Genomic DNA, 278,866 nt, shown 5'->3' on the forward strand with positions numbered 1-278,866 from the left:
CTTTCCCGTTTTCAGTGTTTGCGATCAACTCCCTTTTGAGGCTAAAATTGCCCCCAATTTGGCTTGTGGGAAATCCTCCAAGCAGGCTCATGTGGTTTCAAATTTACTTTTGGCACATATTCTATATAATGAACAATGGCCAGACTATATACTGTATGAAACAGAATTGTAACGCATGACCAAGAACAACTGTCTCAAGAAGGCAAAACGTTATTAACACTAACCAGCCCAGGAAGCCACCCTGCTGCATTCAGGCTGGAGGGAAGTCAGGCTGTGCTCTCTCCTCATTCTCCAGGAACCTAGATCATGCCTCTCGAACAATCAGTGCTGGAGATACAGGCCTGTGTTGCGCTCCCCCCCCCATCCCTGTATAAAGTGCTTCATGAACCCGAGGCTTCATATATGCCAGGCACTCTACCAAGCTGAATTATATCCCCAGTCCTTGTCTCTACTCCCAACTTAGACAACTATGCCCCTCTATGGCAAGCAAATGAGGTGACTGGCTTCCAACTGGTCACCTCCAGCAGTTCAGTGCCCAGCCTCCAGTCAAGGCACAGTCCCTTCCCAAGGGGATGCCTCCTCTGCCTCCCCTGGAACCTCTGCAAACCCAAGACATGACTTGGACTGACTTCTTCCCTCCATGTCCCAGATTCTCAAAAGACAGCCTCTGCTTTTTAACTTTTATTTTTCTTATATTTTTATATGTATATTATTATATTTTATTGTAACTTTTAATTTTTTAGTTTTGAGCTTCTGCCGTTCTCATTTGGTTTGTCATGGCTTGTTTGCAAACTTTATTTACATGTAGCTTACATGCAACACATGTGCCCTTTTAGTGCTGGCTTGATTAGTTTTGGTAAGTGTGCATATCTGGCCAACAAGCTAAAGAACAAACACATAAGCCTGGCTAATCACACACAAGAGTGTACCTATGACCCTGAGTTCCTTAATCTTCCTCCTCAGTAGATTCCTCTTCCCTCCCACGTTTAGCACCTGCTGACCTCTAGACAATCACAATGGGTCAGTTTGCCTTTTCTCCTAAATCCTGTGACTAGACCTTACTCACTCAGACACTTCCTCTACATTTAAGATATTACACAAGTTTTTACTTATGTCTCCCAGAACTGGAACCAAGAGTTCTGGATTTTTTTTTAATGTAAAATAGAACGTGGGGGGGTGGGATTGCTTCAGCAGAAGTGCACTTGAATGCTCTTCCAGAGGTTCTGAGTTCAACACCCAGCAACCACAGGGCAGCCCGTGATCTGATGCCTACTTTTGGTATGCAGGCGTACATGCATACAGGGTGTACATAAATAAGTTTACAAAACTTAGACACCAAGAGTGGGTGCTAGCTGCACTTACTGTCACCACTGATGCACAACCATCCTGCTTTGCCTGGGACGATTCTTTTAGCTTTATGTGTATGACTGTTTTGTGTGTGTGTGTGTGTGTGTGTGTGTGTGTGTGTGTATGCCATTTGTGTGCCTGAAACCAGCCCAGGTCAGAAGAGGACATTATGGATGATTGGGAATGGCCATGTGGGTGCTTAGAATTGAACCCACGTCCTCTGCAAGAGGGATAAAAGCTCTCTTAACCACTGAATCATCTCTGTAGCCCTTGCCTGGGAATATTCAATTAAATAAGCCATTGCCCCAGGAAACTACTTCAATACCTGGGAAGAAGGGACAATCAAGGAGTTAAGTTTTTTTTTTTTTTAAATGGGCTATATTAATTGTACAACATGATGGGCTTCGTTGTATCTTTCTGTGGTCAGAACTCCCTGGAGGTGGAGTCATGAGCCACCTGATACGGATGTGTCTTTCACCTTAAGACACTTTGAAATGTGTCCAAGAAGCTGGAGAGATAGCTCAGTCATTAGAGCACTGGCTGTGACTCCAGAGACGCAGGAGTTCCCAGCACCTAAATGGTGGTTCACAACCATCTATAACTCCATTCCAGATCTGCCGCCCTCTTCTGACCTCTACACCCACCAGGCACACAGACAACACTCATGCATGTAAAATAAAAAAGTTTAAATCAAAAAAAATTTTTTTAAATACAATGTGTTCAAATATGTGTATGTACCACAGTATACCACATGTATGCCCACAGACCAGAAATGGTCATCAGACCCATTTCTCTGGAACTGGAGTTACAATTATGAGCCACCATGTGAATGCTGGGAATTGAACCCAGGTCCTCTGGAAAAGCAACAAGTGCTCTTAAGTATTGAGAGCTATCTCTCCAGCCTCAAGATGATATTTCAATTTTTTTTTTCTTTTCTTTTTTTTTCGGAGCTGGGGACCGAACCCAGGGCCTTGCGCCTCCTAGGCAAGCACTCTACCACTGAGCCAAATCCCCAACCCCCGATATTTCAATTTTAAATAGTGCTTCTGAACTTCTTTGGTTTTTGTATTTGTATCTCATTTGTTTATTATATATAAGTACACTGGGGCTGTCTTCAGACACACCAGAAGAGGGCATCAGAGCCCATTACAGATGGCTGTGAGCCACCATGTGGTTGCTGGGAATTGAACTCAGGACCTCTGGAAGAGCATCCAGTGCTCTTAACGCTGAGCCATCTCTCCAGCCCTGTATCTTATTTTCTTTTACACTAGAAATCTTTGGAGAAAGTAACATTGAAATGTTTGTACTACAATAAACATAACTTCAAAACCACAGCAACAATGTTATAATTACAAATCACTTAGTGAAACTGAGTGATTCTTAGGTATCCACAGGCACAGTGCCAGAGTGTGAAACTCAAAACACTGTAGCTATATATATTCTTTGTCTATGTCTCAGTTCCACTGCCAAACTGCTTAAGAGTCAATTGGTTCGTTTCAATTTACTTGACTTTGAAGGGTTTTTACCTTTTGTCTTCATAAATTTTGAACTCAGAGAAGCCTTGCTTCTACCTTTATCTCCTATAGCCATTACCACTTTTTGAGTAAGTATTAAGTTTCTGCAATATCCTTCTGTCTTCCCAGTATGTGCCTACATATATGTGTATATGTATTTCTACACATTGCTTTATTCACTCAGCCCAGTAGTAATTCCAAAGTAACACATTAACTATTAATGACTGCATCCCTACCAGGATACAGGATTTCAATGTGTATTTCCATTATAAACAAAGTTGATCCTCCTCCTACGATATATTTAAGGACATCTTCTCTGTGAATCATCTGTTCATGTCTTTTCCCATTTTCTTTAGTTTTCCAAGACCTTTTTTTCTCTTAGCCTAAGTGGAACACCATGGCTCCTCTGGTCATCTGGTCTCTACTGTAATTGTGTACTTATAAGTGATCTCAGCCAGGACACCTTCGCTGGGGATTAACTGCTCTCATAAAACCGACTAAACCTAAATATGACTGTCCCATCTGGGAAGTGCTGAAGAGACTGCAGACTAACGCCGTTCTTGCTGTAATCCAGGCGACTGTCTTACTGGAGTGATTTCTCGGACTCCAGAATCCTCACAATGCTGCCTTCTCCGGGATTCTGGTGTGCGATCTGCCCTGGAACGTCCCACAGGCGCAGCTTCCTTGCACCTCAACTTAAGCCCAGAGACGCCACAAGGAGCAAAGCCGGCGGCCGCAGGGAAAGCGGCGGCTTCTAAGGCCCCCAAACTTAGGACGAGGGGCGCTTAGGCGTGAAGCTGCTGTCTCCGCGTTCCGGCAGCGCGAGCGGAAGCATCCTGTGCTATGCGGCCTGCAGCGAAGAGCCAATCACGCGCTCGTCGGCTCGGATTCCTCCGCCCAGGCCGTGCTGCAGCCGCAGGTGGCCCCGCCGAGCGTGTCCGGCAGCGGCCGCCGTCCCGTGATGCCTCGCGGGTGACCTCTGACCTCGCGGGCCCGCCCTTCTCTCCGGCCGCTTCCCTCCCCATCCCGGCTAAGCTTGCAGAGCCCCCACGGGGCAGGTGCGAACCTCCGCGGACGGTCTCGGTGCGGCTGCGGAGAGCCGCTTGCCCCTCCGCGCCCCGAGACCCCGAGCGGGCCGGCCTCGCCTCGTCTCTTCTGGCCGGAGGCACCGGGCACGGTGACCGAGGCGGCGCCCGAGAGGCGCGTCTCGGGTGAGTGGGCCACGGGCGGGGTATCGGCGGCGCACTCGGGGCGGGGCGCACTCGAGGCGGGGCGGGGCCGACGGCGGGGCCTGGTTTCCTCCCTCAGCGCCATTTTGTGGCTGCGAGACCCGCAAATAAAGGCTATCTCCGGGGCTGCGGCGGGAGGAGTGCGGGGGGGGGCCGGCGGCGGCGCGGCCTCGGCCTGTGTGACTGGCGGCGCCCGCGCAGCCTCGGGCTGGGAAGGTAGGTGCGGCCCGCGGCGGGAATGGCCACGAGGGCCTGCAGGGACGGGAAGCGAGGCGCGGCCGCCCTGGACCCGGCGAAACGCACTCCAGGCCCGAAGGGCGACCGGGCTTGCGGCCGCGCTGGCTTCCCGTTAGTCAGAGCGGTTTGCTGCTCGTGGGGATACTTGCACCGTTTCACAGCCATTCTGCTCCCGTTCCTGACGGCAGGGGACAAGGCGGGCGTTCCCGCGACTGGGGAGGCGGGGAGGCCGGAGGCCGCCCTCTCGGGGCTGACTGGCCATGCCTGTCCTTTCCCCGCCTCTGTCGCCCCCTCCCACCTTCCAGGGTTCGTCACCCGGGACCTAGAGGTACCGATAGTTCTGTATGACCCAAGTGATGCATTCGGTTCTTTAAAAAAAAAAAAAGGAATTTCACGTCACGCAGTAGCTTGTCATTGCAGCCACGTTCTCATGTGGACTTCCATTTTTACATAAGTATGCATTGTGAGAGTAGTTAATTTTTTTGACAGCTTCCTGAAATTTTTCGTGAACTTTTAGTCTAGTTTTGGATCTCTGTAAGGCTGATTTGACTATATTTAAACTTAATTTTCATAAGACAGTGCACAGTGAGAAAAGACCTAAGTTTTTCTGTTTGTGTACATATTTTCTTATTGGGGAGGGCGGGGGCGGCTAGGGATGGAACGCTAGGCCTTGTGCATGCATGTTATTAGGCCAGCATTCTGCCATTCATCTAATCCCCGAGCCCACAGTTCTTGGTTTGATAATGAGGAAGTCAGTTAATTTGACCCCAAAGGACTAAGACACTGCACACTGGTTGTAAGGATCGGTGAGCATGTTATAGTCGTAAATTGTATTTATGCCTTTTTTGTCGTTCTCACTATAGCCTCGCTTTTTTCATTTAGTTAATTTTATTATTTGGAAAGATAAGTGGAAGTCACAAATCAGTTACTACAAATTCTATTTGTTTTTCACTTTAACTTATTTATTTGAGCATCGGAGCTGGAGAGTTGGCCCAGGAGTTAAGAGTACTTTTTGCTCGTCCAGCACCCAATTGATGGCTCGTGGCCATCCTTAACTCATGTTCCTGGGAATTTTGACTTCCCTCTTCTGACCTCTGTGGGTGGCACCAGGCATGCACGTGATGCACATACATACATGCAAAACATTTACAAAAAATTTTTAAAAGTACTTAATTTTAAAACCATGCACCAGGTTTTCTCATAGGTAAATATGTAGGCATCTGAAACTATTAAAAACAGACATTTTTTGAGGTGGCTAGGTTTCATTCATTCAGCAACTATTGCTCAGGCAAGTTGGGGAAAGTTGCAGTTTACAGGATGGCTTCTGATGTGTTGGAACTGAATTTTAAGGATTTGGGCAGATGTGTTTCTGAGGGTGCTTTAGTTCTTCATTCTTAAACAGATGAGTGTGTTTGAACACTACTTAAATTATGGTTTGTAATAGCCATTTGATGTATTTGGACAGAGCATTACCATTTTCAAGGTCCCTCCTGTCTTTTTGTGTATATAATGTAGACTCTTGAAAATATTGTTAGCCGCCTAGATAATTGGTGTAAGGTGTAGTTGAATTTATCATGCTCTTTAGAAGTTTTACTTGATATGCATTCTTGTTTTTATCTCCCACTTTCTTCCTCTAAATACTTCCTATTTCTTTTCATTAAGCTTGGGAAGTTTTTTTTTTTCCAGTATTCCCATCATTGAATAAGCTATTGGTGTTAGGTGTTAGGCATTTCCATCAGACAAGATTCAGTGTTCTTTGCTTTAAAGATGAAGTTGGTAGAGTTTATTTCCTGTGTTGATTGTGTTCAGGCAGTCCTTGTTTGTATAGTGTTTTTATGGTACCAATAACAGACCTGCAGTACTTTGTGCCCTAAGCAACACTGATGTGGAAACTGAAGCCCAAAGAATTAAGTGACTTGATCACATAAACAGGAGACTGAAATAGTGTTCTGATTTCTAACAAGTCCCCTTACTCCTGCAGTGCTGAGGCTCCAGCACTGCCAGACGATGCCATTTCTTAACATCCACTGTGATTTATTTCAGCGAGCCATATACATGCCTTCTTGCATAACTTACCTTGGCGTGTGGTTGCCTTTCTCCAGAGAGTACTAAGTTGCCTAACTTAGGATCATAGTGTTATGATCTGGGATGGTAGGCACTTAGTCAACTAAAGCAGTTCCACAGCCTAAGCTAGGCTTTAAGAGTGGATGGCATTCTAAACTGAGATGAATTCTCTGAACTGTCTACACAAATAAGTTTAAAGTTATAGGTGTTTTGTCGTACGTCTGGAGTTAGAATTGTTATGAGCTACAGTGTGGCTGCTGGTAATCGAATCCAGGTCCTCTGAAGGAGCAGTCAGTATTAACTTCTGAGCCATCTCTCCAGCTGCTCCTTCCCCCTTTGTGTAATTTAAAAGCCCGTCATCTTTTAACCTGTTGGAAGTTTGCCAAATTATTCGTGTTTGAGGTTTTCTGTTTTGCCTTTTTTTTGTTTTGTTTTGTTTTGTTTTGTTTTGTTTTTAAAGATGGTCTGTCTCTCTGTAGCCCTGGCTGGCCTGCAACTTCCTTGTTGTAGAACTTGAAACTCTCCAGCCTCTGCCTCCTGGGTGCTGTACTGAACTATATGTGCTGTGCCACAGTGGGCAGGTTTTCTTGTGCTCTTCTGTTTGTTGACACAGGGTCTCACTGTAGCCCTGGCTGCCTGGAACTTGATAAATCCTGGTTATTCAAAATGCAGAAGTGCATGTTTTTTTTTTCCTCTCTCATTTGTCATTTGAAGTTCCGGAGCCCTGCGTGTGTTTAGCATGCACTGTAAAACTATGTTACATCCTTAACCCATGTCATACTTTTTAAAAAAGTATGTGTGCGATGTTCTGCTCACATGTATGCCTGTACACCAGAAGAGGGCATCAAATCCCATTATAGCATTTAGAGAGTTCCTAAAATCCTGATTTCTTCTGTATAACAGACCTAATTGGGTTCAGTGGTGGTATGACTAGACTATTCATGCATATGGGAGTATATGTACATTTATATTGGAAAAATCTTTACTTATGACAAGTCATATATGTTCATTGAGAAATTAAATATCTTTTTAAAACAGTATAACAATTTTCAGTCAAAATCTTAATCGTCTAGAATTTTGAGACAGTCTCTCTGTAGCTTTGGCTGTCTGGAACTCTCAATACAGGATGGCCTCAAAATACAGGGATCCATCTGCCTATCCTTCCAGAGTGCTCAAATTTGAAGCATATGTTACTACACCCAGCTTATAATTTAGAATTTTTGATAGGTATTGGTAAGTAAAATAAAATGGAAAAAATAATTAAAGACAGAAGGTAACTTTGAGAACTAAGACCTAAGAATAACTGTTTGACTCCTGGTTAAGTTTGAATATTAGAAAATATCAGGGGGTTGGGGATTTAGCTCAGTGGTAGAGCGCTTGCCTAGCAAGCACAAGGCCCTGGGTTCGGTCCTCAGCTCTGGGGAAAAAAAAAAAGAAAATATCAGGTGTGTTCATAAGAACTTTTTTTTAAGATTTATTCATTGAATATACAGTATTTTGTATGTGTGCACACGCATGCGGGAAGAGGGTACCAAATCTCATTATAGAATGGTTGTGAGCCACCATGTGGTTACTGGGAATTGAATTCAGGTTCTCTGGAAGAGTAGCCAGTTGTCCTAATCGCTGAGCCATCTCTCTAGCCCCTAAAGATTAGTTCTTAATTCTCTGTGTGTGTGATAATGTGCATAGGCTTGCCTGTGGAGGCCAGAGGTGTTGGTTCTGCCTGGAACTGGAGCTGGAGTTGTGAGCCACCTTAGGTTGAATTCTGGGAACTGAACTCAGGTCTTTTTTGAGAGCAATTAACTGCTGAGCCATCCCTCCAACCCAAGAATTCATGTTAATTGTGTATAAATTATTACTTTAAAACAACTTAGATTTAAGAAAAATACTGTCCCACAAGCCGAGTCAAGCAGTGTTTAATATTTGTTAGGTTAGCTGTCTTTTCTGTATATTTATTTCCCAACTTGTATTGTGTAATACATTGTTTAAGGTCCATACTGTCTTAAGGTAGGCATACTTTATATTTAACATCCTTAGAGCGTAGTGAATCACATGATGGGTTCTGCTTCACTGTCAACAGCACAATGCTGTAGAAGTCAAGGCCAGAAAACTGGTGGCTGGTGCTGCCCTTCTAATCCTTCAGCCTTCTGAGGCCCGACTTACTGTCAACATTTTTAAAAAATTACACAACCATGATGATGAAAGATGTTAGCAGAGACGGAATTTGGTGAAGTTATAGGGGGTATTCATCATGTCTTTGTTCTTTTTGTTGTTGTTGTTAATTGAAACTATCCTGGGCTAACACTTACCTACAGTGTCAGGAGTCCTGGGTTGAATCCCTTTCACCACAATAAAAGAAGGGATCGAAGTACTATGAAATACAAGATTGTTTTAATAACTATTTCACATTAACACTTGCTAATAACTGGTTCAAAGGAAACAGTTTTAACTTTGAGGAAAAAAAACTTTAATTGAAAGAAAATTAACTGAATGTATTTCCCCTAACTCCCCTCCCCCCTTTTTTAGGGTACAAGATGACCAACGAAGAACCTCTTCCTAAAAAGGTATGTTTCAGCATTTTTCACCTTTTTCCCCTTGTACTTTGTTTGCATCAGGGGACTACAAAGTATTAAGATACGTTTCTGTACATGGTCAATCTAGAATGAATGATCACAACTTTCAGAAGGTGTTACAGGATTCCTGTGGTCTTTAGTTCTTAGCCTGAACCATTTCTGGCTATTTTACAAATTTTACATATATATATGTCCTATTTTTTTAACCCTCCAGGGTTGTAACTTAAATCTATCCATCTGAGGATTGTTAGGGCTACAGCTAATTAGTTAGTTCTTGTAGTCTGCTTTCTTCCTTCATTTTCTAACTTTTGATTTTTCTAGTTCTATAGTTCTTTACTGAGTTTAGCTATCATTACTTATGGGTATATACATATATCCTTATACATATAGACTTTTATACATATAGGTATAGATAGCCTGAGGTTCTGTTTAACAGTGTGATGTAAGTTATGGAAGGATTTGTAATTCATTATGTTATATAAAATTCTGGCAGAAGTTTTGGAGTCAACATTACTCAGGAGTGAATTAAGAAGAACCAGGTATTTAGTGATGTGGCAACTATGGTTTGCTTTATCTGGTTCGATGTTTTTTTCTGTTTTGTATTGTAACAGTAGTGTTACTGGTTAATACTTAGAAACGTTTTAAAGAAAGTGCCTTCTGTGCTTCCGGGAATCAAAGTGGGATCCATGCATATTGTGCAAGCATTTCTCCATTTATCTGAGCTCCCTCTACTTTAATAAGAGAAATTAATAGAGCCTAGGAGAAAGGATTTCTAAATGTATGAAATAATTTCAGCTTAGGTTCTTTTTTTTTTTTTTTTTAAGATTTATTTATTTAATGTATGTGAGTACACTGTAGCTGTCTTCAGACACACCAGAGAGGGGAATCAGATCCCATTACCTGAACTACCATCTGGGAATTGAACTCAGGACCCCTGAAGAAGTAGTCAGTGCCTTAACCACTGAACCGTCTCTCCAGCCTCCTAGGTTCTACATTTAAACTATTGGGAAGATATAGTTTGATAGAAGTTTTTAAAGACATTTAGGAACATTCTATGAGAATTGTTCTTTTTTTTTTTAAGAATGCATTTTTTTTTTAAAGATTTATTTATATGAGTACACTGTAGCTGTCTTCAGACATACAGACAAAGGCATCAGATCTCATTACAGATGGTTGTGAGCCACCATGTGGTTGCTGGGAATTGAATTCAGGACCTCTGGAAGAGCAGTCAGTGCTCTTAACCACTGAGCCATCTCTCCAGCTGATGAGCCTCTTTTCAAAATCAACATCTGGATTAACAATTTAAAGCTAGGGAACTGGTACACACACATGAGTTTTTCAAATTTCATCAGTTCGTCACATTCTCTGTGTGTAAAACTGCAGTTCTATCTCAAGATAAACATCTGAATCCTCACCACAGGGCTCTTACAGGCACTTTGTTCCCCTCCCTCCTTCCCCAATCTTGTAATGATAATCTGTTTTCATTTCTTCAACTTCCTGAGTGCCTTGTAAAAGAAATTATGCTTGTGTGTCCTTCTAAGACTATCTTTTTACTTAGCATAGCTTCCTTAAAATTTGTATCATCTATCAGTAGTCTTATTTCTACTTACTGCTGAAGAATATTGAATATATGGCTGGATCACAAGTTTTAGTTTTGTTTTCTCGTTTTTCAAAACAGTTTCTGTGTAGTCCTAGCTGTCCTGGAATCCCATCTGTAGAACAGGCTGGCCTTGAACTCATAGAGATCCACCTGCCTCTGTATTTTAGTTTTACAAGCATTTAACTGCTAAAGGACACTTTGAGGATGGCAGTTTGGACCATCACAAGGAAAGCTGCTTATGAATGTTGACTTTGGGCTGTATGCTCAAGGATGCAACTACTGGGGGTTGGGGATTTAGCTCAGTGGTAGAGCGCCAGGCAAGCGCAAGGCCCTGGGTTCGGTCCCGAGCTCTGAAAAAAAGAGAAAAAAAAAAAAAAAAGATGCAACTACTGGTTGATGTGGGATGTGCAAGTTTAATTTGGTTGGTGAGACCTTTTTATTTTTTGTAAGGATTTTCATTTGTTTGGTTTTTGTTTTTAATTTTTTGTTCACCTGTATGTTGAGGGGATGCTCTGGAGTGGAGAATGTGTTCTCTAGAGCTGGAGTTACAGACAGATGTGCTCTCCCTGACTCGTGTAGGTGTTGTGAACTGAACTGGTCCTCTGAAGACTTCCAAGCACTGTTAACACTAACTTCTCTCCAGCCTTCACATTTAGTTTAAAGCCGCAGTCAGACTATTTATCAGAGTTGCTCCTGTGGAAACCGCTTTGCACTCTGAAAGAGTGCTCAGTCCATTTTCAATTTTCTTTGTAGGTCCGACTGAGTGAAACAGACTTCAAAGTTATGGCACGGGATGAGTTAATTCTGAGGTAAAATGTTCTTTCATCAAAAATTCATAAACAGCATACTGTGACTACTTACAATATGCCTTCTCTAGTTTGGTTTGCTTGTCTTGAGGGGTTTTCTTGTTACTTCTTATGTTTGAGACAGGGTTTCCTATGGAGACATTAAGGCCCTCCTGCCCTAGCCCACCAAGGGATAGAAATACAAGCATGTTTTGAATTGTTTGGGGTTTTTTTGTTTGTTTGTTTTTGTTTTTTTTTAATTTGATTGGTTTTGGGGATTTATGTATGGAGAGTTATTTTTGGTTTTGGTGGTTAGTTTTTTTGTTTTGAAACATGGTTTCTTTGTGTAGTTCTAGCTGTCTTGGAACAACTATTACATGATTGATTCTGATTTTTTATGTTAGTATACCCTCAAGTCACTTGATAAGGTGTTGGACATGTCCCCTATGGTCCTTCAGTGTGTAAGCAAGAAGAGCTAGAGCATTGTTGCGGTGATTTCCAGATCGCCGTAGACCAAATGTTCTTGTAGAGCTAAACTACTCAGACTAGTTACACAAGAAGCATTTGTATCTAATATATACCTTGCTAGAGGATGTGTTTAGTTTAATAAATCATCAAGCACAGGGAAGGCATGATGGCTCAGTGGGTAAAGTTCCTTCCTAATAAGCTGTAATCTGAGCTTAATCCCCGGAACCCACAAAAAGCTAGAAAGAAAAGAAAAAGACTATCCTAGCCTCTTCCACATGTGTACCGTGGCAAATGGGAGCCCACACACAAGTAAGTAAGCTTTTATTAAAAACTATAGGCATAGAATTTTTTCTGAAACAGGGTATATTCAAATTGGCCTCAAATTGGAGATCTACCTCAGTCTTCTGAATGTTAGAAATACAAGGGTGTACTATAATAGTCTGCTCAGTATGTTACTTAAATATAATTTTTTCTTTTGTCAGTAACATTTTAAAAGTTGCAACCAAAGGATGATTCTTACCCCCACCCCAACTCCTAGGTTTTTCAAGACAGGGTTTCTATATGTAGTCCTAGCTGTCCTAGAACTCTGTAGACCCGGATAGCCTCGAACTCACAGAGATCTGTCTGCCTTTGCCTCCCAATGCTGAGATTAAAGTTACCACTACCTGGTTCCTTTTTGTTTTAATATGAGATAGTCTTACTAAGTTGCCAAGCTGGCCCAGAGCATGCCATCCTCCTCCTGCCTTTGTACTTAACTAGGATTGTAGGCTGATAACCACCATTGCCCAACCTATGTATGTTCATTTACCTGTCTTCTGTAAGTTGAGAAGAAACAGTAAAGCTAATGAATTTGTTGCTGGTTAAACTTTGATTGTGTCAAAGCTAAAAATAACCCATCACAGTTCTTACTCTTAGATTGTGGGCATGCTTTTCTAGTTTATTTAATAAAGGTGATTTCAATGTAACCACTAATATGAATTTGCTTTTTACTTAGATGGAAACAATATGAAGCATATGTTCAAGCTTTGGAGGGAAAGTACACAGACCTTAATTGTAAGTTTGATCTTCCTCGATAAAGATACTATAGTTGTATTTTGAAAACTTGTTACAGATTAAATGAAATTTGTTGAAGCAGATACAGTTTGGTTGTTCAATTATTTTTATTATAATTGCTATAATATTGCTTGTTGTTTGTTATTCTATTATAAGAGCTGTGTCCAGATACTGTAAGAATCTGAAAAATGTAACGAATGATGTTTGAGATAAATGGTTTGTTTCTTGACAAATCCCCAGCAACAAGGAAGACAGATGTGTATTCTCAAGTAGGATAACTTAACTATTTTTTCTTATGTATTATTATATATACTATAGTTGTCTCCCAATACACCAGAAGAGGCATCCTATATGACACTAGGACATAGGTCTTTGAGAACAGATTTTTCAGAAATCTGCCAAACAACAGACTGTATGCTATAAAACAATTGTTAGTCTAGTCTGGTACTTTGGCTGAGTTAGTCTTGTACTATTGTGAAGTACAGTAACTACTACAGTTTTCCCAGTGCAGATAGCGGGAGCTTCCAGAACTGTACTGATTACTTGGCAGTAGCACTGATGGTTGTGATGTAGAAAAGTCAGTAGTGCTGTTTGCTCGTGTTGTCAGTGGCTTCTGTTTGTGTCACTTTTTGAGACAGGATTGTTACAGGGGTGTTTTTTGGTTTTGTTGGTTTTTTTTTTTTTTTTTTTTTTTTTTCTTCTTTTTTTCCGGAGCTGGGGACCGAACCCAGGACCTTGCGCTTGCTAGGCAAGCGCTCTACCACTGAGCTAAATCCCCAACCTCTTTTGTTTTATTTTTAAAAAAGAGTTTCTCTGTGCAGTCTTGGCTGGCCTGACGCTCTGTAGACCGGTCTGGCCTTGAACTCAGGTCCACCTGCCTCTGCTTCCTGTGTGCTGGGATTAAAGGTGTGCTCCTGCTTGAGACAGGGTCTTATACTATGTAGCAGAAGCTATTCTGAATTACTGAGTTACAATCTCCTGCCATAGGCTCCTGAGTGCTGTAATATAGACAGGTTACTGCTCTGCCAGGCCAGTTAATGTCATTGTTATATTGAGTAGGTTAGAATATAATATTGAGACTTTTATAAATACTAAATGTAGTATAAATGAGTGTAGGAGTGTAGTTTCCTGTGTTTAGGTGTGATCGATTGAAGTATAGAAGGAGCTTATTTTGATATCATGACACCATTGCCTCCTTGGGGAGGCCTCCTGATCAGGAACAAATACTGTTTCAAAAACAATATGAAAACTTAAAGGCAATGAGTTATTTGATTAATCTTGACAGAGATGGAACTTTCTTTTGGTTAGTTCAATTTGATCTTGAAATTTTGGATTTCTTTTCTTTTACTCAGCAAACGATGTGACTGGCTTAAGGGAATCTGAAGAAAAACTAAAGCAGCAACAGCAGGAATCTGCACGCAGGGAGAACATCCTTGTCATGCGGCTAGCAACCAAGGAACAGGAGATGCAAGAGTGCACCGTGAGTGTCTGAGCATTGCAGTCTCTAGTTACGGGATCCATGCAGTTTATTTTTTTAAATAGTGATAACAGCAAATATAAGTGCATATTTTTAAAGGGTACAGTGGAGAGTGGGAATGGAAGTTCTTATGTCACAAAGGGTCTTAGATGTTTGCTTTCTTCCTAATTCCTAATTCTGATGGAGTCAGCATATCTTTTGCTAGCATTAGGCAATTTGTGCTGCTGGCACCCGAATCTGGGACTGTTGTGTGTACGGTGGCACTTGGAATCACCAGGGGTTGAGGGCAGTGGCGCTTCACCACCTTTTGAGTTGGGTTTGTTTTAGGTTTTTGTTTTGGTTTGGGTTGGGGTATTTTTTTTTTTTTAAACTTTAACCTTTTATGTGTATGAGCTTTTGGCCTGCATTTATTTATGACTGTGCACTACATGTGTGCCTGGTGCCTGTGGATGCTAGAAGTGGGCATTGAATCCCATGAAAGAGGAGTTAATGATGGTTATAAGCGCAAGAGCAAGAGCGGCCTCTCTGGCCTTTGACATATTGTTTATGCCTTTCTCTACATAATACAGCTGTTGTTCTACTAGTCACCATTCAGAGGTGAAGCTTCGCAGGCGGCACTGGGAACAGAACAGGGAAAGGACACATAAGGTTGGAGTTGTGGGTATGGCTGAAACATGGTTAAGGGCTTAGGCACTTTAGTCCTAGGTATAAATAATAGCTAGAGGACTTTTTCTTTTAACTTAAATTTTGTTTTGTTTTGTTTTGTTTGTCACTATGTAGCTTTGGCTAGCCTGGAGAATTCCCTAGGTAGGCCAGACTGGGCTTGAATTTACAGAGATCCACTTGCCTCTGCCCCCCTGGTGCTGGGGTTAAAGGTGTGCTCCACTCTATACAGCTCCTAGTGGAATTTTTTTCAGCGAAAGAATCATGGGGTTGATTAGCTGCTGTTTCATGTAGATGGCTGGCTTGAGTATGGAAGGTAGATTTATTCCTTTCCCTTTCCCCACTCTTGGGTGTACTTGAAATATGTAGCCAAGCCCCACAATCTGTAGTGACTGAGGATAAATGTACCTCTATTCTTCCTATTGCTACCTTCTGAGTGCACCAACACACCATGTTTATGTGACTTTGCATGCTAGGCCCACTTTGTACTGAGCAACATCACCAGCCATTGATTTGAAACTGGGACTTAGAATGAGAAAGCAGCTAGGGTGGGGAAGCAGGGTTTTGAATCATACACACAAAGTCACTGGCAGCTGGGAAGGATGTGTAGTCTTTTAGGTACAATCAGTAGGACCTGATCAGTTAGATCTTGTTGGGCAAGGTTTTTAAGAATAAGTCAGAGTTGGGTCTTAAGTTTATACTATGTGACTGACTGAAAGAGAGTATAGAAAGAGAAGAGAATAATGTTAGGAAAAGAAGAACTGCAGTACCACCTCTTCCTTCCAGACCACCAGTGAAGAACGATTAATAGTGTCAGAGGTAGGCTAGAGAGTTAGTTCGGCTGTTAAGAGTACTTGTTCTTGAGGAACACCCAGGTTCAATTGCCAGGAACCAAATGGTGGCTTACAAACTGTAACTCCAGTCCCAAGGGATCCAAATCCTTTTTCTGACCTCTCCTGGCACCAGGAACGAATAGGCAAAACACTCAACATATAATAAACTGTAAATCTTTTTAGTTAGTTTTGTTTTTTGAAATAGGTTCTCTACAGATAGCCCTGGCAGTTCTGAAACACTGACCACACTGGCCTAAGATTCAGAGATCTGCATGCCTCTGCCACCCAAGTGCCAGGATTAAAGGTGTGCACACCATATCCCCACCTAATGAATAAATCTTTAAAAAAAAAAAAAAGTGTTGTGGCCTGGAGAGATGGCTCAGTGGTTAAGAGCAGTGACTGCTCTTCCTTAGGTCCTGAGTTCAAATCCCAGCAACCACATGGTAGCTCACAACCATCTGTAATGGGATCCAATATCCTCATCTGGTGTGTCTGAAGACAGCTGCAGTATACTTACATATAATAAATAAATCTTTAAAAAAAAATAGTGTCGAGGCAAAAGTTAGTTTTAGTAAAAATAGGAATTGAAAATTATTATGTTTAGCAGTCAGAAAGACAGTAGGCTACTTTAGTGGGATCTGTTGCTTTGGGGGATAGGAATAAAAGTAAGAATGGAGTAATTAAAGCAGGTGATAATTTCAAATAGTTACACAGAGCTAAGAGAATGTCTGGAGGGTTCAGGACCTGAGTCCAGAATCCCAGTACCAAAAAAAGTCTTCATATGGGGAGGTATATTTGTGATTAGCCCTAAGGAGAGCCAGTGGAGTGAGGCCAATCTCTGGGGCTTCCTGGCTATAGTCAACAAGCAGCAGGCCAGTGAGATGCTTTGCCTCCAAAAACAAAGTGGATGTTGTCTAGGGAGGGAAAATACCGGAGGTTTATAGTCAGGCTAACACTCAAGATGGTTCTCTGGCCATGTGGAAACACACATGTTTACATCTTGAGTAAAATTTTATTTAAATATGAAAGTCATAGGATGACTTGCAGCAGTTCTCTCACCATGCAGATCTTGGGGATTGAACTCGGGTCAGCAGACTTGGCAACAAGTGCCTTCACCTACCAAAAATCTTGCTAGCCTGTAAGACTTTTATTAATTATATTTTTGTTTATTTAGTATGGTTATTTTATGTGTAAGTCAAGAGGAAACTTGTGGGAGTTGGTTCTCTTTCCATCATAGGGATCCTGGGAGTTAAGTTCAGATTATCAGGACTGACAGCAGGCAGGCACCTTTAGCTGCTTAGCCGTCCTGCTATCCCTAAACCTATCTTATCTTTCCTTGTGGGTTGTTTTTTTTTTTTTTTTTTTTTTTTTTCACTAGCAAAGGGAGTTTGTTCTGATAGCATTCGCCTCCTTTTCTTTTCTAGTTCCATTCACCTCCTTTCCATGACCAGCAGTGCTGACTGTTAGGATTTAGTCTGAGTCAATGTTGTGAGACTGTTGTACTTAATGAGGAAAACATGAGAGACACTACATGATGTTGTTTACTCTTCTCTTAAAATACTTTAGTAGCTAGCAGTACTTTGAGTTAACAGGTAACCTTTCTGTTTAAAATTAATTTCTTTTACATTTTTTCCATAAGGGGCTGGGCAAGATGGTCTAATGATTAAAGTGCTTGATAACTGTTTGTACAGAGGCCTGGAGTTCTCTTCCTAGTACACTCAGTTCCCTATGTAACTCCAGCCCCAGGGATCTGATGGCCTCCACCGGTACCCTAAGGTACATGCTCATACTAACATCCAGATACAGAAATTAAGTGAATACTGTCAGAGCAAGCTTGGTGGGCTCTTGGCTTTAATCCCTGCTCTGTACAGTATGGGTCGCTGAATTCTAGGCCGGCCAGGTCTACATAATTAGACTTTGTCTCAAAAGAAAAACATGGTGTCTCTATAAATTATTGTTTTCTATTTGTGTGTAGTGAACTCATAAGTAAATGTAGTCTCAAGTCAATCAGTATACGTATGCCTTCTACTAAATGTATGGTAGGAAATTTAAACTTTCATTTTATTACCCTTAGGGTAGGGCAGAGTTGACTGTGGTTCAGTAGTCAAAGATGATTGCTACTAAGCTTAGTGACTTGAGTTCAACCCCCATGACCCACGTGGTAGGAGGGAGGGAACTACACTTGTCCCATACGCATAAAATGATGTGATATTTTTTAAAACTTTAAAAAGCAAACGTTAGGGCACCACAAGACTCTTGATCCAGTTGTACTTTGGGTATGAAGGAGATAGGGGAATTTTAATTCATATTTTTAAAAAAGTTATTTTAGAGCACTAGTAAATAGCATAACTGGAGTTGAAAATTTCATACCTAAGGAAGAGGGTTCTAGTACCATGTAAAATGTTCTACACCAGAAGTCATGAGGCACAGATGCTAGGATTCTACTTATTCGGCTTGCTTAGTCTAGATCAGTTACATACAACATTGTTATTTCCTGAGTCAGATATACCCAGAGAAACGACTTAAGATGCTATAGAACTTCATTAATACAAAGACATAATGTCACTACTGTTTTAAGTTTAGAAGTGGAAATTGTATTAAATTTTAACCTTGTCTATGGGAGTTTTATGTAGCTTAGGCAAAAAGTAAGCTAAGACCTCACCAGCTCTATAATAACATTTTGAACTTTGCTTCTTTCTAGCAATTGTCAGTCCTTAAAATAAAAAAATGTCGCTTGTATTTTGGTTTTGTTCTGAGGCTAGTTCTCACTATATAACTCTGGCTGGCTCAGAACTCACTGTATAGATCAGACTGCCTCCCATGTACCACCATGCTCAGTTTGGTTTGAGTTTTTGGTTTAAGTTATTTTTATTAATGCATGTGTCTGTGTGGGTTTCTGCTGGAGGATGCCAGAGGCATTGGATCCATCCACCCACACCCTTACCCCCAATCCTGCTGGAGTCATAAGCAGTTTTTGGGGCTGCCCAATTGTTGTTGCTGAGAGCTGGAACTCTGCCTCTGTAAGAGCAGTTTGTGCTCTTAGTTAGTTTTTCATTTCTTTAATTATTTCCACCTTACATGCATTGGTACTTTGCCTGCATGCATGTCTGTTTATGTCTGTGTGAAGGTGTCAGATCTTGGGGATTTGAACCCTGGTCTTTCCGAAAGAAAGTGGTCCTCGACCACTGAGCTATGTCTCCAAATCCCAGTTCATGCTCTCAGTGGCTGAGTGTGATGCAGCCTTGGTTTGGTTTGGTTTGGTTTGGCTTGGTTTGGCTTGGCTTGGCCTGGCTTGGTTTGGCTTGGTTTGGTTTTCAAACCAGGTTTCTCTGTAGCCCGGGCTAGCCTTGAACTCAGGCCTACTTCTGCCTCCCAAGTGCTGGGATTAAAGGCATGTGCCACCACTCCCCCAGATTATGATACGGCCCTTGTTTTGTTTTGTTTTAATGCTGTTTTGGATGTACAGTGAGATGTAACCTTATGAATTGCCTTAACCCTTAGTTTTTTCACTTGTCCACTTTTTTCCTTTGTGGTTCTAGGGCCCTGTACATAATGCAAGTGATCTACTGCTAGGCTGCATCCTCAGCCTTTGGTATCTTTGTTTTGTTAAGAGAAAGTCTTGCTTTGTTTTCCAGCCTGTCCTGGAGCTTACAATCCTCCTTCTACTTCCTAAGGGCTAGAATTACAGGCATGTGCCATCATTTTCAGTTTTGGTACTTTTTCTGGGGTTTGTGTTGGTGTTGTTTGAAATTAGGTGTATTTGTACTAGAGATTGGATTTAAGGGCCTTGTTCCATGTGTGCTGTCTGTTACAGAGCTACACCCTTAACCTTAGGGAGGAGACTTAATATAAAAGGGTTATTGACCTAACAAATAGGCTGACTTATTGTCCAGGTAATAAGGGTATTTCTCATCTTCTTAAGGGTTGTTTTTTTTTTTTTTTGTTTTGTTTTGGTTTGTTTTGGTTTGTTTTTGCTTTTTTGATTTGGTAGTAATTATTTCTTTTGCTTTGCACAGACTCAAATCCAGTACCTCAAGCAAGTTCAGCAGCCGAGTGTAGCCCAACTGAGATCAACAATGGTAGACCCAGCGATCAACTTGTTTTTCCTAAAAATGAAAGGTGAACTGGAACAGACTAAAGACAAACTGGAACAAGCCCAAAATGAACTGAGTGCCTGGAAGTTTACGCCTGATAGGTAAACAAATCATACTCCCCAGTCAAGACTTCCCTGACAGTCCCACCTCGAGAAAGCTGTGGTGGGACAGCCAAGTACTCGTTTCCACACCAAGACTCAGACTTTTTGAGCCAAAAAAGCCACATTCTTAGACTGTCCAGCTTGTAATGGTTAATGTAAAACTTACCAGATGAACCTTGTGTTTCAGCTTCTTTCTCTTCCCCTCCCCCTTGCTTCAGAGGCCTGATGCCGTCGGACTATTCCGAAGAAGAGGCCACCTCCGAAAAATTCCCCTTCTAGGACATGTAGACACTTGAAATGTTTCTGTTTGAAGAAAATAGAGGGAAAAACAGAAGTCTTAAGTCTGTGGCACACTGTGTCTTCAGACAGTTTGGAGGATTGAAAACCTAGAGGTTTTAAATCATGAATTGAACATGTAAAATTCCAGTAAAATGTAAAAATGGAATATGCATCGCTCTTAACCATGAGCATAGTGACTTAGAGACACTGTACATCAGTTATGCCAATAAGACTGTGGACTTCATGATTGTTGAACTACTGGGTCAAAACTCAAATGAGGTGAATTTTGCCTTTAAAGGATTTACTTGCTAAGAACCAACTCTAATAGCCGTGAGACTATCACGTCATAGCTACCAGTACAAGTAGTGCATATATTTATCCATTTAGCTTTGAGCTCTATATTACATAATGGAGCCTTAAATCTATGTGGTTTTTATCAATGGTTTGTTTTTTGAATGGTTGTGGAAACTGTAGATAACCTTAACCGAGGACTGTACAAACGTGAAGGTGTGGTCTCACACTTCAGGTTTAAACTGTTTGACGCATTATAAGCATTCATTTCACAACTAGATTGTATATGGTATTTGGCTGTGATGAGATTCCCATTATTCAGTAAACCCTCATCTCATTCAGCAGGCACATGTTAAACAGCATTGTCGTTGGTGTTAAATGGGGGAATGTGTTCCTTCATTGTATTTGGGGCCTTTTGTATCGAATTCTTGATATTAAATTAAATGTGCCTTGAAATAGTTGGGTTTTTTTTAATTCAAGGAATACTCTGATAATTTTGTTGTACTCAATATTTTACTTTGGGGGGCTATGGAGAGCAGATCAACACTTTGGAAAAATTCTGTGCTCTTTAAAGTGAAGGAAAAGGCTGTCTCGCTTAAAAGACTATTCCAGAAGGTATAAAAGACAAGGAGACTTGGCATTGGCCCCAGGATATTGCAGTAGAACATATTGTGGGACAGTCTCACGAGGTACCTACCAGAAGATGGGGGAAATGTGTTGGAACTCTGGGCTGGTCCAAGTGAGATGTTCTGTGAATTGAAAAAGGTATAGTGATCATTTCTAGCAAACTCATTTGCTCATTTAGATAAATGAGGCATTATATCTTCATGCTTTCATCCAATCCTGGAGGTGAATTTTTTTCGTCTATTAAGTCACCAGTTTGATTTTCCCTTGGTGATAATGGAGTCTGAAATGAGTAGAAGATAAATGTTCCAGCATGCCCCAACGTTTAAGTGCAGTTTTAACAAGGGTGACTTAAGTTCTCTCTTAATCGTTTCAATCAATTGTAAGTATCTTGTATGTTTGTGCTTTAGTGAACTGATTGTGGGCAGGGGTGGGTTGGAGGAATGATTTGTATGACTTTTCAGGAACAAGTCTGCTTCTAAAATTGTCTCTGGGGGTTTGAAGGGTAAGTAACCAATCTGTTTAAAAGTAGTTTATTGTAACAAAACTGGATCTTTTGTATTTATTTTATGCATTTTCAGATTCATGGTTGAAATGGCCCTGAATACAGTTTTAGTAGATTGAGTAGTAATTCTTAAAATGTGTTGCTAATATGTACACAGATTTAGCCAGTCTTTCTCTGCTACTCAAATACAGTAACTTTGAGGCCTGTGGGCCTGCTTTCTTGTTATTGTTAATCTTCTCTCTTAATAAGACATACATGTTCGTGTATACAAATGAAATACTAGAGAAAGGTGAGAGATGGAAAGTGTCACTCGTGGACCTGATGTCGAACTGCCCCATTCTGCTCTGCAGGACCAGTACTGCTGTATCTTGGGTATCATCAAGATAATTCATGGATACACAATGATTTCATGTATATTGGTTTTAAAGAAATGTAATCATATCAAACATACACACGCTTCATTTTTACCTGTTAGATATTTTTAGCATATCTAGATTACTACCTTTTTAATGGTTACTCAGTATTTCCTTTTATTAATCTTATTTTAATAACCCATCAATGAGATTTCTAAAACTAAACCATATGATTTAATGAATCAGGTATTAAAATATATTATTAATTTGAAAATAAGTAATGCTTAATAATGTGAAATGATTCCAATGATTGGGCTTAAAGGTTTCTTATGTATATGGTATTCCCTCCCTTTGCTGTAGTTCTAATTCTGAGGGATAAAGTTTTTTTTAGCTGGATGTGGTTGGCTCATGCCTTTAATCCCAGCAGTGGTGAGGCTGATGCAGTAGGATAGGGAATTCAGGGAGTACATTCATAGATCTGTGTCTCAAAAAGTAAACAAAAGAACTACTGAGAGAGGGACTGTGATTCCCTCCGTAATATTGTCTGCTCTACACTACTCCATTAGACGACATGCTCATCTTAGAGTGGTTAGGAGTAGATGGTCATTTCAACTCGCACTTAGATATTTAGGCGATTGTATGTACAACTGTACAAAGTAACCAAGCTTCCTCCCCTTGATAATTAATATACTGATGTTCATTGTTTCTTGAAGTCCTTGTGTATTTCCTGTTAACTTTGTGGTCATTTGGTTTTGGAGTCATCTCAGCACTTAGGAGGCAAAGACAGGCAGATCTCTGGGAGTTGAGTGTCAGCTAGGGCTTCACATTGAGACCTTTTTTTTTTAATAAGTATACAATTTACAACTTTGCCTGAGGCTGAGCTCTTGGTTTTTTTTTTTTTTTTTTTTTTTGTTTTTTTTTTTCAAGATTTATTTATTTAATGTATGTGAGTACACTGTTGTCTTCAGACACCAGAAGAGGGCATCAGATCTCATTACAGATGGTTGTGAGCCACCATGTGGTTGCTGGGAATTGAACTCAGGACCTTTGGAAGAACAGTCAGTGCTCTTAACCACTGAGTCATTTCTCCAGTCCCACCATTAGACTCTTAAAAAACAAAAGGAACTAGAGAGTTGGCCCAGTGGTTAAGAATACTGGCTGCTCTTCCAGAGGACCCAGATTGAATTTCCAGTACCTATATGGCATCTACTAATGCTTCTCTCCAGCATCAGGCATACATGTGTTGCATAGACTTATATGCAAGCAAAATACCCACACACATAAAAAGAGAACAAATATTTTTAAAATATGAAGGCATTTGATTTTTAAAGATGTATTTATTTGAATGTGTATATGAGTGATTTGTCTACATGTCTTTCTCTGCACCGTGTGCATATCGAGGCCAGAAGAGGATGGCAGATGCTATGGAATTGGACTTACAGGAAGTTGGGAGCCACTATGTATGTGATGGGGATCAACCCTGGGTCCTCTGGAAAAGTAACCAATGTTCTTAACTGTTGGCCTAACTTTCCAGTCCCTATTTATAAAAAAAGAAAAAAAAAGAAAGAAAGGAGTAACCCCTAATATCCATTTAAAAATAGTTACTTGTAGTTAAGTTCTTCTCTTTCTACTTATTTTGTAGTGCTGAGGATTGAACCTAGGGCTTTGACCATGCTAGAGCAGCATTTTATAACAGAGCTATATCCTTACCCTTTTCTTTGGTGAAGAGTAATAAGGATCGAACCCAGGGCCTCACTTGCTAAAGAAACTCAAGCGTACACTCCCTTAACGTTTTATGTGTGGAGTGTGTTTATGCGTGCTGTTATAACCACAACTACTGATTTTATACAGCATAGTTGCTAACAAAAATTAAAGCAGTTTTTAGGTATTTTAGATAAGAGTAAATTTAGATTCTTGGTGTGTCCAGTGCTGGCCTAGATAGACTAGTTTCAGTTTTACACTAGGACTATATCAGCCTACTGAGCGTTCTCAACCACATTAGTTAAGCTATGTTACACATTTTTAAATAAAATACTTTAAAAGTTTTGGTATTTTTCTATGGGGTCAAGTCAAGTGACCAACTAATGTATTTTAAACTTTTTTATCTTTATTCACAGAAAAGTAGAATTTTCTGGCTGAAAAATCTATATATGATTCCGAGAAACGGTTGGTCAAGTGTGGCATATAACTTTAATCCAATACTTGGGAGGTAGAAGTGTGTAGATTCTGTGAGTCTTAGTACAATCAGTTCTAACATCAACCAGGCATACATAGTGAGATTCTCTCCACACTCTCCTTTTTTTGTTTTGCTTTGTTTTGTTTTTGAGACAGGGTTTCTCTGTGTAGTCTTGACTGCCCTGAACTCACTCACTCTGTAGACCAGGCTGGCCTCAAACTCAAAAATCCTCTTGCCCTCTGCTGGGATTAAAGGCAAACACCATGTTGGGCCAGACCCTGTCTCAAAAAAGAAAAAAAAAAAAAAAAGACATGAAGTTACTGGAGTATGGACAGACAGCTAGAAGGAAGAAGGAGCTCTGGTGTCTCTGACAGTGGTTTCCATGTCTTGTTTCCTTGTTAATTTCTAAGAGTTTGTTTAGTGGAGGCTAAATTCTGAGGAGGCGGATAGGAAACGAGGGTGGGGAGGATGTGGGGCTACAATAACTGAAGGGAATGGTTAAACAAAACTTACTGTGTGCACCCAGAGCTTCTGCCTTGACTCTTTGAACATTAGTAACCTGGTTTTTAATGTTCCAAGAATATCTGTAAGGAAATTTTAATTGCATTTTTTTTGGTTGTTATTGAACTGTATTATATAACATAAGCTATAAGTTAAGGAATCCTACATTACCTGTAAAAGAGTTATCAACAAAGTACTACTATTTTTAGGGTTCTGGTGTTTTCTCAGACCAGATGAAAATCTATGTATCTGGCAAGTGCAAGTTACACTATATATGGGAAAAACACCAAAGTGTTAACACAATTCGAAGAATGTTAAATTGTTCCTATGCAAGTCTCAAAGTTAGTATCACAATTACATATTTAAGTCAGTTGCTAAGGCTAAAAGCAGTGAGATTTTATTGGGTTGCTACCCTTTTGGTTGTTGTGGGAGTTGAATAGTTAGGGCACTACTGTTGGAAAATTGTTCTATGGCACCCGTAATCTGGCAGATGATTCAGGACTTGAGAAATAACTCAAATCTTTGTGACTTGGTATTCTACAATCTTAATCACATACCAGTATCAGGCATAGTGAGTGGCTCATCCCTATAATCCTAGTTCTTCAAAAGTAAGAGGATTGCCATTTTAACATCATCTACTTCACAACAAAGAGAAGAAAAATTATGTCTCAAGTTAAATAAGGAATTAATGGATTTCTATTTGGGAAGTCTTTTAAAAGATACATTCTTTCATAGAAGCTGTATGTCCCAGAAGACTACCTAATAAAGGAATCCATTATGTGTATTTCCTACAAGAATATATCCTCATTCTTTTATAGGTATTTTATAGGTGGTGAAGGGCATGCATTTGTAATTGATACTACAGATACTTTTTTTTAAAGAACCTTTATGTTTGATGAATTAGTACCTTGGTGTAACAGTTAAATCCAAGATACATGTTAAATGACCTGCTTATAATTGAAATGATAATTTAGAATGAAAACCTTGATATAGTAGGAACAGAAAGTGGCTATTTGGCACTTTTTGTTTAAGGCCTATTTTTGCTGCTCTATTGGTAAAATTCCGAAGTGCAGAAGATGGACATGTTCCAGAAAAGAAGATGGTAATTACAGGGTGGCATCTGCTGTGACATAGTTATGTTCTGTACGTGTTACATCTCCTGTAATAATTGTGAACAAAGGCTGTAAAGAGCTTTGTCTTCATTTTGTGATGATTGGCTCTTTCCTTTGCAGCCAAACAGGCAAAAAATTAATGGCGAAGTGTCGAATGCTTATCCAGGAGAACCAAGAGCTTGGAAGGCAGCTGTCCCAGGGCCGTATTGCACAGCTTGAAGCCGAGTTGGCTTTACAGAAGAAATACAGTGAGGAGCTTAAAAGCAGTCAGGATGGTAAGGGGGTTTGTGTTTCAGTTTCCTTTAACTTTGCACGGGCTTTATGGCTTACCAGGGTTGTGGTAGATCAGATTCTGTGCATGCTCTTCTTAGATGATGGCTACTTAAAATTGTGCATGCAACAACTACCATTGACTTATGAAACAAAACCATCGAATATTAGAGTGTTCCCCAAGGTACTGATACAATAGCATATTGGTAAACTTCTCTATGTTTTTTTGTAAGATAAAGATGTTTTGTTTCGGGGTAAATATTGATATTCAGTGCATGACTATCATTAACAGTTTCCTTTAAGTATAAATCTTGGACACTTGGTAATTTCTGTGGCTTAAAAAGTAACAATTAGGGCTGAAGAGATGGCTCAGCGGTTAAGAATACCGACTGCTCTTCCAGAGGTCCTGAGTTCAATTCCCAGCCAACCACATGGTGGCTCACAACCATCTGTAATGAGATCTGATGCCCTCTTCTGGTGTATCTGAAGACAACTACAGTGTACTTATATATAATAAATAAATAAATCTTTAAAAAAAAAAGTAACAATACTAAGGTGCCCTTCAGTGAAAGGGGGATTTAGTATTTAAATTTGCTGATAAAAACCAAATGTGCTTGTTACCGTAGTCAGTTTTTGTCCAGGTGTCGCTACATTTTTTTTTCTTGTTTTGTGAAATGGATTAATAGTAAAGAAAACGGAGCCACACTGTGAACATGTAAACTGAGAACCAGTGTAGTTGATTGTTGGTTACAAAGAAAGCCAATAGACAATATTGTCATTCTTAGATTTTACTATGTGTAAACATGTTAAGTGGGAGAGATACTGTGTAGCAATTGAGAGGTTCTCCTTAAAGCCTTTAAAAAAAAAAACCTTAGATTTATGTATTTTAGCAATCCCCAGGTATTTCTTATAGGATGTGTTACTGTATGTGGAGCAGACTTTGGTTAGTACACATACCTCTTTGGGTTAGAGTAAAAAAACTAATAAAACTGAGAGCTAGAGATGCTGTAGATTTAATTTAAGGGCCTGGCTAAAGGCGAAGAAAAGGGACACAGATAAGATTTTACAGGTTGTTGGCAATTGTATGAGGTTGGAATCAATTTTAACTTGATTTCTTTAATATAGTATTTAAAACATCCAGCTACCCTCCAAACGTTTCATTCTTGAATGGTGATTAAAATCCAAGTAAATTCTTTTAAGTATGCTATTCCAGTTTTAGAGTAGTATTTACTTGGTAAGCATTTATCGACTACTTAGCTTTGTCCCTGGTGTGTAATATTTAAGGGGGCTGGAGAAGTACCTCAACGGGTATAGTGCTTGCCACGCAAGTAGTAGAACCTCGGTTTGGATTCTGGCACTGATACAAAAAGCTAGGTGTGGAGCTAGGGGCGGCATGGAAGGTGAATTTTGGGGCCTGGATGGTCAACTAGTCTAGCCAAAAGGGTAGGTTCCAGGTTCAATGAGAGGTAAAAAGCTGTAGAAAAGAGACATCTGGTGTTGACCTCTGGCCTCTAATGCACACATGCACAGTTGCACACATGCACAGTTGAGTGCATGTGTGCACATATAACACAGAAATGTTTTAAAATATGTTCAGATTTTAAAATAGGTCTGACTCTCCTTTGCACAGAACTGAATGACTTCATCATTCAACTTGACGAAGAAGTAGAGGGTATGCAGAGCACCATTCTAGTTCTTCAGCAACAGTTGAAGGAGACTCGACAGCAGTTGGCACAGTACCAGCAGCAGCAGTCTCAAGCTTCTGCTCCAAGTACCAGCAGGACTACATCTTCTGAACCTGTGGATCAGGCAGAGGCCACAAGCAAAGACTGCAGTCGTCTGGCAAATGGACCAAGTAATGGCAGCTCCTCCCGCCAGAGGACGTCTGGGTCTGGATTTCACAGGGAGGGGAGCACTCCTGAGGATGACTTTCCTTCTTCTTCAGGGAACGGTAATAAGGCCTCCAACAGCTCAGAGGAGAGAACTGGCAGAGGTAGTAGTTACATAAACCCACTCAGTGCGGGGTATGAAAGTGTAGACTCTCCCACGGGCAGTGAAAACTCTCTCACACATCACTCAAATGACACAGACTCCAGTCATGACCCTCAAGAGGAGAAAGCAGTGAGTGGGAAAGGTAATCGAACTGTGGGTTCCCGCCATGTTCAGAATGGCTTGGACTCAAGTGTAAATGTACAGGGTTCAATTTTGTAATATTTTTCCAGCAAATTTTTATACAGTGTCATTTAATTGGGGGAAGGATACTGTCAAAAATTAATGCATACTTTTGTCACAATTTATACCCTTTTGTGGGTGTGTTTTTGTTTTGTTTGGTTCTTTTTTTTTTTTTTTTTTTTTTTTTTTAATTGCTTCAATACCTCTGCTACTTTGAAAATTGTAACAGTTAATTACTTTGAACATTGCTAAAAGGACATTTTGTGTAGGGTCAAGTTATTTTTATATGAGTTAATGTGAAGTTGTAAATGGGAATCTATAGCAGTGACGTCTGTATAAATCTGTCTATCTAGAACCTGTGCTGTCAGGGCACTCTTCCTCACGCTGTTGTTACTCATGCACCATTCAGACTTGTTAGAGTAGATGTGGGCTTAGGACCGCCGAGTGTGCCCAGTACAGTAGTTTTATCACTAAAGAGTTGGATGTGAGTCCTATAGTAGTTTCAGCGTTAGATAGTTTTTCCACCATACATCTGTGCATTCATCTTTAGCTGAACTGAATGTTTAAGAAATCCGTGTGCATAGTTACTAAGTTTTTATGAATTGTTGTGTCCTGTTAATGCATATTGCCCTGTGACTCCAGTATATCTCACCTGTACTGACCAAACCTAAATAAAAATTTTTATTGTAACTCCTGGGGTTTTTCCTTTTGTCTTGGGTGTGTTTAGCAGTTGTCCTTTATTTTCACTGAATGGCTGAATTCCTACTTACCCTGTAACATATACAAAGGTCAAATTAAAACAGTCTGCATTAAGTCTATGTATCTAATTTTAATTTGCACTTTTCTTTGCAGAATGAAGTGGGAGTTTGACTATAGTTCAAGGGATTAAAAGCTAATTTTTAGGTTTTAATTGAAGAGCAATTTGTTCTTGAGATCTGATTTTTCAGGGTTGAGGTGTATCTTTACTACTCAGAGACATTTGCTTTAAAACACTGCTAAGGAATATCCTGAGTGTGGGTGTGGACATGAGAAGCAAGTACCCTTAACAGCTGTGCCATCTCTTCCCTTTCTGCCCACCTCCTCTCTTCCTCTTCCCTACCCATGCATCTGCCAGATTTATATCATCCTTAGTTTGCCATCGTTCTTTTCATAAAAGGTGGCAATGACAATGGGGACCCTCCAATACTTCTGTAACACTTAGAGGACTAAATTGTTCCCTTGACAACATCTATTCTTACGCTGGCAGGTCACCCAACCCGTGATTCTGAGATCAGCCCTTAATGTTTTCCTGCCTCCCTTCACACTTTTGAATAAAAGGAAGAAAAGAAGAAACAAACCTGAATGGAGGAGGACAGTCTTTGAGGTTGCTGTGCCAAATATTTGGAGATTGGAGCCAGAAATGATGAGCCTGATGGTTTTGCAGTAAGAATGTAAATCATAAAAGCTTAAGTATATAGTTAGGAATGTCAGGCTAAGGCAACAAGCTTGGTTAAATACAGCCCTTGGAAGTAATTTGAGAATAGGGGTGTGGCTCAGTGGTAGACTGCTTACTTAGCATGGTCCCAGCCCAGGTTATCCCAAAAAGAAAAAAAAAAAAATTTATGGGCAAAAAGAATCAAAAGTAGCACTAAGTCTAGCATTGGAAGATGGCCAATTGTCATAGCCTCAGTTCTGTGAGTGAAAAGTTGATTGTGGTGGTAGCTGTTTGATGCTGTTTAATTGAAACACTTTTGAGAGAATGAAACAGGATTGAGAAATGAAGGCCAATCTGAAGCTACTATGTCAGAGTACTAGTATTGAGAAAATGAATGTGAGCATGTGTAAAATGTGCATATTAGAAAGACACTTTAGCAGATGAGCTTATCCTTTCAACTGTGTTTAATATGGCTTTTGTAAAAACAATATTCATGAAACAGCATTTTCCTGACAGTTGGACTTCTGTAACTAATCATGAAACAAGCCCTGAATGATTGAAAAACTCCTTCAGGACAAATAGCAGTCTGTAGTACTACTAAATTATTTTCCCCCCAGCCTAATTGCATATGAATCTAGATCTAAGTGTTATTTATGAAACAATTGTAGGGGCTGGAGAGATGACTCAGCAATGAGGGGCAAGTAGTGCTCTTGGAAAGAACTTGGGTTCCATTGCCATCCACAATGCAGCTCACAACAATCTATAACTCCCAATTTTAGGAGATCCAAAGCCCTCTGCGGTCTCCATAGGCCCCTGCACACATGTGCACGCACACATGCACAAATATTTAAGAAAAAAATACTGGGCATCGTGATACAAACCTTTAATCTCAATACTCAGGAAGCAGAGGCAGGAGAATATAGTTTGGAAGTCAGTTTGGTCTACATAGTTCCAGACCAGCCAAAACTACATAATCCCTGTCTCAAAAACAAAAGAGCTAAGCAGTGGTGGCGCACATCTTTAATCCCAGTACTTGGTAGGCTGAGACAGTGGGTCTCTGAGTTTAAGGCTGGCCTGGCTTACAGAACAAGTTCTAGGACAACCAAGGCTACACAAACTTTCTCAAAAAAAAGGGAAAACAACAGTAGAAAAAAGTTTAAAACAGCAACAATAAAAGTATTCTAGCTCTCGGCTTCAGGTAAAGATTAGAATGTGACCAGTAGCAGTTTCCTTCTGCCCTGTTTCCTCTGCCTGTTGCCATGCCTTTCTGACATAATGGACTATCTCTTTGGAACTGTAAACCAGAATAATAAAATGAAAACAGAAAAGTAAAAACTATTCTCTTATTCTTTACTCCACTCATTATCTTTGGCTTGCATCTGGCACATCTCTCAGTAGACCATTATAAGGAGCTAAAATGAAGACTTCTCTTTGATCATTCAACAAAAGCAGTTGGCACTGCATACTCCCGGTGAAGCCTCCAGGAAGGAGACAAGTGAACACACACCTTGTCCTTAGAAGAAAATATTCCTGCACATTTTTTCATGATTGTTTATGTGTGGAGGCCTGAGATCAATGTCTGAGATCTTCCTCAAGAGCACTTACTGTTCTTCCAGGGAACCAGAGTTCAGTTCCTAGGACTTACAGGGCAGCTGACAGCCTAATCCAGTCCCAGAAGATCCAACAACCTCTTAGCCTACTCATGTACTGGTTTCTATCTTCTTTTGGGGCATGATTGATTTGTATGCCAGCAGGTAAGCAATACAGCCAATCTAACTTGCCCAGCTTGTTCCAGTCCACGGATCTAGTCTTGAGACTAGAATTATAGGTAGACCTTCATATCCACCCAACATTTACCTCCAGTTTCTCTCAGAATCCAAACTCTGGTCCTCTTGTTAGCACAAATGCTTTACAGTTGGTGAGCAAACTCCACAGACCTGTGTCTCAAGGGGAAACCAAGGCTCATGTAGCCCCGTGTCCCCTTGAGCTCCTCATTCTCCTTTGTCAGTTTTCCAAATGCTCAGCCTCTAGGCCCATGTCACCACCCCACTCATATCCATGTACTCAATGCACAGAACACGAGGAATACATTAGTGCTCGTTAGCTTTGCTACCTAAACTGGTAGGCATAGATAATAAGACAGTGTAAGAAGGGGTCCAGAGTCCATTGTACAGCATGATAGAGAAAGCTAGAAACTAAGAATTATTTGGTTAAGTACAAAGACTAGGTATAAGAGCAGAGGGTAGAATTTAGGAAGGCTTCCTGGAGGAAGTAAAGCCTAAATGGAGTTCCAGAGATTTCTAGCTTAGCTAACAGAAGGTCACATTACTCCCTGTGACTTTCTTCAGTCAGAAGAAATAAACAAAAGAAGTAAATATGAGTTTGGGTTAGATGTGATAAGTTGTCATAGAAAGTTTAGAGAGGGCCAGTCTGCTCACAGGCAACAAAGTTAGGATTCCAGAGTTGTTAGCATAATGGGTGGTGACTGAAGTGATGGGGTGGGTGGACATGCTGTTTCCCAGGAAGCTGCTGCAAAGTTGGGTGAGGGGCAGTCAGAGTAAAGCCACAAAGGGGACTGGAGAGTGGCCAGAGTAGTGGGAAAGTAGAGGGCACAGGGTGAAGAGCACTTAACTGCCCCTGCAGAGACTGGGTTTGGTACCTAGCAACCACGGGGTAGCTCACAACCGTCTGCGATTCCAGTTCCAGGGGATCCAGCATCCTCTTCTTGCCTCTGCAGACACTAGGTTCGCGTGACAGTGCACATACATGCATGCAAACAAAAACACATAAAAATAAATCATCGTTAAAGAAGGAAGCAATGTAATAAACATGGGGTCTGGAGAGGTGGCTTGGGAGTTAATAGCATTTACTGTTCTTCCAGAGAACCAGAGTTCGGTTCCTAGGACTTAGAGGGCAGCTGACAACCTGTTCTAACTCCAGTCCCAGAAGATCCAACAACCTTTTCTAGCCTACTCATGCACTGCATGGTCACACAGTACCCAGACATATACGCAGACAAAACCTCCATAGGCATAGAATAATACATCTTTTTAAAATGTAGGAAGCATGGAAGCATGGGAAATCCTTTGCATATCTTGGACCCCTGAGGAAACAGGGAACACAATCCAGAATTTAGCCTCAACTCTAGAGCCTACTTATCCATCTTATTTGATCCACCTGCCTCTCTCAAAATCTTAATTTTTCAGTTTGCTTTACTCCTGAAATAGGAGGATATACCAGTTGATCAGTTGTTGTTTGGTTTGTTTGTCTTTCTTTCTCACAACCTGTGGTGCTGTTCTCTTACTCCACTGTCCACTGACCCACTGACGGCAAGACTTGCCGAGAAAAGACTTTCCTTCCACCACAGAATTCTGCTTTCCTAAACAGACAGCATTCTCTGAGGGCCAGCAAGCTGCAGCGGTAAATCAGGATGACTCTCCTTTCAAACCACTGGGAACACTGCAGCTAGGGCTGTGCTAGGGTTGGGACTGGGGGATGGCCAGAGGGTATATGCAAAAGGTATGAATGACACAAGACAGTAAGTACTTACTTTGGTTGAGTAAGTACGAAAGGATTGGACAGCAGAGATACACTGCTCTAAGGATCTCTGTTAGTAAAGAGGCTACGCGCTCAAAAGCTGTCAGCGATGAGGAGGAGGACCTTCCAGAAGAGACTGGAGATGCCAATCCGGAAAAGGTTAAGCTAGGTCCAAAAGTTCACCTAGAAAAAAAAAAATCTCACCCTTGGGCCGTTTACAACCGACCCCACCTAAGACTTTTAGACCAGTCGTCTGCACACCACACCGCTCTTCGACACCCCTAGACTGTCTACCTCCAACACAACATCCCTGGATCCTCCACACCCCAAAACCCCGACATGGCCATGTTGCATAGAAACCCCTTACCCCAAATTCCGGGACTTAGACCCGCCCAGCGTCCTGCGCAGGCGTGAGGAGGCGTGGCGTGGAGGCCATAGTTCCGCCCCCCAGCACGGCCTGTCAGGCTGGAAGAAGTTTTACCTCAGTCGCAGAGAGCGCCGGGCTGAGAGCTAGCAGACCTCGGAGCTACAGGATGAATGCAGGCTCGGACCCCGTCGTCATCATCTCAGCGGCGCGGACCGCCATAGGTGAGTGTCCCACAGGGTCACATCGGCCTGCGACCCACCTCCCCGACAGGTGCGCGGAGACCCGAGCTCGCGTGACAGGGAGGGGGCGGCCGGCCACCGACACCACTGCTCAGTGCCCCGCGCCTCGCCCGAGGCCCCGCCTCTTGTGCTGCGATTGGTTCCTCCCAGTAGAGCCACCGCTCTGCCAATCTCACCTATTGGCTGGCGTTGGGACGCGCTCTCTCTCCTGATCGCTGATTGGTCCGCTCAGCGGTGCACCATTGATCACGCTGTGGTGGCGGGGGGCCGGGAGCTGGTGGTCTGAGCTCGTCCTCCAGGCAGGCCTTGGCCTTAGCATTGTCCTGGAAGTCGCCATCGCCGTTTCCCGCCTTGGCTCCAGCCGTTTTTATTTGGAAAGCATGTTGTTCCATCCACCCCCTCCGTGGTCCTCAGGGTGCTCTTGGTTCAGATGCCTTCCCTCTTCCCCATTCCATTATAGGTTCCTTCAATGGTGCCCTGTCCACCGTGCCTGTCCACAACCTGGGGACAACTGTTATCAAAGAAGTCCTGCAGAGAGCCAAAGTGGCTCCAGAAGAGGTGTCCGAGGTCATATTTGGACACGTTTTGACTGCAGGTAACTCTTCAATAGCCCAGGACAGGTCTGGTTCATTAGAACAGAACATTTATGCTCGCACACCCTATCACCACCACCACCACCACCACCACCACCACCACCACCACCACCACCACCACACATTGCTTTGGAGTTCCCTGTGCTAGGATTCTTTCTGTCCCTCCTCCTTCCTGTAGCTGAGGTCAAAGCTTCCTTATGAAAGTTTTCCTGAGTGATTTTAGACCAGTGGTGTGACCGCCTTTGCATTGTTAGGAGCAGGGCCAGCCTGATGCACGGGAAAGTATGCATAGTTCTCCACATACCCCTAAAATGTCACACAGTCAAGAAAAGTGTGTGGGCCTGACACTGTGCCAGAGCTGCAAGTGAGGCTGCAGCAGAGCCCTTGTCCACTTGTCATGAGATAGGCTGTCCCTCACTCCTAGGGGACTCTCTGGAGGAAGAATGCTTCATCTTACCTCTGATTTCTCCTGGGTTTGTAGAGCAGTGACTACTGTGGTCAGTTCGTGTTGATAATCGATTTGGGACCTGGGTGTGTAGCTCAGGGGTGAATTGTGCGGTTAGCGTGCATGTGGTCACGAGTTCACTCTCTTGCCCTGCCCTGTGCTCTCTCAGCTCACATGTGAATCAACTGTAGAGAAAATTGTTAACATTCAATACCAACTTCCGCTCTTCCTCTGTCCGAGACCATTTGTATGTGTGTCAGTTGGACATTCATATTTGAAACACTGGGAGCTACAATTGTTTTGATTTCAGATCCTCACCCCCTGGATTTTGAAACGTCAGTATATATGAAGTATTGTCGTTATAGAACTTGATGTCCCAATCTTTATCTCAAGAAACCAGGTCCAGCCAGCTGTCCTTCATAAGCTAGGTGGAAGAGCAAAATGGATAGTAAATAGCAGAGAGGGGAGATTTATTTAATTTGGTTAAATTGGGAGGAGATCCATGGACCCCTCCCCCAACCCATGTCCATCTTCATGCCCCGAAGTGAGATTAAACTTTAAATAGATGATTGGAGATTTGCACCTCTAAACAGTCTGGTCATGTTATCACCCCACCTACCACCATTGACCCATTATCTTGGAGCAAGTCCTCAGAGTGTGTGAAATCTTTTTTTCCTAGGAAGAAAGATCTCCTTTGCCTTGTACCAGGCTTCAACTTCTTCCTTCTCCCAGCATGAGATTCCTAGGGGACTTCCAGTTTTGGAGAGTCCGTTCTTCAAAAGTCTGATAGATTAAGGAACCCCAGTGACTCTCTTAGCACTTACAGAGATTGCTTATTTGTTAAGAAGCACTGTTCTTGTAAAGGACCCAGATTTATTTCCTTGAACTCTCTTGGATTCTTAGAGCCTTCTTCACTCTTCTAGGGAATCCAGCACCCTCTTCTGGCCTCTGTCAGTATCAGGCACCTTCAAACAAACAAACATACATACTGTTCATGGAAAACACTCATCCACATGTATATCTCACTAGGTTGTGGTACTGCATGCCTTTAATCCCAGCAGTCATGGGACAGAGGCCTGTGGATTTCAATGAGTTCAAGGCCAGCCTGGTCTACAGAGCGAGTTCCTGGACAGCCAGAGCTACATGGGGGAACCCTGTCTTGGAGGGGGCGGGGAATATTATCTTCATCTTCATCTCTGCAAGGACGGCTATATCCTGGCTGGAACCCAATCCTGAGTAGAAAATTTCGTCATCATCATTTATAGACCACCTGTTATATTCATAGTTACAACCTAATCTAACATTCAGGAATATGTGTATATGTATTCCCTATATACAGAGCCTGAACACAAAAAATGTTTATGATTTAAAAGTTTGTGATTTTGTACATGAGACCAATTTCATGTGCCCCATCTAAACATGGACACGTTTGTTCTTTTGTACTGACCAAACTATGAGTCAGACTACATCGTGACTTTAGCAGGACAGTGATGGGACAGTGATGGGTCGTGCAGTGGCATCTCAGCACTCATGGTGGTCTGTCAGTGTAACCTCAGCACTCGGAGGCCTGCCGCTGAGGATCAGACGAAGGCTGAGCTGCAAGCAAGGCCCTTAGAAGGGAGCACAGGAAGGCGGGGATGTTGTAGAATACTTGCCTAATGTTCGCAAAGCTACTAAAAAAGGAAGATCATAAGTTTCACATCCAGAGCATCTGAGATTTTTAAAATAAAGATATTTGACATGTATTTTCAAAGTTTGGGGTTTACAGTTCACCTTTCTCTTTTTTGTTTGTTTTATTTTGTTTGTTTGTTTTGTTTTTGAGACAGGGTTTCTCTGTAGCCCTGGCTGTCCTGAAACTCACTCTGTAGACCGGCTGTCCTCGACCTCAAAGACCTCGACCTGCCTGTTTCTTATTCATAATCATTCTTATTAAAGAAGTGCACCATCACCACCCAGCACTTAAAAACAAATTGTGTGTATATGGGTACTTTGTCTCCATGTATATCTAAACATTCCTAGTGACTAAGGAAGCCAGAAGAAGACATTGGATCCCCTGAGACCATAGTTACAGACAGTTGTACTATGTAGGTGCTTGGAATCAAACCAAGGTTCTCTGGAAGAGTAGCCAGAGCTACTGAATAATGTCTCCAGCCCGTTTTTTTTTTTTTTTTTTTTTTTTTTTCTTTAAACATACACAAATATCAGATGCCCTAGAGGTGGAATTGTAGGCAGCTGTGAGCTACCTGATGTCGGTGCAGGGAATCAAACTCAGTGCCTTTACAAAGACTATTGACCCATCATCTCTCCATCCAGAACATGGTTTTAGAAGCAAGGGATAAACACCGTCTATGCCAGGTCTGTCATGGGGCTTATAGTCTACTGAATTAGCACTATCAAATGTAATACTCATTTCTGAACCCTAAGTACTTTGAGGGTAGGGAGTGTGTGTGTGTGTGTATGTGGGTGTGGGTGTGGGTGTGGGTGTGGGTGGGTGGGTGTGTGATGTATGTTATTTGCTAAATATTTACATCATTTATTGTTTAAAGAACAGGTACCATATTTAGTAATATGTTTACTGAATAGTATTTTATTAGTTTAATTTTGAATTTTTGACTTTTTAATTTGAGACATTGAAAGGCTTCCTTTCAACATATGCAATCCTTGAAGCAAACCTGTTACCTTTAACTCTCAAGTCATTGGATTACAGGCAGGAGTCACTGTTCTAAGCCACAAAATTGTCTGATGCCCTGGCCTGTCTTAAACTCACACCTATCGCTTCCTCCTGAAGGCAAAGATTAAAGAGATGAATAATTTTATGTGTTTTTTACTTCTAAACAAACCTCGGATTAGTGGCACTAATTAGTATAGTTACTGAGTTTTTGACAGTGTCTCATTAGTATTTTTCTAATAAACATAATAAGGAAAGGTCATAGATGTATGCGTATTTGGAACTTCCAAAAGAGGAAACCACTCTTTTTCTCTGTCAGACAGTGTGACTGATAGCATTTCAGAGTTTTGACTGTCACTTTTCTACTTTTAAGGAAGTGGAATTTTTGTTTGTTTATTTATGTGGGCAGCTGAAGGAAATCTTAGGTGAATTGTTGGTTCTAATTTTGTTAAGTGTATTTAATTTCATTTTTACTTTCTGAGAAAAGGGCTTACTATATAGTGCAGTCTGGCCTGAAATTCACTCATAATGTAGTTCAGAATACCATTGAACCGACCAATTGGTTCATGTTTTTCTCAAACTTAATATGTAGCCCAAACTAACCTCAAACTTAGTGAGATCCTTCTCCTTCAGTTAACAAAATGCTGGCATTACAAGTGTGAGCTACCACACCGGCATGATATAAAGCATAGCTTTTGTGCATAGGTTTCCTCCTTAAATAACCCGTCTCTCTCCCTCGTTATCTTATACCCTGAACCTGGGAACACAGCGTTCTGCATGCCTGGATTCTGCCTCTGTTTACAGGAGTGCAACTAACTGGCTGTTACCTTTGGTCTTGATTAAGTTTCTTGCCTATTAGGAGGAAAAGTCAAGTTCTTTCTAGATCTGAAGATCATAAGGTTCTGTGCTAAGGTCTCAGGAACACTTTATGGAGGAGGGAGCTTCTCTCTGAAAAACCTACAGGCTTCTCTGCTGCACGGGCTGAGAACTGCAGACCCTGAGGCCTCTGTGTTCCTTCTTCCAGGCTGTGGGCAGAATCCTACTCGACAAGCCAGTGTGGGTGCGGGGATCCCCTACTCGGTGCCAGCATGGAGCTGCCAGATGATCTGTGGCTCGGGCCTAAAAGCCGTGTGCCTTGCAGCTCAGTCCATAGCCATGGGTGACTCCACCATCGTGGTTGCTGGAGGCATGGAGAACATGAGCAAGGTAAGTGCTGAGGTGCTGCCCGCCATCCTGGTCAGCCGGGGCCATGTCCTCTGAGGAACACAGAAAATGACTCAGCCCGACCCTGCCTGAATGCATGTTGCTCCCCAGGGAGGATGAGAAATCCCATGTGAAGAACAGCCTATCAGCCAGGCAGCCAGAGGAGAGTATAATTTCTCTAAGCTGTTGTTCCAGAAGCTTACTGTACTTTCTGAAATGAACCCACAAGATTATTTGGTTGCTATCCCTCCTTACTCTGTATGTAGCCAAGGCTAGCTCAGGACTTGCTGTGTAGCCTAGGCTGGCCTTATAAATGCTTTCCTCTCCTCCTCTGCCTCCACAGTGCTGAGACAAAAGCATGTGCCACCATCCCCAGCAAAACATTCTTTTAAATCTTTGTATAGTTCCCAACAGTCTAAACATCTTAAGTTGTCTTCCTTAAAATCTTAAAGCTTTGAGAAAGCTCCTTTTTCTCACATCAGAAGAGTTAACAAACATGACTCGTGCAGCACATTCGTTTTGAGAACATAAGAAAAGTCAAAGGTAATCCACAGGCAACAACTTCTGAGGGGCGTCATCCTTAGGAAGTTGACACCAAGGTCACTAAGGCCCTGTCATCCAGATTTATAATTCAGCTCTCCACTTGTTATCAAAGAATAAAAATTAGATGGTGCAGTAAAGGTCCTGACTAATTATCCTGGTGAGCTCCCCACGATTTCCACTTGAGATGCTGTCAAGTTATCACTCCCCATGGTGAGTTGTTTCCCATCATGCACTACAGTCTTTCTCCTCTTCTTAAAAAAAATACAGTTGTGGTTTGGTGGTGCACACCTTTACCCTCACATGCACCCACCCTTATGGAGGGCAGAGAATGGCTTCCTGGAGATGATTCTTTCCATCCCACCAAATGGGGACTGAACTCAGGTCATCAGGCTGGGTGCAAGTGCCTGAGTGTCTGACCCCTCTCACCAGCACTACCTTCTTACTTTTTTTCTTCCCCATGTGTGCGTGTGTGTTGGGTAAGGGGTATACACATATATATGTATATATGTGAGGAGTGTGTGTGTGATTACTTTTTGAGCCCAGGTTTTTCTGTGTAGCTTTGGCTGTCCTTGAACTCCCTTTTTAACCATGCTGGCCTGAAACTCAGACATCTGCCTGTCTCTGCAGCCTGAGTGCTATGCTCAAATGTGTGTGCCACCATGCCCTGCTACACCTATGCCTCTAGTTTAGGCAGTGTCCTTTATACCTTGGACTAGCCTGGAAATTCCACATGTAGACCAGGCTAGCTTCAAATTCACTGAGGTCCACATATCACTACCCACCCAAGTGCTACCTAGCACTACCTTTGGTTTTGTGGAGATGACTCTAAATGTACTTTGAACAGAGAGAAACAATGGGGCATGGCTCTGCTGTTTAGAAATCCCTAGTTCATTCTGTCATCGAACTTTCTGAGAGACTGACCCACAGCTTAAAATATTAGGGCTTGAACAATTTAGGTAAGGTCTGGGAACCATGAGCGTACCGTTCCTGCATACAGCTCATCCCTACAAAATGTTCCTCTAATTTTGACCTGGAGCCAGAGCCCAGAACCATCCATTAGAATAGACCAGACCATATCTGCACATAAGCACAGGGAGCCTCGGCAGTATAGAGCTGCACTCCAGATCCTAGACCAGAGGGAGACAGGAATCAGGCTAAGTTGGTTTGGACTTGCTTTTCCACTGGAAGGAGGACTCAAGTCACACATTGCCAGTTAACCTTCTTGTCATGGCCCTTGGTCAGGAGGGATCCCAGGAGACAGACTTCACTGACCTCCTAGAGGGTAGGGAGAACATGTAGCAGACACCCATGGTGAGGCCTGCCAGGCCCTGCTCTCCAGGAGCTGAGGCTGAAAGCTGTGAGCTCTGGAGCTCAAGACCAGCCTGGATCACATGTAAGTCCTTGTCTCAGAAACCAAAAGAAAGAAGGTAGCTGAGGATCATGGAGAGCTGCTCCTCTGCAGGAGGCTTCCATCCCCATCTCTCTCACCAAGTGCTGTCCTTGAAGCTGGCACTGCATCGGAACAGCATCTTCTTCCTATGCTCAAGGTCTGACCTCGGAATCCACAGTCAGAGACCTAGTGAGCTTAGCCACTGCAGAGCTCAGGAAGAAGCAGGCTGAAGGTCACAAAGAGAATGGAGTCCTTCTGGTTAGATGTGCTAACCTGCATACCAGCCCCCAGGGCTGGTGTGAGTAGTCACAGGAGCCAATACAGAGTCAGTGCTGTTATTCCCAACCTAAAGGTGGGAATACTGATGACTGGAGCCACCACTTAGATGCAAGGCTTTTGTTTCTTTACTTCTTAAAATTTTACTTTCAAAATTATGAGTTTAATTATATCATTTTGGTTTTTTTTTTTGTTTGTTTTCAAGTGTTTTCCCTCCCCACCGTGTGTGTGTGTGTGCGCGTGCGTGCGTGCGTCTTTCATTCCAGAATCCAGATAGCTCTTGGGCAGGTGCAACCCATTGGGAGTTCAGAGTTTGTACCATTCTTACACAGGCCCATGTTCATGTCCTAGCATCCATGTCCTGTACCCAACTGCCTATTACCTAACTCCAGGTCATCCGCATGGCCATCTTTGACACGCACTCACATGGTACACATAAACTCCATGCACACACACATTATATCCTTTGAAAGTAGTACAGGAGTTAGGTTTCTATGCCATCATCTCCTGAGGTAATCCTTGTCCACCTTGAAGGAAATACTAGAACCACAAGGAATTAAGACACAGAATGGACAGGTTTGATGGAGAGATGGAAATTGACAAGGGCTAGAGGAACAGATTCTAAGAGAAGGCAGGTGGGATTGTCTGCTGACACCAGGAGGTTCCAGGTCCTGACCTGGGAGAGCAGGTAGTGGGGAGAAGGGCTCGATGGGTAATGAAGAGGGAGGAAGTCCAAGGCAGACCCTCCTGGGTCTGAGAGGATCCTGAGAGGAGGAGTGACAACCGTCCTAAGTCTGTTCTTCCTTCCTGCGTCAGGCCCCTCACTTGGCTCACCTGAGATCAGGAGTGAAGATGGGTGAGGTGCCACTCGCCGACAGCATCCTCTGTGATGGCCTCACAGATGCGTTTCACAACTACCACATGGGCATCACAGGTAAGGCCGATATGCCTGCAAACACTAGCTTTCAAAAGGTTGACAATAGTATGTGACAGTGAGGCTCATTTATATAGACTCTGACTGGTGGCTGTCCCACTTCCATACATCGTCCACCATCTATATGGTCAGGAAGCTGAGGCATACAGTAGTACCCAGAGAGTCACAGGCTGTTGTGTCGTGGAAGCTTCATGGAGCTTCCCTAGATGGCCTGATGCAGAAGGCTTGTTGTAGTTGATCATTGGTATGATAAGACTTTGGTGACTAGACCTTGTATACAGCTAAGAAGAGCTCATGCCTTCCAAATGTATGTGGCTCATCTATTCTATCCTTAAAGTTCCCTGTAGTGCCAGCTGAAAGTCCCATCCACATGTTACTAGCAGAGGCTAGGTACCAATATAGTCAGCCACAGACAAGGTAAGAAAGCCGAAAGAGGAAAGGAAAGCAGGATGACAGATTTTCACCAGATTTTAGAGCAAAAAGTGAGACAGTAATAGAAAATGGACTTATAAACCGGAAGGGGCAGCAAGGGATTTCCTGAAAGGCACGTGTTACTAATGAATGCCTGAACTACCAGCAGCAAGATTACTAAAGCAGCTGGAGAGGTTGTTAAGTGGTCAAGAGTACTTGTTCCTGCAAAGGATCTGAGTGTGGTTCCCAGCACCCACATCAAGTGGCTAAGAACCGTCTGCAGCTCCATGTCCAGATGATCCTGTACCCTCTGGCCTCCATAGGCACTACATTCATAAGGTACACATACTCATAAGCTAATTTATCCTCACACATATAACAATAAAACTTACACATAAATTTAAAAAATTACAAAAAAAAATGTTTAGGCGACATAGCCAGGCACAGTGGCACACACCTTTAATCCCAGCACCTGACGTGTAGTAACAGACAGATCTGGAACTTTTAGATTATCCTGGTCTAACTATACTCAGTGAGTTTTCAGGCCTGCCAGGGATATGCCACATGTTGCATGAATGCTAGTCTTTAAAACAAACAAAAAAACCCCAACAACTTAAAAAAGGTGACACTGTGTGTAGTTCAAGGTCTGGAGAGGGCTCAGCACTTAAAAGCACTTGTTGCTCTTGCAGAGGACCCAGGTCAATTCCTCCCATCCACAGAGTGATTTCACCAAACCTGGTGCCCTGTTTGGATCTCCAGGTTTACTAAGCAGGCATATGGTACATACTTGCAATGAAATGCAGTAAATAAATTAATTTTTCAAAGAAAAAAAGGTGTATTCCCAAAGGTTTATCCTCTCCAGGAAGCTGATGGTAGAAGGCATCACATCCTTGGGAAGTTCAGCCAAGAAAGACCTCAGGCCACGCTGAAAGTGGTGTGCACTCTCTTCAGTGTGCTCCTCCTTAAGATACCTTTTCCTTGATCAATGCTCTGTAGTGGTGAATCCTTGGTGTGGAAGAATGTTTTATTCTTCTGGATCGATCCTTGTAAGAGATGTTCTGTCAGATAAACGAATGCTTCTCTGGTTGCACACAATTGTATCACTAGTCGTGTGTCTAGGTGCTTGTCTCCTATGTTGACAGTTGAAGCAATTGGGGAGTCAAAACAATACCTTTACCATATGTAAATATAACTTAACCAGAAGTCACATTTGACTGAGTTAAATAAACTGAAAAGTGAAAAATGTTGTTCAAAGCTGACAGGAGTAGCCCTGGGTCTATGAGAAGTAGGAGTCATGAATAAGGGACTAGGGAAAGACTACAAGCATACACACAGGAGACAGGAAGGAGAGAGGTCTCGGGATGTGACAGACGGGGAATCAAGCTTTCTCTGCTCCAGTGAGACAATAGAAGGTCCCATGGATCCTAGTTGTCCTAGTAGCTAGCCAGTTGCTTGTTTGATTTTTTTCTTTCTTTGTTTTTGTTTGTTTGTTTTTGAGACAGGGTTTTTATGTGTATCTCTGTTAGTCTTAGAGCACGCTTTATAGACCAGAGTAGCTTCAAACTCAGAAAGACCCACTTGCCTCTGCCTCCCAAGTGCTGGGATTAATGATGTGCTCCACCAGTCCCAACTAGCCAGTTTCTTAGGTGATATCTAGGCTACCTGCATGTACATCACCAAGATGATTATTAAATATTTAGGTCCTGGGACTGGAGAGATGGGTCAGAGATTAGGAGTACTGGCTGCTCTTCCAGAGGACCCAGGTTCAACTTCAGCACCCACATGGTAGCTTACAACTGTCTGAAACTACAGTTCCAGGGGATCTGACACCCTCACCCAGGTCCCTGAAGCACCAATACACATTTAAAAGTGTGTGCGTGTATGTGTGTGTGTCCAGAAGCTAGGGGTATAGTTTAGTGTTAGAGTATTGGTTTAGTATGTGCAGTGTCCTGGGCTCCATACAAAACAAAAGTATGAAGAAACATGATCTCCAGGGGTAGCAAGCATAATGGATTATCAAGTATGCCAACAAGACATTATCCAGTGAGGAAACGTAGACAACATGATGAAAGGAGGAGCCTCTTATCTGTTCTTCACAAATATCAAGGTGTGGGTTAGAGAGACAGCTCACTGATTAAAAGTGCTTGCTGCACTTTGAGAGGACCAGAGTTCGGTTCCCAGCAACCGTGTCAGCGCTCAGTTCCAGACATCTGATGCCCTGCTGTGGCCCCGCAGACAACTGCACACAAGTGCATGTATAGACACATAAGGAATAATAATCCTTTTAAAATTAAAAGAGGATATCAAGGTTAAGGAGCATTGTAGTCTGAAATGGAGATATTGATAGTGAGGGGCACCAGTCCTGAGCAGTGAGTGCCTGAGCTCACCGATCTGCTGCCTACTGTGTGCCATCATGGCCGTCCACATGCTTTACTCCTGAGTCTTCCTACAACCAAAGGTCAGGTCTGAAGGTAAGCCAAGAGGTCATATTCATGTTACATTTCCTGATGTAAAGAAAGTGAGAGAGAAGACCTGCTATAGTTCTCTCCCTCCACCATGTTCATCCCAGGGTCACACTGAAGTCACCATGCAGGCAGCAGTCATCTTTATCCTGTGGGCCATCCACAGGGGGAAAGGGCAGTCTGTGGACTTGCACTTTCTCTCAGAAGGTTCATATACGAGACGGTAAATAAAAGAGGCAGAAGTATCGGTGGTGAATCTGGATACAGATTTCTGGAATTTTACAGACATAGAAAGGGAACAAGTCATAAGTGTCAGTAACCTCATCGACCAAAGCCCAGCTCATGAATATGCTCTTCTTGCCTTTTCTTCTTCTCAGCTGAAAACGTAGCCAAAAAATGGCAAGTGAGCAGAGAGGCCCAGGACAAGGTTGCTGTTGTGTCCCAGAATAGGGCGGAGCATGCGCAGAAAGCTGGCCACTTTGACAAGGAGATTGTGCCAGTGCACGTGTCTTCTAGAAAAGGTGAGTGGGAGGCCCCAGGTAGGACGAGCCTGTGTGTAGGTGTGAATGATGCCCGAGAGGACGATGTGGAGGGACGTGTGGATTTAGGTGTTTACAGGTTGAGCCTTACACATCTGAGTGGGGGAGGGCAGGGAGTGATGTGTTGTGTTCTGAGACATGCATGGTCTTGCTGTGTAGCCTGGATGGCCTACTGCTCACTGGGGACCAGGCTGGGCTCCAACTGGTAGGTGAGCCTCCTGCTTCTACCTGCTGAATGCTGGGATTACAGGTGTGTGCCAGCATATCTGGCTGGAAAAGACGGTCACCTCAGCAGGATACAGCCACACAGGGAACTGTCACCTTCAAAGTGTCCACAGCTGAGAAGTGGAGCACCAGGTCCATGGTTCACATAGACCCGTCTCCTATGCAGTTTAAATGACACCTTTCCAGGTGCTCCCATGTGATTTGCGAGGAAGCATCTTGTTATCTTAGTATGATCTGAAGCAGAATCTGACATTGGTGCCCAGCTCATACAAGGAGGATGGCACCTCCTCTGGCCCACTCAGTTGTAACTAGCTACATGCAATGACCCCAACCTGTGTCCACACAATACAAAGAAGGGTTGTCTGGATTTGAAACCCAGGGTGAGTGACTCACGAGGCGTTCTCCTGGGAGAGCATGCAGTAATTGTAGTAATTCCTACTGGATGGAAGTGGTAAATGGTAAAACATTTCTTCCAAATGTCACGCCTCCTGATTCTGAGAAGTCCCCAGTCCCGAACTCTGCCTTCTCTGTACTCATTCCAAGTAACTGGTTTTGCTCCCTGCAGGTCTTACTGAAGTGAAAATCGATGAGTTTCCTCGTCATGGGAGTAACCTTGAAGCCATGAGCAAGCTGAAGCCTTACTTTCTTACTGATGGGACTGGAACGGTCACCCCAGCGAATGCATCAGGTTTGAGTTCTGAAGGGCACTGAGGAAAATACCAGCTCCAAGGAGGTCTCCCAAGTGAATATGTCTTTCTAACAACATGATCCCTAAAGCTGGGTTTAAGGGAAACCTTTATAGTTTCTGTATACTAGGCTGTTTACTTAACCTATACTGAATGAAGGATTTGCTTTCTTGACATCTAGACTAAACATAAAAGTTTAAACATAATAAAATTAAAATTCCGAAGTTGTGGTGGTATACACCTTTAATCCCAGTACTCTGTGAGTTCAAAGCTAACCTGGTCTTACAAATTTAGTCCAAGGCTTCACAGAGAAGAAAAAGAAAACCCTCTGAAGTTGCCAGGCCTAGAGAAGCACTCCTTTAACACCAGCATTGCACCAGAGCTCTGTGAGGTTGAGGCCAGCCTGGTCTGCCTAGGGAATTCCAGATCACTAAGGTTAAGAAGACCCTGTCTCCAAAATAGAGGGTGGGGGTTTCAGAGGTTGCCTTCACATTTGGACCTGTGAATGAGCCTAGGCTTGTTTCTTCAGTATCCTTCTCCCTCTCTGTTATCTTGTAATATTGTGAGGTCCGTACCACACTCCAGACTTGACCATTTCTAAGTCTGAGGAATCATGGCAAACAGAACTCTTTGGCTGGCAAAATGTCCGTAGCTTAATGCTTGCAGGTGGAAAGCAGGCCCTGGGTCCGTACCTGAAGGGAAGGAGCACTGTAGACACCAGGTCACTTGTTTACAGGAATGAACGATGGTGCTGCTGCTGTGGTTCTTATGAAGAAGACGGAAGCTGAGAGTCGGATGCTGAAACCTTTAGCACAAGTGGTCTCCTGGTCACAAGCCGGTGTGGAGCCTTCTGTCATGGGAGTAGGACCGATTCCAGCCATAAAGCAAGCTGTGAGTCTTACTCTGTAGCCTTTTAGTTGTTTGGTTTGCTTGTTGTCTACCTGTCTGTCTGTCTGTGACAGTGTTCCTGATAGTCCACGCAGCCTTCATACTTAGGGTGACCTTGAAACCTTGAACTCTTAGTCCTTTAGCCTCTTCCTCCCAGCTACAGAGACCCCAGGTTTGCACGTATACATCTATCTGCCTCATCTTTGCAGACCTCCCCTTGGCTTTGTTAACCTTGAGGTCAGCCGACCTGTCAGGTCCTGCAGGACAGTTAACGAGGGGTCCGGGATACCTGGAAGAGAATGGGGGACAAGAGACTGACAAGAGTCTGATCAAGGGGACAACTTGTATTTTTCCCCAAGTCTGAATTTATACCGTAACATAGGTAACAGAAGGAGGGGGGGAAGTAGGAAACATTTACGCAGGCTAAGGACACAATATTCGTGTCATCAGAAAAGTCACAGGTTTGTCATATCTATTAGTCAGCAGGATGTTGGTCTTTCAGAAAGGTTGCAGGTCATCACATTCTTGACGTCAGATGTACTTCTCAGCAAGGTCACAGCTTTATCATATTATTATTTTTTGTAATAGTCTTCTGGAACTGGCCGGGGATTTTCCAAGAACCCAGTCATACTTACTTCTAACCATAGTAATAATAATAATGGAGGGCTCCAAGGGCATCGCTCCCACACCGACCTGCAGCTCTGTACTAAGCACTCCTTTGCCCCTCCATTCCCTTCTCCACTCTGAAGTGTAAAGCTGTGCTGGGTCTTGTTACTGTTTGCCTTTGTAACCCTGTGTTCCCCAAGCCCAACGTGACTTGAGTTTGCTTCCTTACATTTGGATCACGTACGTGTGTATGCATTTGTGACGTTGGGTTTGTATAAAGGCGGAGGATACATTGGGTATTATTTCATCTTTAAAAAAGTCTACGTAAATGAGGGCTAGGGAGATGGCTCTCTCTCTTCTTCGCCTGCCTGCCTTGTGGGACTGAGCCTCTGCTAGATCCTTGGACTTCCATTCACAGCTGCTGCTGACCATTGTTGGGGAGTTGGACTACAGCCTGTAAGTCATCATCCAATTCCCTTGCTATAGAGACTTCCCATGAGTTCTGTGACTCTAGAGAACCCTGACCAAGACAGCAGTGGTTAAGGGCACTGGCTGTTCTTCCAGAGGTCCTGGGGGAGAGTCGCAGCACCCATGGAAGGTAAGGACCATCCATAACTCCAGCAGTAGAGGATCTCAGGGGTTGTTCTAAAATACACAGCACCACACATGCATGTGATGCACTTGCTTACAGACAGACAGACAGACAAAACACCCATACACAAAACAAAATTTAAAAATATTAACTACGTACATTGTTAAGTATGTGTCTGTGTCTTATCTGTGTATGTGTCTGTCTCTGTGTGTATCTCTGTCTCTGTGTGTCTGCCTCTGTATCTGGGTGTGTCTGTATATTTGTATTTGTGTGTGTGTGCGTGTGTGTGTGTGAGTGCATGTGCGTGCGTGTGCATGTGCGTGTGCATGCACCCGTGTTGTGTGTGTCCCCACATCTGCCTAGAGTTCTCATTAAAACACTAAACAAAAAGTTAGACCAGAGGACCAAAGTTGAGACATTGCACTTGACACTGTTATAAAACAGGGAAATCCAGTCAGTCATCAAGGGCTCCAGAGTGAACGATAGTTTCATAATTTCCATGTTTATTGTCTTTGCTTTCTGGGTATAATTTTCTCTGATCATTGATTTGTTTGTTTGTTTGTTTTGAGTAATTGTTTTGTAGGCATCCACTGTTAAGTGGCTTTGGACTGTTAAAGAGACTTTAGACTTCCAACACACTACAACTTTTATTGACTTTGAACTTTTAAAGTGGCACGGTATTTTATACTATGTTATTAACATGAGACTTTAGAGACACGGAGTAAAAAGTTTCGGTTTAAAAATGATGCTTCTGTGTCACTCAGCGAGCAGTGGTTTGGTTTGGTTCAGAGGGGCCTTTGTTTTTCAGATATTATTGTTTCTTTGTGAAGATGGGATCTTAGTGAACAGCCTTGGCTGTCCTGGAACTCGCCATGTAGACCTAGAATTGACGGAGATCCAGCTGTCACTGCCCATTTTTATTTATTTCTTTAGTGTGTGTGTGTGTGTGTGTATGTGTTCGTGTGTATGTGTGTGTGCATGTGTGTGTGTGCCTGCGTGTTTGTGTGTGTATGTTTGTGTATGTGCACACGTGGAAGTGTGCGTGCAGTATGTGTATGCACATATTTGTAAGGATGCCTGTGAAGGCGAAAAGAGGGTTTTAAGTCTCCTGCACATGGAGTTACAGGCAGTTTCTCAGGCTCCAGAGGTCTGCCCTTCCCAGCCTTCAGCAGTGTGGTCATAGGTGCACCACCATGCTCTGTGCTGTTCTTTTTGTTGCTGTTGTCTTTTTAGTTGGGTTTGGGGCTGACCTCAGAACATTTGCACTTTACCTACTGAGCCATCTCGTCAGCCCCATGTCAGCTGTTTTACATCATATTTTCTATGCATAGGTGTTGTGTTTGCATAGATGTTGCGATCCCCTGTGTGTCAGTGGAGGTGTCGGATCCCCTGGCTCTGGAGTTGTGGTCTGTATTAGGAGCCTCCATGTGAGTGTGAGGGAACCAAACCTGGGTCCCTAGAAGAGCAGCTAGTGCTGCCTGCCATCTCTGCAGCTTCCAGATCCTTCTAAGTCAGACCCAGTGTGCTGTATTAACTGCTCATAACAGTGGAACAGTTAGACCTAAGGGACTTTTAGCATGCATTCTTTTGGTTTTGAGGCTGAGGCTTGCTCTATAGCCCAGGCTAGCCTTAATGTAGACAGCTGCCCTACCTGAGATTCTGAAGTGTTGCTACTATAGGTAGGGTTGTGTGTGTGTGTGTGTGTGTGTGTGTGTGTTTGTGTTTGTATGTATGTATCTGCGCGTGTGCGTACAAGAGGTGTGTCTTTAAGGAGTATATTACCTATATCTTTTCTTCATCTAAATTAACATTGTGTGTGCGAGCACACACACGCACACACTTGTACCTATGGAGGCCACAAGAGGGTGTGTGATACCATAGAACTGAGTTACGGGTGAGCATGGGATCTGAGGTTTGGTCCTCATGATAGAGCATCAAGTGTTGTTAACAGTGAACCATCTCTCCAGCAACTGAAGCATAATTTTCTTAGTAATGAATGGTTTGATCTCCCTTACTCCTTCCTGTAGGTTGCAAAGGCAGGCTGGTCCCTGGAGGATGTTGACGTGTTTGAAATCAATGAAGCCTTTGCAGCAGTGTCTGCAGCAATAGCTAAAGAACTTGGATTAAGCCCCGAGAAGGTAACCAACGTGAAGCTGTGTTTGCCCATGAGCTTGCACGCTCCGTGTTTAGAGCTGTGAAGTATAAGAAATGAGGTCATTCCCCATGACTGCTCACCTTGGCTAGAGATGAACAAGCACAAGTTAATTTTCAGTTGGGTTTTTGTTGCTTTTCACAGCAAGGAACTGAGTGTGTTAGGTCACATCAGAATCAGTGGAACATTCTAGAAACAGGGGAGGCAGCAGGTGTCACACAGGCATTGCTTCTTCCTAAGGTTTACAGTGAAAGTCGAGTTTCAAAGGATAGTTTGCTAGCATAACACTGGGGGTAGGGTGGGGTAAGATAAAACAGGTATGAGCCTGTGTTCAGAGGACTGACTTAAGACTTAAAGCTCTTCATCTCTACAGGTGAACATCGATGGAGGAGCCATTGCCTTGGGACATCCTCTGGGAGCATCTGGCTGTAGGATTCTAGTGACCTTGTTACACACCCTGGAGAGAGTGGGTGGGACTCGTGGTGTTGCAGCCCTGTGCATTGGGGGTGGTATGGGGATCGCAATGTGTGTTCAGAGAGGGTGAGCCACCACCCTTACAGTTCTCATTAAAACACTAAACAGAATGTGAGACCAGAGGACCAACCTGAGGACAGGAACCCAGGTCGACAGCTTGCTGTACTTTAGTGTGAGACACCCAAGGCTAAGACGTTGAGACATTGCACTTGACACTGTTATAAAACAGGGAAATCCAGTCAGTCATCAAGGGCTCCAGAGTGAACGACAGTTTCATAATTTCCATGTTTATTGTCTTTGCTTTCTGGGTATAATTTTCTCTGATCATTGATTTGTTTGTTTGTTTGTTTGTTTTTGAGTCAGGGTCTCACCATATAGCCTGAAAATCGTTTTGTAGATGAGCTTGGCTTCAATTCCCAGAGATCCACCTTTCTGTGCCTCCTGAGTACTTGAATTAAAGACATGCACCGTTATGCACGGCCCCCAATATGATCCATTCAAGGAATGGGGATGTGGCTTCTGGTTTGAACTTCAGGCTCTTCGCTCAAACACCCCTGCTTGCTTGTTGTCTTGTGGTTTCCCATTGATCAAATCAAGACCAATCCTGTAATGGAAATTGGATTCAGTGACCTCTTCTAAGCTGAGGTGGTGGGGTAGGTATTCTAGCTATTCTAGTCAGAAGATTGGCCGTTCCAACAAGTGTGCCTCTGGGTTGTTAGAAAGTGAGCAGCAAGCGCCTTCAGTGCATTTATTTCTCTGCTTGACCAGACAGGATGGTACTTGCTTCAAACGTCTACCTTGACTTCCCCAAAATGATGAACTGTAACTGGAATTGAAAGCCAAATAAACTCTTCCCTCCCTTGCACTGCTTCTCATCAGTGAGTTTGATCATGAAAAGAGAAACAAAGCCAGAGCTTAGGATGTGGTAAGGACAGCCAGCTTCAACAGAGAAGCCTTAGTTTGCAGCATGTTACTGAAAGGTCACTTTGGGATCATTTCTGATAAGCCGTATGTTACCCAGATGAACCTGCAAGGGGGAAGTCACATGTGCTGTGGAAATCATAAGCAAACTATAATAGAGATTGCAGAAGTCAGTTATTGAAGCCATGTGTCACATCTGCATGACTGGTCGGGTGACGGGACAAATACAGAACAGCAATGTCCTAAGAGTATCACGGAGTAGAAAGTTCCTACCCAAGTAATGTCCCAGCAGCTGGAGTCAGAGCGGGGCATCCCTAACAGGACTAGAGCCAACACAGTGTGCACCAACCTGCATGGCCAGATGTGTCACTGCATAGCCCATAGTTAATGAAAAGTCTTATCAGTCCCTGTGGGGCCAGGGCTACACATCAGGAACATGTTGTACCTCTACCTCAGGAACATGCAATACAGTTTTACAAATATTTAACAGAACTAAGCAGATGTGTTCTCCTGTTTGTATATGCACATTGGTGACAGGAGAGCATGGAACTCCCTGGAACAGACTGGTGAGCCACCATGTGGGTGCTAGGACTGAACCCAAGTCCTCTACAAGAACAACTAGTGTGGGTGCCTGCACTGCCAGTGTGTGAATGTCGTGCGGAGGTCTGCGGGTTGAAAGAAAACATGTACACGGGTCACCTGTAGTCAGTGAGTTCTACCAACGCTTTCCTGAGATCTCCTTATATACCAGAGGGAAAAGTCATGGAAAACAACAAGGCAGGTGAAAATCCCTAACCAGGAAAACAGGAAAAGTCGGTGTGGTGGAAAGTCCCAGGCCCAATCAGGGGCATAAACAACTTCTTACACAACAAGCTGGAAGGCTCTGTGGGGAGGAAGGGGGCCATGGGAAATCCCAGCCCCAAATCAGGGGCTAAGAGCAGCTCCCAAGGGTGTAAACAATTTCTTGCTGTAGCAGGCTAAAAGGCTCAGCGAGGGGGGAGGGAAACACCAAGGTAGGGCCCAACAAACTAGTACTCAACTACTGAGCGATCTCTCAGCCCCCTTTTTATTTAAATGGTGGGGTGGGCTCCAAGTGAATGAGGTGCCTGACAAAGCCAGGGTAATGGCTGCTCCTGGAGCCAGAGATTACAGGCGGTTGTAAGCCAGTGCTGGGTGCTGGGAATTGAACTCCAGTCCTAGGAAGTTTAAATAGAGAGGATGAGCCTGCTCATAGACAAGCAGGTTGAGTAAAAGGATTTCAGAGTTGTCAGCATGATGGGTGGTTACTGAAGGGATGGGGTGGAATGATGTTTCCCTGGGAGCTGCTGCAGAATTGGGTAAGGGACAGAGTAAGCCCACAAGGGGGACTGTAGAGTGGCCAGGGAGGGGAAGTGGAAAGGCAGGAAACTGCAGAAGCAAAGCAGAATGTCTGTCCTTTCAGAACCCTGGAGTCCTACAGCCTGCCTGTGAGGGAGGGAGTGGCTTGTGGGGAGAATAGCCAGAGGGAGTCTGCAAAAGGAAGATGTAAATGGAACATTACAAGACAAATGAGACCAAGGATGTTTCCTCTTTAATTAGAAAAGACCTCACCTGGCAAAAAGCCCTTCTTGGTCAGCGTTTTTTTCTCAGATAATGGTATAAGCCCAAGGTTCCATCTGCTTTCAAAAGTTACACTTGCACTTTGCCTGGAGTTAGGTAACTATGTCATGACAGTGTAAGGCTAAAGCCTGTCATGGTGGTGCCCAGGTTTAATCCCAGCATTCAAGGAATAGAAGCAAGTGGATCTCTTGAGTTCCAGGCCAACCTGACCTACATAATGACTTATATATAGGTCAGCTAAAAGTTACATTATCAAGTCATGTCTGAAAGAGAGAGAGAGTGGGGGGGGGGGGGAAGGAAGAGAAAAATTAAATTTTTTTGCAACTAAGATAGTTCCCAGCCTCCACATGGTGACTCAACACTATCCTAACTCCATTCCAAGGATCAAGTGCCTTTTTCTGACCTACCTGGGGAACTAGGAACACACATGGTGCACATACATGCATGCAGGCAAACAAAAAGCAGGAATATTGATAGACATGAAATAAATTTGGTTAGATTTTTCCCTTTGGGAAAAATAATATATATGCATTTATATATGCACGTGTGTGTGTGTGTGTGTGTGTGGCCAAGCTCTGGAGTAAAAAGCCTAGCCTCACCACAGCCAGTAGTCTTTAGTGTAGTTGTGTGCCCTCTGCAGGAATAACTTTTTGCTTGCCCACATCCTGTGGATCATGTGAACCGTTTGTGGGAGGACCCATTTCTAGCAAGGTAGAGGTAATTAGAAGTGCAGACAAGGTGTGACTTTGGCCGCAGGTGTTTTACACAGCAGCGATCCGTAGCCCTCAGTGTCCTTTCATGGACACGGTCTTCAGATCTCCTTCCACCCACGTTCCCCAGGGTTGTCCCCTGACAGTGCCCCAGCACCCTGCAGGAATCTCAAAGTCCCTGAGAACTGACAGACACTGCATCCTGCTCCTTCTGGCTTGTGACATGTTCAGGAATTCTAGCCAGGGCATTCCAGTCCCGGCTAACTCTGAGGTACACTTTTAGTCATCCTCTCTGCTTCGAAAATACACCAAAACAGGGCTGGGGATTTAGCTCAGTGGTAGAGCGCTTACCTAGGAAGCGCAAGGCCCTGGGTTCGGTCCCCAGCTCCGAAAAAAAGAACCAAAAAAAAAAAAAAAAATACACCAAAACAGACGACTAGGGGGTCCAAAGAGAGAGTCCAGGTGTGTTGCAAGGAACCGTTCAAAGTCCACAGCCTGTGTCTTCTCCCAACACCTCAGCCTTCTGCGCGCTGATCGTGCCCTTTGTAATCTACACATCCGGAACCTCCAGGACCCTACCCCACCCCGGACCTCTAAACTATGACACATCCTAAGACCCCCTCCTAGACTGTGGACACCCTGTTCACTGCCTTGCTCTCCCTAGGAAGAGTGGGAGTCAGGTAGCTGCTAAGCAGGGAGCAGGGAGGAGCAAGGAGGAGCAGGGAGGGGCGGGGAGGGCCGGGGAGGGCCGGGCAGTGGCGGAGAGGGGCGGGCCGGGGGCGTGCAGGGGCACGCAGGGGCGTGGCGGGGCCGGAAGGGGCGGGCAGGGGCCGGCAGGGGCGGGCAGGGGCCGGCAGGGGCGGGCAGGGGCGGGCAGGGGCGGGGAGGGGGCGGGCCGGGGAGCGCAGGGGGCGGGCAGGGGCGGGCAGGGGCGGCCTTAGGCTCCTCTCCTTCTCAGCTCCAACTCTGCAGTTTTCTTCAACTGCAGCCAGAGCTGTGCAGATGCGTGTGGAGTAGCAGGATGAACAGAAGATCCAACCTGGTGGTCATCATCTCGAGGCTCGTACCGCCATTGGTGAGTGTCCGGGAGGCACCTCACAGGTGCGCAGAGAACCCGGCCACCTGCCCCCTTGCATTCATGATGGTTCATCTGTCACCATGTGGTGGCAGGTATTGGTGGTCTGGGAAGCCCTGGGCTTGGCAAAGCGCTGATTTAAAGTCCCCACTGCATCTGGTACCATCCACTCCCTCCGTGGGCCTCAGGATGCCTTCCCTCGTCCCCATTCCTTTAGAGGTTCCTTCAATGGTGCCCTGTCCACCATGCCTGTCCACAACCTGGGGACAACTGTCATCAAAGAAGTTCTGCAGAGGGCCAAGGTGGCTACTGAAGAGGTGTCCGAGGCGGACACGTTTTGACCGCAGGTAACTCTTCAATAGACCAGGAAAGGTCAGCTTCATTAGAAACAGAACATTTATTGGCTCTCCCACACCCTATCACCACCACCACCACCACCACCACACATTGCTTTGGAGTTCTCTCTGCTAGGATTCTTTCTGTCCCTCCTCCTTCCTGTAGCTGAAGTCAAAGCTTCCTTATGAACGTTTTCCCTGAGTGATTTTAGACCAGGGGTGTGACCGCCTTTGCATTGTTAGGAGCAGGGCCAGGCTGATGCACAGAAAAGTATGCATAATTCTCCACATACCCCTAAAATGTCACACAGTCAAGAAAAGTGTGAGGGCCTGACACTGTGCTAGAGCTGCAAGTGAGGCTGCAGCAGAACCCTTGTCCACTTGTCATGAGATAGGCTGTCCCTCACTCCTGGGGGACTCTCTGGAGGAAGAATGCTTCATCTTACCTCTGATTTCTCCTGGGTTTGTAGAGCAGTGACTACTGTGGTCAGTTCCTGTTGATAATCGATTTGGGACCTGGGTGTGTAGCTCAAGGGTGAAGTGTGTGGTTAGCGTGCATGTGGTCATGAGTTCACTCTCTTGCCCTGCCCTGTGCTCTCTCAGCTCACATTTGAATCAACTGTAGAGAATATTGTTAACATTCAATACCAACTTCTGCTCTTCTTCTGTCCCAGACCATTTGTATGCATGTCAGTTGGATATCCTGTATGGTTTAGATGGGTGCTTTGCCTGCACATATGTCTTGCATATACCACTTGCCTGCCTGGTGCTGGCAAAAGCTGGAAGAGGACATTGGGTTTCCTGGAACTGGAGTTACAGATGGTTGTTGTTGTGAGCTGCTGTGTGGGTGCTGGGAATCAAACCCCAAGAGCAGCCAGCGCTCCTAACCACTGAGCCATGTGTTCAAGCCTCTGAATGTTCTATATTTGGAAAGGTTCTTATTTTAGATTTTATAACCCCCGACGTATTTTTATTTCAGTATATATTAAATCTTAAGTATATGTTGATTGGATATAATTTAAATATATAGATGATGCAAATAATTGGCTGGAACCCAGTTCTGCACAGAAATTTCATTTAGTGAATTTCATCTTACATATGTAGGCTGAAGTTGATACAAAATTTGTATGATTTTGTACATGAAATAAGTCGTGTGTGTCTCATGTGAAGGGGCTAGGCAGTCTTTAACATTCACCTAACCTTGTTATACATCTGCACTTTGAATAATATCTGACACAGGAGGTCCACAGTGGTATCATTTCAGCGTCCAGAAAGTTCAATATCTCCCGAGTGGAGGTCCATGGCTGTAACCCCAGCACTCTGCAGTCTAAGATGTGAGCTTTATGAGATTGAGGCCAGCCTGAGCTAGCCAGCCTCTTTGTTATAGAAGAAAAGAAGGGACAGAGGAGGGAGAGAGAGGCTGGCGGTGACACTGTAGAGAGCTTTCTCAGCACACACAAAGCTTGAGTTTAATCCCCACCCCTGTAAGAAAAAGAAGTTTTGTGTTTTGGGTCATTGCTGATTGTGAGAAGGTGAGTTCTTAGTTAACCTGTATTTTCTCGTGTTGTTTTCAGTCTTGGAGTTTGCTTTTGATATTTTTCTTGTTAGAATATTTAAATTACATTTACTAATCTATTTAAGATTTATTTACTTTTATATATGTGAGTACACTGTTGCTGTCTTCAGACTCACCAGAAGAGGGCATCAGATCCCACTACAGATGGTTGTGAGCCACCATGTGGCTACTGGGAATTGAAGTCAGGATCTCTGGATGAGCAGACAGGGCTCTTAACCACCGAGCCATCTCTCCAGCCCTATTTATTTATTTTGAGGGATGCTACAAAGCGTGTATGGGAGTTGAAGGACAAGTTGTGGGAGTTGGTTCTCCCCTCCCACCATCCCACTTCCCACTCCACCCCTCGCCCCCCAACAACACACAGTGCGTGTCCCGGAACTGAACTCAGGTCATCTGCTCAGTGGCAGTGCCGTCCTCCTTCCTCACCCAGGGAGTTGTCTCTCCACCATAGGATTTTGTTGTTGTTGTTGTTGACGTAGAATCGAAGGTTAATGAGTAACGTGGATGATAGCCTTTTAAGCTCTCAGTGCTCTGCCTCTGCTGCCCAAGTGCTGGGATTGTGGACATTCACCATCAAACCTGGTGTCACTCTGTTACTTTTTCCCCATCTCACTGGCTTCTGTGGAACTGCTCACGTAGTCATGACAGGACGTGAGAGTGTTCACTGAAGACCCGTTAAGCGTGTCCTTTACAGTCTTATAAAGCATCTTGCCAGGCACTTTCCTCTCATTGCGTCCCTTAACCTCAGGCTATGTGGATCTTACCATCTCCAGCTAATAAAGGAACAAGGAAACTGAGCGGTCACTAACCGCAGTCCGTGTGTGAGTTCCTGTCCTGACTCCCTTGGTGATGTACAGCCAAGTGGAAGTGTAAGCCAAATAAGCCCTTTCCTCCCCAACTTGGTTGTTTTTGGTCATGGTGTCTCACCACAGCAATAGAAACCCGAGCAAAGACAGAGATGGATTAAAAAATAACGACTACAGTCAGATACATAAAGCCCATAAGCATTTTCTTCCCTAAATCCTTCAGGCACATTATCACTGCATCAGAGAGCTTGTTGACTGGAACAGAAGTTGGTATCAGGAACAGGTTTGTTGCTGTGCAAACGCTGACCATGTCTTCTAAGAGAAATGTGAGAGACTTTGGGACCGTAGGCTGGGAAACACCTTGCTATTTACAGCACGTCCAGGGCCATTTTAGTGGAAGCTTGGAAAACAGTGATACTATAGGAACCGTGGACTGCGGGTGCCTGATTTCTGGGATTTCAGAGAGGGGTGAAGGAGTTTACCATGAATTGGGCCTGGGCTTTCCCTGTGATATTCTGACTGAGATTCTGTTTGCTGTTTAGGATGGGGCTGAAGAGTCAGCTTCATTAACTGCTCCACTGAGAGATGAAACTTTCTGCGGTTCATTAGGACAATAAGAAAGGCTCCCTAGAGACGGCACAAAGCTGAGGCCAGGCCGCATCTTGTGCTGCAAACCAAACTTGGCAATCTATGAGGGTCATCTGGTTCTAGTTTTGAAGGGAATCAAGGAGAGCACGCGAGGCTTGGCACCTGGTCGCAGGGTCAGGGTCTTCGCAGAACGGCTTGAGAGGCTGAAGGGGAAGCCTCAGATGGTATGGAGGCTCCAGGATATTGGAGATGCCGGGACTGTAGGATGACCATCGATGGGAACTGCAGATTCGCAAATGTCTGAAAGAAGCAGAAAATTGTGTGCAGTGAGTGGCAGGGCTGTGGACCGCTCAAGGATTTTGTGTCCCAGAAGGCTGTCTGGCCCTAAACTATCCACTTTAATTTGTACTGTTGGATTTTGAGTTTTGCTTAAGTGTGAATTCATTTTATTATTATTTTTTTAATGTCCAAGTTCTTCCCTTTTGGGATAAGAATACTTTAAAGCATATATATTTTTTTGACACAGAATCTCTTTACATGGCCCTTGTAGTCTTGGAATTCAAAGAAATCCTTCTTTCTCTTTCTGCTGGGATTAAAGGCTTGTGCCACCCTACCCAGCAAGAATATTTAAGTATAAAATTTGCTTTTTATTTTTATCTTGTAGACATCCACTGTTAAGTGGCTTTGGACTGTTAAAGAGACTTCCAACACACTACAACTTTTATTGACTTTGAACTTTTAAAGTGGCACGGTATTTTATATTATGATATTAACATGAGACTTTAGAGACAAGGAGTAAGAAGTTTTGGTTTAAAAATGATGCTTCTGTGTCAGTCAGCGAGCAGTGGTTTGGTTTGGAGGGGCCTTTGATTTTCAGATATTTTTGTTTCTTTGTAAAGATGGGATCTTAGTGTAAAGCCTTGGCTGTCCTGGAACTCACCATGCAGACCTAGAATTGACGGAGATCCAACTGTCGCTGCCCATTTTTATTTATTTCTTTAGTGTGTGTGTGTGTGTGTGTGTGTGTGTGTGTGTATGTGTTCGTGTGCGTGTGTGTGTGTGTGCCTGCGTGTTTGTGTGTGTATGTTTGTGTATGTGCACACATGCAAGTGTGAGTGCACGTATATGTATGCACATATGTGTAAGGATGCCTGTGAAGGCCAAAAGAGGGTTTTAAGTCCCCTGGACGTGGAGTTACAGGCAGTTTCTCAGGCTCCAGAGGTCTGCCCTTCCCAGCCTTCAGCAGTGTGGTCATAGGTGCTCCACCATGCTCTGTGCTGTTCTTTTTGTTGCTGCTGTTGTTGTTTTAGTTGGGTTTGGGCTGACCTCAGAACATTTGCACTTTACCTACTGAGCCATCTCGTCAGCCCCATGTCAGCTGTTTTACATCATATTTTCTGTGCATAGGTGTTGTGTTTGCATAGATGTTGCGATCCCCTGTGTGTCAGTGGAGGTGTCGGATCCCCTGGGTCTGGAGTTGTGGTCTGTATTAGGAGCCTCCATGTGAGTGTGAGGGAACCAAACCTGGGTCCCTAGAAGAGCAGCTAGTGCTGCCTGCCATCTCTGCAGCTTCCAGATCCTTCTAAGTCAGATCCAGTTTGCTGTACTAACTGCTCAGAACAGTGGAACAGTTAGACCTAAGGGACTTTTAGCATGCATTCTTTTGGTTTTGAGGCTGAGGCTTGCTCTATAGCCCAGGCTAGCCTTAATGTAGAAAACTTCCCTATCTGAGCTTCTAAAGTGCTGCTATTATAGGTAGGGTTGTGTGTGTGTGTGTGTGTGTGTGTGTGTGTGTGTGTGTGTGTGTGCGTGGATGTTGTGTGTGCATGCACGCGTGTTGTGTGCGTCCCCACATCTGCCTAGAGAACGTCAGCCACCTTTTGAATGGAATCAGTTCACTGAGGGAACTGTGTGTTGCAGGGCCCATGAAGGAGCCCTCCATACTGACAGTGGTCCTGCTGAGGAAACACTGTGCAGGCTGCCTTAGAGCCATAGGCCATCATGGAACAACCAGCCTCACAGTGGCAGTTTCCTACAAGAGGTGTGTCTTTGAGGAGTATATTATGTATATATTTTCTTCATTTAAATTAACATTGTGTGCATGCACACACACGCACACACTTGTACCCATGGAGGCCAAAAGAGGGTGTGTGATACCATAAAACTGAGTTACAGGTGAGCATGGGATCTGAGGTTTGGTCCTGATGATAGAGCATCAAGTGTTGTTAACAGTGAATCATCTCTCCAGCAACTCAGGTAGAATTTTCTTAGTAATGAATGGTTTGGCCTCCCTTAACCGTTCCTGTAGGTTGCAAAGGCAGGCTGGTCCCTGGAGGATGTTGACGTGTTTGAAATCAATGAAGCCTTTGCAGCAGTGTCTGCAGCAATAGCTACAGAACTTGGATTAAACCCCGAGAAGGTAACCAACGTGAAGCTGTGTTTGCCCATGAGCTTGCACACTCCGTGTTTAGAGCTGTGAAGTATAAGAAATGAGGTCATTCCCCATGACCGCTCACCTTGGCTAGAGATGAACAAGCACAAGTTAATTTTCAGTTGGGTTTTTGTTGCTTTTCACAGCAAGGAACTGAGTGTGTTAGGTCACATCCGAATCAGTGGAACAGTCTAGAAACAGGGAGGCAGCAGGTGTCACACAGGCATTGCTTCTTCCTAAGGTTTACAGTGAAAGTTGGGTTTGAAAGGATAGTTTGCTAGCATCACACTGGGGGGTAGGGTGGGGTAAGACAAAACAGGTATGAGCCTGTGTTCAGAGGACTGACTTAAGACTTAAAGCTCTTCATCTCTACAGGTGAACATCGATGGAGGAGCCATTGCCTTGGGACATCCTCTGGGAGCATCTGGCTGTAGGATTCTAGTGACCTTGTTACACACCCTGGAGAGAGTGCGTGGGACTTGTGGTGTTGCAGCCCTGTGCACTGGGGGTGGGATGGGGATGGCAATGTGTGTTCAGAGAGGGTGAGCCACCACCCTTACAGTTCTCATTAAAACACTAAACAGAACGTGAGTCCAGAGGACCAAAGTGAGGACAGGCACCCAGGTGGACAGCTTGCTGTACTTTAGTGTGAGACACCCAAGGCTAAGACGTTGAGACACTGCACTTGACACTGTTAAAACAGGGAAATCCAGTCAGTCATCAAGGGCTCCAGAGTGAACGACAGTTTCATAATTTCCATGTTTATTGTCTTTGCTTTCTGGGTATAATGTTCTCTGATCATTGATTTGTTTGATTGTTTGTTTGTTTGTTTGTTTTTTAGTCAGGGTCTCATCATATAGCCTGGAAATCATTTTGTAGATGAGGTTGGCTTTGAATTCCCAGAGATCCACCTTTCTGTGCCTCCTGGGTACTCAAATTAAACGCATGCGCCATTATGCAGGGCCCTAAAATGATCCATTCAAGGAATGGGGATGTGGCTTCTGGTTTGAACTTCAGGCTCTTCGCTCAAACACCCCTGCTTGCTTGTTGTATTGTGGTTTCCCGTTGATCAAACCAAGACCAATCCTGTAATGGAAATTGGATTCAGTGGCCTCTTCTAAGCTGAGGTGGTGGGGTAGGCATTCTAGCTATTCTAGTCAGAAGATTGCCCGTCCCAACCAGTGTGCCTCTGGGTTGTTGGAAAGTGAGCTGCAAGCACCTTCCATGCATTTGTTTCTGTGCTTGACCAGAACGATGGTACTTGCTTCAAACGTCTACCTTGGCTTCCCCAAAATGATGAACTGTGACTGGAATTGAAAGCTAAATAAACTCTCTCCTCTTTTGCATTGCTTCTCATCACTGAGTTTGATCATGAAAACAGAAACAAAGCCAGAGTGTAAGATGTGGTAAGGACAGCCAGCTTCAACAGAGAAGCCTTAGTGTGCAGCATGTTACTGAGAGGTCCCTTTGGGATCATTTCTGATAAGCCGTATGTTACTCAGATGAACCTGCAAGGGGGTAGTCACATGTGCTGTGGAAATCATAATCAAAGTATAATAGAGAGACATTGCAGAAGTCGGTTATTGAAGCCATGTGTCACATCTGCATGACTGGTCGGGTGACAGGACAAATACACATCAGCAATCCCCTAAGAGTATCACGGAGTAGAAAGTTCCTACCCAAGTAATGTCCATGCAGCTGGAGTCAGAGCAGGGTCATCCATAACAGGACAAGGAATAGAAGCAAGTGGATATCAATTTCCAGGCCAACCTGACCCACATAGTGACTTATATGTAGGTCAGCTAAGGCTTACATTATGAAGTCATGTCTGAAAGGGAGAGAGAGAGAGAGAGAGAGAGGGAGAGAGAGAGAGAGAGAGAGAGAGAGAGAGAGAGAGAGAGAGAGAGAGAGAGAGACAGACAGAGAGAGAGAGAGAGAGAGAGAGAGAGAGAGAGAGAGAGAAAGGAAGAGAAAAAATTGAATTGTTGGGACCTAAGTTAGTTCTCAGCCTCCACATGGTGACTCAAAACCATCCTAACTCCATTCCAAGGATCCCGTGCCTTTTTCTGACCTACCTGGGGAGCTAGGAACACACATGGTGCACATACATGCGTGCAGGTGATGCGCCCACCTCGACCAGCAAGGAAGACGCAACACTGTTGGATTCTTCTCAACAGCTTTTATTGCAGGAACACCTCATTCTTGATACGGGGGACCACGAGGAACAAAGGCACTCGCCTTATATACAAGACAGACTGTGGCTGTAAACTTGTCCTCTGGGGATTGGTAGAGTATGAAATACTTTATTAGCATGAATATCACGCTGGCCTTGTAGATGCCAGAGAAATGCCAACACATGCGCATTGCAGGTGTTTATCACCAACAACCACCGGATGTTGGCGCCATCTTTAGCCGCTCCCTACATGCAGGCAAACAAAAACCAGAAACATCGATATACATGAAATACATTTGGTAAGATTGTTCTCTTTGGGAAAAATAATATATATTCATGTATATATACACATATATATGTACGTGTGTGTGTGTGTGTGTGTGTGTGTGCCTAAGCTCTTGGGTAAAAGGCCCAGCGTCATCAAAAACAATGACTTTGTTAAATTCATAGGCAAATGGATAGAACTGGAAAATATCATCCTGAGTGAGGTAACCCAATCAAAGAAAAACACACATGATATGTACTGTCTGATAAGTGGCTATTAGCCCAAATGCTTGAATTGCCCTAGATGCACAGAACACATGAAACTCAAGAGGGATGACCAAAATGGGAATGCTTCACTCCTTCTTTAAAAGGGGTAGAAGAATACCCTTGTCAGGGAATAGGAAGGCAAAGTTTAAAACAGAGGCAGAAGGAACACCCATTGAGAGTCTGCCCCACATGTGGCCCATACATATACAGCCACCCATTTAATAAGATGTATGAAGCAAAGAAGTGCAGGCCGACAGGAACCGGATATAGATCTCTCCTGAGAGACACAGCCAGAATATAGCAAATACATAGGTGAATGCCAGCAGCAAAGCACTGAACTGAGAACGGGACCCCTGTTGAAGGAATCAGAGAAAGGACTGAAAGAGTTTAAAGGGTTCACGACCCCATATGAACAACAATGCCAAGCAATCAGAGCTTCCAGGGACTAAGCCACTACCAAAAGACTACACATGGACTGACCCTGGGCTCCAACCTCATAGGTAGCAATGAATATCCTAGTAAGAGCACCAGTGGAGGGGGAAGCCCTTGATCCTGCTAAGACTGAACCCCCAGTGAACGTCATTGTTGGGGGGAGGGGAACACCAATATAGAATGGGAGGGGGAAGGGTTAGGAGGATGTTGGCCCGGAAACCAGGAAAGGGGATAACAATCGAAATGTAAATAAGAAATACTCAAGTCAATAAAGATAAAAAAAAAAAAAAAAAAGCTCAGCCTCACCACAGCCTGTAGGGTTTTTTCGGTAATTGTGTGCCCTCTGCAGAAATAACTTTTTGCATGCCCACATCCTATGGATTATGTGAACCGTTTGTGGGAGGACCCATTTCTAGCAAGGTAGAGGTGATTAGAAGTCCAGAAAAGGTGTGACTTTGGCCGCAGGTGTTTTACACAGCAGCGATCCGTAGCCCTCAGTGTCCTTTCATGGACACGGTCTTCAGATCACCTTCCATCCACGTTCCCCAGGGTTGTCCCCTGACAGTGCCCCGGCACCCTTGGAGGAATCTCAAAGTCCCTGAGAACTGACAGACACTGTATCCTGCTCCTTCTGGCTTGTGACATGTTCAGGAATTCTAGCCAGGGAAATCCAGTCCCGGCTAACTCTGAGGTACACTTTTAGTCATCCTCTCTGCTTCGAAAATACACCAAAACAGACGACAAGGGGGTCGAAAGAAAGATTCCAGGTGTGTTGCAAGGAAGCATTCAAAGTCCACAGCCTGTGTCTTCTCCCAATACCTCAGCCTTCGGAGCGCTGATCTTGCCCTTTGTAATCTACACATCCGGAACATCCAGGGCCCTACCCTACCCCGGACCTCTAAACTATCTATGACACATCCTAAGACCCCCTCCTAGACTGTGGACACCCTGTTCACTGCCTTGCTCTCTGCAGGAAGAGTGGGATTCCTGGGAGCTACTAAGCAGGGAGCTGGGAGGAGCAGGGAGGTGTGGGGAGGGGCTAGGGGGAGGGCCGTGGCAGGCAGGGCCCAGCATGGGCTGTGTAGTGGCAGGGAGTGGCAGGGAGAGCGAGGCAGGGGCGGGCAGAGGCGGGGAGTGGTGGGGATTGGTGGGCAGGGGCGGACAGGGGCGGGAAGGGGTGGTCAGGGGGCAGGCAGGGGCGGGCAGGGGGCGGGGAGGGGCGGGCACGGCCAGCAGGGGCGGGCAGGGGCCCGCAGGGGCGGGCAGGGGCTGCCTTAGGCTCCTCTCCTGCTCAGCTCAGACTCTGCAAAGTTTCCTTCAAGTGCAGCCAGAGCTGTGCAGATGCCTGTGGAGTAGCAGGATGAACAGAAGATCCGACCTGGTGATCATCGTCTCGGAGTCTGGTACCGCCATAGGTCAGTGTCCCGGAGGCACCCTACATGTACACAGAGAACCAGGCCAACAGTCCGCTGCCCGTGTGGTGGCAGGTATTGGTGGTCTGAACTCCGGCTCTGGGAAGCTGTGGGCTTGGCACAGCGCTGATTTAAAGTCCACATTGCATCTGGTCCCATCCTCCCCCTCCGTGGTCCTCAGGGGACTCTTGGTTCAGGTGCCTTCCCACTTCCCCATTCCATTAGAGGTTCCTTCAGTGGTGGCCTGTCCACCGTGCCTGTCCACGACCTGGGGACAACTGTCATCAAAGAAGTCCTGTAGAGGGCCAAGGTGGCTCTGGAAGAGGTGTTCGAGGTCATATTTGGACACGTTTTGACCGCAGGTGACTCTTCAATAGCCCAGGACAGGTCTGGTTCATTAGAAACAGAACATTTATTGGCTCTCCCACACCCTATCACCACCACCACCACCACCACCACACATTGCTTTGGAGTTCCCTGTGCTAGGATTCTTTCTGTCCCTCCTCCTTCCTGTAGCTGAAGTCAAAGCTTCCTTATGAACGTTTTCCTGAGTGATTTTAGACCAGTGGTGTGACCGCCTTTGCATTGTTAGGAGCAGGGCCAGCCTGATGCACGGGAAAGTATGTATAATTCTCCACATACCCCTAAAATGTCACACAGTCGAGAAAAGTGTGAGGGCCTGACACTGTGCTAGAGCTGCAAGTGAGGCTGCAGCAGAGCCCTTGACCACCATGCTCTGTGCTGTTCTTTTTGTTGCTGCTGCTGTTGTTTTAGTTGGTTTTGGGCTGACCTCAGAACATTTGCACTTTACCTACTGAGCCATCTCTTCAGCCCCATGTCAGCTGTTTTACATCATATTTTCTATGCATAGGTGTTGTGATTGCATAGATGTTGCGATCCCCTGTGTGTCAGGGGAGGTGTCGGATCCCCTGGGTCTGGAGTTGTGGTCTGTATTAGGAGCCTCTATGTGAGTGTGAGGGAACCAAACCTGGGTCCCTAGAAGAGCAGCTAGTGCTGCCTGCCATCTCTGCAGCTTCCAGATCCTTCTAAGTCAGATCCAGTGTGCTGTATTAACTGCACATAACAGTGGAACAGTTAGACCTAAGGGACTTTTAGCATGCATTCTTTTGGTTTTGAGGCTGAGGCTTGCTCTATAGCCCAGGCTAGCCTTAATGTAGACAGCTGCCCTACCTGAGCTTCTAAAGTGTTGCTATTATACATGGGTGTGTGTGTGTGTGTGTGTGTGTGTGTGTGTGTGTTTGTGTGTGCGCGTGCATGCCTGTTGTGTGCGTCCCCACATCTGCCTAGAGAACGTCAGCCACCTTTTGAATGGAATCAGTTCGCTGAGGGAACTGTGTGTTGAAGGGAGCATGAAGGAGCCCTCCATACTGACAGTGGTCCTCATGAGGAAACACTGTGCAGGCTGCCTTAGAGCCACAGGCCACCATGGAACACCCAGACTCACAGTGGCAGTTTCCTACAAGAGGTGTGTCTTTGAGGAGTATATTATATATATATTTTCTTCATTTAAATTAATATTGTGTGCATGCACACACTCGCACACACTTGTACCCATGGAGGCCACAAGAGGGTGTGTGATACCATAGAACTGAGTTACAGGTGAGCATGGGATCTGAGGTTTGGTCCTCATGATAGAGCATCAAGTGTTGTTAACAGTGAATCATCTCTCCAGCAACTCAAGCAGAATTTTCTTACTAATGAATGGTTTGGCCTCCCTTAACCGTTCCTGTAGGTTGCAAAGGCAGGCTGGTCCCTGGAGGATGTTGACGTGTTTGAAATCAATGAAGCCTTTGCAGCAGTGTCTGCAGCAATAGCTACAGAACTTGGATTAAGCCCCGAGAAGGTAACCAACGTGAAGCTGTGTTTGCCCATGAGCTTGCACGGTCCATGTTTAGAGCTGTGAAGTATAAGAAATGAGGTCATTCCCCATGACTGCTCACCTTGGCTAGAATTGAACAAGCACAAGTTAATTTTCAGTTGGGTTTTTGTTGGTTTTCACAGCAAGGAACTGAGTGTGTTAGGTCACATCAGAATCAGTGGAACATTCTAGAAACAGGGAGGCAGCAGGTGTCACACAGGCATTGCTTCTTCCTAAGGTTTACAGTGAAAGCTGGGTTTGAAAGGATAGTTTGCTAGCATAACATTGGGGGTAGGGTGGGGTGAGATAAAACAGGTATGAGCCTGTGTTCAGAGGACTGACTTAAGACTTAAAGCTCTTCTTCTCTACAGGTGAACATCGATGGAGGAGCCATTGCCTTGGGACATCCTCTGGGAGCATCTGGCTGTAGGATTCTAGTGACCTTGTTACACACCCTGGAGAGAGTGGGTGGGACTCGTGGTGTTGCAGCCCTGTGCACTGGGGGTGGGATGGGGATGGCAATGTGTGTTCAGAGAGGATGAGCCACCACCCTTACAGTTCTCATTAAAACACTAAACAGAATGTGAGTCCAGATGACCAAAGTGACCCAGGTGGTCAGCTTGCTGTACTTTAGTGTGAGACACCCAAGGCTAAGACGTTGAGACATTGCACTTGACACTGTTATAAAAAGGGGAAATCCAGTCAATCATCAAGGGCTCCAGAGTGAACGACAGTTTCATAATTTCCATGTTTATTGTCTTTGCTTTCCGGGTATAATTTTCTCTGATCATTGATTTGTTTGTTTGTTTGTTTTTGAGTCAGGGTCTCATCATATAGCCTGAAAATCGTTTTGTAGATGATGTAGGTTTTGAAGTCCCAGAGATCCACCTTTCTGTGCCGCCTGAGTACTCGATTTAAACGCATGTGCCATTATGCAGGGTCCCCAAAATGATCCATTCAAGGAATGGGGATGTGGCTTCTGGTTTGAACTTGAGGCTCTTCGCTCAAACACCCCTGCTTGCTTGTTGTCTTGTGGTTTCCCATTGATCAAACCAAGACCAATCCTGTAATGGAAATTGGATTCAGTGGCCTCTTCTAAGCTGAGGTGGTGGGGTAGGTATTCTAGCTATTCTAGTCAGAAGATTGGCCGTCCCAACCAGTGTGCCTCTGGGTGTTGGAAAGTGAACAGCAAGCACCTTCCCTGCATTTATTTCTCCACTTGACCAGACAGACGGTAATTGCTTCAAACGTCTACCTTGACTTCCCCAAAATGATGAACTGTGACTGGAATTGAAAGCCAAATAAACTCTTCCCTACCTTGCATTGCTTCTCATCAGTGAGTTTGATCAAGAAAACAGGAACAAAGCCAGAGCTTAGGATGTGGTAAGGACAGCCAGCTTCAACAGAAAAGCCTTAGTGTGCAGCATGTTACTGAGAGGTCCCTTTGGGATCATTTCTGATAAGCCGTATGTTACTCAGATGAACCTTCGAGGGGGTAGTCACATGTGCTGTGGAAATCATAATCAAACTATAATAGAGAGACATTGTAGAAGTCGGTTATTGAAGCCATGTGTCACATCTGCATGACTGGTCGGGTGACAGGACAAATACACATCAGCAATCCCCTAAGAGCATCACGGAGTAGAAAGTTCCTACCCAAGTAATGTCCCAGCATCTGGAGTCAGAGCAGGGTCATCCCTAACAGGACTACAGCCAACACAGTGTGCACTAACCTGCATAGACAGATGTGTCACTGCATAGCCTGTAGTTAATGAAAAGAAGTCTTATCAGTCCCTGTGGGGCCAGGGCTACACATCAGGAACAAGTTGTGCCTCTACCTCAGGAACATGCAATACGGTTCTACAAATATTTAACAGAAATAGGCCAAGATTTATTCATGTGAAGATGTGTTCCACTGTTTGTGTATGCACATTGGAGACAGGTGAGCATGGAGCCCCCTGGAACAGACTGGTGAGCCACCATGTGGGGGCTAGGACTGAACCCTTGTCCTCTACAAGAACAACTAGTGTTGGTGCCTGAGCCGCCAGTGTGTGAATGTCGTGCGTAGGTCGGCGGGTTGAAAGAAAACACGTACACGAGTCACCCATTTTCAGAGAGTGCCACCAACACTTTACTGAGATCTCCTTATATACCAGAGGGAAAAGTCATGGAAAACAACAAGGCAGGTGAAAATCCCTAACCAGGAAAACAGGAAAAGTTTGTGTGGTAGAAAGTCCCAGGCCCAATCAGGGGCACAAACAACTTCTTACACAACAAGCTGGAAGGCTCGGTGGGGAGGAAGGGGACCATGGAAATCCCAGCCCAAATCAGGGGCTAAGAGCAGCTCTCAAGGGTGTGAACAACTTCTTGCTATATCAGGCTAAAAGGCTCAGCGAGGAGGGAGGGAAACACCACGGTAGGGCCCAACAAACTAGTACTCAACTACTGAGCGATCTCTCAGCCCCCTTTTTATTTAAATGGTGGGGTGGGCTCCATGTGAATAAGGTGCCTGACAAAGCCAGGGTAATGGCTGCTCCTGGAGCCAGAGATTACAGGCGGTTGTAAGCCAGTGCTGGGTGCTGGGAATTGAACTCCAATCCTAGGAAGTTTAAATAGAGAGGATGAGCCTGCTCATAGACAAGCAGGTTGAGTAAAAGGATTTCAGAGTTGTCAGCATGATGGGTGGTTACTGAAGTGATGGGGTGGAATGATGTTTCCCTGGGAGGTGCTGCAGAATTGGGTAAGGGAAAGAGTAAGCCCACAAGGGGGACTGAGGAGTGGCCAGAGAGAGGAAGTGGAGAGGCAGGAAAGTGCAGAAGCAAAGCAGAATGGCTGTCCTTTCAGAACCCTGGAGTCCTACAGCCTGCCTGTGAGGGAGGGAGTGGGGTGTGGGGAGAATAGCCAGAGGGAGTCTGCAAAAGGAAGATGTAAATGGAACATTCCAAGACAAATGAGACCAAGGATGATTCATCTTTAATTAGTATAGACCTCACCTGGGACAAAGCCCTTCTTGGTCAGCGTTTTTTCTCAGATAATGGTATACACCCAAGGTTTCATCTGCTTTCAATAGTTACACTTGCACTTTGTCTGGAGTTAAGTAACTATGTAATGACAGTGTAAGGCTAAAGCCTGTCATGGTGGTGCCCAGCTTTAATCCCAGCATTCAAGGAACAGAAGCAATTGGATCCAGTGCCTTTACTGACCTACCTGGGGAACTAGGAACACACATGGTGCACATACATGCATGCAGGCAAACAAAAACCAGAAACATTGATATAAATGAAATAAATTTGGTAAGATTTTCCCCTTTCGGAATGATAATATATATGCATGTAAATATACACATATATATGTATGTGTGTGTGTGTGTGTGTGTGTGTGTGTGTGTGTGTGTGTGTGTGTGTATTTGTGTGTGACCAAGCTCTGGGGTAAAAGGCCCAGCATCATAAAAAACAATGCCTTTAAGAATCTCATAGACAAATGGAGGGAACTGGAAAATATCATCCTGAGCGAGGTAACCCACTCAAAGAAAAACACTCATGGTATGCACTCATTGATATGTGGATATTAGCCCAAATGCTTGAATTGCCCTAGGTGCACAGAACACATGAAACTCAAGAGGGATGACCAAAATGGGAATGGTTCTGTCCTTCTTGAAAAGGGGAACAAGAATACCCTTGTCAGGGAATAGGGAGGCAAACTTTAAAACAAAGTCAGAAGGAACACCCATTCAGAGCATGCCCCACATGTGGACCATACTTATACATCCATCGAATTAAATAAGATGTATGAAGCAAAGGAGTGCAGGCCGACAGGAACCGGATGTAGATCTCTCCTGAGAGACACAGCCAGAATACAACAAATACATGGACGAATGCCAGCAGAAAACCACTGAACTGAGAACGGGACCCCCGTTGAAGGAATCAGAGAAAGGACTGGAAGAGCTTGAAGGGGCTCATGACCCCATATGAACAACAATGCCAAGCAACCAGAGCTTCCAGGGACTAAGCCACTACCTAAAGACTATACATGGACTGACCCTGGACTCTGACCTCATAGGTAGCAATGAATAGCCTAGTAAGAGCACCAGTGGAAGGGGAAGCCCTGGGTCCTGCTAAGACTGAACCCCCAGGAAACGTGATTGTTGTGGGGAGGGCAGTAATCAGGGGAGGATGGGGAGAGGAACACCAATATAGAATGGGAGGGGGAAGGATTAGGAGGATGTTGGCCCGGAAACCAGGAAAGGGGATAACAATCGAAATGTAAATAAGAAATACTCAAGTCAATAAAGATGAAAAAAAAAAAAAAGCCCAGCTTCACCACAGCCAGTAGGGTTTACGGTAGTTGGGTGCCCTCTGCAGAAATAACTTTTTGCATGCCCACATCCTGTGGATCATGTGAACCGTTTGTGGGAGGACCCATTTCTAGCAAGGTAGAGGTAATTAGAAGTCCAGACAAGGTGTGACTTTGGCCGCAGGTGTTTTACACAGCAGCGATCCGTAGCCCTCAGTGTCCTTTCATGGACACGGTCTTCAGATCACCTTCCATTCACGTTCCCCAGGGTTGTCCCCTGACAGTGCCCCGGCACCCTTGGAGGGATCTCAAAGTCCCTGAGAACTGACAGACACTGTATCCTGCTCCTTCTGGCTTGTGACATGTTCAGGAATTCTAGCCAGGGCATTCCAGTCCCGGCTAACTCTGAGGGACACTTTTAGTCATCCTCTCTGCTTCGAAAATACACAAAAACAGACGACGAGGGGGTCCAAAGAAAGAGTCCAGAGGTGTGTTGCAAGGAAGCATTCAAAGTCCACAGCCTGTGTCTTCTCCCAACACCTCAGCCTTCTGCGCGCTGATCGTGCCCTTTGTAATCTACACATCCGGAACGTCCAGGACCCTACCCCACTCCAGACCTGGAAACTACATATGCCACATCCTAAGACCCCGCGTTCCCCCTGCCCCCAAGACTGGGGACTGTGGACCCTGTTCACAGCCTTGGTCTCCTTAGGAAGAGTGGGAGTCCTGAAGCAGCTAAGCCAGGAGCTGGAAGAAGCAGGGAGGAGTAGGGAACAGCAGGGACCAGAGGGCAGGGGCGGGCATGGGCGGGGAGTGGCAGGGGAGGGCCGGGCAGGGGCGGGCAGGGGCGGGCAGGGGGCGGGGAGGGCCGGGCAGGGGAGGGCCGGGCAGGGGCGGGCAGGGGCGGGCAGGGGCGGGCAGGGGGCGGGGAGGGGCGGGCAGGGGCGGGAGGGAGCGGGAAGGGGTCGGAAAAGGGCGGGGAGGGGCCAGCAGGGGGTCAACAAGGGCCTGCAGGTGCAGCCAGGGCTGTGCAGACTCATGTGCAGTAGCAGGATGACCAGAAGATCCGAACCGGTGGTCACCGTCTCGGCGGCTCGTACCACCATAGGTCAGTGTCCCGAAGGCACCCTACAGGTGCACAGAGAACCCGGCCAACTGCCCGCTTGCATTCAGGATGGTTCATTTGTCACCGTGTGTTGGCAGGTATTGGTGGTCATCTTACCTCTGATTCCTGCTGGGTTTGTGGACCAGTGACTACTGTGGTCAGTTCGTGTTGATAATCGATTTGGGACCTGGGTGTGTAGCTCAGGGGTGAAGTGTGTGGTTAGCGTGCATGTGGTCACGAGTGCACTCTCTTGCCCTGCCCAGTGCTCTCTCAGCACACATGTGAATCAACTGTAGAGAAAATTGTAAACGTTCAATACCGACTTCTGCTCTTCCTCAATCCGAGAGCATTTGTATGCGTGTCAGTTGGGTATCCTGTATGTATTAGAAGGGTTTTTTGCCTGCACATATGTCTTGCATTTACCACTTGCCTGCCTGGTGCTGGGAAAAGCTGGAAGAGGACATTGGGTTTCCTGGAACTGGAGTTACAGATGGTTGTTGTTGTGAGCTGCTGTGCGGGTGCTGTATGTATAAGTCTGTCTGTGTATCTGTCCCTGTGTCTGTCTGTGTTGAGAGCCAGGCCAATCCAAGTCTTCTCCAAGGCTGGGTTGATAAGATAGAGGAACCTAGTTTAATGTCGTTGCCGAGGAGCAGACTTGGCAAGATCCAGTCTGAGGCTGGGGTCAGGGCCTTGGAGGACTTAAGGCTTCAGTTCCTGGGAGCTTGGTTTTTATCCCTGAACAGGCAGAATTATCAGTCCTAAGGCCTTTTTGTGCTCCATATGTGGCACTCTAAGACACCCTGTGTTCCTCTTATAGAACATTGATTGATTAGCTTCCTGCTGACTTCATCCCCTTGCCCCATCTCTCCCCTAAAAGCTGTCTATAAGGTCCTGTGCTTATGAATAAGCTTGCTCAGTATAGGGTATTGCTTCTGCAGAACATCCTGGCCACAGCTTTTCTTCTTCTTTATCTTCTTATCTCCTGGCCATCTGCTTTAGGACACTGTCACTGTGTGTGTATGTGTGTGTGTGTGTGTGTGTGTGTGTGTGTGTGTGTGATTGCATCCATATATGTCTGCATGTGTTTGTGACTGTGTGTGTATGCATGTGTGCATGTGTTTGTGACTGTGTGTGTGTATGCATGTGTGCATGTGTTTGTGAGTGTATGTCTGCATGTGTTTGTGAGTGTATGTCTGCATGTGTTTGTGAGTGTGTGTGTGACTGTTTGTATGTATGCATGTGTTTGTGAGTGTGTGTGTGTGTGTGTGTGTGTGTGTGTGTGTGTGTGTATGTGTAGGTTTGGTACACATGTAGAGGTCAGAGGACATCTTGCTGGAGTTGTTCTTGTTCTCCTGTGGGACCTGGAGAACTCTGGAGTAAAACTTGACATCAAGTGCTTTATGCACTGAGCTGACTGGACGGGCAGTGATGTCCCCTGCATCTGTGATACAAAGGCTCACACTAGTCTGAAGTTCTCCAAGTGGCCAGGCTGAGTGGCTGTCAGGCTCCAGAGGTCTGCCCTTCCCAGCCTTCAGCTGGTCCTGCTGAAGAATCACTATACAGGTTGACTTAGTGTGGTCATAGGTGCTCCACCATGCTCTATGCTGTTCTTTTTGTTGCTGCTGCTGTTTTAGTTGGGTTGGGGTTGACCTCAGAACATTTGCACTTTACCTACTGAGCCATCTCGTCAGCCCCATGTCAGCTGTTTTACATCATATTTTCTCTGCATAGGTGTCTGTTTGCATAGATGTTGCGATCCCCTGTGTGTCAGTGGAGGTGTCGGGTCCCCTGGGTCTGGGGTTGTGGTCTGTATTAGGAGCCTCCATGTGAGTGTGAGGGAACCAAACCTGGGTCCCTAGAAGAGCAGCTAGTGCTGCCTGCCATCTCTGCAGCTTCCAGATCCTTCTAAGTCAGACCCAGTGTGCTGTACTAACTGCTCATAACAGTGGAACAGTTAGACCTAAGGGACTTTTAGCATGCATTCTTTTGGTTTTGAGGCTGAGGGTTGCTCTATAGCCCAGGTTAGCCTTAGTGTAGAAAACTTCCCTACCTGAGCTTCTAAAGTGTTGCTAATATAGGCAGGTGTGTGTGGGTGTGTGTTTGCGTGCACGTGTGCATGTGCATGCAGGTATGTTGTGTGCGTCCCCACATCTGCCCTGAGAACATCAGCCATCTTTTGAATGGAATCAGTTCGCTGAGGGAACTGTGTTGCAGGGCACATGAAGGAGCTCTCCATAGTGACAGTGGTCCTGCTGAGGAAACACTGTGCAGGCTGCCTTAGAGCCACAGGCCACCATGGAACAACCAGCCTCATAGTGACAGTTTCCTACAGGAGGTGTGTCTTTGAGGAGTATATTATGTATATCTTTTCTTCATTTAAATTCACATTGTGTGTGCGTGCACACACACGCACACATACTGGTACCCATGGAGGCCACAAGAGGTGTGTGATACCATAAAACTGAGTTACGGGTGAGCATGAGATCTGAGGTTTGGTCCTCATGATAGAGCATCAAGTGTTGTTAACAGTGAACCATCTCTCCAGCAACTCAAGCAGAATTTTGTTAGTAATGAACGGTTTGACCTCCTTTAACAATTCCTATATGTTGCAAAGGCAGGCTGGTGCCTGGAGGAAGTTGACATTATGAAGTCATGTCTGAAAGGGAGAGAGAGAGAGAGTCATTGAGACAGAGAGAGACAGAGAGACAAAGAGAAAGAGAGAGAAGAAGAAAGAGAAAGGAGGAGAAAAAATTAAATTGTTGGGACCTAAGTTAGTTCCCAGCCTCCACATAGGTGTGTGTGTGTGTGTGTGTGTGTGTGTGTGTGTGTGTCTGTGTCTGTGTCTGTGTCTGTGTCTGTGTCTGTGTGTGTGTGTTTGCGCGCACGTGTGCATGTGCGTGCAGGCATGTTGTGTGTGTTCCCACATCTGCCTAGAGAAGGTCAGCCACCTTTTGAATGGAATCAGTTCGCTGAGGGAACTGTGTGTTGCAGGGAGCATGAAGGAGCCCTCCATAGTGACAGTGGTCCTGCTGAGGAATCACTGTACAGGCTGCCTTAGAGCCAGAGGTCACCATGGAACACATAGCCTCATAGTGGCAGTTTCCTACAAGAGGTGTGTCTTTGAGGAGTATATTATGTATATGTTTTCTTCATTTAAATTAACATTGTGTGTGTGTGCACACACTCACACACACTGGTATCCATGGAGGACACAAGAGGGTGTGTGATACCATAGAACTGAGTTACAGGTGAGCATGGGATCTGAGGTTTGGTCCTCATGATAGAGCATCAAGTGTTGTTAACAGTGAACCATCTCTCCTGCAACTCAAGCAGAATTTTGTTACTATTTTATTACTATTTGATACAGTTCTCATTAAAACACTGAACAGAATGTGAGACCAGAGGACCGAAGTGAGGACAGTCACCCAGGTCGACAGCTTGCTGTACTTTAGTGTGAGACACCCAAGGCTAAGACGTTGAGACACTGCACTTGACACTGTTATAAAACAGGGAAATCCAGTCAGTCATCAAGGGCTCCAAACTGAACGACAGTTTCATAATTTCCATGTTTATTGTCTTTGCTTTCTGGGTATAGATTTCTCTGATCATTGATTTGTTTGTTTGTTTGTTTGTTTGTTTTTGACTCAGGGTCTCACCATATAGCCTGAAAATCGTTTTGTAGATGAGGTTGGCTTTGAACTCCCAGAGATCCACCTTTCTGTGCCTCCTGGGTACTTGAAAAAAGGCATGCACCGTTATGCAGGGCCCCAAAATGATCCATTCAAGGAATGGGGATGTGGCTTCTGGTTTGAACTTCAGGCTCTTCGCTCAAACACCCCTGCTTGCTTGTTGTCTTGTGGTTTCCCATTGATCAAACCAAGACCAATCCTGTAATGGAAATTGGATTCAGTGGCCTCTTCTAAGCTGAGGTGGTGGGGTAGGTATTCTAGCTATTCTAGTCAGAAGATTGGCCGTCCCAACCAGTGTGCCTCTGGGTGTTGGAAAGTGAACAGCAAGCACCTTCCCTGCATTTATTTCTCCACTTGACCAGACAGACGGTAATTGCTTCAAACGTCTACCTTGACTTCCCCAAAATGATGAACTGTGACTGGAATTGAAAGCCAAATAAACTCTTCCCTACCTTGCATTGCTTCTCATCAGTGAGTTTGATCAAGAAAACAGGAACAAAGCCAGAGCTTAGGATGTGGTAAGGACAGCCAGCTTCAACAGAAAAGCCTTAGTTTGCAGCATGTTACTGAGAGGTCCCTTTGGGATCATTTCTGATAAGCCGTATGTTACTCAGATGAACCTTCGAGGGGGTAGTCACATGTGCTGTGGAAATCATAATCAAACTATAATAGAGAGACATTGTAGAAGTCGGTTATTGAAGCCATGTGTCACATATGAATGACTGGTCAGGTGATGGGACAAACACACATCAGCAATCCCCTAAGAGTATCACAGAGTAGAAAGTTCCTACCCAAGTAATGTCCCAGCAGCTGGAGTCAGAGCAGGCATCCCTAACAGGACTACAGACAACACAGTGTGCACTAACCTGCATAGATAGATGTGTCACTGCATAGCATGTAGTTAATGAAAAGAAGTCATGTCAGTCTCTGGGGGGCCAGGGCTACACATCAGGAACATATTGTGCCTCTACCTAAGGAACATGCAATATGGTTGTGCAAAAATTTACCAGAAATAGGCCAAGATTTATTCATGTGAGGATGTGTTGCCATGTTTTTATATGCACATTGGAGACAGGAGAGCATGGAACCCCCTGGAACAGACTTGTGAGCCACCATGTGGGGGCTAGGACTGAACCCAGGTCCTCTACAAGTACAACTAGTGTTGGTGCCTGAGCCTCCAGTGTGTGAATGTCGTGTGTAGTTCTGCAGGTTGAATGAAAACAAGTACACGGGTCACCCATTGTCAGAGAGTACCACCAACACTTTACTGAGATCTCCTTATATACCAGAGGGAAAAGTCATGGAAAACAACAAGGCAGGTGCAAATCCCTAACCAGGAAAACAGGATAAGTCTGTGTGGTGGAAAGTCCCAGGCCCAATCAGGGGCATGAACAACTTCTTAAACAACAAGCTGGAAGGCTCGGTGGGGAAGAAGGGGGCCATGGAAATCCCAGCCCCAAATCAGGGGCTAAGAGCAGCTCCCATGGGTGTGAACAACTTGCTATAGCAGGCTAAAAGGCTCAGCGAGGGGGGAGGGAAACACCATGGTAGGGCCTAAGAAACTAGTACTCAGCTACTGAGCGATCTCTCAGCCCTGTTTTTATTTAAATGATGGGGTGGGCTCCATGTGAATAAGGTGCCTGACAAAGCCAGGGTAATGGCTGCTCCTGGAGCCCGAGATTACAGGCGGTTGTAAGCCAGTGCTGGGTGCTGGGAATTGAACTCCAGTCCTAGGAAGTTTAAATAGAGAGGATGAGCCTGCTCATAGACAAGCAGGTTGAGTAAAAGGATTTCAGAGTTGTCAGCATGATGGGTGGTTACTGAAGTGATGGGGTGGAATGATGTTTCCCTGGGAGGTGCTGCAGAATTGGGTAAGGGAAAGAGTAAGCCCACAAGGGGGACTGAGGAGTGGCCAGAGAGAGGAAGTGGAGAGGCAGGAAAGTGCAGAAGCAAAGCAGAATGGCTGTCCTTTCAGAACCCTGGAGTCCTACAGCCTGCCTGTGAGGGAGGGAGTGGGGTGTGGGGAGAATAGCCAGAGGGAGTCTGCAAAAGGAAGATGTAAATGGAACATTCCAAGACAAATGAGACCAAGGATGATTCATCTTTAATTAGTATAGACCTCACCTGGGACAAAGCCCTTCTTGGTCAGCGTTTTTTCTCAGATAATGGTATACACCCAAGGTTTCATCTGCTTTCAATAGTTACACTTGCACTTTGTCTGGAGTTAAGTAACTATGTAATGACAGTGTAAGGCTAAAGCCTGTCATGGTGGTGCCCAGCTTTAATCCCAGCATTCAAGGAACAGAAGCAATTGGATCCAGTGCCTTTACTGACCTACCTGGGGAACTAGGAACACACATGGTGCACATACATGCATGCAGGCAAACAAAAACCAGAAACATTGATATAAATGAAATAAATTTGGTAAGATTTTCCCCTTTCGGAATGATAATATATATGCATGTAAATATACACATATATATGTATGTGTGTGTGTGTGTGTGTGTGTGTGTGTGTGTGTGTGTGTGTGTATTTGTGTGTGACCAAGCTCTGGGGTAAAAGGCCCAGCATCATAAAAAACAATGCCTTTAAGAATCTCATAGACAAATGGAGGGAACTGGAAAATATCATCCTGAGCGAGGTAACCCACTCAAAGAAAAACACTCATGGTATGCACTCATTGATATGTGGATATTAGCCCAAATGCTTGAATTGCCCTAGGTGCACAGAACACATGAAACTCAAGAGGGATGACCAAAATGGGAATGGTTCTGTCCTTCTTGAAAAGGGGAACAAGAATACCCTTGTCAGGGAATAGGGAGGCAAACTTTAAAACAAAGTCAGAAGGAACACCCATTCAGAGCATGCCCCACATGTGGACCATACTTATACATCCATCGAATTAAATAAGATGTATGAAGCAAAGGAGTGCAGGCCGACAGGAACCGGATGTAGATCTCTCCTGAGAGACACAGCCAGAATACAACAAATACATGGACGAATGCCAGCAGAAAACCACTGAACTGAGAACGGGACCCCCGTTGAAGGAATCAGAGAAAGGACTGGAAGAGCTTGAAGGGGCTCATGACCCCATATGAACAACAATGCCAAGCAACCAGAGCTTCCAGGGACTAAGCCACTACCTAAAGACTATACATGGACTGACCCTGGACTCTGACCTCATAGGTAGCAATGAATAGCCTAGTAAGAGCACCAGTGGAAGGGGAAGCCCTGGGTCCTGCTAAGACTGAACCCCCAGGAAACGTGATTGTTGTGGGGAGGGCAGTAATCAGGGGAGGATGGGGAGAGGAACACCAATATAGAATGGGAGGGGGAAGGATTAGGAGGATGTTGGCCCGGAAACCAGGAAAGGGGATAACAATCGAAATGTAAATAAGAAATACTCAAGTCAATAAAGATGAAAAAAAAAAAAAAGCCCAGCTTCACCACAGCCAGTAGGGTTTACGGTAGTTGGGTGCCCTCTGCAGAAATAACTTTTTGCATGCCCACATCCTGTGGATCATGTGAACCGTTTGTGGGAGGACCCATTTCTAGCAAGGTAGAGGTAATTAGAAGTCCAGACAAGGTGTGACTTTGGCCGCAGGTGTTTTACACAGCAGCGATCCGTAGCCCTCAGTGTCCTTTCATGGACACGGTCTTCAGATCACCTTCCATTCACGTTCCCCAGGGTTGTCCCCTGACAGTGCCCCGGCACCCTTGGAGGGATCTCAAAGTCCCTGAGAACTGACAGACACTGTATCCTGCTCCTTCTGGCTTGTGACATGTTCAGGAATTCTAGCCAGGGCATTCCAGTCCCGGCTAACTCTGAGGGACACTTTTAGTCATCCTCTCTGCTTCGAAAATACACAAAAACAGACGACGAGGGGGTCCAAAGAAAGAGTCCAGAGGTGTGTTGCAAGGAAGCATTCAAAGTCCACAGCCTGTGTCTTCTCCCAACACCTCAGCCTTCTGCGCGCTGATCGTGCCCTTTGTAATCTACACATCCGGAACGTCCAGGACCCTACCCCACTCCAGACCTGGAAACTACATATGCCACATCCTAAGACCCCGCGTTCCCCCTGCCCCCAAGACTGGGGACTGTGGACCCTGTTCACAGCCTTGGTCTCCTTAGGAAGAGTGGGAGTCCTGAAGCAGCTAAGCCAGGAGCTGGAAGAAGCAGGGAGGAGTAGGGAACAGCAGGGACCAGAGGGCAGGGGCGGGCATGGGCGGGGAGTGGCAGGGGCGGGCAGGGGCGGGCAGGGGGCGGGGAGGGGCGGGCAGGGGCGGGAGGGAGCGGGAAGGGGTCGGAAAAGGGCGGGGAGGGGCGGGCAGGGGTCCCGGATGGGCGGGCAGGGGCGGGCAGGGGGCGGGGAGGGGCGGGAAAGGCCGGGCAGGGGCCAGCAGGGGGTCAACAAGGGCCTGCAGGTGCAGCCAGGGCTGTGCAGACTCATGTGCAGTAGCAGGATGACCAGAAGATCCGAACCGGTGGTCACCGTCTCGGCGGCTCGTACCACCATAGGTCAGTGTCCCGAAGGCACCCTACAGGTGCACAGAGAACCCGGCCAACTGCCCGCTTGCATTCAGGATGGTTCATTTGTCACCGTGTGTTGGCAGGTATTGGTGGTCATCTTACCTCTGATTCCTGCTGGGTTTGTGGACCAGTGACTACTGTGGTCAGTTCGTGTTGATAATCGATTTGGGACCTGGGTGTGTAGCTCAGGGGTGAAGTGTGTGGTTAGCGTGCATGTGGTCACGAGTGCACTCTCTTGCCCTGCCCAGTGCTCTCTCAGCACACATGTGAATCAACTGTAGAGAAAATTGTAAACGTTCAATACCGACTTCTGCTCTTCCTCAATCCGAGAGCATTTGTATGCGTGTCAGTTGGGTATCCTGTATGTATTAGAAGGGTTTTTTGCCTGCACATATGTCTTGCATTTACCACTTGCCTGCCTGGTGCTGGGAAAAGCTGGAAGAGGACATTGGGTTTCCTGGAACTGGAGTTACAGATGGTTGTTGTTGTGAGCTGCTGTGCGGGTGCTGTATGTATAAGTCTGTCTGTGTATCTGTCCCTGTGTCTGTCTGTGTTGAGAGCCAGGCCAATCCAAGTCTTCTCCAAGGCTGGGTTGATAAGATAGAGGAACCTAGTTTAATGTCGTTGCCGAGGAGCAGACTTGGCAAGATCCAGTCTGAGGCTGGGGTCAGGGCCTTGGAGGACTTAAGGCTTCAGTTCCTGGGAGCTTGGTTTTTATCCCTGAACAGGCAGAATTATCAGTCCTAAGGCCTTTTTGTGCTCCATATGTGGCACTCTAAGACACCCTGTGTTCCTCTTATAGAACATTGATTGATTAGCTTCCTGCTGACTTCATCCCCTTGCCCCATCTCTCCCCTAAAAGCTGTCTATAAGGTCCTGTGCTTATGAATAAGCTTGCTCAGTATAGGGCATTCCTAGTGCAGAACATCCTGGCCACAGCTTTTCTTCTTCTTTATCTTCTTATCTCCTGGCCATCTGCTTTAGGACACTGTCACTGTGTGTGTATGTGTGTGTGTGTGTGTGTGTGTGTGTGTGTGTGTGTGTGTGTGATTGCATCCATATATGTCTGCATGTGTTTGTGACTGTGTGTGTATGCATGTGTGCATGTGTTTGTGACTGTGTGTGTGTATGCATGTGTGCATGTGTTTGTGAGTGTATGTCTGCATGTGTTTGTGAGTGTATGTCTGCATGTGTTTGTGAGTGTGTGTGTGACTGTTTGTATGTATGCATGTGTTTGTGAGTGTGTGTGTGTGTGTGTGTGTGTGTGTGTGTGTATGTGTAGGTTTGGTACACATGTAGAGGTCAGAGGACATCTTGCTGGAGTTGTTCTTGTTCTCCTGTGGGACCTGGAGAACTCTGGAGTAAAACTTGACATCAAGTGCTTTATGCACTGAGCTGACTGGACGGGCAGTGATGTCCCCTGCATCTGTGATACAAAGGCTCACACTAGTCTGAAGTTCTCCAAGTGGCCAGGCTGAGTGGCTGTCAGGCTCCAGAGGTCTGCCCTTCCCAGCCTTCAGCTGGTCCTGCTGAAGAATCACTATACAGGTTGACTTAGTGTGGTCATAGGTGCTCCACCATGCTCTATGCTGTTCTTTTTGTTGCTGCTGCTGTTTTAGTTGGGTTGGGGTTGACCTCAGAACATTTGCACTTTACCTACTGAGCCATCTCGTCAGCCCCATGTCAGCTGTTTTACATCATATTTTCTCTGCATAGGTGTCTGTTTGCATAGATGTTGCGATCCCCTGTGTGTCAGTGGAGGTGTCGGATCCCCTGGGTCTGGAGTTGTGGTCTGTATTAGGAGCCTCCATGTGAGTGTGAGGGAACCAAACCTGGGTCCCTAGAAGAGCAGCTAGTGCTGCCTGCCATCTCTGCAGCTTCCAGATCCTTCTAAGTCAGACCCAGTGTGCTGTACTAACTGCTCATAACAGTGGAACAGTTAGACCTAAGGGACTTTTAGCATGCATTTTTTTGGTTTTGAGGCTGAGGCTTGCTCTATAGCCCAGGCTAGCCTTAATGTAGACAGCTGCCCTACCTGAGCTTCTAAAGTGTTGCTAATATAGGCAGGTGTGTGTGGGTGTGTGTTTGCGTGCACGTGTGCATGTGCATGCAGGTATGTTGTGTGCGTCCCCACATCTGCCCTGAGAACATCAGCCATCTTTTGAATGGAATCAGTTCGCTGAGGGAACTGTGTTGCAGGGCACATGAAGGAGCTCTCCATAGTGACAGTGGTCCTGCTGAGGAAACACTGTGCAGGCTGCCTTAGAGCCACAGGCCACCATGGAACAACCAGCCTCATAGTGACAGTTTCCTACAGGAGGTGTGTCTTTGAGGAGTATATTATGTATATCTTTTCTTCATTTAAATTCACATTGTGTGTGCGTGCACACACACGCACACATACTGGTACCCATGGAGGCCACAAGAGGTGTGTGATACCATAAAACTGAGTTACGGGTGAGCATGAGATCTGAGGTTTGGTCCTCATGATAGAGCATCAAGTGTTGTTAACAGTGAACCATCTCTCCAGCAACTCAAGCAGAATTTTGTTAGTAATGAACGGTTTGACCTCCTTTAACAATTCCTATATGTTGCAAAGGCAGGCTGGTGCCTGGAGGAAGTTGACATTATGAAGTCATGTCTGAAAGGGAGAGAGAGAGAGAGTCATTGAGACAGAGAGAGACAGAGAGACAAAGAGAAAGAGAGAGAAGAAGAAAGAGAAAGGAGGAGAAAAAATTAAATTGTTGGGACCTAAGTTAGTTCCCAGCCTCCACATAGGTGTGTGTGTGTGTGTGTGTGTGTGTGTGTGTGTGTGTCTGTGTCTGTGTCTGTGTCTGTGTCTGTGTCTGTGTGTGTGTGTTTGCGCGCACGTGTGCATGTGCGTGCAGGCATGTTGTGTGTGTTCCCACATCTGCCTAGAGAAGGTCAGCCACCTTTTGAATGGAATCAGTTCGCTGAGGGAACTGTGTGTTGCAGGGAGCATGAAGGAGCCCTCCATAGTGACAGTGGTCCTGCTGAGGAATCACTGTACAGGCTGCCTTAGAGCCAGAGGTCACCATGGAACACATAGCCTCATAGTGGCAGTTTCCTACAAGAGGTGTGTCTTTGAGGAGTATATTATGTATATGTTTTCTTCATTTAAATTAACATTGTGTGTGTGTGCACACACTCACACACACTGGTATCCATGGAGGACACAAGAGGGTGTGTGATACCATAGAACTGAGTTACAGGTGAGCATGGGATCTGAGGTTTGGTCCTCATGATAGAGCATCAAGTGTTGTTAACAGTGAACCATCTCTCCTGCAACTCAAGCAGAATTTTGTTACTATTTTATTACTATTTGATACAGTTCTCATTAAAACACTGAACAGAATGTGAGACCAGAGGACCGAAGTGAGGACAGTCACCCAGGTCGACAGCTTGCTGTACTTTAGTGTGAGACACCCAAGGCTAAGACGTTGAGACACTGCACTTGACACTGTTATAAAACAGGGAAATCCAGTCAGTCATCAAGGGCTCCAAACTGAACGACAGTTTCATAATTTCCATGTTTATTGTCTTTGCTTTCTGGGTATAGATTTCTCTGATCATTGATTTGTTTGTTTGTTTGTTTGTTTGTTTTTGACTCAGGGTCTCACCATATAGCCTGAAAATCGTTTTGTAGATGAGGTTGGCTTTGAACTCCCAGAGATCCACCTTTCTGTGCCTCCTGGGTACTTGAAAAAAGGCATGCACCGTTATGCAGGGCCCCAAAATGATCCATTCAAGGAATGGGGATGTGGCTTCTGGTTTGAACTTCAGGCTCTTCGCTCAAACACCCCTGCTTGCTTGTTGTCTTGTGGTTTCCCATTGATCAAACCAAGACCAATCCTGTAATGGAAATTGGATTCAGTGGCCTCTTCTAAGCTGAGGTGGTGGGGTAGGTATTCTAGCTATTCTAGTCAGAAGATTGGCCGTCCCAACCAGTGTGCCTCTGGGTGTTGGAAAGTGAACAGCAAGCACCTTCCCTGCATTTATTTCTCCACTTGACCAGACAGACGGTAATTGCTTCAAACGTCTACCTTGACTTCCCCAAAATGATGAACTGTGACTGGAATTGAAAGCCAAATAAACTCTTCCCTACCTTGCATTGCTTCTCATCAGTGAGTTTGATCAAGAAAACAGGAACAAAGCCAGAGCTTAGGATGTGGTAAGGACAGCCAGCTTCAACAGAAAAGCCTTAGTTTGCAGCATGTTACTGAGAGGTCCCTTTGGGATCATTTCTGATAAGCCGTATGTTACTCAGATGAACCTTCGAGGGGGTAGTCACATGTGCTGTGGAAATCATAATCAAACTATAATAGAGAGACATTGTAGAAGTCGGTTATTGAAGCCATGTGTCACATATGAATGACTGGTCAGGTGATGGGACAAACACACATCAGCAATCCCCTAAGAGTATCACAGAGTAGAAAGTTCCTACCCAAGTAATGTCCCAGCAGCTGGAGTCAGAGCAGGCATCCCTAACAGGACTACAGACAACACAGTGTGCACTAACCTGCATAGATAGATGTGTCACTGCACAGCATGTAGTTAATGAAAAGAAGTCATGTCAGTCTCTGGGGGGCCAGGGCTACACATCAGGAACATATTGTGCCTCTACCTAAGGAACATGCAATATGGTTGTGCAAAAATTTACCAGAAATAGGCCAAGATTTATTCATGTGAGGATGTGTTGCCATGTTTTTATATGCACATTGGAGACAGGAGAGCATGGAACCCCCTGGAACAGACTTGTGAGCCACCATGTGGGGGCTAGGACTGAACCCAGGTCCTCTACAAGTACAACTAGTGTTGGTGCCTGAGCCTCCAGTGTGTGAATGTCGTGTGTAGTTCTGCAGGTTGAATGAAAACAAGTACACGGGTCACCCATTGTCAGAGAGTACCACCAACACTTTACTGAGATCTCCTTATATACCAGAGGGAAAAGTCATGGAAAACAACAAGGCAGGTGCAAATCCCTAACCAGGAAAACAGGATAAGTCTGTGTGGTGGAAAGTCCCAGGCCCAATCAGGGGCATGAACAACTTCTTAAACAACAAGCTGGAAGGCTCGGTGGGGAAGAAGGGGGCCATGGAAATCCCAGCCCCAAATCAGGGGCTAAGAGCAGCTCCCATGGGTGTGAACAACTTGCTATAGCAGGCTAAAAGGCTCAGCGAGGGGGGAGGGAAACACCATGGTAGGGCCTAAGAAACTAGTACTCAGCTACTGAGCGATCTCTCAGCCCTGTTTTTATTTAAATGATGGGGTGGGCTCCATGTGAATAAGGTGCCTGACAAAGCCAGGGTAATGGCTGCTCCTGGAGCCCGAGATTACAGGCGGTTGTAAGCCAGTGCTGGGTGCTGGGAATTGAACTCCAGTCCTAGGAAGTTTAAATAGAGAGGATGAGCCTGCTCATAGACAAGTAGGTTGAGTAAAAGGATTTCAGAGTTGTCAGCATGATGGGTGGTTACTGAAGTGATGGGGTGGAATGATGTTTCCCTGGGAGCTGCTGCAGAATTGGGTAAGGGACAGAGTAAGCCCACAAGGGGGACTCAAGAGTGGCCAGGGAGGGGAAGTGGAGAGGCAGGAAACTGCAGAAGCAAAGCAGAATGGCTGTCCTTTCAGAACCCTGGAGTCCTACAGCCTGCCTGTGAGGGAGGGGGTGGGGTGTGGGGAGAATAGCCAGAGGGAGTCTGCAAAAGGAAGATGTAAATGGAACATTCCAAGACAAATGAGAACAAGGATGATCCATCTTTAATTAGTATAGACCTCACCTGGGACAAAGCCCTTCTTGGTCAGCGTTTTTTCTTAGATATAGTATGTGCCTAAGGTTTCATCTGCTTTCTAAAGTTACACTTGCACTTTGCCTGGAGTTAGGCAACTTTGTAATGACAGTGTAAGGCTAAAGCCTGTCATGGTGGTGCCCAGCTTTAATCCCTGCATTCAAGGAATAGAAGCAAGTGGGTCTCTTAAATTCCAGGCCAACCTGACCCACATAGTGACTTATATATAGGTCAGCCTAGGGTTACATTATGAAGTCATGGTTGACAGGGAGGGAGGGAGGGAGGGAGGGAGGGAGAGAGAGAGAGAGAGAGAGAGAGAGAGAGAGAGAGAAAGGAAGAAAAAAAATCAATTATTGCGACCTAAGTTAGTTCCCAGCCTCCACATGGTGACTCAAAACCACCCTAACTTCATTCCAAGGATCCAGTGCCTTTGTGTGACCTACCTGGGGAGCTAGGAACACACATAGTGCACATACATACATGCAGGCAAACAAAAAGCAGAAACATTTATATACATGAAAAAATTTGGTAAGTTTTTTCCCTTTGGGAAAAATAATATACAGGCATGTATATATACACATGGGTGTGTGTGTGTGTGTGTGTGTGTGTGTGTGTGTGTGTGTGGCCAAGCTCTGGAGTAAAAAGCCCAGCCTCACCACAGCCTGTAGGGTTTTCGGTAGTTGTGTGCCCTCTGCAGAAATAACTTTTTGCTTGCCCACATCCTGTGGATCATGTGAACCGTTTGTGGGAGGACCCATTTCTAGCAAGGTAGAGGTAATTAGAAGTGCAGACAAGGTTTGACTTTGGCCGCAGGTGTTTTACACAGCAGCGATCCATAGCCCTCAGTGTCCTTTCATGGACACGGTCTTCAGATCACCTTCCATTCACGTTCCCCAGGGTTGTCCCCTGGACAGTGCCCCGGCACCCTTGGAGGGATCTCAAAGTCCCTGAGAACTGACAGACACTGTATCCTGCTCCTTCTGGCTTGTGACATGTTCAGGAATTCTAGCCAGGGCATTCCAGTCCCGGCTAACTCTGTGGTACACTTTTAGTCATCCTCTCTGCTTCGAAAATACACAAAAAAAGACGACGAGAGGGTCCAAAAAGAGAGTCCAGAGGTGTGTTGCAAGGAAGCATTCAAAGTCCACAGCCTGTGTCTTCTCCCAACACCTCAGCCTTCTGCGCGCTGATCCTGCCCTTAGTAATCTACACATCCGGAACGTCCAGGACCCTACCCCACTCCAGACCTGGAAACTACATATGCCACATCGTAAGACCCCGCGTCCCCCCTGCCCCCAAGACTGGGGACTGTGGACCCTGTTCACAGCCTTGGTCTCCTTAGGAAGAATGGGAGTCCTGGGAGCTGCTAAGCCAGGAGCTGGAAGAAGCAGGGAGGAGTAGGGAACAGCAGGGACCAGAGGGCAGGGGCGGGCATGGGCGGGGAGTGGCAGGGGAGGGCCGGGGAGGGCGGGGCAGGGGGCGGGGAGGGGCGGGCAGGGGCGGACAGCGGTCCCGGATGGGCGGGCAGGGGGCGGGGAAGGGCGGGCAGGGGGCGGGGAAGGGCGGGCAGGGGCGGGCAGGGGTCCGGGATGGGCGGGCAGGGGCGGGCAGGGGGCGGGGAGGGGCGGGGAAGGCCGGGCAGGGGCCGGCAGGGGTCAAAAAGGGCCTGCAGGTGCAGCCAGGGCTGGGCAGACTCATGTGGAGTAGCAGGATGAACAGAAGATCCGAACTGGTGGTCACCGTCTCGGCGGCTCGTCCCGCCATAGGTCAGTTTCCCGAAGGCACCCTACTGGTCCGCAGAGAACCTGGCCAACTGCGCGCTTGCATTCAGGATGGTTCATCTGTCACCGTGTGTTGGCAGGTATTGGTGGTCATCTTACCTCTGATTCCTGCTGGGTTTGTGGATCGATTGTAGCTCAGGGGTGAAGTGTGTGGTTAGCATGCATGTGGTCACGAGTGCACTCTCTTGCCCTGCCCTGTGCTCTCTCAGCTCACATTTGAATCAACTGTAGAGAAAATTGTTAACATTCAATACCAACTTCTGCTCTTCCTCTGTCCGTGACCATTTGTATGCGTGTCAGTTGGGTATCCTGTATGTATTAGAAGGGTGTTTTGCCTGCACATATGTCTTGCATTTACCACTTGCCTGCCTCGTGCTGGCAAAAGCTGGAGAGGACATTGGGTTTCCTGGAACTGGAGTTACAGATGGTTGTTGTTGTGAGCCGCTGTGCGGGTGCTGGGAATCAAACCCCAAGAACAGCCAGCGCTCCTAACCACTGACCAACTCTTCAAGCCTCTGAATGTTCTATATTTGGAAAGGTTCTTATTTCAGAATTTATAACCCCCAACATACTTTTATTTCAATATATTAAATCTTAAGTATATGTTGGTTGGATATAATTGAAATAATATATATATATGTATATATACATATACATATATATATATATATATATATATGATGCAAATAATTGGCTGGAACCCAGTTCTGTACAGAAATTTCATTTAGTAAATTTCACCTTACATATGTAGGCTGAACATGATACAAAATATGTATGATTTTGAACATGAAATAAGTCATGTGTGTCTGAAGGGGCTAGGCAGTCTTTAACATTCACCTAACCTTGTTACACATCTGCACTTTGAATAATATCTGACACAGGAGGTCCACAGTGGCATCATTTCAGCGTCCAGAAAGTTCCATATCTCCCAGACTGGAGGTCCATGGCTGTAACCCCAGCACTCTGCAGTCTAAGATGTGAGCTTTATGAGATTGAGGCCAGCCTGAGCTAGCCAGCCTCTTTGTTATAGAAGAAAAGAAGGGACAGAGGAGGGAGAGAGAGAGGCTGGCAGTGACACTGTAGAGAGCTTTCTCAGCACACACAAAGCTTGAGTTTAATCCCCAGCCCTGTGAGAAAAAGAAGTTTTGTGTTTTGGGCCATTGCTGATTTTGAGAAGGTGAGTTCTTAGTTAACCTGTATTTTCTCGTATTGTTTTCAGTCTTGGAGTTTGTTTTTGATATTTTTCTTGTTAGAATATTTAAATTACATTTACTAATCTATTTAAGATTTATTTACTTTTATATATGTGAGTACACTGTCGCTGTCTTCAGACACACCAGAAGAGGGCATCAGATCCCACTACAGATGGTTGTGAGCCACCATGTGGTTGCTGGGAATTGAACTCAGGACCTCTGGATGAGCAGTCAGTGCTCTTAACCACTGAGCCATCTCTCCAGCCCTATTTATTTATTTTGAGGGATGCTACAAAGTGTGTATGGGAGTTGAAGGACAAGTTGTGGGAGTTGGTTCTCCCCTCCCACCACCCCACTTCCCACTCCACCCCTCGCCCCCAACAATACACAGTACGTGTCCCGGAACTGAACTCAGGTCACCTGCTCAGTGGCAGTGCCGTCCTCCTTCCTCACCCAGGGAGTTGTCTCTCCAGCATCGGATTTTGTTGTTGTTGTTGTTGTTGACGTAGAATCGAAGGTTAATGAGTAACTTGGATGATAGCCTTTTAAGCTCTCAGTACTCTGCCTCTGCTGCCCAAGTGCTGGGATTGTAGACATTCACCATCAAACCTGGTGTCACTCTGCTACTTTTTCCACATCTCACTGGCTTCTGTGGAACTGTTCACGTAGTCATGACACGACATGACAGTGTTCACTGAAGACCCGTTAAGCGTGTCCTTTACAGTCTTATAAAGCATCTTGCCAAGCACTTTCCACTCATTGCCTCCCTTAACCCCAGGCTATGTGGATTCTACCAGCTCCAGCTAATAAAGGAACAAGGAAACTGAGCAGTCACTAACCGCAGTCCATGTTTGAGTTCCTGTCCTGACTCCCTTGGTGATGTACAGCCAAGTGGAAGTGTAAGCCAAATAAGCCCTTTCCTCCCCAACTTGGTTGTTTTTGGTCATGGTGTCTCACCACAGCAATAGGAACCCTAGCAAAAACAGAGATGGATTAAAAAATAACGATAACAGTCAGATACATAAAGCCCATAAGCATTTTCTTCCCTAAATCCTTCAGGCACATTATCACTGCATCAGAGAGATTGTTGACTGGAATAGAAGTTGGTATCAGGAACAGGTTTGTTGCTATGCAAACGCTGACCACATCTTCTAAGAGAAATGTGAGAGAATTTGGGACCTTAGGCTGGGAAACACCTTGCTATTACAGCACTTCCAGGGCCATTTTAGTGGAAGCTTGGAAAACAGTGATACTATAGGCACCGTGGACTGTGGGTGCCTGATTTCTGAAATCTCAGAGAGGGGAGAAGGAGTTTACCATGAATTGGGCCTGGGCTTTCCCTGTGATATTCTGAGGGAGATTCTGTTTGTTGTTTAGGATGGGGCTGAAGAGTCAGCTTCCTTAACTGCTGCACTGAGAGATGAAACTTTCTCCCTTTCATTAGGACAATAAGAAAGGCTCCCTAGAGACGTCACAAAGCTGAGGCCAGGCCACATCTTGTGCTGCAAACCAAATTGGCAATCTAAGAGGGTCATCTGGTTCTAGTTTTGAAGGGAATCAAGGAGAGCCCGTGAGGCTTGGCACCTGGTCGCAGGGTCAGGGTCTTCGCAGAACGGCTTGAGAGGCTGAAGGGGAAGCCTCAGGTGGTATGGAGGCTCCAGGATATTGGAGATGCCGGGACTGTAGGATGACCATCGATGGGAGCTGCAGATTCGCAAATGTCTGAAGGAAGCAGAAAATCGTGTGCAGTGAATGGCAGGGCTGTGGACCGCCCAAGGATTTTGTGTAACAGAAGGCTGTCTGGCCCTAAACTATCCACTTTAATTTGTACTGCTGGATTTTGAGTTTTGCTTAAGTGTGAATTCATTTTATTATTATTTTTTTAATGTCTAAGTTCTTCCCTTTTGGGATAAGAATACTTTAAAACATACATATTTTTTTGACACAGAATCTCTTTACATGGCCCTTGTAGTCTTGGAATTCACAGAAACCTCCTCTCTCTTTCTGCTGGGATTAAAGGCCTGTGCCACCCTACCCAGCAAGAATATTTAAGTATAAAATTTGCTTTTTATTTTTATCTTGTAGACATCCACTCTTAAGTGGCTTTGGACTGTTAAAGAGACTTCCAACACACTACAACTTTTATTGACCTTGAACTTTTACACTGTCACGGTATTTTATATTATGATATTAACATGAGACTTTAGAGACAAGGAGTAAAAAGTTTCTGTTTACAAATGATGCTTCTGTGTCAGTCAGCGAGCAGTGGTTTGGTTTGGTTCAGAGGGGCCTTTTTTTTTTCCAGATATTTTTGTTTCTTTGTGAAGAGGGGATCTTAGTGAACAGCCTTGGCTGTCCTGCAACTCGCCATGTAGACCTAGAATTGACGGAGATCCAGCTGTCGCTGCCCATTTTTATTTATTTCTTTAGTGTGTGTGTGTGTATATATGTGTGTGTATGTGTTGGTTTATGTGTGTGTGTGCGTGCACGTGCAAGTGTGAGTGCACGTATATGTATGCACATATGTGTAAGGATGCCTGTGAAGGCCAAAGGAGGGTTTTAAGTCCCCTGCACGTGGAGTTACAGGCAGTTTCTCAGGCTCCAGAGGTCTGCCCTTCCCAGCCTTCCTCAGTGTGGTCATAGGTGCACCACCATGCTCTGTGCTGTTCTTTTTGTTGCTGCTGCTGTTGTTTTAGTTGGGTTGGGGTTGACCTCAGAACATTTGCACTTTACCTACTGAGCCATCTCGTCAGCCCCATGTCAGCTGTTTTACATCATATTTTCTATGCATAGGTGTTGTGTTTGCATAGATGTTGCGATCCCCTGTGTGTCAGTGGAGGTGTCGGATCCCCTGGCTCTGGAGTTGTGGTCTGTATTAGGAGCCTCCATGTGAGTGTGAGGGAACCAAACCTGGGTCCCTAGAAGAGCAGCTAGTGCTGCCTGCCATCTCTGCAGCTTCCAGATCCTTCTAAGTCAGATCCAGTTTGCTGTATTAACTGCTCATAACAGTGGAACAGTTAGACTTAAGGGACTTTTAGCATGCATTCTTTTGGTTTTGAACTGAGCCTTGCTCTATAGCCCAGGCTAGCCTTAGTGTAGACAGCTGCCCTACCTGAGATTCTGAAGTGTTGCTACTATAGGTAGGGTTGTGTGTGTGTGTGTGTGTGTGTGTGTGTGTGTGTATGTTTGTGTTTGTATGTATGTATCTACGCGTGTGCGTACAAGGGGTGTGTCTTTAAGGAGTATATTACCTATATCTTTTCTTCATCTAAATTAACATTGTGTGTGCGTGCACACACACGCACGTACTGGTACCCATGGAAGCCACAAGAGGGTGTGTGATACCATAGAACTGAGTTACAGGTGAGCATGGGATCTGAGGATTGGTCCTGATGATAGAGCATCAAGTGTTGTTAACAGTCAACCATCTCTCCAGCAACTCAAGAAGAATTTTCTTAGTAATGAATGGTTTGACCTCCCTTAATCCTTCCTATAGGTAGCAAATGCAGGTTGGTCCCTGGAGGATGTTGATGTGTTTGAAATCAATGAAGCCTTTGCAGCAGTGTCTGCAGCAATAGCTACAGAACTTGGATTAAACCCCGAGAAGGTAACCAACGTGAAGCTGTGTTTGCCCATAGGCTTGCGTGCCCCATGTTTAGAGCTGTGAAGTATAAGAAATGAGGTCATTCCCCATGACTGCTCACCTTGGCTAGAGATGAACAAGCACAAGTTAATTTTCAGTTGGGATTTTTGTTGCTTTTCACAGCAAGGAACTGAGTGTGTTAGGTCACATCAGAATCAGTGGAACAGTCTACAAACAGGGGACGAAGCAGGTGTCACACAGGCATTACTTCATCCTAAGGTTTACAGTGAAAGTTGAGTTTGAAAGGAGGGTTTGCTAGCATAACACTGGGGGTGGGGTGGGGTGAGATAAAACAGGTATGAGCCTGTGTTCAGAGGACTGACTTAAGACTTAAAGCTCTTCATCTCTACAGGTGAACATCTATGGAGGAGCCATTGCCTTGGGCCATCCTCTGGGAGAATCTGGCTGTAGGATTCTAGTGACCTTCTCACACACCCTGGAGAGAGTGGGTGGGACTTGTGGTGTTGCAGCCCTGTGCACTGGGGGTGGGATGGGGATGGCAATGAGTGTTCAGAGAGGATAAGCCACCACCCTTACAGTTCTCATTCAAACACTAAACAGAACGTGAGACCAGAGGACCAAACTGAGGACAGGAACCCAGGTCGACAGCTTGCTGTACTTTAGTGTGAGACACCCAAGGCTAAGACGTTGAGACATTGCACTTGACACTGTTATAAAACAGGGAAATCCAGTCAGTCATCAAGGGCTCCAGAGTGAGCGACAGTTTCATAATTTCCATGTTTATTATCTTTGCTTTCCGGGTATAATTTTCTCTGATCATTGATTTGTTTGTTTGTTTGTTTGTTTTTGACTCAGAGTGTCACCATATAGCCTGAAAATCATTTTATAGATGAGGTTGGCTTTGAATTCCCAGAGATCCACCTTTCTGTGCCACCTGAGTACTCGATTTAAACGCATGCGCCATTATGCAGGGTCCCAAAATGATCCATTCAATGAATGGGGATGTGGCTTCTGGTTTGAACTTCAGGCTCTTCGCTCAAACACCCCTGCTTGCTTGTTGTCTTGTGGTTTCCCATTGATCAAACCAAGACCAATCCTGTAATGGAAATTGGATTCAGTGGCCTCTTCTATGCTGAGGTGGTGGGGTAGGTATTCTAGCGATTCTAGTCAGAAGATTGGCCGTCCCAACCAGTGTGCCTCTGGGTTGTTGGAAAGTGAGCAGCAAGCGCCTTCCGTGCATTTGTTTCTCTGCTTGACCAGACAGGATTGTACTTGCTTCAAACCTCTACCTTGACTTCCCCAAAATGATGAACTGTAACTGGAATTGAAAGCCAAATAAACTCTTTCCTCCCTTGCATTGCTTCTCATCAGTGAGTTTGATCATGAAAAGAGAAACAAAGCCAGAGTTTAGGATGTGGTAAGGACAGCCAGCTTCAACAGAGAAGCCTTAGTTTGCAGCATGTTACTGAGAGGTCCCTTTGGGATCATTTTTGATAAGCCGTATGATACTCAGATGAACCTGCAAGGGGGTAGTCACATGTGCTGTGGAAATCATAAGCAAACTATAATAGAGAGACATTGTAGAAGTTGGTTATTGAAGCCATGTGTCACATCTGCATGACTGGTTGGGGACAGGCCAAATACACATCAGCAATCCCCTAAGAGTATCACGGAGTAAAAGTTCCTACCCAAGTAATGTCCCAGCAGCTGGAGTCAGAACAGGGTCATCCATAACAGGACAACAGCCAACACAGTGTGCACCAACCTGCATAGCCAGATATGTCACTGCTTAGCCCGTAGTCTAATGAAAAGAAGTCTTGTCAGTCCCTGTGGGACCAGGGATACACATCAGGAACAAGTTGTGCCTATACGTCAGGAACATGTAATACGGTTGTACAAACATTTACCAGAAATAAGCCAAGACTTATTTATGTGCAGATGTGTTCCCATGTTTGTATATGCACATTGGAGACAGGACAGCCTGGAACCCCCTGGAACAGACTTGTGAGCCACCATGTAGGTGCTAAGACTGAACCCAGGTCCTCTACAAGAACAGCTAGTGTTGGTACCTGAGCCGCCAGTGTGTGAATGTCGGGTGTAGTTCTGCAGGTTGAATGAAAACAAGTACACGGGTCACCCATTGTCAGAGAGTACCACCAACACTTTACTGAGATCTCCTTATATACCAGAGGGAAAAGTCATGGAAAACAACAAGGCAGGTGCAAATCCCTAACCAGGAAAACAGGATAAGTCTGTGTGGTGGAAAGTCCCAGGCCCAATCAGGGGCATGAACAACTTCTTAAACAACAAGCTGGAAGGCTCGGTGGGGAAGAAGGGGGCCATGGAAATCCCAGCCCCAAATCAGGGGCTAAGAGCAGCTCCCATGGGTGTGAACAACTTGCTATAGCAGGCTAAAAGGCTCAGCGAGGGGGGAGGGAAACACCATGGTAGGGCCTAAGAAACTAGTACTCAGCTACTGAGCGATCTCTCAGCCCTGTTTTTATTTAAATGATGGGGTGGGCTCCATGTGAATAAGGTGCCTGACAAAGCCAGGGTAATGGCTGCTCCTGGAGCCCGAGATTACAGGCGGTTGTAAGCCAGTGCTGGGTGCTGGGAATTGAACTCCAGTCCTAGGAAGTTTAAATAGAGAGGATGAGCCTGCTCATAGACAAGTAGGTTGAGTAAAAGGATTTCAGAGTTGTCAGCATGATGGGTGGTTACTGAAGTGATGGGGTGGAATGATGTTTCCCTGGGAGCTGCTGCAGAATTGGGTAAGGGACAGAGTAAGCCCACAAGGGGGACTCAAGAGTGGCCAGGGAGGGGAAGTGGAGAGGCAGGAAACTGCAGAAGCAAAGCAGAATGGCTGTCCTTTCAGAACCCTGGAGTCCTACAGCCTGCCTGTGAGGGAGGGGGTGGGGTGTGGGGAGAATAGCCAGAGGGAGTCTGCAAAAGGAAGATGTAAATGGAACATTACAAGACAAATGAGACCAAGGATGATCCATCTTTAATTAGTATAGACCTCACCTGGGACAAAGCCCTTCTTGGTCAGCGTTTTTTCTTAGATATAGTATGTGCCTAAGGTTTCATCTGCTTTCTAAAGTTACACTTGCACTTTGCCTGGAGTTAGGCAACTTTGTAATGACAGTGTAAGGCTAAAGCCTGTCATGGTGGTGCCCAGCTTTAATCCCTGCATTCAAGGAATAGAAGCAAGTGGGTCTCTTAAATTCCAGGCCAACCTGACCCACATAGTGACTTATATATAGGTCAGCCTAGGGTTACATTATGAAGTCATGGTTGACAGGGAGGGAGGGAGGGAGGGAGGGAGGGAGAGAGAGAGAGAGAGAGAGAGAGAGAGAGAGAGAGAGAGAGAGAGAGAAAGGAAGAAAAAAAATCAATTATTGCGACCTAAGTTAGTTCCCAGCCTCCACATGGTGACTCAAAACCACCCTAACTTCATTCCAAGGATCCAGTGCCTTTGTGTGACCTACCTGGGGAGCTAGGAACACACATAGTGCACATACATACATGCAGGCAAACAAAAAGCAGAAACATTTATATACATGAAAAAATTTGGTAAGTTTTTTCCCTTTGGGAAAAATAATATACAGGCATGTATATATACACATGGGTGTGTGTGTGTGTGTGTGTGTGTGTGTGTGTGTGTGTGTGTGTGGCCAAGCTCTGGAGTAAAAAGCCCAGCCTCACCACAGCCTGTAGGGTTTTCGGTAGTTGTGTGCCCTCTGCAGAAATAACTTTTTGCTTGCCCACATCCTGTGGATCATGTGAACCGTTTGTGGGAGGACCCATTTCTAGCAAGGTAGAGGTAATTAGAAGTGCAGACAAGGTTTGACTTTGGCCGCAGGTGTTTTACACAGCAGCGATCCATAGCCCTCAGTGTCCTTTCATGGACACGGTCTTCAGATCACCTTCCATTCACGTTCCCCAGGGTTGTCCCCTGGACAGTGCCCCGGCACCCTTGGAGGGATCTCAAAGTCCCTGAGAACTGACAGACACTGTATCCTGCTCCTTCTGGCTTGTGACATGTTCAGGAATTCTAGCCAGGGCATTCCAGTCCCGGCTAACTCTGTGGTACACTTTTAGTCATCCTCTCTGCTTCGAAAATACACAAAAAAAGACGACGAGAGGGTCCAAAAAGAGAGTCCAGAGGTGTGTTGCAAGGAAGCATTCAAAGTCCACAGCCTGTGTCTTCTCCCAACACCTCAGCCTTCTGCGCGCTGATCCTGCCCTTAGTAATCTACACATCCGGAACGTCCAGGACCCTACCCCACTCCAGACCTGGAAACTACATATGCCACATCCTAAGACCCCGCGTCCCCCCTGCCCCCAAGACTGGGGACTGTGGACCCTGTTCACAGCCTTGGTCTCCTTAGGAAGAGTGGGAGTCCTGAAGCTGCTAAGCCAGGAGCTGGAAGAAGCAGGGAGGAGTAGGGAACAGCAGGGACCAGAGGGCAGGGGCGGGCATGGGCGGGGAGTGGCAGGGGAGGGCCGGGGAGGGCGGGGCAGGGGGCGGGGAGGGGCGGGCAGGGGCGGACAGCGGTCCCGGATGGGCGGGCAGGGGGCGGGGAAGGGCGGGCAGGGGGCGGGGAAGGGCGGGCAGGGGCGGGCAGGGGTCCGGGATGGGCGGGCAGGGGCGGGCAGGGGGCGGGGAGGGGCGGGGAAGGCCGGGCAGGGGCCGGCAGGGGTCAAAAAGGGCCTGCAGGTGCAGCCAGGGCTGGGCAGACTCATGTGGAGTAGCAGGATGAACAGAAGATCCGAACTGGTGGTCACCGTCTCGGCGGCTCGTCCCGCCATAGGTCAGTTTCCCGAAGGCACCCTACTGGTCCGCAGAGAACCTGGCCAACTGCGCGCTTGCATTCAGGATGGTTCATCTGTCACCGTGTGTTGGCAGGTATTGGTGGTCATCTTACCTCTGATTCCTGCTGGGTTTGTGGATCGATTGTAGCTCAGGGGTGAAGTGTGTGGTTAGCATGCATGTGGTCACGAGTGCACTCTCTTGCCCTGCCCTGTGCTCTCTCAGCTCACATTTGAATCAACTGTAGAGAAAATTGTTAACATTCAATACCAACTTCTGCTCTTCCTCTGTCCGTGACCATTTGTATGCGTGTCAGTTGGGTATCCTGTATGTATTAGAAGGGTGTTTTGCCTGCACATATGTCTTGCATTTACCACTTGCCTGCCTCGTGCTGGCAAAAGCTGGAGAGGACATTGGGTTTCCTGGAACTGGAGTTACAGATGGTTGTTGTTGTGAGCCGCTGTGCGGGTGCTGGGAATCAAACCCCAAGAACAGCCAGCGCTCCTAACCACTGACCAACTCTTCAAGCCTCTGAATGTTCTATATTTGGAAAGGTTCTTATTTCAGAATTTATAACCCCCAACATACTTTTATTTCAATATATTAAATCTTAAGTATATGTTGGTTGGATATAATTGAAATAATATATATATATGTATATATACATATACATATATATATATATATATATGATGCAAATAATTGGCTGGAACCCAGTTCTGTACAGAAATTTCATTTAGTAAATTTCACCTTACATATGTAGGCTGAACATGATACAAAATATGTATGATTTTGAACATGAAATAAGTCATGTGTGTCTGAAGGGGCTAGGCAGTCTTTAACATTCACCTAACCTTGTTACACATCTGCACTTTGAATAATATCTGACACAGGAGGTCCACAGTGGCATCATTTCAGCGTCCAGAAAGTTCCATATCTCCCAGACTGGAGGTCCATGGCTGTAACCCCAGCACTCTGCAGTCTAAGATGTGAGCTTTATGAGATTGAGGCCAGCCTGAGCTAGCCAGCCTCTTTGTTATAGAAGAAAAGAAGGGACAGAGGAGGGAGAGAGAGAGGCTGGCAGTGACACTGTAGAGAGCTTTCTCAGCACACACAAAGCTTGAGTTTAATCCCCAGCCCTGTGAGAAAAAGAAGTTTTGTGTTTTGGGCCATTGCTGATTTTGAGAAGGTGAGTTCTTAGTTAACCTGTATTTTCTCGTATTGTTTTCAGTCTTGGAGTTTGTTTTTGATATTTTTCTTGTTAGAATATTTAAATTACATTTACTAATCTATTTAAGATTTATTTACTTTTATATATGTGAGTACACTGTCGCTGTCTTCAGACACACCAGAAGAGGGCATCAGATCCCACTACAGATGGTTGTGAGCCACCATGTGGTTGCTGGGAATTGAACTCAGGACCTCTGGATGAGCAGTCAGTGCTCTTAACCACTGAGCCATCTCTCCAGCCCTATTTATTTATTTTGAGGGATGCTACAAAGTGTGTATGGGAGTTGAAGGACAAGTTGTGGGAGTTGGTTCTCCCCTCCCACCACCCCACTTCCCACTCCACCCCTCGCCCCCAACAATACACAGTACGTGTCCCGGAACTGAACTCAGGTCACCTGCTCAGTGGCAGTGCCGTCCTCCTTCCTCACCCAGGGAGTTGTCTCTCCAGCATCGGATTTTGTTGTTGTTGTTGTTGTTGACGTAGAATCGAAGGTTAATGAGTAACTTGGATGATAGCCTTTTAAGCTCTCAGTACTCTGCCTCTGCTGCCCAAGTGCTGGGATTGTAGACATTCACCATCAAACCTGGTGTCACTCTGCTACTTTTTCCACATCTCACTGGCTTCTGTGGAACTGTTCACGTAGTCATGACACGACATGACAGTGTTCACTGAAGACCCGTTAAGCGTGTCCTTTACAGTCTTATAAAGCATCTTGCCAAGCACTTTCCACTCATTGCCTCCCTTAACCCCAGGCTATGTGGATTCTACCAGCTCCAGCTAATAAAGGAACAAGGAAACTGAGCAGTCACTAACCGCAGTCCATGTTTGAGTTCCTGTCCTGACTCCCTTGGTGATGTACAGCCAAGTGGAAGTGTAAGCCAAATAAGCCCTTTCCTCCCCAACTTGGTTGTTTTTGGTCATGGTGTCTCACCACAGCAATAGGAACCCTAGCAAAAACAGAGATGGATTAAAAAATAACGATAACAGTCAGATACATAAAGCCCATAAGCATTTTCTTCCCTAAATCCTTCAGGCACATTATCACTGCATCAGAGAGATTGTTGACTGGAATAGAAGTTGGTATCAGGAACAGGTTTGTTGCTATGCAAACGCTGACCACATCTTCTAAGAGAAATGTGAGAGAATTTGGGACCTTAGGCTGGGAAACACCTTGCTATTACAGCACTTCCAGGGCCATTTTAGTGGAAGCTTGGAAAACAGTGATACTATAGGCACCGTGGACTGTGGGTGCCTGATTTCTGAAATCTCAGAGAGGGGAGAAGGAGTTTACCATGAATTGGGCCTGGGCTTTCCCTGTGATATTCTGAGGGAGATTCTGTTTGTTGTTTAGGATGGGGCTGAAGAGTCAGCTTCCTTAACTGCTGCACTGAGAGATGAAACTTTCTCCCTTTCATTAGGACAATAAGAAAGGCTCCCTAGAGACGTCACAAAGCTGAGGCCAGGCCACATCTTGTGCTGCAAACCAAATTGGCAATCTAAGAGGGTCATCTGGTTCTAGTTTTGAAGGGAATCAAGGAGAGCCCGTGAGGCTTGGCACCTGGTCGCAGGGTCAGGGTCTTCGCAGAACGGCTTGAGAGGCTGAAGGGGAAGCCTCAGGTGGTATGGAGGCTCCAGGATATTGGAGATGCCGGGACTGTAGGATGACCATCGATGGGAGCTGCAGATTCGCAAATGTCTGAAGGAAGCAGAAAATCGTGTGCAGTGAATGGCAGGGCTGTGGACCGCCCAAGGATTTTGTGTAACAGAAGGCTGTCTGGCCCTAAACTATCCACTTTAATTTGTACTGCTGGATTTTGAGTTTTGCTTAAGTGTGAATTCATTTTATTATTATTTTTTTAATGTCTAAGTTCTTCCCTTTTGGGATAAGAATACTTTAAAACATACATATTTTTTTGACACAGAATCTCTTTACATGGCCCTTGTAGTCTTGGAATTCACAGAAACCTCCTCTCTCTTTCTGCTGGGATTAAAGGCCTGTGCCACCCTACCCAGCAAGAATATTTAAGTATAAAATTTGCTTTTTATTTTTATCTTGTAGACATCCACTCTTAAGTGGCTTTGGACTGTTAAAGAGACTTCCAACACACTACAACTTTTATTGACCTTGAACTTTTACAGTGTCACGGTATTTTATATTATGATATTAACATGAGACTTTAGAGACAAGGAGTAAAAAGTTTCTGTTTACAAATGATGCTTCTGTGTCAGTCAGCGAGCAGTGGTTTGGTTTGGTTCAGAGGGGCCTTTTTTTTTTCCAGATATTTTTGTTTCTTTGTGAAGAGGGGATCTTAGTGAACAGCCTTGGCTGTCCTGCAACTCGCCATGTAGACCTAGAATTGACGGAGATCCAGCTGTCGCTGCCCATTTTTATTTATTTCTTTAGTGTGTGTGTGTGTATATATGTGTGTGTATGTGTTGGTTTATGTGTGTGTGTGCGTGCACGTGCAAGTGTGAGTGCACGTATATGTATGCACATATGTGTAAGGATGCCTGTGAAGGCCAAAGGAGGGTTTTAAGTCCCCTGCACGTGGAGTTACAGGCAGTTTCTCAGGCTCCAGAGGTCTGCCCTTCCCAGCCTTCCTCAGTGTGGTCATAGGTGCACCACCATGCTCTGTGCTGTTCTTTTTGTTGCTGCTGCTGTTGTTTTAGTTGGGTTGGGGTTGACCTCAGAACATTTGCACTTTACCTACTGAGCCATCTCGTCAGCCCCATGTCAGCTGTTTTACATCATATTTTCTATGCATAGGTGTTGTGTTTGCATAGATGTTGCGATCCCCTGTGTGTCAGTGGAGGTGTCGGGTCCCCTGGGTCTGGAGTTGTGGTCTGTATTAGGAGCCTCCATGTGAGTGTGAGGGAACCAAACCTGGGTCCCTAGAAGAGCAGCTAGTGCTGCCTGCCATCTCTGCAGCTTCCAGATCCTTCTAAGTCAGACCCAGTGTGCTGTATTAACTGCTCATAACAGTGGAACAGTTTAGACTTAAGGGACTTTTAGCATGCATTCTTTTGGTTTTGAACTGAGCCTTGCTCTATAGCCCAGGCTAGCCTTAGTGTAGACAGCTGCCCTACCTGAGATTCTGAAGTGTTGCTACTATAGGTAGGGTTGTGTGTGTGTGTGTGTGTGTGTGTGTGTGTGTGTGTGTATGTTTGTGTTTGTATGTATGTATCTACGCGTGTGCGTACAAGGGGTGTGTCTTTAAGGAGTATATTACCTATATCTTTTCTTCATCTAAATTAACATTGTGTGTGCGTGCACACACACGCACGTACTGGTACCCATGGAAGCCACAAGAGGGTGTGTGATACCATAGAACTGAGTTACAGGTGAGCATGGGATCTGAGGATTGGTCCTGATGATAGAGCATCAAGTGTTGTTAACAGTCAACCATCTCTCCAGCAACTCAAGAAGAATTTTCTTAGTAATGAATGGTTTGACCTCCCTTAATCCTTCCTATAGGTAGCAAATGCAGGTTGGTCCCTGGAGGATGTTGATGTGTTTGAAATCAATGAAGCCTTTGCAGCAGTGTCTGCAGCAATAGCTACAGAACTTGGATTAAACCCCGAGAAGGTAACCAACGTGAAGCTGTGTTTGCCCATAGGCTTGCGTGCCCCATGTTTAGAGCTGTGAAGTATAAGAAATGAGGTCATTCCCCATGACTGCTCACCTTGGCTAGAGATGAACAAGCACAAGTTAATTTTCAGTTGGGATTTTTGTTGCTTTTCACAGCAAGGAACTGAGTGTGTTAGGTCACATCAGAATCAGTGGAACAGTCTACAAACAGGGGACGAAGCAGGTGTCACACAGGCATTACTTCATCCTAAGGTTTACAGTGAAAGTTGAGTTTGAAAGGAGGGTTTGCTAGCATAACACTGGGGGTGGGGTGGGGTGAGATAAAACAGGTATGAGCCTGTGTTCAGAGGACTGACTTAAGACTTAAAGCTCTTCATCTCTACAGGTGAACATCTATGGAGGAGCCATTGCCTTGGGCCATCCTCTGGGAGAATCTGGCTGTAGGATTCTAGTGACCTTCTCACACACCCTGGAGAGAGTGGGTGGGACTTGTGGTGTTGCAGCCCTGTGCACTGGGGGTGGGATGGGGATGGCAATGAGTGTTCAGAGAGGATAAGCCACCACCCTTACAGTTCTCATTCAAACACTAAACAGAACGTGAGACCAGAGGACCAAACTGAGGACAGGAACCCAGGTCGACAGCTTGCTGTACTTTAGTGTGAGACACCCAAGGCTAAGACGTTGAGACATTGCACTTGACACTGTTATAAAACAGGGAAATCCAGTCAGTCATCAAGGGCTCCAGAGTGAGCGACAGTTTCATAATTTCCATGTTTATTATCTTTGCTTTCCGGGTATAATTTTCTCTGATCATTGATTTGTTTGTTTGTTTGTTTGTTTTTGACTCAGAGTGTCACCATATAGCCTGAAAATCATTTTATAGATGAGGTTGGCTTTGAATTCCCAGAGATCCACCTTTCTGTGCCACCTGAGTACTCGATTTAAACGCATGCGCCATTATGCAGGGTCCCAAAATGATCCATTCAATGAATGGGGATGTGGCTTCTGGTTTGAACTTCAGGCTCTTCGCTCAAACACCCCTGCTTGCTTGTTGTCTTGTGGTTTCCCATTGATCAAACCAAGACCAATCCTGTAATGGAAATTGGATTCAGTGGCCTCTTCTATGCTGAGGTGGTGGGGTAGGTATTCTAGCGATTCTAGTCAGAAGATTGGCCGTCCCAACCAGTGTGCCTCTGGGTTGTTGGAAAGTGAGCAGCAAGCGCCTTCCGTGCATTTGTTTCTCTGCTTGACCAGACAGGATTGTACTTGCTTCAAACCTCTACCTTGACTTCCCCAAAATGATGAACTGTAACTGGAATTGAAAGCCAAATAAACTCTTTCCTCCCTTGCATTGCTTCTCATCAGTGAGTTTGATCATGAAAAGAGAAACAAAGCCAGAGTTTAGGATGTGGTAAGGACAGCCAGCTTCAACAGAGAAGCCTTAGTTTGCAGCATGTTACTGAGAGGTCCCTTTGGGATCATTTTTGATAAGCCGTATGATACTCAGATGAACCTGCAAGGGGGTAGTCACATGTGCTGTGGAAATCATAAGCAAACTATAATAGAGAGACATTGTAGAAGTTGGTTATTGAAGCCATGTGTCACATCTGCATGACTGGTTGGGGACAGGCCAAATACACATCAGCAATCCCCTAAGAGTATCACGGAGTAAAAGTTCCTACCCAAGTAATGTCCCAGCAGCTGGAGTCAGAACAGGGTCATCCATAACAGGACAACAGCCAACACAGTGTGCACCAACCTGCATAGCCAGATATGTCACTGCTTAGCCCGTAGTCTAATGAAAAGAAGTCTTGTCAGTCCCTGTGGGACCAGGGATACACATCAGGAACAAGTTGTGCCTATACGTCAGGAACATGTAATACGGTTGTACAAACATTTACCAGAAATAAGCCAAGACTTATTTATGTGCAGATGTGTTCCCATGTTTGTATATGCACATTGGAGACAGGACAGCCTGGAACCCCCTGGAACAGACTTGTGAGCCACCATGTAGGTGCTAAGACTGAACCCAGGTCCTCTACAAGAACAGCTAGTGTTGGTACCTGAGCCGCCAGTGTGTGAATGTCGGGTGTAGTTCTGCAGGTTGAATGAAAACAAGTACACGGGTCACCCATTGTCAGAGAGTACCACCAACACTTTACTGAGATCTCCTTATATACCAGAGGGAAAAGTCATGGAAAACAACAAGGCAGGTGCAAATCCCTAACCAGGAAAACAGGATAAGTCTGTGTGGTGGAAAGTCCCAGGCCCAATCAGGGGCATGAACAACTTCTTAAACAACAAGCTGGAAGGCTCGGTGGGGAAGAAGGGGGCCATGGAAATCCCAGCCCCAAATCAGGGGCTAAGAGCAGCTCCCATGGGTGTGAACAACTTGCTATAGCAGGCTAAAAGGCTCAGCGAGGGGGGAGGGAAACACCATGGTAGGGCCTAAGAAACTAGTACTCAGCTACTGAGCGATCTCTCAGCCCTGTTTTTATTTAAATGATGGGGTGGGCTCCATGTGAATAAGGTGCCTGACAAAGCCAGGGTAATGGCTGCTCCTGGAGCCCGAGATTACAGGCGGTTGTAAGCCAGTGCTGGGTGCTGGGAATTGAACTCCAGTCCTAGGAAGTTTAAATAGAGAGGATGAGCCTGCTCATAGACAAGTAGGTTGAGTAAAAGGATTTCAGAGTTGTCAGCATGATGGGTGGTTACTGAAGTGATGGGGTGGAATGATGTTTCCCTGGGAGCTGCTGCAGAATTGGGTAAGGGACAGAGTAAGCCCACAAGGGGGACTCAAGAGTGGCCAGGGAGGGGAAGTGGAGAGGCAGGAAACTGCAGAAGCAAAGCAGAATGGCTGTCCTTTCAGAACCCTGGAGTCCTACAGCCTGCCTGTGAGGGAGGGGGTGGGGTGTGGGGAGAATAGCCAGAGGGAGTCTGCAAAAGGAAGATGTAAATGGAACATTCCAAGACAAATGAGACCAAGGATGATCCATCTTTAATTAGTATAGACCTCACCTGGGACAAAGCCCTTCTTGGTCAGCGTTTTTTCTTAGATATAGTATGTGCCTAAGGTTTCATCTGCTTTCTAAAGTTACACTTGCACTTTGCCTGGAGTTAGGCAACTTTGTAATGACAGTGTAAGGCTAAAGCCTGTCATGGTGGTGCCCAGCTTTAATCCCTGCATTCAAGGAATAGAAGCAAGTGGGTCTCTTAAATTCCAGGCCAACCTGACCCACATAGTGACTTATATATAGGTCAGCCTAGGGTTACATTATGAAGTCATGGTTGACAGGGAGGGAGGGAGGGAGGGAGGGAGGGAGGGAGAGAGAGAGAGAGAGAGAGAGAGAGAGAGAGAGAGAGAAAGGAAGAAAAAAAATCAATTATTGCGACCTAAGTTAGTTCCCAGCCTCCACATGGTGACTCAAAACCACCCTAACTTCATTCCAAGGATCCAGTGCCTTTGTGTGACCTACCTGGGGAGCTAGGAACACACATAGTGCACATACATACATGCAGGCAAACAAAAAGCAGAAACATTTATATACATGAAAAAATTTGGTAAGTTTTTTCCCTTTGGGAAAAATAATATACAGGCATGTATATATACACATGGGTGTGTGTGTGTGTGTGTGTGTGTGTGTGTGTGTGTGTGTGGCCAAGCTCTGGAGTAAAAAGCCCAGCCTCACCACAGCCTGTAGGGTTTTCGGTAGTTGTGTGCCCTCTGCAGAAATAACTTTTTGCTTGCCCACATCCTGTGGATCATGTGAACCGTTTGTGGGAGGACCCATTTCTAGCAAGGTAGAGGTAATTAGAAGTGCAGACAAGGTTTGACTTTGGCCGCAGGTGTTTTACACAGCAGCGATCCATAGCCCTCAGTGTCCTTTCATGGACACGGTCTTCAGATCACCTTCCATTCACGTTCCCCAGGGTTGTCCCCTGGACAGTGCCCCGGCACCCTTGGAGGGATCTCAAAGTCCCTGAGAACTGACAGACACTGTATCCTGCTCCTTCTGGCTTGTGACATGTTCAGGAATTCTAGCCAGGGCATTCCAGTCCCGGCTAACTCTGTGGTACACTTTTAGTCATCCTCTCTGCTTCGAAAATACACAAAAAAAGACGACGAGAGGGTCCAAAAAGAGAGTCCAGAGGTGTGTTGCAAGGAAGCATTCAAAGTCCACAGCCTGTGTCTTCTCCCAACACCTCAGCCTTCTGCGCGCTGATCCTGCCCTTAGTAATCTACACATCCGGAACGTCCAGGACCCTACCCCACTCCAGACCTGGAAACTACATATGCCACATCGTAAGACCCCGCGTCCCCCCTGCCCCCAAGACTGGGGACTGTGGACCCTGTTCACAGCCTTGGTCTCCTTAGGAAGAGTGGGAGTCCTGAAGCTGCTAAGCCAGGAGCTGGAAGAAGCAGGGAGGAGTAGGGAACAGCAGGGACCAGAGGGCAGGGGCGGGCATGGGCGGGGAGTGGCAGGGGAGGGCCGGGGAGGGCGGGGCAGGGGGCGGGGAGGGGCGGGCAGGGGCGGACAGCGGTCCCGGATGGGCGGGCAGGGGGCGGGGAAGGGCGGGCAGGGGGCGGGGAAGGGCGGGCAGGGGCGGGCAGGGGTCCGGGATGGGCGGGCAGGGGCGGGCAGGGGGCGGGGAGGGGCGGGGAAGGCCGGGCAGGGGCCGGCAGGGGTCAAAAAGGGCCTGCAGGTGCAGCCAGGGCTGGGCAGACTCATGTGGAGTAGCAGGATGAACAGAAGATCCGAACTGGTGGTCACCGTCTCGGCGGCTCGTCCCGCCATAGGTCAGTTTCCCGAAGGCACCCTACTGGTCCGCAGAGAACCTGGCCAACTGCGCGCTTGCATTCAGGATGGTTCATCTGTCACCGTGTGTTGGCAGGTATTGGTGGTCATCTTACCTCTGATTCCTGCTGGGTTTGTGGATCGATTGTAGCTCAGGGGTGAAGTGTGTGGTTAGCATGCATGTGGTCACGAGTGCACTCTCTTGCCCTGCCCTGTGCTCTCTCAGCTCACATTTGAATCAACTGTAGAGAAAATTGTTAACATTCAATACCAACTTCTGCTCTTCCTCTGTCCGTGACCATTTGTATGCGTGTCAGTTGGGTATCCTGTATGTATTAGAAGGGTGTTTTGCCTGCACATATGTCTTGCATTTACCACTTGCCTGCCTCGTGCTGGCAAAAGCTGGAGAGGACATTGGGTTTCCTGGAACTGGAGTTACAGATGGTTGTTGTTGTGAGCCGCTGTGCGGGTGCTGGGAATCAAACCCCAAGAACAGCCAGCGCTCCTAACCACTGACCAACTCTTCAAGCCTCTGAATGTTCTATATTTGGAAAGGTTCTTATTTCAGAATTTATAACCCCCAACATACTTTTATTTCAATATATTAAATCTTAAGTATATGTTGGTTGGATATAATTGAAATAATATATATATATATGTATATATACATATACATATATATATATATATATATATATATATATATATATATATATATGATGCAAATAATTGGCTGGAACCCAGTTCTGTACAGAAATTTCATTTAGTAAATTTCACCTTACATATGTAGGCTGAACATGATACAAAATATGTATGATTTTGAACATGAAATAAGTCATGTGTGTCTGAAGGGGCTAGGCAGTCTTTAACATTCACCTAACCTTGTTACACATCTGCACTTTGAATAATATCTGACACAGGAGGTCCACAGTGGCATCATTTCAGCGTCCAGAAAGTTCCATATCTCCCAGACTGGAGGTCCATGGCTGTAACCCCAGCACTCTGCAGTCTAAGATGTGAGCTTTATGAGATTGAGGCCAGCCTGAGCTAGCCAGCCTCTTTGTTATAGAAGAAAAGAAGGGACAGAGGAGGGAGAGAGAGAGGCTGGCAGTGACACTGTAGAGAGCTTTCTCAGCACACACAAAGCTTGAGTTTAATCCCCAGCCCTGTGAGAAAAAGAAGTTTTGTGTTTTGGGCCATTGCTGATTTTGAGAAGGTGAGTTCTTAGTTAACCTGTATTTTCTCGTATTGTTTTCAGTCTTGGAGTTTGTTTTTGATATTTTTCTTGTTAGAATATTTAAATTACATTTACTAATCTATTTAAGATTTATTTACTTTTATATATGTGAGTACACTGTCGCTGTCTTCAGACACACCAGAAGAGGGCATCAGATCCCACTACAGATGGTTGTGAGCCACCATGTGGTTGCTGGGAATTGAACTCAGGACCTCTGGATGAGCAGTCAGTGCTCTTAACCACTGAGCCATCTCTCCAGCCCTATTTATTTATTTTGAGGGATGCTACAAAGTGTGTATGGGAGTTGAAGGACAAGTTGTGGGAGTTGGTTCTCCCCTCCCACCACCCCACTTCCCACTCCACCCCTCGCCCCCAACAATACACAGTACGTGTCCCGGAACTGAACTCAGGTCACCTGCTCAGTGGCAGTGCCGTCCTCCTTCCTCACCCAGGGAGTTGTCTCTCCAGCATCGGATTTTGTTGTTGTTGTTGTTGTTGACGTAGAATCGAAGGTTAATGAGTAACTTGGATGATAGCCTTTTAAGCTCTCAGTACTCTGCCTCTGCTGCCCAAGTGCTGGGATTGTAGACATTCACCATCAAACCTGGTGTCACTCTGCTACTTTTTCCACATCTCACTGGCTTCTGTGGAACTGTTCACGTAGTCATGACACGACATGACAGTGTTCACTGAAGACCCGTTAAGCGTGTCCTTTACAGTCTTATAAAGCATCTTGCCAAGCACTTTCCACTCATTGCCTCCCTTAACCCCAGGCTATGTGGATTCTACCAGCTCCAGCTAATAAAGGAACAAGGAAACTGAGCAGTCACTAACCGCAGTCCATGTTTGAGTTCCTGTCCTGACTCCCTTGGTGATGTACAGCCAAGTGGAAGTGTAAGCCAAATAAGCCCTTTCCTCCCCAACTTGGTTGTTTTTGGTCATGGTGTCTCACCACAGCAATAGGAACCCTAGCAAAAACAGAGATGGATTAAAAAATAACGATAACAGTCAGATACATAAAGCCCATAAGCATTTTCTTCCCTAAATCCTTCAGGCACATTATCACTGCATCAGAGAGATTGTTGACTGGAACAGAAGTTGGTATCAGGAACAGGTTTGTTGCTATGCAAACGCTGACCACATCTTCTAAGAGAAATGTGAGAGAATTTGGGACCTTAGGCTGGGAAACACCTTGCTATTACAGCACTTCCAGGGCCATTTTAGTGGAAGCTTGGAAAACAGTGATACTATAGGCACCGTGGACTGTGGGTGCCTGATTTCTGAAATCTCAGAGAGGGGAGAAGGAGTTTACCATGAATTGGGCCTGGGCTTTCCCTGTGATATTCTGAGGGAGATTCTGTTTGTTGTTTAGGATGGGGCTGAAGAGTCAGCTTCCTTAACTGCTGCACTGAGAGATGAAACTTTCTCCCTTTCATTAGGACAATAAGAAAGGCTCCCTAGAGACGTCACAAAGCTGAGGCCAGGCCACATCTTGTGCTGCAAACCAAATTGGCAATCTAAGAGGGTCATCTGGTTCTAGTTTTGAAGGGAATCAAGGAGAGCCCGTGAGGCTTGGCACCTGGTCGCAGGGTCAGGGTCTTCGCAGAACGGCTTGAGAGGCTGAAGGGGAAGCCTCAGGTGGTATGGAGGCTCCAGGATATTGGAGATGCCGGGACTGTAGGATGACCATCGATGGGAGCTGCAGATTCGCAAATGTCTGAAGGAAGCAGAAAATCGTGTGCAGTGAATGGCAGGGCTGTGGACCGCCCAAGGATTTTGTGTAACAGAAGGCTGTCTGGCCCTAAACTATCCACTTTAATTTGTACTGCTGGATTTTGAGTTTTGCTTAAGTGTGAATTCATTTTATTATTATTTTTTTAATGTCTAAGTTCTTCCCTTTTGGGATAAGAATACTTTAAAACATACATATTTTTTTGACACAGAATCTCTTTACATGGCCCTTGTAGTCTTGGAATTCACAGAAACCTCCTCTCTCTTTCTGCTGGGATTAAAGGCCTGTGCCACCCTACCCAGCAAGAATATTTAAGTATAAAATTTGCTTTTTATTTTTATCTTGTAGACATCCACTCTTAAGTGGCTTTGGACTGTTAAAGAGACTTCCAACACACTACAACTTTTATTGACCTTGAACTTTTACAGTGTCACGGTATTTTATATTATGATATTAACATGAGACTTTAGAGACAAGGAGTAAAAAGTTTCTGTTTACAAATGATGCTTCTGTGTCAGTCAGCGAGCAGTGGTTTGGTTTGGTTCAGAGGGGCCTTTTTTTTTTCCAGATATTTTTGTTTCTTTGTGAAGAGGGGATCTTAGTGAACAGCCTTGGCTGTCCTGCAACTCGCCATGTAGACCTAGAATTGACGGAGATCCAGCTGTCGCTGCCCATTTTTATTTATTTCTTTAGTGTGTGTGTGTGTATATATGTGTGTGTATGTGTTGGTTTATGTGTGTGTGTGCGTGCACGTGCAAGTGTGAGTGCACGTATATGTATGCACATATGTGTAAGGATGCCTGTGAAGGCCAAAGGAGGGTTTTAAGTCCCCTGCACGTGGAGTTACAGGCAGTTTCTCAGGCTCCAGAGGTCTGCCCTTCCCAGCCTTCCTCAGTGTGGTCATAGGTGCACCACCATGCTCTGTGCTGTTCTTTTTGTTGCTGCTGCTGTTGTTTTAGTTGGGTTGGGGTTGACCTCAGAACATTTGCACTTTACCTACTGAGCCATCTCTGCAGCCCCATGTCAGCTGTTTTACATCATATTTTCTATGCATAGGTGTTGTGTTTGCATAGATGTTGCGATCCCCTGTGTGTCAGTGGAGGTGTCGGGTCCCCTGGGTCTGGAGTTGTGGTCTGTATTAGGAGCCTCCATGTGAGTGTGAGGGAACCAAACCTGGGTCCCTAGAAGAGCAGCTAGTGCTGCCTGCCATCTCTGCAGCTTCCAGATCCTTCTAAGTCAGACCCAGTGTGCTGTATTAACTGCTCATAACAGTGGAACAGTTAGACCTAAGGGACTTTTAGCATGCATTCTTTTGGTTTTGAACTGAGCCTTGCTCTATAGCCCAGGCTAGCCTTAGTGTAGACAGCTGCCCTACCTGAGATTCTGAAGTGTTGCTACTATAGGTAGGGTTGTGTGTGTGTGTGTGTGTGTGTGTGTGTGTGTGTATGTTTGTGTTTGTATGTATGTATCTACGCGTGTGCGTACAAGGGGTGTGTCTTTAAGGAGTATATTACCTATATCTTTTCTTCATCTAAATTAACATTGTGTGTGCGTGCACACACACGCACGTACTGGTACCCATGGAAGCCACAAGAGGGTGTGTGATACCATAGAACTGAGTTACAGGTGAGCATGGGATCTGAGGATTGGTCCTGATGATAGAGCATCAAGTGTTGTTAACAGTCAACCATCTCTCCAGCAACTCAAGAAGAATTTTCTTAGTAATGAATGGTTTGACCTCCCTTAATCCTTCCTATAGGTAGCAAATGCAGGTTGGTCCCTGGAGGATGTTGATGTGTTTGAAATCAATGAAGCCTTTGCAGCAGTGTCTGCAGCAATAGCTACAGAACTTGGATTAAACCCCGAGAAGGTAACCAACGTGAAGCTGTGTTTGCCCATAGGCTTGCGTGCCCCATGTTTAGAGCTGTGAAGTATAAGAAATGAGGTCATTCCCCATGACTGCTCACCTTGGCTAGAGATGAACAAGCACAAGTTAATTTTCAGTTGGGATTTTTGTTGCTTTTCACAGCAAGGAACTGAGTGTGTTAGGTCACATCAGAATCAGTGGAACAGTCTACAAACAGGGGACGAAGCAGGTGTCACACAGGCATTACTTCATCCTAAGGTTTACAGTGAAAGTTGAGTTTGAAAGGAGGGTTTGCTAGCATAACACTGGGGGTGGGGTGGGGTGAGATAAAACAGGTATGAGCCTGTGTTCAGAGGACTGACTTAAGACTTAAAGCTCTTCATCTCTACAGGTGAACATCTATGGAGGAGCCATTGCCTTGGGCCATCCTCTGGGAGAATCTGGCTGTAGGATTCTAGTGACCTTCTCACACACCCTGGAGAGAGTGGGTGGGACTTGTGGTGTTGCAGCCCTGTGCACTGGGGGTGGGATGGGGATGGCAATGAGTGTTCAGAGAGGATAAGCCACCACCCTTACAGTTCTCATTCAAACACTAAACAGAACGTGAGACCAGAGGACCAAACTGAGGACAGGAACCCAGGTCGACAGCTTGCTGTACTTTAGTGTGAGACACCCAAGGCTAAGACGTTGAGACATTGCACTTGACACTGTTATAAAACAGGGAAATCCAGTCAGTCATCAAGGGCTCCAGAGTGAGCGACAGTTTCATAATTTCCATGTTTATTATCTTTGCTTTCCGGGTATAATTTTCTCTGATCATTGATTTGTTTGTTTGTTTGTTTGTTTTTGACTCAGAGTGTCACCATATAGCCTGAAAATCATTTTATAGATGAGGTTGGCTTTGAATTCCCAGAGATCCACCTTTCTGTGCCACCTGAGTACTCGATTTAAACGCATGCGCCATTATGCAGGGTCCCAAAATGATCCATTCAATGAATGGGGATGTGGCTTCTGGTTTGAACTTCAGGCTCTTCGCTCAAACACCCCTGCTTGCTTGTTGTCTTGTGGTTTCCCATTGATCAAACCAAGACCAATCCTGTAATGGAAATTGGATTCAGTGGCCTCTTCTATGCTGAGGTGGTGGGGTAGGTATTCTAGCGATTCTAGTCAGAAGATTGGCCGTCCCAACCAGTGTGCCTCTGGGTTGTTGGAAAGTGAGCAGCAAGCGCCTTCCGTGCATTTGTTTCTCTGCTTGACCAGACAGGATTGTACTTGCTTCAAACCTCTACCTTGACTTCCCCAAAATGATGAACTGTAACTGGAATTGAAAGCCAAATAAACTCTTTCCTCCCTTGCATTGCTTCTCATCAGTGAGTTTGATCATGAAAAGAGAAACAAAGCCAGAGTTTAGGATGTGGTAAGGACAGCCAGCTTCAACAGAGAAGCCTTAGTTTGCAGCATGTTACTGAGAGGTCCCTTTGGGATCATTTTTGATAAGCCGTATGATACTCAGATGAACCTGCAAGGGGGTAGTCACATGTGCTGTGGAAATCATAAGCAAACTATAATAGAGAGACATTGTAGAAGTTGGTTATTGAAGCCATGTGTCACATCTGCATGACTGGTTGGGGACAGGCCAAATACACATCAGCAATCCCCTAAGAGTATCACGGAGTAAAAGTTCCTACCCAAGTAATGTCCCAGCAGCTGGAGTCAGAACAGGGTCATCCATAACAGGACAACAGCCAACACAGTGTGCACCAACCTGCATAGCCAGATATGTCACTGCTTAGCCCGTAGTCTAATGAAAAGAAGTCTTGTCAGTCCCTGTGGGACCAGGGATACACATCAGGAACAAGTTGTGCCTATACGTCAGGAACATGTAATACGGTTGTACAAACATTTACCAGAAATAAGCCAAGACTTATTTATGTGCAGATGTGTTCCCATGTTTGTATATGCACATTGGAGACAGGACAGCCTGGAACCCCCTGGAACAGACTTGTGAGCCACCATGTAGGTGCTAAGACTGAACCCAGGTCCTCTACAAGAACAGCTAGTGTTGGTACCTGAGCCGCCAGTGTGTGAATGTCGGGTGTAGTTCTGCAGGTTGAATGAAAACAAGTACACGGGTCACCCATTGTCAGAGAGTACCACCAACACTTTACTGAGATCTCCTTATATACCAGAGGGAAAAGTCATGGAAAACAACAAGGCAGGTGCAAATCCCTAACCAGGAAAACAGGATAAGTCTGTGTGGTGGAAAGTCCCAGGCCCAATCAGGGGCATGAACAACTTCTTAAACAACAAGCTGGAAGGCTCGGTGGGGAAGAAGGGGGCCATGGAAATCCCAGCCCCAAATCAGGGGCTAAGAGCAGCTCCCATGGGTGTGAACAACTTGCTATAGCAGGCTAAAAGGCTCAGCGAGGGGGGAGGGAAACACCATGGTAGGGCCTAAGAAACTAGTACTCAGCTACTGAGCGATCTCTCAGCCCTGTTTTTATTTAAATGATGGGGTGGGCTCCATGTGAATAAGGTGCCTGACAAAGCCAGGGTAATGGCTGCTCCTGGAGCCCGAGATTACAGGCGGTTGTAAGCCAGTGCTGGGTGCTGGGAATTGAACTCCAGTCCTAGGAAGTTTAAATAGAGAGGATGAGCCTGCTCATAGACAAGTAGGTTGAGTAAAAGGATTTCAGAGTTGTCAGCATGATGGGTGGTTACTGAAGTGATGGGGTGGAATGATGTTTCCCTGGGAGCTGCTGCAGAATTGGGTAAGGGACAGAGTAAGCCCACAAGGGGGACTCAAGAGTGGCCAGGGAGGGGAAGTGGAGAGGCAGGAAACTGCAGAAGCAAAGCAGAATGGCTGTCCTTTCAGAACCCTGGAGTCCTACAGCCTGCCTGTGAGGGAGGGGGTGGGGTGTGGGGAGAATAGCCAGAGGGAGTCTGCAAAAGGAAGATGTAAATGGAACATTCCAAGACAAATGAGACCAAGGATGATCCATCTTTAATTAGTATAGACCTCACCTGGGACAAAGCCCTTCTTGGTCAGCGTTTTTTCTTAGATATAGTATGTGCCTAAGGTTTCATCTGCTTTCTAAAGTTACACTTGCACTTTGCCTGGAGTTAGGCAACTTTGTAATGACAGTGTAAGGCTAAAGCCTGTCATGGTGGTGCCCAGCTTTAATCCCTGCATTCAAGGAATAGAAGCAAGTGGGTCTCTTAAATTCCAGGCCAACCTGACCCACATAGTGACTTATATATAGGTCAGCCTAGGGTTACATTATGAAGTCATGGTTGACAGGGAGGGAGGGAGGGAGGGAGGGAGGGAGGGAGAGAGAGAGAGAGAGAGAGAGAGAGAGAGAGAGAGAGAGAGAAAGGAAGAAAAAAAATCAATTATTGCGACCTAAGTTAGTTCCCAGCCTCCACATGGTGACTCAAAACCACCCTAACTTCATTCCAAGGATCCAGTGCCTTTGTGTGACCTACCTGGGGAGCTAGGAACACACATAGTGCACATACATACATGCAGGCAAACAAAAAGCAGAAACATTTATATACATGAAAAAATTTGGTAAGTTTTTTCCCTTTGGGAAAAATAATATACAGGCATGTATATATACACATGGGTGTGTGTGTGTGTGTGTGTGTGTGTGTGTGTGTGTGTGTGGCCAAGCTCTGGAGTAAAAAGCCCAGCCTCACCACAGCCTGTAGGGTTTTCGGTAGTTGTGTGCCCTCTGCAGAAATAACTTTTTGCTTGCCCACATCCTGTGGATCATGTGAACCGTTTGTGGGAGGACCCATTTCTAGCAAGGTAGAGGTAATTAGAAGTGCAGACAAGGTTTGACTTTGGCCGCAGGTGTTTTACACAGCAGCGATCCATAGCCCTCAGTGTCCTTTCATGGACACGGTCTTCAGATCACCTTCCATTCACGTTCCCCAGGGTTGTCCCCTGGACAGTGCCCCGGCACCCTTGGAGGGATCTCAAAGTCCCTGAGAACTGACAGACACTGTATCCTGCTCCTTCTGGCTTGTGACATGTTCAGGAATTCTAGCCAGGGCATTCCAGTCCCGGCTAACTCTGTGGTACACTTTTAGTCATCCTCTCTGCTTCGAAAATACACAAAAAAAGACGACGAGAGGGTCCAAAAAGAGAGTCCAGAGGTGTGTTGCAAGGAAGCATTCAAAGTCCACAGCCTGTGTCTTCTCCCAACACCTCAGCCTTCTGCGCGCTGATCCTGCCCTTAGTAATCTACACATCCGGAACGTCCAGGACCCTACCCCACTCCAGACCTGGAAACTACATATGCCACATCCTAAGACCCCGCGTCCCCGCTGCCCCCAAGACTGGGGACTGTGGACCCTGTTCACAGCCTTGGTCTCCTTAGGAAGAGTGGGAGTCCTGAAGCTGCTAAGCCAGGAGCTGGAAGAAGCAGGGAGGAGTAGGGAACAGCAGGGACCAGAGGGCAGGGGCGGGCATGGGCGGGGAGTGGCAGGGGAGGGCCGGGGAGGGCGGGGCAGGGGGCGGGGAGGGGCGGGCAGGGGCGGACAGCGGTCCCGGATGGGCGGGCAGGGGGCGGGGAAGGGCGGGCAGGGGGCGGGGAAGGGCGGGCAGGGGCGGGCAGGGGTCCGGGATGGGCGGGCAGGGGCGGGCAGGGGGCGGGGAGGGGCGGGGAAGGCCGGGCAGGGGCCGGCAGGGGTCAAAAAGGGCCTGCAGGTGCAGCCAGGGCTGGGCAGACTCATGTGGAGTAGCAGGATGAACAGAAGATCCGAACTGGTGGTCACCGTCTCGGCGGCTCGTCCCGCCATAGGTCAGTTTCCCGAAGGCACCCTACTGGTCCGCAGAGAACCTGGCCAACTGCGCGCTTGCATTCAGGATGGTTCATCTGTCACCGTGTGTTGGCAGGTATTGGTGGTCATCTTACCTCTGATTCCTGCTGGGTTTGTGGATCGATTGTAGCTCAGGGGTGAAGTGTGTGGTTAGCATGCATGTGGTCACGAGTGCACTCTCTTGCCCTGCCCTGTGCTCTCTCAGCTCACATTTGAATCAACTGTAGAGAAAATTGTTAACATTCAATACCAACTTCTGCTCTTCCTCTGTCCGTGACCATTTGTATGCGTGTCAGTTGGGTATCCTGTATGTATTAGAAGGGTGTTTTGCCTGCACATATGTCTTGCATTTACCACTTGCCTGCCTCGTGCTGGCAAAAGCTGGAGAGGACATTGGGTTTCCTGGAACTGGAGTTACAGATGGTTGTTGTTGTGAGCCGCTGTGCGGGTGCTGGGAATCAAACCCCAAGAACAGCCAGCGCTCCTAACCACTGACCAACTCTTCAAGCCTCTGAATGTTCTATATTTGGAAAGGTTCTTATTTCAGAATTTATAACCCCCAACATACTTTTATTTCAATATATTAAATCTTAAGTATATGTTGGTTGGATATAATTGAAATAATATATATATATGTATATATACATATACATATATATATATATATATATATATATATATATGATGCAAATAATTGGCTGGAACCCAGTTCTGTACAGAAATTTCATTTAGTAAATTTCACCTTACATATGTAGGCTGAACATGATACAAAATATGTATGATTTTGAACATGAAATAAGTCATGTGTGTCTGAAGGGGCTAGGCAGTCTTTAACATTCACCTAACCTTGTTACACATCTGCACTTTGAATAATATCTGACACAGGAGGTCCACAGTGGCATCATTTCAGCGTCCAGAAAGTTCCATATCTCCCAGACTGGAGGTCCATGGCTGTAACCCCAGCACTCTGCAGTCTAAGATGTGAGCTTTATGAGATTGAGGCCAGCCTGAGCTAGCCAGCCTCTTTGTTATAGAAGAAAAGAAGGGACAGAGGAGGGAGAGAGAGAGGCTGGCAGTGACACTGTAGAGAGCTTTCTCAGCACACACAAAGCTTGAGTTTAATCCCCAGCCCTGTGAGAAAAAGAAGTTTTGTGTTTTGGGCCATTGCTGATTTTGAGAAGGTGAGTTCTTAGTTAACCTGTATTTTCTCGTATTGTTTTCAGTCTTGGAGTTTGTTTTTGATATTTTTCTTGTTAGAATATTTAAATTACATTTACTAATCTATTTAAGATTTATTTACTTTTATATATGTGAGTACACTGTCGCTGTCTTCAGACACACCAGAAGAGGGCATCAGATCCCACTACAGATGGTTGTGAGCCACCATGTGGTTGCTGGGAATTGAACTCAGGACCTCTGGATGAGCAGTCAGTGCTCTTAACCACTGAGCCATCTCTCCAGCCCTATTTATTTATTTTGAGGGATGCTACAAAGTGTGTATGGGAGTTGAAGGACAAGTTGTGGGAGTTGGTTCTCCCCTCCCACCACCCCACTTCCCACTCCACCCCTCGCCCCCAACAATACACAGTACGTGTCCCGGAACTGAACTCAGGTCACCTGCTCAGTGGCAGTGCCGTCCTCCTTCCTCACCCAGGGAGTTGTCTCTCCAGCATCGGATTTTGTTGTTGTTGTTGTTGTTGACGTAGAATCGAAGGTTAATGAGTAACTTGGATGATAGCCTTTTAAGCTCTCAGTACTCTGCCTCTGCTGCCCAAGTGCTGGGATTGTAGACATTCACCATCAAACCTGGTGTCACTCTGCTACTTTTTCCACATCTCACTGGCTTCTGTGGAACTGTTCACGTAGTCATGACACGACATGACAGTGTTCACTGAAGACCCGTTAAGCGTGTCCTTTACAGTCTTATAAAGCATCTTGCCAAGCACTTTCCACTCATTGCCTCCCTTAACCCCAGGCTATGTGGATTCTACCAGCTCCAGCTAATAAAGGAACAAGGAAACTGAGCAGTCACTAACCGCAGTCCATGTTTGAGTTCCTGTCCTGACTCCCTTGGTGATGTACAGCCAAGTGGAAGTGTAAGCCAAATAAGCCCTTTCCTCCCCAACTTGGTTGTTTTTGGTCATGGTGTCTCACCACAGCAATAGGAACCCTAGCAAAAACAGAGATGGATTAAAAAATAACGATAACAGTCAGATACATAAAGCCCATAAGCATTTTCTTCCCTAAATCCTTCAGGCACATTATCACTGCATCAGAGAGATTGTTGACTGGAACAGAAGTTGGTATCAGGAACAGGTTTGTTGCTATGCAAACGCTGACCACATCTTCTAAGAGAAATGTGAGAGAATTTGGGACCTTAGGCTGGGAAACACCTTGCTATTACAGCACTTCCAGGGCCATTTTAGTGGAAGCTTGGAAAACAGTGATACTATAGGCACCGTGGACTGTGGGTGCCTGATTTCTGAAATCTCAGAGAGGGGAGAAGGAGTTTACCATGAATTGGGCCTGGGCTTTCCCTGTGATATTCTGAGGGAGATTCTGTTTGTTGTTTAGGATGGGGCTGAAGAGTCAGCTTCCTTAACTGCTGCACTGAGAGATGAAACTTTCTCCCTTTCATTAGGACAATAAGAAAGGCTCCCTAGAGACGTCACAAAGCTGAGGCCAGGCCACATCTTGTGCTGCAAACCAAATTGGCAATCTAAGAGGGTCATCTGGTTCTAGTTTTGAAGGGAATCAAGGAGAGCCCGTGAGGCTTGGCACCTGGTCGCAGGGTCAGGGTCTTCGCAGAACGGCTTGAGAGGCTGAAGGGGAAGCCTCAGGTGGTATGGAGGCTCCAGGATATTGGAGATGCCGGGACTGTAGGATGACCATCGATGGGAGCTGCAGATTCGCAAATGTCTGAAGGAAGCAGAAAATCGTGTGCAGTGAATGGCAGGGCTGTGGACCGCCCAAGGATTTTGTGTAACAGAAGGCTGTCTGGCCCTAAACTATCCACTTTAATTTGTACTGCTGGATTTTGAGTTTTGCTTAAGTGTGAATTCATTTTATTATTATTTTTTTAATGTCTAAGTTCTTCCCTTTTGGGATAAGAATACTTTAAAACATACATATTTTTTTGACACAGAATCTCTTTACATGGCCCTTGTAGTCTTGGAATTCACAGAAACCTCCTCTCTCTTTCTGCTGGGATTAAAGGCCTGTGCCACCCTACCCAGCAAGAATATTTAAGTATAAAATTTGCTTTTTATTTTTATCTTGTAGACATCCACTCTTAAGTGGCTTTGGACTGTTAAAGAGACTTCCAACACACTACAACTTTTATTGACCTTGAACTTTTACAGTGTCACGGTATTTTATATTATGATATTAACATGAGACTTTAGAGACAAGGAGTAAAAAGTTTCTGTTTACAAATGATGCTTCTGTGTCAGTCAGCGAGCAGTGGTTTGGTTTGGTTCAGAGGGGCCTTTTTTTTTTCCAGATATTTTTGTTTCTTTGTGAAGAGGGGATCTTAGTGAACAGCCTTGGCTGTCCTGCAACTCGCCATGTAGACCTAGAATTGACGGAGATCCAGCTGTCGCTGCCCATTTTTATTTATTTCTTTAGTGTGTGTGTGTGTATATATGTGTGTGTATGTGTTGGTTTATGTGTGTGTGTGCGTGCACGTGCAAGTGTGAGTGCACGTATATGTATGCACATATGTGTAAGGATGCCTGTGAAGGCCAAAGGAGGGTTTTAAGTCCCCTGCACGTGGAGTTACAGGCAGTTTCTCAGGCTCCAGAGGTCTGCCCTTCCCAGCCTTCCTCAGTGTGGTCATAGGTGCACCACCATGCTCTGTGCTGTTCTTTTTGTTGCTGCTGCTGTTGTTTTAGTTGGGTTGGGGTTGACCTCAGAACATTTGCACTTTACCTACTGAGCCATCTCTGCAGCCCCATGTCAGCTGTTTTACATCATATTTTCTATGCATAGGTGTTGTGTTTGCATAGATGTTGCGATCCCCTGTGTGTCAGTGGAGGTGTCGGGTCCCCTGGGTCTGGAGTTGTGGTCTGTATTAGGAGCCTCCATGTGAGTGTGAGGGAACCAAACCTGGGTCCCTAGAAGAGCAGCTAGTGCTGCCTGCCATCTCTGCAGCTTCCAGATCCTTCTAAGTCAGACCCAGTGTGCTGTATTAACTGCTCATAACAGTGGAACAGTTTAGACTTAAGGGACTTTTAGCATGCATTCTTTTGGTTTTGAACTGAGCCTTGCTCTATAGCCCAGGCTAGCCTTAGTGTAGACAGCTGCCCTACCTGAGATTCTGAAGTGTTGCTACTATAGGTAGGGTTGTGTGTGTGTGTGTGTGTGTGTGTGTGTGTGTGTGTATGTTTGTGTTTGTATGTATGTATCTACGCGTGTGCGTACAAGGGGTGTGTCTTTAAGGAGTATATTACCTATATCTTTTCTTCATCTAAATTAACATTGTGTGTGCGTGCACACACACGCACGTACTGGTACCCATGGAAGCCACAAGAGGGTGTGTGATACCATAGAACTGAGTTACAGGTGAGCATGGGATCTGAGGATTGGTCCTGATGATAGAGCATCAAGTGTTGTTAACAGTCAACCATCTCTCCAGCAACTCAAGAAGAATTTTCTTAGTAATGAATGGTTTGACCTCCCTTAATCCTTCCTATAGGTAGCAAATGCAGGTTGGTCCCTGGAGGATGTTGATGTGTTTGAAATCAATGAAGCCTTTGCAGCAGTGTCTGCAGCAATAGCTACAGAACTTGGATTAAACCCCGAGAAGGTAACCAACGTGAAGCTGTGTTTGCCCATAGGCTTGCGTGCCCCATGTTTAGAGCTGTGAAGTATAAGAAATGAGGTCATTCCCCATGACTGCTCACCTTGGCTAGAGATGAACAAGCACAAGTTAATTTTCAGTTGGGATTTTTGTTGCTTTTCACAGCAAGGAACTGAGTGTGTTAGGTCACATCAGAATCAGTGGAACAGTCTACAAACAGGGGACGAAGCAGGTGTCACACAGGCATTACTTCATCCTAAGGTTTACAGTGAAAGTTGAGTTTGAAAGGAGGGTTTGCTAGCATAACACTGGGGGTGGGGTGGGGTGAGATAAAACAGGTATGAGCCTGTGTTCAGAGGACTGACTTAAGACTTAAAGCTCTTCATCTCTACAGGTGAACATCTATGGAGGAGCCATTGCCTTGGGCCATCCTCTGGGAGAATCTGGCTGTAGGATTCTAGTGACCTTCTCACACACCCTGGAGAGAGTGGGTGGGACTTGTGGTGTTGCAGCCCTGTGCACTGGGGGTGGGATGGGGATGGCAATGAGTGTTCAGAGAGGATAAGCCACCACCCTTACAGTTCTCATTCAAACACTAAACAGAACGTGAGACCAGAGGACCAAACTGAGGACAGGAACCCAGGTCGACAGCTTGCTGTACTTTAGTGTGAGACACCCAAGGCTAAGACGTTGAGACATTGCACTTGACACTGTTATAAAACAGGGAAATCCAGTCAGTCATCAAGGGCTCCAGAGTGAGCGACAGTTTCATAATTTCCATGTTTATTATCTTTGCTTTCCGGGTATAATTTTCTCTGATCATTGATTTGTTTGTTTGTTTGTTTGTTTTTGACTCAGAGTGTCACCATATAGCCTGAAAATCATTTTATAGATGAGGTTGGCTTTGAATTCCCAGAGATCCACCTTTCTGTGCCACCTGAGTACTCGATTTAAACGCATGCGCCATTATGCAGGGTCCCAAAATGATCCATTCAATGAATGGGGATGTGGCTTCTGGTTTGAACTTCAGGCTCTTCGCTCAAACACCCCTGCTTGCTTGTTGTCTTGTGGTTTCCCATTGATCAAACCAAGACCAATCCTGTAATGGAAATTGGATTCAGTGGCCTCTTCTATGCTGAGGTGGTGGGGTAGGTATTCTAGCGATTCTAGTCAGAAGATTGGCCGTCCCAACCAGTGTGCCTCTGGGTTGTTGGAAAGTGAGCAGCAAGCGCCTTCCGTGCATTTGTTTCTCTGCTTGACCAGACAGGATTGTACTTGCTTCAAACCTCTACCTTGACTTCCCCAAAATGATGAACTGTAACTGGAATTGAAAGCCAAATAAACTCTTTCCTCCCTTGCATTGCTTCTCATCAGTGAGTTTGATCATGAAAAGAGAAACAAAGCCAGAGTTTAGGATGTGGTAAGGACAGCCAGCTTCAACAGAGAAGCCTTAGTTTGCAGCATGTTACTGAGAGGTCCCTTTGGGATCATTTTTGATAAGCCGTATGATACTCAGATGAACCTGCAAGGGGGTAGTCACATGTGCTGTGGAAATCATAAGCAAACTATAATAGAGAGACATTGTAGAAGTTGGTTATTGAAGCCATGTGTCACATCTGCATGACTGGTTGGGGACAGGCCAAATACACATCAGCAATCCCCTAAGAGTATCACGGAGTAAAAGTTCCTACCCAAGTAATGTCCCAGCAGCTGGAGTCAGAACAGGGTCATCCATAACAGGACAACAGCCAACACAGTGTGCACCAACCTGCATAGCCAGATATGTCACTGCTTAGCCCGTAGTCTAATGAAAAGAAGTCTTGTCAGTCCCTGTGGGACCAGGGATACACATCAGGAACAAGTTGTGCCTATACGTCAGGAACATGTAATACGGTTGTACAAACATTTACCAGAAATAAGCCAAGACTTATTTATGTGCAGATGTGTTCCCATGTTTGTATATGCACATTGGAGACAGGACAGCCTGGAACCCCCTGGAACAGACTTGTGAGCCACCATGTAGGTGCTAAGACTGAACCCAGGTCCTCTACAAGTACAACTAGTGTAGGTGCCTGAGCCGCCAGTGTGTGAATGTCGGGTGTAGTTCTGCGGGTTGAAAGAAAACACGTACACGGGTCATCCATTGTCAAAGAGTGCCACCAACGTTTTTCTGAGACCTCCTTATATACCAGAGGCAAAAGTCATGAAAACAATAAGGCAGGTGAAAATCCCTAACCAGGAAAACAGGAAAAGTGTGTGTGGTGGAAAGTCTCAGGCCCAATCAGGGGCATAAACAACTTCTTAAACAACAAGGTGGAAGGCTCGGTGGGGAGGAAGGGGGCCATGGAAAATCCCAGCCCCAAATCAGGGGCTAAGAGCTCCAAGGCTGTGAACAACTTCTTGCTATAGCAGGCTAAAAGGCTCAGCGAGGGGGGAGGGAAACACCAAGGTAGGGCCCAACAAACTAGTACTCAGCTACTGAGCGATCTCTCAGCCCCATTTTTATTTAAATGGTGGGGTGGGATCCATGTGAATAAGGTGCCTGACAAAGCCAGGGTAATGGCTGCTCCTGGAGCCAGAGATTACAGGCGGTTGTAAGCCAGTGCTGGGTGCTGGGAATTGAACTCCAGTCCTAGGAAGTTTAAATAGAGAGGATTAGTGTTCTCAAAGACAAGTTGGTTGAGTAAAAGGATTTCAGAGTTGTCAGCATGATGGGTGGTTACTGAAGAGATGGGGTAGACATGATGTTTCCCTGGGAGCTGCTGCAGAATTGGGTAAGGGACAGAGTAAGCCCACAAGGGGGACTGAGGAGTGGCCAGAGAGGGGAAGTGGAAAGGCAGGAAACTGCAGAAGCAAAGCAGAATGGCTGTCCTTTCAGAACCCTGGAGTCCTACAGCCTGCCTGTAAGGGAGGGTGTGGGGTGTGGGGAGAATAGCCAGAGGGAGTCTGCAAAAGGAAGATGTAAACGGAACATTCCAAGACAAATGAGACCAAGGATGATTCATCTTTAATTAGTATAGACCTCACCTGGCATAAAGACCTTCTTGGTCCCCATTTTTTCTCAGGTAATAGTATACACCCAAGGTTCCATCTGCTTTCAAAAGTTACACTTGCACTTTGTCTGGAGTTAGGTAACTATGTAATGACAGTGTAAGGCTAAAGCCTGTCATGGTGGCACCCAGCTTTAATCCCAGCATTCAAGGAACAGAAGCAAGTGGATCCAGTGCCTTTTTCTGTCCAACCTGGGGAACTAGGAACACACATGGTGCACATACATGCATGCAGGCAAACAAAAAGCAGAAACATTGATATAAATGAAATAAATTTGGTAAGATTTTTCCCTTTCGGGATAATTATATATATGCATGTATATATACACATATATATGTATGTGTGTGTGTGTGTGTGTGTGTATGTGTTTGTGTGTGGCCAAGGTCTGGGGTAAAAGGCCCAGCATCATCAAAAACAATGACTCTATGAAATTCATAGGCAAATGGATGGAATTGGAAAATATCATCCTGAGTGTGGTAACCCAATCAAAACACACACATGGTATGCACTCATTAATAAGTGGATATTAGCCCAAAGGCTTGAATTGCCCTAGATGCACAGAACACATGAAACTCAAGAGGGATGACCAAAATGTGAATGCTTCACTTCTTCTTTAAAAGGGGAACAAGAATACCCTTGTCAGGGAATAGGAAGGCAAAGTTTAGAACAGAGACTGAAGGAACACCCATTCAGAGCCTGCCCCACATGTGGCCCATACATATACAGCCACCAAACTAGACAAGATGGATGAAGCAAAGAGGTGCAGGCCGACAGGAACCGGATATAGATCGCTCCTGAGAGACACAGCCAGAATACAGCAAATACATAGGCGGATGCCAGCAGCAAACCACTGAACTGAGAACGGGACAACGTTGATTGAAGGAATCAGAGAAATTAGTGGAAGAGCTTGAAGGGGCTTGTGACCCCATATGAACAACAATGCCAACCAACCAGAGCTTCCAGGGACTAAGCCACTACCCAAAGACTATACATGGACTAACCCTGGACTCTGACCTCATAGGTAGCAATGAATAGCCTAGTAAGGGCACCAGTGGAAGGGGAAGCCCTGGGTCCTGACAATACTGAACCCCCAGTGAACCTGTTTGTTGGGAGGAGGGGGTAATGGGGGGAGGATGTGGAGGGGAACACCAATACAGAATGGGAGTCCAGGGGTTAGGGGGATGTTGGCCTGGAAATTGGGAAAGGGAATAACAATCGAAATGTAAATAAGAAATACTCAAGTTAATAAAGATTAAAAAAAAAAAAAAAAAAAAAAAAAAGCTCAGCCTCACCACAGCCTGTAGGGTTTAGTGTAGTTGTGTGCCCTCTGCAGAAATAACTTTTTGCATGCCCACATCCTGTGGACTATGTTAACCGTTTGTGGGAGGACCCATCTCTAGCAAGGTAGAGGTAATTAGAAGTCCAGACAAGGTGTGACTTTGGCCGCAGGTGTTTTACACAGCAGCGATCCATAGCCCTCAGTGTCCTTTCATGGACACGGTCTTCAGATCACCTTCCATTCACGTTCCCCAGGGTTGTCCCCTGACAGTGCCCCGGCACCCTTGGAGGAATCTCAAAGTCCCTGAGAACTGACAGACACTGTATCCTGCTCCTTCTGGCTTGTGACATGTTCAGGAATTCTAGCCAGAGCATTCCAGTCCCGGCTAACACTGAGGTACACTTTCAGTCATCCTCTCTGCTTCGAAAATACACAAAAACAGACGACGAGGGGGTCCAAAGAAAGAGTCCAGAGGTGTGTTCCAAGGAAGCATTCAAAGTCCACAGCCTGTGTCTTCTCCCAACACCTCAGCCTTCTGTGCGCTGATCATGCCCTTTGTAATCTACACATCCGGAAGGTCCAGGACCCTACCCAATCCCGGACCTCTAAACTATCTATGCAACATCATGAGACGCCGGCCCCCCTTCCTCCCAGGCTATGGACACCCTTTTCACAGCCTTGCTCTCCCTAGGAAGAGTGGGAGTCCAGGGAGCTGCTAAGCAGGGAGCTGGGAGGAGTGGGGATGTGTGGGGAGGGGCACGGGAGAGGGCAGTGGCAGGCAGGGGCGGCCAGGGGCGGGGAGTACTGGGTAGTGGCAAGGAGAGCCTGGCAGAGGCGGGCGGGGGCGGATTGGCGGGGAGGGCCAGGCAGCGATGGGCAGGGTCAGGCAGGGGCAGGGAGTGGGTTGAAGTGGGGAGAGACAGGCGGGGGGGGGGGGGGCAGGGGCGGGCAGGGGCGGGGAGTAGCAGGGAGGGGTGGGCAGGGGCGAGCATGGTCAGGCATGGGGCGGCATGGGGCGGGGAGGGGCTGGCACAGGCCGGCAGGGGGCGGGCAGGGGCGGGCAGGGGGCGGGCAGGGGCGGGCAAGGGGTGGGCAGGGGCGCGCAGGGGGCCGGCAGGGGCGCGCAGGGGCGCGCAGGGGCGGGCAGGGTCAGCCTTGGGCTCCTCTCCTGCTCAGCATGAACTCTGCAAAGTTTGCTTCAACTGCAGCCAGAACTGTGCAGAGGCATGTGGAGTAGCAGGATGCACAGAAGATCCGACCCGGTGATCATCATCAACTTGGCTCCTATGGCTATAGGTCAGTGTCCCGGAGGCACCCTACAGGTGCGCAGAGAACCCGGCCAACTGCCCGCTTGCATTCAGGATGGTTCATCTGTCACCGTGTGTTGGCAGGTATTGGTGGTCATCTTACCTCTGATTCCTGCTGGGTTTGTGGACCAGTGACTACTGTGGTCAGTTCGTGTTGATAATCGATTTGGGACCTGGGTGTGTAGCTCAGGGGTGAAGTGTGTGGTTAGCGTGCATGTGGTCACGAGTGCACTCTCTTGCTCTGCCCAGTGCTCTCTCAGCACACATGTGAATCAACTGCAGAGAAAATTGTTAACGTTCAATACCGACGTCTGCTCTTCCTCAATCCGAGACCATTTGTATGCGTGTCAGTTGGATATTCTGTATGTTTTAGATGGGTGTTTGCCTGCCCATATGTCTTGCATTTACCACTTGCCTGCCTGGTGCTGGCAAAAGCTGGTGAGGACATTGGGTTTCCTGGACCTGGAGTTACAGATGGTTATTGTTGTGAGCTGCTGTGCGGGTGCTGGGAATCAAACCCCAAGAGTCGCCAGCGCTCCTAACCACTGAGCCATCTCTTCAAGCCTCTGAATGTTCTATATTTGGAAAGGTTCTTATTTCAGAATTTATAACCCCCAACATACTTTTATTTCAGTATATTAAATCTTAAGTATATGTTGATTGGATATAATGAAATTATATATATATATGTACATATATATATATATGATGCAAATAATTGGCTGGAACCCAGTTCTGTACAGAAAATTCATTTAGTAAATTTCATCTTACATATGTAGGCTGAAGATGGTACAAAATATGTATGATTTTGTACATGAAATAAGTCGTGTGTGTCTCATGTGAAGGGGCTAAGAGCAGCTCCCAAGGGTGTGAACAATTTCTTGCTATAGCAGGCTAAAAGGCTCAGAGACAGGGGGAGGGAAACACCAAGGTAGGGCCCAACAAACTAGTACTCAACTACTGAGCGATCTCTCTAGCCCCGTTTTTATTTAAATGGTGGGGTGGGATCCATGTGAATAAGGTGCCTGAGATAGCTAGGTTAATGGCTGCTCCTGGAGCCAGTAATTACAGGTGTTTGTAAGCCAGTGCTGGGTGGGGGGAATTGAACCCAGGGCCTTGTGCTTGCTAGGCAAGCGCTCTACCACTAAGCTAAATCCCCACCCCCTTGGAAGTTTAAATAGAGAGGATTAGACTGCTCACAATGAGGTTGAGTAAAAGGATTTCAGAGTTGTCAGCATGATGGGTGGTTACTGAAGGGATGGGGTGGACATGATGTTTCCCTGGGAGCTGCTGCAGAATTGGGTAAGGGACAGAGTAAGCCCACAAGGGGGACTGAAGAGAGGCCAGAGAGGGGAAGTGGAAAGGCAGGAAACTGCAGAAGCAAAGCAGAATGTCTGTCCTTTCAGAATCCTGGAGTCCTACAGCCTGCCTGTGAGGGAGGGAGTGGGGTGTGGGGAGAATAGCCAGAGGGAGTCTGCAAAAGGAAGATGTAAATGAACATTACAAGACAAATGAGACCAAGGATGTTTCCTCTTTAATTAGAAAGACCTCACCTGGCAAAAAGCCCTTCTTGGTCAGCGTTTTTTCTCAGATATAGTATGTGCCCAAGGTTTCATCTGCTTTCTAAAGTTACACTTGCACTTTGCCTGGAGTTAGGCAATTTTGTAATGACTGTGTAAGGCTAAAGCCTGTCTTGGTGGTGCCCAGCTTTAATCCCAGCATTCAAGGAATAGAAGCAAGTGGATCTCTTAAATTCCAGGCCAACCTGACCTACATAGTGACTTATATATAGGTCAGCTACGGGTTACATTATGAAGTCATGGTTGACAGGGAGAGAGAGAGAGAGAGAGAGAGAGAGAGAGAGAGAGAGAGAGAGAGAGAGAGAGAGAAAGAAAGGAAGAGAAAAAAATCAATTATTCCGACCTAAGTTAGTTCCCAGCCTCCACATGGTGACTCAAAACCACCCTAACTCCATTCCAAGGATCCCGTGCCTTTTTCTGACCTACCTGGGGAGCTAGGAACACACATGGTGCACATACATGCATGCATTCAAAGAAAAACCCGAAATATTGATATACATGAAAAAATTTGGTAAGTTTTTTCCCTTTGGGAAAAATAATATAAAGGCATGTATATATACACATGTGTGTGTGTGCGTGTGTGTGTGTGTGTGTGTGTGTGTGTGTGTGTCTGCGTGTGGCCAAGCTCTGGGGCAAGAAGTCCAGCCTCACCACAGCCAGTAGTCTTTAGTGTAGTTGTGTGCCCTCTGCAGAAATAACTTTTTGCTTGCCCACATCCTGTGGATCATGTGAACCGTTTGTGGAAGGACCCATCTCTAGCAAGGTAGAGGTAATTAGAAGTGCAGACAAGGTGTGACTTTGGCCGCAGGTGTTTTACACAGCAGCGATCCGGAGCCCTCAGTGTCCTTTCATGGACATGGTCTTCAGATCTCCTTCCACCCACGTTCCCCAGGGTTGTCCCCTGACGGTGCCCCAGCACCCTGCAGGAATCTCAAAGTCCCTGAGAACTGACAGACACTGCATCCTGCTCCTTCTGGCTTGTGACATGTTCAGGAATTCTAGCCAGAGCATTCCAGTCCCGGCTAACTCTGAGGGACACTTTTAGTCATCCTCTCTGCTTCGAAAATACACCAAAACAGACGACGAGGGGGTCCAAAGAGAGAGTCCAGGTGTGTTGCAAGGAAGCGTTCAAAGTCCACAGCCTGTGTCTTCTCCCAACACCTCAGCCTTCTGCGCGCTGATCGTGCCCTTTGTAATCTACACATCCGGAACGTCCAGGACCCTACCCCACTCCAGACCAGGAAACTACATATGCCACATCGTAAGACCCCGCGTCCCCCGTGCCCCCAAGACTGGGGACTGTGGACCCTGTTCACAGCCTTGGTCTCCTTAGGAAGAATGGGAGTCCTGGGAGCTGCTAAGCCAGGAGCTGGAAGAAGCAGGGAGGAGTAGGGAACAGCAGGGACCAGAGGGCAGGGGCGGGCATGGGCGGGGAGTGGCAGGGGAGGGCCGGGCAGGGGAGGGCAGGGGTCGGGGATGGGCAGGCAGGGGCGGGCAGGGGCGGGCAGGGGCGGGCAGGGGGGCGGGGATGGGTGGGCAGGGGCGGGGAGGGGCGGGGAACAGCGGGGAAGGCCGGGCAGGGGCCGGCAGGGGTCAACAAGGGCCTGCAGGTGCGGCCAGGGCTGGGCAGACTCATGTGGAGTAGCAGGATGAACAGAAGATCCGAACCCGTGGTCACCGTCTCGGCGGCTCGTTCCTCCATAGGTCAGTGTCCCGGAGGCACCCTACAGGTGCGCAGAGAACCTGGCCAACTGCCCGCTTGCATTCAGGATGGTTCATCTGTCACCGTGTGGTGGCAGGTATTGGTGGTCATCTTGCCTCTGATTCCTGCTGGGTTTGTGGACCAGTGACTACTGTGGTCAGTTCGTGTTGATAATCGATTTGGAACCTGGGTGTGTAGCTCAGTGGTGAAGTGTGTGGTTAGCGTGCATGTGGTCACGAGTTTACTCTCTTGCCCTGCGCAGTGCTCTCTCAGCTCACATTAGAATCAACTGTAGAGAAAATTGTTAACATTCAATACCAACTTCTGCTCTTCCTCTGTCCGTGACCATTTATATGCGTGTCAGTTGGACATCCTGTATGTTTTAGATGGGTGTTTTCCCTCCACATATGTCTTGCATTTACCACTTGCCTGCCTGGTGCTGGCAAAAGCTGGAGAGGACATTGGGTTTCCTGGAACTGGACCTACAGATGGTTGTTGTTGTGAGCTGCTGTGTGGGTGCTGGTAATCAAACCCCAAGAGTAGCCAGCGCTCCTAATCACTGAGCCATCTGTTCAAGTCTCTGAATGTTCTATATTTGGAAAGGTTCTTATTTCAGAATTTATAACCCCCAACATACTTTTATTTCAATATATTAAAACTTAAGTATATGTTGATTGGATATAATTGAAATAATATATATATATATATATATACACACATATGATGCAAATAATTGGCTGGAACCCAGTTCTGTACAGAAATTTCATTTAGTAAATTTCACCTTACATATGTAGGCTGAACATGATACAAAATATGTATGATTTTGTACATGAAGTAAGTCGTGTGTGTCTCATATGAAGGGGCTAGGCAGTCTTTAACATTCACCTAACCTTGTTACACATCTGTACTTTGAATAATATCTGACACATGAGGTCCACAGTGGTATCATTTCAGCGTCCAGAAAGTTCCATATCTCCCAGACTGGAGGTCCATGGCTGTAACCCCAGCACTCTGCAGTCTAAGATGTGAGCTTTATGAGATTGAGGCCAGCCTGAGCTAGCCAGCCTCTTTGTTATAGAAGAAAAGAAGGGACAGAGGAGGGAGAGAGAGAGGCTGGCAGTGACACTGTAGAGAGCTTTCTCAGCACACACAAAGCTTGAGTTTAATCCCCAACACTGTGAGAAAAAGAAGTTTTGTGTTTTGGGCCATTGCTGATTTTGAGAAGGTGAGTTCTTAGTTAACCTGTATTTTCTCCTGTTGTTTTCAGTCTTGGAGTTTGTTTTTGATATTTTTCTTGTTAGAATATTTAAATTACATTTACTAATCTATTTAAGATTTATTTACTTTTATATATGTGAGTACACTGTCGCTGTCCTCAGACACACCAGAAGAGGGCATCAGATCCCACTACAGATGGTTGTGAGCCACCATGTGGTTGCTGGGAACTGAACTCAGGACCTCTGGAAGAGCAGTCGGGGCTCTTAACCACCGAGCCATCTCTCCAGCCCTATTTATTTATTTTGAGCGATGGTACAAAGCGTGTATGGGAGTTGAAGGACAAGTTGTGGGAGTTGGTTCTCCCCTCCCCCACCATCCCACTTCCCACTCCACACCTCGCCCCCAACAACACACAGTACGTGTCCCGGAACTGAACTCAGGTCACCTGCTCAGTGGCAGTGCTGTCCTCCTTCCTCACCCAGGGAGTTGTCTCTCCAGCATCGGATTTTGTTGTTGTTGTTGACGTAGAATCGAAGGTTAATGAGTAACTTGGATGATAGCCTTTTAAGCTCTCAGTGCTCTGCCTCTGCTGCCCAAGTGCTGGGATTGTGGACATTCACCATCTAACCTGGTGTCACTCTGTTACTTTTTCCACATCTCCCTGGCTTCTGTGGAACTGCTCACGTAGTCATGACACGACGTGACAGTGTTCACTGAAGACCCGTTAAGCGTGTCCTTTACAGTCTTTCAAAGCATCTTGCCAAGCACTTTCCACTCGTTGCCTCCCTCAACCACATGCTATGTGGATCTTACCATCTCCAGCTAATAAAGGAACAAGGAAACTGAGCGGTCACTAACCGCAGTCCGTGTGTGAGTTCCTGTCCTGACTCCCTTGGTGATGTACAGCCAAGTGGAAGTGTAAGCCAAATCAACCCTTTCCTCCCCAACTTGGTTTTTTCTTGGTCACAGTGTCTCACCACAGCAAAGTAAACACAGGCAAAGACAGAGATGGATTAAAAAATAACGATTACAGTCAGATACATAAAGCCCATAAGTATTTTCTTCCCTAAATCCTTCGGGCACATTATCACTGCATCAGAGAGCTTGTTGACTGGAACAGAAGTTGGTATCAGGAACAGGTTTGTTGCTGTGCAAAAGCTGACCACGTCTTCTAGGAGAAATGTGAGAGAATTTGGGACCTTAGGCTGGGAAACACCTTGCTATTACAGCACTTCCAGGGCCATTTTAGTGGAAGCTTGGAAAACAGTGATACTATAGGAACCGTGGACTGCGGGTGCCTGATTTCTGCGATTTCAGAGAGGAGTGAAGGAGTTTACCATGAATTGGGCCTGGGGTTCCCCTGTGATATTCTGACTGAGATTCTGTTTGTTGTTTAGGATGGGGCTGAAGAGTCAGCTTCATTAAGTGCTGTACTGAGAGATGAAACTTTTGTTCTTCATTAGGACAATAAGAAAGGCTGCCTAGAGATGTCACAAAGCTGACGCCAGGCCACATCTTGTGCTGCAAACCAAATTGGCAATCTATGAGGGTCATCTGGTTCTAGTTTTGAAGGGAATGAAGGAGAGCCCGTGAGGCTTGGCACCTGGTCGAAGGGTCAGGGTCTTCGCAGAACGGCTTGAGAGGCTGAAGGGGAAGCCTCAGGTGGTATGGAGGCTCCAGGATATTGGAGATGCCATGACTGTAGGATGACCATCGATGGGAGTTGCAGATTCGCAAATGTCTGAAGGAAGCAGAAAATCGTGTGCAGTGAGTGGCAGGGCTGTGGACCACCCAAGGATTTTGTGTACCAGAAGGCTGTCTGGCCCTAAACTATCCACTTTTAATTTGTACTGCTGGATTTTGAGTTTTGCTTAAGTGTGAATTCATTTTATTATTAATTTTTAACGCCCAAGTTCTTCCCTCTTGGGATAAGAATACTTTTAAAAAGAATATTGTTTTTTGACACAGCATCTCTTTACACGGCCCTTGTAGTCTTAGAATTCACAGAAATCCTCCTGTCTCTTTCTGCTGGGATTAAAGGCCTGTGCCACCCTACCCAGCAAGAATATTTAAGTATAAAATTTGCTTTTTATTTTTATCTTGTAGACATCCACTGTTAAGTGGCTTTGGACTGTTAAAGAGACTTCCAACACACTACAACTTTTATTGACCTTGAACTTTTACAGTGTCACGGTATTTTATATTATGATATTAACATGAGACTTTAGAGGCAAGGAGTAAAAGGATCCATTTAAAAATGATGTTTCTGTGTCAGTCAGCGAGCAGTGGTTTGGTTTGGTTCAGAGGGGCCTTTGTTTTTCAGATATTATTGTTTCTTTGTGAAGATGGGATCTTAGTGAACAGCCTTGGCTGTCCTGGAACTCGCCATGTAGAACTAGAATTGACGGAGATCCAGCTGTCACTGCCCATTTTTATTTATTTCTTTAGTGTGTGTGTGTGTGTGTGTGTGTATGTGTGTTCGTGTGTATGTGTGTGTGCGTGTGTGTGTGCCTGCGTGTTTGTGTGTTTATGTGTGTGTATGTGCACACGTGCAAATGTGCGTGCAGTATGTGTATGCACATATGTGTAAGGATGCCTGTGAAGGCCAAAAGAGGGTTTTAGTCTCCTGCACATGGAGTTACAGGCAGTTTCTCAGGCTCCAGAGGTCTGCCCTTCCCAGCCTTCAGCAGTGTGGTCATAGGTGCACCACCATGCTCTGTGCTGTTCTTTTTGTTGCTGCTGCTGTTGTTTTAGTTGGTTTTGGGCTGACCTCAGAACATTTGCACTTTACCTACTGAGCCATCTCGTCAGCCCCATGTCAGCTGTTTTACATCATATTTTCTGTGCATAAGTGTTGTGTTTGCATAGATGTTGCGATCCCCTGTGTGTCAGTGGAGGTGTCGGGTCCCCTGGGTCTGGAGTTGTGGTCTGTATTAGGAGCCTCCATGTGAGTGTGAGGGAACCAAACCTGGGTCCCTAGAAGAGCAGCTAGTGCTGCCTGCCATCTCTGTAGCTTCCAGATCCTTCTAAGTCAGATCCAGTTTGCTGTACTAACTGCTCAGAACAGTGGAACAGTTAGACCTAAGGGACTTTTAGCATGCATTCTTTTGGTTTTGAGGCTGAGGATTGCTCTATAGCCCAGGTTAGCCTTAGTGTAGAAAACTTCCCTACCTGAGCTTCTAAAGTGTTGGTATTATAGGTAGGGTTGTGTGTTTGTGTGTGTGTGTGTGTTTGCGCTCACGTGTGCATGCACAAGCACGCGTGTTGTGTGTGTCCCCACATCTGCCTAGAGAACATCAGCCACCTTTTGAATGGAATTAGTTCGCTGAGGGAACTCTGTGTTGAAGGGCACATGAAGGAGCCCTCCATAGTGACAGTGGTCCTGCTGAGGAATCATTGTACAGGCTGCCTTAGAGCCACAGGCCACCATGGAACACCCAGCCTCACAGAGGCAGTTTCCTACAAGAGGTGTGTCTTTGAGGAGTATATTATGTACATATTTTCTTCATTTAAATTAACATTGTGTCTGTGTGCACACACACGCACACATTTGTACCCATGGAGGCCACAAGAGGGTGTGTGATAACATAGGCCTGAGTTACAGGTGAGCATGGGATCTGAGGTTTGGTCCTCATGATAGAGCATCAAGTGTTGTTAACAGTGAACCATCTCTCCAGCAATTGCAGCATAATTTTGTTACTATTTTGTTACTATTTGATACAGTTCTCATTAAAACACTAAACAGAATGTGAGACCAGAGGACCAACCTGAGGACAGGCACCCAGGTCGACAGCTTGCTGTACTTTAGTGTGAGACACCCAAGGCTAAGACGTTGAGACACTGCACTTGACACTGTTAAAACAGGGAAATCCAGTCAGTCATCAAGGGCTCCAGAGTGAACGACAGTTTCATAATTTCCATGTTTATTGTCTTTGCTTTCTGGGTATAGTTTTCTCTGACCATTGCTTTGTTTGTTTGTTTGTTTTTGAGTCAGGGTGTCATCATATAGCCTGAAAATCGTTTTGTAGATGAGGTTGGCTTTGAACTCCCAGAGATCCACCTTTCTGTGCCGCCTGAGTACTTGAATTAAACGCATGCGCCCTTATGCAGGGTCCTGAAATGATCCATTCAAGGAATGGGGATGTGGCTTCTGGTTTGAACTTCAGGCTCTTCGCTCAAACACCCCTGCTTGCTTGTTGTCTTGTGGTTTCCCATTGATCAAACCAAGACCAATCCTGTAGTGGAAATTGGATTCAGTGACCTCTTCTAAGCTGAGGTGGTGGGGTAGGTATTCTAGCTATTCTAGTCAGAAGATTGCCCGTCCCAACCAGTGTGCCTCTGGGTGTTGGAAAGTGAGCAGCAAGCACCTTCCCTGCATTTGTTTCTCCGCTTGACCAGAGCGACAGTACTTGCTTCAAACGTCTACCTTGGCTTCCCCAAAATGATGAACTGTGACTGGAATTGAAAGCCAAATAAACTCTTCCCTCCCTTGCACTGCTTCTCATCAGTGAGTTTGATCATGAAAAGAGAAACAAAGCCAGAGCTTAGGATGTGGTAAGGACAGCCAGCTTCAACAGAGAAGCCTTAGTTTGCAGCATGTTACTGAGAAGTCACTTTGGGATCATTTCTGATAGGCCGTATGTTACTCAGATGAACCTGCAAGGGGGTAGTCACATGTGCTGTGGAAATCATAAGCAAACTATAAGAGAGACATTGCAGAAGTCAGTTATTGAAGCCATGTATCACATATGAATGACTGGTCGGGTGACAGGACAAATACACATCAGCAATCCCCTAAGAGCATCAGGGAGTAGAAAGTTCCTACCCAAATAACGTCCCAGCATCTGGAGTCAGAACAGGGGCATCCCTAACAGGACTACAGACAACACAGTGTGCACAAACCTGCATAGACAGATGTGTCACTGCATAGCATGTAGTTAATGAAAAGAAGTCTTGTCAGTCCCTGGAGGGCCAGGGCTACACATCAGGAACATGTGCCTCTACCTCAGGAACATGCAATACAGTTTTACAAATATTTAACAGAAATAAGCAGATGTGTTCCACTGTTTGTATATGCACATTGGCAACAATGCAATTGGAAATTCCCTGGAACAGACTTGTGATCCACCATGTGGGGGCTAGGACTAAACCCATGTCCTCTACAAGAACAACTAGTGTAGGTGCCTGAGCCGCCAGTGTGTGAATATCGGGCGTAGTTCTGCGGGTTGAAAGGAAACACATAACACGGGTCACCCGTTTTCAGAGAGTGCCACAAACGCTTTACTGAGATCTCCTTATATACCAGAGGCAAAAGCCATGGAAAACAACAAGGCAGGTACAAATCCCTAACCAGGAAAACAGGAAAAGTCGGTGTGGTGGAAAGTCCCAGGCCCAATCAGGGGCATAAACAACTTCTTAGAGAACAAGCTGGAAGGCTCGGTGGGGAAGAAGGGGGCCATGGAAATCCCAGCCCCAAACCAGGGGCTAAGAGCAGCTCCCAAGGCTGTGAACAACTTCTTGCTATAGCAGGCTAAAAGGCTCAGCGAGGGGGGAGGGAAACACCAAGGTAGGGCCCAACAAACTAGTACTCAACTACTGAGGAATCTCTCAGCCCCGTTTTTATTTAAATGGTGGGGTAGGCTCCATGTGAAAAGGTGCCTGACAAAGCCAGGGTAATGGCTGCTCCTGGAGCCAGAGATTACAGGCGGTTGTAAGCCAGTGCTGGGTGCTGGGAATTGAACTCCAGTCCTAGGAAGTTTAAATAGAGAGGATGAGCCTGCTCATAGACAAGCAGGTTGAGTAAAAGGATTTCAGAGTTGTCAGCATGATGGGTGGTTACTGAAGGGATGGGGTGGAATGATGTTTCCCTGGGAGCTGCTGCAGAATTGGGTAAGGGACAGAGTAAGCCCACAAGGGGGACTGAGGAGTGGCCAGAGAGAGGAAGTGGAAAGGCAGGAAGCTGCAGAAGCAAAGCAGAATGGCTGTCCTTTCAGAACCCTGGAGTCCTACAGCCTGCCTGTGAGGGAGGGAGTGGGGTGTGGGGAGAATAGCCAGAGGGAGTCTGCAAAAGGAAGATGTAAATGGAACATTACAAGACAAATGTGACCAAAGATGTTTCCTCTTTAATTAGAAAAGACCTCACCTGGCAAAAAGCCCTTCTTGGTCAGCGTTTTTTCTTAGATATAGTATGTGCCCAAGGTTTCATCTGCTTTCTAAAGTTACACTTGCACTTTGCCTGGAGTTAGGCAATTTTGTAATGACAGTGTAAGGCTAAAGCCTGTCATGGTGGTGCCCAGCTTTAATCCCAGCATTCAAGGAATAGAAGCAAGTGGGTCTCTTAAATTCCAGGCCAACCTGACCTACATAGTGACTTATATATAGGTCAGCTAAGGGTTACATTATGAAGTCATGGTTGACAGGGAGGGAGGGAGGGAGGGAGGGAGGGAGGGAGAGAGAGAGAGAGAGAGAGAGAGAGAGAGAGAGAGAGAGAGAGAGAGAGAGAGGAAGAGAAAAAAAATCAATTATTGTGACCTAGGTTAGTTCCCAGCCTCCACATGGTGACTCAAAACCACCCTAACTTCATTCCAAGGATCCAGTGCCTTTGTCTGACCTACCTGGGGAGCTAGGAACACACATGGTGCACATACATACATGCATTCAAAGAAAAACCCGAAATATTGATATACATGAAAAAATTTGGTAAGTTTTTTCCCTTTGGGAAAAATAATATAAAGGCATGTATATATACACATGGATGTGTGTGTGTGTGTGTGTGTGTGTGTGTGTGTGTGTGTGTGTGTGTCTGCGTGTTGCCAAGCTCTGGGGCAAGAAGCCCAGCGTCACCACAGCCAGTAGTCTTTATTGTAGTTGTGTGCCCTCTGCAGAAATAACTTTTTGCTTGCCCACATCCTGTGGATCACGTGAACCGTTTGTGGGAGGACCCATCTCTAGCAAGGTAGAGGTAATTAGAAGTGCAGACAAGGTGTGACTTTGGCCTCAGGTGTTTTACACAGCAGCGATCCGTAGCCCTCAGTGTCCTTTCATGGACTCGGTCTTCAGATCTCCTTCCACCCAAGTTCCCCAGGGTTGTCCCCTGACAGTGCCCCGGCACCCTGCAGGAATCTCAAAGTCCCTGAGAACTGACAGACACTGCATCCTGCTCCTCCTGGCTTGTGACATGTTCAGGAATTCTAGCCAGGGCATTCCAGTCCCGGCTAACTCTGAGGTACACTTTTAGTCATCCTCTCTGCTTCGAAAATACACCAAAACAGACGACGAGGGGGTCCAAAGAAAGAGTCCAGGTGTGTTGCAAGGAAGCGTTCAAAGTCCACAGCCTGTGTCTCCTCCCAACACCTCAGCCTTCTGCGCGCTGATCCTGCCCTTTGTAATCTACACATCCGGAAAGTCCAGGACCCTACCCCACTCCAGACCTGGAAACTACATATGCCACATCCTAAGACCCCGCGTTCCCCCTGCCCCCAAGACTGGGGACTGTGGCCCTGTTCACAGCCTTGGTCTCCTTAGGAAGAATGGGAGTCCTGGGAGCTGCTAAGCAGGGAGCTTGGAGGAGTGGAGCAGGGAGGAGTGGGGACCGGCGGAAGGGGAGGGCAGTGGCTGGCAGGGCCAACCAGTGGCGAGGAGTAGCAGGGAGTGGCAGGTCGGGCCAGGCAGGGGTGGCCAGGGGCGGGCAGGGGCGGGGAGTGGCCAGGAGTAGCCAGGTGGTGCAGGCAAGGACTGGAAGGGGCGAGCAGGGAGCAGGCAGGGGCCAGCAGGGGCGGGCTTGGGCTGGCAGGGGCGAGGAATGTTGAAGAGGGGCGGAGAGGGGTGGGGAGGGCCAGGGAGGGACCGAGCGGGGGGGGGCAGGGGCGGAGCGGGGCGGGCAGGGGCGGAGCGGGGCGGGTAGGGGCGGAGCGGGGCGGGCAGGGGCGGAGCGGGGCGGGCAGGGGCGGGCAGGGCCTTGCTGGGCCAGGTAGGGGAGGCCTTAGGCTCCTGTCCTGCTCAGCTCCAACTCTGCAAAGTGTGCTTCAACTGCAGCCAGAGCTGTGCAGACGCGTGTGGAGTAGCAGGATGAACAGAAGTTCCGACCCGGAGGTCACCGTCTCGGCGGCTCGTTCCTCCATAGGTCAGTGTCCCGGAGGCACCCTACAGGTGCGCAGAGAACCCGGCCAACTGCCCGCGTGCATTCATGATCGTTCATCTCTGACCGTGTGGTGGCAGGTATTGGTGGTCTGACCTCGGGCTCTGGGAAGCCGTGGGCTTGGCAAAGCGCTGATTTAAAGTCCACACTGCATCTTGTCCCATCCACCCGCTCCGTGCTCCTCAGGATGCCTTCCCTATTCCCCATTCCATTATAGGTTCCTTCAGTGGTGCCCTGTTCACCGTGCCTGTCCACGACCTGGGGACAACTGTCATCAAAGAAGTTCTGCAGAGGGCCAAGGTGGCTACTGAAGAGGTGTTTGAGGCGGACACGTTTTGACCGCAGGTAACTCTTCAATAGGCCAGGAAAGGTCAGCTTCATTAGAAACAGAACATTTATTGGCTCTCCCACACCCTATCACCACCACCGCCACCACCACCACACATTGCTTTCGAGTTCTCTCTGCTCGGATTCTTTCTGTCCCTCCTCCTTCCTGTAGCTGAAGTCAAAGCTTCCTTATGAACGTTTTCCCTGAGTGATTTTAGACCAGGGGTGTGACTGCCTCTGCATTGTTAGGAGCAGGGCCAGGCTGATGCACAGAAAAGTATGCATAATTCTCCACATACCCCTAAAATGTCACACAGTCAAGAAAAGTGTGTGGGCCTGACACTGTGCCAGAGCTGCAAGTGAGGCTGCAGCAGAGCCCTTGTCCACTTGTCATGAGATAGGCTGTCCCTCACTCCTGGGGGACTCTCTGGAGGAAGAATGCTTCATCTTACCTCTGATTCCTGCTGGGTTTGTGGACCAGTGACTACTGTGGTCAGTTCGTGTTGATAATCGATTTGGGACCTGGGTGTGTAGCTCAGGGGTGAAGTGTGTGGTTAGCGTGCATGTGGTCATGAGTTCACTCTCTTGCCCTGCCCTCTGCTCTCTCAGCTCACATTTGAATCAACTGTAGAGAAAGTTGTTAACATTCAATACCAACTTCTGCTCTTCTTCTGTGCCATTTGTATGCGTGTCAGTTGGACATCCTGTATGTTTTAGATGGGTGTTTTGCCCGCACATATGTCTTGCATTTACCACTTGCCGGCCTGGTGCTGGCAAAAGCTGGAGAGGACATTGGGTTTCCTGGAACTGGAGTTACAGATGGTTGTTGTTGTGAGCTGCTGTGCGGGTGCTGGGAATCAAACCCCAAGAACAGCCAGCGCTCCTAACCACTGACCAACTCTTCAAGCCTCTGAATGTTCTATATTTGGAAAGGTTCTTATTTCAGAATTTATAACCCCCAACATACTTTTATTTCAATATATTAAATCTTAAGTATATGTTGATTGGACATAATTGAAATAATATATATATATGTACATATACATGTATATATATATATATGATGCATTAATTGGCTGGAACCCAGTTCTGTACAGAAATTTCATTTAGTAAATTTCACCTTACATATGTAGGCTGAAAATGATACAAAATATGTATGATTTTGTACATGAAATAAGTCGTGTCTGTCTCATGTGAAGGGGCTAGGCAGTCTTTAACATTCACCTAACCTTGTTACACATCTGCACTTTGAATAATATCTGACACAGGAGGTCCACAGTGGCATCATTTTAGCATCCAGAAAGTTCCATATCTCCCAGACTGGAGGTCCATGGCTGTAACCCCAGCAGCACTCTGCAGTCTGAGAAGTGAGCCTTATGAGATTGAGGCCAGCCTGAGCTAGCCAGCCTCTTTGTTATAGAAGAAAAGAAAAGGACAGAGGAGGGAGAGAGAGGCTGGCGGTGACACTGTAGAGAGCTTTCTCAGCACGCACAAAGCTTGAGTTTAATCCCCACCCCTGTGAGAAAAAGAAGTTTTGTGTTTTGGATCATTGCTGATTTTGAGAAGGTGAGTTCTTAGTTAACCTGTATTTTCTCGAGTTGTTTTCAGTCTTGGAGTTTTTTTTGATATTTTTCTTGTTAGAATATTTAAATTACATTTCCTAATCTATTTAAGATTTATTTACTTTTATATATGGGAGTACACTGTCGCTGTCTTCAGACTCACCAGAAGAGGGCATCAGATTCCACTACAGATGGTTGTGAGCCACCATGTGACTGCTGGGAATTGAACTCAGGACCTCTGGATGAGCAGACAGGGCTCTTAACCACTGAGCCATCTCTCCAGCCCTATTTATTTAATTTGAGGGATGCTACAAAGCGTGTATGGGAGTTGAAGGACAAGTTGTGGGAGTTGGTTCTCCCCTCCCACCATCCCATTTCCCACTCCACCCCTCGCCCCCCAACAATACACAGTACGTGTCCCAGGAACTGAACTCAGGTCACCTGCTCAGTGGCAGTGCCGTCCTCCTTCCTCACCCAGGGAATTGTCTCTCCAGCATCGGATTTTGTTGTTGTTGTTGTTGACGTAGAATCGAAGGTTAATGAGTAACGTGGATGATAGCCTTTTAAGCTCTCAGTGCTCTGCCTCTGCTGCCCAAGTGCTGGGATTGTGGACATTCACCATCAAACCTGGTGTCACTCTGTTACTTTTTCCACATCTCCCTGGCTTCTGTGGAACTGCTCACGTAGTCATGACAGGACGTGAGAGTGTTCACTGAAGACCCGTTAAGTGTGCCCTTTACAGTCTTATAAAGCATCTTGCCAGGCACTTTCCTCTCATTGCGTCCCTTAACCCCAGGCTATGTGGATCCTACCATCTCCAGCTACTAAAGGAACAAGGAAACTCAGAGGTCGCTAACCGCAGTCCGTGTGTGAGTTCCTGTCCTGACTCCCTTGGTGATGTACAGCCAAGTGGAAGTGTAAGCCAAACAAGCCCTTTCCTCCCCAACTTGGTTGTTTTTGGTCATGGTGTCTCACCACAGCAATAGAAACCCTAGCAAAAACAGAGATGGATTAAAAAATAACGACTACAGTCAGATACATAAAGCCCATAAGCATTTTCTTCCCTAAATCCTTCAGGCACATTATCACTGCATCAGAGAGCTTGTTGACTGGAACAGAAGTTGGTATCAGGAACAGGTTTGTTGCTATGCAAAAGCTGACCACGTCGTTCTAGGAGAAATGTGAGAGAATTTGGGACCTTAGGCTGGGAAACACCTTGCTATTACAGCACGTCCAAGGCCATTTTAGTGGAAGCTTGGAAAACAGTGATACTATAGGAACCGTGGACTGTGGGTGCCTGATTTCTGGGATTTCAGAGAGGGGTGAAGGAGTTTACCATGAATTGGGCCTGGGGTTCCCCTGTGATATTCTGACTGAGATTCTGTTTGCTGTTTAGGATGGGGCTGAAGAGTCAGCTTCATTAACTGCTCCACTGAGAGATGAAACTTTCTGCGGTTCATTAGGACAATAAGAAAGGCTGCCTAGAGACGTCACAAAGCTGAGGCCAGGCCACATCTTGTGCTGCAAACCAAATTGGCAATCTATGAGGGTCATCTGGTTCTAGTTTTGAAGGGAATCAAGGAGAGCACGCGAGGCTTGGCACCTGGTCGCAGGGTCAGGGTCTTCGCAGAACGGCTTGAGAGGCTGAAGGGGAAGCCTCAGGTGGTATGGAGGCTCCAGGATATTGGAGATGCCGGGACTGTAGGATGACCATCGATGGGAGCTGCAGATTCGCAAATGTCTGAAGGAAGCAGAAATCGTGTGCAGTGAATGGCAGGGCTGTGGACCGCCCAAGGATTTTGTGTACCAGAAGGCTGTCTGGCCCTAAACTATCCACTTTTAATTTGTACTGCTGGATTTTGAGTTTTGCTTAAGTGTGAATTCATTTTAGTATTATTTTTTAATGCCCAAGTTCTTTCTCTTGGGATAAGAATACTTTTAAAAAGAATATTGTTTTTTTGACACAGAATCTCTTTACACGGCCCTTGTAGTCTCAGAATTCACAGAAATCCTCCTGTCTCTTTCTGCTGGGATTAAAGGCCTGTGCCACCCTACCCAGCAAGAATATTTAAGTATAAAATTTGCTTTTTATTTTTATTTTGTAGGCATCCACTGTTAAGTGGCTTTGGACTGTTAAAGAGACTTTAGACTTCCAACACACTACAACTTTTATTGACCTTGAACTTTTACAATGTCACGGTATTTTATATTATGATATTAACATGAGACTTTAGAGACAAGGAGTAAAAAGTATCCATTTAAAAATGATGTTTCTGTGTCAGTCAGCGAGCAGTGCTTTGGTTTGGTTCAGAGGGGCCTTTTTTTTTTCAGATATTTTTGTTTCTTTGTGAAGATGGGATCTTAGTGTACAGCCTTGGCTGTCCTGGAACTCGCCATGTAGACCTAGAATTGACGGAGATTCAGCTGTCACTGCCCATTTTTATTTATTTCTTTAGTGTGTGTGTGTGTATATATGTGTGTGTATGTGTTGGTTTATGTGTGTGTATGGGCGCATGTGCAAGTGTGAGTGCACGTATATGTATGCACATATATGTAAGGATGCCTGTGAAGGCCAAAAGAGGGTTTTAGTCTCCTGCACATGGAGTTACAGGCAGTTTCTCAGGCTCCAGAGGTCTGCCCTTCCCAGCCTTCCTCAGTGTGGTCATAGGTGCACCACCATGCCCTGTGCTGTTCTTTTTGTTGCTGCTGCTGTTGTTTTAGTTGGTTTTGGGCTGACCTCAGAACATTTGCACTTTACCTACTGAGCCATCTCGTCAGCCCCATGTCAGCTGTTTTACATCATATTTTCTGTGCATAGGTGTTGTGTTTGCATAGATGTTGCGATCCCCTGTGTGTCAGGGGAGGTGTCGGGTCCCCTGGGTCTGGAGTTGTGGTCTGTATTAGGAGCCTCCATGTGAGTGTGAGGGAACCAAACCTGGGTCCCTAGAAGAGCAGCTAGTGCTGCCTGCCATCTCTGCAGCTTCCAGATCCTTCTAAGTCAGATGCAGTGTGCTGTATTAACTGCACATAGCAGTGGAACGGTTAGACCTAAGGGACTTTTAGCATGCATTCTTTTGGTTTTGAGGCTGAGGCTTGCTCTATAGCCCAGGCTAGCCTTAATGTAGACAGCTGCCCTACCTGAGCTTCTAAAGTGTTGCTATTATACATAGGTGTGTGTGTGTGTGTGTGTGTGTGTGTGTGTGTGTGTGTGCGTGTGTGTGTGTGCGTGCATGCATGCCTGTTGTGTGCATCCCCACATTTGCCTAGAGAACGTCAGCCACCTTTTGAATGGAATCAGTTCGCTGAGGGAACTGTGTGTTGAAGGGAGCATGAAGGAGCCCTCCATACTGACAGTGGTCCTGCTGAGGAAACACTGTGCAGGCTGCCTTAGAGCCACAGGCCACCATGGAACACCTAGCCTCACAGTGGCAGTTTCCTACAAGAGGTGTGTCTTTGAGGAGTTTATTATGTATATATTTTCTTCATTTAAATTAACATTGTGTGCATGCACACACTCGCACACACTTGTACCCATGGAGGCCACAAGTGGGTGTGTGATACCATAGAACTGAGTTACAGGTGAGCATGGGATCTGAGGTTTGGTCCTCATGATAGAGCATCAAGTGTTGTTAACAGTAAACCATCTCTCCAGCAACTGAAGCATAATTTTGTTAGTAATGAATGGTTTGATCTCCGTTAATTCTTCCTGTAGGTTGCAAAGGCAGGCTGGTCCCTGGAGGATGTTGACGTGTTTGAAATCAATGAAGCCTTTGCAGCAGTGTCTGCAGCATAGCTAAAGAACTTGGATTAAGCCCCGAGAAGGTAACCAACGTGAAGCTGTGTTTGCCCATGAGCTTGCACGGTCCATGTTTAGAGCTGTGAAGTATAAGAAATGAGGTCATTCCCCATGACTGCTCACCTTGGCTAGAGATGAACAAGCACAAGCTAATTTTCAGTTGGTATTTTGTTGCTTTTCACAGCAAGGAACTGAGTGTGTTAGGTCACATCAGAATCAGTGGAACATTCTACAAACAGGGGAGGCAGCAGATGTCACACAGGCATTGCTTCTTCCTAAGTTTTACAGTGAAAGTTGAGTTTGAAAGGATAGTTTGCTAGCATAACATTGGGGGTAGGGTGGGGTGAGATAAAACAGGTATGAGCCTGTGTTCAGAGGACTGACTTAAGACTTAAAGCTCTTCTTCCCTACAGGTGAACAAAAATGTGGGTGGGACTCGTGGTGTTGCAGCCCTGTGCACTGGGGGTGGGATGGGGATGGCAATGTGTCTTCAGAGAGGATGGGCCACCACCCTTACAGTTCTCATTAAAACACTAAACAGAATGTGAGTCCAGAGGACCAAAGTGACCCAGTCACCCAGTCACCCAGGTGGACAGCTTGCTCTACTTTAGTGTGAGACACCCAAGGCTAAGACGTTGAGACATTGCACTTGACACTGTAATAAAAAAGGGAAATTCAGTCAGTCATCAAGGGCTCCAGAGTGAGCGACAGTTTCATAATTTCCATGTTTATTGTCATTGCTTCCTGGGTATAATTTTCTCTGATCATTGATTTGTTTGTTTGTTTGTTTGTTTGTTTTTGAGTCAGGGTCTCATCATATAGCCTGAAAATCGTTTTGTAGATGATGTAGGTTTCGAAGTCCCAGAGATCCACACTTCTGTGCCACCTGAGTACTCGATTTAAACGCATGCGCCATTATGCAGGGTCCCCAAAATGATCATCCATTCAAGGAATGGGGATGTGGCTTCTGCTTTGAACTTGAGGCTCTTCGGTCAACACCCCTGCTTGCTTGTTGTCTTGTGGTTTCCCATTGATCAAACCAAGACCAATCCTGTAATGGAAATTGGATTCAGTGACCTCTTCTAAGCTGAGGTGGTGGGGTAGGTATTCTAGCTATTCTAGTCAGAAGATTGCCCGTCCCAACCAGTGTGCCTCTGGGTGTTGGAAAGTGAGCAGCAAGCACCTTCCCTGCATTTGTTTCTCCGCTTGACCAGACAGACGGTACTTGCTTCAAATGTCTACCTTGACTTCCCCAAAATGATGAACTGTGACTGGAATTGAAAGCCAAATAACCTCTTCCCTACCTTGCATTGCTTCTCATCAGTGAGTTTGATCATGAAAAGAGAAACAAAGCCAGAGCTTAGGATGTGGTAAGGACAGCCAGCTTCAACAGAAAAGCCTTAGTTTGCAGCATGTTACTGAGAGGTCCCTTTGGGATCATTTCTGATAAGCCGTATGTTACTCAGATGAACCTGCAAGGGGGTAGTCACATGTGCTGTGGAAATCATAAGCAAACTATAATAGAGATTGCAGAAGTCAGTTATTGAAGCCATGTATCACATATGAATGACTGGTCGGGTGACAGGACAAATACACATCAGCAATCCCCTAAGAGCATCAGGGAGTAGAAAGTTCCTACCCAAGTAATGTCCCAGCATCTGGAGTCAGAGCAGGGTCATCCATAACAGGACAACAGCCAACACAGTGTGCACTAACCTGCATAGACAGATGTGTCACTGCATAGCCCGTAGTTAATGAAAAGAAGTCTTATCAGTCCCTGTGGGGCCAGGGCTACACATCAGGAACAAGTTGTGCCTCTACCTCAGGAACATGCAATACGGTTCTACAAAAATTTACCAGAAATAGGCCAAGATTTATTCATGTGAAGATGTGTTCCACTGTTTGTATATGCACATTGGCGACAGGCGAGCATGGAACCCCCTGGAACAGACTGGTGAGCCACCATGTGGGTGCTAGGACTGGACTCATGTCCTCTACAAAAACAACTAGTGTCGGTGCCTGAGCTGCCAGTGTGTGAATGTCGTGCATAGGTCTGCGGGTTGAAAGAAAACACGTACACGGGTCACCCGTTTTCAGAGAGTGCCACCAACGCTTTACTGATCTCCTTATATACCACAGGCAAAAGTCATGGAAAACAAGAAGGCAGGTGAAAATCCCTAACCAGGAAAACAGGAAAAGTCTGTGTGGTAGAAAGTCCCAGGCCCAATCAGGGGCATAAACAACTTCTTACACAACAAGCTGGAAGGCACGGTGGGGAGGAAGGGGGCCATGGAAATCCCAGCCCAAATCAGGGGCTAAGAGCAGCTCTCAAGGGTGTGAACAACTTCTTGCTATATCAGGCTAAAAGGCTCAGCAAGGGGGGAGGGAAACACCAAGGTAGGGCCCAACAAACTAGTCCTCAACTACTGAGCGATCTCTCAGACCCCTTTTTATTTAAATGGTGGGGTGGGCTCCATGTGAATAAGGTGCCTGACAAAGCCAGGGTAATGGCTGCTCCTGGAGCCAGAGATTACAGGTGGTTGTAAGCCAGTGCTGGGTGGGGGAATTGAACTCCAGTCCTAGGAAGTTTAAATAGAGAGGATGAGCCTGCTCATAGACAAGCAGGATTTCAGAGTTGTCAGCATGATGGGTGGTTACTGAAGGGATGGGGTAGACATGATGTTTCCCTGGGAGCTGCTGCAGAATTGGGTAAGGGACAGAGTAAGCCCACAAGGGGGACTGAGGAGTGGCCAGAGAGGGGAAGTGGAAAGGCATGAAACTGCAGAAGCAAAGCAGAATGGCTGTCCTTTCAGAACCCTGGAGTCCTACAGCCTGCCTGTGAGGGAGGGAGTGGGGTGTGGGGAGAATAGCCAGAGGGAGTCTGCAAAAGGAAGATGTAAATGGAACATTACAAGACAAATGAGACCAAGGATGTTTCATCTTTAATTGGTATGCACCTCACCTGGCATAAAGACCTTCTTGGTCCCCATTTTTTCTCAGGTAATAGTATACACCCAAGGTTCCATCTGCTTTCAAAAGTTACACTTGCACTCTGTCTGGAGTTAGGTAACTATGTAATGACAGTATAAGGCTAAAGCCTGTCATGGTGGTGCCCAGCTTTAATCCCAGCATTCAAGGAACAGAAGCAAGAGGATCCAGTGCCTTTTTCTGACCAACCTGGGAAACTAGGAACACACATGGTGCACATACATGCATGGAGGCAAACAAAAAGCAGAAACATTGATATAAATGAAATAAATTTGGTAAGATTTTACCCTTTCGGAATAATAATATATATGCATGTATATATACATATATATATATATGTGTGTGTGTGTGTGTGTGTGTGTGTGTGTGTGTGTGTGTGTGTGTATGTATCTGTGTGTGGCCAAGCTCTGGGGTAAAAGGCCCAGCGTCATAAAAAACAATGCCTTTATGAAGTTCATAGGCAAATGGAGGGAACTGGAAAATATCATCCTGAGGGAGTTAATCCAATCAAAGAAAAACACTCATGGTATGCACTCATTGATAAGTGGATATTAGCCCAAATGCTTGAATTGCCCTAAGTGCACAGAACACATGAAACTCAAGAGGGATGACCAAAATGGGAATGGTTCTCTCCTTCTTCGAAAGGGGAACAAGAATACCCTTGGCAGGGAATAGGGAGGCAAACTTTAAAACAAAGTCAGAGGAACACCCATTCAGAGCATGCCCCACATGTGGACCATACTTATACATCCATCGAATTAAATAAGATGTATGAAGCAAAGAAGTGCAGGCCGACAGGAACCGGATGTAGATCTCTCATGAGAGACACAGGCAGAATACAACAAATACATGGACGAATGCCAGCAGAAAACCACTGAACTGAGAACGGGGACCCCCGTTGAAGGAAGTAGAGAAAGGACTGAAAGAGCTTGAAGGGGCTCACGACCCCATATGAACAACAATGCCAAGCAACTAGAGCTTCCAGGGACTAAGCCACTACCTAAAGACTATACATGGACTGACCCTGGGCTCTGACCTCATAGGTAGCAATGAATAGCCTAGTAAGAGCACCAGTGGAAGGGGAAGCCCTTGGTCCTGCTAAGACCGAACCCCCAGTAAACGTGATTGTTGGGGGGAGGGCGGTAATCGGGGGAGGATGGGAAGGGGAACACCAATATAGAATGGGAGGGGGAAGGATTAGGAGGATGTTGGCCCGGAAACCAGGAAAGGGGATAACAATCGAAATGTAAATAAGAAATACTCAAGTCAATAAAGATAAAAAAAAAAAAAAAGCCCAGCGTCACCACAGCCAGTAGTCTTTACTGTAGTTGTGTGCCCTCTGCAGAAATAACTTTTTGCATGCCCACATCCTGTGGATCACGTGAACCGTTTGTGGGAGGACCCATCTCTAGCAAGGTAGAGGTAATTAGAAGTGCAGAGGGTCTGACTTTGGCCGCAGGTGTTTTACACAGCAGCGATCCGTAGCCCTCAGTGTCCTTTCATGGACACGGTCTTCAGATCTCCTTCCACCCACATTCCCCAGGGTTGTCCCCTGACAGTGCCCCGGCACCCTGCAGGAATCTCAAAGTCCCTGAGAACTGACAGACACTGTATCCTGCTCCTTCTGGCTTGTGACATGTTCAGGAATTCTAGCCAGAGCATTCCAGTCCCGGCTAACTCTGAGGCACACTTTTAGTCATCCTCTCTGCTTCGAAAATACACCAAAACAGACGACGAGGGGGTCCAAAGAGAGAGTCCAGGTGTGTTGCAAGGAAGCGTTCAAAGTCCACAGCCTGTGTCTTCTCCCAACACCTCAGCCTTCTGCGCGCTGATCGTGCACTTTGTAATCTACACATCCGGAACCTCCAGGACCCACCCAACCCCGGACCTCTAAATGATTTATGCAACATCCTAAGACCCCGCGCTCCCCCTCCCACCAGTCTGGACCCTGTTCACAGCCTAACTCTCCCTAGGAAGAGTGGGAGTCCTGGGAGTTGCTAAGCAGGGAGCTGGGAGGAGTGGGGAGGTGTGGCGAGGGCCAGGAGGGGAGGGCAGTGGGGGGAAGGGGCGGCCAGGGGCGGGAGTAGCAGGGAGTGGCTGAGAGGTGCTGGCAGGAGCGGGCAGGGGCGGGATGGGCGGGGAGGAGCTTGGAGCGAGCGGAGTGGGGCAGAGAGGACCAGGCAGGGGCGGGGAGGGACGGACATGGGCGGGAAGGGGCGGGCACGGGCGGGGAGGGGCGGGGGGCGGGGCGGGGGCGGGAGGGGGACGGCAGGGGCGGGCAGGGGGCCAGCAGAGGCGGGCAGGGGCTGCCTATGGCTCCTCTCCTGCTCAGCTCCAACTCTGCAAAGTTAACTTCAAGTACAGCCAGAGCTGTGCAGATGCCTGTGGAGTAGCAGGATGAACAGAAGTTCCGACCGGGTAAACATCGTCTCGGCTGCTCGAACCACAAAAGGTCAGTGTCACGGAGGCACCCTACAGGTGCACAGAGAACCCGGCCAACTGCGCGCTTGCAATCATGATGGTTCATCTGTCACTGTGTGGTGGAAGGTATTGGTGTTCTGAACTCAGGCTCTGGGCAGCCCTGGGCTTGGCACAGCGCTGATTTAAAGTCCACACTGCATCTGGTCCCATCTTCCACCTCTGTGGTCCTCAGGGTGCTCTTGCTTCAGATGCCTTCCCTCTTCCCCATTCCATTATAGGCTCCTTCAATGGTGCCCTGTCCACCGTGCCTGTCCACGACCTGGGGACAACTGTCATCAAAGAAGTCCTGGCAAAAAGCCCTTCTTGGTCACCGTTTTACTCAGATAATCGTATATGCCCAAGATTTCTTCTGCTTTCAAAAGTTACACTTGCAGTTTGTCTGGAGTTAGGCAACTATGTAATGACAGTGTAAGGCTAAAGCCTGTCATGGTCGTGCCCAGGTTTAATCCCAGCATTCAAGGAAGAGAAGCAAGTGGGTCTCTTCAGTTCTAGGCCACCCTGATCTACATAGTGACTTACATATAGGTCAGCTAAGGCTTACATTATGAAGTCATGTCTGAAAGAGAGAGAGAGAGAGAAAGGAAGAGAAAAAATTAAATTGTTGGGACCTAAGTTAGTTCCCAACCTCCACATGGTGACTCAAAACCACGCTAACTCCATTCCAAGGATCCCGTGCCTTTGTCTGACCTACCTGGGGAACTAGGAACACACATGGTGCTTATACATGCATGCAGGCAAAGAAAAAGCAGAAACATTCATATACATGAAATAAGCTTGGTAAGATTTTTTCCCTTTGGGAAAAATAATATATATGTGTGTATATATACACATATGTGTGTATGTGTGTGTGTGTTTGTGTGTGGCCAAGCTCTGGGGTAAAAAGCCCAGCGTCATCAAAAACAATGACTTCATGAAGTTCATAGGCAAATGGATGGAACTGGAAAATATCATCCTGAGTGAGGTAACCCAATCACAGAAAAACACACATGGTATGCACTCACTGATAAGTGGCTATTAGCCCAAATGCTTGAATTGCCCTAGATGCACAGAACACATGAAACTCAAGAGGGATGACCAAAATGCGAATGCTTCACTTCTTCTTTAAAAGGGGAACAAGAATACCCTTCTCAGGGAATAGGAAGGCAAAGTTTAAAACAGAGGCAGAAGGAACACCCATTCAGAGTCTGCCCCACATGTGGCCCATACTTACACAGCCTCCAAACTAGAAAAGATGGATGAAGCAAAGAAGGTCGACAGGAACCGGATGTAGATCGCTCCTGAGAGACACAGCCAGAATACAGCAAATACATAGGCGAATGCCAGCAGAAAACCACTGAACTGAGAACGGGATCCCCGTTGAAGGAATCAGAGAAAGGACTGGAAGAGCTTGAAGGGGCTCGAGACCCCATATAAACAACAATGCCAAGCAACCAGAGCTTCCAGGGACTAATCCACTACCCAAAGACTATACATGGACTGACCCTGGACTCTGACCTCACAGGTAGCAATGAATAGTCTAGTAAGAGCACCAGTGGAAGGGGAAGCCCTTGGTCCTGCCAAGACTGAACCCCCAGTGAACATGATTATTGGGGGGAGGGCAGTAATGGGGGAGGAAGGGGAGGGGAACACCAATATAGAATGGGAGAGGAGGTGTTAATTGGATGTTGGCACAGAAACCGGGAAAGGGAATAACATTCGAAAGTAAATAAGAAATACTCAAGTCAATAAAGATTAAAAAAAAAAAAAGCTCAGCCTCACCACAGCCAGTAGTCTTTAGTGTAGTTGTGTGCCCTCTGCAGAAATGACTTTTTGCATGCCCACATCCTGTGGATCAGGTGAACCGTTTGTGGGAGGACCCATCTCTAGCAAGGTAGAGGTAATTAGAAGTGCAGACAAGGTGTGACTTTGGCCGCAGGTGTTTTACACAGCAGCGATCCGTAGCCCTCAGTGTCCTTTCATGGACACGGTCTTCAGATCTCCTTCCACCCACGTTCCCCAGGGTTGTCCCCTGACAGTCCCCGGCGCCCTGCAGGAATCTCAAAGTCCCTGAGAACTGACAGACACTGTATCCTGCTCCTTCTGGCTTGTGACATGTTCAGGAATACTAGCCAGGGCATTCCAGTCCCGGCTAACTCTGAGGCACACTTTTAGTCATCCTCTCTGCTTCGAAAATACACCAAAACAGACGACGAGGGGGTCCAAAGAGAGAGTCCAGGTGTGTTGCAAGGAAGCGTTCAAAGTCCACAGCCTGTGTCTCCTCCCAACACCTCAGCCTTCTGCGCAGTGATCGTGCACTTTGTAATCTATATATCCGGAACCTCCATGACCCACCCAATCCCGGACCTCTAAACTATCTATGCAACATTGTAAGACCCCTGCACCCCCTCTTCCCCCAGACTGTGGACACCCTGTTCACAGCCTTGCTCTCCCTAGGAAGAGTGGGAGTCCTGGGAGCTGCTGAGCAGGGAGCTTGGAGGAGTGGAGCAGGGAGGAGTGGGGACTGGCTGAAGGGGAGGGCAGTGGCTGGCAGGGCCAACCTTGGGGGGAGGAGTAGCAGGGAGTGGCAGGGAGGGCCAGGCAGGGGTGGCCAGGGGCGGGCAGGGGCGGGGAGTGGCCAGGAGTAGCCAGGTGGTGCAGGCGAGGACTGGAAGGGGCGGGCAGGGAGCAGGTAGGGGCCGGCAGGGGCGGGCTTGGGCTGGCAGGGGCCGGGAATGTTGGAGACGGGCGGGGAGGGGGGAGGGGCGGGCAGGGGCGGAGCCGAGCGGGCAGGGGCGGAGCGGGGCGGGCAGAGGCGGGGAGGGGCGGAGCGGGGCGGGCAGGGGCCCGCAGGGGCCGGCAGAAGCGGGCAGGGGCGGCAGGGGCGGGCAGGGCCTTGCTGGGCCAGGCAGGGGAGGCCTTAGGCTCCTCTCCTGCTCAGCTCCAACTCTGCAAAGTTTGCTTCAACTACAGCCAGAGCTGTGAGGACGCGTGTGGAGTAGCAGGATGAACAGAAGTTCCGACCCGGAGGTCACCGTCTCGGCGGCTCGTTCCTCCATAGGTCAGTGTCCCGGAGGCACCCTACAGGTGCGCAGAGAACCCGGCCAACTGCCCGCTTGCATTCATGATCGTTCATCTCTGACCGTGTGGTGGCAGGTATTGGTGGTCTGACCTCGGGCTCTGGGAAGCCGTGGGCTTGGCAAAGCGCTGATTTAAAGTCCACACTGCATCTGGTCCCATCCACCCGCTCCGTGGTCCTCAGGATGCCTTCCCTCTTCCCCATTCCATTGTAGGTTCCTTCAGTGGTGCCCTGTTCACCTTGCCTGTCCACGACCTGGGGACAACTGTCATCAAAGAAGACCTGCAGAGGGCTAAGGTGCCTCCAGAAGAGGTGTCCGAGGCGGACACGTTTTGACCGCAGGTAACTCTTCAATAGACCAGGAAAGGTCAGCTTCATTAGAAACAGAACATTTATTGGCTCTCCCACACCCTATCACCACCACCACCACCACCACCACCACCACCACCACCACCACCACCACCACCACACATTGCTTTGGAGTTCCCTGTGCTAGGATTCTTTCTGTCCCTCCTCCTTCCTGTAGCTGAAGTCAAAGCTTCCTTATGAACGTTTTCCTGAGTGATTTTAGACCAGTGGTGTGACCGCCTTTGCATTGTTAGGAGCAGGGCCAGCCTGATGCACGGGAAAGTATGTATAATTCTCCACATACCCCTAAAATGTCACACAGTCAAGAAAAGTGTGTGAGCCTGACACTGTGCCAGAGCTGCAAGTGAGGCTTCAGCAGAGCCCTTGACCACCATGCTCTATGCTGTTCTTTTTGTTGCTGCTGCTGTTGTTTTAGTTGGGTTGGGGCTGACCTCAGAACATTTGCACTTTACCTACTGAGCCATCTCGTCAGCCCCATGTCAGCTGTTTTACATCATATTTTCTGTGCATAGGTGTTGTGTTTGCATAGATGTTGCGATCCCCTGTGTGTCAGTGGAGGTGTCGGGTCCCCTGGGTCTGGAGTTGTGGTCTGTATTAGGAGCCTCCATGTGAGTGTGAGGGAACCAAACCTGGGTCCCTAGAAGAGCAGCTAGTGCTGCCTGCCATCTCTGCAGCTTCCAGATCCTTCTAAGTCAGATCCAGTGTGCTGTATTAACTGCACATAGCAGTGGAACAGTGAGACCTAAGGGACTTTTAGCATGCACTCTTTTGGTTTTGAGGCTGAGGCTTGCTCTATCGCCCAGGCTAGCCTTAATGTAGAAAACTTCCCTACCTGAACTTCTAAAGGGCTGCTATTATAGGCAGGTGTGTGTGGGTGTGTGTTTGCACGCACGTGTGCATGTGCAAGCATGCGTGTTGTGTGCGTCCCCACATCTGCCCTGAGAACGTCACCCACCTTTTGAATGGAATCACTTCGCTGAGGGAACTGTGTGTTGAAGGGCACATGAAGGAGCACTCCATAGTGACAGTGGTCCTGATGAGGAATCACTGTGCAGGCTGCCTTAGAGCCACAGGCCACCATGGAACACCCAGCCTCATACTTGGCAGTTTCCTACAGGAGGTGTGTCTTTGAGAAGTATATTATGTATAACTTTTCTTCATTTAAATTAACATTGTCTGTTCGAGCACACACACGTACGTCCTGGTACCCATGGAGGCCACAAGAGGGTGTGTGATACCATAGAACTGAGTTACAGGTGAGCATGGGATCTGAGGTCTGATCCTCATGATAGAGCATCAAGTGTTGTTAACAGTGAACCATCTCTCCAGCAACTCAAGCAGAATTTTCTTAGTAATGAATGGTTTGACCTCCCTGTAGGTTGCAAAGGCAGGCTGGTCCCTGGAGGATGTTGACGTATTTGAAATCAATGAAGCCTTTGCAGCAGTGTCTGCAGCAATAGCTAGAGAACTTGGATTAAACCCCGAGAAGGTAACCAACCCGAAGCTGTGTTTGCCCATGAGCTTGCACGGTCCGTGTTTAGAGCTGTGAAGTATAAGAAATGAGGTCATTCCCCATGACTGCTCACCTTGGCTAGAGATGAACAAGCACAAGTTAATTTTCGGTTGGGATTTTGTTGCTTTTCACAACAAGGAACTGAGTGTGTTAGGTCACATCAGAATCAGTGGAACAGTCTAGAAACTCAGGAGGCAGCAGATGTCACACAGGCATTGCTTCTTCCTAAGCTTTACAGTGAAAGTTGAGTTTGAAAGGATAGTTTGCTAGCATAACACTGGGGGTAGGGTGGGGTGAGATAAAACAGTTGTTAGCCTGTGTTCAGAGGACTGACTTAAGACTTAAAGCTCTTCTTCTCTACAGGTGAACATCAATGGAGGAGTCATTGCCTTGGGCCATCCTCTGGGAGCATCTGTCTGTATGATTCTAGTGACCTTGTTACACACCCTGGAGAGAGTGGGTGGGACTCGTGGTGTTGCAGCCCTGTGCACTGGGGTTGGGATGGGGATGGCAATGTGTGTTCAGAGAGGATGAGCCACACCCTTACAGTTCTCATTAAAACACTAAACAGAACGTGCGAACAGTTCAGACTTAAGGGACTTTTAGCATGCATTCTTTTAGTTTTGAGGCTGAGCCTTGCTCTATAGACCAGGGTAGCATTAATGTAGATAGCTGCCCTTCCTGAGCTTCTAAAGTGCTGCTATTATAGGTGTGTGTGTGTGTGTGTGTGTGTGTGTGTGTGTATCTGTGCATGTGCGGGCTCGTCTGTGTGTTCATGTGCGTGTGCGTGCATGCGTGTTGTGTGTGTTCTCACATCTGCCTAGAGAACGTCAGGCACCTTTTGAATGGAATCAGTTCGCTGAGGGAACTGTGTGTTGAAGGGAGCATGAAGGAGCCCTCCATACTGACAGTGGTCCCGCTGAGGAATCACTGTGCCGGCTGACTTAGAGCCACAGGCCACCATGGAACACCCAGCCTCACAGTGGCCATTTCCTACAAGACGTGTGTCTTTGAGGACTGTATTATGTATATGTTTTCTTCATTTAAATTAACATTGTGTGTGTGTGCACACACTCGCACACACTGGTATCCATAGCGGCCACAAGAGGGTGTGTGATACCACAGAACTGAGTTACAGGTGAGCATGTGATCTGAGGTTTGGTCCTCATGATAGAGCATCAAGTGTTGTTAACAGTGAACCATCTCTCCAGCAACTGAAGCATAATTTTGTTACTATTTTGTTACTATTTGATACAGTTCTCATTAAAACACTAAACAGAATGTGAGACCAGAGGACCAACCTGAGGACAGGAACCCAGGTCGACAGCTTGCTCTACTTTAGTGTGAGACACCCAAGGCTAAGACGTTGAGACATTGCATTTGACACTGTTATTAAACAGGGAAATCCAGTCAGTCATCAAGGGCTCCAGAGTGAACGACAGTTTCATAATTTCCATGTTTATTGTCTTTGCTTTCGGGGTATAGTTTTCTCTGATCAATGCTTTGTTTGTTTGTTTGTTTTTGAGTCAGGGTGTCACCATATAGCCTGAAAATCGTTTTGTAGATGAGGTTGGCTTTGAACTCCCAGAGATCCACCTTTCTGTGCCACCTGAGTACTTTAATTAAATTCATGCGCCCTGATGCAGGGTCCTGAAATGATCCATTCAAGGAATGGGGATGTGGCTTCTGGTTTGAACTTCAGACTCTTCGCTCAAACACCCCTGCTTGCTTGTTGTATTGTGGTTTCCCATTGATCAAACCAAGACCAATCCTGTAATGGAAATTGGATTCAGTGGCCTCTTCTAAGCTGAGGTGGTGGGGTAGGTATTCTAGCTATTCTAGTCAGAAGATTGCCCATCCCAACCAGTGTGCCTCTGGTTTGTTGGAAAGTGAGCAGCAAGCACCTTCCCTGCATTTGTTTCTCTGCTTGACCAGAGCGACAGTACTTGATTCAAACGTCTACTCTGACTTCCCCAAAATGATGAACTGTTACTGGAATTGAAAGCCAAATAAACTCTTCCCTCCCTTGCATTGCTTCTCATCAGTGAGTTTGATCATGAAAAGAGAAACAAAGCCAGAGCTTAGGATGTGGTTAGGACAGCCAGCTTCAACAGAGAAGCCTTAGTGTGCAGCATGTTACTGAGAAGTCACTTTGGGATCATTTCTGATAAGCCGTATGTTACTCAGATGAACCTGCAAGGGGGTAGTCACATGTGCTGTGGAAATCATAAGCAAACTATAAGAGAGACATTGCAGAAGTCAGTTATTGAAGCCATGTGTCACATCTGCATGACTGGTCGGGTGACAGGACAAATACACATCAGCAATCCCCTAAGAGCATCAGGGAGTAGAAAGTTCCTACCCAAGTAATGTCCCAGCATCTGGAGTCAGAACAGGGGCATCCCTAACAGGACTACAGACAACACAGTGTGCAGTAACCTGCATGGCCAGATGTGTCACTGCATAGCACGTAGTTAATGAAAAGAAGTCATGTCAGTCCCTGGAGGGCCAGGGCTACACATCAGGAACATGTTGTGCCTCTACCTCAGGAACATGCAATACGGTTTTACAAATATTTAACAGAAATAAGCAGATGTGTTCCACTGTTTGTATATGCACATTGGCGACAGGCGAGCATGAAACTCCCTGGAACAGACTTGTGATCCACCATGTGGGGGCTAGGACTAAACCCATGTCCTCCAGAAGAACAACTAGTGTAGGTGCCTGAGCCGCCAGTGTGTGAATATCGGGCGTAGTTCTGCGGGTTGAAAGGAAACACATAACACGGGTCACCCGTTTTCAGAGAGTGCCACAAACGCTTTACTGAGATCTCCTTATGTACCAGAGGCAAACGTCATGAAAATAACAAGGCAGGTGAAAATCCCTAACCAGGAAAACAGGAAAAGTCTGTGTGGTAGAAAGTCTCAGGCCCAATCAGGGGCATAAACCACTTCTTAAATAACAAGCTGGAAGGCTCGGTGGGGAGGAAGTGTGCCATGGGAAATCCCAGCCCCAAATCAGGGGCTAAGAGCAGCTCCAAGGGTGTAAACAATTTCTTGCTATAGCAGGCTAAAAGGCTCAGAGACAGGGGAGGGAAACACCAAGGTAGGGCCCAACAAACTAGTACTCAACTACTGAGCGATCTCTCTAGCCCCGTTTTTATTTAAATGGTGGGGTGGGATCCATGTGAATAAGGTGCCTGAGATAGCTAGGTTAATGGCTGCTCCTGGAGCCAGTGATTACAGGTGTTTGTAAGCCAGTGCTGGGTGGGGGGAATTGAACCCAGGGCCTTGTGCTTGCTAGGCAAGCGCTCTACCACTAAGCTAAATCCCCGACCCCCTTGGAAGTTTAAATAGAGAGGATTAGACTGCTCACAACGAGGTTGAATAAAAGGATTTCAGAGTTGTCAGCATGATGGGTGGTTACTGAAGGGATGGGGTGGAATGATGTTTCCCTGGGAGCTGCTGCAGAATTGGGTAAGGGACAGAGTAAGCCCACAAGGGGGACTGAGGAGTGGCCAGAGAGGGGAAGTGGAAAGGCAGGAAGCTGCAGAAGCAAACCAGAATGGCTGTCCTTTTAGAACCCTGGAGTCCTACAGCCTGCCTGTAGGGAGGGAGTGGGGAGTGGGGAGAATAGCCAGAGGGAGTCTGCAAAAGGAAGATGTAAATGGAACATTACAAGACAAATGAGAACAAGGATGTTTCCTCTTTAATTAGAAAAGACCTCATCTGGCAAAAAGCCCTTCTTGGTCAGCGTTTTTTCTTAGATATAGTATGTGCCCAAGGTTTCATCTGCTTTCTAAAGTTACACTTGCAATTTGCCTGGAGTTAGGCAATTTTGTAATGACTGTGTAAGGCTAAAGCCTGTCATGGTGGTGCCCAGGTTTAATCCCAGCATTCAAGGAATAGAAGCAAGTGGATCTCTTAAATTCCAGGCCAACCTGACCTACATAGTGACATATATAGGTCAGATACGGGTTATATTATGAAGTCATGGTTGACAGGGAGAAAGAGAGAGAGAGAGAGAGAGAGAGAGAGAGAGAGAGAGAGAGAGAAAGAAAGGAAGAGAAAAAAATCAATTATTCCGACCTAAGTTAGTTCCCAGCCTCCACGAGGAGACTCAAAACCACCCTAACTCCATTCCAAGGATCCCGTGCCTTTGTCTGACCTACCTGGGGAGCTAGGAACACACATGGTGCACATACATACATGCATTCAAAGAAAAACCCGAAATATTGATATACATGAAAAAATTTGGTAAGTTTTTTCCCTTTGGGAAAAATAATATAAAGGCATGTATATATACACATGGGTGTGTGTGTGTGTGTGTGTGTGTGTGTGTGTGTGTGTGTGTCTCCGTGTGGCCAAGCTCTGGGGCAAGAAGCCCAGCCTCACCACAGCCAGTAGTCTTTAGTGTAGTTGTGTGCCCTCTGCAGAAATAACTTTTTGCCTGCCCACATCCTGTGGATCACGTGAACCGTTTGTGGGAGGACCCATCTCTAGCAAGGTAGAGGTAATTAGAAGTGCAGACAAGGTGTGACTTTGGCCGCAGGTGTTTTACACAGCAGCGATCCGTAGCCCTCAGTGTCCTTTCATGGACACGGTCTTCAGATCTCCTTCCACCCAAGTTCCCCAGGGTTGTCCCCTGACAGTGCCCCGGCACCCTGCAGGAATCTCAAAGTCCCTGAGAACTGACAGACACTGCATCCTGCTCCTTCTGGCTTGTGACATGTTCAGGAATTCTAGACAGAGCATTCCAGTCCCGGCTAACTCTGAGGTACACTTTTAGTCATCCTCTCTGCTTCGAAAATGCACCAAAACAGACGACGAGGGGGTCCAAAGAAAGATTCCAGGTGGGTTGCCAGGAAGCGTTCAAAGTCCACAGCCTGTGTCTCCTCCCAACACCTCAGCCTTCTGCGTGCTGTTCATGCCCTTTGTAATCTACACATCCGGAAAGTCCAGGACCCTACCCCACTCCAGACCTGGAAACTACATATGCCACATCCTAAGACCCCGCGTTCCCCCTACCCCCAAGACTGGGGACTGTGGACCCTGTTCACAGCCTTGGTCTCCTTAGGAAGAATGGGAGTCCTGGGAGCTGCTAAGCAGGGAGCTTGGAGGAGTGGAGCAGGGAGGAGTGGGGACGGGCTGAAGGGGAGGGCAGTGGCTGGCAGGGCCAACCAGTGGCAAGGAGTAGCAGGGAGGGCCAGGCAGGGGTGGCCAGGGGCGGGCAGGGGCGGGGAGTGGCCAGGAGTAGCCAGGTGGTGCAGGCAAGGACTGGAAGGGGCGAGCAGGGAGCAGGCAGGGGCCAGCAGGAGCGGGCTTGGGCTGGCAGGGGCCAGGAATATTGAAGAGGGGCGGGGAGGGGCGGGGAGGGCCAGGGAGGGACCGAGCGGGGCGGGCAGGGGCGGAGCGGGGCGGGCAGGGGCGGAGCGGGGCGGGCAGGGGCGGAGCGGGGCGGGCAGGGGCGGAGCGGGGCGGGCAGGGGCGGAGCGGGGCGGGCAGGGCCTTGCTGGGCCAGGTAGGGGAGGCCTTAGGCTCCTCTCCTGCTCAGCTCCAACTCTGCAAAGTTTGCTTCAACTGCACCCAGAGCTGTGCAGACGCATGTGGAGTAGCAGGATGAACAGAAGTTCCGACCCGGTGGTCACCGTCTCGGCGGCTCGTTCCTCCATAGGTCAGTGTCCCGGAGGCACCCTACAGGTGCGCAGAGAACCCGGCCAACTGCCCGCGTGCATTCATGATCGTTCATCTCTGACCGTGTGGTGGCAGGTATTGGTGGTCTGACCTCGGGCTCTGGGAAGCCGTGGGCTTGGCAAAGCGCTGATTTAAAGTCCACACTGCATCTGGTCCCATCCACCCGCTCCGTGGTCCTCAGGATGCCTTCCCTCTTCCTCATTCCATTAGAGGTTCCGTCAGTGGTGCCCTGTCCACCGTGCCTGTCCACGACCTGGGGACAACTGTCATCAAAGAAGTCCTGCAGTGGGCTAAGGTGCCTCCAGAAGAGGTGTCCGAGGCAGACACGTTTTGACCGCAGGTAACTCTTCAATAGACCAGGAAAGGTCAGCTTCATTAGAAACAGAACATTTATTTGCTCTCCCACACCCTATCACCACCACCACCACCACCACCACCACCACCACCACCACCACCACCACCACCACACATTGCTTTGGAGTTCCCTGTGGTAGGATTCTTTCTGTCCCTCCTCCTTCCTGTAGCTGAGGTCAAAGCTTCCTTATGAACGTTTTCCCTGAGTGATTTTAGACCAGTGGTGTGACTGCCTTTGCATTGTTAGGAACAGGGCCAGCCTGATGCACGGGAAAGTATGTATAATTCTCCACATACCCCTAAAATGTCACACAGTCGAGAAAAGTGTGTGGGCCTGACACTGTGCCAGAGCTGCAAGTGAGGCTGCAGCAGAACCCTTGACCACATGTCGTGAGATAGGCTGTCCGTCACTCCTAGGGGACTCTCTGGAGGAAGAATGCTTCATCTTACCTCTGATTCCTGCTGGGTTTGTGGACCAGTGACTACTGTGGTCAGTTCGTGTTGATAATCGATTTGGGACCTGGGTGTGTAGCTCAGGGGTGAATTGTGCGGTTAGCGGGCATGTGGTCACGAGTTTACTCTCTTGCTCTGCCCTGTGCTCTCTCAGCTCACATTTGAATCAACTGTAGAGAAAATTGTTAACATTCAATACCAACTTCTGCTCTTCCTCTGTCCCAGACCATTTGTATGCGTGTCAATTGGACATCCTGTATGTTTTAGATGGGCGTTTTCCCTGTACATATGTCTTGCATTTACCACTTGCCTGCCTGGTGCTGGGAAAAGCTGGAAGAGGACATTGGGTTTCCTGGAACTGGAGTTACAGATGGTTGTTGTTGTGAGCTGCTGTGCGGGTGCTGTATGTATAAGTCTGTCTGTGTATCTGTCTCTGTGTCTGTCTGTGTTGAGCGCCAGGCCAATCCAAGTCTTCTCCAAGGCTGGGTTGATAAGATAGAGAAACCTAGTTTAATGTCGTTGCCGAGGAGCAGACTTGGCAAGATCCAGTCTGAGGCTGGGTTCATGGCCTTGGAGGACTTAAGGCTTCAGTTCCTGGGAGCTTGGTGTTTATCCCTGAACAGGCAGAATTATCAGTCCTAAGGCCTTTTTGTGCTCCATCTGTGGCACTCTAAGACACCCTGTGTTCTTCTTATAGAACACTGATTGATTAGCTTCCTGCTGACTTCATCCCCTTGCCCCATCTCTCCCCTAAAAGCTGTCTATAAGGTCCTGTGCTTATGAATAAGCTTGCTCAGTATAGGGTATTGCTTCTGCAGAACATCCTGGCCACAGCTTTTCTTCTTCTTATCTCCTGGCCATCTGCTTTAGGACACTGTCACTGTGTGTGTGTGTGTGTGTGTGTGTGTGTGTGTGTGTGTGTGTGTTTGCATGCATATATGTCTGCATGTGTTTGTGACTGTGTGTGTATGCATGTGTGCATGTGTTTGTGAGTGTTTGTATGTGTGCATGTGTTTATGAGTGTGTGTGTGTATGCATGTGTGCATGTGTTTGTGAGTGTTTGTATGTGTGCATGTTTGTGAGTGTATGTATGCATATGTTTGTGAGTATGTGCGCATGTGTGTGTAGGTTTGGTACACATGTAGAGGTCATCTTGCTGGAGTTGTTCTTGTTCTCCTGTGGGACCTGGAGAACTCTGGAGTAAAACTTGACATCAAGTGCTTTATGCACTGAGCTGACTGGACGGGCAGTGATGTCCCCTGCATCTGTGATACAAAGGCTCACACTAGTCTGAAGTTCTCCAAGTAGGCCTGGCTGAGTGGCTGTCAGGCTCCAGAGGTCTGCCCTTCCCAGCCTTCAGCAGTGTGGTCATAGGTGCACCACCATGCTCTGTGCTGTTCTTTTTGTTGCTGCTGTTGTTGTTTTAGTTGGGATAGGGGTTGACCTCAGAACATTTGCACTTTACCTACTGAGCCATCTCGTCAGCCCCATGTCAGCTGTTTTACATCATATTTTCTGTGCATAGGTGTTGTGTTTGCATAGATGTTGCGATCCCCTGTGTGTCAGTGGAGGTGTCGGATCCCCTGGGTCTGGAGTTGTGGTCTGTATTAGGAGCCTCCATGTGAGTGTGAGGGAACCAAACCTGGGTCCCTAAAGAGCAGCTAGTGCTGCCTGCCATCTCTGCAGCTTCCAGATCCTTCTAAGTCAGACCCAGTGTGCTGTATTAACTGCACATAACAGTGGAACAGTTAGACTTAAAGGACTTTTAGCATGCATTCTTTTGGTTTTGAGGCTGAGGCTTGCTCTATAGCCCAGGCTAGCCTTAATGTAGACAGCTGCCCTCCCTGAGCTTCTAAAGGATTATAGGTAGGTGTGTGTTTGTGTATGTGTGTGTGTGTGTGTGTGCGTGTGCGTTCCCACATCTCCCTAGAGAACGTCAGCCACCTTTTGAATGGAATCAGTTCTCTGAGGGAACTGTGTGTTGCAGGGCACATGAAGGAGCCCTCCATGCTGACAGTGGTCCTGATGAGGAAACACTGCAGGCTGCCTTAGAGCCACAGGCCACCATGGAACACCCAGCCTCATACTTGGCAGTTTCCTACAGGAGGTGTGTCTTTGAGAAGTATATTATGTATAACTTTTCTTCATTTAAATTAACATTGTCTGTGCAAGCACACACACGTACGTCCTGGTACCCATGGAGGCCACAAGAGGGTGTGTGATACCATAGAACTGAGTTACAGGTGAGCATGGGATCTGAGGTCTGATCCTCATGATAGAGCATCAAGTGTTGTTAACAGTGAACCATCTCTCCTGCAACTGAAGCATAATTTTGTTAGTAATGAATGGTTTGACCTCCCTGTAGGTTGCAAAGGCAGGCTGGTCCCTGGAGGATGTTGACGTGTTTGAAATCAATGACGCCTTTGCAGCAGTGTCTGCAGCAATAGCTACAGAACATAGATCAAACCCCGAGAAGGTAACCAACCCGAAGCTGTGTTTGCCCATGAGCTTGCACACTCCGTGTTTAGAGCTGTGAAGTATAAGAAATGAGGTCAATCCCCATGACTGCTCACCTTGGCTAGAGATGAACAAGCACAAGTTAATTTTCAGTTGGGTTCACAACAAGGAACTGAGTGTGTTAGGTCACATCAGAATCAGTGGAACAGTCTAGAAACAGGGAGGCAGCAGATGTCACACAGGCATTGCTTCTTCCTAAGGTTTACAGTGAAAGTTGAGTTTGAAAGGATAGTTTGCTAGCATCACACTGGGGGGTAGGGTGGGGTGAGATAAAACAGGTATGAGCCTGTGTTCAGAGGACTGACTTAAGACTTAAAGCTCTTCTTCTCTACAGGTGAACATCGATGGAGGAGTCATTGCCTTGGGCCATCCACTGGGAGCATCTGGCTGTAGGATTCTACTGACCTTGTTACACACCCTGGAGAGAGTAGGTGGGACTTGTGGTGTTGCAGACCTGTGCACTGGGGGTGGGATGGGGATGGCAATGTGTGTTCAGAGAGGATGAGCCACCACCCTTACAGTTCTCATTAAAACACTAAACAGAATGTGAGACCAGAGGACCAACCTGAGGACAGGAACCCAGGTCGACAGCTTGCTGTACTTTAGTGTGAGACACCCAAGGCTAAGACGTTGAGACATTGCACTTGACACTGTTATAAAACAGGGAAATTCAGTCAGTCATCAAGGGCTCCAGAGTGAACGACAGTTTCATAATTTCCATGTTTATTGTCTTTGCTTTCTGGGTATAATTTTCTCTGATCATTGATTTGTTTATTTGTTTGTTTGTTTGTTTGTTTGTTTTTGAGTCAGGGTCTCATCATATAGCCTGAAAATCATTTTGTAGATGAGGTTGGCTTTGAACTCCCAGATCCACCTTTCTGTGCCTCCTGGGTACTCGAATGAAACGCATGCACCATTATGCAGGGCCCCCAAAATGATCCATTCAAGGAATGGGGATGTGGCTTCTGGTTTGAACTTCAGGCTCTTCGCTCAAACACCCCTGCTTGCTTGTTGTCTTGTGGTTTCCCATTGATCAAACCAAGACCAATCCTGTAATGGAAATTGGATTCAGTGACCTGTTCTAAGCTGAGGTGGTGGGGTAGGTATTCTAGCTACTCTAGTCATAAGATTGGCCGTCCCAACCAGTGTGCCTCTGGGTGTTGGAAAGTGAGCAGCAAGCGCCTTCCCTGCATTTGTTTCTCTGCTTGACCAGAGCGACGGTACTTGCTTCAAACGTCTACCTTGACTTCCCCAAAATGATGAACTGTGACTGGAATTGAAAGCCAAATAAACTCTCTCCTCACTTGCATTGCTTCTCATCACTGAGTTTGATCATGAAAACAGAAACAAAGCCAGAGCTTAGGATGTGGTAAGGACAGCCAGCTTCAACAGAAAAGCCTTAGTGTGCAGAATGTTACTGAGAGGTCCCTTTGGGATCATTTCTAATACACCGTATGTTACTGAGATGAACGTGCAAGGGGGTAGTCACATGTGCTGTGGAAATCATAAGCAAACTATAATAGAGAGAGATTGCAGAAGTCGGTTATTGAAGCCATGTGTTACATCTGCATGACTGGTTGGGGACAGGCCAAATACACATCAGCAATCCCCTAAGAGTATCACGGAGTAAAAGTTCCTACCCAAGTAATGTCCATGCAGCTGGAGTCAGAGCAGGGTCATCCATAACAGGACAACAGCCAACACAGTGTGCACTAACCCGCATAGCCAGTTGTGTCACTGCTTAGCCCGTAGTATATGAAAAGAAGTCTTGTCAGTCCCTGCGGGGCCAGGGCTACACATCAGGAACAAGTTGTGCCTCTACCTCAGGAACATGCAATACGGTTGTATGAACATTTACCAGAAATAAGCCAAGATTGAGATATGTGCATATGTGTTCCCATGTTTGTATATGCACATTGGAGACAGGACAGCATGAAACCCCCTGGAAAAGACTTGTAAGACACTATGTGGGGGCTAGGACTGAACCCAGGTCCTCTACAAGAACAACTAGTGTTGGTGCCTGAGCCGCCAGTGTGTGAATATAGGGCGCAGTTCTGCGGGTTGAAAGAAAACACGTACACGGGTCACCCATTGTCAGAGAGTGCCACCAACACTTTATTGAGATCTCCTTATATACCAGAGGGAAAAGTCATGGAAAACAACAAGGCAGGTGAAAATCCCTAACCAGGAAAACAGGATAAGTCTGTGTGGTGGAAAGTCCCAGGCCCAATCAGGGGCATAAACAACTTCTTTTTTTTTTTTTTTTTTTTTTTTGGTTCTTTTTTTCGGAGCTGGGGACCGAACCCAGGGCCTTGCGCTTCCTAGGTAAGCGCTCTACCACTGAGCTAAATCCCCAGCCCCCCATAAACAACTTCTTAAACAACAAGCTGGAAGGCTTGGTGGGGAGGAAGGGGGCCATGGAAAATCCCAGCCCCAAATCAGGGGCTAAGAGCAGCTCCCAAGTGTGTGAACAACTTCTTGCTATAGCAGGCTAAAAGGCTCAGCGAGGCGGGAGGGAAACACCACGGTAGGGCCTAAGAAACTAGTACTCAGCTACTGAGCGATCTCTCAGACCCCTTTTTATTTCAATGGTGGGGTGGGCTCCATGTGAAAAGGTGCCTGACAAAGCCAGGGTAATGGCTGCTCCTGGAGCCAGAGATTACAGGCGGTTGTAAGCCAGTGCTGGGTGCTGGGATTTGAACTCCAGGCCTAGGAAGTTTAAATAGAGAGGATGAGCCTGCTCATAGACAAGAAGGTTGAGCAAAAGGATTTCAGAGTTGTCAGCATGATGGGTGGTTACTGAAGGGATGGGGTAGACATGATGTTTCCCTGGGAGCTGCTGCAGAATTGGGTAAGGGACAGAGTAAGCCCACAAGGGGGACTGAGGAGTGGCCAGAGAGGGGAAGTGGAAAGGCATGAAAGTGCAGAAGCAAACCAGAATGGCTGTCCTTTCAGAACCCTGGAGTCCTACAGCCTGCCTGTGAGGGAGGGAGTGGGGTGTGGGGAGAATAGCCAGAGGGAGTCTGCAAAAGGAAGATGTAAATGGAACATTCCAAGACAAATGAGACCAAAGATGTTTCCTCTTTAATTACAAAAAGCCCTTCTTGCTCAGTGTTTTTTCTCAGATAATAGTATAAGCCCAAGGTTCCATCTGCTTTCTAAAGTTACACTTGCAGTTTGTCTGGAGTTAGGCAACTATGTAATGACAGTGTAAGGCTAAAGCCTGTCATGGTCGTGCCCAGGTTTAATCCCAGCATTCAAGGAAGAGAAGCAAGTGCAGTGCTAGGCCACCCTGATCTACATAGTGACTTACATATAGGTCAGCTAAGGCTTACATTATGAAGTCATGTCTGAAAGAGAGAGAGAGAGAGAGAGAGAGAGAGAGAGAGAGAGAGAGAGAGAGAGAGAGGAAGAGAAAAAATTAAATTGTTGGGACCTAAGTTAGTTCCCAACCTCCACATGGTGACTCAAAACCACGCTAACTCCATTCCAAGGATCCCGTGCCTTTGTCTGACCTACCTGGGGAACTAGGAACACACATGGTGCTTATACATGCATGCAGGCAAAGAAAAAGCAGAAACATTCATATACATGAAATAAGCTTGGTAAGATTTTTTTCCCTTTGGGAAAAATAATATATATGTGTGTATATATACACATATGTGTGTATGTGTGTGTGTGTTTGTGTGTGGCCAAGCTCTGGGGTAAAAAGCCCAGCGTCATCAAAAACAATGACTTCATGAAGTTCATAGGCAAATGGATGGAACTGGAAAATATCATCCTGAGTGAGGTAACCCAATCAAAGAAAAACACACGTGGTATGCACTCATTGATAAGTGGCTATTAGCCCAAATGCTTGAATTGCCCTAGATGCACAGAACACATGAAACTCAAGAGGGATGACCAAAATGCGAATGCTTCACTTCTTCTTTAAAAGGTGAACAAGAATACCCTTGTCAGGGAATAGGAAGGCAAAGTTTAAAACAGAGGCAGAAGGAACACCCATTCAGAGTCTGCCCCACATGTGGCCCATACTTACACAGCCTCCAAACTAGAAAAGATGGATGAAGCAAAGAAGCGTAGGTCGACAGGAACCGGATGTAGATCGCTCCTGAGAGACACAGCCAGAATAAAGCAAATACATAGGCGAATGCCAGCAGAAAACCACTGAACTGAGAACAGGACCCCCGTTGAAGGAATCAGAGAAAGGACTGGAAGAGCTTGAAGGGGCTCAACCCCATATGAACAACAATGCCAAGCAACCAGAGCTTCCAGGGACTAAGCCACTACCTAAAGACTATACATGGACTGACCCTGGACTCCGACTCACAGGAGGCAATGAATAGCCTAGTAAGAGCACCAGTGGAAGGGGAAGCCCTTGGTCCTGCTAAGACTGAACCCCCAGTGAACATGATTATTGGGGGGAGGGCAGTAATGGGGGAGGAAGGGGAGGGGAACACCAATATAGAATGGGAGGATGTTGGCCCGGAAACCAGGAAAGGGGATAACAATCGAAAGTAAATAAGAAATACTAAAGTCAATAAAGATTAAAAAAAAAAAAAAAAAAAAGCTCACCCTCACCACAGCCTGCAGGGTTTACAGTAGTTGTGTGCCCTCTGCAGGAATAACTTTTTGCATGCCCACATCCTGTGGATCATGTGAACCGTTTGTGGGAGGACCCATTTCTAGCAAGGTAGAGGTAATTAGAAGTGCAGACAAGGTGTGACTTTGGCCGCAGGTGTTTTACACAGCAGCGATCCGTAGCCCTCAGTGTCCTTTCATGGACACGGTCTTCAGATCTCCTTCCACCCAAGTTCCCCAGGGTTGTCCCCTGACAGTCCCCGGCACCCTGCAGGAATCTCAAAGTCCCTGAGAACTGACAGACACTGCATCCTGCTCCTTCTGGCTTGTGACATGTTCAGCAATTCTAGCCAGGGCATTCCAGTCCCGGCTAACTCTGAGGTACACTTTTAGACATCCTCTCTGCTTCGAAAATACACCAAAACAGACGACGAGGGGGTCCAAAGAGAGAGTCCAGGTGTGTTGCAAGGAAGCGTTCAAAGTCCACAGCCTGTGTCTCCTCCCAACACCTCAGCCTTCTGCGCACTGATCCTGCCCTTTGTAATCTACACATCCGGAACCTCCAGGACTCTACCCCACCCCGGGCCTCTAAACTATATGCAACATCGTAAGACCCCTGCACCCCCTCTTCCCCCAGACTGTGGACACCCTGTTCACAGCCTTGGTCTCCCTAGGAAGAGTGGGAGTCCTGGGAGCTGCTAAGCAGGGAGCTTGGAGGAGTGGAGCAGGGAGGAGTGGGGAAGGGCGGGAGGGGAGGGCAGTGGATGGCAGGGCCAACCAGGGGGGGAGGAGTAGCAGGGAGTGGCAGGGAGGGCCAGGCAGGGGGGGCAGGGGCGGGGAGTGGCCAGGAGTAGCCAGGTGGTGCAGGCAAGGACTGGAAGGGGCGGGCAGGGAGCAGGCAGGGGCCCGCAGGGGCGGGCTTGGGCTGGCAGGGGCCAGGAATGTTGGGGAGGGGAGGGGAGGGGCGGGGAGGGGCGGGGAGGGACGGAGCGGGGCGGGCAGGGGCGGAGCGGGGCGGGCAGGGGCGGAGCAGGGCGGGCAGGGGCGGAGCGGGGCGGGTAGGGGCGGAGCGGGGCGGGCAGGGGCAGGCAGGGCCTTGCTGGGCCAGGTAGGGGAGGCCTTAGGCTCCTCTCCTGCTCAGCTCCAACTCTGCAAAGTTTGCTTCAACTGCAGCCAGAGCTGTGCTGACGCGTGTGGAGTAGCAGGATGAACAGAAGTTCCGACCCGGAGGTCACCGTCTCGGCGGCTCGTTCCTCCATTGGTCAGTGTCCCGGAGGCACCCTACAGGTGCGCAGAGAACCCGGCCAACTGCCCGCGTGCATTCATGATTGTTCATCTCTGACCGTGTGGTGGCAGGTATTGGTGGTCTGACCTCGGGCTCTGGGAAGCCGTGGGCTTGGCAAAGCGCTGATTTAAAGTCCACACTGCATCTGGTCCCATCCACCCGCTCCGTGCTCCTCAGGATGCCTTCCCTCTTCCTCATTCCATTAGAGGTTCCTTCAGTGGTGCCCTGTCCACCGTGCCTGTCCACGACCTGGGGACAACTGTCATCAAAGAAGTTCTGCAGAGGGCCAAGGTGGCTACTGAAGAGGTGTTTGAGGCGGACACGTTTTGACCGCAGGTAACTCTTCAATAGACCAGGAAAGGTCAGCTTCATTAGAAACAGAACATTTATTGGCTCTCCCACACCCTATCACCACCACCACCACCACCACCACCACCACCACCACCACCACCACCACCACCACCATACATTGCTTTGGAGTTCCCTGTGCTAGGATTCTTTCTGTCCCTCCTCCTTCCTGTAGCTGAAGTCAAAGCTTCCTTATGAACGTTTTCCCTGAGTCATTTTAGACCAGTGGTGTGACTGCCTTTGCATTGTTAGGAACAGGGCCAGCCTGATGCACAGAAAAGTATGCATAATTCTCCACATACCCCTAAAATGTCACACAGTCGAGAAAAGTGTGTGGGCCTGACACTCTGCCAGAGGTGCAAGTGAGGCTGCAGCAGAACCCTTGACCACATGTCCTGAGATAGGCTGTCCGTCACTCCTAGGGGACTCTCTGGCGGAAGAATGCCCATCTTACCTCTGATTCCTGCTGGGTTTGTGGACCAGTGACTACTGTGGTCAGTTCGTGTTGATAATCGATTTGGGACCTGGGTGTGTAGCTCAGGGGTGAATTGTGCGGTTAGCGTGCATGTGGTCACGAGTTCACTCTCTTGCCCTGCCCTGTGCTCTCTCAGCTCACATTTGAATCAACTGTAGAGAAAATTGTTAACATTCAATACCAACTTCTGCTCTTCCTCTGTCCCAGACCATTTGTATGCGTGTCAATTGGACATCCTGTATGTTTTAGATGGGCGTTTTCCCTGTACATATGTCTTGCATTTACCACTTGCCTGCCTGGTGCTGGGAAAAGCTGGAAGAGGACATTGGGTTTCCTGGAACTGGAGTTACAGATGGTTGTTGTTGTGAGCTGCTGTGCGGGTGCTGTATGTATAAGTCTGTCTGTGTATCTGTCTCTGTGTCTGTCTGTGTTGAGCGCCAGGCCAATCCAAGTCTTCTCCAAGGCTGGGTTGATAAGATAGAGAAACCTAGTTTAATGTCGTTGCCGAGGAGCAGACTTGGCAAGATCCAGTCTGAGGCTGGGTTCAGGGCCTTGGAGGACTTAAGGCTTCAGTTCCTGGGAGCTTGGTGTTTATCCCTGAACAGGCAGAATTATCAGTCCTGAGGCCTTTTTGTGCTCCATCTGTGGCACTCTAAGACACCCTGTGTTCCTCTTATAGAACACTGATTGATTAGCTTCCTGCTGACTTCATCCCCTTGCCCCATCTCTCCCCTAAAAGCTGTCTATAAGGTCCTGTGCTTATGAATAAGCTTGCTCAGTATAGGGTATTGCTTCTGCAGAACATCCTGGCCACAGCTTTTCTTCTTCTTTATCTTCTTATCTCCTGGCCATCTGCTTTAGGACACTGTCACAGTGTGTGTGTGTGTGTGTGTGTGTTTGTTTGTTTGCATGCATATATGTCTGCATGTGTTTGTGACTGTGTGTGTGTATGCATGTGTGCATGTGTTTGTGAGTGTTTGTATGTGTGCATGTGTTTGTGAGTGTGTGTGTGTATGCATGTGTGCATGTGTTTGTAAGTGTTTGTGTGCATGTGTTTGTGAGTGTATGTATGCATGTGTTTGTGAGTGTGTGTGCGTGTGTGTGTAGGTTTGGTACACATGTAGAGGTCAGAGGACATCTTGCTGGAGTTGTTCTTGTTCTACTGTGGGACCTGGAGAACTCTGGAGTAAAACTTGACATCAAGTGCTTTAAGCACTGAGCTGACTGGACGGGCAGTGATGTCCCCTGCATCTGTGATACAAAGGCTCACACTAGTCTGAAGTTCTCCAAGTAGGCCGGGCTGAGTGGCTGTCAGGCTCCAGAGGTCTGCCCTTCCCAGCCTTCAGCAGTGTGGTCATAGGTGCACCACCATGCTCTGTGCTGTTCTTTTTGTTGCTGCTGCTGTTGTTTTAGTTGGGTTTTGCGATTAACCTCAGAACATTTGCCCTTTACCTACTGAGCCATCTCGTCAGCCCCATGTCAGCTGTTTTACATCATATTTTCTATGCATAGGTGTTGTGATTGCATAGATGTTGCGATCCCCTGTGTGTCAGGGGAGGTGTCGGATCCCCTGGGTCTGGAGTTGTGGTCTGTATTAGGAGCCTCCATGTGAGTGTGAGGGAACCAAACCTGGGTCCCTAGAAGAGCAGCTAGTGCTGCCTGCCATCTCTGCAGCTTCCAGATCCTTCTAAGTCAGATGCAGTGTGCTGTATTAACTGCACATAACAGTGGAACAGTTAGACTTAAAGGACTTTTAGCATGCATTCTTTTGGTTTTGAGGCTGAGGCTTGCTCTATAGCCCAGGCTAGCCTTAATGTAGACAGCTGCCCTCCCTGAGCTTCTAAAGGATTATAGGTAGGTGTGTGTTTGTGTATGTGTGTGTGTGTGTGTGTGTGCGTGTGCGTTCCCACATCTCCCTAGAGAACGTCAGCCACCTTTTGAATGGAATCAGTTCTCTGAGGGAACTGTGTGTTGCAGGGCACATGAAGGAGCCCTCCATGCTGACAGTGGTCCTGATGAGGAAACACTGCAGGCTGCCTTAGAGCCACAGGCCACCATGGAACACCCAGCCTCATACTTGGCAGTTTCCTACAGGAGGTGTGTCTTTGAGAAGTATATTATGTATAAATTTTCTTCATTTAAATTAACATTGTCTGTGCAAGCACACACACGTACGTCCTGGTACCCATGGAGGCCACAAGAGGGTGTGTGATACCATAGAACTGAGTTACAGGTGAGCATGGGATCTGAGGTCTGATCCTCATGATAGAGCATCAAGTGTTGTTAACAGTGAACCATCTCTCCTGCAACTGAAGCATAATTTTGTTAGTAATGAATGGTTTGACCTCCCTGTAGGTTGCAAAGGCAGGCTGGTCCCTGGAGGATGTTGACGTGTTTGAAATCAATGTAGCCTTTGCAGCAGTGTCTGCAGCAATAGCTACAGAACATAGATCAAACCCCGAGAAGGTAACCAACCCGAAGCTGTGTTTGCCCATGAGCTTGCACACTCCGTGTTTAGAGCTGTGAAGTATAAGAAATGAGGTCAATCCCCATGACTGCTCACCTTGGCTAGAGATGAACAAGCACAAGTTAATTTTCAGTTGGGTTCACAACAAGGAACTGAGTGTGTTAGGTCACATCAGAATCAGTGGAACAGTCTAGAAACAGGGAGGCAGCAGATGTCACACAGGCATTGCTTCTTCCTAAGGTTTACAGTGAAAGTTGAGTTTGAAAGGATAGTTTGCTAGCATCACACTGGGGGGTAGGGTGGGGTGAGATAAAACAGGTATGAGCCTGTGTTCAGAGGACTGACTTAAGACTTAAAGCTCTTCTTCTCTACAGGTGAACATCGATGGAGGAGTCATTGCCTTGGGCCATCCACTGGGAGCATCTGGCTGTAGGATTCTACTGACCTTGTTACACACCCTGGAGAGAGTAGGTGGGACTTGTGGTGTTGCAGACCTGTGCACTGGGGGTGGGATGGGGATGGCAATGTGTGTTCAGAGAGGATGAGCCATCACCCTTACAGTTCTCATTAAAACACTAAACAGAACGTGAGACCAGAGGACCACAGTGAGGAAAGGAACCCAACTAGACAGCTTGCTGTACTTTAGTGTGAGACACCCAAGGCTAAGACGTTGAGACATTGCACTTGACACTGTTATAAAACAGGGAAATCCAGTCAGTCATCAAGGGCTCCAGAGTGAATGACAGTTTCATAATTTCCATGTTTATTGTCTTTGCTTTCTGGGTATAATTTTCTCTGATCATTGATTTGTTTATTTGTTTGTTTGTTTGTTTGTTTGTTTTTGAGTCAGGGTCTCATCATATAGCCTGAAAATCATTTTGTAGATGAGGTTGGCTTTGAACTCCCAGATCCACCTTTCTGTGCCTCCTGGGTACTCGAATGAAACGCATGCACCATTATGCAGAGCCCCCAAAATGATCCATTCAAGGAATGGGGATGTGGCTTCTGGTTTGAACTTCAGGCTCTTCGCTCAAACACCCCTGCTTGCTTGTTGTCTTGTGGTTTCCCATTGATCAAACCAAAACCAATCCTGTAATGGAAATTGGATTCAGTGGCCTCTTCTAAGCTGAGGTGGTGGGCTAGGTATTCTAGCTATTCTACTCAAAAGATTGGCCGTCCCAACCAGTGTGCCTCTGGTTTGTTGGAAAGTAAGCAGCAAGCGCCTACCATTCATTTGTTTCTCTGCTTGACCAGAGGGATGGTACTTGCTTCAAACGTCTACCTTGACTTCCCCAAAATGATGAACTGTGACTGGAATTGAAAGCCAAATAAACTCTCTCCTCCCTTGCATTGCTTCTCAGCACTGAGTTTGATCATGAAAACAGAAACAAAGCCAGAGCTTAGGATATGGTAAGGACAGCCAGCTTCAACAGAAAAGCCTTAGTGTGCAGCATGTTACTAAGAGGTCCCTTTGGGATCATTTCTGATAAGCCGTATGTTACTCAGATGAACCTGCAAGGGGGTATCACATGTACTGTGGAAATCATAAGCAAACTATAATAGAGATTGCAGAAGTCGGTTATTGAAGCCATGTGTCACATATGAATGACTGGTTGGGGACAGGCCAAATACACAACAGCAATCCCCTAAGAGTATCACGGAGTAAAAGTTCCTTCCCAATAATGTCCGAGCAGCTGGAGTCAGAGCAGGGGCATCCATAACAGGACAATAGCCAACACAGTGTGCACTAACCTGCATAGCCAGATGTGTCACGGCATAGCCCCTAGTTAATGAAAAGAAGTCTTGTCAGTCCCTGAGGGGCCAGGGCTACACATCATGAACATGTTGTGCCTCTACCTCAGGAACATGCAATATGGTTGCACAAATATTTACCAGAAATAAGCCAAGATTGGGATAAGTGCATATGTGTTGCCATGTTTGTATATGCACATTGGAGACAGGAGAGCATGGAACCCCCTGGAACAGACTTGTAAGACACTATGTGGGGGCTAGGACTGAACCCAGGTCCTCTACAAGAACAACTAGTGTCGGTGCCTGAGCCCCCAGTGTGTGAATATCGGGCGCAGTTCTGCAGGTGGAAAGAAAACACATACATGGGTCACCCATTGTCAGAGAGTGCCACCAACACTTTACTGAGATCTCCTTATATACCAGAGGGAAAAGTCATGGAAAACAACAAGGCAGGTGTAAATCCCTAACCAGGAAAACAGGATAAGTCTGTGTGGTGGAAAGTCCCAGGCCCAATCAGGGGCATGAACAACTTCTTAGACAACAAGCTGGAAGACTCGGTGGGGAGGAAGGGGGCCATGGAAATCCCAGCCCCAAATCAGGAGCTAAGAGCAGCTCCCAAGGCTGTGAACAACTTCTTGCTATAGCAGGCTAAAGGGCTCAGTGAGGGGGAAGGGAAACACCACGGTAGGGCCTAAGAAACTAGTACTCAGCTACTGAGCGATCTCTCTAGCCCCGTTTTTATTTAAATGGTGGGGTGGGATCCATGTGAATAAGGTGCCTGAGATAGCTAGGTTAATGGCTGCTCCTGGAGCCAGTGATTACAGGTGTTTGTAAGCCAGTGCTGGGTGGGGGGAATTGAACCCAGGGCCTTGTGCTTGCTAGGCAAGCGCTCTACCACTAAGCTAAATCCCCGACCCCCTTGGAAGTTTAAATAGAGAGGATTAGACTGCTCACTATGAGGTTGAATAAAAGGATTTCAGAGTTGTCAGCATGATGGGTGGTTACTGAAGGGATGGGGTGGAATGATGTTTTCCTGGGAGCTGCTGCAGAATTGGGTAAGGGACAGAGTAAGCCCACAAGGGGGACTGAGGAGTGGCCAGAGAGAGGAAGTGGAAAGGCAGGAAGCTGCAGAAGCAAAGCAGAATGGCTGTCCTTTCAGAACCCTGGAGTCCTACAGCCTGCCTGTGAGGGAGGGAGTGGGGTGTGGGGAGAATAGCCAGAGGGAGTCTGCAAAAGGAAGATGTAAATGGAACATTACAAGACAAATGAGACCAAAGATGTTTCCTCTTTAATTAGAAAAGACCTCACCTGGCAAAAAGCCCTTCTTGGTCAGCGTTTTTTCTAAGATATAGTATGTGCCCAAGGTTTCATCTGCTTTCTAAAGTTACACTTCCACTTTGCCTGGAGTTAGGAAATTATGTAATGACTGTGTAAGGCTAAAGCCTGTCATGGTGGTGCCCAGCTTTAATCCCAGCATTCAAGGAATAGAAGCAAGTGGATCTCTTAAATTCCAGGCCAACCTGACCTACATAGTGACTTATATATAGGTCAGCTATGGGTTACATTATGAAGTCATGGTTGACAGGGAGAGAGAGAGAGAGAGAGAGAGAGAGAGAGAGAGAGAGAGAGAGAGAGAGAAAGGAAGAGAAAAAATTAAATTGTTGGGACCTAAGTTAGTTCCCAGCCTCCACATGGTGACTCAAAACCACCCTAACTCCATTCCAAGGATCCCGTGCCTTTGTCTGACCTACCTGGGGAGCTAGGACCACACAGGGTGCACATACATGCATGCATGCAAGGAAAAACCCGAAATATTGATATACATGAAAAAATTTGGTAAGTTTTTTCCCTTTGGGAAAAATAATATAAAGGCATGTATATATACACATGGATGTGTGTGTGTGTGTGTGTGTGTGTGTGTGTGTGTGTGTGTGTCTGCGTGTGGCCAAGCTCTGGGGCAAGAAGCCCAGCATCACCACAGCCTGTAGTCTTTAGTGTAGTTGTGTGCCCTCTGCAGAAATAACTTTTTGCATGCCCACATCCTGTGGATCACGTTAACCGTTTGTGGGAGGACCCATCTCTAGCAAGGTAGAGGTAATTAGAAGTGCAGACAAGGTGTGACTTTGGCCGCAGGTGTTTTACACAGCAACGATCCGTAGCCCTCAGTGTCCTTTCATGGACACGGTCTTCAGATCTCCTTCCACCCAAGTTCCCCAGGGTTGTCCCCTGACAGTGCCCCGGCACCCTGCAGGAATCTCAAAGTCCCTGAGAACTGACAGACACTGTATCCTGCTCCTTCTGGCTTGTGACATGTCCAGGAATTCAAGCCAGGGCATTCCAGTCCCGGCTAACTCTGAGGCACAGTTTTAGTCATCATTTCTGCTTCGAAAATACACCAAAACAGACGACGAGGGGGTCCAAAGAGAGAGTCCAGGTGTGTTGCAAGGAAGCGTTCAAAGTCCACAGCCTGTGTCTCCTCCCAACACCTCAGCCTTCTGCGCAGTGATCGTGCACTTTGTAATCTATATATCCGGAACCTCCATGAGGCACCCAAACCCGGACCTCTAAACTATCTATGCAACATCGTAAGACCCCTACACCCCCTCTTCCCCCAGACTGTGGACACCCTGTTCACAACCTTGCTCTCCCTAGGAAGAGTGGGAGTCCTGGGAGCTGCTAAGCAGGGAGCTTGGAGGAGTGGAGCAGGGAGGAGTGGGGAAGGGCAGGAGGGGAGGGCAGTGGCTGGCAGGGCCAACCAGTGGCGAGGAGTAGCAGGGAGTGGCAGGGAGGGCCAGGCAGGGGTGGCCAGGGGCGGGCAGGGGCGGGGAGTGGCCAGGAGTAGCCAGGTGGTGCAGGCAAGGACTGGAAGGGGCGGGCAGGGAGCAGGCAGGGGCCCGCAGGGGTGGGCTTGGGCTGGCAGGGGCCAGGAATGTTGGAGAGGGGCGGGGAGGGCCACGGAGGGACGGAGCGGGGCGGGCAGGGGCGGAGCGGGGCGGGCAGGGGCGGGCAGGGGCAGAGCGGGGCGGGCAGGGGCGGGCATGGCCGGGTAGGGGCGGGCAGGGGCGGGCAGGGCCTTGCTGGGCCAGGTAGGGGAGGCCTTAGGCTCCTCTCCTGCTCAACTCCAACTCTGCAAAGTTTGCTTCAACTGCAGCCAGAGCTGTGCAGACGCCTGTGGAGTAGCAGGATGAACAGAAGTTCCGACCCGGAGGTCACCGTCTCGGCGGCTCGTTCCTCCATTGGTCAGTGTCCCGGAGGCACCCTACAGGTGCACAGAGAACCCGGCCAACTGCCCGCTTGCATTCATGGTGGTTCATCTCTGACCGTGTGGTGGCAGGTATTGGTGGTCTGACCTCGGGCTCTGGGAAGCCGTGGGCTTGGCAAAGCGCTGATTTAAAGTCCACACTGCATCTGGTCCCATCCACCCGCTCCGTGCTCCTCAGGATGCCTTCCCTCTTCCTCATCCCATTAGAGGTTCCTTCAGTGGTGCCCTGTCCACCGTGCCTGTCCACGACCTGGGGACAACTGTCATCAAAGAAGACCTGCAGAGGGCTAAGGTGCCTCCAGAAGAGGTGTCCGAGGCGGACACGTTTTGACCGCAGGTAACTCTTCAATAGACCAGGAAAGGTCTGCTTCATTAGAAACAGAACATTTATTGGCTCTCCCACACCCTATCACCACCACCACCACCACCACCACCACCACGACCACCACCACCACCACCACCACCACACATTGCTTTGGAGTTCCCTGTGGTAGGATTCTTTCTGTCCCTCCTCCTTCCTGTAGCTGAGGTCAAAGCTTCCTTATGAACGTTTTCCCTGAGTGATTTTAGACCAGTGGTGTGACCGCCTTTGCATTGTTAGGAACAGGGCCAGCCTGATGCACAGGAAAGTATGTATAATTCTCCACATACCCCTAAAATGTCACACAGTCGAGAAAAGTGTGTGAGCCTGACACTGTGCCAGAGCTGCAAGTGAGGCTGCAGCAGAACCCTTGACCACATGTCGTGAGATAGGCTGTCCGTCACTCCTAGGGGACTCTCTGGAGGAAGAATGCTTCATCTTACCTCTGATTCCTGCTGTGTTTGTGGACCAGTGACTACTGTGGTCAGTTCGTGTTGATAATCGATTTGGGACCTGGGTGTGTAGCTCAGGGGTGAATTGTGCGGTTAGCGTGCATGTGGTCACGAGTTCACTCTCTTGCCCTGCCCTGTGCTCTCTCAGCTCACATTTGAATCAACTGTAGAGAAAATTGTTAACATTCAATACCAACTTCTGCTCTTCCTCTGTCCCAGACCATTTGTATGCGTGTCAATTGGACATCCTGTATGTTTTAGATGGGCGTTTTCCCTGTACATATGTCTTGCATTTACCACTTGCCTGCCTGGTGCTGGGAAAAGCTGGAAGAGGACATTGGGTTTCCTGGAACTGGAGTTACAGATGGTTGTTGTTGTGAGCTGCTGTGCGGGTGCTGTATGTATAAGTCTGTCTGTGTATCTGTCTCTGTGTCTGTCTGTGTTGAGCGCCAGGCCAATCCAAGTCTTCTCCAAGGCTGGGTTGATAAGATAGAGAAACCTAGTTTAATGTCGTTGCCGAGGAGCAGACTTGGCAAGATCCAGTCTGAGGCTGGGTTCAGGGCCTTGGAGGACTTAAGGCTTCAGTTCCTGGGAGCTTGGTGTTTATCCCTGAACAGGCAGAATTATCAGTCCTAAGGCCTTTTTGTGCTCCATCTGTGGCACTCTAAGACACCCTGTGTTCCTCTTATAGAACACTGATTGATTAGCTTCCTGCTGACTTCATCCCCTTGCCCCATCTCTCCCCTAAAAGCTGTCTATAAGGTCCTGTGCTTATGAATAAGCTTGCTCAGTATAGGGTATTGCTTCTGCAGAACATCCTGGCCACAGCTTTTCTTCTTCTTTATCTTCTTATCTCCTGGCCATCTGCTTTAGGACACTGTCACAGTGTGTGTGTGTGTGTGTGTGTGTTTGTTTGTTTGCATGCATATATGTCTGCATGTGTTTGTGACTGTGTGTGTGTATGCATGTGTGCATGTGTTTGTGAGTGTTTGTATGTGTGCATGTGTTTGTGAGTGTGTGTGTGTATGCATGTGTGCATGTGTTTGTAAGTGTTTGTGTGCATGTGTTTGTGAGTGTATGTATGCATGTGTTTGTGAGTGTGTGTGCGTGTGTGTGTAGGTTTGGTACACATGTAGAGGTCAGAGGACATCTTGCTGGAGTTGTTCTTGTTCTACTGTGGGACCTGGAGAACTCTGGAGTAAAACTTGACATCAAGTGCTTTAAGCACTGAGCTGACTGGACGGGCAGTGATGTCCCCTGCATCTGTGATACAAAGGCTCACACTAGTCTGAAGTTCTCCAAGTAGGCCGGGCTGAGTGGCTGTCAGGCTCCAGAGGTCTGCCCTTCCCAGCCTTCAGCAGTGTGGTCATAGGTGCACCACCATGCTCTGTGCTGTTCTTTTTGTTGCTGCTGCTGTTGTTTTAGTTGGGTTTTGCGATTAACCTCAGAACATTTGCCCTTTACCTACTGAGCCATCTCGTCAGCCCCATGTCAGCTGTTTTACATCATATTTTCTATGCATAGGTGTTGTGATTGCATAGATGTTGCGATCCCCTGTGTGTCAGGGGAGGTGTCGGATCCCCTGGGTCTGGAGTTGTGGTCTGTATTAGGAGCCTCCATGTGAGTGTGAGGGAACCAAACCTGGGTCCCTAGAAGAGCAGCTAGTGCTGCCTGCCATCTCTGCAGCTTCCAGATCCTTCTAAGTCAGATGCAGTGTGCTGTATTAACTGCACATAACAGTGGAACAGTTAGACTTAAAGGACTTTTAGCATGCATTCTTTTGGTTTTGAGGCTGAGGCTTGCTCTATAGCCCAGGCTAGCCTTAATGTAGACAGCTGCCCTCCCTGAGCTTCTAAAGGATTATAGGTAGGTGTGTGTTTGTGTATGTGTGTGTGTGTGTGTGTGTGCGTGTGCGTTCCCACATCTCCCTAGAGAACGTCAGCCACCTTTTGAATGGAATCAGTTCTCTGAGGGAACTGTGTGTTGCAGGGCACATGAAGGAGCCCTCCATGCTGACAGTGGTCCTGATGAGGAAACACTGCAGGCTGCCTTAGAGCCACAGGCCACCATGGAACACCCAGCCTCATACTTGGCAGTTTCCTACAGGAGGTGTGTCTTTGAGAAGTATATTATGTATAAATTTTCTTCATTTAAATTAACATTGTCTGTGCAAGCACACACACGTACGTCCTGGTACCCATGGAGGCCACAAGAGGGTGTGTGATACCATAGAACTGAGTTACAGGTGAGCATGGGATCTGAGGTCTGATCCTCATGATAGAGCATCAAGTGTTGTTAACAGTGAACCATCTCTCCTGCAACTGAAGCATAATTTTGTTAGTAATGAATGGTTTGACCTCCCTGTAGGTTGCAAAGGCAGGCTGGTCCCTGGAGGATGTTGACGTGTTTGAAATCAATGTAGCCTTTGCAGCAGTGTCTGCAGCAATAGCTACAGAACATAGATCAAACCCCGAGAAGGTAACCAACCCGAAGCTGTGTTTGCCCATGAGCTTGCACACTCCGTGTTTAGAGCTGTGAAGTATAAGAAATGAGGTCAATCCCCATGACTGCTCACCTTGGCTAGAGATGAACAAGCACAAGTTAATTTTCAGTTGGGTTCACAACAAGGAACTGAGTGTGTTAGGTCACATCAGAATCAGTGGAACAGTCTAGAAACAGGGAGGCAGCAGATGTCACACAGGCATTGCTTCTTCCTAAGGTTTACAGTGAAAGTTGAGTTTGAAAGGATAGTTTGCTAGCATCACACTGGGGGGTAGGGTGGGGTGAGATAAAACAGGTATGAGCCTGTGTTCAGAGGACTGACTTAAGACTTAAAGCTCTTCTTCTCTACAGGTGAACATCGATGGAGGAGTCATTGCCTTGGGCCATCCACTGGGAGCATCTGGCTGTAGGATTCTACTGACCTTGTTACACACCCTGGAGAGAGTAGGTGGGACTTGTGGTGTTGCAGACCTGTGCACTGGGGGTGGGATGGGGATGGCAATGTGTGTTCAGAGAGGATGAGCCATCACCCTTACAGTTCTCATTAAAACACTAAACAGAACGTGAGACCAGAGGACCACAGTGAGGAAAGGAACCCAACTAGACAGCTTGCTGTACTTTAGTGTGAGACACCCAAGGCTAAGACGTTGAGACATTGCACTTGACACTGTTATAAAACAGGGAAATCCAGTCAGTCATCAAGGGCTCCAGAGTGAATGACAGTTTCATAATTTCCATGTTTATTGTCTTTGCTTTCTGGGTATAATTTTCTCTGATCATTGATTTGTTTATTTGTTTGTTTGTTTGTTTGTTTGTTTTTGAGTCAGGGTCTCATCATATAGCCTGAAAATCATTTTGTAGATGAGGTTGGCTTTGAACTCCCAGATCCACCTTTCTGTGCCTCCTGGGTACTCGAATGAAACGCATGCACCATTATGCAGAGCCCCCAAAATGATCCATTCAAGGAATGGGGATGTGGCTTCTGGTTTGAACTTCAGGCTCTTCGCTCAAACACCCCTGCTTGCTTGTTGTCTTGTGGTTTCCCATTGATCAAACCAAAACCAATCCTGTAATGGAAATTGGATTCAGTGGCCTCTTCTAAGCTGAGGTGGTGGGCTAGGTATTCTAGCTATTCTACTCAAAAGATTGGCCGTCCCAACCAGTGTGCCTCTGGTTTGTTGGAAAGTAAGCAGCAAGCGCCTACCATTCATTTGTTTCTCTGCTTGACCAGAGGGATGGTACTTGCTTCAAACGTCTACCTTGACTTCCCCAAAATGATGAACTGTGACTGGAATTGAAAGCCAAATAAACTCTCTCCTCCCTTGCATTGCTTCTCAGCACTGAGTTTGATCATGAAAACAGAAACAAAGCCAGAGCTTAGGATATGGTAAGGACAGCCAGCTTCAACAGAAAAGCCTTAGTGTGCAGCATGTTACTAAGAGGTCCCTTTGGGATCATTTCTGATAAGCCGTATGTTACTCAGATGAACCTGCAAGGGGGTATCACATGTACTGTGGAAATCATAAGCAAACTATAATAGAGATTGCAGAAGTCGGTTATTGAAGCCATGTGTCACATATGAATGACTGGTTGGGGACAGGCCAAATACACAACAGCAATCCCCTAAGAGTATCACGGAGTAAAAGTTCCTTCCCAATAATGTCCGAGCAGCTGGAGTCAGAGCAGGGGCATCCATAACAGGACAATAGCCAACACAGTGTGCACTAACCTGCATAGCCAGATGTGTCACGGCATAGCCCCTAGTTAATGAAAAGAAGTCTTGTCAGTCCCTGAGGGGCCAGGGCTACACATCATGAACATGTTGTGCCTCTACCTCAGGAACATGCAATATGGTTGCACAAATATTTACCAGAAATAAGCCAAGATTGGGATAAGTGCATATGTGTTGCCATGTTTGTATATGCACATTGGAGACAGGAGAGCATGGAACCCCCTGGAACAGACTTGTAAGACACTATGTGGGGGCTAGGACTGAACCCAGGTCCTCTACAAGAACAACTAGTGTCGGTGCCTGAGCCCCCAGTGTGTGAATATCGGGCGCAGTTCTGCAGGTGGAAAGAAAACACATACATGGGTCACCCATTGTCAGAGAGTGCCACCAACACTTTACTGAGATCTCCTTATATACCAGAGGGAAAAGTCATGGAAAACAACAAGGCAGGTGTAAATCCCTAACCAGGAAAACAGGATAAGTCTGTGTGGTGGAAAGTCCCAGGCCCAATCAGGGGCATGAACAACTTCTTAGACAACAAGCTGGAAGACTCGGTGGGGAGGAAGGGGGCCATGGAAATCCCAGCCCCAAATCAGGAGCTAAGAGCAGCTCCCAAGGCTGTGAACAACTTCTTGCTATAGCAGGCTAAAGGGCTCAGTGAGGGGGAAGGGAAACACCACGGTAGGGCCTAAGAAACTAGTACTCAGCTACTGAGCGATCTCTCTAGCCCCGTTTTTATTTAAATGGTGGGGTGGGATCCATGTGAATAAGGTGCCTGAGATAGCTAGGTTAATGGCTGCTCCTGGAGCCAGTGATTACAGGTGTTTGTAAGCCAGTGCTGGGTGGGGGGAATTGAACCCAGGGCCTTGTGCTTGCTAGGCAAGCGCTCTACCACTAAGCTAAATCCCCGACCCCCTTGGAAGTTTAAATAGAGAGGATTAGACTGCTCACTATGAGGTTGAATAAAAGGATTTCAGAGTTGTCAGCATGATGGGTGGTTACTGAAGGGATGGGGTGGAATGATGTTTTCCTGGGAGCTGCTGCAGAATTGGGTAAGGGACAGAGTAAGCCCACAAGGGGGACTGAGGAGTGGCCAGAGAGAGGAAGTGGAAAGGCAGGAAGCTGCAGAAGCAAAGCAGAATGGCTGTCCTTTCAGAACCCTGGAGTCCTACAGCCTGCCTGTGAGGGAGGGAGTGGGGTGTGGGGAGAATAGCCAGAGGGAGTCTGCAAAAGGAAGATGTAAATGGAACATTACAAGACAAATGAGACCAAAGATGTTTCCTCTTTAATTAGAAAAGACCTCACCTGGCAAAAAGCCCTTCTTGGTCAGCGTTTTTTCTAAGATATAGTATGTGCCCAAGGTTTCATCTGCTTTCTAAAGTTACACTTCCACTTTGCCTGGAGTTAGGAAATTATGTAATGACTGTGTAAGGCTAAAGCCTGTCATGGTGGTGCCCAGCTTTAATCCCAGCATTCAAGGAATAGAAGCAAGTGGATCTCTTAAATTCCAGGCCAACCTGACCTACATAGTGACTTATATATAGGTCAGCTATGGGTTACATTATGAAGTCATGGTTGACAGGGAGAGAGAGAGAGAGAGAGAGAGAGAGAGAGAGAGAGAGAGAGAGAGAGAAAGGAAGAGAAAAAATTAAATTGTTGGGACCTAAGTTAGTTCCCAGCCTCCACATGGTGACTCAAAACCACCCTAACTCCATTCCAAGGATCCCGTGCCTTTGTCTGACCTACCTGGGGAGCTAGGACCACACAGGGTGCACATACATGCATGCATGCAAGGAAAAACCCGAAATATTGATATACATGAAAAAATTTGGTAAGTTTTTTCCCTTTGGGAAAAATAATATAAAGGCATGTATATATACACATGGATGTGTGTGTGTGTGTGTGTGTGTGTGTGTGTGTGTGTGTGTGTCTGCGTGTGGCCAAGCTCTGGGGCAAGAAGCCCAGCATCACCACAGCCTGTAGTCTTTAGTGTAGTTGTGTGCCCTCTGCAGAAATAACTTTTTGCATGCCCACATCCTGTGGATCACGTTAACCGTTTGTGGGAGGACCCATCTCTAGCAAGGTAGAGGTAATTAGAAGTGCAGACAAGGTGTGACTTTGGCCGCAGGTGTTTTACACAGCAACGATCCGTAGCCCTCAGTGTCCTTTCATGGACACGGTCTTCAGATCTCCTTCCACCCAAGTTCCCCAGGGTTGTCCCCTGACAGTGCCCCGGCACCCTGCAGGAATCTCAAAGTCCCTGAGAACTGACAGACACTGTATCCTGCTCCTTCTGGCTTGTGACATGTCCAGGAATTCAAGCCAGGGCATTCCAGTCCCGGCTAACTCTGAGGCACAGTTTTAGTCATCATTTCTGCTTCGAAAATACACCAAAACAGACGACGAGGGGGTCCAAAGAGAGAGTCCAGGTGTGTTGCAAGGAAGCGTTCAAAGTCCACAGCCTGTGTCTCCTCCCAACACCTCAGCCTTCTGCGCAGTGATCGTGCACTTTGTAATCTATATATCCGGAACCTCCATGAGGCACCCAAACCCGGACCTCTAAACTATCTATGCAACATCGTAAGACCCCTACACCCCCTCTTCCCCCAGACTGTGGACACCCTGTTCACAACCTTGCTCTCCCTAGGAAGAGTGGGAGTCCTGGGAGCTGCTAAGCAGGGAGCTTGGAGGAGTGGAGCAGGGAGGAGTGGGGAAGGGCAGGAGGGGAGGGCAGTGGCTGGCAGGGCCAACCAGTGGCGAGGAGTAGCAGGGAGTGGCAGGGAGGGCCAGGCAGGGGTGGCCAGGGGCGGGCAGGGGCGGGGAGTGGCCAGGAGTAGCCAGGTGGTGCAGGCAAGGACTGGAAGGGGCGGGCAGGGAGCAGGCAGGGGCCCGCAGGGGTGGGCTTGGGCTGGCAGGGGCCAGGAATGTTGGAGAGGGGCGGGGAGGGCCACGGAGGGACGGAGCGGGGCGGGCAGGGGCGGAGCGGGGCGGGCAGGGGCGGGCAGGGGCAGAGCGGGGCGGGCAGGGGCGGGCATGGCCGGGTAGGGGCGGGCAGGGGCGGGCAGGGCCTTGCTGGGCCAGGTAGGGGAGGCCTTAGGCTCCTCTCCTGCTCAACTCCAACTCTGCAAAGTTTGCTTCAACTGCAGCCAGAGCTGTGCAGACGCCTGTGGAGTAGCAGGATGAACAGAAGTTCCGACCCGGAGGTCACCGTCTCGGCGGCTCGTTCCTCCATTGGTCAGTGTCCCGGAGGCACCCTACAGGTGCACAGAGAACCCGGCCAACTGCCCGCTTGCATTCATGGTGGTTCATCTCTGACCGTGTGGTGGCAGGTATTGGTGGTCTGACCTCGGGCTCTGGGAAGCCGTGGGCTTGGCAAAGCGCTGATTTAAAGTCCACACTGCATCTGGTCCCATCCACCCGCTCCGTGCTCCTCAGGATGCCTTCCCTCTTCCTCATCCCATTAGAGGTTCCTTCAGTGGTGCCCTGTCCACCGTGCCTGTCCACGACCTGGGGACAACTGTCATCAAAGAAGACCTGCAGAGGGCTAAGGTGCCTCCAGAAGAGGTGTCCGAGGCGGACACGTTTTGACCGCAGGTAACTCTTCAATAGACCAGGAAAGGTCTGCTTCATTAGAAACAGAACATTTATTGGCTCTCCCACACCCTATCACCACCACCACCACCACCACCACCACCACGACCACCACCACCACCACCACCACCACACATTGCTTTGGAGTTCCCTGTGGTAGGATTCTTTCTGTCCCTCCTCCTTCCTGTAGCTGAGGTCAAAGCTTCCTTATGAACGTTTTCCCTGAGTGATTTTAGACCAGTGGTGTGACCGCCTTTGCATTGTTAGGAACAGGGCCAGCCTGATGCACAGGAAAGTATGTATAATTCTCCACATACCCCTAAAATGTCACACAGTCGAGAAAAGTGTGTGAGCCTGACACTGTGCCAGAGCTGCAAGTGAGGCTGCAGCAGAACCCTTGACCACATGTCGTGAGATAGGCTGTCCGTCACTCCTAGGGGACTCTCTGGAGGAAGAATGCTTCATCTTACCTCTGATTCCTGCTGTGTTTGTGGACCAGTGACTACTGTGGTCAGTTCGTGTTGATAATCGATTTGGGACCTGGGTGTGTAGCTCAGGGGTGAATTGTGCGGTTAGCGTGCATGTGGTCACGAGTTCACTCTCTTGCCCTGCCCTGTGCTCTCTCAGCTCACATTTGAATCAACTGTAGAGAAAATTGTTAACATTCAATACCAACTTCTGCTCTTCCTCTGTCCCAGACCATTTGTATGCGTGTCAATTGGACATCCTGTATGTTTTAGATGGGCGTTTTCCCTGTACATATGTCTTGCATTTACCACTTGCCTGCCTGGTGCTGGGAAAAGCTGGAAGAGGACATTGGGTTTCCTGGAACTGGAGTTACAGATGGTTGTTGTTGTGAGCTGCTGTGCGGGTGCTGTATGTATAAGTCTGTCTGTGTATCTGTCTCTGTGTCTGTCTGTGTTGAGCGCCAGGCCAATCCAAGTCTTCTCCAAGGCTGGGTTGATAAGATAGAGAAACCTAGTTTAATGTCGTTGCCGAGGAGCAGACTTGGCAAGATCCAGTCTGAGGCTGGGTTCAGGGCCTTGGAGGACTTAAGGCTTCAGTTCCTGGGAGCTTGGTGTTTATCCCTGAACAGGCAGAATTATCAGTCCTAAGGCCTTTTTGTGCTCCATCTGTGGCACTCTAAGACACCCTGTGTTCCTCTTATAGAACACTGATTGATTAGCTTCCTGCTGACTTCATCCCCTTGCCCCATCTCTCCCCTAAAAGCTGTCTATAAGGTCCTGTGCTTATGAATAAGCTTGCTCAGTATAGGGTATTGCTTCTGCAGAACATCCTGGCCACAGCTTTTCTTCTTCTTTATCTTCTTATCTCCTGGCCATCTGCTTTAGGACACTGTCACAGTGTGTGTGTGTGTGTGTGTGTGTGTGTGTGTGTGTGTGTGTGTGTGTGTGTTTTTTTGCATGCATATATGTCTGCATGTGTTTGTGACTGTGTGTGTGTATGCATGTGTGCATGTGTTTGTGAATGTTTGTATGTGTGCATGTGTTGTGAGTGTGTGTGTGTATGCATGTGTGCATGTGTTTGTGAGTGTTTGTATGTGTGCATGTGTTTGTGAGTGTATGTATTCATGTGTTTGTGAGTGTGTGTGCGTGTGTGTGTGTAGGTTTGGTACACATGTAGAGGTCAGAGGACATCTTGCTGGAGTTGTTCTTGTTCTACTGTGGGACCTGGAGAACTCTGGAGTAAAACTTGACATCAAGTGCTTTAAGCACTGAGCTGACTGGACGGGCAGTGATGTCCCCTGCATCTGTGATACAAAGGCTCACACTAGTCTGAAGTTCTCCAAGTAGGCCGGGCTGAGTGGCTGTCAGGCTCCAGAGGTCTGCCCTTCCCAGCCTTCAGCAGTGTGGTCATAGGTGCACCACCATGCTCTGTGCTGTTCTTTTTGTTGCTGCTGCTGTTGTTTTAGTTGGGTTTTGCGATTAACCTCAGAACATTTGCCCTTTACCTACTGAGCCATCTCGTCAGCCCCATGTCAGCTGTTTTACATCATATTTTCTATGCATAGGTGTTGTGATTGCATAGATGTTGCGATCCCCTGTGTGTCAGGGGAGGTGTCGGATCCCCTGGGTCTGGAGTTGTGGTCTGTATTAGGAGCCTCCATGTGAGTGTGAGGGAACCAAACCTGGGTCCCTAGAAGAGCAGCTAGTGCTGCCTGCCATCTCTGCAGCTTCCAGATCCTTCTAAGTCAGATGCAGTGTGCTGTATTAACTGCACATAACAGTGGAACAGTTAGACTTAAAGGACTTTTAGCATGCATTCTTTTGGTTTTGAGGCTGAGGCTTGCTCTATAGCCCAGGCTAGCCTTAATGTAGACAGCTGCCCTCCCTGAGCTTCTAAAGGATTATAGGTAGGTGTGTGTTTGTGTATGTGTGTGTGTGTGTGTGTGTGTGTGTGCGTGTGCGTTCCCACATCTCCCTAGAGAACGTCAGCCACCTTTTGAATGGAATCAGTTCTCTGAGGGAACTGTGTGTTGCAGGGCACATGAAGGAGCCCTCCATGCTGACAGTGGTCCTGATGAGGAAACACTGCAGGCTGCCTTAGAGCCACAGGCCACCATGGAACACCCAGCCTCATACTTGGCAGTTTCCTACAGGAGGTGTGTCTTTGAGAAGTATATTATGTATAAATTTTCTTCATTTAAATTAACATTGTCTGTGCAAGCACACACACGTACGTCCTGGTACCCATGGAGGCCACAAGAGGGTGTGTGATACCATAGAACTGAGTTACAGGTGAGCATGGGATCTGAGGTCTGATCCTCATGATAGAGCATCAAGTGTTGTTAACAGTGAACCATCTCTCCTGCAACTGAAGCATAATTTTGTTAGTAATGAATGGTTTGACCTCCCTGTAGGTTGCAAATGCAGGCTGATCCCTGGAGGATGTTGACGTGTTTGAAATCAATGTAGCCTTTGCAGCAGTGTCTGCAGCAATAGCTACAGAACATAGATCAAACCCCGAGAAGGTAACCAACCTGAAGCTGTGTTTGCCCATGAGCTTGCACACTCTGTGTTTAGAGCTGTGAAGTATAAGAAATGAGGTCAATCCCCATGATTGCTCACCTTGGCTAGAGATGAACAAGCACAAGTTAATTTTCAGTTGGGTTCACAACAAGGAACTGAGTGTGTTAGGTCACATCAGAATCAGTGGAACAGTCTAGAAACAGGGAGGCAGCAGATGTCACACAGGCATTGCTTCTTCCTAAGGTTTACAGTGAAAGTTGAGTTTGAAAGGATAGTTTGCTAGCATCACACTGGGGGGTAGGGTGGGGTGAGACAAAACAGGTATGAGCCTGTGTTCAGAGGACTGACTTAAGACTTAAAGCTCTTCTTCTCTACAGGTGAACATCTATGGAGGAGTCATTGCCTTGGGCCATCCTCTGGGAGCATCTGGCTGTAGGATTCTAGTGACCTTGTTACACACCCTGGAGAGAGTGGGCGGGACTAGTGGTGTTGCAGACCTGTGCACTGGGGGTGGGATGGGGATGGCAATGTGTGTTCAGAGAGGATGAGCCATCACCCTTACAGTTCTCATTAAAACACTAAACAGAACGTGAGACCAGAGGACCACAGTGAGGACAGGAACCCAGGTCGACAGCTTGCTGTACTTTAGTGTGAGACTCCCAAGGCTAAGACGTTGCGACATTGCACTTGACACTGTTATAAAACAGGGAAATCCAGTCAGTCATCAAGGGCTCCGGAGTGATTGACAGTTTCATAATTTCCATGTTTATTGTCTTTGCTTCCTGGGTATAATTTTCTCTGATCATTGATTTGTTTGTTTGTTTCTTTGTTTGTTTGTTTGTTTGTTTTTGAGTCAGGGTCTCATCATATAGCCTGAAAATCATTTTGTAGATGAGGTTGGCTTTGAACTCCCAGATCCACCTTTCTGTGCCTCCTGGGTACTCGAATGAAACGCATGCGCCATTATGCAGGGCCCCCAAAATGATCCATTCAAGGAATGGGGATGTGGTTTCTGGTTTGAACTTCAGGCTCTCGCTCAAACACCCCTGCTTGCTTGTTGTCTTGTCGTTTCCCATTGATCAAACCAAAACCAATCCTGTAATGGAAATTGGATTCAGTGGCCTCTTCTAAGCTGAGGTGGTGGGCTAGGTATTCTAGCTATTCTACTCAGAAGATTGGCAGTCCCAACCAGTGTGCCTCTGGTTTGTTGGAAAGTAAGCAGCAAGCGCCTACCGTTCATTTGTTTCTCTGCTTGACCAGAGGGATGGTACTTGCTTCAAACGTCTACCTTGACTTCCCCAAAATGATGAACTGTGACTGGAATTGAAAGCCAAATAAACTCTCTCCTCCCTTGCATTGCTTCTCAGCACTGAGTTTGATCATGAAAACAGAAACAAAGCCAGAGCTTAGGATGTGGTAAGGACAGCCAGCTTCAACAGAAAAGCCTTAGTGTGCAGCATGTTACTAAGAGGTCCCTTTGGGATCATTTCTGATAAGCCGTATGTTACTCAGAGGAACCTGCAAGGGGGTATCACATGTACTGTGGAAATCATAAGCAAACTATAATAGAGATTGCAGAAGTCGGTTATTGAAGCCATGTGTCACATCTGCATGACTGGTCGGGTGATGGCCAAATACACAACAGCAATCCCCTAAGAGTATCACGGAGTAAAAGTTCCTTCCCAATAATGTCTGAGCAACTGGAGTCAGAGCAGGGTCATCCATAACAGGACAATAGCCAACACAGTGTGCACTAACCTGCATAGCCAGATGTGTCACGGCATAGCCCATAGTTAATGAAAAGAAGTCTTGTCAGTCCCTGAGGGGCCAGGGCTACACATCATGAACATTTTGTGCCTCTACCTCAGGAACATGCAATATGGTTGCACAAATATTTACCAGAAATAAGCCAAGATTGGGATAAGTGCATATGTGTTGCCATGTTTGTATATGCACATTGGAGACAGGAGAGCATGGAACCCCCTGGAACAGACTTGTGAGCCACCATGTGGGTGCTAGGACTGAACCCAGGTCCTCTACAAGAACAACTAGTGTCGGTGCCTGAGCCCCCAGTGTGTGAATATCGGGCGTAGTTCTGCGGGTTGAATGAAAACAAGTACTCGGGTCACCCATTGTCAGAGAGTGCCACCAACACTTTACTGAGATCTCCTTATATACCAGAGGGAAAAGTCATGGAAAACAACAAGGCAGGTGAAAATCCCTAACCAGGAAAACAGGATAAGTCTGTGTGGTGGAAAGTCCCAGGCCCAATCAGGGGCATGAACAACTTCTTAGACAACAAGCTGGAAGACTCGGTGGGGAGGAAGGGGGCCATGGAAATCCCAGCCCCAAATCAGGAGCTAAGAGCAGCTCCCAAGGCTGTGAACAACTTCTTGCTATAGCAGGCTAAAAGGCTCAGCGAGGGGGGAGGGAAACACCACGGTAGGGCCTAAGAAACTAGTACTCAGCTACTGAGCAATCTCTCAGCCCCATTTTTATTTAAATGGTGGGGTGGGCTCCATGTGAAAAGGTGCCTGACAAAGCCAGGGTAATGGCTGCTCCTGGAGCCAGAGATTACAGGCGGTTGTAAGCCAGTGCTGGATGCTGGGAATTGAACTCCAGGCCTAGGAAGTTTAAATAGAGAGGATGAGCCTGCTCATAGACAAGTAGGTTGAAGAAAAGGATTTCAGAGTTGTCAGCATGATGGGTGGTTACTGAAATGATGGTGTGCACATGATGTTTCCCTGGGAGCTGCTGCAGAATTGGGTAAGGGACAGAGTAAGCCCACAAGGGGGACTGAGGAGTGGCCAGAGAGAGGAAGTGGAAAGGCAGGAAGCTGCTGAAGCAAAGCAGAATGGCTGTCATTTCAGAACCCTGGAGTCCTACAGCCTGCCTGTGAGGGAGGGAGTGGGGTGTGGGGAGAATAGCCAGAGGGAGTCTGCAAAAGGAAGATGTAAATGGAACATTACAAGACAAATGAGACCAAAGATGTTTCCTCTTTAATTAGAAAAGACCTCACCTGGCAAAAAGCCCTTCCTTGTCAGCGTTTTTTTCTCAGATAATAGTACATGCCCAAGGTTCCATCTGCTTTCGAAAGTTACACTTGCAATTTGTCTGGAGTTAGGCAATTATGTCATGACAGTGTAAGGCTAAAGCCTGTCATGGTGGTGCCCAGGTTTAATCCCAGCATTCAAGGAAGAGAAGCAAGTGGGTCTCTTAAATTCCAGGCCAACCTGACCTACATAGTGACTTATACATAGGTCAGATACGGGTTACATTATGAAGTCATGGTTGACAGGGAGGGAGGGAGAGAGAGAGAGACAGAGACAGAGAGACAGAGAGACAAAGAGAGAGAAAAAGAGAGAGAAAGGAAGAGAAAAAATTAAATTGTTGGGACCTAAGTTAGTTCCCAGCCTCCACATGGTGACTCAAAACCACCCTAACTCCATTCCAAGGATCCCGTGCCTTTTTCTGTCCTACCTGGGGAGCTAGGAACACACATGGTGCACATACATGCATGCAGGTGATGCGCCCACCTCGACCAGCAAAGAATTCTTCTCAACAGCTTTTATTGCAGGAACACCTCATTCTTGATACGGGGGACCATGAGGAACAAAGGCACTAGCCTTATTATACAAGACAGAATGTGGCTGTAAACTTGTCCTCTGGGGATTGGTGGAGTATGAAATACCTTATTAGCATGAATATCACGCTGGCCTTGTAGATGCCAGAGAAATGCCAACACATGCGCATTGCAGGTGTTTCTCACCAACGACCACCGGATGTCGGCACCATCTTTAGCTGCTCCCTACATGCAGGCAAACAAAAACCAGAAACATCGATATACATGAAATACATTTGGGAAGATTGTTCTCTTTGGGAAAAATAATATATATTCATGTATATATACACATATATATGTACGTGTATGTGTGTGTGTGTGTGTGTGGCCAAGCTCTTGGGTAAAAGGCCCAGCGTCATCAAAAACAATGACTTTATTAAATTCATAGGCAAATGGATGGAACTGGAAAATATCATCCTGAGTGAGGTAACCCAATCAAAGAAAAACACACATGATATGTACTCACTGATAAGTGGCTATTAGCCCAAATGCTTGAATTGCCCAAGATGCACAGAACACATGAAACTCAAGAGGGATGACCAAAATAGGAATGCTTCACTCCTTCTTTAAAAGGGGAACAAGAATACCCTTCTCAGGGAATTGGAAGGCAAAGTTTAAAACAGAGGCAGAAGGAACACCCATTCAGAGTCTGCCACACATGTGGCCCATACTTATACAGCCACCCATTTAATAAGATATATGAAGCAAAGAAGTGCAGGCCGACAGGAACCGGATGTAGATCTCTCCTGAGAGACAGAGCCAGAATACAGCAAATACAGAGGCGAATGCCAGCAGCAAACCACTGAACTGAGAACGGGACCCCTGTTGAAGGAATCAGAGAAAGGACTGAAAGAGCTTGAAGGGGCTCAGGACCCCATATGAACAACAATGCCAAGCAACCAGAGCTTCAGGGACTAAGCCACTACCTAAAGACTATACATGGACTGACACTGGGCTCCAACCTCATATGTAGCAATGAATAGCCAAGTAAGAGCACCAGTGGAGGGGGAAGCCCTGGGTCCTACTAAGACTGAACCCCCAGTGAATGTGATTGTTGGGGGGAGGGGAACACCAATATAGAATGGGAGGATGTTGACCCGGAAACCAGGAAAGGGGATAACAATCGAAATGTAAATAAGAAATACTAAAGTCAATAAAGATTAAAAAAAAAAAAAAAAAAAGCCCAGCGTCACCACAGCCAGTAGTCTTTACTGTAGTTGTGTGCCCTCTACAGGAATAACTTTTTGCATGCCCACATCCTGTGGATCACGTGAACCGTTTGTGGGAGGACCCATTTCTAGCAAGGTAGAGGTAATTAGAAGTGCAGACAAGGTGTGACTTTGGCCGCAGGTGTTTTACACAGCAGCAATCCGTAGCCCTCAGTGTCCTTTCATGGACACGGTCTTCAGATCTCCTTCCACCCACGTTCCCCAGTGGTGTCCCCTGACAGTGCCCCGGCACCCTGCAGGAATCTCAAAGTCCCTGAGAACTGACAGACACTGCATCCTGCTCCTTCTGGCTTGTGACATGTTCAGGAATTCTAGCCAGGGCATTCCAGTCCCGGCTAACTCTGAGGGGCTCTTTTAGTCATCCTCTCTGCTTCGAAAATACACCAAAACAGACGACGAGGGGGTCCAAAGAGAGAGTCCAGGTGTGTTGCAAGGAAGCGTTCAAAGTCCACAGCCTGTGTCTCCTCCCAACACCTCAGCCTTCTGCGCAGTGATCGTGCACTTTGTAATCTACACATCCGGAACCTCCAGGACCCACCCAACCCCGGACGTCTAAATGATTTATGCAACATCCTAAGACCCCGCGCTCCCCCTCCCACCAGTCTGTGGACACCCTGTTCACAGCCTAACTCTCCCTAGGAAGAGTGGGAGTCCTGGGAGTTGCTAAGCAGGGAGCTGGGAGGAGTGGGGAGGTGTGGGGAGGGCTAGGAGGGGAGGGCAGTGGGGGGAAGGGGCGGCCAGGGGCAGGAGTAGCGGGGAGTGGCTGAGAGGTGCTGACAGGGGCGGGCAGGGGCGGGATGGGCGGGGAGGGGCGTGGAGCGAGCAGAGTGGGGCAGAGAGGACCCGGCATGGGCAGGGAGGGGCGGGAAGGGGCGGGAAGGGGGGGAAGGGGCGGGGAGGGGAGGGAGGGGGCGGGGCGGTGGCGGGAGGGGGCCGGCAGGGGCGGGCAGGGGGCCAGCAGAGGAGGGCAGGGGCTGCCTATGGCTCCTCTCCTGCTCAGCTCCAACTCTGCAAAGTTAACTTCAAGTACAGCCAGAGCTGTGCAGATGCCTGTGGAGTAGCAGGATGAACAGAAGTTCCGACCAGGTAAACATCGTCTCAGCTGCTCGAACCGCAAAAGGTCAGTGTCCCGGAGGCACCCTACAGGTGCACAGAGAACCCGGCCAACTGCGCGCTTGCAATCATGATGGTTCATCTGTCACTGTGTGGTGGAAGGTATTGGTGTTCTGAAATCAGGCTCTGGGCAGCCCTGGGCTTGGCACAGCGCTGATTTAAAGTCCACACTGCATCTGGTCCCATCGTCCCCCTCCGTGGTCCTCAGGGGAACTTTTGGTTCAGATGCCTTCCCTCTTCCCCACTCCATTATAGGTTCCTTCAGTGGTGCCCTGTCCACCGTGCCTGTCCACGACCTGGGGACAACTGTCATCAAAGAAGTCCTGCAGAGGGCCAAGGTGGCTCCGGAAGAGGTGTCCGAGGTCATATTTGGACACGTTTTGACCGCAGGTGACTCTTCAATAGCCCAGGACAGGTCTGGTTCATTAGAAACAGAACATTTATTTGCTCTCCCACACCCTATCACCACCACCACCACCACCACCACCACCACCACCACCACACTGTTTTGGAGTTCCCTGTGCTAGGATTCTTTCTGTCCCTCCTCCTTCCTGTAGCTGAGGTCAAAGCTTCCTTATGAACGTTTTCCTGAGTGATTTTAGACCAGGGGTGTGACCGCCTTTGCATTGTTAGGAGCAGGGCCAGCCTGATGCACGGGAAAGTATGTATAATTCTGCACATACCCCTAAAATGTCACACAGTCGAGAAAAGTGTGTGGGCCTGACACTGTGCCAGAGCTGCAAGTGAGGCTGCAGCAGAGCCCTTGTCCACCATGCTCTATGCTGTTCTTTTTGTTGCTGCTGTTGTTTTAGTTGGTTTTGGGCTGACCTCAGAACATTTGCACTTTACCTACTGAGCCATCTCGTCAGCCCCATGTCAGCTGTTTTACATCATATTTTCTGTGCATAGGTGTTGTGTTTGCATAGATGTTGCGATCCCCTGTGTGTCAGTGGAGGTGTCGGGTCCCCTGGGTCTGGAGTTGTGGTCTGTATTAGGAGCCTCCATGTGAGTGTGAGGGAACCAAACCTGGGTCCCTAGAAGAGCAGCTAGTGCTGCCTGCCATCTCTGCAGCTTCCAGATCCTTCTAAGTCAGATCCAGTTTGCTGTACTAACTGCTCAGAACAGTGGAACAGTTAGACCTAAGGGACTTTTAGCATGCATTCTTTTGGTTTTGAGGCTGAGGGTTGCTCTATAGCCCAGGTTAGCCTTAGTGTAGAAAACTTCCCTACCTGAGCTTCTAAAGTGTTGCTATTATAGGTAGGGTTGTGTGTTTGTGTGTGTGTGGGTTTGCGCTCACGTGTGCATGCACAAGCACGCGTGTTGTGTGTGTCCCCACATCTGCCTAGAGAACATCAGCCAACTTTTGAATGGAATCAGTTCGCTGAGGGAACTGTGTGTTGAAGGGCACATGAAGGAGCCCTCCATACTGACAGTGGTCCTGCTGAGGAATCACTGTACAGGCTGCCTTAGAGCCACAGGCCACCATGGAACACCCAGCCTCACAGAGGCAGTTTCCTACAAGAGGTGTGTCTTTGAGGAGTATATTATGTACATATTTTCTTCATTTAAATTAACATTGTGTCTGTTTGCACACACACGCACACATTTGTACCCATGGAGGCCACAAGAGGGTGTGTGATAACATAGGCCTGAGTTACAGGTGAGCATGTGATCTGAGGTTTGGTCCTCCTGATAGAGCATCAAGTGTTGTTAACAGTGAACCATGTCTCCAGCAACTGCAGCATAATTTTGTTACTATTTTGTTACTATTTGATACAGTTCTCATTAAAACACTAAACAGAATGTGAGACCAGAGGACCAACCTGAGGACAGGAACCCAGGTCGACAGCTTGCTGTACTTTAGTGTGAGACACCCAAGGCTAAGACGTTGAGACATTGCACTTGACACTGTTAAAACAGGGAAATCCAGTCAGTCATCAAGGGCTCCAGAGTGAACGACAGTTTCATTATTTCCATGTTTATTGTCTTTGCTTTCTGGGTATAGTTTTCTCTGACCATTGCTTTGTTTGTTTGTTTGTTTTTGAGTCAGGGTGTCATCATATAGCCTGAAAATCGTTTTGTAGATGAGGTTGGCTTTGAACTCCCAGAGATCCACCTTTCTGTGCTGCCTGAGTACTTGAATTAAACGCATGCGCCCTTATGCAGGGTCCTGAAATGATCCATTCAAGGAATGGGGATGTGGCTTCTGGTTTGAACTTCAGGCTCTTCGCTCAAACACCCCTGCTTGCTTGTTGTCTTGTGGTTTCCCATTGATCAAACCAAGACCAATCCTGTAGTGGAAATTGGATTCAGTGACCTCTTCTAAGCTGAGGTGGTGGGGTAGGTATTCTAGCTATTCTAGTCAGAAGATTGCCCGTCCCAACCAGTGTGCCTCTGGGTGTTGGAAAGTGAGCAGCAAGCACCTTCCCTGCATTTGTTTCTCCGCTTGACCAGAGCGACAGTACTTGCTTCAAACGTCTACCTTGGCTTCCCCAAAATGATGAACTGTGACTGGAATTGAAAGCCAAATAAACTCTTCCCTCCCTTGCACTGCTTCTCATCAGTGAGTTTGATCATGAAAAGAGAAACAAAGCCAGAGCTTAGGATGTGGTAAGGACAGCCAGCTTCAACAGAGAAGCCTTAGTGTGCAGCATGTTACTGAGAAGTCACTTTGGGATCATTTCTGATAAGCCGTATGTTACTCAGATGAACCTGCAAGGGGGTAGTCACATGTGCTGTGGAAATCATAAGCAAACTATAAGAGAGACATTGCAGAAGTCAGTTATTGAAGCCATGTGTCACATCTGCATGACTGGTCGGGTGACAGGACAAATAAACATCAGCAATCCCCTAAGAGCACCAGGGAGTAGAAAGTTCCTACCCAAATAATGTCCCAGCATCTGGAGTCAGAACAGGGGCATCCCTAACAGGACTACAGACAACACAGTGTGCACAAACCTGCATAGACAGATGTGTCACTGCATAGCATGTAGTTAATGAAAAGAAGTCTTGTCAGTCCCTGGAGGGCCAGGGCTACACATCAGGAACATGTGCCTCTACCTCAGGAACATGCAATACAGTAATACAAATATTTAACAGAAATAAGCAGATGTGTTCCACTGTTAGTATATGCACATTGGCAACAATGCAATTGGAAATTCCCTGGAACAGACTTGTGAGCCACCATGTGGGTGCTAGGACTGAACCCAGGTCCTCTACAAGGACAACTAGTGTAGGTGCCTGAGCCGCCAGTGTGTGAATATCGGGCGTAGTTCTGCGGGTTGAAAGGAAACACATAACACGGGTCACCCGTTTTCAGAGAGTGCCACAAACGCTTTACTGAGATCTCCTTATATACCAGAGGCAAAAGCCATGGAAAACAACAAGGCAGGTGCAAATCCCTAACCAGGAAAACAGGAAAAGTCGGTGTGGTGGAAAGTCCCAGGCCCAATCAGGGGCATAAACAACTTCTTAGACAACAAGCTGGAAGGCTCGGTGGGGAAGAAGGGGGCCATGGAAATCCCAGCCCCAAATCAGGGGCTAAGAGCAGCTCCCAAGGCTGTGAACAACTTCTTGCTATAGCAGGCTAAAAGGCTCAGCGAGGGGGGAGGGAAACACCACACAGGGTAGGGCCCAACAAACTAGTACTCAACTACTGAGGAATCTCTCAGCCCCGTTTTTATTTAAATGGTGGGGTAGGCTCCATGTGAAAAGGTGCCTGACAAAGCCAGGGTAATGGCTGCTCCTGGAGCCAGAGATTACAGGCGGTTGTAAGCCAGTGCTGGGTGCTGGGAATTGAACTCCAGTCCTAGGAAGTTTAAATAGAGAGGATGAGCCTGCTCATAGACAAGCAGGTTGAGTAAAAGGATTTCAGAGTTGTCAGCATGATGGGTGGTTACTGAAGGGATGGGGTGGAATGATGTTTCCCTGGGAGCTGCTGCAGAATTGGGTAAGGGACAGAGTAAGCCCACAAGGGGGACTGAGGAGTGGCCAGAGAGAGGAAGTGGAAAGGCAGGAAGCTGCAGAAGCAAAGCAGAATGGCTGTCCTTTCAGAACCCTGGAGTCCTACAGCCTGCCTGTGAGGGAGGGAGTGGGGTGTGGGGAGAATAGCCAGAGGGAGTCTGCAAAAGGAAGATGTAAATGGAACATTACAAGACAAATGAGACCAAAGATGTTTCCTCTTTAATTAGAAAAGACCTCACCTGGCAAAAAGCCCTTCTTGGTCAGCGTTTTTTCTTAGATATAGTATGTGCCCAAGGTTTCATCTGCTTTCTAAAGTTACACTTCCACTTTGCCTGGAGTTAGGCAATTTTGTAATGACAGTGTAAGGCTAAAGCCTGTCATGGTGGTGCCCAGCTTTAATCCCAGCATTCAAGGAATAGAAGCAAGTGGGTCTCTTAAATTCCAGGCCAACCTGACCTACATAGTGACTTATATATAGGTCAGCTAAGGGTTACATTATAAAGTCATGGTTGACAGGGAGGGAGGGAGGGTGGGAGGGAGGGAGGGAGGGAGGGAGGGAGGGAGAGAGAGAGAGAGAGAGAGAGAGAGAGAGAGAGAGAAAGGAAGAGAAAAAAATAAATTATTGTGACCTAAGTTAGTTCCCAGCCTCCACATGGTGACTCAAAACCACCCTAACTTCATTCCAAGGATCCAGTGCCTTTGTCTGACCTACCTGGGGAGCTAGGAACACACATGGTGCACATACATACATGCATTCAAAGAAAAACCCGAAATATTGATATACATGAAAAAATTTGGTAAGTTTTTTCCCTTTGGGAAAAATAATATAAAGGCATGTATATATACACATGGATGTGTGTGTGTGTGTGTGTGTGTGTGTGTGTGTGTGTGTGTGTGTCTCTGCGTGTTGCCAAGCTCTGGGGCAAGAAGCCCAGCGTCACCACAGCCAGTAGTCTTTATTGTAGTTGTGTGCCCTCTGCAGAAATAACTTTTTGCTTGCCCACATCCTGTGGATCACGTGAACCGTTTGTGGGAGGACCCATCTCTAGCAAGGTAGAGGTAATTAGAAGTGCAGACAAGGTGTGACTTTGGCCGCAGGTGTTTTACACAGCAGCGATCGGTAGCCCTCAGTGTCCTTTCATGGACACGGTCTTCAGATCTCCTTCCACCCACGTTCCCCAGGGTTGTCCCCTGACGGTGCCCCGGCACCCTGCAGGAATCTCAAAGTCCCTGAGACCTGACAGACACTGTATCCTGCTCCTTCTGGCTTGTGACATGTTCAGGAATTCTAGCCAGAGCATTCCAGTCCGGGGTAACTCTGAGGTACACTTTTAGTCATCCTCTCTGCTTCGAAAATACACCAAAACAGACGACGAGGGGGTCCAAAGAGAGAGTCCAGGTGTGTTGCAAGGAAGCGTTCAAAGTCCACAGCCTGTGTCTCCTCCCAACACCTCAGCCTTCTGCGCGCTGATCCTGCCCTTTGTAATCTACACATCCGGAACGTCCAGGACCCTACCCCACTCCAGACCTGGAAACTACATATGCCACATCGTAAGACCCCGCGTCCCCCGTGCCCCCAAGACTGGGGACTGTGGACCCTGTTCACAGCCTTGGTCTCTTTAGGAAGAATGGGAGTCCTGGGAGCTGCTAAGCCAGGAGCTGGAAGAAGCAGGGAGGAGTAGGGAAAAGCAGGGACCAGAGGGCAGGGGCGGGCATGGGCGGGGAGTGGCAGGGGAGGGCCTGGCAGGGGAGGGCAGGGGCCGGCAGGGGCCGGCAGGGGCGGGCAGAGGTCGGGAATGGGCGGGCAGGGGCGGAAAGGGGCGGGGAAGAGCGGGCAGGGGGCGGGGAGGGGCGGGGAAGGGCGGGCAGGGGTCCAGGATGGGCGGGCAGGGGCGGGCAGGGGGCGGGGAAGGGCGAGCAGCGGTCCGGGATGGGCGGGCAGGGGCGGGGAGGGGCGGGGAAGGCCGGGCAGGGGCCGGCAGGGGTCAACAAGGGCCTGCAGGTGCAGCCAGGGCTGGGCAGACTCATGTGGAGTAGCAGGATGAACAGAAGATCCGAACCGGTGGTCACCGTCACAGTGGCTCGTACCTCCATAGGTCGGTGTCCCGAAGGCACCCTACAGGTGCGCAGAGAACCTGGCCAACTGCCCGCTTGCATTCAGGATGGTTCATCTGTCACCATGTGGTGGCAGGTATTGGTAGTCATCTTACCTCTGATTCCTGCTGGGTTTGTGGACCAGTGACTACTGTGGTCAGTTCGTGTTGATAATCGATTTGGGACCTGGGTGTGTAGCTCAGGGGTGAAGTGTGTGGTTTCCGTACATGTGGTCACGAGTGCACTCTCTTGCCCTGCCCAGTGCTCTCTCAGCACACATGTGAATCAACTGTAGAGAAAATTGTTAACATTCAATACCAACTTCTGCTCTTCCTCTGCCCGAGACCATTTGTATGCGTGTCAGTTGGGTATCCTGTATGTATTAGAAGGGTGTTTTGCCTGCACATATGTCTTGCATTTACCACTTGCCTGCCTGGTGCTGGCAAAAGCTGGAGAGGACATTGGGTTTCCTGGAACTGGAGTTACAGATGGTTGTTGCTGTGAGCTGCTGTGCGGGTGCTGGGAATCAAACCCCAAGAACAGCCAGCGCTCCTAACCACTGACCAACTCTTCAAGCCTCTGAATGTTCTATATTTGGAAAGGTTCTTATTTCAGAATTTATAACCCCCAACATACTTTTATTTCAATATATTAAATCTTAAGTATATGTTGATTGGACATAATTGAAATAATATATATATGTATATATATATATACATATATATATATGATGCATTAATTGGCTGGAACCCAGTTCTGTACAGAAATTTCATTTAGTAAATTTCACCTTACATATGTAGGCTGAACATGATACAAAATATGTATGATTTTGTACATGAAATAAGTCCTGTCTGTCTCATGTGAAGGGGCTAGGCAGTCTTTAACATTCACCTAACCTTGTTACACATCTGCACTTTGAATAATATCTGACACAGGAGGTCCACAGTGGCATCATTTTAGCGTCCAGAAAGTTCCATATCTCCCAGACCGGAGGTCCATGGCTGTAACCCCAGCACTCTGCAGTCTGAGAAGTGAGCTTTATGAGATTGAGGCCAGCCTGAGCTAGCCAGCCTCTTTGTTATAGAAGAAAAGAAAAGGACAGAGGAGGGAGAGAGAGGCTGGCGGTGACACTGTAGAGAGCTTTCTCAGCACGCACAAAGCTTGAGTTTAATCCCCACCCCTGTGAGAAAAAGAAGTTTTGTGTTTTGGATCATTGCTGATTTTGAGAAGGTGAGTTCTTAGTTAACCTGTATTTTCTCGTATTGTTTTCAGTCTTGGAGTTTGCTTTTGATATTTTTCTTGTTAGAATATTTAAACTACATTTACTAATCTATTTAAGATTTATTTACTTTTATATATGTGAGTACATTGTCGCTGTCCTCAGACACACCAGAAGAGGGCATCAGATCCCACTACAGATGGTTGTGAGCCACCATGTGGTTGCTGGGAATTGAACTCAGGACCTCTGGATGAGCAGACAGTGCTCTTAACCACTGAGCCATCTCTCCAGCCTTATTTATTTATTTTGAGGGATGCTACAAAGCGTGTATGGGAGTTGAAGGACAAGTTGTGGGAGTTGGTTCTCCCCTCCCACCATCCCACTTCCCACTCCACCCCTCTCCCCCAACAACACACAGTACGTGTCCCGGAACTGAACTCAGGTCACCTACTCAGTGGCAGTGCCGTCCTCCTTCCTCACCCAGGGAATTGTCTCTCCAGCATAGGATTTTGTTGTTGTTGTTGTTGTTGTTGACCTAGAATCGAAGGTTAATGAGTAACGTGGATGATAGCCTTTTAAGCTCTCAGTGCTCTGCCTCTGCTGCCCAAGTGCTGGGATTGTGGACATTCACCATCAAACCTGGTGTCACTCTGTTACTTTTTCCACATCTCCCTGGCTTCTGTGGAACTGCTCACGTAGTCATGACAGGAGGTGAGAGTGTTCACTGAAGACCCGTTAAGCGTGTCCTTTACAGTCTTATAAAGCATCTTGCCAGGCACTTTCCTCTCATTGCGTCCCTTAACCCCAGGCTATGTGGATCTTACCATCTCCAGCTACTAACGGAACGAGGAAACTCAGAGGTCGCTAACCGCAGTCCGTGTGTGAGTTCCTGTCCTGACTCCCTTGGTGATGTACAGCCAAGTGGAAGTGTAAGCCAAATAAGCCCTTTCCCCCCCAACTTGGTTGTTTTTGGTCATGGTGTCTCACCACAGCAATAGAAACCCTAGCAAAAACAGAGATGGATTAAAAAATAACGACTACAGTCAGATACATAAAGCCCATAAGCATTTTCTTCCCTAAATCCTTCAGGCACATTATCACTGCATCAGAGAGCTTGTTGACTGGAACAGAAGTTGGTATCAGGAACAGGTTTGTTGCTATGCAAAAGCTGACCACGTCGTTCTAGGAGAAATGTGAGAGAATTTGGGACCTTAGGCTGGGAAACACCTTGCTATTACAGCACGTCCAGGGCCATTTTAGTGGAAGCTTGGAAAACAGGGATACTATAGGAACCGTGGACTGTGGGTGCCTGATTTCTGGGATTTCAGAGAGGGGTGAAGGAGTTTACCATGAATTGGGCCTGGGGTTCCCCTGTGATATTCTGACTGAGATTCTGTTTGCTGTTTAGGATGGGGCTGAAGAGTCAGCTTCATTAACTGCTCCACTGAGAGATGAAACTTTCTGCGGTTCATTAGGACAATAAGAAAGGCTGCCTAGAGACGTCACAAAGCTGAGGCCAGGCCACATCTTGTGCTGCAAACCAAATTGGCAATCTATGAGGGTCATCTGGTTCTAGTTTTGAAGGGAATCAAGGAGAGCACGCGAGGCTTGGCACCTGGTCGCAGGGTCAGGGTCTTCGCAGAACGGCTTGAGAGGCTGAAGGGGAAGCCTCAGGTGGTATGGAGGCTCCAGGATATTGGAGATGCCGGGACTGTAGGATGACCATCGATGGGAGCTGCAGATTCGCAAATGTCTGAAGGAAGCAGAAAATCGTGTGCAGTGAATGGCAGGGCTGTGGACCGCCCAAGGATTTTGTGTACCAGAAGGCTGTCTGGCCCTAAACTATCCACTTTTAATTTGTACTGCTGGATTTTGAGTTTTGCTTAAGTGTGAATTCATTTTAGAATTATTTTTTAATGCCCAGGTTCTTTCTCTTGGGATAAGAATACTTTTAAAAAGAATATTGTTTTTTTGACACAGAATCTCTTTACACGGCCCTTGTAGTCTCAGAATTCACAGAAATCCGCCTGTCTCTTTCTGCTGGGATTAAAGGCCTGTGCCACCCTACCCAGCAAGAATATTCAAGTATAAAATTTGCTTTTTATTTTTATCTCATAGACACCCACTGTTAAGTGGCTTTGGACTGTTAAAGAGACTTTAGACTTCCAACACACTACAACTTTTATTGACCTTGAACTTTTACAGTGTCACGGTATTTTATATTAGGATATTAACATGAGACTTTAGAGACAAGGAGTAAAAAGTATCCGTTTAAAAATGATGTTTCTGTGTCAGTCAGCGAGCAGTGGTTTGGTTTGGTTCAGAGGGGCCTTTGTTTTTCAGATATTATTGTTTCTTTGTGAAGATGGGAACTTAGTGAACAGCCTTGGCTGTCCTGGAACTCGCCATGTTGAACTAGAATTGACGGAGATCCAGCTGTCACTGCCCATTTTTATTTATTTCTTTAGTGTGTGTGTGTGTGTGTGTGTGTGTGTGTTCTTGTGTATGTGTGTGTGCGTGTCCCTGCGTTTTCGTGTGTGTGTGTGTGTGTGTGTGTGCACACGTGCAAATGTGCGTGCAGTATGTGTATGCACATATTTGTAAGGATGCCTGTGAAGGCCAAAAGAGGGTTTTAGTCTCCTGCACATGGAGTTACAGGCAGTTTCTCAGGCTCCAGAGGTCTGCCCTTCCCAGCCTTCAGCAGTGTGGTCATAGGTGCACCACCATGCTCTGTGCTGTTCTTTTTGTTGCTGCTGCTGTTGTTTTAGTTGGTTTTGGGCTGACCTCAGAACATTTGCACTTTACCTACTGAGCCATCTCGTCAGCCCCATGTCAGCTGTTTTACATCATATTTTCTGTGCATAGGTGTTGTGTTTGCATAGATGTTGCGATCCCCTGTGTGTCAGTGGAGGTGTCGGATCCCCTGGGTCTGGAGTTGTGGTCTGTATTAGGAGCCTCCATGTGAGTGTGAGGGAACCAAACCTGGGTCCCTAGAAGAGCAGCTAGTGCTGCCTGCCATCTCTGCAGCTTCCAGATCCTTCTAAGTCAGATCCAGTTTGCTGTACTAACTGCTCAGAACAGTGGAACAGTGAGACCTAAGGGACTTTTAGCATGCATTCTTTTGGTTTTGAGGCTGAGGGTTGCTCTATAGCCCAGGTTAGCCTTAGTGTAGAAAACTTCCCTACCTGAGCTTCTAAAGTGTTGCTATTATAGGTAGGGTTGTGTGTTTGTGTGTGTGTGTGTGTTTGCGCTCACGTGTGCATGCACAAGCACGCGTGTTGTGTGTGTCCCCACATCTGCCTAGAGAACATCAGCCACCTTTTGAATGGAATCAGTTCGCTGAGGGAACTGTGTTGCAGGGCACATGAAGGAGCCCTCCATACTGACAGTGGTCCTGCTGAGGAATCACTGTACAGGCTGCCTTAGAGCCACAGGCCACCATGGAACACCCAGCCTCACAGAGGCAGTTTCCTACAAGAGGTGTGTCTTTGAGGAGTATATTATGTACATATTTTCTTCATTTAAATTAACATTGTGTCTGTGTGCACACACACACACACACATTTGTACCCATGGAGGCCACAAGAGGGTGTGTGATAACATAGGCCTGAGTTACAGGTGAGCATGGGATCTGAGGTTTGGTCCTCATGATAGAGCATCAAGTGTTGTTAACAGTGAACCATGTCTCCAGCAACTGCAGCATAATTTTGTTACTATTTTGTTACTATTTGATACAGTTCTCATTAAAACACTAAACAGAATGTGAGACCAGAGGACCAACCTGAGGACAGGAACCCAGGTCGACAGCTTGCTGTACTTTAGTGTGAGACACCCAAGGCTAAGACGTTGAGACACTGCACTTGACACTGTTATAAAACAGGGAAATCCAGTCAGTCATCAAGGGCTCCAGAGTGAACGACAGTTTCATTATTTCCATGTTTATTGTCTTTGCTTTCTGGGTATAGTTTTCTCTGACCATTGCTTTGTTTGTTTGTTTGTTTGTTTTTGAGTCAGGGTGTCATCATATAGCCTGAAAATCGTTTTGTAGATGAGGTTGGCTTTGAACTCCCAGAGATCCACCTTTCTGTGCCGCCTGAGTACTTGAATTAAACGCATGCGCCCTTATGCAGGGTCCTGAAATGATCCATTCAAGGAATGGGGATGTGGCTTCTGGTTTGAACTTCAGGCTCTTCGCTCAAACACCCCTGCTTGCTTGTTGTCTTGTGGTTTCCCATTGATCAAACCAAGACCAATCCTGTAGTGGAAATTGGATTCAGTGACCTCTTCTAAGCTGAGGTGGTGGGGTAGGTATTCTAGCTATTCTAGTCAGAAGATTGCCCGTCCCAACCAGTGTGCCTCTGGGTGTTGGAAAGTGAGCAGCAAGCACCTTCCCTGCATTTGTTTCTCCGCTTGACCAGAGCGACAGTACTTGCTTCAAACGTCTACCTTGGCTTCCCCAAAATGATGAACTGTGACTGGAATTGAAAGCCAAATAAACTCTTCCCTCCCTTGCACTGCTTCTCATCAGTGAGTTTGATCATGAAAAGAGAAACAAAGCCAGAGCTTAGGATGTGGTAAGGACAGCCAGCTTCAACAGAGAAGCCTTAGTGTGCAGCATGTTACTGAGAAGTCACTTTGGGATCATTTCTGATAAGCCGTATGTTACTCAGATGAACCTGCAAGGGGGTAGTCACATGTGCTGTGGAAATCATAAGCAAACTATAAGAGAGACATTGCAGAAGTCAGTTATTGAAGCCATGTATCACATATGAATGACTGGTCGGGTGACAGGACAAATACACATCAGCAATCCCCTAAGAGCATCAGGGAGTAGAAAGTTCCTACCCAAGTAATGTCCCAGCATCTGGAGTCAGAACAGGGGCATCCCTAACAGGACTACAGACAACACAGTGTGCACAAACCTGCATAGACAGATGTGTCACTGCATAGCATGTAGTTAATGAAAAGAAGTCTTGTCAGTCCCTGGAGGGCCAGGGCTACACATCAGGAACATGTGCCTCTACCTCAGGAACATGCAATACAGTTTTACAAATATTTAACAGAAATAAGCAGATGTGTTCCACTGTTAGTATATGCACATTGGCAACAATGCAATTGGAAATTCCCTGGAACAGACTTGTGAGCCACCATGTGGGTGCTAGGACTGAACCCAGGTCCTCTACAAGAACAACTAGTGTAGGTGCCTGAGCCGCCAGTGTGTGAATATCGGGCGTAGTTCTGCGGGTTGAAAGGAAACACATAACACGGGTCACCCGTTTTCAGAGAGTGCCACAAACGCTTTACTGAGATCTCCTTATATACCAGAGGCAAAAGCCATGGAAAACAACAAGGCAGGTGCAAATCCCTAACCAGGAAAACAGGAAAAGTCGGTGTGGTGGAAAGTCCCAGGCCCAATCAGGGGCATAAACAACTTCTTAGACAACAAGCTGGAAGGCTCGGTGGGGAAGAAGGGGGCCATGGAAATCCCAGCCCCAAATCAGGGGCTAAGAGCAGCTCCCAAGGCTGTGAACAACTTCTTGCTATAGCAGGCTAAAAGGCTCAGCGAGGGGGGAGGGAAACACCACACAGGGTAGGGCCCAACAAACTAGTACTCAACTACTGAGGAATCTCTCAGCCCCGTTTTTATTTAAATGGTGGGGTAGGCTCCATGTGAAAAGGTGCCTGACAAAGCCAGGGTAATGGCTGCTCCTGGAGCCAGAGATTACAGGCGGTTGTAAGCCAGTGCTGGGTGCTGGGAATTGAACTCCAGTCCTAGGAAGTTTAAATAGAGAGGATGAGCCTGCTCATAGACAAGCAGGTTGAGTAAAAGGATTTCAGAGTTGTCAGCATGATGGGTGGTTACTGAAGGGATGGGGTGGAATGATGTTTCCCTGGGAGCTGCTGCAGAATTGGGTAAGGGACAGAGTAAGCCCACAAGGGGGACTGAGGAGTGGCCAGAGAGAGGAAGTGGAAAGGCAGGAAGCTGCAGAAGCAAAGCAGAATGGCTGTCCTTTCAGAACCCTGGAGTCCTACAGCCTGCCTGTGAGGGAGGGAGTGGGGTGTGGGGAGAATAGCCAGAGGGAGTCTGCAAAAGGAAGATGTAAATGGAACATTACAAGACAAATGAGACCAAAGATGTTTCCTCTTTAATTAGAAAAGACCTCACCTGGCAAAAAGCCCTTCTTGGTCAGCGTTTTTTCTTAGATATAGTATGTGCCCAAGGTTTCATCTGCTTTCTAAAGTTACACTTGCACTTTGCCTGGAGTTAGGCAATTTTGTAATGACAGTGTAAGGCTAAAGCCTGTCATGGTGGTGCCCAGCTTTAATCCCAGCATTCAAGGAATAGAAGCAAGTGGGTCTCTTAAATTCCAGGCCAACCTGACCTACATAGTGACTTATATATAGGTCAGCTAAGGGTTACATTATGAAGTCATGGTTGACAGGGAGGGAGGGAGGGAGGGAGGGAGGGAGAGAGAGAGAGAGAGAGAGAGAGAGAGAGAGAGAGAGAGAGACAGGAAGAGAAAAAAAATCAATTATTGTGACCTAAGTTAGTTCCCAGCCTCCACATGGTGACTCAAAACCACCCTAACTTCATTCCAAGGATCCAGTGCCTTTGTCTGACCTACCTGGGGAGCTAGGAACCCACATGGTGCACATACATACATGCATTCAAAGAAAAACCCGAAATATTGATATACATGAAAAAATTTGGTAAGTTTTTTCCCTTTGGGAAAAATAATATAAAGGCATGTATATATACACATGGATGTGTGTGTGTGTGTGTGTGTGTGTGTGTGTGTGTGTCTGCGTGTTGCCAAGCTCTGGGGCAAGAAGCCCAGCGTCACCACAGCCAGTAGTCTTTATTGTAGTTGTGTGCCCTCTGCAGAAATAACTTTTTGCTTGCCCACATCCTGTGGATCACGTGAACCGTTTGTGGGAGGACCCATCTCTAGCAAGGCAGAGGTAATTAGAAGTGCAGACAAGGTGTGACTTTGGCCTCAGGTGTTTTACACAGCAGCGATCAGTAGCCCTCAGTGTCCTTTCATGGACACGGTCTTCAGATCTCCTTCCACCCACGTTCCCCAGGGTTGTCCCCTGATGGTGCCCCGGCACCCTGCAGGAATCTCAAAGCCCCTGAGAACTGACAGACACTGTATCCTGCTCCTTCTGGCTTGTGACATGTTCAGCAATTCTAGCCAGAGCATTCCAGTCCCGGCTAACTCTGAGGTACACTTTTAGTCATCCTCTCTGCTTCGAAAATACACCAAAACAGACGACGAGGGGGTCCAAAGAGAGAGTCCAGGTGTGTTGCAAGGAAGCGTTCAAAGTCCACAGCCTGTGTCTCCTCCCAACACCTCAGCCTTCTGCGCGCTGATCCTGCCCTTTGTAATCTACACATCCGGAACGTCCAGGACCCTACCCCACTCCAGACCTGGAAACTACATATGCCACAGCATAAGACCCCGCGTCCCCCCTGCCCCCAAGACTGGGGACTGTGGACCCTGTTCACAGCCTTGTTCTCCTTAGGAAGAATGGGAGTCCTGGGAGCTGCTAAGCCAGGAGCTGGAAGAAGCAGGGAGAAGTAGGGAACAGCAGGGACCAGAGGGCAGGGGCGGGCATGGGCGGGGAGTGGCAGGGGAGGGCCTGGCAGGGGAGGGCAGGGGCCGGCAGGGGCCGGCAGGGGCGGGCAGAGGTCGGGAATGGGCGGGCAGGGGCGGAGAGGGGCGGGGAAGGGCGGGCAGGGGGCCGGGAGGGGCGGGAAAGGGCGGGCAGGGGTCCAGGATGGGCGGGCAGGGGCGGGCAGGGGGCGGGGAAGGGCGGGCAGCGGTCTGGGATGGGCGGGCAGGGGGCGGGGAGGGGCGGGGAAGGCCGGGCAGGGGCCGGCAGGGGTCAACAAGGGCCTGCAGGTGCAGCCAGGGCTGGGCAGACTCATGTGGAGTAGCAGGATGAACAGAAGATCCGAACCGGTGGTCACCGTCACGGCGGCTCGCACCTCCATAGGTCGGTGTCCCGAAGGCACCCTACAGGTGCGCAGAGAACCTGGCCAACTGCCCGCTTGCATTCAGGATGGTTCATCTGTCACCATGTGGTGGCAGGTATTGGTAGTCATCTTACCTCTGATTCCTGCTGGGTTTGTGGACCAGTGACTACTGTGGTCAGTTCGTGTTGATAATCGATTTGGGACCTGGGTGTGTAGCTCAGGGGTGAAGTGTGTGGTTTGCGTACATGTGGTCACGAGTGCACTCTCTTGCCCTGCCCAGTGCTCTCTCAGCACACATGTGAATCAACTGTAGAGAAAATTGTTAACATTCAATACCAACTTCTGCTCTTCCTCTGCCCGAGACCATTTGTATGCGTGTCAGTTGGGTATCCTGTATGTATTAGAAGGGTGTTTTGCCTGCACATATGTCTTGCATTTACCACTTGCCTGCCTGGTGCTGGCAAAAGCTGGAGAGGACATTGGGTTTCCTGGAACTGGAGTTACAGATGGTTGTTGCTGTGAGCTGCTGTGCGGGTGCTGGGAATCAAACCCCAAGAACAGCCAGCGCTCCTAACCACTGACCAACTCTTCAAGCCTCTGAATGTTCTATATTTGGAAAGGTTCTTATTTCAGAATTTATAACCCCCAACATACTTTTATTTCAATATATTAAATCTTAAGTATATGTTGATTGGACATAATTGAAATAATATATATATGTATATATACATATACATATATATATATGATGCATTAATTGGCTGGAACCCAGTTCTGTACAGAAATTTCATTTAGTAAATTTCACCTTACATATGTAGGCTGAACATGATACAAAATATGTATGATTTTGTACATGAAATAAGTCGTGTCTGTCTCATGTGAAGGGGCTAGGCAGTCTTTAACATTCACCTAACCTTGTTACACATCTGCACTTTGAATAATATCTGACACAGGAGGTCCACAGTGGCATCATTTTAGCGTCCAGAAAGTTCCATATCTCCCAGAATGGAGGTCCATGGCTGTAACCCCAGCACTCTGCAGTCTGAGAAGTGAGCTTTATGAGATTGAGGCCAGCCTGAGCTAGCCAGCCTCTTTGTTATAGAAGAAAAGAAAAGGACAGAGGAGGGAGAGAGAGGCTGGCGGTGACACTGTAGAGAGCTTTCTCAGCACACACAAAGCTTGAGTTTAATCCCCACCCCTGAGAGAAAAAGAAGTTTTGTGTTTTGGATCATTGCTGATTTTGAGAAGGTGAGTTCTTAGTTAACCTGTATTTTCTCGTATTGTTTTCAGTCTTGGAGTTTGCTTTTGATATTTTTCTTGTTAGAATATTTAAACTACATTTACTAATCTATTTAAGATTTATTTACTTTTATATATGTGAGTACATTGTCGCTGTCCTCAGACACACCAGAAGAGGGCATCAGATCCCACTACAGATGGTTGTGAGCCACCATGTGGTTGCTGGGAATTAAACTCAGGACCTCTGGATGAGCAGTCAGTGCTCTTAACCACTGAGCCATCTCTCCAGCCTTATTTATTTATTTTGAGGGATGCTACAAAGCGTGTATGGGAGTTGAAGGACAAGTTGTGGGAGTTGGTTCTCCCCTCCCACCATCCCACTTCCCACTCCACCCCTCGCCCCCAACAACACACAGTACGTGTCCCGGAACTGAACTCAGGTCACCTACTCAGTGGCAGTGCCGTCCTCCTTCCTCACCCAGGGAGTTGTCTCTCCAGCATAGGATTTTGTTGTTGTTGTTGTTGTTGTTGACGTAGAATCGAAGGTTAATGAGTAACGTGGATGATAGCCTTTTAAGCTCTCAGTGCTCTGCCTCTGCTGCCCAAGTGCTGGGATTGTGGACATTCACCATCAAACCTGGTGTCACTCTGTTACTTTTTCCACATCTCCCTGGCTTCTGTGGAACTGCTCACGTAGTCATGACAGGACGTGAGAGTGTTCACTGAAGACCCGTTAAGCGTGTCCTTTACAGTCTTATAAAGCATCTTGCCAGGCACTTTCCTCTCATTGCGTCCCTTAACCCCAGGCTATGTGGATCTTACCATCTCCAGCTACTAACGGAACAAGGAAACTCAGAGGTCGCTAACCGCAGTCCGTGTGTGAGTTCCTGTCCTGACTCCCTTGGTGAGGTACAGCCAAGTGGAAGTGTAAGCCAAACAAGCCCTTTCCTCCCCAACTTGGTTGTTTTTGGTCATGGTGTCTCACCACAGCAATAGAAACCCTAGCAAAAACAGAGATGGATTAAAAAATAACGACTACAGTCAGATACATAAAGCCCATAAGCATTTTCTTCCCTAAATCCTTCAGGCACATTATTACTGCATCAGAGAGCTTGTTGACTGGAACAGAAGTTGGTATCAGGAACAGGTTTGTTGCTGTGCAAAAGCTGACCACGTCGTTCTAGGAGAAATGTGAGAGAGTTTGGGACCTTAGGCTGGGAAACACCTTGCTATTACAGCACGTCCAAGGCATTTTAGTGGAAGCTTGGAAAACAGTGATACTATAGGAACCGTGGACTGTGGGTGCCTGATTTCTGGGATTTCAGAGAGGGGTGAAGGAGTTTACCATGAATTGGGCCTGGGGTTCCCCTGTGATATTCTGACTGAGATTCTGTTTGCTGTTTAGGATGGGGCTGAAGAGTCAGCTTCATTAACTGCTCCACTGAGAGATGAAACTTTCTGCGGTTCATTAGGAAAATAAGAAAGGCTGCCTAGAGACGTCACAAAGCTGAGGCCAGGCCACATCTTGTGCTGCAAACCAAATTGGCAATCTATGAGGGTCATCTGGTTCTAGTTTTGAAGGGAATCAAGGAGAGCACGCGAGGCTTGGCACCTGGTCGCAGGGTCAGGGTCTTCGCAGAACGGCTTGAGAGGCTGAAGGGGAAGCCTCAGGTGGTATGGAGGCTCCAGGATATTGGAGATGCCGGGACTGTAGGATGACCATCGATGGGAGCTGCAGATTCGCAAATGTCTGAAGGAAGCAGAAAATCGTGTGCAGTGAATGGCAGGGCTGTGGACCGCCCAAGGATTTTGTGTACCAGAAGGCTGTCTGGCCCTAAACTATCCACTTTTAATTTGTACTGCTGGATTTTGAGTTTTGCTTAAGTGTGAATTCATTTTAGTATTATTTTTTAATGCCCAAGTTCTTTCTCTTGGGATAAGAATACTTTTAAAAAGAATATTGTTTTTTTGACACAGAATCTCTTTACACGGCCCTTGTAGTCTCAGAATTCACAGAAATCCTCCTGTCTCTTTCTGCTGGGATTAAAGGCCTGTGCCACCCTACCCAGCAAGAATATTTAAGTATAAAATTTGCTTTTTATTTTTATCTCATAGACACCCACTGTTAAGTGGCTTTGGACTGTTAAAGAGACTTTAGACTTCCAACACACTACAACTTTTATTGACCTTGAACTTTTACAGTGTCACGGTATTTTATATTAGGATATTAACATGAGACTTTAGAGACAAGGAGTAAAAAGTATCCGTTTAAAAATGATGTTTCTGTGTCAGTCAGCGAGCAGTGGTTTGGTTTGGTTCAGAGGGGCCTTTGTTTTTCAGATATTATTGTTTCTTTGTGAAGATGGGAACTTAGTGAACAGCCTTGGCTGTCCTGGAACTCGCCATGTTGAACTAGAATTGACGGAGATCCAGCTGTCACTGCCCATTTTTATTTATTTCTTTAGTGTGTGTGTGTGTGTGTGTGTGTGTGTGTGTGTGTGTGTTCTTGTGTATGTGTGTGTGCGTGTCCCTGCGTTTTCGTGTGTGTGTGTGTGTGTGTGTGTGCACACGTGCAAATGTGCGTGCAGTATGTGTATGCACATATTTGTAAGGATGCCTGTGAAGGCGAAAAGAGGGTTTTAAGTCTCCTGCACATGGAGTTACAGGCAGTTTCTCAGGCTCCAGAGGTCTGCCCTTCCCAGCCTTCAGCAGTGTGGTCATAGGTGCACCACCATGCTCTGTGCTGTTCTTTTTGTTGCTGCTGCTGTTGTTTTAGTTGGTTTTGGGCTGACCTCAGAACATTTGCACTTTACCTACTGAGCCATCTCGTCAGCCCCATGTCAGCTGTTTTACATCATATTTTCTGTGCATAGGTGTTGTGTTTGCATAGATGTTGCGATCCCCTGTGTGTCAGTGGAGGTGTCGGATCCCCTGGGTCTGGAGTTGTGGTCTGTATTAGGAGCCTCCATGTGAGTGTGAGGGAACCAAACCTGGGTCCCTAGAAGAGCAGCTAGTGCTGCCTGCCATCTCTGCAGCTTCCAGATCCTTCTAAGTCAGATCCAGTTTGCTGTACTAACTGCTCAGAACAGTGGAACAGTTAGACCTAAGGGACTTTTAGCATGCATTCTTTTGGTTTTGAGGCTGAGGGTTGCTCTATAGCCCAGGTTAGCCTTAGTGTAGAAAACTTCCCTACCTGAGCTTCTAAAGTGTTGCTATTATAGGTAGGGTTGTGTGTTTGTGTGTGTGTGTGTGTTTGCGCTCACGTGTGCATGCACAAGCACGCGTGTTGTGTGTGTCCCCACATCTGCCTAGAGAACATCAGCCACCTTTTGAATGGAATCAGTTCACTGAGGGAACTGTGTTGCAGGGCACATGAAGGAGCCCTCCATACTGACAGTGGTCCTGCTGAGGAATCACTGTACAGGCTGCCTTAGAGCCACAGGCCACCATGGAACACCCAGCCTCACAGAGGCAGTTTCCTACAAGAGGTGTGTCTTTGAGGAGTATATTATGTACATATTTTCTTCATTTAAATTAACATTGTGTCTGTGTGCACACACACACACACATTTGTACCCATGGAGGCCACAAGAGGGTGTGTGATAACATAGGCCTGAGTTACAGGTGAGCATGGGATCTGAGGTTTGGTCCTCATGATAGAGCATCAAGTGTTGTTAACAGTGAACCATGTCTCCAGCAACTGCAGCATAATTTTGTTACTATTTTGTTACTATTTGATACAGTTCTCATTAAAACACTAAACAGAATGTGAGACCAGAGGACCAACCTGAGGACAGGAACCCAGGTCGACAGCTTGCTGTACTTTAGTGTGAGACACCCAAGGCTAAGACGTTGAGACACTGCACTTGACACTGTTAAAACAGGGAAATCCAGTCAGTCATCAAGGGCTCCAGAGTGAACGACAGTTTCATTATTTCCATGTTTATTGTCTTTGCTTTCTGGGTATAGTTTTCTCTGACCATTGCTTTGTTTGTTTGTTTGTTTGTTTTTGAGTCAGGGTGTCATCATATAGCCTGAAAATCGTTTTGTAGATGAGGTTGGCTTTGAACTCCCAGAGATCCACCTTTCTGTGCCGCCTGAGTACTTGAATTAAACGCATGCGCCCTTATGCAGGGTCCTGAAATGATCCATTCAAGGAATGGGGATGTGGCTTCTGGTTTGAACTTCAGGCTCTTCGCTCAAACACCCCTGCTTGCTTGTTGTCTTGTGGTTTCCCATTGATCAAACCAAGACCAATCCTGTAGTGGAAATTGGATTCAGTGACCTCTTCTAAGCTGAGGTGGTGGGGTAGGTATTCTAGCTATTCTAGTCAGAAGATTGCCCGTCCCAACCAGTGTGCCTCTGGGTGTTGGAAAGTGAGCAGCAAGCACCTTCCCTGCATTTGTTTCTCCGCTTGACCAGAGCGACAGTACTTGCTTCAAACGTCTACCTTGGCTTCCCCAAAATGATGAACTGTGACTGGAATTGAAAGCCAAATAAACTCTTCCCTCCCTTGCACTGCTTCTCATCAGTGAGTTTGATCATGAAAAGAGAAACAAAGCCAGAGCTTAGGATGTGGTAAGGACAGCCAGCTTCAACAGAGAAGCCTTAGTGTGCAGCATGTTACTGAGAAGTCACTTTGGGATCATTTCTGATAAGCCGTATGTTACTCAGATGAACCTGCAAGGGGGTAGTCACATGTGCTGTGGAAATCATAAGCAAACTATAAGAGAGACATTGCAGAAGTCAGTTATTGAAGCCATGTATCACATATGAATGACTGGTCGGGTGACAGGACAAATAAACATCAGCAATCCCCTAAGAGCACCAGGGAGTAGAAAGTTCCTACCCAAGTAATGTCCCAGCATCTGGAGTCAGAACAGGGGCATCCCTAACAGGACTACAGACAACACAGTGTGCACAAACCTGCATAGACAGATGTGTCACTGCATAGCATGTAGTTAATGAAAAGAAGTCTTGTCAGTCCCTGGAGGGCCAGGGCTACACATCAGGAACATGTGCCTCTACCTCAGGAACATGCAATACAGTTTTACAAATATTTAACAGAAATAAGCAGATGTGTTCCACTGTTAGTATATGCACATTGGCAACAATGCAATTGGAAATTCCCTGGAACAGACTTGTGAGCCACCATGTGGGTGCTAGGACTGAACCCAGGTCCTCTACAAGAACAACTAGTGTAGGTGCCTGAGCCGCCAGTGTGTGAATATCGGGCGTAGTTCTGCGGGTTGAAAGGAAACACATAACACGGGTCACCCGTTTTCAGAGAGTGCCACAAACGCTTTACTGAGATCTCCTTATATACCAGAGGCAAAAGCCATGGAAAACAACAAGGCAGGTGCAAATCCCTAACCAGGAAAACAGGAAAAGTCGGTGTGGTGGAAAGTCCCAGGCCCAATCAGGGGCATAAACAACTTCTTAGACAACAAGCTGGAAGGCTCGGTGGGGAAGAAGGGGGCCATGGAAATCCCAGCCCCAAATCAGGGGCTAAGAGCAGCTCCCAAGGCTGTGAACAACTTCTTGCTATAGCAGGCTAAAAGGCTCAGCGAGGGGGGAGGGAAACACCACACAGGGTAGGGCCCAACAAACTAGTACTCAACTACTGAGGAATCTCTCAGCCCCGTTTTTATTTAAATGGTGGGGTAGGCTCCATGTGAAAAGGTGCCTGACAAAGCCAGGGTAATGGCTGCTCCTGGAGCCAGAGATTACAGGCGGTTGTAAGCCAGTGCTGGGTGCTGGGAATTGAACTCCAGTCCTAGGAAGTTTAAATAGAGAGGATGAGCCTGCTCATAGACAAGCAGGTTGAGTAAAAGGATTTCAGAGTTGTCAGCATGATGGGTGGTTACTGAAGGGATGGGGTGGAATGATGTTTCCCTGGGAGCTGCTGCAGAATTGGGTAAGGGACAGAGTAAGCCCACAAGGGGGACTGAGGAGTGGCCAGAGAGAGGAAGTGGAAAGGCAGGAAGCTGCAGAAGCAAAGCAGAATGGCTGTCCTTTCAGAACCCTGGAGTCCTACAGCCTGCCTGTGAGGGAGGGAGTGGGGTGTGGGGAGAATAGCCAGAGGGAGTCTGCAAAAGGAAGATGTAAATGGAACATTACAAGACAAATGTGACCAAAGATGTTTCCTCTTTAATTAGAAAAGACCTCACCTGGCAAAAAGCCCTTCTTGGTCAGCGTTTTTTCTTAGATATAGTATGTGCCCAAGGTTTCATCTGCTTTCTAAAGTTACACTTGCACTTTGCCTGGAGTTAGGCAATTTTGTAATGACAGTGTAAGGCTAAAGCCTGTCATGGTGGTGCCCAGCTTTAATCCCAGCATTCAAGGAATAGAAGCAAGTGGGTCTCTTAAATTCCAGGCCAACCTGACCTACATAGTGACTTATATATAGGTCAGCTAAGGGTTACATTATGAAGTCATGGTTGACAGGGAGGGAGGGAGGGAGGGAGGGAGAGAGGGAGGGAGGGAGGGAGGGAGGGAGGGAGGGAGAGAGAGAGAGAGAGAGAGAGAGAGACAGGAAGAGAAAAAAAATCAATTATTGTGACCTAAGTTAGTTCCCAGCCTCCACATGGTGACTCAAAACCACCCTAACTTCATTCCAAGGATCCAGTGCCTTTGTCTGACCTACCTGGGGAGCTAGGAACACACATGGTGCACATACATACATGCATTCAAAGAAAAACCCGAAATATTGATATACATGAAAAAATTTGGTAAGTTTTTTCCCTTTGGGAAAAATAATATAAAGGCATGTATATATACACATGGATGTGTGTGTGTGTGTGTGTGTGTGTGTGTGTGTGTGTGTGTGTGTGTCTGCGTGTTGCCAAGCTCTGGGGCAAGAAGCCCAGCGTCACCACAGCCAGTAGTCTTTATTGTAGTTGTGTGCCCTCTGCAGAAATAACTTTTTGCTTGCCCACATCCTGTGGATCACGTGAACCGTTTGTGGGAGGACCCATCTCTAGCAAGGTAGAGGTAATTAGAAGTGCAGACAAGGTGTGACTTTGGCCGCAGGTGTTTTACACAGCAGCGATACGTAGCCCTCAGTGTCTTTTCATGGACACGGTCTTCAGATCTCCTTCCACCCAAGTTCCCCAGGGTTGTCCCCTGACAGTGCCCCGGCACCCTGCAGGAATCTCAAAGTCCCTGAGAACTGACAGAGACTGCATCCTGCTCCTCATGGCTTGTGACATGTTCAGGAATTCTAGCCAGGGCATTCCAGTCCCGGCTAACTCTGAGGTACACTTTTAGTCATCCTCTCTGCTTCGAAAATACACCAAAACAGACGACGAGGGGGTCCAAAGAAAGAGTCCAGGTGTGTTGCAAGGAAGCGTTCAAAGTCCACAGCCTGTGTCTCCTCCCAACACCTCAGCCTTCTGCGCGCTGATCCTGCCATTTGTAATCTACACATCCGGAAAGTCCAGGACCCTACCCCACTCCAGACCTGGAAACTACATATGCCACATCCTAAGACCCCGCGTTCCCCCTGCCCCCAAGACTGTGGACTGTGGCCCTGTTCACAGCCTTGGTCTCCTTAGGAAGAATGGGAGTCCTGGGAGCTGCTAAGCAGGGAGCTTGGAGGAGTGGAGCAGGGAGGAGTGGGGACGGACGGAAGGGGAGGGCAGTGGCTGGCAGGGCCAACCAGTGGCGAGGAGTAGCAGGGAGTGGCAGGGAGGGCCAGGCAGGGGTGGCCAGGGGCGGGCAGGGGCGGGGAGTGGCCAGGAGTAGCCAGGTGGTGCAGGCAAGGACTGGAAGGGGCGAGCAGGGAGCAGGCAGGGGCCAGCAGGGGCGGGCTTGGGCTGGCAGGGGCCAGGAATGTTGAAGAGGGGCGGGGAGGGGTGGGGAGGGCCAGGGAGGGACCGAGCGGGGCGGGCAGGGGCGGAGCGGGGCGGGTAGGGGCGGAGCGGGGCGGGCAGGGGCGGAGCGGGGCGGGCAGGGGCGGGCAGGGCCTTGCTGGGCCAGGTAGGGGAGGCCTTAGGCTCCTCTCCTGCTCAGCTCCAACTCTGCAAAGTTTGCTTCAACTGCAGCCAGAGCTGTGCTGACGCGTGTGGAGTAGCAGGATGAACAGAAGTTCCGACCCGGAGGTCACCGTCTCGGCGGCTCGTTCCTCCATTGGTCAGTGTCCCGGAGGCACCCTACAGGTGCGCAGAGAACCCGGCCAACTGCCCGCGTGCATTCATGATTGTTCATCTCTGACCGTGTGGTGGCAGGTATTGGTGGTCTGACCTCGGGCTCTGGGAAGCCGTGGGCTTGGCAAAGCGCTGATTTAAAGTCCACACTGCATCTGGTCCCATCCACCCGCTCCGTGCTCCTCAGGATGCCTTCCCTCTTCCTCATTCCATTAGAGGTTCCTTCAGTGGTGCCCTGTCCACCGTGCCTGTCCACGACCTGGGGACAACTGTCATCAAAGAAGTTCTGCAGAGGGCCAAGGTGGCTACTGAAGAGGTGTTTGAGGCGGACACGTTTTGACCGCAGGTAACTCTTCAATAGACCAGGAAAGGTCAGCTTCATTAGAAACAGAACATTTATTGGCTCTCCCACACCCTATCACCACCACCACCACCACCACCACACATTGCTTTGGAGTTCTCTCTGCTAGGATTCTTTCTGTCCCTCCTCCTTCCTGTAGCTGAAGTCAAAGCTTCCTTATGAACGTTTTCCCTGAGTGATTTTAGACCAGGGGTGTGACTGCCTCTGCATTGTTAGGAGCAGGGCCAGGCTGATGCACAGAAAGGTATGCATAATTCTCCACATACCCCTAAAATGTCACACAGTCAAGAAAAGTGTGTGGGCCTGACACTGTGCCAGAGCTGCAAGTGAGGCTGCAGCAGAGCCCTTGTCCACTTGTCATGAGATAGGCTGTCCCTCACTCCTGGGGGACTCTCTGGAGGAAGAATGCTTCATCTTACCTCTGATTCCTGCTGGGTTTGTGGACCAGTGACTACTGTGGTCAGTTCCTGTTGATAATCGATTTGAACCTGGGTGTGTAGCTCAGGGGTGAAGTGTGTGGTTAGCGTGCATGTGGTCATGAGTTCACTCTCTTGCCCTGCCCTGTGCTCTCTCAGCTCACATTTGAATCAACTGTAGAGAAAGTTGTTAACATTCAATACCAACTTCTGCTCTTCTTCTGTGCCATTTGTATGCGTGTCAGTTGGACATCCTGTATGTTTTAGATGGGTGTTTTGCCCGCACATATGTCTTGCATTTACCACTTGCCTGCCTGGTGCTGGCAAAAGCTGGAGAGGACATTGGGTTTCCTGGAACTGGAGTTACAGATGGTTGTTGTTGTGAGCTGCTGTGCGGGTGCTGGGAATCAAACCCCAAGAGCAGCCAGCGCTCCTAACCACTGACCAACTCTTCAAGCCTCTGAATGTTCTATATTTGGAAAGGTTCTTATTTCAGAATTTATCACCCCCAACATACTTTTATTTCAATATATTAAATCTTAAGTATATGTTGACTGGATATAATTGAAATAATATATATATGTACATATACTGATATATATATATGATGCATTAATTGGCTGGAACCCAGTTCTGTACAGAAATTTCATTTAGTAAATTTCACCTTACATATGTAGGCTGAACATGATACAAAATATGTATGATTTTGTACATGAAATAAGTCGTGTCTGTCTCATGTGAAGGGGCTAGGCAGTCTTTAACATTCACCTAACCTTGTTACACATCTGCACTTTGAATAATATCTGACACAGGAGGTCCACAGTGGCATCATTTTAGCATCCAGAAAGTTCCATATCTCCCAGAGTGGAGGTCCATGGCTGTAACCCCAGCAGCACTCTGCAGTCTGAGAAGTGAGCTTTATGAGATTGAGGCCAGCCTGAGCTAGCCAGCCTCTTTGTTATAGAAGAAAAGAAAAGGACAGAGGAGGGAGAGAGAGGCTGGCGGTGACACTGTAGAGAGCTTTCTCAGCACGCACAAAGCTTGAGTTTAATCCCCACCCCTGTGAGAAAAAGAAGTTTTGTGTTTTGGATCATTGCTGATTTTGAGAAGGTGAGTTCTTAGTTAACCTGTATTTTCTCGAGTTGTTTTCAGTCTTGGAGTTTTTTTTTGATATTTTTCTTGTTAGAATATTTAAATTACATTTCCTAATCTATTTAAGATTTATTTACTTTTATATATGGGAGTACACTGTCGCTGTCTTCAGACTCACCAGAAGAGGGCATCAGATTCCACTACAGATGGTTGTGAGCCACCATGTGACTGCTGGGAATTGAACTCAGGACCTCTGGATGAGCAGACAGGGCTCTTAACCACTGAGCCATCTCTCCAGCCCTATTTATTTATTTTGAGGGATGCTACAAAGCATGTATGGGAGTTGAGGGACAAGTTGTGGGAGTTGGTTCTCCCCTCCCACCATCCCATTTCCCACTCCACCCCTCGCCCCCCAACAACACACAGTACGTGTCCCAGGAACTGAACTCAGGTCACCTGCTCAGTGGCAGTGCCGTCCTCCTTCCTCACCCAGGGAATTGTCTCTCCAGCATCGGATTTTGTTGTTGTTGTTGTTGACGTAGAATCGAAGGTTAATGAGTAACGTGGATGATAGCCTTTTAAGCTCTCAGTGCTCTGCCTCTGCTGCCCAAGTGCTGGGATTGTGGACATTCACCATCAAACCTGGTGTCACTCTGTTACTTTTTCCACATCTCACTGGCTTCTGTGGAACTGCTCACGTAGTCATGACAGGACGTGAGAGTGTTCACTGAAGACCTGTTAAGTGTGCCCTTTACAGTCTTATAAAGCATCTTGCCAGGCACTTTCCTCTCATTGCGTCCCTTAACCCCAGGCTATGTGGATCTTACCATCTCCAGCTACTAAAGGAACAAGGAAACTCAGAGGACGCTAACCGCAGTCCGTGTGTGAGTTCCTGTCCTGACTCCCTTGGTGATGTACAGCCAAGTGGAAGTGTAAGCCAAACAAGCCCTTTCCTCCCCAACTTGGTTGTTTTTGGTCATGGTGTCTCACCACAGCAATAGAAACCCTAGCAAAAACAGAGATGGATTAAAAAATAACGACTACAGTCAGATACATAAAGCCCATAAGCATTTTCTTCCCTAAATCCTTCAGGCACATTATCACTGCATCAGAGAGCTTGTTGACTGGAACAGAAGTTGGTATCAGGAACAGGTTTGTTGCTATGCAAAAGCTGACCACGTCGTTCTAGGAGAAATGTGAGAGAATTTGGGACCTTAGGCTGGGAAACACCTTGCTATTACAGCACGTCCAGGGCCATTTTAGTGGAAGCTTGGAAAACAGTGATACTATAGGAACCGTGGACTGTGGGTGCCTGATTTCTGGGATTTCAGAGAGGGGTGAAGGAGTTTACCATGAATTGGGCCTGGGGTTCCCCTGTGATATTCTGACTGAGATTCTGTTTGCTGTTTAGGATGGGGCTGAAGAGTCAGCTTCATTAACTGCTCCACTGAGAGATGAAACTTTCTGCGGTTCATTAGGACAATAAGAAAGGCTGCCTAGAGACGTCACAAAGCTGAGGCCAGGCCACATCTTGTGCTGCAAACCAAATTGGCAATCTATGAGGGTCATCTGGTTCTAGTTTTGAAGGGAATCAAGGAGAGCACTCGAGGCTTGGCACCTGGTCGCAGGGTCAGGGTCTTCGCAGAACGGCTTGAGAGGCTGAAGGGGAAGCCTCAGGTGGTATGGAGGCTCCAGGATATTGGAGATGCCGGGACTGTAGGATGACCATCGATGGGAGCTGCAGATTCGCAAATGTCTGAAGGAAGCAGAAAATCGTGTGCAGTGAATGGCAGGGCTGTGGACCGCCCAAGGATTTTGTGTACCAGAAGGCTGTCTGGCCCTAAACTATCCACTTTTAATTTGTACTGCTGGATTTTGAGTTTTGCTTAAGTGTGAATTCATTTTAGTATTATTTTTTAATGCCCAAGTTCTTTCTCTTGGGATAAGAATACTTTTAAAAAGAATATTGTTTTTTTGACACAGAATCTCTTTACACGGCCCTTGTAGTCTCAGAATTCACAGAAATCCTCCTGTCTCTTTCTGCTGGGATTAAAGGCCTGTGCCACCCTACCCAGCAAGAATATTTAAGTATAAAATTTGCTTTTTATTTTTATCTCATAGACACCCACTGTTAAGTGGCTTTGGACCGTTAAAGAGACTTTAGACTTCCAACACATTACAACTTTTATTGACCTTGAACTTTTACAGTGTCACGGTATTTTGTATTATGATATTAACATGAGACTTTAGAGACAAGGAGTAAAAAGTATCCGTTTAAAAATGATGTTTCTGTGTCAGTCAGCGAGCAGTGGTTTGGTTTGGTTCAGAGGGGCCTTTGTTTTTCAGATATTATTGTTTCTTTGTGAAGATGGGATCTTAGTGAACAGCCTTGGCGGTCCTGGAACTCGCCATGTTGAACTAGAATTGACGGAGATCCATCTGTCACTGCCCATTTTTATTTATTTCTTTAGTGTGTGTGTGTGTGTGTGTGTGTGTGTGTGTGTGTGTGTGTGTGTGTTCTTGTGTATGTGTGTGTGCGTGTCCCTGCGTGTTCGTGTGTGTGTGTGTGTGTGCGCACATGAGCAAATGTGCGTGCAGTATGTGTATGCACATATTTGTAAGGATGCCTGTGAAGGCCAAAAGAGGGTTTTAGTCTCCTGCACATGGAGTTACAGGCAGTTTCTCAGGCTCCAGAGGTCTGCCCTTCCCAGCCTTCAGCAGTGTGGTCATAGGTGCACCACCATGCTCTGTGCTGTTCTTTTTGTTGCTGCTGTTGTTGTTTTAGTTGGTTTTGGGCTGACCTCAGAACATTTGCACTTTACCTACTGAGCCATCTCGTCAGCCCCATGTCAGCTGTTTTACATCATATTTTCTGTGCATAGGTGTTGTGTTTGCATAGATGTTGCGATCCCCTGTGTGTCAGTGGAGGTGTCGGATCCCCTGGGTCTGGAGTTGTGGGCTGTATTAGGAGCCTCCATGTGAGTGTGAGGGAACCAAACCTGGGTCCCTAGAAGAGCAGCTAGTGCTGCCTGCCATCTCTGCAGCTTCCAGATCCTTCTAAGTCAGATCCAGTTTGCTGTACTAACTGCTCAGAACAGTGGAACAGTTAGACCTAAGGGACTTTTAGCATGCATTCTTTTGGTTTTGAGGCTGAGGGTTGCTCTATAGCCCAGGTTAGCCTTAGTGTAGAAAACTTCCCTACCTGAGCTTCTAAAGTGTTGCTATTATAGGTAGGGTTGTGTGTTTGTGTGTGTGTGTGTGTTTGCGCTCACGTGTGCATGCACAAGCACGCGTGTTGTGTGTGTCCCCACATCTGCCTAGAGAACATCAGCCACCTTTTGAATGGAATCAGTTCACTGAGGGAACTGTGTTGCAGGGCACATGAAGGAGCCCTCCATACTGACAGTGGTCCTGCTGAGGAATCACTGTACAGGCTGCCTTAGAGCCACAGGCCACCATGGAACACCCAGCCTCACAGAGGCAGTTTCCTACAAGAGGTGTGTCTTTGAGGAGTATATTATGTACATATTTTCTTCATTTAAATTAACATTGTGTCTGTGTGCACACACACACACACATTTGTACCCATGGAGGCCACAAGAGGGTGTGTGATAACATAGGCCTGAGTTACAGGTGAGCATGGGATCTGAGGTTTGGTCCTCATGATAGAGCATCAAGCGTTGTTAACAGTGAACCATGTCTCCAGCAACTGCAGCATAATTTTGTTACTATTTTGTTACTATTTGATACAGTTCTCATTAAAACACTAAACAGAATGTGAGACCAGAGGACCAACCTGAGGACAGGAACCCAGGTCGACAGCTTGCTGTACTTTAGTGTGAGACACCCAAGGCTAAGACGTTGAGACACTGCACTTGACACTGTTATAAAACAGGGAAATCCAGTCAGTCATCAAGGGCTCCAGAGTGAACGACAGTTTCATTATTTCCATGTTTATTGTCTTTGCTTTCTGGGTATAGTTTTCTCTGACCATTGCTTTGTTTGTTTGTTTGTTTGTTTTTGAGTCAGGGTGTCATCATATAGCCTGAAAATCGTTTTGTAGATGAGGTTGGCTTTGAACTCCCAGAGATCCACCTTTCTGTGCTGCCTGAGTACTTGAATTAAACGCATGCGCCCTTATGCAGGGTCCTGAAATGATCCATTCAAGGAATGGGGATGTGGCTTCTGGTTTGAACTTCAGGCTCTTCGCTCAAACACCCCTGCTTGCTTGTTGTCTTGTGGTTTCCCATTGATCAAACCAAGACCAATCCTGTAGTGGAAATTGGATTCAGTGACCTCTTCTAAGCTGAGGTGGTGGGGTAGGTATTCTAGCTATTCTAGTCAGAAGATTGCCCGTCCCAACCAGTGTGCCTCTGGGTGTTGGAAAGTGAGCAGCAAGCACCTTCCCTGCATTTGTTTCTCCGCTTGACCAGAGCGACAGTACTTGCTTCAAACGTCTACCTTGGCTTCCCCAAAATGATGAACTGTGACTGGAATTGAAAGCCAAATAAACTCTTCCCTCCCTTGCACTGCTTCTCATCAGTGAGTTTGATCATGAAAAGAGAAACAAAGCCAGAGCTTAGGATGTGGTAAGGACAGCCAGCTTCAACAGAGAAGCCTTAGTGTGCAGCATGTTACTGAGAAGTCACTTTGGGATCATTTCTGATAAGCCGTATGTTACTCAGATGAACCTGCAAGGGGGTAGTCACATGTGCTGTGGAAATCATAAGCAAACTATAAGAGAGACATTGCAGAAGTCAGTTATTGAAGCCATGTATCACATATGAATGACTGGTCGGGTGACAGGACAAATACACATCAGCAATCCCCTAAGAGCATCAGGGAGTAGAAAGTTCCTACCCAAGTAATGTCCCAGCATCTGGAGTCAGAACAGGGGCATCCCTAACAGGACTACAGACAACACAGTGTGCACAAACCTGCATAGACAGATGTGTCACTGCATAGCATGTAGTTAATGAAAAGAAGTCTTGTCAGTCCCTGGAGGGCCAGGGCTACACATCAGGAACATGTGCCTCTACCTCAGGAACATGCAATACAGTTTTACAAATATTTAACAGAAATAAGCAGATGTGTTCCACTGTTAGTATATGCACATTGGCAACAATGCAATTGGAAATTCCCTGGAACAGACTTGTGAGCCACCATGTGGGTGCTAGGACTGAACCCAGGTCCTCTACAAGAACAACTAGTGTAGGTGCCTGAGCCGCCAGTGTGTGAATATCGGGCGTAGTTCTGCGGGTTGAAAGGAAACACATAACACGGGTCACCCGTTTTCAGAGAGTGCCACAAACGCTTTACTGAGATCTCCTTATATACCAGAGGCAAAAGCCATGGAAAACAACAAGGCAGGTGCAAATCCCTAACCAGGAAAACAGGAAAAGTCGGTGTGGTGGAAAGTCCCAGGCCCAATCAGGGGCATAAACAACTTCTTAGACAACAAGCTGGAAGGCTCGGTGGGGAAGAAGGGGGCCATGGAAATCCCAGCCCCAAATCAGGGGCTAAGAGCAGCTCCCAAGGCTGTGAACAACTTCTTGCTATAGCAGGCTAAAAGGCTCAGCGAGGGGGGAGGGAAACACCACACAGGGTAGGGCCCAACAAACTAGTACTCAACTACTGAGGAATCTCTCAGCCCCGTTTTTATTTAAATGGTGGGGTAGGCTCCATGTGAAAAGGTGCCTGACAAAGCCAGGGTAATGGCTGCTCCTGGAGCCAGAGATTACAGGCGGTTGTAAGCCAGTGCTGGGTGCTGGGAATTGAACTCCAGTCCTAGGAAGTTTAAATAGAGAGGATGAGCCTGCTCATAGACAAGCAGGTTGAGTAAAAGGATTTCAGAGTTGTCAGCATGATGGGTGGTTACTGAAGGGATGGGGTGGAATGATGTTTCCCTGGGAGCTGCTGCAGAATTGGGTAAGGGACAGAGTAAGCCCACAAGGGGGACTGAGGAGTGGCCAGAGAGAGGAAGTGGAAAGGCAGGAAGCTGCAGAAGCAAAGCAGAATGGCTGTCCTTTCAGAACCCTGGAGTCCTACAGCCTGCCTGTGAGGGAGGGAGTGGGGTGTGGGGAGAATAGCCAGAGGGAGTCTGCAAAAGGAAGATGTAAATGGAACATTACAAGACAAATGTGACCAAAGATGTTTCCTCTTTAATTAGAAAAGACCTCACCTGGCAAAAAGCCCTTCTTGGTCAGCGTTTTTTCTTAGATATAGTATGTGCCCAAGGTTTCATCTGCTTTCTAAAGTTACACTTGCACTTTGCCTGGAGTTAGGCAATTTTGTAATGACAGTGTAAGGCTAAAGCCTGTCATGGTGGTGCCCAGCTTTAATCCCAGCATTCAAGGAATAGAAGCAAGTGGGTCTCTTAAATTCCAGGCCAACCTGACCTACATAGTGACTTATATATAGGTCAGCTAAGGGTTACATTATGAAGTCATGGTTGACAGGGAGGGAGGGAGGGAGGGAGGGAGGGAGGGAGGGAGAGAGAGAGAGAGAGAGAGAGAGAGAGAGAGAGAGAGAGAGGAAGAGAAAAAAAATCAATTATTGTGACCTAAGTTAGTTCCCAGCCTCCACATGGTGACTCAAAACCACCCTAACTTCATTCCAAGGATCCAGTGCCTTTGTCTGACCTACCTGGGGAGCTAGGAACACACATGGTGCACATACATACATGCATTCAAAGAAAAACCCGAAATATTGATATACATGAAAAAATTTGGTAAGTTTTTTCCCTTTGGGAAAAATAATATAAAGGCATGTATATATACACATGGATGTGTGTGTGTGTGTGTGTGTGTGTGTGTGTGTGTGTGTGTGTGTGTGTGTCTGCGTGTTGCCAAGCTCTGGGGCAAGAAGCCCAGCGTCACCACAGCCAGTAGTCTTTATTGTAGTTGTGTGCCCTCTGCAGAAATAACTTTTTGCTTGCCCACATCCTGTGGATCACGTGAACCGTTTGTGGGAGGACCCATCTCTAGCAAGGTAGAGGTAATTAGAAGTGCAGACAAGGTGTGACTTTGGCCGCAGGTGTTTTACACAGCAGCGATACGTAGCCCTCAGTGTCTTTTCATGGACACGGTCTTCAGATCTCCTTCCACCCAAGTTCCCCAGGGTTGTCCCCTGACAGTGCCCCGGCACCCTGCAGGAATCTCAAAGTCCCTGAGAACTGACAGAGACTGCATCCTGCTCCTCATGGCTTGTGACATGTTCAGGAATTCTAGCCAGGGCATTCCAGTCCCGGCTAACTCTGAGGTACACTTTTAGTCATCCTCTCTGCTTCGAAAATACACCAAAACAGACGACGAGGGGGTCCAAAGAAAGAGTCCAGGTGTGTTGCAAGGAAGCGTTCAAAGTCCACAGCCTGTGTCTCCTCCCAACACCTCAGCCTTCTGCGCGCTGATCCTGCCATTTGTAATCTACACATCCGGAAAGTCCAGGACCCTACCCCACTCCAGACCTGGAAACTACATATGCCACATCCTAAGACCCCGCGTTCCCCCTGCCCCCAAGACTGTGGACTGTGGCCCTGTTCACAGCCTTGGTCTCCTTAGGAAGAATGGGAGTCCTGGGAGCTGCTAAGCAGGGAGCTTGGAGGAGTGGAGCAGGGAGGAGTGGGGACGGACGGAAGGGGAGGGCAGTGGCTGGCAGGGCCAACCAGTGGCGAGGAGTAGCAGGGAGTGGCAGGGAGGGCCAGGCAGGGGTGGCCAGGGGCGGGCAGGGGCGGGGAGTGGCCAGGAGTAGCCAGGTGGTGCAGGCAAGGACTGGAAGGGGCGAGCAGGGAGCAGGCAGGGGCCAGCAGGGGCGGGCTTGGGCTGGCAGGGGCCAGGAATGTTGAAGAGGGGCGGGGAGGGGTGGGGAGGGCCAGGGAGGGACCGAGCGGGGCGGGCAGGGGCGGAGCGGGGCGGGTAGGGGCGGAGCGGGGCGGGCAGGGGCGGAGCGGGGCGGGCAGGGGCGGGCAGGGCCTTGCTGGGCCAGGTAGGGGAGGCCTTAGGCTCCTCTCCTGCTCAGCTCCAACTCTGCAAAGTTTGCTTCAACTGCAGCCAGAGCTGTGCTGACGCGTGTGGAGTAGCAGGATGAACAGAAGTTCCGACCCGGAGGTCACCGTCTCGGCGGCTCGTTCCTCCATTGGTCAGTGTCCCGGAGGCACCCTACAGGTGCGCAGAGAACCCGGCCAACTGCCCGCGTGCATTCATGATTGTTCATCTCTGACCGTGTGGTGGCAGGTATTGGTGGTCTGACCTCGGGCTCTGGGAAGCCGTGGGCTTGGCAAAGCGCTGATTTAAAGTCCACACTGCATCTGGTCCCATCCACCCGCTCCGTGCTCCTCAGGATGCCTTCCCTCTTCCTCATTCCATTAGAGGTTCCTTCAGTGGTGCCCTGTCCACCGTGCCTGTCCACGACCTGGGGACAACTGTCATCAAAGAAGTTCTGCAGAGGGCCAAGGTGGCTACTGAAGAGGTGTTTGAGGCGGACACGTTTTGACCGCAGGTAACTCTTCAATAGACCAGGAAAGGTCAGCTTCATTAGAAACAGAACATTTATTGGCTCTCCCACACCCTATCACCACCACCACCACCACCACCACACATTGCTTTGGAGTTCTCTCTGCTAGGATTCTTTCTGTCCCTCCTCCTTCCTGTAGCTGAAGTCAAAGCTTCCTTATGAACGTTTTCCCTGAGTGATTTTAGACCAGGGGTGTGACTGCCTCTGCATTGTTAGGAGCAGGGCCAGGCTGATGCACAGAAAGGTATGCATAATTCTCCACATACCCCTAAAATGTCACACAGTCAAGAAAAGTGTGTGGGCCTGACACTGTGCCAGAGCTGCAAGTGAGGCTGCAGCAGAGCCCTTGTCCACTTGTCATGAGATAGGCTGTCCCTCACTCCTGGGGGACTCTCTGGAGGAAGAATGCTTCATCTTACCTCTGATTCCTGCTGGGTTTGTGGACCAGTGACTACTGTGGTCAGTTCCTGTTGATAATCGATTTGAACCTGGGTGTGTAGCTCAGGGGTGAAGTGTGTGGTTAGCGTGCATGTGGTCATGAGTTCACTCTCTTGCCCTGCCCTGTGCTCTCTCAGCTCACATTTGAATCAACTGTAGAGAAAGTTGTTAACATTCAATACCAACTTCTGCTCTTCTTCTGTGCCATTTGTATGCGTGTCAGTTGGACATCCTGTATGTTTTAGATGGGTGTTTTGCCCGCACATATGTCTTGCATTTACCACTTGCCTGCCTGGTGCTGGCAAAAGCTGGAGAGGACATTGGGTTTCCTGGAACTGGAGTTACAGATGGTTGTTGTTGTGAGCTGCTGTGCGGGTGCTGGGAATCAAACCCCAAGAGCAGCCAGCGCTCCTAACCACTGACCAACTCTTCAAGCCTCTGAATGTTCTATATTTGGAAAGGTTCTTATTTCAGAATTTATCACCCCCAACATACTTTTATTTCAATATATTAAATCTTAAGTATATGTTGACTGGATATAATTGAAATAATATATATATGTACATATACTGATATATATATATGATGCATTAATTGGCTGGAACCCAGTTCTGTACAGAAATTTCATTTAGTAAATTTCACCTTACATATGTAGGCTGAACATGATACAAAATATGTATGATTTTGTACATGAAATAAGTCGTGTCTGTCTCATGTGAAGGGGCTAGGCAGTCTTTAACATTCACCTAACCTTGTTACACATCTGCACTTTGAATAATATCTGACACAGGAGGTCCACAGTGGCATCATTTTAGCATCCAGAAAGTTCCATATCTCCCAGAGTGGAGGTCCATGGCTGTAACCCCAGCAGCACTCTGCAGTCTGAGAAGTGAGCTTTATGAGATTGAGGCCAGCCTGAGCTAGCCAGCCTCTTTGTTATAGAAGAAAAGAAAAGGACAGAGGAGGGAGAGAGAGGCTGGCGGTGACACTGTAGAGAGCTTTCTCAGCACGCACAAAGCTTGAGTTTAATCCCCACCCCTGTGAGAAAAAGAAGTTTTGTGTTTTGGATCATTGCTGATTTTGAGAAGGTGAGTTCTTAGTTAACCTGTATTTTCTCGAGTTGTTTTCAGTCTTGGAGTTTTTTTTTGATATTTTTCTTGTTAGAATATTTAAATTACATTTCCTAATCTATTTAAGATTTATTTACTTTTATATATGGGAGTACACTGTCGCTGTCTTCAGACTCACCAGAAGAGGGCATCAGATTCCACTACAGATGGTTGTGAGCCACCATGTGACTGCTGGGAATTGAACTCAGGACCTCTGGATGAGCAGACAGGGCTCTTAACCACTGAGCCATCTCTCCAGCCCTATTTATTTATTTTGAGGGATGCTACAAAGCATGTATGGGAGTTGAGGGACAAGTTGTGGGAGTTGGTTCTCCCCTCCCACCATCCCATTTCCCACTCCACCCCTCGCCCCCCAACAACACACAGTACGTGTCCCAGGAACTGAACTCAGGTCACCTGCTCAGTGGCAGTGCCGTCCTCCTTCCTCACCCAGGGAATTGTCTCTCCAGCATCGGATTTTGTTGTTGTTGTTGTTGACGTAGAATCGAAGGTTAATGAGTAACGTGGATGATAGCCTTTTAAGCTCTCAGTGCTCTGCCTCTGCTGCCCAAGTGCTGGGATTGTGGACATTCACCATCAAACCTGGTGTCACTCTGTTACTTTTTCCACATCTCACTGGCTTCTGTGGAACTGCTCACGTAGTCATGACAGGACGTGAGAGTGTTCACTGAAGACCTGTTAAGTGTGCCCTTTACAGTCTTATAAAGCATCTTGCCAGGCACTTTCCTCTCATTGCGTCCCTTAACCCCAGGCTATGTGGATCTTACCATCTCCAGCTACTAAAGGAACAAGGAAACTCAGAGGACGCTAACCGCAGTCCGTGTGTGAGTTCCTGTCCTGACTCCCTTGGTGATGTACAGCCAAGTGGAAGTGTAAGCCAAACAAGCCCTTTCCTCCCCAACTTGGTTGTTTTTGGTCATGGTGTCTCACCACAGCAATAGAAACCCTAGCAAAAACAGAGATGGATTAAAAAATAACGACTACAGTCAGATACATAAAGCCCATAAGCATTTTCTTCCCTAAATCCTTCAGGCACATTATCACTGCATCAGAGAGCTTGTTGACTGGAACAGAAGTTGGTATCAGGAACAGGTTTGTTGCTATGCAAAAGCTGACCACGTCGTTCTAGGAGAAATGTGAGAGAATTTGGGACCTTAGGCTGGGAAACACCTTGCTATTACAGCACGTCCAGGGCCATTTTAGTGGAAGCTTGGAAAACAGTGATACTATAGGAACCGTGGACTGTGGGTGCCTGATTTCTGGGATTTCAGAGAGGGGTGAAGGAGTTTACCATGAATTGGGCCTGGGGTTCCCCTGTGATATTCTGACTGAGATTCTGTTTGCTGTTTAGGATGGGGCTGAAGAGTCAGCTTCATTAACTGCTCCACTGAGAGATGAAACTTTCTGCGGTTCATTAGGACAATAAGAAAGGCTGCCTAGAGACGTCACAAAGCTGAGGCCAGGCCACATCTTGTGCTGCAAACCAAATTGGCAATCTATGAGGGTCATCTGGTTCTAGTTTTGAAGGGAATCAAGGAGAGCACTCGAGGCTTGGCACCTGGTCGCAGGGTCAGGGTCTTCGCAGAACGGCTTGAGAGGCTGAAGGGGAAGCCTCAGGTGGTATGGAGGCTCCAGGATATTGGAGATGCCGGGACTGTAGGATGACCATCGATGGGAGCTGCAGATTCGCAAATGTCTGAAGGAAGCAGAAAATCGTGTGCAGTGAATGGCAGGGCTGTGGACCGCCCAAGGATTTTGTGTACCAGAAGGCTGTCTGGCCCTAAACTATCCACTTTTAATTTGTACTGCTGGATTTTGAGTTTTGCTTAAGTGTGAATTCATTTTAGTATTATTTTTTAATGCCCAAGTTCTTTCTCTTGGGATAAGAATACTTTTAAAAAGAATATTGTTTTTTTGACACAGAATCTCTTTACACGGCCCTTGTAGTCTCAGAATTCACAGAAATCCTCCTGTCTCTTTCTGCTGGGATTAAAGGCCTGTGCCACCCTACCCAGCAAGAATATTTAAGTATAAAATTTGCTTTTTATTTTTATCTCATAGACACCCACTGTTAAGTGGCTTTGGACCGTTAAAGAGACTTTAGACTTCCAACACATTACAACTTTTATTGACCTTGAACTTTTACAGTGTCACGGTATTTTGTATTATGATATTAACATGAGACTTTAGAGACAAGGAGTAAAAAGTATCCGTTTAAAAATGATGTTTCTGTGTCAGTCAGCGAGCAGTGGTTTGGTTTGGTTCAGAGGGGCCTTTGTTTTTCAGATATTATTGTTTCTTTGTGAAGATGGGATCTTAGTGAACAGCCTTGGCGGTCCTGGAACTCGCCATGTTGAACTAGAATTGACGGAGATCCATCTGTCACTGCCCATTTTTATTTATTTCTTTAGTGTGTGTGTGTGTGTGTGTGTGTGTGTGTGTGTGTGTGTGTGTTCTTGTGTATGTGTGTGTGCGTGTCCCTGCGTGTTCGTGTGTGTGTGTGTGTGTGCGCACATGAGCAAATGTGCGTGCAGTATGTGTATGCACATATTTGTAAGGATGCCTGTGAAGGCCAAAAGAGGGTTTTAGTCTCCTGCACATGGAGTTACAGGCAGTTTCTCAGGCTCCAGAGGTCTGCCCTTCCCAGCCTTCAGCAGTGTGGTCATAGGTGCACCACCATGCTCTGTGCTGTTCTTTTTGTTGCTGCTGCTGTTGTTTTAGTTGGTTTTGGGCTGACCTCAGAACATTTGCACTTTACCTACTGAGCCATCTCGTCAGCCCCATGTCAGCTGTTTTACATCATATTTTCTGTGCATAGGTGTTGTGTTTGCATAGATGTTGCGATCCCCTGTGTGTCAGTGGAGGTGTCGGATCCCCTGGCTCTGGAGTTGTGGTCTGTATTAGGAGCCTCCATGTGAGTGTGAGGGAACCAAACCTGGGTCCCTAGAAGAGCAGCTAGTGCTGCCTGCCATCTCTGCAGCTTCCAGATCCTTCTAAGTCAGATCCAGTTTGCTGTACTAACTGCTCAGAACAGTGGAACAGTGAGACCTAAGGGACTTTTAGCATGCATTCTTTTGGTTTTGAGGCTGAGGGTTGCTCTATAGCCCAGGCTAGCCTTAGTGTAGAAAACTTCCCTACCTGAGCTTCTAAAGTGTTGCTATTATAGGTAGGGTTGTGTGTTTGTGTGTGTGTGTGTGTTTGCGCTCACGTGTGCATGCACAAGCACGCGTGTTGTGTGTGTCCCCACATCTGCCTAGAGAACATCAGCCACCTTTTGAATGGAATCAGTTCACTGAGGGAACTGTGTTGCAGGGCACATGAAGGAGCCCTCCATACTGACAGTGGTCCTGCTGAGGAATCACTGTACAGGCTGCCTTAGAGCCACAGGCCACCATGGAACACCCAGCCTCACAGAGGCAGTTTCCTACAAGAGGTGTGTCTTTGAGGAGTATATTATGTACATATTTTCTTCATTTAAATTAACATTGTGTCTGTGTGCACACACACACACACATTTGTACCCATGGAGGCCACAAGAGGGTGTGTGATAACATAGGCCTGAGTTACAGGTGAGCATGGGATCTGAGGTTTGGTCCTCATGATAGAGCATCAAGTGTTGTTAACAGTGAACCATGTCTCCAGCAACTGCAGCATAATTTTGTTACTATTTTGTTACTATTTGATACAGTTCTCATTAAAACACTAAACAGAATGTGAGACCAGAGGACCAACCTGAGGACAGGAACCCAGGTCGACAGCTTGCTGTACTTTAGTGTGAGACACCCAAGGCTAAGACGTTGAGACACTGCACTTGACACTGTTATAAAACAGGGAAATCCAGTCAGTCATCAAGGGCTCCAGAGTGAACGACAGTTTCATTATTTCCATGTTTATTGTCTTTGCTTTCTGGGTATAGTTTTCTCTGACCATTGCTTTGTTTGTTTGTTTGTTTGTTTTTGAGTCAGGGTGTCATCATATAGCCTGAAAATCGTTTTGTAGATGAGGTTGGCTTTGAACTCCCAGAGATCCACCTTTCTGTGCTGCCTGAGTACTTGAATTAAACGCATGCGCCCTTATGCAGGGTCCTGAAATGATCCATTCAAGGAATGGGGATGTGGCTTCTGGTTTGAACTTCAGGCTCTTCGCTCAAACACCCCTGCTTGCTTGTTGTCTTGTGGTTTCCCATTGATCAAACCAAGACCAATCCTGTAGTGGAAATTGGATTCAGTGACCTCTTCTAAGCTGAGGTGGTGGGGTAGGTATTCTAGCTATTCTAGTCAGAAGATTGCCCGTCCCAACCAGTGTGCCTCTGGGTGTTGGAAAGTGAGCAGCAAGCACCTTCCCTGCATTTGTTTCTCCGCTTGACCAGAGCGACAGTACTTGCTTCAAACGTCTACCTTGGCTTCCCCAAAATGATGAACTGTGACTGGAATTGAAAGCCAAATAAACTCTTCCCTCCCTTGCACTGCTTCTCATCAGTGAGTTTGATCATGAAAAGAGAAACAAAGCCAGAGCTTAGGATGTGGTAAGGACAGCCAGCTTCAACAGAGAAGCCTTAGTGTGCAGCATGTTACTGAGAAGTCACTTTGGGATCATTTCTGATAAGCCGTATGTTACTCAGATGAACCTGCAAGGGGGTAGTCACATGTGCTGTGGAAATCATAAGCAAACTATAAGAGAGACATTGCAGAAGTCAGTTATTGAAGCCATGTATCACATATGAATGACTGGTCGGGTGACAGGACAAATACACATCAGCAATCCCCTAAGAGCATCAGGGAGTAGAAAGTTCCTACCCAAGTAATGTCCCAGCATCTGGAGTCAGAACAGGGGCATCCCTAACAGGACTACAGACAACACAGTGTGCACAAACCTGCATAGACAGATGTGTCACTGCATAGCATGTAGTTAATGAAAAGAAGTCTTGTCAGTCCCTGGAGGGCCAGGGCTACACATCAGGAACATGTGCCTCTACCTCAGGAACATGCAATACAGTTTTACAAATATTTAACAGAAATAAGCAGATGTGTTCCACTGTTAGTATATGCACATTGGCAACAATGCAATTGGAAATTCCCTGGAACAGACTTGTGAGCCACCATGTGGGTGCTAGGACTGAACCCAGGTCCTCTACAAGAACAACTAGTGTAGGTGCCTGAGCCGCCAGTGTGTGAATATCGGGCGTAGTTCTGCGGGTTGAAAGGAAACACATAACACGGGTCACCCGTTTTCAGAGAGTGCCACAAACGCTTTACTGAGATCTCCTTATATACCAGAGGCAAAAGCCATGGAAAACAACAAGGCAGGTGCAAATCCCTAACCAGGAAAACAGGAAAAGTCGGTGTGGTGGAAAGTCCCAGGCCCAATCAGGGGCATAAACAACTTCTTAGACAACAAGCTGGAAGGCTCGGTGGGGAAGAAGGGGGCCATGGAAATCCCAGCCCCAAATCAGGGGCTAAGAGCAGCTCCCAAGGCTGTGAACAACTTCTTGCTATAGCAGGCTAAAAGGCTCAGCGAGGGGGGAGGGAAACACCACACAGGGTAGGGCCCAACAAACTAGTACTCAACTACTGAGGAATCTCTCAGCCCCGTTTTTATTTAAATGGTGGGGTAGGCTCCATGTGAAAAGGTGCCTGACAAAGCCAGGGTAATGGCTGCTCCTGGAGCCAGAGATTACAGGCGGTTGTAAGCCAGTGCTGGGTGCTGGGAATTGAACTCCAGTCCTAGGAAGTTTAAATAGAGAGGATGAGCCTGCTCATAGACAAGCAGGTTGAGTAAAAGGATTTCAGAGTTGTCAGCATGATGGGTGGTTACTGAAGGGATGGGGTGGAATGATGTTTCCCTGGGAGCTGCTGCAGAATTGGGTAAGGGACAGAGTAAGCCCACAAGGGGGACTGAGGAGTGGCCAGAGAGAGGAAGTGGAAAGGCAGGAAGCTGCAGAAGCAAAGCAGAATGGCTGTCCTTTCAGAACCCTGGAGTCCTACAGCCTGCCTGTGAGGGAGGGAGTGGGGTGTGGGGAGAATAGCCAGAGGGAGTCTGCAAAAGGAAGATGTAAATGGAACATTACAAGACAAATGTGACCAAAGATGTTTCCTCTTTAATTAGAAAAGAACTCACCTGGCAAAAAGCCCTTCTTGGTCAGCGTTTTTTCTTAGATATAGTATGTGCCCAAGGTTTCATCTGCTTTCTAAAGTTACACTTGCACTTTGCCTGGAGTTAGGCAATTTTGTAATGACAGTGTAAGGCTAAAGCCTGTCATGGTGGTGCCCAGCTTTAATCCCAGCATTCAAGGAATAGAAGCAAGTGGGTCTCTTAAATTCCAGGCCAACCTGACCTACATAGTGACTTATATATAGGTCAGCTAAGGGTTACATTATGAAGTCATGGTTGACAGGGAGGGAGGGAGGGAGGGAGGGAGGGAGGGAGAGAGAGAGAGAGAGAGAGAGAGAGAGAGAGAGAGAGAGAGAGAGAGGAAGAGAAAAAAAATCAATTATTGTGACCTAAGTTAGTTCCCAGCCTCCACATGGTGACTCAAAACCACCCTAACTTCATTCCAAGGATCCAGTGCCTTTGTCTGACCTACCTGGGGAGCTAGGAACACACATGGTGCACATACATACATGCATTCAAAGAAAAACCCGAAATATTGATATACATGAAAAAATTTGGTAAGTTTTTTCCCTTTGGGAAAAATAATATAAAGGCATGTATATATACACATGGATGTGTGTGTGTGTGTGTGTGTGTGTGTGTGTGTGTGTGTGTGTGTGTGTCTGCGTGTTGCCAAGCTCTGGGGCAAGAAGCCCAGCGTCACCACAGCCAGTAGTCTTTATTGTAGTTGTGTGCCCTCTGCAGAAATAACTTTTTGCTTGCCCACATCCTGTGGATCACGTGAACCGTTTGTGGGAGGACCCATCTCTAGCAAGGTAGAGGTAATTAGAAGTGCAGACAAGGTGTGACTTTGGCCGCAGGTGTTTTACACAGCAGCGATACGTAGCCCTCAGTGTCTTTTCATGGACACGGTCTTCAGATCTCCTTCCACCCAAGTTCCCCAGGGTTGTCCCCTGACAGTGCCCCGGCACCCTGCAGGAATCTCAAAGTCCCTGAGAACTGACAGAGACTGCATCCTGCTCCTCATGGCTTGTGACATGTTCAGGAATTCTAGCCAGGGCATTCCAGTCCCGGCTAACTCTGAGGTACACTTTTAGTCATCCTCTCTGCTTCGAAAATACACCAAAACAGACGACGAGGGGGTCCAAAGAAAGAGTCCAGGTGTGTTGCAAGGAAGCGTTCAAAGTCCACAGCCTGTGTCTCCTCCCAACACCTCAGCCTTCTGCGCGCTGATCCTGCCATTTGTAATCTACACATCCGGAAAGTCCAGGACCCTACCCCACTCCAGACCTGGAAACTACATATGCCACATCCTAAGACCCCGCGTTCCCCCTGCCCCCAAGACTGTGGACTGTGGCCCTGTTCACAGCCTTGGTCTCCTTAGGAAGAATGGGAGTCCTGGGAGCTGCTAAGCAGGGAGCTTGGAGGAGTGGAGCAGGGAGGAGTGGGGACGGACGGAAGGGGAGGGCAGTGGCTGGCAGGGCCAACCAGTGGCGAGGAGTAGCAGGGAGTGGCAGGGAGGGCCAGGCAGGGGTGGCCAGGGGCGGGCAGGGGCGGGGAGTGGCCAGGAGTAGCCAGGTGGTGCAGGCAAGGACTGGAAGGGGCGAGCAGGGAGCAGGCAGGGGCCAGCAGGGGCGGGCTTGGGCTGGCAGGGGCCAGGAATGTTGAAGAGGGGCGGGGAGGGGTGGGGAGGGCCAGGGAGGGACCGAGCGGGGCGGGCAGGGGCGGAGCGGGGCGGGTAGGGGCGGAGCGGGGCGGGCAGGGGCGGAGCGGGGCGGGCAGGGGCGGGCAGGGCCTTGCTGGGCCAGGTAGGGGAGGCCTTAGGCTCCTCTCCTGCTCAGCTCCAACTCTGCAAAGTTTGCTTCAACTGCAGCCAGAGCTGTGCTGACGCGTGTGGAGTAGCAGGATGAACAGAAGTTCCGACCCGGAGGTCACCGTCTCGGCGGCTCGTTCCTCCATTGGTCAGTGTCCCGGAGGCACCCTACAGGTGCGCAGAGAACCCGGCCAACTGCCCGCGTGCATTCATGATTGTTCATCTCTGACCGTGTGGTGGCAGGTATTGGTGGTCTGACCTCGGGCTCTGGGAAGCCGTGGGCTTGGCAAAGCGCTGATTTAAAGTCCACACTGCATCTGGTCCCATCCACCCGCTCCGTGCTCCTCAGGATGCCTTCCCTCTTCCTCATTCCATTAGAGGTTCCTTCAGTGGTGCCCTGTCCACCGTGCCTGTCCACGACCTGGGGACAACTGTCATCAAAGAAGTTCTGCAGAGGGCCAAGGTGGCTACTGAAGAGGTGTTTGAGGCGGACACGTTTTGACCGCAGGTAACTCTTCAATAGACCAGGAAAGGTCAGCTTCATTAGAAACAGAACATTTATTGGCTCTCCCACACCCTATCACCACCACCACCACCACCACCACACATTGCTTTGGAGTTCTCTCTGCTAGGATTCTTTCTGTCCCTCCTCCTTCCTGTAGCTGAAGTCAAAGCTTCCTTATGAACGTTTTCCCTGAGTGATTTTAGACCAGGGGTGTGACTGCCTCTGCATTGTTAGGAGCAGGGCCAGGCTGATGCACAGAAAGGTATGCATAATTCTCCACATACCCCTAAAATGTCACACAGTCAAGAAAAGTGTGTGGGCCTGACACTGTGCCAGAGCTGCAAGTGAGGCTGCAGCAGAGCCCTTGTCCACTTGTCATGAGATAGGCTGTCCCTCACTCCTGGGGGACTCTCTGGAGGAAGAATGCTTCATCTTACCTCTGATTCCTGCTGGGTTTGTGGACCAGTGACTACTGTGGTCAGTTCCTGTTGATAATCGATTTGAACCTGGGTGTGTAGCTCAGGGGTGAAGTGTGTGGTTAGCGTGCATGTGGTCATGAGTTCACTCTCTTGCCCTGCCCTGTGCTCTCTCAGCTCACATTTGAATCAACTGTAGAGAAAGTTGTTAACATTCAATACCAACTTCTGCTCTTCTTCTGTGCCATTTGTATGCGTGTCAGTTGGACATCCTGTATGTTTTAGATGGGTGTTTTGCCCGCACATATGTCTTGCATTTACCACTTGCCTGCCTGGTGCTGGCAAAAGCTGGAGAGGACATTGGGTTTCCTGGAACTGGAGTTACAGATGGTTGTTGTTGTGAGCTGCTGTGCGGGTGCTGGGAATCAAACCCCAAGAGCAGCCAGCGCTCCTAACCACTGACCAACTCTTCAAGCCTCTGAATGTTCTATATTTGGAAAGGTTCTTATTTCAGAATTTATCACCCCCAACATACTTTTATTTCAATATATTAAATCTTAAGTATATGTTGATTGGATATAATTGAAATAATATATATATGTACATATACTGATATATATATATGATGCATTAATTGGCTGGAACCCAGTTCTGTACAGAAATTTCATTTAGTAAATTTCACCTTACATATGTAGGCTGAACATGATACAAAATATGTATGATTTTGTACATGAAATAAGTCGTGACTGTCTCATGTGAAGGGGCTAGGCAGTCTTTAACATTCACCTAACCTTGTTACACATCTGCACTTTGAATAATATCTGACACAGGAGGTCCACAGTGGCATCATTTTAGCATCCAGAAAGTTCCATATCTCCCAGAGTGGAGGTCCATGGCTGTAACCCCAGCAGCACTCTGCAGTCTGAGAAGTGAGCTTTATGAGATTGAGGCCAGCCTGAGCTAGCCAGCCTCTTTGTTATAGAAGAAAAGAAAAGGACAGAGGAGGGAGAGAGAGGCTGGCGGTGACACTGTAGAGAGCTTTCTCAGCACGCACAAAGCTTGAGTTTAATCCCCACCCCTGTGAGAAAAAGAAGTTTTGTGTTTTGGATCATTGCTGATTTTGAGAAGGTGAGTTCTTAGTTAACCTGTATTTTCTCGAGTTGTTTTCAGTCTTGGAGTTTTTTTTGATATTTTTCTTGTTAGAATATTTAAATTACATTTCCTAATCTATTTAAGATTTATTTACTTTTATATATGGGAGTACACTGTCGCTGTCTTCAGACTCACCAGAAGAGGGCATCAGATTCCACTACAGATGGTTGTGAGCCACCATGTGACTGCTGGGAATTGAACTCAGGACCTCTGGATGAGCAGACAGGGCTCTTAACCACTGAGCCATCTCTCCAGCCCTATTTATTTATTTTGAGGGATGCTACAAAGCATGTATGGGAGTTGAGGGACAAGTTGTGGGAGTTGGTTCTCCCCTCCCACCATCCCATTTCCCACTCCACCCCTCGCCCCCCAACAACACACAGTACGTGTCCCAGGAACTGAACTCAGGTCACCTGCTCAGTGGCAGTGCTGTCCTCCTTCCTCACCCAGGGAATTGTCTCTCCAGCATCGGATTTTGTTGTTGTTGTTGTTGACGTAGAATCGAAGGTTAATGAGTAACGTGGATGATAGCCTTTTAAGCTCTCAGTGCTCTGCCTCTGCTGCCCAAGTGCTGGGATTGTGGACATTCACCATCAAACCTGGTGTCACTCTGTTACTTTTTCCACATCTCACTGGCTTCTGTGGAACTGCTCACGTAGTCATGACAGGACGTGAGAGTGTTCACTGAAGACCTGTTAAGTGTGCCCTTTACAGTCTTATAAAGCATCTTGCCAGGCACTTTCCTCTCATTGCGTCCCTTAACCCCAGGCTATGTGGATCTTACCATCTCCAGCTACTAAAGGAACAAGGAAACTCAGAGGACGCTAACCGCAGTCCGTGTGTGAGTTCCTGTCCTGACTCCCTTGGTGATGTACAGCCAAGTGGAAGTGTAAGCCAAACAAGCCCTTTCCTCCCCAACTTGGTTGTTTTTGGTCATGGTGTCTCACCACAGCAATAGAAACCCTAGCAAAAACAGAGATGGATTAAAAAATAACGACTACAGTCAGATACATAAAGCCCATAAGCATTTTCTTCCCTAAATCCTTCAGGCACATTATCACTGCATCAGAGAGCTTGTTGACTGGAACAGAAGTTGGTATCAGGAACAGGTTTGTTGCTATGCAAAAGCTGACCACGTCGTTCTAGGAGAAATGTGAGAGAATTTGGGACCTTAGGCTGGGAAACACCTTGCTATTACAGCACGTCCAGGGCCATTTTAGTGGAAGCTTGGAAAACAGTGATACTATAGGAACCGTGGACTGTGGGTGCCTGATTTCTGGGATTTCAGAGAGGGGTGAAGGAGTTTACCATGAATTGGGCCTGGGGTTCCCCTGTGATATTCTGACTGAGATTCTGTTTGCTGTTTAGGATGGGGCTGAAGAGTCAGCTTCATTAACTGCTCCACTGAGAGATGAAACTTTCTGCGGTTCATTAGGACAATAAGAAAGGCTGCCTAGAGACGTCACAAAGCTGAGGCCAGGCCACATCTTGTGCTGCAAACCAAATTGGCAATCTATGAGGGTCATCTGGTTCTAGTTTTGAAGGGAATCAAGGAGAGCACTCGAGGCTTGGCACCTGGTCGCAGGGTCAGGGTCTTCGCAGAACGGCTTGAGAGGCTGAAGGGGAAGCCTCAGGTGGTATGGAGGCTCCAGGATATTGGAGATGCCGGGACTGTAGGATGACCATCGATGGGAGCTGCAGATTCGCAAATGTCTGAAGGAAGCAGAAAATCGTGTGCAGTGAATGGCAGGGCTGTGGACCGCCCAAGGATTTTGTGTACCAGAAGGCTGTCTGGCCCTAAACTATCCACTTTTAATTTGTACTGCTGGATTTTGAGTTTTGCTTAAGTGTGAATTCATTTTAGTATTATTTTTTAATGCCCAAGTTCTTTCTCTTGGGATAAGAATACTTTTAAAAAGAATATTGTTTTTTTGACACAGAATCTCTTTACACGGCCCTTGTAGTCTCAGAATTCACAGAAATCCTCCTGTCTCTTTCTGCTGGGATTAAAGGCCTGTGCCACCCTACCCAGCAAGAATATTTAAGTATAAAATTTGCTTTTTATTTTTATCTCATAGACACCCACTGTTAAGTGGCTTTGGACCGTTAAAGAGACTTTAGACTTCCAACACATTACAACTTTTATTGACCTTGAACTTTTACAGTGTCACGGTATTTTGTATTATGATATTAACATGAGACTTTAGAGACAAGGAGTAAAAAGTATCCGTTTAAAAATGATGTTTCTGTGTCAGTCAGCGAGCAGTGGTTTGGTTTGGTTCAGAGGGGCCTTTGTTTTTCAGATATTATTGTTTCTTTGTGAAGATGGGATCTTAGTGAACAGCCTTGGCGGTCCTGGAACTCGCCATGTTGAACTAGAATTGACGGAGATCCATCTGTCACTGCCCATTTTTATTTATTTCTTTAGTGTGTGTGTGTGTGTGTGTGTGTGTGTGTGTGTGTGTGTTCTTGTGTATGTGTGTGTGCGTGTCCCTGCGTGTTCGTGTGTGTGTGTGTGTGTGCGCACATGAGCAAATGTGCGTGCAGTATGTGTATGCACATATTTGTAAGGATGCCTGTGAAGGCCAAAAGAGGGTTTTAGTCTCCTGCACATGGAGTTACAGGCAGTTTCTCAGGCTCCAGAGGTCTGCCCTTCCCAGCCTTCAGCAGTGTGGTCATAGGTGCACCACCATGCTCTATGCTGTTCTTTTTGTTGCTGCTGCTGTTGTTTTAGTTGGTTTTGGGCTGACCTCAGAACATTTGCACTTTACCTACTGAGCCATCTCGTCAGCCCCATGTCAGCTGTTTTACATCATATTTTCTGTGCATAGGTGTTGTGTTTGCATAGATGTTGCGATCCCCTGTGTGTCAGTGGAGGTGTCGGATCCCCTGGGTCTGGAGTTGTGGTCTGTATTAGGAGCCTCCATGTGAGTGTGAGGGAACCAAACCTGGGTCCCTAGAAGAGCAGCTAGTGCTGCCTGCCATCTCTGCAGCTTCCAGATCCTTCTAAGTCAGATCCAGTGTGCTGTACTAACTGCTCAGAACAGTGGAACAGTTAGACCTAAGGGACTTTTAGCATGCATTCTTTTGGTTTTGAGGCTGAGGGTTGCTCTATAGCCCAGGTTAGCCTTAGTGTAGAAAACTTCCCTACCTGAGCTTCTAAAGTGTTGCTATTATAGGTAGGGTTGTGTGTTTGTGTGTGTGTGTGTGTTTGCGCTCACGTGTGCATGCACAAGCACGCGTGTTGTGTGTGTCCCCACATCTGCCTAGAGAACATCAGCCACCTTTTGAATGGAATCAGTTCACTGAGGGAACTGTGTTGCAGGGCACATGAAGGAGCCCTCCATACTGACAGTGGTCCTGCTGAGGAATCACTGTACAGGCTGCCTTAGAGCCACAGGCCACCATGGAACACCCAGCCTCACAGAGGCAGTTTCCTACAAGAGGTGTGTCTTTGAGGAGTATATTATGTACATATTTTCTTCATTTAAATTAACATTGTGTCTGTGTGCACACACACACACACATTTGTACCCATGGAGGCCACAAGAGGGTGTGTGATAACATAGGCCTGAGTTACAGGTGAGCATGGGATCTGAGGTTTGGTCCTCATGATAGAGCATCAAGTGTTGTTAACAGTGAACCATGTCTCCAGCAACTGCAGCATAATTTTGTTACTATTTTGTTACTATTTGATACAGTTCTCATTAAAACACTAAACAGAATGTGAGACCAGAGGACCAACCTGAGGACAGGAACCCAGGTCGACAGCTTGCTGTACTTTAGTGTGAGACACCCAAGGCTAAGACGTTGAGACACTGCACTTGACACTGTTATAAAACAGGGAAATCCAGTCAGTCATCAAGGGCTCCAGAGTGAACGACAGTTTCATTATTTCCATGTTTATTGTCTTTGCTTTCTGGGTATAGTTTTCTCTGACCATTGCTTTGTTTGTTTGTTTGTTTGTTTTTGAGTCAGGGTGTCATCATATAGCCTGAAAATCGTTTTGTAGATGAGGTTGGCTTTGAACTCCCAGAGATCCACCTTTCTGTGCTGCCTGAGTACTTGAATTAAACGCATGCGCCCTTATGCAGGGTCCTGAAATGATCCATTCAAGGAATGGGGATGTGGCTTCTGGTTTGAACTTCAGGCTCTTCGCTCAAACACCCCTGCTTGCTTGTTGTCTTGTGGTTTCCCATTGATCAAACCAAGACCAATCCTGTAGTGGAAATTGGATTCAGTGACCTCTTCTAAGCTGAGGTGGTGGGGTAGGTATTCTAGCTATTCTAGTCAGAAGATTGCCCGTCCCAACCAGTGTGCCTCTGGGTGTTGGAAAGTGAGCAGCAAGCACCTTCCCTGCATTTGTTTCTCCGCTTGACCAGAGCGACAGTACTTGCTTCAAACGTCTACCTTGGCTTCCCCAAAATGATGAACTGTGACTGGAATTGAAAGCCAAATAAACTCTTCCCTCCCTTGCACTGCTTCTCATCAGTGAGTTTGATCATGAAAAGAGAAACAAAGCCAGAGCTTAGGATGTGGTAAGGACAGCCAGCTTCAACAGAGAAGCCTTAGTGTGCAGCATGTTACTGAGAAGTCACTTTGGGATCATTTCTGATAAGCCGTATGTTACTCAGATGAACCTGCAAGGGGGTAGTCACATGTGCTGTGGAAATCATAAGCAAACTATAAGAGAGACATTGCAGAAGTCAGTTATTGAAGCCATGTATCACATATGAATGACTGGTCGGGTGACAGGACAAATACACATCAGCAATCCCCTAAGAGCATCAGGGAGTAGAAAGTTCCTACCCAAGTAATGTCCCAGCATCTGGAGTCAGAACAGGGGCATCCCTAACAGGACTACAGACAACACAGTGTGCACAAACCTGCATAGACAGATGTGTCACTGCATAGCATGTAGTTAATGAAAAGAAGTCTTGTCAGTCCCTGGAGGGCCAGGGCTACACATCAGGAACATGTGCCTCTACCTCAGGAACATGCAATACAGTTTTACAAATATTTAACAGAAATAAGCAGATGTGTTCCACTGTTAGTATATGCACATTGGCAACAATGCAATTGGAAATTCCCTGGAACAGACTTGTGAGCCACCATGTGGGTGCTAGGACTGAACCCAGGTCCTCTACAAGAACAACTAGTGTAGGTGCCTGAGCCGCCAGTGTGTGAATATCGGGCGTAGTTCTGCGGGTTGAAAGGAAACACATAACACGGGTCACCCGTTTTCAGAGAGTGCCACAAACGCTTTACTGAGATCTCCTTATATACCAGAGGCAAAAGCCATGGAAAACAACAAGGCAGGTGCAAATCCCTAACCAGGAAAACAGGAAAAGTCGGTGTGGTGGAAAGTCCCAGGCCCAATCAGGGGCATAAACAACTTCTTAGACAACAAGCTGGAAGGCTCGGTGGGGAAGAAGGGGGCCATGGAAATCCCAGCCCCAAATCAGGGGCTAAGAGCAGCTCCCAAGGCTGTGAACAACTTCTTGCTATAGCAGGCTAAAAGGCTCAGCGAGGGGGGAGGGAAACACCACACAGGGTAGGGCCCAACAAACTAGTACTCAACTACTGAGGAATCTCTCAGCCCCGTTTTTATTTAAATGGTGGGGTAGGCTCCATGTGAAAAGGTGCCTGACAAAGCCAGGGTAATGGCTGCTCCTGGAGCCAGAGATTACAGGCGGTTGTAAGCCAGTGCTGGGTGCTGGGAATTGAACTCCAGTCCTAGGAAGTTTAAATAGAGAGGATGAGCCTGCTCATAGACAAGCAGGTTGAGTAAAAGGATTTCAGAGTTGTCAGCATGATGGGTGGTTACTGAAGGGATGGGGTGGAATGATGTTTCCCTGGGAGCTGCTGCAGAATTGGGTAAGGGACAGAGTAAGCCCACAAGGGGGACTGAGGAGTGGCCAGAGAGAGGAAGTGGAAAGGCAGGAAGCTGCAGAAGCAAAGCAGAATGGCTGTCCTTTCAGAACCCTGGAGTCCTACAGCCTGCCTGTGAGGGAGGGAGTGGGGTGTGGGGAGAATAGCCAGAGGGAGTCTGCAAAAGGAAGATGTAAATGGAACATTACAAGACAAATGTGACCAAAGATGTTTCCTCTTTAATTAGAAAAGAACTCACCTGGCAAAAAGCCCTTCTTGGTCAGCGTTTTTTCTTAGATATAGTATGTGCCCAAGGTTTCATCTGCTTTCTAAAGTTACACTTGCACTTTGCCTGGAGTTAGGCAATTTTGTAATGACAGTGTAAGGCTAAAGCCTGTCATGGTGGTGCCCAGCTTTAATCCCAGCATTCAAGGAATAGAAGCAAGTGGGTCTCTTAAATTCCAGGCCAACCTGACCTACATAGTGACTTATATATAGGTCAGCTAAGGGTTACATTATGAAGTCATGGTTGACAGGGAGGGAGGGAGGGAGGGAGGGAGGGAGGGAGAGAGAGAGAGAGAGAGAGAGAGAGAGAGAGAGAGAGAGAGGAAGAGAAAAAAAATCAATTATTGTGACCTAAGTTAGTTCCCAGCCTCCACATGGTGACTCAAAACCACCCTAACTTCATTCCAAGGATCCAGTGCCTTTGTCTGACCTACCTGGGGAGCTAGGAACACACATGGTGCACATACATACATGCATTCAAAGAAAAACCCGAAATATTGATATACATGAAAAAATTTGGTAAGTTTTTTCCCTTTGGGAAAAATAATATAAAGGCATGTATATATACACATGGATGTGTGTGTGTGTGTGTGTGTGTGTGTGTGTGTGTGTGTGTGTGTGTGTGTGTCTGCGTGTTGCCAAGCTCTGGGGCAAGAAGCCCAGCGTCACCACAGCCAGTAGTCTTTATTGTAGTTGTGTGCCCTCTGCAGAAATAACTTTTTGCTTGCCCACATCCTGTGGATCACGTGAACCGTTTGTGGGAGGACCCATCTCTAGCAAGGTAGAGGTAATTAGAAGTGCAGACAAGGTGTGACTTTGGCCGCAGGTGTTTTACACAGCAGCGATACGTAGCCCTCAGTGTCTTTTCATGGACACGGTCTTCAGATCTCCTTCCACCCAAGTTCCCCAGGGTTGTCCCCTGACAGTGCCCCGGCACCCTGCAGGAATCTCAAAGTCCCTGAGAACTGACAGAGACTGCATCCTGCTCCTCATGGCTTGTGACATGTTCAGGAATTCTAGCCAGGGCATTCCAGTCCCGGCTAACTCTGAGGTACACTTTTAGTCATCCTCTCTGCTTCGAAAATACACCAAAACAGACGACGAGGGGGTCCAAAGAAAGAGTCCAGGTGTGTTGCAAGGAAGCGTTCAAAGTCCACAGCCTGTGTCTCCTCCCAACACCTCAGCCTTCTGCGCGCTGATCCTGCCATTTGTAATCTACACATCCGGAAAGTCCAGGACCCTACCCCACTCCAGACCTGGAAACTACATATGCCACATCCTAAGACCCCGCGTTCCCCCTGCCCCCAAGACTGTGGACTGTGGCCCTGTTCACAGCCTTGGTCTCCTTAGGAAGAATGGGAGTCCTGGGAGCTGCTAAGCAGGGAGCTTGGAGGAGTGGAGCAGGGAGGAGTGGGGACGGACGGAAGGGGAGGGCAGTGGCTGGCAGGGCCAACCAGTGGCGAGGAGTAGCAGGGAGTGGCAGGGAGGGCCAGGCAGGGGTGGCCAGGGGCGGGCAGGGGCGGGGAGTGGCCAGGAGTAGCCAGGTGGTGCAGGCAAGGACTGGAAGGGGCGAGCAGGGAGCAGGCAGGGGCCAGCAGGGGCGGGCTTGGGCTGGCAGGGGCCAGGAATGTTGAAGAGGGGCGGGGAGGGGTGGGGAGGGCCAGGGAGGGACCGAGCGGGGCGGGCAGGGGCGGAGCGGGGCGGGTAGGGGCGGAGCGGGGCGGGCAGGGGCGGAGCGGGGCGGGCAGGGGCGGGCAGGGCCTTGCTGGGCCAGGTAGGGGAGGCCTTAGGCTCCTCTCCTGCTCAGCTCCAACTCTGCAAAGTTTGCTTCAACTGCAGCCAGAGCTGTGCTGACGCGTGTGGAGTAGCAGGATGAACAGAAGTTCCGACCCGGAGGTCACCGTCTCGGCGGCTCGTTCCTCCATTGGTCAGTGTCCCGGAGGCACCCTACAGGTGCGCAGAGAACCCGGCCAACTGCCCGCGTGCATTCATGATTGTTCATCTCTGACCGTGTGGTGGCAGGTATTGGTGGTCTGACCTCGGGCTCTGGGAAGCCGTGGGCTTGGCAAAGCGCTGATTTAAAGTCCACACTGCATCTGGTCCCATCCACCCGCTCCGTGCTCCTCAGGATGCCTTCCCTCTTCCTCATTCCATTAGAGGTTCCTTCAGTGGTGCCCTGTCCACCGTGCCTGTCCACGACCTGGGGACAACTGTCATCAAAGAAGTTCTGCAGAGGGCCAAGGTGGCTACTGAAGAGGTGTTTGAGGCGGACACGTTTTGACCGCAGGTAACTCTTCAATAGACCAGGAAAGGTCAGCTTCATTAGAAACAGAACATTTATTGGCTCTCCCACACCCTATCACCACCACCACCACCACCACCACACATTGCTTTGGAGTTCTCTCTGCTAGGATTCTTTCTGTCCCTCCTCCTTCCTGTAGCTGAAGTCAAAGCTTCCTTATGAACGTTTTCCCTGAGTGATTTTAGACCAGGGGTGTGACTGCCTCTGCATTGTTAGGAGCAGGGCCAGGCTGATGCACAGAAAGGTATGCATAATTCTCCACATACCCCTAAAATGTCACACAGTCAAGAAAAGTGTGTGGGCCTGACACTGTGCCAGAGCTGCAAGTGAGGCTGCAGCAGAGCCCTTGTCCACTTGTCATGAGATAGGCTGTCCCTCACTCCTGGGGGACTCTCTGGAGGAAGAATGCTTCATCTTACCTCTGATTCCTGCTGGGTTTGTGGACCAGTGACTACTGTGGTCAGTTCCTGTTGATAATCGATTTGAACCTGGGTGTGTAGCTCAGGGGTGAAGTGTGTGGTTAGCGTGCATGTGGTCATGAGTTCACTCTCTTGCCCTGCCCTGTGCTCTCTCAGCTCACATTTGAATCAACTGTAGAGAAAGTTGTTAACATTCAATACCAACTTCTGCTCTTCTTCTGTGCCATTTGTATGCGTGTCAGTTGGACATCCTGTATGTTTTAGATGGGTGTTTTGCCCGCACATATGTCTTGCATTTACCACTTGCCTGCCTGGTGCTGGCAAAAGCTGGAGAGGACATTGGGTTTCCTGGAACTGGAGTTACAGATGGTTGTTGTTGTGAGCTGCTGTGCGGGTGCTGGGAATCAAACCCCAAGAGCAGCCAGCGCTCCTAACCACTGACCAACTCTTCAAGCCTCTGAATGTTCTATATTTGGAAAGGTTCTTATTTCAGAATTTATCACCCCAACATACTTTTATTTCAATATATTAAATCTTAAGTATATGTTGATTGGATATAATTGAAATAATATATATATGTACATATACTGATATATATATATGATGCATTAATTGGCTGGAACCCAGTTCTGTACAGAAATTTCATTTAGTAAATTTCACCTTACATATGTAGGCTGAACATGATACAAAATATGTATGATTTTGTACATGAAATAAGTCGTGTCTGTCTCATGTGAAGGGGCTAGGCAGTCTTTAACATTCACCTAACCTTGTTACACATCTGCACTTTGAATAATATCTGACACAGGAGGTCCACAGTGGCATCATTTTAGCATCCAGAAAGTTCCATATCTCCCAGAGTGGAGGTCCATGGCTGTAACCCCAGCAGCACTCTGCAGTCTGAGAAGTGAGCTTTATGAGATTGAGGCCAGCCTGAGCTAGCCAGCCTCTTTGTTATAGAAGAAAAGAAAAGGACAGAGGAGGGAGAGAGAGGCTGGCGGTGACACTGTAGAGAGCTTTCTCAGCACGCACAAAGCTTGAGTTTAATCCCCACCCCTGTGAGAAAAAGAAGTTTTGTGTTTTGGATCATTGCTGATTTTGAGAAGGTGAGTTCTTAGTTAACCTGTATTTTCTCGAGTTGTTTTCAGTCTTGGAGTTTTTTTTGATATTTTTCTTGTTAGAATATTTAAATTACATTTCCTAATCTATTTAAGATTTATTTACTTTTATATATGGGAGTACACTGTCGCTGTCTTCAGACTCACCAGAAGAGGGCATCAGATTCCACTACAGATGGTTGTGAGCCACCATGTGACTGCTGGGAATTGAACTCAGGACCTCTGGATGAGCAGACAGGGCTCTTAACCACTGAGCCATCTCTCCAGCCCTATTTATTTATTTTGAGGGATGCTACAAAGCATGTATGGGAGTTGAGGGACAAGTTGTGGGAGTTGGTTCTCCCCTCCCACCATCCCATTTCCCACTCCACCCCTCGCCCCCCAACAACACACAGTACGTGTCCCAGGAACTGAACTCAGGTCACCTGCTCAGTGGCAGTGCCGTCCTCCTTCCTCACCCAGGGAATTGTCTCTCCAGCATCGGATTTTGTTGTTGTTGTTGTTGACGTAGAATCGAAGGTTAATGAGTAACGTGGATGATAGCCTTTTAAGCTCTCAGTGCTCTGCCTCTGCTGCCCAAGTGCTGGGATTGTGGACATTCACCATCAAACCTGGTGTCACTCTGTTACTTTTTCCACATCTCACTGGCTTCTGTGGAACTGCTCACGTAGTCATGACAGGACGTGAGAGTGTTCACTGAAGACCTGTTAAGTGTGCCCTTTACAGTCTTATAAAGCATCTTGCCAGGCACTTTCCTCTCATTGCGTCCCTTAACCCCAGGCTATGTGGATCTTACCATCTCCAGCTACTAAAGGAACAAGGAAACTCAGAGGACGCTAACCGCAGTCCGTGTGTGAGTTCCTGTCCTGACTCCCTTGGTGATGTACAGCCAAGTGGAAGTGTAAGCCAAACAAGCCCTTTCCTCCCCAACTTGGTTGTTTTTGGTCATGGTGTCTCACCACAGCAATAGAAACCCTAGCAAAAACAGAGATGGATTAAAAAATAACGACTACAGTCAGATACATAAAGCCCATAAGCATTTTCTTCCCTAAATCCTTCAGGCACATTATCACTGCATCAGAGAGCTTGTTGACTGGAACAGAAGTTGGTATCAGGAACAGGTTTGTTGCTATGCAAAAGCTGACCACGTCGTTCTAGGAGAAATGTGAGAGAATTTGGGACCTTAGGCTGGGAAACACCTTGCTATTACAGCACGTCCAGGGCCATTTTAGTGGAAGCTTGGAAAACAGTGATACTATAGGAACCGTGGACTGTGGGTGCCTGATTTCTGGGATTTCAGAGAGGGGTGAAGGAGTTTACCATGAATTGGGCCTGGGGTTCCCCTGTGATATTCTGACTGAGATTCTGTTTGCTGTTTAGGATGGGGCTGAAGAGTCAGCTTCATTAACTGCTCCACTGAGAGATGAAACTTTCTGCGGTTCATTAGGACAATAAGAAAGGCTGCCTAGAGACGTCACAAAGCTGAGGCCAGGCCACATCTTGTGCTGCAAACCAAATTGGCAATCTATGAGGGTCATCTGGTTCTAGTTTTGAAGGGAATCAAGGAGAGCACTCGAGGCTTGGCACCTGGTCGCAGGGTCAGGGTCTTCGCAGAACGGCTTGAGAGGCTGAAGGGGAAGCCTCAGGTGGTATGGAGGCTCCAGGATATTGGAGATGCCGGGACTGTAGGATGACCATCGATGGGAGCTGCAGATTCGCAAATGTCTGAAGGAAGCAGAAAATCGTGTGCAGTGAATGGCAGGGCTGTGGACCGCCCAAGGATTTTGTGTACCAGAAGGCTGTCTGGCCCTAAACTATCCACTTTTAATTTGTACTGCTGGATTTTGAGTTTTGCTTAAGTGTGAATTCATTTTAGTATTATTTTTTAATGCCCAAGTTCTTTCTCTTGGGATAAGAATACTTTTAAAAAGAATATTGTTTTTTTGACACAGAATCTCTTTACACGGCCCTTGTAGTCTCAGAATTCACAGAAATCCTCCTGTCTCTTTCTGCTGGGATTAAAGGCCTGTGCCACCCTACCCAGCAAGAATATTTAAGTATAAAATTTGCTTTTTATTTTTATCTCATAGACACCCACTGTTAAGTGGCTTTGGACCGTTAAAGAGACTTTAGACTTCCAACACATTACAACTTTTATTGACCTTGAACTTTTACAGTGTCACGGTATTTTGTATTATGATATTAACATGAGACTTTAGAGACAAGGAGTAAAAAGTATCCGTTTAAAAATGATGTTTCTGTGTCAGTCAGCGAGCAGTGGTTTGGTTTGGTTCAGAGGGGCCTTTGTTTTTCAGATATTATTGTTTCTTTGTGAAGATGGGATCTTAGTGAACAGCCTTGGCGGTCCTGGAACTCGCCATGTTGAACTAGAATTGACGGAGATCCATCTGTCACTGCCCATTTTTATTTATTTCTTTAGTGTGTGTGTGTGTGTGTGTGTGTGTGTGTGTGTGTGTGTGTTCTTGTGTATGTGTGTGTGCGTGTCCCTGCGTGTTCGTGTGTGTGTGTGTGTGTGCGCACATGAGCAAATGTGCGTGCAGTATGTGTATGCACATATTTGTAAGGATGCCTGTGAAGGCCAAAAGAGGGTTTTAGTCTCCTGCACATGGAGTTACAGGCAGTTTCTCAGGCTCCAGAGGTCTGCCCTTCCCAGCCTTCAGCAGTGTGGTCATAGGTGCACCACCATGCTCTATGCTGTTCTTTTTGTTGCTGCTGCTGTTGTTTTAGTTGGTTTTGGGCTGACCTCAGAACATTTGCACTTTACCTACTGAGCCATCTCGTCAGCCCCATGTCAGCTGTTTTACATCATATTTTCTGTGCATAGGTGTTGTGTTTGCATAGATGTTGCGATCCCCTGTGTGTCAGTGGAGGTGTCGGATCCCCTGGCTCTGGAGTTGTGGTCTGTATTAGGAGCCTCCATGTGAGTGTGAGGGAACCAAACCTGGGTCCCTAGAAGAGCAGCTAGTGCTGCCTGCCATCTCTGCAGCTTCCAGATCCTTCTAAGTCAGATCCAGTGTGCTGTACTAACTGCTCAGAACAGTGGAACAGTTAGACCTAAGGGACTTTTAGCATGCATTCTTTTGGTTTTGAGGCTGAGGGTTGCTCTATAGCCCAGGTTAGCCTTAGTGTAGAAAACTTCCCTACCTGAGCTTCTAAAGTGTTGCTATTATAGGTAGGGTTGTGTGTTTGTGTGTGTGTGTGTGTTTGCGCTCACGTGTGCATGCACAAGCACGCGTGTTGTGTGTGTCCCCACATCTGCCTAGAGAACATCAGCCACCTTTTGAATGGAATCAGTTCACTGAGGGAACTGTGTTGCAGGGCACATGAAGGAGCCCTCCATACTGACAGTGGTCCTGCTGAGGAATCACTGTACAGGCTGCCTTAGAGCCACAGGCCACCATGGAACACCCAGCCTCACAGAGGCAGTTTCCTACAAGAGGTGTGTCTTTGAGGAGTATATTATGTACATATTTTCTTCATTTAAATTAACATTGTGTCTGTGTGCACACACACACACACATTTGTACCCATGGAGGCCACAAGAGGGTGTGTGATAACATAGGCCTGAGTTACAGGTGAGCATGGGATCTGAGGTTTGGTCCTCATGATAGAGCATCAAGTGTTGTTAACAGTGAACCATGTCTCCAGCAACTGCAGCATAATTTTGTTACTATTTTGTTACTATTTGATACAGTTCTCATTAAAACACTAAACAGAATGTGAGACCAGAGGACCAACCTGAGGACAGGAACCCAGGTCGACAGCTTGCTGTACTTTAGTGTGAGACACCCAAGGCTAAGACGTTGAGACACTGCACTTGACACTGTTATAAAACAGGGAAATCCAGTCAGTCATCAAGGGCTCCAGAGTGAACGACAGTTTCATTATTTCCATGTTTATTGTCTTTGCTTTCTGGGTATAGTTTTCTCTGACCATTGCTTTGTTTGTTTGTTTGTTTGTTTTTGAGTCAGGGTGTCATCATATAGCCTGAAAATCGTTTTGTAGATGAGGTTGGCTTTGAACTCCCAGAGATCCACCTTTCTGTGCTGCCTGAGTACTTGAATTAAACGCATGCGCCCTTATGCAGGGTCCTGAAATGATCCATTCAAGGAATGGGGATGTGGCTTCTGGTTTGAACTTCAGGCTCTTCGCTCAAACACCCCTGCTTGCTTGTTGTCTTGTGGTTTCCCATTGATCAAACCAAGACCAATCCTGTAGTGGAAATTGGATTCAGTGACCTCTTCTAAGCTGAGGTGGTGGGGTAGGTATTCTAGCTATTCTAGTCAGAAGATTGCCCGTCCCAACCAGTGTGCCTCTGGGTGTTGGAAAGTGAGCAGCAAGCACCTTCCCTGCATTTGTTTCTCCGCTTGACCAGAGCGACAGTACTTGCTTCAAACGTCTACCTTGGCTTCCCCAAAATGATGAACTGTGACTGGAATTGAAAGCCAAATAAACTCTTCCCTCCCTTGCACTGCTTCTCATCAGTGAGTTTGATCATGAAAAGAGAAACAAAGCCAGAGCTTAGGATGTGGTAAGGACAGCCAGCTTCAACAGAGAAGCCTTAGTGTGCAGCATGTTACTGAGAAGTCACTTTGGGATCATTTCTGATAAGCCGTATGTTACTCAGATGAACCTGCAAGGGGGTAGTCACATGTGCTGTGGAAATCATAAGCAAACTATAAGAGAGACATTGCAGAAGTCAGTTATTGAAGCCATGTATCACATATGAATGACTGGTCGGGTGACAGGACAAATACACATCAGCAATCCCCTAAGAGCATCAGGGAGTAGAAAGTTCCTACCCAAGTAATGTCCCAGCATCTGGAGTCAGAACAGGGGCATCCCTAACAGGACTACAGACAACACAGTGTGCACAAACCTGCATAGACAGATGTGTCACTGCATAGCATGTAGTTAATGAAAAGAAGTCTTGTCAGTCCCTGGAGGGCCAGGGCTACACATCAGGAACATGTGCCTCTACCTCAGGAACATGCAATACAGTTTTACAAATATTTAACAGAAATAAGCAGATGTGTTCCACTGTTAGTATATGCACATTGGCAACAATGCAATTGGAAATTCCCTGGAACAGACTTGTGAGCCACCATGTGGGTGCTAGGACTGAACCCAGGTCCTCTACAAGAACAACTAGTGTAGGTGCCTGAGCCGCCAGTGTGTGAATATCGGGCGTAGTTCTGCGGGTTGAAAGGAAACACATAACACGGGTCACCCGTTTTCAGAGAGTGCCACAAACGCTTTACTGAGATCTCCTTATATACCAGAGGCAAAAGCCATGGAAAACAACAAGGCAGGTGCAAATCCCTAACCAGGAAAACAGGAAAAGTCGGTGTGGTGGAAAGTCCCAGGCCCAATCAGGGGCATAAACAACTTCTTAGACAACAAGCTGGAAGGCTCGGTGGGGAAGAAGGGGGCCATGGAAATCCCAGCCCCAAATCAGGGGCTAAGAGCAGCTCCCAAGGCTGTGAACAACTTCTTGCTATAGCAGGCTAAAAGGCTCAGCGAGGGGGGAGGGAAACACCACACAGGGTAGGGCCCAACAAACTAGTACTCAACTACTGAGGAATCTCTCAGCCCCGTTTTTATTTAAATGGTGGGGTAGGCTCCATGTGAAAAGGTGCCTGACAAAGCCAGGGTAATGGCTGCTCCTGGAGCCAGAGATTACAGGCGGTTGTAAGCCAGTGCTGGGTGCTGGGAATTGAACTCCAGTCCTAGGAAGTTTAAATAGAGAGGATGAGCCTGCTCATAGACAAGCAGGTTGAGTAAAAGGATTTCAGAGTTGTCAGCATGATGGGTGGTTACTGAAGGGATGGGGTGGAATGATGTTTCCCTGGGAGCTGCTGCAGAATTGGGTAAGGGACAGAGTAAGCCCACAAGGGGGACTGAGGAGTGGCCAGAGAGAGGAAGTGGAAAGGCAGGAAGCTGCAGAAGCAAAGCAGAATGGCTGTCCTTTCAGAACCCTGGAGTCCTACAGCCTGCCTGTGAGGGAGGGAGTGGGGTGTGGGGAGAATAGCCAGAGGGAGTCTGCAAAAGGAAGATGTAAATGGAACATTACAAGACAAATGTGACCAAAGATGTTTCCTCTTTAATTAGAAAAGAACTCACCTGGCAAAAAGCCCTTCTTGGTCAGCGTTTTTTCTTAGATATAGTATGTGCCCAAGGTTTCATCTGCTTTCTAAAGTTACACTTGCACTTTGCCTGGAGTTAGGCAATTTTGTAATGACAGTGTAAGGCTAAAGCCTGTCATGGTGGTGCCCAGCTTTAATCCCAGCATTCAAGGAATAGAAGCAAGTGGGTCTCTTAAATTCCAGGCCAACCTGACCTACATAGTGACTTATATATAGGTCAGCTAAGGGTTACATTATGAAGTCATGGTTGACAGGGAGGGAGGGAGGGAGGGAGGGAGGGAGGGAGAGAGAGAGAGAGAGAGAGAGAGAGAGAGAGAGAGAGAGAGGAAGAGAAAAAAAATCAATTATTGTGACCTAAGTTAGTTCCCAGCCTCCACATGGTGACTCAAAACCACCCTAACTTCATTCCAAGGATCCAGTGCCTTTGTCTGACCTACCTGGGGAGCTAGGAACACACATGGTGCACATACATACATGCATTCAAAGAAAAACCCGAAATATTGATATACATGAAAAAATTTGGTAAGTTTTTTCCCTTTGGGAAAAATAATATAAAGGCATGTATATATACACATGGATGTGTGTGTGTGTGTGTGTGTGTGTGTGTGTGTGTGTGTGTGTGTGTGTGTCTGCGTGTTGCCAAGCTCTGGGGCAAGAAGCCCAGCGTCACCACAGCCAGTAGTCTTTATTGTAGTTGTGTGCCCTCTGCAGAAATAACTTTTTGCTTGCCCACATCCTGTGGATCACGTGAACCGTTTGTGGGAGGACCCATCTCTAGCAAGGTAGAGGTAATTAGAAGTGCAGACAAGGTGTGACTTTGGCCGCAGGTGTTTTACACAGCAGCGATACGTAGCCCTCAGTGTCTTTTCATGGACACGGTCTTCAGATCTCCTTCCACCCAAGTTCCCCAGGGTTGTCCCCTGACAGTGCCCCGGCACCCTGCAGGAATCTCAAAGTCCCTGAGAACTGACAGAGACTGCATCCTGCTCCTCATGGCTTGTGACATGTTCAGGAATTCTAGCCAGGGCATTCCAGTCCCGGCTAACTCTGAGGTACACTTTTAGTCATCCTCTCTGCTTCGAAAATACACCAAAACAGACGACGAGGGGGTCCAAAGAAAGAGTCCAGGTGTGTTGCAAGGAAGCGTTCAAAGTCCACAGCCTGTGTCTCCTCCCAACACCTCAGCCTTCTGCGCGCTGATCCTGCCATTTGTAATCTACACATCCGGAAAGTCCAGGACCCTACCCCACTCCAGACCTGGAAACTACATATGCCACATCCTAAGACCCCGCGTTCCCCCTGCCCCCAAGACTGTGGACTGTGGCCCTGTTCACAGCCTTGGTCTCCTTAGGAAGAATGGGAGTCCTGGGAGCTGCTAAGCAGGGAGCTTGGAGGAGTGGAGCAGGGAGGAGTGGGGACGGACGGAAGGGGAGGGCAGTGGCTGGCAGGGCCAACCAGTGGCGAGGAGTAGCAGGGAGTGGCAGGGAGGGCCAGGCAGGGGTGGCCAGGGGCGGGCAGGGGCGGGGAGTGGCCAGGAGTAGCCAGGTGGTGCAGGCAAGGACTGGAAGGGGCGAGCAGGGAGCAGGCAGGGGCCAGCAGGGGCGGGCTTGGGCTGGCAGGGGCCAGGAATGTTGAAGAGGGGCGGGGAGGGGTGGGGAGGGCCAGGGAGGGACCGAGCGGGGCGGGCAGGGGCGGAGCGGGGCGGGTAGGGGCGGAGCGGGGCGGGCAGGGGCGGAGCGGGGCGGGCAGGGGCGGGCAGGGCCTTGCTGGGCCAGGTAGGGGAGGCCTTAGGCTCCTCTCCTGCTCAGCTCCAACTCTGCAAAGTTTGCTTCAACTGCAGCCAGAGCTGTGCTGACGCGTGTGGAGTAGCAGGATGAACAGAAGTTCCGACCCGGAGGTCACCGTCTCGGCGGCTCGTTCCTCCATTGGTCAGTGTCCCGGAGGCACCCTACAGGTGCGCAGAGAACCCGGCCAACTGCCCGCGTGCATTCATGATTGTTCATCTCTGACCGTGTGGTGGCAGGTATTGGTGGTCTGACCTCGGGCTCTGGGAAGCCGTGGGCTTGGCAAAGCGCTGATTTAAAGTCCACACTGCATCTGGTCCCATCCACCCGCTCCGTGCTCCTCAGGATGCCTTCCCTCTTCCTCATTCCATTAGAGGTTCCTTCAGTGGTGCCCTGTCCACCGTGCCTGTCCACGACCTGGGGACAACTGTCATCAAAGAAGTTCTGCAGAGGGCCAAGGTGGCTACTGAAGAGGTGTTTGAGGCGGACACGTTTTGACCGCAGGTAACTCTTCAATAGACCAGGAAAGGTCAGCTTCATTAGAAACAGAACATTTATTGGCTCTCCCACACCCTATCACCACCACCACCACCACCACCACACATTGCTTTGGAGTTCTCTCTGCTAGGATTCTTTCTGTCCCTCCTCCTTCCTGTAGCTGAAGTCAAAGCTTCCTTATGAACGTTTTCCCTGAGTGATTTTAGACCAGGGGTGTGACTGCCTCTGCATTGTTAGGAGCAGGGCCAGGCTGATGCACAGAAAGGTATGCATAATTCTCCACATACCCCTAAAATGTCACACAGTCAAGAAAAGTGTGTGGGCCTGACACTGTGCCAGAGCTGCAAGTGAGGCTGCAGCAGAGCCCTTGTCCACTTGTCATGAGATAGGCTGTCCCTCACTCCTGGGGGACTCTCTGGAGGAAGAATGCTTCATCTTACCTCTGATTCCTGCTGGGTTTGTGGACCAGTGACTACTGTGGTCAGTTCCTGTTGATAATCGATTTGAACCTGGGTGTGTAGCTCAGGGGTGAAGTGTGTGGTTAGCGTGCATGTGGTCATGAGTTCACTCTCTTGCCCTGCCCTGTGCTCTCTCAGCTCACATTTGAATCAACTGTAGAGAAAGTTGTTAACATTCAATACCAACTTCTGCTCTTCTTCTGTGCCATTTGTATGCGTGTCAGTTGGACATCCTGTATGTTTTAGATGGGTGTTTTGCCCGCACATATGTCTTGCATTTACCACTTGCCTGCCTGGTGCTGGCAAAAGCTGGAGAGGACATTGGGTTTCCTGGAACTGGAGTTACAGATGGTTGTTGTTGTGAGCTGCTGTGCGGGTGCTGGGAATCAAACCCCAAGAGCAGCCAGCGCTCCTAACCACTGACCAACTCTTCAAGCCTCTGAATGTTCTATATTTGGAAAGGTTCTTATTTCAGAATTTATCACCCCCAACATACTTTTATTTCAATATATTAAATCTTAAGTATATGTTGATTGGATATAATTGAAATAATATATATATGTACATATACTGATATATATATATGATGCATTAATTGGCTGGAACCCAGTTCTGTACAGAAATTTCATTTAGTAAATTTCACCTTACATATGTAGGCTGAACATGATACAAAATATGTATGATTTTGTACATGAAATAAGTCGTGTCTGTCTCATGTGAAGGGGCTAGGCAGTCTTTAACATTCACCTAACCTTGTTACACATCTGCACTTTGAATAATATCTGACACAGGAGGTCCACAGTGGCATCATTTTAGCATCCAGAAAGTTCCATATCTCCCAGAGTGGAGGTCCATGGCTGTAACCCCAGCAGCACTCTGCAGTCTGAGAAGTGAGCTTTATGAGATTGAGGCCAGCCTGAGCTAGCCAGCCTCTTTGTTATAGAAGAAAAGAAAAGGACAGAGGAGGGAGAGAGAGGCTGGCGGTGACACTGTAGAGAGCTTTCTCAGCACGCACAAAGCTTGAGTTTAATCCCCACCCCTGTGAGAAAAAGAAGTTTTGTGTTTTGGATCATTGCTGATTTTGAGAAGGTGAGTTCTTAGTTAACCTGTATTTTCTCGAGTTGTTTTCAGTCTTGGAGTTTTTTTTGATATTTTTCTTGTTAGAATATTTAAATTACATTTCCTAATCTATTTAAGATTTATTTACTTTTATATATGGGAGTACACTGTCGCTGTCTTCAGACTCACCAGAAGAGGGCATCAGATTCCACTACAGATGGTTGTGAGCCACCATGTGACTGCTGGGAATTGAACTCAGGACCTCTGGATGAGCAGACAGGGCTCTTAACCACTGAGCCATCTCTCCAGCCCTATTTATTTATTTTGAGGGATGCTACAAAGCATGTATGGGAGTTGAGGGACAAGTTGTGGGAGTTGGTTCTCCCCTCCCACCATCCCATTTCCCACTCCACCCCTCGCCCCCCAACAACACACAGTACGTGTCCCAGGAACTGAACTCAGGTCACCTGCTCAGTGGCAGTGCCGTCCTCCTTCCTCACCCAGGGAATTGTCTCTCCAGCATCGGATTTTGTTGTTGTTGTTGTTGACGTAGAATCGAAGGTTAATGAGTAACGTGGATGATAGCCTTTTAAGCTCTCAGTGCTCTGCCTCTGCTGCCCAAGTGCTGGGATTGTGGACATTCACCATCAAACCTGGTGTCACTCTGTTACTTTTTCCACATCTCACTGGCTTCTGTGGAACTGCTCACGTAGTCATGACAGGACGTGAGAGTGTTCACTGAAGACCTGTTAAGTGTGCCCTTTACAGTCTTATAAAGCATCTTGCCAGGCACTTTCCTCTCATTGCGTCCCTTAACCCCAGGCTATGTGGATCTTACCATCTCCAGCTACTAAAGGAACAAGGAAACTCAGAGGACGCTAACCGCAGTCCGTGTGTGAGTTCCTGTCCTGACTCCCTTGGTGATGTACAGCCAAGTGGAAGTGTAAGCCAAACAAGCCCTTTCCTCCCCAACTTGGTTGTTTTTGGTCATGGTGTCTCACCACAGCAATAGAAACCCTAGCAAAAACAGAGATGGATTAAAAAATAACGACTACAGTCAGATACATAAAGCCCATAAGCATTTTCTTCCCTAAATCCTTCAGGCACATTATCACTGCATCAGAGAGCTTGTTGACTGGAACAGAAGTTGGTATCAGGAACAGGTTTGTTGCTATGCAAAAGCTGACCACGTCGTTCTAGGAGAAATGTGAGAGAATTTGGGACCTTAGGCTGGGAAACACCTTGCTATTACAGCACGTCCAGGGCCATTTTAGTGGAAGCTTGGAAAACAGTGATACTATAGGAACCGTGGACTGTGGGTGCCTGATTTCTGGGATTTCAGAGAGGGGTGAAGGAGTTTACCATGAATTGGGCCTGGGGTTCCCCTGTGATATTCTGACTGAGATTCTGTTTGCTGTTTAGGATGGGGCTGAAGAGTCAGCTTCATTAACTGCTCCACTGAGAGATGAAACTTTCTGCGGTTCATTAGGACAATAAGAAAGGCTGCCTAGAGACGTCACAAAGCTGAGGCCAGGCCACATCTTGTGCTGCAAACCAAATTGGCAATCTATGAGGGTCATCTGGTTCTAGTTTTGAAGGGAATCAAGGAGAGCACTCGAGGCTTGGCACCTGGTCGCAGGGTCAGGGTCTTCGCAGAACGGCTTGAGAGGCTGAAGGGGAAGCCTCAGGTGGTATGGAGGCTCCAGGATATTGGAGATGCCGGGACTGTAGGATGACCATCGATGGGAGCTGCAGATTCGCAAATGTCTGAAGGAAGCAGAAAATCGTGTGCAGTGAATGGCAGGGCTGTGGACCGCCCAAGGATTTTGTGTACCAGAAGGCTGTCTGGCCCTAAACTATCCACTTTTAATTTGTACTGCTGGATTTTGAGTTTTGCTTAAGTGTGAATTCATTTTAGTATTATTTTTTAATGCCCAAGTTCTTTCTCTTGGGATAAGAATACTTTTAAAAAGAATATTGTTTTTTTGACACAGAATCTCTTTACACGGCCCTTGTAGTCTCAGAATTCACAGAAATCCTCCTGTCTCTTTCTGCTGGGATTAAAGGCCTGTGCCACCCTACCCAGCAAGAATATTTAAGTATAAAATTTGCTTTTTATTTTTATCTCATAGACACCCACTGTTAAGTGGCTTTGGACCGTTAAAGAGACTTTAGACTTCCAACACATTACAACTTTTATTGACCTTGAACTTTTACAGTGTCACGGTATTTTGTATTATGATATTAACATGAGACTTTAGAGACAAGGAGTAAAAAGTATCCGTTTAAAAATGATGTTTCTGTGTCAGTCAGCGAGCAGTGGTTTGGTTTGGTTCAGAGGGGCCTTTGTTTTTCAGATATTATTGTTTCTTTGTGAAGATGGGATCTTAGTGAACAGCCTTGGCGGTCCTGGAACTCGCCATGTTGAACTAGAATTGACGGAGATCCATCTGTCACTGCCCATTTTTATTTATTTCTTTAGTGTGTGTGTGTGTGTGTGTGTGTGTGTGTGTGTGTGTGTGTGTGTTCTTGTGTATGTGTGTGTGCGTGTCCCTGCGTGTTCGTGTGTGTGTGTGTGTGTGCGCACATGAGCAAATGTGCGTGCAGTATGTGTATGCACATATTTGTAAGGATGCCTGTGAAGGCCAAAAGAGGGTTTTAGTCTCCTGCACATGGAGTTACAGGCAGTTTCTCAGGCTCCAGAGGTCTGCCCTTCCCAGCCTTCAGCAGTGTGGTCATAGGTGCACCACCATGCTCTATGCTGTTCTTTTTGTTGCTGCTGCTGTTGTTTTAGTTGGTTTTGGGCTGACCTCAGAACATTTGCACTTTACCTACTGAGCCATCTCGTCAGCCCCATGTCAGCTGTTTTACATCATATTTTCTGTGCATAGGTGTTGTGTTTGCATAGATGTTGCGATCCCCTGTGTGTCAGTGGAGGTGTCGGATCCCCTGGCTCTGGAGTTGTGGTCTGTATTAGGAGCCTCCATGTGAGTGTGAGGGAACCAAACCTGGGTCCCTAGAAGAGCAGCTAGTGCTGCCTGCCATCTCTGCAGCTTCCAGATCCTTCTAAGTCAGATCCAGTGTGCTGTACTAACTGCTCAGAACAGTGGAACAGTTAGACCTAAGGGACTTTTAGCATGCATTCTTTTGGTTTTGAGGCTGAGGGTTGCTCTATAGCCCAGGTTAGCCTTAGTGTAGAAAACTTCCCTACCTGAGCTTCTAAAGTGTTGCTATTATAGGTAGGGTTGTGTGTTTGTGTGTGTGTGTGTGTTTGCGCTCACGTGTGCATGCACAAGCACGCGTGTTGTGTGTGTCCCCACATCTGCCTAGAGAACATCAGCCACCTTTTGAATGGAATCAGTTCACTGAGGGAACTGTGTTGCAGGGCCCATGAAGGAGCCCTCCATACTGACAGTGGTCCTGCTGAGGAATCACTGTACAGGCTGCCTTAGAGCCACAGGCCACCATGGAACACCCAGCCTCACAGAGGCAGTTTCCTACAAGAGGTGTGTCTTTGAGGAGTATATTATGTACATATTTTCTTCATTTAAATTAACATTGTGTCTGTGTGCACACACACACACACATTTGTACCCATGGAGGCCACAAGAGGGTGTGTGATAACATAGGCCTGAGTTACAGGTGAGCATGGGATCTGAGGTTTGGTCCTCATGATAGAGCATCAAGTGTTGTTAACAGTGAACCATGTCTCCAGCAACTGCAGCATAATTTTGTTACTATTTTGTTACTATTTGATACAGTTCTCATTAAAACACTAAACAGAATGTGAGACCAGAGGACCAACCTGAGGACAGGAACCCAGGTCGACAGCTTGCTGTACTTTAGTGTGAGACACCCAAGGCTAAGACGTTGAGACACTGCACTTGACACTGTTATAAAACAGGGAAATCCAGTCAGTCATCAAGGGCTCCAGAGTGAACGACAGTTTCATTATTTCCATGTTTATTGTCTTTGCTTTCTGGGTATAGTTTTCTCTGACCATTGCTTTGTTTGTTTGTTTGTTTGTTTTTGAGTCAGGGTGTCATCATATAGCCTGAAAATCGTTTTGTAGATGAGGTTGGCTTTGAACTCCCAGAGATCCACCTTTCTGTGCTGCCTGAGTACTTGAATTAAACGCATGCGCCCTTATGCAGGGTCCTGAAATGATCCATTCAAGGAATGGGGATGTGGCTTCTGGTTTGAACTTCAGGCTCTTCGCTCAAACACCCCTGCTTGCTTGTTGTCTTGTGGTTTCCCATTGATCAAACCAAGACCAATCCTGTAGTGGAAATTGGATTCAGTGACCTCTTCTAAGCTGAGGTGGTGGGGTAGGTATTCTAGCTATTCTAGTCAGAAGATTGCCCGTCCCAACCAGTGTGCCTCTGGGTGTTGGAAAGTGAGCAGCAAGCACCTTCCCTGCATTTGTTTCTCCGCTTGACCAGAGCGACAGTACTTGCTTCAAACGTCTACCTTGGCTTCCCCAAAATGATGAACTGTGACTGGAATTGAAAGCCAAATAAACTCTTCCCTCCCTTGCACTGCTTCTCATCAGTGAGTTTGATCATGAAAAGAGAAACAAAGCCAGAGCTTAGGATGTGGTAAGGACAGCCAGCTTCAACAGAGAAGCCTTAGTGTGCAGCATGTTACTGAGAAGTCACTTTGGGATCATTTCTGATAAGCCGTATGTTACTCAGATGAACCTGCAAGGGGGTAGTCACATGTGCTGTGGAAATCATAAGCAAACTATAAGAGAGACATTGCAGAAGTCAGTTATTGAAGCCATGTATCACATATGAATGACTGGTCGGGTGACAGGACAAATACACATCAGCAATCCCCTAAGAGCATCAGGGAGTAGAAAGTTCCTACCCAAGTAATGTCCCAGCATCTGGAGTCAGAACAGGGGCATCCCTAACAGGACTACAGACAACACAGTGTGCACAAACCTGCATAGACAGATGTGTCACTGCATAGCATGTAGTTAATGAAAAGAAGTCTTGTCAGTCCCTGGAGGGCCAGGGCTACACATCAGGAACATGTGCCTCTACCTCAGGAACATGCAATACAGTTTTACAAATATTTAACAGAAATAAGCAGATGTGTTCCACTGTTAGTATATGCACATTGGCAACAATGCAATTGGAAATTCCCTGGAACAGACTTGTGAGCCACCATGTGGGTGCTAGGACTGAACCCAGGTCCTCTACAAGAACAACTAGTGTAGGTGCCTGAGCCGCCAGTGTGTGAATATCGGGCGTAGTTCTGCGGGTTGAAAGGAAACACATAACACGGGTCACCCGTTTTCAGAGAGTGCCACAAACGCTTTACTGAGATCTCCTTATATACCAGAGGCAAAAGCCATGGAAAACAACAAGGCAGGTGCAAATCCCTAACCAGGAAAACAGGAAAAGTCGGTGTGGTGGAAAGTCCCAGGCCCAATCAGGGGCATAAACAACTTCTTAGACAACAAGCTGGAAGGCTCGGTGGGGAAGAAGGGGGCCATGGAAATCCCAGCCCCAAATCAGGGGCTAAGAGCAGCTCCCAAGGCTGTGAACAACTTCTTGCTATAGCAGGCTAAAAGGCTCAGCGAGGGGGGAGGGAAACACCACACAGGGTAGGGCCCAACAAACTAGTACTCAACTACTGAGGAATCTCTCAGCCCCGTTTTTATTTAAATGGTGGGGTAGGCTCCATGTGAAAAGGTGCCTGACAAAGCCAGGGTAATGGCTGCTCCTGGAGCCAGAGATTACAGGCGGTTGTAAGCCAGTGCTGGGTGCTGGGAATTGAACTCCAGTCCTAGGAAGTTTAAATAGAGAGGATGAGCCTGCTCATAGACAAGCAGGTTGAGTAAAAGGATTTCAGAGTTGTCAGCATGATGGGTGGTTACTGAAGGGATGGGGTGGAATGATGTTTCCCTGGGAGCTGCTGCAGAATTGGGTAAGGGACAGAGTAAGCCCACAAGGGGGACTGAGGAGTGGCCAGAGAGAGGAAGTGGAAAGGCAGGAAGCTGCAGAAGCAAAGCAGAATGGCTGTCCTTTCAGAACCCTGGAGTCCTACAGCCTGCCTGTGAGGGAGGGAGTGGGGTGTGGGGAGAATAGCCAGAGGGAGTCTGCAAAAGGAAGATGTAAATGGAACATTACAAGACAAATGTGACCAAAGATGTTTCCTCTTTAATTAGAAAAGAACTCACCTGGCAAAAAGCCCTTCTTGGTCAGCGTTTTTTCTTAGATATAGTATGTGCCCAAGGTTTCATCTGCTTTCTAAAGTTACACTTGCACTTTGCCTGGAGTTAGGCAATTTTGTAATGACAGTGTAAGGCTAAAGCCTGTCATGGTGGTGCCCAGCTTTAATCCCAGCATTCAAGGAATAGAAGCAAGTGGGTCTCTTAAATTCCAGGCCAACCTGACCTACATAGTGACTTATATATAGGTCAGCTAAGGGTTACATTATGAAGTCATGGTTGACAGGGAGGGAGGGAGGGAGGGAGGGAGGGAGAGAGAGAGAGAGAGAGAGAGAGAGAGAGAGAGAGAGAGAGAGAGAGAGGAAGAGAAAAAAAATCAATTATTGTGACCTAAGTTAGTTCCCAGCCTCCACATGGTGACTCAAAACCACCCTAACTTCATTCCAAGGATCCAGTGCCTTTGTCTGACCTACCTGGGGAGCTAGGAACACACATGGTGCACATACATACATGCATTCAAAGAAAAACCCGAAATATTGATATACATGAAAAAATTTGGTAAGTTTTTTCCCTTTGGGAAAAATAATATAAAGGCATGTATATATACACATGGATGTGTGTGTGTGTGTGTGTGTGTGTGTGTGTGTGTGTGTGTGTGTGTGTGTCTGCGTGTTGCCAAGCTCTGGGGCAAGAAGCCCAGCGTCACCACAGCCAGTAGTCTTTATTGTAGTTGTGTGCCCTCTGCAGAAATAACTTTTTGCTTGCCCACATCCTGTGGATCACGTGAACCGTTTGTGGGAGGACCCATCTCTAGCAAGGTAGAGGTAATTAGAAGTGCAGACAAGGTGTGACTTTGGCCGCAGGTGTTTTACACAGCAGCGATACGTAGCCCTCAGTGTCTTTTCATGGACACGGTCTTCAGATCTCCTTCCACCCAAGTTCCCCAGGGTTGTCCCCTGACAGTGCCCCGGCACCCTGCAGGAATCTCAAAGTCCCTGAGAACTGACAGAGACTGCATCCTGCTCCTCATGGCTTGTGACATGTTCAGGAATTCTAGCCAGGGCATTCCAGTCCCGGCTAACTCTGAGGTACACTTTTAGTCATCCTCTCTGCTTCGAAAATACACCAAAACAGACGACGAGGGGGTCCAAAGAAAGAGTCCAGGTGTGTTGCAAGGAAGCGTTCAAAGTCCACAGCCTGTGTCTCCTCCCAACACCTCAGCCTTCTGCGCGCTGATCCTGCCATTTGTAATCTACACATCCGGAAAGTCCAGGACCCTACCCCACTCCAGACCTGGAAACTACATATGCCACATCCTAAGACCCCGCGTTCCCCCTGCCCCCAAGACTGTGGACTGTGGCCCTGTTCACAGCCTTGGTCTCCTTAGGAAGAATGGGAGTCCTGGGAGCTGCTAAGCAGGGAGCTTGGAGGAGTGGAGCAGGGAGGAGTGGGGACGGACGGAAGGGGAGGGCAGTGGCTGGCAGGGCCAACCAGTGGCGAGGAGTAGCAGGGAGTGGCAGGGAGGGCCAGGCAGGGGTGGCCAGGGGCGGGCAGGGGCGGGGAGTGGCCAGGAGTAGCCAGGTGGTGCAGGCAAGGACTGGAAGGGGCGAGCAGGGAGCAGGCAGGGGCCAGCAGGGGCGGGCTTGGGCTGGCAGGGGCCAGGAATGTTGAAGAGGGGCGGGGAGGGGTGGGGAGGGCCAGGGAGGGACCGAGCGGGGCGGGCAGGGGCGGAGCGGGGCGGGCAGGGGCGGGCAGGGCCTTGCTGGGCCAGGTAGGGGAGGCCTTAGGCTCCTCTCCTGCTCAGCTCCAACTCTGCAAAGTTTGCTTCAACTGCAGCCAGAGCTGTGCTGACGCGTGTGGAGTAGCAGGATGAACAGAAGTTCCGACCCGGAGGTCACCGTCTCGGCGGCTCGTTCCTCCATTGGTCAGTGTCCCGGAGGCACCCTACAGGTGCGCAGAGAACCCGGCCAACTGCCCGCGTGCATTCATGATTGTTCATCTCTGACCGTGTGGTGGCAGGTATTGGTGGTCTGACCTCGGGCTCTGGGAAGCCGTGGGCTTGGCAAAGCGCTGATTTAAAGTCCACACTGCATCTGGTCCCATCCACCCGCTCCGTGCTCCTCAGGATGCCTTCCCTCTTCCTCATTCCATTAGAGGTTCCTTCAGTGGTGCCCTGTCCACCGTGCCTGTCCACGACCTGGGGACAACTGTCATCAAAGAAGTTCTGCAGAGGGCCAAGGTGGCTACTGAAGAGGTGTTTGAGGCGGACACGTTTTGACCGCAGGTAACTCTTCAATAGACCAGGAAAGGTCAGCTTCATTAGAAACAGAACATTTATTGGCTCTCCCACACCCTATCACCACCACCACCACCACCACCACACATTGCTTTGGAGTTCTCTCTGCTAGGATTCTTTCTGTCCCTCCTCCTTCCTGTAGCTGAAGTCAAAGCTTCCTTATGAACGTTTTCCCTGAGTGATTTTAGACCAGGGGTGTGACTGCCTCTGCATTGTTAGGAGCAGGGCCAGGCTGATGCACAGAAAGGTATGCATAATTCTCCACATACCCCTAAAATGTCACACAGTCAAGAAAAGTGTGTGGGCCTGACACTGTGCCAGAGCTGCAAGTGAGGCTGCAGCAGAGCCCTTGTCCACTTGTCATGAGATAGGCTGTCCCTCACTCCTGGGGGACTCTCTGGAGGAAGAATGCTTCATCTTACCTCTGATTCCTGCTGGGTTTGTGGACCAGTGACTACTGTGGTCAGTTCCTGTTGATAATCGATTTGAACCTGGGTGTGTAGCTCAGGGGTGAAGTGTGTGGTTAGCGTGCATGTGGTCATGAGTTCACTCTCTTGCCCTGCCCTGTGCTCTCTCAGCTCACATTTGAATCAACTGTAGAGAAAGTTGTTAACATTCAATACCAACTTCTGCTCTTCTTCTGTGCCATTTGTATGCGTGTCAGTTGGACATCCTGTATGTTTTAGATGGGTGTTTTGCCCGCACATATGTCTTGCATTTACCACTTGCCTGCCTGGTGCTGGCAAAAGCTGGAGAGGACATTGGGTTTCCTGGAACTGGAGTTACAGATGGTTGTTGTTGTGAGCTGCTGTGCGGGTGCTGGGAATCAAACCCCAAGAGCAGCCAGCGCTCCTAACCACTGACCAACTCTTCAAGCCTCTGAATGTTCTATATTTGGAAAGGTTCTTATTTCAGAATTTATCACCCCCAACATACTTTTATTTCAATATATTAAATCTTAAGTATATGTTGATTGGATATAATTGAAATAATATATATATGTACATATACTGATATATATATATGATGCATTAATTGGCTGGAACCCAGTTCTGTACAGAAATTTCATTTAGTAAATTTCACCTTACATATGTAGGCTGAACATGATACAAAATATGTATGATTTTGTACATGAAATAAGTCGTGTCTGTCTCATGTGAAGGGGCTAGGCAGTCTTTAACATTCACCTAACCTTGTTACACATCTGCACTTTGAATAATATCTGACACAGGAGGTCCACAGTGGCATCATTTTAGCATCCAGAAAGTTCCATATCTCCCAGAGTGGAGGTCCATGGCTGTAACCCCAGCAGCACTCTGCAGTCTGAGAAGTGAGCTTTATGAGATTGAGGCCAGCCTGAGCTAGCCAGCCTCTTTGTTATAGAAGAAAAGAAAAGGACAGAGGAGGGAGAGAGAGGCTGGCGGTGACACTGTAGAGAGCTTTCTCAGCACGCACAAAGCTTGAGTTTAATCCCCACCCCTGTGAGAAAAAGAAGTTTTGTGTTTTGGATCATTGCTGATTTTGAGAAGGTGAGTTCTTAGTTAACCTGTATTTTCTCGAGTTGTTTTCAGTCTTGGAGTTTTTTTTGATATTTTTCTTGTTAGAATATTTAAATTACATTTCCTAATCTATTTAAGATTTATTTACTTTTATATATGGGAGTACACTGTCGCTGTCTTCAGACTCACCAGAAGAGGGCATCAGATTCCACTACAGATGGTTGTGAGCCACCATGTGACTGCTGGGAATTGAACTCAGGACCTCTGGATGAGCAGACAGGGCTCTTAACCACTGAGCCATCTCTCCAGCCCTATTTATTTATTTTGAGGGATGCTACAAAGCATGTATGGGAGTTGAGGGACAAGTTGTGGGAGTTGGTTCTCCCCTCCCACCATCCCATTTCCCACTCCACCCCTCGCCCCCCAACAACACACAGTACGTGTCCCAGGAACTGAACTCAGGTCACCTGCTCAGTGGCAGTGCCGTCCTCCTTCCTCACCCAGGGAATTGTCTCTCCAGCATCGGATTTTGTTGTTGTTGTTGTTGACGTAGAATCGAAGGTTAATGAGTAACGTGGATGATAGCCTTTTAAGCTCTCAGTGCTCTGCCTCTGCTGCCCAAGTGCTGGGATTGTGGACATTCACCATCAAACCTGGTGTCACTCTGTTACTTTTTCCACATCTCACTGGCTTCTGTGGAACTGCTCACGTAGTCATGACAGGACGTGAGAGTGTTCACTGAAGACCTGTTAAGTGTGCCCTTTACAGTCTTATAAAGCATCTTGCCAGGCACTTTCCTCTCATTGCGTCCCTTAACCCCAGGCTATGTGGATCTTACCATCTCCAGCTACTAAAGGAACAAGGAAACTCAGAGGACGCTAACCGCAGTCCGTGTGTGAGTTCCTGTCCTGACTCCCTTGGTGATGTACAGCCAAGTGGAAGTGTAAGCCAAACAAGCCCTTTCCTCCCCAACTTGGTTGTTTTTGGTCATGGTGTCTCACCACAGCAATAGAAACCCTAGCAAAAACAGAGATGGATTAAAAAATAACGACTACAGTCAGATACATAAAGCCCATAAGCATTTTCTTCCCTAAATCCTTCAGGCACATTATCACTGCATCAGAGAGCTTGTTGACTGGAACAGAAGTTGGTATCAGGAACAGGTTTGTTGCTATGCAAAAGCTGACCACGTCGTTCTAGGAGAAATGTGAGAGAATTTGGGACCTTAGGCTGGGAAACACCTTGCTATTACAGCACGTCCAGGGCCATTTTAGTGGAAGCTTGGAAAACAGTGATACTATAGGAACCGTGGACTGTGGGTGCCTGATTTCTGGGATTTCAGAGAGGGGTGAAGGAGTTTACCATGAATTGGGCCTGGGGTTCCCCTGTGATATTCTGACTGAGATTCTGTTTGCTGTTTAGGATGGGGCTGAAGAGTCAGCTTCATTAACTGCTCCACTGAGAGATGAAACTTTCTGCGGTTCATTAGGACAATAAGAAAGGCTGCCTAGAGACGTCACAAAGCTGAGGCCAGGCCACATCTTGTGCTGCAAACCAAATTGGCAATCTATGAGGGTCATCTGGTTCTAGTTTTGAAGGGAATCAAGGAGAGCACTCGAGGCTTGGCACCTGGTCGCAGGGTCAGGGTCTTCGCAGAACGGCTTGAGAGGCTGAAGGGGAAGCCTCAGGTGGTATGGAGGCTCCAGGATATTGGAGATGCCGGGACTGTAGGATGACCATCGATGGGAGCTGCAGATTCGCAAATGTCTGAAGGAAGCAGAAAATCGTGTGCAGTGAATGGCAGGGCTGTGGACCGCCCAAGGATTTTGTGTACCAGAAGGCTGTCTGGCCCTAAACTATCCACTTTTAATTTGTACTGCTGGATTTTGAGTTTTGCTTAAGTGTGAATTCATTTTAGTATTATTTTTTAATGCCCAAGTTCTTTCTCTTGGGATAAGAATACTTTTAAAAAGAATATTGTTTTTTTGACACAGAATCTCTTTACACGGCCCTTGTAGTCTCAGAATTCACAGAAATCCTCCTGTCTCTTTCTGCTGGGATTAAAGGCCTGTGCCACCCTACCCAGCAAGAATATTTAAGTATAAAATTTGCTTTTTATTTTTATCTCATAGACACCCACTGTTAAGTGGCTTTGGACCGTTAAAGAGACTTTAGACTTCCAACACATTACAACTTTTATTGACCTTGAACTTTTACAGTGTCACGGTATTTTGTATTATGATATTAACATGAGACTTTAGAGACAAGGAGTAAAAAGTATCCGTTTAAAAATGATGTTTCTGTGTCAGTCAGCGAGCAGTGGTTTGGTTTGGTTCAGAGGGGCCTTTGTTTTTCAGATATTATTGTTTCTTTGTGAAGATGGGATCTTAGTGAACAGCCTTGGCGGTCCTGGAACTCGCCATGTTGAACTAGAATTGACGGAGATCCATCTGTCACTGCCCATTTTTATTTATTTCTTTAGTGTGTGTGTGTGTGTGTGTGTGTGTGTGTGTGTGTGTGTGTTCTTGTGTATGTGTGTGTGCGTGTCCCTGCGTGTTCGTGTGTGTGTGTGTGTGTGCGCACATGAGCAAATGTGCGTGCAGTATGTGTATGCACATATTTGTAAGGATGCCTGTGAAGGCCAAAAGAGGGTTTTAGTCTCCTGCACATGGAGTTACAGGCAGTTTCTCAGGCTCCAGAGGTCTGCCCTTCCCAGCCTTCAGCAGTGTGGTCATAGGTGCACCACCATGCTCTATGCTGTTCTTTTTGTTGCTGCTGCTGTTGTTTTAGTTGGTTTTGGGCTGACCTCAGAACATTTGCACTTTACCTACTGAGCCATCTCGTCAGCCCCATGTCAGCTGTTTTACATCATATTTTCTGTGCATAAGTGTTGTGTTTGCATAGATGTTGCGATCCCCTGTGTGTCAGTGGAGGTGTCGGATCCCCTGGGTCTGGAGTTGTGGTCTGTATTAGGAGCCTCCATGTGAGTGTGAGGGAACCAAACCTGGGTCCCTAGAAGAGCAGCTAGTGCTGCCTGCCATCTCTGCAGCTTCCAGATCCTTCTAAGTCAGATCCAGTTTGCTGTATTAACTGCTCAGAACAGTGGAACAGTTAGACCTAAGGGACTTTTAGCATGCATTCTTTTGGTTTTGAGGCTGAGGGTTGCTCTATAGCCCAGGTTAGCCTTAGTGTAGAAAACTTCCCTACCTGAGCTTCTAAAGTGTTGCTATTATAGGTAGGGTTGTGTGTTTGTGTGTGTGTGTGTGTGTGTTTGCGCTCACGTGTGCATGCACAAGCACGCGTGTTGTGTGTGTCCCCACATCTGCCTAGAGAACATCAGCCACCTTTTGAATGGAATCAGTTCACTGAGGGAACTGTGTTGCAGGGCACATGAAGGAGCCCTCCATAGTGACAGTGGTCCTGCTGAGGAATCACTGTACAGGCTGCCTTAGAGCCACAGGCCACCATGGAACACCCAGCCTCACAGAGGCAGTTTCCTACAAGAGGTGTGTCTTTGAGGAGTATATTATGTACATATTTTCTTCATTTAAATTAACATTGTGTCTGTGTGCACACACACACACACATTTGTACCCATGGAGGCCACAAGAGGGTGTGTGATAACATAGGCCTGAGTTACAGGTGAGCATGGGATCTGAGGTTTGGTCCTCATGATAGAGCATCAAGTGTTGTTAACAGTGAACCATGTCTCCAGCAACTGCAGCATAATTTTGTTACTATTTTGTTACTATTTGATACAGTTCTCATTAAAACACTAAACAGAATGTGAGACCAGAGGACCAACCTGAGGACAGGAACCCAGGTCGACAGCTTGCTGTACTTTAGTGTGAGACACCCAAGGCTAAGACGTTGAGACACTGCACTTGACACTGTTAAAACAGGGAAATCCAGTCAGTCATCAAGGGCTCCAGAGTGAACGACAGTTTCATTATTTCCATGTTTATTGTCTTTGCTTTCTGGGTATAGTTTTCTCTGACCATTGCTTTGTTTGTTTGTTTGTTTGTTTTTGAGTCAGGGTATCATCATATAGCCTGAAAATCGTTTTGTAGATGAGGTTGGCTTTGAACTCCCAGAGATCCACCTTTCTGTGCTGCCTGAGTACTTGAATTAAACGCATGCGCCCTTATGCAGGGTCCTGAAATGATCCATTCAAGGAATGGGGATGTGGCTTCTGGTTTGAACTTCAGGCTCTTCGCTCAAACACCCCTGCTTGCTTGTTGTCTTGTGGTTTCCCATTGATCAAACCAAGACCAATCCTGTAGTGGAAATTGGATTCAGTGACCTCTTCTAAGCTGAGGTGGTGGGGTAGGTATTCTAGCTATTCTAGTCAGAAGATTGCCCGTCCCAACCAGTGTGCCTCTGGGTGTTGGAAAGTGAGCAGCAAGCACCTTCCCTGCATTTGTTTCTCCGCTTGACCAGAGCGACAGTACTTGCTTCAAACGTCTACCTTGGCTTCCCCAAAATGATGAACTGTGACTGGAATTGAAAGCCAAATAAACTCTTCCCTCCCTTGCACTGCTTCTCATCAGTGAGTTTGATCATGAAAAGAGAAACAAAGCCAGAGCTTAGGATGTGGTAAGGACAGCCAGCTTCAACAGAGAAGCCTTAGTGTGCAGCATGTTACTGAGAAGTCACTTTGGGATCATTTCTGATAAGCCGTATGTTACTCAGATGAACCTGCAAGGGGGTAGTCACATGTGCTGTGGAAATCATAAGCAAACTATAAGAGAGACATTGCAGAAGTCAGTTATTGAAGCCATGTATCACATATGAATGACTGGTCGGGTGACAGGACAAATACACATCAGCAATCCCCTAAGAGCATCAGGGAGTAGAAAGTTCCTACC

The 278,866-nt window shown here is 47.2% G+C and overlaps 12 protein-coding genes, 8 long non-coding RNA genes and 1 other non-coding gene across 90 annotated transcripts; 20 read left to right on the forward strand and 1 right to left on the reverse strand.

Moving 5' to 3' along the window:
- Positions 1 to 3,842: 3,842 nt before the first annotated feature.
- Wtap (WT1 associated protein) lies at positions 3,843 to 29,011 on the forward strand. 9 transcript variants are annotated; one of them, XR_015635236.1, is made up of 9 exons: positions 3,843 to 4,072; positions 8,918 to 8,955; positions 11,318 to 11,373; positions 12,812 to 12,870; positions 14,223 to 14,350; positions 19,860 to 20,038; positions 20,257 to 21,614; positions 26,000 to 26,154; positions 27,780 to 29,011. XR_015635236.1 is itself a non-coding variant. In NM_001113542.1 (8 exon segments), coding segments are annotated over 7 exon segments (1,188 nt in total). In that variant the 5' UTR covers positions 3,888 to 4,072; positions 8,918 to 8,925; the 3' UTR covers positions 28,361 to 29,011.
- LOC102553528 (uncharacterized) lies at positions 28,484 to 33,998 on the reverse strand. 2 transcript variants are annotated; one of them, XR_015649284.1, is made up of 3 exons: positions 33,754 to 33,998; positions 33,286 to 33,455; positions 28,484 to 32,475 (listed from the first exon to the last, which is right to left on the reverse strand). It is a non-coding gene; the product is annotated as an uncharacterized LOC102553528 (long non-coding RNA). The 2 variants fall into 2 exon arrangements; XR_015649285.1 differs by lacking the exon at positions 33,754 to 33,998 and adding an exon at positions 33,640 to 33,669.
- On the forward strand, positions 33,780 to 51,830 carry Acat2 (acetyl-CoA acetyltransferase 2). The gene is given in 9 exon segments (NM_001006995.1): positions 33,780 to 33,860; positions 34,339 to 34,473; positions 38,609 to 38,790; positions 41,813 to 41,930; positions 45,181 to 45,324; positions 46,133 to 46,255; positions 46,990 to 47,144; positions 50,367 to 50,477; positions 50,865 to 51,830. Coding segments are annotated over 9 exon segments (1,194 nt in total). The 5' UTR covers positions 33,780 to 33,805; the 3' UTR covers positions 51,036 to 51,830.
- Positions 51,831 to 55,093: 3,263 nt separating this feature from the next.
- LOC120099120 (acetyl-CoA acetyltransferase, cytosolic-like) lies at positions 55,094 to 62,353 on the forward strand. Its single transcript, XM_087605240.1, has 3 exons — positions 55,094 to 55,270; positions 60,884 to 60,994; positions 61,382 to 62,353. The coding sequence occupies exons 1-3, from the start codon at positions 55,217 to 55,219 to the stop codon at positions 61,550 to 61,552; spliced, it is 336 nt and encodes a 111-aa protein (XP_087461366.1). The 5' UTR covers positions 55,094 to 55,216; the 3' UTR covers positions 61,553 to 62,353.
- Positions 55,488 to 147,596, forward strand: LOC148006947 (uncharacterized). 9 transcript variants are annotated; one of them, XM_087605171.1, is made up of 6 exons: positions 127,796 to 128,050; positions 130,713 to 130,807; positions 140,589 to 140,683; positions 140,821 to 140,948; positions 146,205 to 146,314; positions 147,096 to 147,596. In XM_087605171.1, the coding sequence occupies exons 1-5, from the start codon at positions 128,022 to 128,024 to the stop codon at positions 146,287 to 146,289; spliced, it is 432 nt and encodes a 143-aa protein (XP_087461297.1). In that variant the 5' UTR covers positions 127,796 to 128,021; the 3' UTR covers positions 146,290 to 146,314; positions 147,096 to 147,596. The 9 variants fall into 9 exon arrangements, with proteins under 9 accessions (XP_087461323.1, XP_087461332.1, XP_087461339.1 ...); XM_087605206.1 differs by lacking the exons at positions 127,796 to 128,050; positions 130,713 to 130,807; positions 146,205 to 146,314; positions 147,096 to 147,596 and adding exons at positions 65,377 to 65,629; positions 65,780 to 65,916; positions 143,889 to 144,760 and having other exon boundaries at positions 140,501 to 140,683; XM_087605213.1 differs by lacking the exons at positions 127,796 to 128,050; positions 130,713 to 130,807; positions 146,205 to 146,314; positions 147,096 to 147,596 and adding exons at positions 65,377 to 65,583; positions 65,780 to 65,916; positions 143,889 to 144,760 and having other exon boundaries at positions 140,501 to 140,683.
- On the forward strand, positions 87,525 to 94,793 carry LOC148006948 (acetyl-CoA acetyltransferase, cytosolic-like). Its single transcript, XM_087605223.1, has 4 exons — positions 87,525 to 88,128; positions 88,625 to 88,719; positions 93,329 to 93,439; positions 93,828 to 94,793. Exons 1-4 carry the CDS (start codon positions 88,119 to 88,121, stop codon positions 93,996 to 93,998), a joined length of 387 nt encoding a protein of 128 aa, XP_087461349.1. The 5' UTR covers positions 87,525 to 88,118; the 3' UTR covers positions 93,999 to 94,793.
- Positions 98,107 to 104,420, forward strand: LOC148006949 (acetyl-CoA acetyltransferase, cytosolic-like). Its single transcript, XM_087605159.1, has 3 exons — positions 98,107 to 98,345; positions 102,956 to 103,066; positions 103,455 to 104,420. The coding sequence occupies exons 1-3, from the start codon at positions 98,181 to 98,183 to the stop codon at positions 103,623 to 103,625; spliced, it is 447 nt and encodes a 148-aa protein (XP_087461285.1). The 5' UTR covers positions 98,107 to 98,180; the 3' UTR covers positions 103,626 to 104,420.
- On the forward strand, positions 106,769 to 114,058 carry LOC148006950 (acetyl-CoA acetyltransferase, cytosolic-like). The gene is made up of 4 exons (XM_087605226.1): positions 106,769 to 107,372; positions 107,868 to 107,962; positions 112,594 to 112,704; positions 113,093 to 114,058. Exons 1-4 carry the CDS (start codon positions 107,363 to 107,365, stop codon positions 113,261 to 113,263), a joined length of 387 nt encoding a protein of 128 aa, XP_087461352.1. The 5' UTR covers positions 106,769 to 107,362; the 3' UTR covers positions 113,264 to 114,058.
- LOC148006951 (acetyl-CoA acetyltransferase, cytosolic-like) lies at positions 117,366 to 123,689 on the forward strand. The gene is made up of 3 exons (XM_087605164.1): positions 117,366 to 117,604; positions 122,225 to 122,335; positions 122,724 to 123,689. Exons 1-3 carry the CDS (start codon positions 117,440 to 117,442, stop codon positions 122,892 to 122,894), a joined length of 447 nt encoding a protein of 148 aa, XP_087461290.1. The 5' UTR covers positions 117,366 to 117,439; the 3' UTR covers positions 122,895 to 123,689.
- A 3,930-nt stretch (positions 147,597 to 151,526) lies between the features above and the next one.
- On the forward strand, positions 151,527 to 158,725 carry LOC134482682 (uncharacterized). 6 transcript variants are annotated; one of them, XM_087605315.1, is made up of 7 exons: positions 151,527 to 151,728; positions 151,976 to 153,258; positions 154,030 to 154,123; positions 154,707 to 154,889; positions 155,027 to 155,154; positions 156,560 to 156,670; positions 157,058 to 158,725. In XM_087605315.1, the coding sequence occupies exons 4-6, from the start codon at positions 154,740 to 154,742 to the stop codon at positions 156,639 to 156,641; spliced, it is 360 nt and encodes a 119-aa protein (XP_087461441.1). In that variant the 5' UTR covers positions 151,527 to 151,728; positions 151,976 to 153,258; positions 154,030 to 154,123; positions 154,707 to 154,739; the 3' UTR covers positions 156,642 to 156,670; positions 157,058 to 158,725. The 6 variants fall into 6 exon arrangements, 5 of the variants coding, with proteins under 5 accessions (XP_087461441.1, XP_087461445.1, XP_087461435.1 ...); XM_087605319.1 differs by lacking the exon at positions 154,030 to 154,123; XM_087605309.1 differs by lacking the exons at positions 151,976 to 153,258; positions 154,030 to 154,123.
- Positions 158,726 to 160,182: 1,457 nt separating this feature from the next.
- On the forward strand, positions 160,183 to 167,020 carry LOC148006952 (uncharacterized). 30 transcript variants are annotated; one of them, XR_015649330.1, is made up of 7 exons: positions 160,183 to 161,470; positions 162,368 to 162,462; positions 162,598 to 162,727; positions 165,182 to 165,301; positions 165,560 to 165,670; positions 166,046 to 166,142; positions 166,522 to 167,020. XR_015649330.1 is itself a non-coding variant. In XM_087605269.1 (5 exons), the coding sequence occupies exons 1-4, from the start codon at positions 162,298 to 162,300 to the stop codon at positions 165,639 to 165,641; spliced, it is 402 nt and encodes a 133-aa protein (XP_087461395.1). In that variant the 5' UTR covers positions 162,197 to 162,297; the 3' UTR covers positions 165,642 to 165,670; positions 166,046 to 167,020. The 30 variants fall into 30 exon arrangements, 2 of the variants coding, with proteins under 2 accessions (XP_087461395.1, XP_087461400.1); XR_015649318.1 differs by having other exon boundaries at positions 161,239 to 161,546; XR_015649310.1 differs by lacking the exon at positions 160,183 to 161,470 and adding an exon at positions 161,926 to 161,963 and having other exon boundaries at positions 166,255 to 167,020.
- A 3,665-nt stretch (positions 167,021 to 170,685) lies between these two features.
- Positions 170,686 to 176,215, forward strand: LOC148006953 (uncharacterized). 5 transcript variants are annotated; one of them, XR_015649361.1, is made up of 7 exons: positions 170,807 to 170,899; positions 171,466 to 171,648; positions 171,784 to 171,913; positions 174,378 to 174,497; positions 174,756 to 174,866; positions 175,242 to 175,334; positions 175,718 to 176,215. It is a non-coding gene; the product is annotated as an uncharacterized LOC148006953 (long non-coding RNA). The 5 variants fall into 5 exon arrangements; XR_015649360.1 differs by lacking the exons at positions 174,378 to 174,497; positions 175,718 to 176,215 and having other exon boundaries at positions 170,686 to 170,899; positions 175,242 to 175,668; XR_015649357.1 differs by lacking the exons at positions 170,807 to 170,899; positions 174,756 to 174,866 and having other exon boundaries at positions 171,383 to 171,648.
- Positions 176,216 to 178,725: 2,510 nt separating this feature from the next.
- Positions 178,726 to 184,521, forward strand: LOC134482686 (uncharacterized). 6 transcript variants are annotated; one of them, XR_015649364.1, is made up of 7 exons: positions 179,111 to 179,204; positions 179,771 to 179,953; positions 180,089 to 180,218; positions 182,684 to 182,803; positions 183,062 to 183,172; positions 183,548 to 183,640; positions 184,024 to 184,521. It is a non-coding gene; the product is annotated as an uncharacterized LOC134482686 (transcript). The 6 variants fall into 6 exon arrangements; XR_015649366.1 differs by lacking the exon at positions 182,684 to 182,803 and having other exon boundaries at positions 178,726 to 179,204; positions 183,548 to 183,644; XR_015649362.1 differs by lacking the exons at positions 179,111 to 179,204; positions 184,024 to 184,521 and adding an exon at positions 178,837 to 179,053 and having other exon boundaries at positions 183,548 to 183,977.
- A 3,242-nt stretch (positions 184,522 to 187,763) lies between these two features.
- Positions 187,764 to 192,865, forward strand: LOC134482690 (uncharacterized). Its single transcript, XM_087605328.1, has 5 exons — positions 187,764 to 187,778; positions 188,075 to 188,162; positions 188,393 to 188,522; positions 191,023 to 191,142; positions 191,887 to 192,865. The coding sequence occupies exons 2-5, from the start codon at positions 188,108 to 188,110 to the stop codon at positions 191,888 to 191,890; spliced, it is 309 nt and encodes a 102-aa protein (XP_087461454.1). The 5' UTR covers positions 187,764 to 187,778; positions 188,075 to 188,107; the 3' UTR covers positions 191,891 to 192,865.
- Positions 192,866 to 197,337: 4,472 nt separating this feature from the next.
- LOC148006954 (uncharacterized) lies at positions 197,338 to 207,027 on the forward strand. 4 transcript variants are annotated; one of them, XM_087605251.1, is made up of 6 exons: positions 197,338 to 197,480; positions 197,729 to 197,863; positions 202,893 to 202,987; positions 205,583 to 205,678; positions 205,839 to 205,898; positions 206,158 to 207,027. In XM_087605251.1, the coding sequence occupies exons 1-6, from the start codon at positions 197,426 to 197,428 to the stop codon at positions 206,230 to 206,232; spliced, it is 516 nt and encodes a 171-aa protein (XP_087461377.1). In that variant the 5' UTR covers positions 197,338 to 197,425; the 3' UTR covers positions 206,233 to 207,027. The 4 variants fall into 4 exon arrangements, 1 of the variants encoding a protein (XP_087461377.1); XR_015649295.1 differs by lacking the exons at positions 197,338 to 197,480; positions 197,729 to 197,863; positions 202,893 to 202,987 and adding an exon at positions 204,780 to 205,460 and having other exon boundaries at positions 205,558 to 205,678; XR_015649299.1 differs by lacking the exons at positions 202,893 to 202,987; positions 205,583 to 205,678; positions 205,839 to 205,898 and having other exon boundaries at positions 197,393 to 197,446.
- A 14,603-nt stretch (positions 207,028 to 221,630) lies between these two features.
- Positions 221,631 to 228,514, forward strand: LOC148006955 (uncharacterized). 2 transcript variants are annotated; one of them, XR_015649356.1, is made up of 4 exons: positions 221,631 to 221,728; positions 222,015 to 222,197; positions 222,333 to 222,462; positions 225,397 to 228,514. It is a non-coding gene; the product is annotated as an uncharacterized LOC148006955 (long non-coding RNA). The 2 variants fall into 2 exon arrangements; XR_015649355.1 differs by lacking the exon at positions 221,631 to 221,728 and having other exon boundaries at positions 221,922 to 222,197.
- A 3,135-nt stretch (positions 228,515 to 231,649) lies between these two features.
- On the forward strand, positions 231,650 to 236,285 carry LOC148006956 (uncharacterized). 2 transcript variants are annotated; one of them, XR_015649369.1, is made up of 4 exons: positions 231,650 to 231,747; positions 232,034 to 232,216; positions 232,352 to 232,481; positions 235,416 to 236,285. It is a non-coding gene; the product is annotated as an uncharacterized LOC148006956 (long non-coding RNA). The 2 variants fall into 2 exon arrangements; XR_015649368.1 differs by lacking the exon at positions 231,650 to 231,747 and having other exon boundaries at positions 231,941 to 232,216.
- A 5,379-nt stretch (positions 236,286 to 241,664) lies between these two features.
- Positions 241,665 to 246,299, forward strand: LOC148006957 (uncharacterized). Of its 2 annotated transcripts, XR_015649371.1 has the most exons (4): positions 241,665 to 241,762; positions 242,049 to 242,231; positions 242,367 to 242,496; positions 245,430 to 246,299. It is a non-coding gene; the product is annotated as an uncharacterized LOC148006957 (long non-coding RNA). The 2 variants fall into 2 exon arrangements; XR_015649370.1 differs by lacking the exon at positions 241,665 to 241,762 and having other exon boundaries at positions 241,956 to 242,231.
- Positions 246,300 to 251,672: 5,373 nt separating this feature from the next.
- Positions 251,673 to 256,306, forward strand: LOC148006958 (uncharacterized). Of its 2 annotated transcripts, XR_015649373.1 has the most exons (4): positions 251,673 to 251,770; positions 252,057 to 252,239; positions 252,375 to 252,504; positions 255,437 to 256,306. It is a non-coding gene; the product is annotated as an uncharacterized LOC148006958 (long non-coding RNA). The 2 variants fall into 2 exon arrangements; XR_015649372.1 differs by lacking the exon at positions 251,673 to 251,770 and having other exon boundaries at positions 251,964 to 252,239.
- Positions 256,307 to 261,679: 5,373 nt separating this feature from the next.
- On the forward strand, positions 261,680 to 266,314 carry LOC148006959 (uncharacterized). 2 transcript variants are annotated; one of them, XR_015649375.1, is made up of 4 exons: positions 261,680 to 261,777; positions 262,064 to 262,246; positions 262,382 to 262,511; positions 265,445 to 266,314. It is a non-coding gene; the product is annotated as an uncharacterized LOC148006959 (long non-coding RNA). The 2 variants fall into 2 exon arrangements; XR_015649374.1 differs by lacking the exon at positions 261,680 to 261,777 and having other exon boundaries at positions 261,971 to 262,246.
- Positions 266,315 to 271,695: 5,381 nt separating this feature from the next.
- Positions 271,696 to 276,290, forward strand: LOC148006960 (uncharacterized). Of its 2 annotated transcripts, XR_015649377.1 has the most exons (4): positions 271,696 to 271,793; positions 272,040 to 272,222; positions 272,358 to 272,487; positions 275,421 to 276,290. It is a non-coding gene; the product is annotated as an uncharacterized LOC148006960 (long non-coding RNA). The 2 variants fall into 2 exon arrangements; XR_015649376.1 differs by lacking the exon at positions 271,696 to 271,793 and having other exon boundaries at positions 271,947 to 272,222.
- The last annotated feature ends 2,576 nt before the right edge of the window (positions 276,291 to 278,866 follow it).

This window comes from Rattus norvegicus, chromosome 1, assembly GCF_021556685.1.
Source record: "Rattus norvegicus strain SHRSP/BbbUtx chromosome 1, alternate assembly SHRSP_T2T, whole genome shotgun sequence".
NCBI classification, from domain to species: domain Eukaryota; kingdom Metazoa; phylum Chordata; class Mammalia; order Rodentia; family Muridae; genus Rattus; species Rattus norvegicus.

Excerpts from the sequence above, each read along its gene's own strand:
- LOC148006950 (XM_087605226.1), top strand. Across the intron at positions 107,963-112,593 it reads CTGTCACCGTGTGTTGGCAG|GTAGCAAATGCAGGTTGGTC; the intron begins GTATTGGTGGTC and ends TCCTTCCTATAG. Across the intron at positions 112,705-113,092 it reads TTGGATTAAACCCCGAGAAG|GTGAACATCTATGGAGGAGC; the intron begins GTAACCAACGTG and ends TCATCTCTACAG.
- LOC148006947 (XM_087605168.1), top strand. The coding sequence starts at position 128,022 with ATGGTTCATCTGTCACCGTGTGTTGGCAG. Across the intron at positions 128,051-130,712 it reads CTGTCACCGTGTGTTGGCAG|CCTTCTGCGCGCTGATCGTG; the intron begins GTATTGGTGGTC and ends CCAACACCTCAG. Across the intron at positions 140,949-146,204 it reads CGGACACGTTTTGACCGCAG|GTTGCAAAGGCAGGCTGGTC; the intron begins GTAACTCTTCAA and ends TTCTTCCTGTAG.
- LOC148006951 (XM_087605164.1), top strand. The coding sequence starts at position 117,440 with ATGTGGAGTAGCAGGATGAACAGAAGATCCGAACTGGTGGTCACCGTC. Across the intron at positions 117,605-122,224 it reads CTGTCACCGTGTGTTGGCAG|GTAGCAAATGCAGGTTGGTC; the intron begins GTATTGGTGGTC and ends TCCTTCCTATAG. Across the intron at positions 122,336-122,723 it reads TTGGATTAAACCCCGAGAAG|GTGAACATCTATGGAGGAGC; the intron begins GTAACCAACGTG and ends TCATCTCTACAG.
- LOC148006949 (XM_087605159.1), top strand. The coding sequence starts at position 98,181 with ATGTGGAGTAGCAGGATGAACAGAAGATCCGAACTGGTGGTCACCGTC. Across the intron at positions 98,346-102,955 it reads CTGTCACCGTGTGTTGGCAG|GTAGCAAATGCAGGTTGGTC; the intron begins GTATTGGTGGTC and ends TCCTTCCTATAG. Across the intron at positions 103,067-103,454 it reads TTGGATTAAACCCCGAGAAG|GTGAACATCTATGGAGGAGC; the intron begins GTAACCAACGTG and ends TCATCTCTACAG.
- Wtap (XM_087581042.1), top strand. The coding sequence starts at position 8,926 with ATGACCAACGAAGAACCTCTTCCTAAAAAG. Across the intron at positions 12,871-14,222 it reads AAAGTACACAGACCTTAATT|CAAACGATGTGACTGGCTTA; the intron begins GTAAGTTTGATC and ends TCTTTTACTCAG. Across the intron at positions 20,039-25,999 it reads TGGAAGTTTACGCCTGATAG|CCAAACAGGCAAAAAATTAA; the intron begins GTAAACAAATCA and ends TTTCCTTTGCAG.
- LOC134482682 (XM_087605315.1), top strand. The coding sequence starts at position 154,740 with ATGAACAGAAGTTCCGACCCGGAGGTCACCGTCTCGGCGGCTCGTTCC. Across the intron at positions 154,890-155,026 it reads CTCTGACCGTGTGGTGGCAG|GTTCCTTCAGTGGTGCCCTG; the intron begins GTATTGGTGGTC and ends ATTCCATTGTAG. Across the intron at positions 155,155-156,559 it reads CGGACACGTTTTGACCGCAG|GTTGCAAAGGCAGGCTGGTC; the intron begins GTAACTCTTCAA and ends ACCTCCCTGTAG.
- LOC148006952 (XM_087605269.1), top strand. The coding sequence starts at position 162,298 with ATGTGGAGTAGCAGGATGAACAGAAGTTCCGACCCGGTGGTCACCGTC. Across the intron at positions 162,368-162,597 it reads GGCGGCTCGTTCCTCCATAG|AGGTTCCGTCAGTGGTGCCC; the intron begins GTCAGTGTCCCG and ends TCATTCCATTAG. Across the intron at positions 165,302-165,559 it reads TTGGCAGTTTCCTACAGGAG|GTTGCAAAGGCAGGCTGGTC; the intron begins GTGTGTCTTTGA and ends ACCTCCCTGTAG.
- LOC134482690 (XM_087605328.1), top strand. The coding sequence starts at position 188,108 with ATGAACAGAAGTTCCGACCCGGAGGTCACCGTCTCGGCGGCTCGTTCC. Across the intron at positions 188,163-188,392 it reads GGCGGCTCGTTCCTCCATTG|AGGTTCCTTCAGTGGTGCCC; the intron begins GTCAGTGTCCCG and ends TCATCCCATTAG. Across the intron at positions 188,523-191,022 it reads CGGACACGTTTTGACCGCAG|GGCACATGAAGGAGCCCTCC; the intron begins GTAACTCTTCAA and ends TGTGTGTTGCAG.
- LOC148006954 (XM_087605251.1), top strand. The coding sequence starts at position 197,426 with ATGAACAGAAGTTCCGACCAGGTAAACATCGTCTCAGCTGCTCGAACC. Across the intron at positions 197,864-202,892 it reads TGGACACGTTTTGACCGCAG|CCTTCTGCGCGCTGATCCTG; the intron begins GTGACTCTTCAA and ends CCAACACCTCAG. Across the intron at positions 205,679-205,838 it reads ATGTACAGCCAAGTGGAAGT|GCACATTATCACTGCATCAG; the intron begins GTAAGCCAAATA and ends TAAATCCTTCAG.
- LOC148006948 (XM_087605223.1), top strand. Across the intron at positions 88,720-93,328 it reads CTGTCACCGTGTGTTGGCAG|GTAGCAAATGCAGGTTGGTC; the intron begins GTATTGGTGGTC and ends TCCTTCCTATAG. Across the intron at positions 93,440-93,827 it reads TTGGATTAAACCCCGAGAAG|GTGAACATCTATGGAGGAGC; the intron begins GTAACCAACGTG and ends TCATCTCTACAG.
- LOC120099120 (XM_087605240.1), top strand. The coding sequence starts at position 55,217 with ATGAACAGAAGATCCAACCTGGTGGTCATCATCTCGAGGCTCGTACCG. Across the intron at positions 55,271-60,883 it reads CGAGGCTCGTACCGCCATTG|GTTGCAAAGGCAGGCTGGTC; the intron begins GTGAGTGTCCGG and ends CCGTTCCTGTAG. Across the intron at positions 60,995-61,381 it reads TTGGATTAAACCCCGAGAAG|GTGAACATCGATGGAGGAGC; the intron begins GTAACCAACGTG and ends TCATCTCTACAG.